This window comes from Onychomys torridus, chromosome 5 (genome assembly GCF_903995425.1).
Source record: "Onychomys torridus chromosome 5, mOncTor1.1, whole genome shotgun sequence".
NCBI lineage: Eukaryota > Metazoa > Chordata > Mammalia > Rodentia > Cricetidae > Onychomys > Onychomys torridus.
This window is the reverse complement of record NC_050447.1, coordinates 91710702-91999059: the sequence shown is the minus strand read 5'-3', so window position 1 is coordinate 91999059 and position 288358 is coordinate 91710702. Positions and strand designations below refer to the sequence as shown.

At 47.0% G+C, this 288358-nt stretch overlaps 1 protein-coding gene across 1 annotated transcript; it reads left to right on the top strand.

Moving 5' to 3' along the window:
* Positions 1 to 127682: 127682 nt before the first annotated feature.
* Positions 127683 to 257919, top strand: Galnt2 (polypeptide N-acetylgalactosaminyltransferase 2). Its single transcript, XM_036187695.1, has 16 exons — positions 127683 to 127887; positions 196726 to 196819; positions 205541 to 205694; positions 231236 to 231334; positions 231559 to 231626; positions 231842 to 231907; positions 238662 to 238783; positions 240432 to 240519; positions 242254 to 242341; positions 242781 to 242884; positions 245854 to 245980; positions 248296 to 248388; positions 248603 to 248686; positions 249827 to 249953; positions 252952 to 253071; positions 255485 to 257919. Exons 1-16 carry the CDS (start codon positions 127765 to 127767, stop codon positions 255638 to 255640), a joined length of 1713 nt encoding a protein of 570 aa, XP_036043588.1. The 5' UTR covers positions 127683 to 127764; the 3' UTR covers positions 255641 to 257919.
* Positions 257920 to 288358: the final 30439 nt, after the last annotated feature.

Here is a 288358-nt window from a genome sequence, read left to right as displayed (position 1 = left end):
CCAAAACAAATCCCAAAGTTGCTCAGGGTCACCCCCATCACAGCCTGGAATAGGATTAGTGTGGGCAGATCTTCTGACAATGGACACCCCGGACTATTGAGGAGCACAGTGCAGGCTGCCATCACCCTAAAGATGTTTGCCAGGCAGAAAGAAACAGTCAACTCATATGATTATTGCATGGGGTGGTGCAGGATTAAATGTGCTGCAGTTAAGAGAAGATTTAGATGAACACTAAGTTTACTCAAATGGGAATGTTAAGTATGCTCCCTAGGGCTAGGCTGGGGCAACAGGTCCCATCTGGTCTAAAGGAACCTCCCACCCTCAGCCCCACTCTGTGTGGGGCTTCCATACCCAAGGTTACTTTGTGACCCAGATTGGCTGCTGGGCTTCCAGCCATCCTATCCACATTCCCAAAAGAGGCCACGGGGAAGATAGACTAGCTCTCTTTATCAGTCTGCCCCTCTTTTAAGACCCCCACCGAGTCCCTTTGCAGCCCACTTTTACCACTGTTTTGTTTCCTGGAGCACCTGGTGACAAGGGGTCCTAGGAACATCTTCAGCCAGGTGCCCGGCAACTGTGATGGCATCTGGGGCATAGGCATTCAATAGTAACCCTCATTCTGTGGCAGGTGTGGAAGGGATTCAGGTAGTGCTGTAGCCTGAATGTCTGCAGCTGCTCTAAAATCCACCTATTGGGTTCTCACCCCAAGGTGGTGGGGCTCAGACAGGTACTGAGGTAATGAGGGCTTGGCGAGGTGATTCATGACCTTGTAAAAGACTTCATAGAGCTACTTCAGTCCTTTCCTCCGTGAGGTCTCAGCAAGAAGCCGGGAAGTGGGTTGCCTGACACCACACCTTCTTGGTTTCCATGGTAGACTTCCACAGAGTCTACGAGTCTATGTCAGCTGAGAAGCCCTATGGCTGGGGTGTCCCTCTTAGTAGACTAAGTCAGTGCATGGACTAAGTCAGTGGGAGGCTTTGTCTGCCCCGTTTCAGCCTGAGGGTGTTTCAGGGGATGCTCAGACACATTGTCAGTGTCTGAGATGAGTGTCATAGATGGTCAGGTGTCTGAGGTGAGTCCTTGCAAAAACCCAGTGCCACTGAGACAAGCTTGTGAAGCAGTCTCCCATAAGAAATGCTCTGTGTGCAGCAACATGGTCTGCACAGGGGAAGCAGGCCCACCACCACTGTCCAAGGCTGTATGTTCGTGTTTACTCCTAGAGTTTATATCCTGGCAGCCACGTGCAAGGGGCAGAACCACCTACCTGAGAATTGTCAGCCTGAGAGCCTCATAGTCCCTGCTCTCAGGTCCTAAACTGTCATAAACTTATGGAGGAGGCAATGACCACCAGACGCTGGCTACTAGCTCACCATGGATACTGTTCATCTAGGCAAGGGGACAGCAACATTTTCTTAGATCATAGACTCTGCCCAATGTTTCCACTGAGCCAAATCACAGGATGTGCAGCCTGGGAGAAATTCTCTCTCTCTCTCTCTCTCTCTCTCTCTCTCTCTCTCTCTCTGTCTGTGTGTGTGTGTGTGTGTGTGTGTGTGTGTAAACCAGAAGTTGACACCGAGTGTCTTCCTCTATCACTCTGAACCCTATTTTTTGAGACAGTTTCTCACTGAACCCAAAGCTCACCAATTTAGCTAGGCTGGTTGTTGGTTCCTGTGTCTGCCTCCCCAGTGATGGGATTCTAGGTGCACACCATGGTACCTGGCTTTTTATATGAAATCTAGAGAGCAAACTCAGGTCCTCATGCTTGTACAGAAGGTACAAGCTGACTGAGCCCTCTTCCCAGCTCATGGCTGCCTTTTGTCTTTAGGAAACAACCACACGTTCTGGAGTGAAGGTGACAGAAAGGAGCTGCTAGCCCCACTGTCCTCTCACTTCTGATAGTCACAACACTGTCTGTCACTCTGGTGTGGTGTGCCAGTACTCCTGGGCAGCAGTCCTTGGGGAAAGTAAGCGGTGGCATCTGAATGCTGAGGAGGTGATCTTGCCGACCTTTATGCCAATGGTGACAGCCACACACTCATTAAGGTATCACCATGCTGCCTTGAGAGGTATTTTCAGGCTGAGGCCAGATCTGCCAGTTCCTATGGCTGCAGCCTATTACTAGGTGGGGATTTGTGGGTGTGGTGTGTGGCGGTGGTCCCTTCTTGCAGCTGGCACATTGGCATAAGGTTTGCACAGCTGGATGAGCTGCCAAGTGGCTCTCGGGATCCAGGTGGTCACAGCCATCCATCATCCAGGACACCTAAGCACTGATCAGGACCTGGCCTCAGTTGCTGGCTGGACAGTTACAGACTAGTTATACTAGCTTTTCTTTGTCTTGCCGTGTGGGTTTTTAACTTCTGCATAAAAAAACAGAATCCTGGTTCTCCTTTTTTTGTTTTCATTTTGGTTTTTTTCAAGACAGGATTTCTCTGTCTACCTCTGGCTGTCCTAGAACTCACTCTGTAGACCAGGCCGGCCTTGAACTCAGAGACCTGCCTGCCTCTGCCTCCCGAGTGCTGGGATTAAAGGTGTGTGCCCCTGCTGCTTGCAGTTCTCTCATATTTAATGATCCAGTTTAGAAGAAGAAGGAAAAACAACAACAACAACAACAACAACAGAAACTTGTGGACCTTTTCATTTTAAAAAAATGTATTTCTAGTATTTTTTAAAAGATTTATTTATTTATTATGTTTATTATGTATACAGTGTTCTGCCTGTATGTATGCCTGCACAACAGAAGAGGCCACCAGATCTCATTACAAGTGGTTGTGAGCCACCACGTGGTTGCTGGGAATTGAACTCAGGACCTCTGGAAGAGCAGCCAGTGCTCTTAAACTCTGAGCCATCTCTCCAGCCCAAATTACTATTCTCTCTCTCTCTCTCTCTCTCTCTCTCTCTCTCTCTCCCTCCCTCCCTCCCTCCCTCCCTCCCTCTTTCTTTCTTTCTTTCTTTCTTCATGCATTGATTTTTTTTTTTTTTTTTTTTTTTGCCAAGGGTATTGGGTCCCCTGAAACTGGAGTTACAGACAGGTGTGAGCTGCAGTGGGTCCTCTGGAAGAGCAGTCAGTGCCCTTAGCCACCGAGCCATCTCTCCAGCCCCCTATCTTCATTTTTATGACCACAGCTCTATGTGAGTGGGCCTGCCTCACTTTGCTCTTCCTCCACACAGTTAGAACAGACTCCGGCTGTGCTAACTCACTGGGTTCCAGAGATTTGTCTGGAGTGATTCCTACTGTGAAGGCTCTCTGGCTCTCTTCACACAGTTATTGGCTTTGTGACCCTAGGCCAAGAATTGGTGCCTGGGGACAGTCATGACGGGACTGCACAGAAGGCTGAAGAATTAGGAGCCATCCCACTGAGAGACAGCCAGTGACCCTCGAACCACCCGAGAAGCCCGAGTGGTGGTGGAGGGCACCCAGTGAAGAGGGAAGGGAGGATGTACTGATGAGGGTCCTCTAAGGGAAACTAAGCCAACAGGAAGTAGGGGCAAGGGAGGCTGAGAGAGAAACACAGAGACAAAGAGACTAATAGAGGGTCAGAGAAACAGGGAGACAGAGACAGAAATACACAGAAAGACGACTCATGGGTTTTTAGGGTTTGGCTTATGAGACAGGGAAGCTGCTAGCTTAGAATTTTCAGGGCTTGTGGCAGAGTTCTCTCCTTTTGGATAAAGTCAGTCATTTTTCAAAGACCTTCAGGTGATCAGGCAAGGCCCACCACACTGGGTGACCATGTGGCAGGTATGACTCTAGGGTAACAACCCTAGGCCCTCACTGGAGAAGGGACAATCTGCCGCAGGTGACTGGGGATGATCCCGAGAACAGCTCCATGTAGGAGAGGGATTCCCTAGATCTGGAAGCCCATTGACTCTTGCTCTCTGCTACTGAGCCTTCCTGGATTTGACCCAGTGAGGCAGATCCAGTGGGCTCCCCAGAAGCCTCTTTTCCAGTGAGCAGTATCTACCAATAATCCGTTGCCTCAGCCCAAGTGCAGGCCTCAGCCTGGACACAGACCGCCCAGGCTCTGGGTAGCCCTATCTTGTCCTTAACACCCTTAGATCCAGGATCTGGCTCTCCTTGAAGAGTCTTTCTGAGGTTGTGTCCTCTGGGACTAGGTGTGGCTCTGCTGTCCTTCACCTGTGCCTGCGGATTTTCCCTGACTTCTGACTCAGATACTTACACGCTAACCTGACATCTCAGGGTCATTCTGAGAGAGACAATGTGGACAAGGCCTGCACTCTCTTCAGGGCTGATGTGGCTGACTACTGCGTGCACCTTGGCTTCATGCATGGCAGCAGGGGCTATCTGTATCTCCTTCTATAGTGAGGTTCCACAGTGTCCTGTGGCAGCCTAGGCTGAGGCAAGTTTGAGGTCCCAAAGAATCCAGGCTGAAGCTGGCGGTGGCGGTGGTGGTGATGCAAGCCTTTAATCCCAGAACTCAGGAGGCAGAGCCAGGTGGGTCTACAGAGTGAGATCCAGGACAACTACACAGAGAAACCCTGTCTCAAAAACAACAACAACAAAAAGAATCCAGGCCGAGAACATGCTTTGAGGCTGGAAGCCATGGCAGATGGAGGGGGTGTTAATGTTAATTAGGGCCTCCCTGTAGGCATAAGCAGGACCTATGTCACCCACCCAAAGACTGACATGGGGATAAGGGTGAAGGGGGACAAAGGGGTAACCTTACAGCCAGCATCTCCATGGGGGCAGTCACATGGCACGTCTGTCACATGGCTAGATGTCCTCTGTGCCCAGTGCTTGGGACCAGCTGTGTTTCAGATTTCGTTTTTTTAAATTATTACTTCAGAATGTTTTTGTGTCTGTAATGAAATATCTTGGGAATGGACCTCAAGTCTCAACATGAGACTCATCTGTGTTTTATACACATTTCATCCCATAGCCTGTGGGGGAGTTTTACACAATATTTTATTTGACTCGCCATTGGCTGTGCCTCACCTAAGGTCAGCTGTGGAATTTTACACTTGTATTTTCGTGTCAGTATCAAAATGTTTTGGATTCTGGAGCAAATTGGATTTTAAACTTTTTGCATTAGAGGTGTTGAGTCTGCAGCCAAAGATAGTAGTAGTTCTGGAAGGGGAAGGAGAGCCAGGAGACAGCATGGGGCAGCAATGGGGGGGGGCTGCAGGGAGGAGCCACAATGGCGGGGCTGCAGGAAGAGGAGCCACAATGGCGGGGCTGCAGGAAGGGGAGCAATTGCGGGGCTGCAGGGAGTGGCGGGAGGTGGTAGTGGGACACATGCTGCAGAGAGGTGGGAAAGAGGAAGAGAGGCTGAGGGATCCTATTGGCTACAGGTTTGGGCCTGGGGTGAAGTGGCTCCTGGGAGCCAAGGGCGAGCCTGACTGGATAGAAGGAATACCTGGAGGTGGGCCAAAGTTGGGGCTTTATAAAAACCGTCCTTTAAGAAGAGCTGTGAAGGACAGAGAATTTGCTGCTGTTTTGAGACAAGGTCTTATGCAGCCCTTGCATTTGCTACATAATGTCTGATCCTCCTGGCATCTCCTCCTAAGTGCTGGGTGACAGGCACGCACCACCGCACCTTCCTGCAAACCCTCTTGTGATTGGCTGGCTCAGTGAGCACCCTGACCATGATATCTGACATTCTTATTTCTCTTAGGGGGGAAGGGAGCAAAGCAGCATCTCTTCTAGTCCACACGGGCATCTCTCTCGAGACTCACACATCCTCAAGGGCTCTGAGCAGAGGTCATACCCAGTGTCCTTGAGTGTGCCCCACAGGGTAGACGAGCTTGAACTACCAGCAGGTTGGTGGGTCACTGCTGCTATTTTAGGACTTGAGAATCCAGGGTCTCACAGAATATCATTTAAATATTTCCTATATCCCTATGTGGGGCAGAGTTCTGTGGACAATGTGATGGGAAATTGGGGAAATGCGTGTCATTTGGCCATTAAAATGGAGCAGACATCCTGGAGGTAGATATGAGCAGTTTTTAACAAGGACACAAGAATCTCCCAATTTAAATTCCTATCCTAAAGCATATGTCGCTCCATCCTCTTGAGAGTAAATTACTTTTATAACGATGGATTAGCCCAGAGGTCTCATCAGAGCATGAGGTCTCATCTATTTGTATTTAATACTGAGAGGTGCGAGGCACAGGAAATTGGGTTTTGAAGCCTATGAATGGTCTCTCTCATGCTCACGGACCAAACTGCAAGGCAAACTCAATTTGGGAGTGTTGGCAGGGCTGTCGCCTTTGGAGGTCACCTTTTCAGTGTGAATGTTTTCAACACTGGAAAACCATCATCTTTCTTCCTGCTGAGTCCTGGCACCATGAACTTCAAGTCCAAACTCCTGGCACAGAGGCCCCTTCTCACCTGGCCTCTGACCTGTGCTACTTCCTCGGATGGTCCATCTGCCTGCTGAAGCCCACTTTTGCTTCCAATCTGTTTCTCTTGGGTGTACTGGCTTTTTGTGTATAATTTTAAAACTTTGTCATAAAAATCTTGCAAATAAATAAAAATATCACATGCCCGAATGAACCAGACCTGAAGTCTTTATTTCCTATTCTATGCCGTTAGAACAGGCATTTGGAAAGGAAGCTGTGGAGTTTCACAGTATCAAATATATCTGGTTCTCCTGCAGGGCCAGAATGAATGTGTTCCATGTCCACTGCAATAAGCTTCTATCCCACTCATCCTGTTTGTGACATGCCCTCCTGTGGTTTTTAACTTATAACCTCACTATCTGCTTTATTTATTTTTTTCTGCTCCCAGTAGCTTATTTCTGTTCTGCCCCTGGCCGTTAGTTTTCACACACTGGCCTCATGAACTGACCTTGGCCTTTTTGCCTTTTCAGGTGCTTTACTTGGTGTGAACCTTCTGGTTGCTGTGTTCTGATCTTCTGAAAGAACTTCAAATTCTGCCTCAGTCTCATGGAGCTCCAATCTCTCTCTCTCTCTCTCTCAATGTGGTATGTATGGTATTAGTACATATGCAATTTGCACATGTGTCTTTTTAAAGATCTATTTATTTTTGTTTTATGTGTGGGGGTGTTCTGCCTTTATAAATGTCTGGGCCCCAGGTACAGTGAGTGCCCATGGAGGCATCATATCCCTTTGAACTGGAGTTACAGATTGTTGTTAGCCACCACACAGAAGTTGGGAATTGAATCTGAGAGAACAGCTGTCTCTTCAGTTTGGTCCATGAGCATGAGCAGGATCATACATTGCTCTGAACTGCTGAGCCATCTCTTCAGTCCATGTTTGCAGTATCTATGCATGTGTGTACACACATGGTTTATGTGTGTTGTGTCAGTGTGTGGCAATCTATCTTCACTGCCTATGGTCAAGAAGTGACCAGAGCCCGCAGGCCAGGCAGTCACCAGAGTACTGCATGGTCCTTTTCCACTGATGAACTCTCGATGTCACCTTGAAAGAGTCTTTAATGCTATTAATGTGGTTTTCCTTTATTTTCACCAAAGTACTATCTTGGGTATAGTAAGTCATATAGGGTCCTGGCACAGTGTTGAGTCTCCCGAAACACGGGGCTGTTTGTTTCACACACCTTTCTGTCACTGTGACAAAATACCGGAGGAAATAAGTTGGGGGACAATTTGCTTTGGCCACTTGGTTCCATTGTTCCTGGGACAAGCTGAGGCAGAGCATCACGGCAGAGCAAGCTGTTTGTCTCAGCATCAAGAAACAGGATATCCTTTTCCAAGAGAACTCCCCCAGGACTCTAACCAGCCCCATCTCCATTTCTACCATCTCCCAATAATGGAATCAAGTTATAATTAATTCTTGTAGGTGCATGATTACATAAATGTGCTGGTGTGCATACATGTGTTTACCCATAAGTGTAGATAGAGTCCAAAGGTCAACTTTGGGTGCCAATCCTTGGTTACCATCTATCATGTTTTTTGGGCCAGCATCACTCATTGGCCAATAGACCCCAGAAATCCACTTGTCTCCAATTCTCTGGTGCTGGGATTACCAGTGTGCACCACACCCAACTTTTTTTTGTGTTTGTTTGTTTTGTTTTGTTTTTTGTTTTTCGAGACAGTGTTTCTCTGTAACTTTGGAGCCTGTCCTGGACTAGCTCTGTAGCCCAGGCTGGCCTTGAACTCACAGAGATCCACCTGCCTCTGCCTTCCAAGTGCTGGGATTACAGGTGTGCGCCACCACTGCCCGGCCACACCCAACTTTTATATGGGTTTGAGGGAAGGAATTCAGGTCCTCTCCTCATGCTTGTGTGGTAAGCATTTTGCTACCTGAGCTATCTCCTCAGTTCCAAACCTACCAAAGAATTAATTAATCAATTTTGTCAGAGCCCTTATGAAACAGTATCATCTCAGAACCCTGTACCCATGAGCCTTATGGGGGACACTGCATATCCAGTCCACAGCTCCACTCAGAAAAGTCAGCCACTTCTCTCATTTGTCACCAGAAATAATATTCTGCAAGAAGTTACTTTGCAGGAAGCTTCGGTTAGTAGCTCTGGAGTGAAGATTTGTGTCTTGGGGAGCCTCACAGTAGTGGGATTCATAGACTCAAATGGCATGGGAAAGTTCTCCTCCTGTAGCCTTGAAAGAGGCAAAGCAATTGTTCTTCACCAGCTGGTCCCAACTCCACTCCTGCGTTTAATATTTCTTCTTTCAGTCAACCTGACGCCCACCATGATCACGTGGCTTTGCTGATTATTTCTGGGATGACTGATCATATCTATCTATCTATCTATCTATCTATCTATCTATCTATCTATCTATGCATATATTTGTGTATATGTATAAATATGTGTGTGTGTGTGTGCGTGTGTGTGTGTGTGTGTGTGTGTGCATGCAAACATGAATGCATTTTTTAAAATGGAAAGTCAGAAGAACTGGGCTGAAATCAGGATGCTTCCAAGACAAGACAGCATTTGCTGTTCTCTACCATTGTCTCTTCTTTGCTAGAGCTGTGCCCCACAGGGTCTCCTTACCTGACATGCAGGCTGCTGTGTACAGTGAGCGACATTGGCCCCCAGGACAGTATCCCCACATCCACTCCTTACAGGATATATGCTTGGAACCGAAGCTGAGGACAAGGATAAGTTGTAGTGTTGAATTCCAGGTCTCCTCTTTCAGTAGTTCTAGAACCTTCTACCATGAGCTTCTTAAGAGTTTCATGGGATAAAATTTAGCCTGTTTTCTTGCTCCTTAGGAAAATCAAATTCTAGTTCTTTTTGCCTAAGCAGCTGTGCCCTCTGCCCTCTTCAGGATACCTTGCTACTGAGATCAATGACAGCCCCAGTCCAGCCAGACCACACTTTTTCTCTGACCAGTCACTTCCTGCCCAAATCTTAGCAATATCTGGCAAAATTAACAACACCCATGCCAAACTCAGCTACCAAACAAACCAGCCTGCCTGTAATCATACTGCCAGAACATCTAAAACAGTTGTTCTCAACCTGTGGGTCGTAATCCTGTTCCAGGGCTCACCTAAGGCCATTGGACAACACAGATATTTACATGATGATTCATAATTACAAAGTAGCAAAATTACAGTTATGACGTAGCAACCAAATAATGTTATGGTTGGAGGTCACCACACATGAGGATCTGTATTAAAGGGTCACAGACACTGTCCTGGGACCAACATCACTGTACTCACAACTTGAACTAGACAACACTTCTGTACTCAGTGTGTTCTGTACACGTCAGATGTGGAGACGCTGTGGGGCAACGTCCTGTAACATGGGAGAGCATCTGGGGACCCCTGGTGCTCTCTAGGCAGCATGATGCCCGAGAGCCTGTCTCATCCCTGAGTTCTGGAGTCTCTCTGAGTTTCCTCCTCTGTGGCCTGTGAACACGTGGAAATTCTTTATTGAAGATGCTGTATCTTCCTCATAACTTGTTTTATTCATGTATTTGCTCTTGAAGGAGGAGTCTGTCTGCACTCTGAATGTTATTTATTCTGTGGTGCTTGCCTTCCTTGTCTGAAGCATGTCTTTGTGTGTACACATTTATATGGATGTGTGTGTGTGTGTGTGTGTGTGTGTGTGTGTGTGTGTGTGTGTATACATGTGTAAAAGTCAGAGGTCAGCCTGGGGTGTCATTCCTCAGGAGCTGTTTGAGCCTTCTTTCTTTCCATTTTTTTTTAAACTTCTTTATTGACTCTTTGGAAGTTTCACATCATGCACCCCAATTCTGTTCATCTCCCGGTCCCCCATACCCTCCCCTCATCCCTCGAGCCTTGTTTCTTGAGACAGGGTCTTCCATTGGGATCTGGGGCTTCCATTGGGACCTGGGGCTTACCAGGTGGGTTAGATTGGCTGGCCAGCAAGCCCCAGGGACCTCCAGCCTCTGCTCTCTTAGTGTTACTATTACAAATGCACACCACCATTGTGGGCTTCTCACACAGTGCTATAGCTTGAACTCAAGTTGCTCTGTTTGTGCAGCAGGCTTTCCTGACTAAGCCATTCTTCAGCCTGGTGTATTTTATCCATATAACACATGGCAGCATTTCTCCTGTAGTGTCTGGGAAACAAACAAACAAACCACAGAACAGACCACAGTAGGAGTCACAGACCTTGCTCAGCTCATGCCCATCAGAGAATACCTAGAGAACAAGGTCCCCAGGCGCAGGGTTGGAGCTGTACAGGGAGAGGAGGGCCAGGTGAGCAGCCTGGTAATATAGGTAGCCCGTTGAGGAATATTATTTAACTAGGCAAAGATATGCTACATGTGTTTATGCTGCAGAACATTACTTTAACTGTGTAAAGGTGTGTTACTTTTGTTTATGCTGCATTTGTTTAACTATGTAAAGATGTGTTGCTGTTTCACTTTGCATGTCTAAGGCACCTGATTGGCCTACTAAAGAGCTGAATGGTCAATAGCTGGGCAGGAGAAAGGATAGGTGGGGCTGGTGGGCAGAGAGAATAAATAGGAGGAGGACTCTAAAGAAGAGAACAGAGAAGAAGGAGAGAACGAGGGGTACATTTGGGGCAGGAAGCCAGGTAGCCACCAGCCAGCAGACAGGAGAAGCAGTGAAAGTAAGGTACACAGAAGTAAGAAAAGGAACAAGTCCAGAGGCAAAGGGTAGATAAAAAGAAACAGGTTAATTTAAGTTAAAAGAGCTAGCCAGAAATGTGCTAGGCTGAGCTTTCAACACTAATAATAAGTCTCTGTGTCATGATTTGGGAGCTGGTTGGTGGCCCCAAAAAAGAAAAAGCCTGGTCCAGCAGCCTGGAATCATGGACTGAAGGAACAGTCTGTCTGTGAGGGAGAGACTGATGGCTGGAGACACCCTGGTGTCTGTGCTTCCTGCTCAGACGTGGTGTAGTCTCAGCTGATGCTGCAATAGCCTTCCTTTGTTGGCCTTGCGGTTTGTGGATGTCAGGACGCACATGGGACCAGCAGGAGAAAGGGAGTAGGGGATAAGAGCTAAGACAGAAGGGCTAAGTTTTTGACAGAGCAAATGCTGAACAAATGTTTGTTGATGTGAATGAGAGTCTGGAAAGTCCTAGGGACCGGGCCTGACATGCCTGGCACTGTCCTCAGTGGAAAGTGTGAAATGAAACAGCCTGCCAGGGCTCAAAGGTATCCCTTTGTCAGTGGCGGCGGATGAAGACATGGCTTCACAATGCTGCTTACTGCTGCCAAGGGGTTCTCTTCAGAGACCTCCACTCAAGTAAAGCTGGATCCCCAGAAAGCTTGAGAAGAGATTTCGGGATGAGTCAGCATGAAGCAGAGTTGGTACTTCCTAAATGGCATCTTTAACAGATTGAACACAGGTGTAAATGGGAATAGAGGTACCAGGAAAGAATAAGACCCCCTTGGGAGAGTTCTGTCTTCTTGTCTTCATGACAGCAATGTGTGTGACCTCTGGAGGCAACATCATGGGACCCTCAAACACAGACACTGTGGCTTCTCACAGCCTCTGTCTGGAGGGGCTAAGGGACAAGGCCTGCGTGGGAAGGATGTGGGGGCTGGGCTGTAGGCTGTAGGAAGGACCTAAGAGAGGGTAGGATGATTTATGGGCCAGTTTCAGGGCCCTGACCATCTTGGCTGTGCCTTTTCATCCCAAAGACTTCTGGCTTGTGTCCACTGCACACTCACAGAGAGGCAGTACCTTTATGTATCTCAAACTGGTGTCTCATCCCAAGCACCTTCCCTGCCTGCAACTGACCATCGGTCTCTTTTCCAAACTCCATTGGGGTGTGTGTGTGTGTCCACCCACGAATGTGAAGGCCAGAGGTGTTCCTCTTTAGAAAATGTCCATCTTGTTTTCTGAGACTAGGATCTCTCACTGGGACCTGGGGCTCTCCAATTATTAGGCTGTTAGACTAGAGAGCCCTGGGGGATCCACCTGCCTCTGCCTTCCCAGCACTGGAATTACAAATTCCTACTACTATGCCCAGATGTTGTATGTACTAGGGCTTGAACTCAGGTCCTTAAGCTTGCATGGCAACTGCGTCACCAATGGATCTATGTCCCTAGACCCCAGCACTATCTTTGAATGGAGATGACTAGGTTGCGTCTAGAAAGCCCCAACCTGAAGATCTATCACTAACTCAGAGCCCTAGGCAGAGGGCTCTGGTTCCATAGAGAAACAGGAGCATAGACTGAGAGAGGGTACATGCTTCACTTTCAGGCAGAACATGTAGGTGAAGAAGTAATGTTTCTTCAGAGATTAAGGTAGGTACAAACCTTGGCATGCTGGGGATATGTGGTGAAATAATTATGAATATGGCTCAATATAAAATTGTAAACTTATTTAAGATATTACAAGGGTTGTTTTTCTTTGTAAATTACCTAATTCTCAAATGTGAACTTTGTAGATGATAATGTCATGTTGTAATGTCAAAAGGTTGGACTTGCTTAGTGTTGACTGTAATTACCTTTATTTGGGGCTTAGAAATCTTTCCCAACTTTAGCAAAGTCTCAATCTCTGACAACCTGAAGCTGTAGGAACTGGATAGGGAAATCTCTCTGCTGGCTCAAGAAGCCTGTATTCCAGAGAAAAGAGCCTTCCAGGCCTGGCTACTGGTGGGCATCACATAGCAGCCTGGATCTCTTGGTGATGGATCTTTTTAATCCTTTCCTCTCCACCTTTCTCATGTCATAACACTCATAATCACTTTTCAGTTGCCAAGTGGGTGCCCAGTTCCAGGATCCTTGGCTAGTGGGTCACTACCAAAGCTCTGATGGTTCCTTAGGAAGTCCCATGAGTAAGGGTTACGTGGCCATAACGGAAAGCAGAGCCTCTGATTTCTCAGATGCAAGACATCTGTTCAGCAGAGAACTTGCTTAGGCCCTAAAGCCATCAGATTTGGTTCATGTCAGAGTGTATGGAGACCACATTCCCCAGTGACCTATGGACCTCAGACTGTGTGTCTGAACAGCTCTCACATCTGAATCAGCTTCCCAGTATGCTTCTGGTTTAGTGTGAGGTTGTATTTCTGAACAGTAATAAGGAAGCAGCTAAAAATGATTGTCACACAACCATGATGAGACAGAAGTGACCCCTGGGTACATATTCTGTTCAACACCAACAGTATTAAGCCCCTTATATGGTGATGATGATGATGATGATGATGATGATGATGATGATGATGATGATTTTGGTGGTATTAAATCCATGTCCTCCTGGGAGCCAGGCTTTACATAATACTGAGATATATCTCTGGTCCTTTTTTTTTACTTTTTGAGGTAGGCTCCTGGTAAGTTGCCCCAGCCTGACCTTGAACTCACTCTGTAGCCCAGGCTGGCCCTGAACTTTCCATCCTCCTGCCTCTGTCTCCTAAAGAACTGGGATTGCAGGCCTGTGCCACCACACTTGGCTTGTACACAACTTTATAGTTTGTCAGCAACTTTGGAGAAGAAGCTTTGTTGAGATGTGAGTCACTCCCCACATGGCTCATCACTTTACAGTGACTACTGGAGGGGTCTTGAGTGGATTTCCAGAGTTCTATGCCTATCCTTACAATCCAATTTTAGAACATTATTTTTTCATCACCAGAAAGAAAGTCTGCCTATTAGCACCATTTTTATTATCCACTTCCACCCTATATCCCCTTTCCCAGAACCCCCAACCTGCTTTCTGTCACCCATTCTAGACATTGCATATTAATGAAACCACATGTGGCATATGGGCTGGCTTCTTTATTACTTAATGTATGTGACATTCACCCAAGTCATAGTATGAACCTTCTCCCTTTTTACAGATCAGTAATGTTCCATTAAACCAGTTTCCTTTGATTTATTTACCCATTCATTACAGAGCAGTTGGGCTCTTCCTTTGGTTGGGCAATAGTTTGAACCTGAAGTGCCCCTTAAATTCATGTTTTGAACTTCAGGTGCCCAGCTTGTGGTGCTGTTTTAAAGGCTAGAGCCTTTAGGAGGTGGGGCCTGGCTGGCAGGAGAAGGTCACTGGCGGTGGCCTTTGAAGATGATACCAGTCCCTGGTCTGACCTGCTTTCTTTTCCGTCTCCATGGGAGCAATTGCCGTCTCGTGCTCCCACTGCTTCAGATGGAGCTGCTCTGCCTGCTTTCCCCACCTAGATGGTCTGAAATCCCTCTAAACATGAGCCAAAATACCCTAGGCTTTTTTCTCTTACGTTATTTCTGCCAGGTACTTTGGTCACAGCAATGTAAAAATAATACACCAGGCCCTCCCAGGATGAGAGAGAGTTGTTCTCCAGAAGGCTGACTGGGGACAGTGAAGGAGACCAGCTCTCTCTCTCTCTCTCTCTCTCTCTCTCTCTCTCTCTCTCTCTCTCTCTCTCTCACACACACACACACACACACACACACACACACACACACACACACACCCCTACCTCCCAGGGTACTCTTGAGGAGAGAGAAGTGAGAAATATTTAGATAGAAATATAGAGGAGAGGGAGCGCCTGAATCAAAACCCACCAGCCCCTTCTGTCTCTACTAAAAGGCTTTTAAAGAAATGTCAAAGGGTGGAACAAAAGACCTTCCTTCAGCACAGCCAAGTGCAGACCATCCCAAATACCTGGTGACCATGTGTGGGGTCAAACTATCCCTTAATACAGCCCTGCTGTGTGAAGCAAACTCAGATCTCACTAGGAAGCTTTTGTGGGCTCCCATAGGACTGAAGACCCTGACAGTGTGCTGTGTGGGGCAGAGTAGATGTTGGAACCTCAGTCGGGTCCTTCTTTAAGCTGAGCAGGGCTTGCAGTCTCCAGCTTTTCATCTGTGTCTCCGGAGGAAAATGAAAGTATGGTTCACTCCCTACCCAGCAACATCAACCCCTCCCATGTGCTGCAAACATGTGCTACCCAGACACTTGGGTGCTCCCCTTGGACCCGCTCGACCCTCCTGCTCTCTGTGAATGTAGCTCATAGTCAACTCTTTGTTGTTTGAATATTCAATACGAACACATACTCAAAGGAAGTCTTCAATTTCAAAGACAGAGATAAATGAAAATAAATAGGAAAAAGGAGTCCAGAGGAAATAGATAATGCAGGAAGCAGAAAATGGAAAACAACACACCCTGTTAACAGCTCAGGGAATATGAGAGACTGCTTAGAAATTAAAGCTGGGACGTGAAAAGTAGAATGTGGATATAAGATCTTCATCAGCAGGAGGGAGTCACACAGAGGCAATGTTCCAAAGAAACATGGGACAAAAAGAAAAAGAGAAGATTAGAGATATTCTGATGAAGAGAAATGACAGGAAGGCAGGAGAGAGTCCCCGGAGAGGGAGGGGATGAGGGATTGGAAGAGGGTGTGGAGAAGTTGGAAGAGAGGAAATGATCACAGCTCAGTGTATTCAAGAAACTTATCAAATTAAAGAGTTTAAATGCTTGGGTCGAGAGCAGGCAGGCTAGGCCAGGTGGTGGCGGCGTGGCCTTTAATGCCAGTACTTGGGAGGCAGAGGCAGGTGGGCATCTGTGAGTTTGAGGCAGCCTGGTCTACAAAGAGAGTTCTGGGACAACCAAGGCTATTACACAAAGAAACTCTTGAAAAACAAAACAAAAAACCCCCAAAATAAAGCAGGCAGGCAGGCTAGCCACAATAAGGAATTAAAGAAACAAGTCACATCATTCCAGACCCCCAGGAGTCAAGAGATAACTTCTAAAATTGTGTGTGTGTGTGTGCACACGTGCATACATGCCATGTAATCCAATTTAAAACAGAACAGCATTGGAATTCTTAACAGCAGACCAAAAGATAGACGATAATGATACAATACTTTCAATATTCTGAGGAACGATGACTTTCAACCAGAGTTCTATCCTCAGGCAAACTATTAATCAAGACTAAGGACAGGAGAAAGACATTTTCAGAAAACCAAAGACTCAGATTTGTTTTTATACCTCCTTTGAATGCTCCACCAACAAACTTGCTTCAGCAAAGGACATATGGAGGAGAAGGAGGAGGAGGAGGAGGAGGAGGAGGAGGAGGAGAAGAGGAGGAAGAGAAGGAGGGATGTGTTACTGTACATTTGCAACAGGTGATTGGGTTCAAGGGGAGGCTGGTATTGGGATAAGCTTCAGGACCTGGAAGAAGAGTCTGTTGGTAAAAATAAGAAAAGATCAGACATGGTGGTGCATGCCCTTGATTCTAGTACTTGGGAGGCAGAGGTAGAGTAAGTTGGATCTTTATTAATTTAAAGTTAGCCTGGTCTATGTGGTGAGTTCCAGGCCAGCCTGGGCTACATAATAAGAGTCTCAGTTTCTCTCTCTCCCTCTCCCTCCTTCTCCCTCTCCCTCTCTCCCTCCCTCCCTCCCCCCCCCCCCCCCCTCTCTCTGAGGGATTTTATGAGCAAGGGATATCGAGACCATGACTGGAAAAAGTACAGAGACAACTAGCCAAACTAGTGGAAACACATGAACTGTGGACCAATAGCTGAGGAGCCCCCATGGAACTGGACTAGGTCCTCTGGATAAGTGAGACAGTTGTTTAGCTTGAACTGTATAGGGGGCCCCCAGGCAGTGGAATTGGGACCTGTCCCTAGTGCATGAGCTGGCTTTTTGGTGCCGAGTGCCTATGGTGAGACACTTTGTGCAGCCTTGGTGCAGGAAGGAGGGGACTGGACCTGCCTCAACTAAATCTACCAGGCTCTGCTGACTCCCCAGGGGACACCTTGCCTTGGAGGAGGTAGGAATGGGGGGTGGGTTGAGGGGAAAGGTTGGGGGGCAGGAGGAAGGAGGACAGGGGAATCTGGTTGGTATATAAAATGAGTAAAAAATCTCTTAATAAAAAAAATTTATTTTAAAAAAGACTCTCATACACACACACACACACACACACACACGGAAGAAGAAAACGGAGGAACAGGACAGAGTCGCTGTGTTTGAACACATAATAATGCTATTGATTTGAATTCTTTGGGGAGAATAGAGATAAACATTAGGATACAGAAAATCTTATAAACAAATAAACCAAGCAATTAGCAATTATTACCTTGAGGATGAGGGAGCAGTGTGGGGAAGAAAGGAGATGAGTCATAGCAGACTTCTGTTCAGGGCCAATCACGCTTCATGTTATATTAGTGAGAGTGTGGGAACCTGCGATACTTAGGCAGAGATGTGGGACGAGGGGTAACAAGCATGCTTGGTGCCCAGATAGCACGGAGTGGAGAGTGTCAACACGGCAAGAACAAGAGGGCAAGTGTGACAGATGCAAGGGACTTTCGGGGGATTTTAATCCACTGTTCTTTTAAAATACAACTCAGTGTTGAACCTCCTTGTCTTGTGAAATGTGGGATGGCACATATGCCCACAGCCCCCACTACCACACCCACAATAAAAAATAAAGTAAATCTTTGTAAGTAAGTAAATAAAAATAATAAGCCTGTTCCCATTCCTCCTAACCTCAGTTTCACGGTTCACCTACCTCCACCATCTCATTTTGCAAGCTTGTACTTATTCTGTTAGATGAGTCATAGTTCCTTTGTTATAGGGTGGCTTTGTTATCTGGCACCTCAACAGAAACACCCCTTTTAAAAGAGGTCCAAGGTGGATTTTATTTCCAGGAGCTTAAGAAATTAACTGTATAGAAGGAGATTAGCAAGAAAGGAGATAGGGAAACAGGAATGGGGTGAATATGATCCAAGTACTTAGCACCATATATGAAAACACCATAATTTGCTAGTAATACATACCAACTAAAACTTTAAAACTAATCATTGTGCCCTTTCGGGTGAGGTGTGTAGACTGTCTGACCACCCCTGGTATAAACCAGATGTAGAAAACTCTCAAAGTAAAACAACTTTTTGGAGGGTTTGGGAATTGCAGCTGGGGAACACAGGTCCGACAAGCTCTATCAGGATCCCAAAGAAGCAGGAGACAGAGAGGGTGCTGAATGGTCAGAAAGAAGGGGCCTCTGGAGATAGGAGTCAAAGAGAAGGATGTTTGGACAGAATGGAAATGTTCTTAGAACCAGTCTGACAAACTTTGACCCACCCTGAAGCCTTGAGCAAGATTAAACTGTCCAGTCTCTGGGCCTTCCAAATGCCTGTTGGTCAAGGGTGGAGATAACAAGTTCACAACTGACAGCAGCTGAAATGTGTCAGAGTCCTGCCCTTGGTGGTTCCAGCTCCATCTTGAAAGTTCATGACATGGTCGCCTCAGTGATCTCCATTTTTTCACAGTCCTTAGCATTAAACACCAGGAGGCAGGCAAAAGATGCAAATGACCCCACCTTCTGGGAACTTAGGAGGAGGCTTGCTCTTCCAGGGGAGGGATGTCCCTGTCCAGTGTACCCCACATCATGGTTGTCTCCACTCAGGCATCGGCACCCTTGCTTTCTTATGAAATCTAAGCCTGGTTCTCAGGTGATGTGTGGGAGTCCAGCTCCTATCTGTTAAAGGGGGCTCTTGGCGGGAGCAAGGGGGTGAGGAATGAGGAAGTATTAGAAATATATACCGAGACAGGAAGGACAGAGACACAGGATAGCTTTGGGAGGGCCCTGGGTCAATACCCAGCCACCTCGAGATTTATTCTAATGGACTTTTTAATACACTACCAAGGGGAGAGGCAAAAGATCTCCCCCTTTTCAAGATCAAAGCACAACGTACAGTCAGGTGTAGACCCTTCAAAACATCTGGTAACCACGCCCTTGGCCAAATCATTTCATTATGCAGCCCTGCTAGGTAAAGCAAGCTCAGACTTTCTGACCTCGAGTAAGACTTCACTAGGGAGCCTCTGTGGGTCCCCACAGTGATGGTGTCAGTGTGTGGAAGAGATATGGGTTCCTGGACTGGGCATTATTTGGAGTGACTAGGGTGTGACTTGGGACAGGGAACCTGCTGTCCCCTTCTTGCCTCGTTTTCTTGTGTATCTACAAAATGCTCAGTGCCAGTCTTAGAATGCTGGTGATGGTGGCAGAAGACCTGCTTGTGAGAAAAGCCCAACCCCTTCTGGCCATTGTGTGATTTACACTCTACCCTTGTGTTGGGTTTCTGTGGCTGTGATAATGTACTGGCCAAAAGCACCTTGGGGAGAAAAGGGTTTATTCCAGCTTATAGCTGTAGTTCATCATGAAGGGAAGTCAGGGCAGAAGCTCAAGGCAGGAACCTAAAGGCAGGAATTGCAGTAGAGACCACGGAGGAGTGCTGCTCAATGGCTTGCTCCCCATAGTTTGCTCAATCTGCTTTTCTTATACAACTCAGGATCCCCTGCCAGGGTTGGCACCACCCACAGTGAGCCAGGCCCTCTCACGTCAATCATTAACCAAGAAAATGCATTACAGACTTTCCTACAGGAACTCTGATGGAGGCATTCTCAATTGAGGTTTCTCTTCCCAGATAACTGTAGCTTGTGTCAAGTTGATAAAACAAAACAAACAAAAAACCAGCCAGGACAACCCTCAAGGCTCCTATGACTTCCGATGAAATTAGGCTTTGACATGGCCCAGTTGGACCTGATACCTGCTGGCCCACCAACTGTGTCATCATCATGGCTGGTCTCTGGAGGTTCTAGCTGATGGGCACCTAGCTAGGTTCTCAACTCATTCTCCCCCATGTCATTCATCATACCTCAGCCTCAAGTCATTCACCACACCTCTGTCTCCTCTTGCTCCATGTCCCTCCCTCAGTTCCCTGTGTTGTTTGTCACACCTCTCTCCCCTCCTGCTCAATGCCCTTTTCCTTCTTAGCATCTTATTGCAGTGAACACCGTGCCTCCTGGTTACTTCACTGTGCCTCGGAGTGGTATCTGGACTGGGTTCTTCCTAAACCCCAGCTCTGTGTGTACACATTAGGATTGTAGACACTCTAAGTATCTGGTACCACTCCTCAACCCATTCTCCTCAGGACATATCAGAGATAACCCAAGAAGGGGTGACATGCAGAGCTGCAGAGAGGACCCCATCTGTGTGCCCTGCTGTGGTTTTGGGGGCTGAGGTAGGCGCTTGGAAATGCAAAAGGAAAGGATATTAGTGGAGAAAGTGTATCTGCACTGTCAAAAAATGAAGAGACAATTGTGTCTAAAGAGACACTTGTGTCCCTGCTTTCGGATCGAACCAGTGGACCTCTAGGTATTAGAATTTCCCAGGAATCTTATGCTGGGGAGTAAGGTCAAGTTCAGGGTCCTGTGCTGGCCAGAAAAGGAATTTGTCTCCCAGGAAGAGGTTTCATACAGTTTTGACAACTTGTCGACCACCTGGTAGGAGAGACTGGAGTTGCAATGATGCTGGACAAGAGCGCATCTTGACTGCTTAGCTATGCATGCCCCTGGCCCTCCAATTAAAATAAACTTCATGTCCATCCTCAGATCCCATGCACTCTGGCTGTAAAACTCAGCTTGCCCAGCTGTGCTCAGTGAGGCCTCCATTGCTCTCCTTCCCAGTGAGACCCATTGCACTAAGCAGAATCCTCCTTATCCTGCCTAACACGTCGTCCCTGGATAATTCCTGCCTTACACTGGGCTTCGTATATACAGCAGCATGCATGGTGATGGCAGCAAGGAGAATGGACACCTGCAAACCAGTTGGCTATTGTCCAACCTGGCATTTCCCATTCTACCTCCGGTTGGCATAGACCTCAGTGTTATGGGCTCAGTTCCACAGACTATCCATTTTGGATGCCAATTGCAAACTTCCAGTCCCCCACACTGCTGACCTGCTGTCTATAAATCCTACAATAGGATTTCGGAGATGGCTCGGTGGATAAAATATCTGCTGTAGAAGCATGAAAATCTGACTATGGACCCCCAGAACCAGTTTAAACTCTGGGCAAGGCAGCATGTGTCTATAACCCCATCACCAAGGGTTGGGGGACAGAGACAAGAGGATCCCCAGGATGTCTAGCTAAAAATGGTGACCTGTGGGTTCAGTGCAAGACCTTGTCTCAAAAAAAGGAAAAAAATCTTGAAATAAGGTGAAGCAATTGAGTAAAGACATTCAATGTGTCAACTTCTGGCCTCCACATATACTTGTGCCCTTGGATGCATACATAACACACACACACACACACACACACACACACACACACACACACACACACACACACACACGGACCCAGACATGGACATACACACACAGAAACACACACATACAATTAAGACACTACTTTTTAAAACCCCTCAGCAGTCTCTCTACCTCCTATTAGAGCAGCTCATAGGACTCAGAGAGCATTTGCCTCCACCCCTGGTTTAATTGTCAGGTAGCTGAAGACACAGGGTGAGGGTCCTGAGTCTAGGAACTTCCCCCAGATCCAGGGTGACTATCCTACTGGCAAGTGACAGGATCCTCAACCCAGTTATTAATCAGCCTTCTCTCCATGTTCAAGTTTCTATAGAGCTCAACTACCCTTCTATCTCACTCCATTTCTGGGCATTCCATTCAACCCCATTCTGGCAGACTTATGGTCTCCACCTAAGTCACCACCCTGACAGGAACTCAAGGGGACTCAAGAGAACCTCATCATGGGGAAATTGCCCTACCTCTCAGCACCACACCCAGAGAGCTCTGCCTCTCTGGTTCCTTTTGCTTCTATTGTTCCAGATCCTCATAGCTGGCCACACCAGGCATCCAGATGATCCTGAGGCAGGAGGCAGGAGGCAGGTTCTTCACTCTGCAATGGTGCATCTTAGCCTTAAGTACTCCTCTAGACCTAGGCTCCAACAGGCTCATCCCAGCCCCATATTACTGCCAATGAGGCCCAGACAGAAACAGAGATTCAGGGCATAGTATCCCCTTGGTTTATGCTCACTGGACTTGGGGTAGGGGAACATAATAGGTCTTGGCCTATTAGAGCTCTGAGGGTCACTCTGGTAGAAGAGGCTGCAGCGGGGTGGGTGTTGGTTTTATGCGGTGCAATGTTATTCATTAAGCAGTGCTGTTCACCCTGTGAGGAAAAGTTGCGAGGCACAACAAAACCAGAGTTTATTAAGAGAAGGGAGGGACAAGAAAGGGTGTGCTCAGGCCTGTTTGAGAGACATGTGTGGAGAGAGAGGAAGAAGGAGAAGGGGGAAGAAACGGGGAAGGAGGGGTCTGTGACCCACTTTTTGTGGATTCCCCCTGCACATGCGCATATGGGTTTAATAAGCTACACCAGGCATGCACATAGATTGTGTGATGACGCTGTGCACAATTTACGCGATCTTGCAGTGCACGGATTATGTAGGACATAGGGCCCCTTGCTTGGCTACTGAACAGTGCATGTGCGATCATGTAGCAACATGGGGTGCTGTTGTTGTGTAGCCACCTACTCATGGCTAAAGGACAGCTTAGGAGCCAGGGAGCCAAAGATAAGCAGCTCCATAATCCAACACTGCCCCAGACCAGCATGGATTTAGCTATATGTGAGGCCCAATGGGAGGGGGTTGCTATTGTCAACCAACAAATCTCAGTGATTTGGAGGAACGGAAGGGCACTGCATGGAAACATGCATGCTATAGGGAAAGAGGTTGAGGCAAAGGGCAGATTTTTAATGGTGAAATGAAGAGGCTGGTGTAGATATCTGAACAGCAATCCTTGGCAGTAGGGATTCATAACAAGGGTGGCATTGGTCTCAGGCTGAGCAGGCAGGTACTGTTATCTGAATGAGGCCCTGTGTGGGCTGTAGTTCTAGCTGTCTTGGTGGTCACCATGGGGCTGTTACACATGAGACGTGTTTGGCTATGACTGAGCTGCTGCACAGATAACTGAGTGAGTGCTAGAGAGAACTATGGGACAGGGTAGCTCTGGGTTTGACCTGCTGGAACTGGTGCCACATTTCCTGTGTCCCTGGCCAAGCCTGTGCTTCTGCCCTCAGCAAGGAGCACAAACAATGGGGAACCCCAGAAAGGGGGTGGAAGTTATTGCCCAGGGGCTCTCTTCTTGGCAGCTCTCTGGGATGGTACTAACACTGTTCCTCTCAGACAACGTAGGGTACCAACAGCAGAAGCCTTTCCCTGACTTTAGCTTGTGGTTGGACTCATAGTCCAGTGGCTTTCTTGCCTGTGAGGGTTTGGCTCCCATTTTTCCCCCGCCCACAAGTGAGCCAGAGTCACCTTTTAAGCTGTAACCCTGAGATGGCTTCTTGGTTACAATTGCCAATTCCTAGGCTCAGCAGAGTCCTCTCTGTAACTGAGCAGAGAGGTCATTAGAGACCTTGACCTTGACCTGTGCCATCAGTGCTGACTTGGTGAGTGGGGTTGTCACTGTTAGTGGCTCCATATGAGTCATGGAAAGTATCATTCATGGTGTCGTGTCTCTGGTGAGTTTCCGTTGGCTATCAGGGAAACTGGAAAATAGGTTGAATAAGAAACGAGATGCAGATATGCTTCTTTAAGCTGTAAATCAGTAGAACTGTCAGTGTTAGTGTGATAAAGGGCTTCCTTGTTGAGGTCCTGGTAGAGAGGGGATTTTATCCTCTTCAGCTATGCTGCCATACACGTCAGTGATGGTCTGCTTTCAGGAACACAATGGCCTTATCAAGTATGTAACTGAGTCATCATGAAGTGTAATGTGAGTCTGTAGGCTGACTGACTTAATCCCCTACCCATCAACTTCCTCTTGCTATGACAGAACTTACTGGAAACAAATCTGAGGGTGGCCTGCCAAGTGGGCAGTGGAGCCCTGGCCCTGTGCAATACTTCCATTGGGCTGTTCTGGGCTTGTATCCTTCATACTAAAACTGCAGCTGTAAGCTGGGCATGGTGCTGAATGCCTATGATCCCAGCACTGGAGAGGAGGCAGTAGGATGATTGACGAGAATTCAATACCTACTTGGGCTGCATAACAAGATCTGTCTCAAAACCAAACAACAAGCTGAGTGATGGTGGCGCACGCCTTTAATCCCAGCCCTTGGGAGGCAGAGGCAGGCGGAGCTCTGAGTTTGAGGCCAACCTGGTCTATAGAGTGAGTTCCAGGACAGGCAGGGCTGTACAAGAAACCCTGTCTCAAAACAACAAACAAACAAATAAAAACTAAAACAACCAACCAAACAAGAAATCTCCAAAGACATTGCATGGCACTTCCATGAGCTCTATGCGTCTCTAGCCCACTGTGCTGCATGCAGCCTAAATCCAGACAGACCCCATCCAGGCTCTCCAAGGTCATTCTGAAAAGTGAAGTGGCTGAGTGTATATTGCTCAACAACTCTCTGGGCTCCATAGTCCCTGTCACAAGATGGTCCCTGATGGCAGGAAATAGCCCCACTCTTCCCCTTCCCTGCTATAGGCTCTCAGTTTCCAAGCAAGAGTCAAGCTGGGATCCCTCTTTGCCAAGCTCCTTCAAACTTTTTCTTACTGGTGTAACTACTTTAGAGTTATCTGAAATCTATATGAAGTCTTAGTTCCTCAGATTCCAAACTAAGTGCATTTACGCTTGGCAGTGTTGTTATTATTGATTGACAGGGTCATTATAATTGATTGACATGTTGTTATAATTGATTGACAGGTGGATGATCACTCATGCCCACCCCAGGACTCTACTGGTTTTAAACCTTGTAAAAGTCCTGTACCTTTGGCAATTTCTTCACTATAGGAAGACAGAGACTCTGGTCACCTTCCCATTAGAACAGAAGCCTCTTGAGGGTCAAAGCCAAGTTCCAGAGTCTGGGTCTCTAGAGACAGTTGTCCATTCTACTGACATCCATTCCTTTCCTGGATAAGACCACAGCCTGCCAAGTCCATCCTGTTCTCAAAACACACTTGATCTGTAAACATCCGAAGGTGGAGCTAAAGCTCCTAGGCTGACTGTCATTGCAGATATGGACAGAAAGAAGCTGTTGCTGAGATGGTGAAGCCCAGTAGTGATGTTGGCCCAGGCCTGGAGCTGACTCCTATCAGGGACCAGTGCTGGCCATCTGCAGGCAGCAGGTGCAGAATACAGCAAGCCCCACAGAATGGGAACTGTTGAAAGGCAGACCCCTGGGTGCTGGTGCTCTGTTCCAACTCGGCACATGAGGGAGAGAACTAAGGCCTTTGGATTTTTAACAATTCATGTCTTTCCTTGTCAGGGAAACCACGACATCTAACAAGTTGGGGGATTGGATGCTTCCAGACACTTGCTGTCTCTACATATCTAGAATGAAAATACATTTACCTTCAAAAAACACAATTTAAATGCAGACATAAAACTTACAAGTTGCTTAATTTCTGTGTCTTTGCAATTTACTTCATATGAACAAAGTCACAAGAATATATATATCATATATATGTTTTTATATATAGAAAACACACACAACACATACACACACATATATATGTATATATATATACACATATATGTATGTATGTATGTATATATATGTATATATATATAAATAAAACATGCTCATATATATATATACACACCCTATAACGTACTTCCTCCAGCAAAGCTATATTCCTAAAGCTCCCTAACCAGTTGCACCAAATGGGGACCAGTTTTCAAATGAGTGAGCCTATGGGGGCTGGGTGGGGGGAAGTATTCTTATTCAAACCGCCATACTGCTTCCTCCCTCCCTCCCTCCCTCTTTCTCTCTCTCTTTCTCTCTCTCTTTCTTTCTCTCTTTCTTTCTTTCTTTCTTTCTTTCTTTCTTTCTTTCTTTCTTTCTTTCTTTCTTTCTTTCTTTCTTATTTTAAGACAGGGTGTTACTACGTAGCCTGAGGCAATTCTCTTGCCTGTTTCCTTGAGTGCTGGAGTTACAGGCGTGATCCACACTCAGACTTTTTGTTTCTTTCTATGCATCCCCATTTATTGCTGGAGATGTAAGCCAGGGCTTCACGCATGCCAGGCAAGCACTCTGCTGCTGAGCTCTCCCAGCTGTCCCTCTTATTGGAGAGACAGATTGGTAATCCATAGGAGAAGCAGAGTGTCCTGCAGTGTCTCTGGAACAGTCCGTGCCTGTTACTACCTCAAATGCCAGGGCCTTGAAGGTCACTTTGTCGAGACCACTGTCCTGAGACCCCCCTCCTGCTGATGAGCGAAGGGCAGCAGCGACTAAACACATTGCTGAGAGGGGGCTTGGCCTGTGAACTCTCAGTAGCCCACTGTCTCTACTTGCTGTGTGTAGAGTCATTCCCGTGGCATCAGCAGCTCTGATCCCCCCAAACCCCCCAGGAAAGGATAAAGGCAGAACCATAACAAGCCCCGTCAGGCTGCTGTTGGGATTTCACGCATGAGTAGCATTCATTTTCCTCTTCAAAACTCCTTGAATTCCTTCCAGAAACTTCAGGCTTCCACCTTTGCTCCCTAAAGCCTGAATAGGGCACTTGCTGGGGGAGTCTGTTATCAGAGCAAAACACATACCTTCTGCCTCCAGTCTGCCTGCCTCTGCACACCAAGATGTGTGTGAGGCTCTCTGGGCTGCAGAAGAGAGGCTCTGGCTTCCAGGTTAGATGCTGTGCTTTCCCCAGCTAGCTATCTGCTGCATTTAGGCCTATGTTCTCCATTTCACAGACAACAAAAACACAAGACCCTTGCCCTGAAGGTGTGAGATCACCTCAGCTTCCAGTCCAGCGATGATCAAAGCGGGAGGCCTACTAGTATAGACACTGAATGAAGGGGGCATGTGTGAGGGCTCTGTCAATGGCACAGGAATTCTGCCCATGAGGACTCAGCTCTCCTTCCTACTTCCAGTTATGATTTGAACATGAAATGTAGCACACACACACACACACACACACACACACACACACACACACACACACATACCCTTTAACAAATACTACCTGGAATGTGATTTCTCACATCCTCGAACAGTCATGAAGACAAGAAAGATACTTAGAGAAGTGGGAATCAGGGTAAAGAAACTACATGATCCCAAAAGGGGCCGGGATGACAAGATGGAGGAGAAATAAAACAGAATGTAACTGAAGAGAATAGACCTAAATAGACTGTGAACGAGGAGTTCTAAATTACATTTTACTTCTTGTTCTCTAAGAATCAAAAAGGTCTTATCACATAGATCTTCATTAACAACTGTGAGTCACAAGGATTTCAGATCCAGTCTGCCGAAACAATAGTTCCCCAATAGTGCAGAATTTGGGGCACAGAAAGCTACTGTATCACCATCCTCATAGCCAGCTAGGGCACAGAGCACATGCACTGTGAGGGTGTGGCTGTTTCCCCTAGATTGGCCCGGATCATCTCCAGCTTGAATCAGAGCAGCTGTGATCAGTCGCCAAGACCTTCACAGCCACCTTTATGAGATCCTCATGAAGGCCTTTCCTTTCCTGAGGCTCTAGAAAAGGTGACCAGTTGGCTGGGGTGAGACTCTTCAGTGGTGTAGGGGCTTGTTAGTTGCCCAGGGAAGTCTTCAGTGGTGCACTTTTTCATGAGCTGGTCATGTGAGTGAACTCTCAGGGTAGCTGCCTGTCAGTTGCACAGACAGCTTCCCTGTGAGCAACCTGTCCTGTATATCACCCCAATCAACTTAGTGGTTTACCAAGCTGGATTGGGACAACACGGTTTTTTCTTTATTGGCTTTGTCTGTTGGTGCCATCTCTGTCTTGGGCTGAGCAGACAGGAGCAGGTACTTCTTGAAGTCTCCCCAGGTATTATTGGTCACTGTCACTCCTTTTAAAGTCAGTGTAGATACTGTGACTGTCATGCAAGTTTCAGTGTTCACACAACAGAGTGTGTAGCAGAATGGTCTCTGTGGCTCCCTACCATCAATGGACACACTGTGGCCCCAAATGGATAATGACATAGAATTGGTCAACAAAGACGGAAAAAAAAAAATAAAGTGAACATCACCTGTCAAAAGTTGAATTAGACTAGACTTGAAGACTTAGAAAATAAGCCAGGACGGGCAGCACTCTAGATACTACCCAGCCTGTAGCCATCTTATAGTATGCTAAATAAACTTTTTTTTTTCCTATTCTGATCTGAAAGGTGAGTTCATTTCCTTACTGTCATGGTAGACACTAATCCACTGCACTATGGAGTCAGTATTGTGAATGGTAGGGGAAAAAGTTAAGCTAGGCATTGGTAAGTTAGGCATTGGTGTCTACATTCATCCCCACAGCCACTGAAGAAGATTGCTTAGGCCTAAGAGTTCTGGCCTAGACTAGGCAAGAGAGACCCTGTCTCAAAGACAAAGCAAGGGGCTTGAGAAATTGCTCAGTTAAGAGCATGTACTGCCCTTGCAGATGACCCAAGTTCAGTTCCTAGAACCCACATCACACTGCTCATTACTGTTTGTAAGTTCAGCTTCAGAGAATCTGATGCCTCCTTCTGGCCTCTGTAAGCATCTACACTCATGTGCACAAACCCACATTCACACACACATATAATTAAAAGTAATTTAAAAATAATGGGCTGTAGAGATGGCTCAGTAGTGAAGAATACTTCTTGCTCTTCTAGAAGGCTGAGTTCAGTTCCAACACCTATGTCAGACAGCTGTGAGCTGCCTATGACTCCAGCTGCAAGGGATCTGACACCTTCTTCTGGCCTCCATGAATACACACACACACACACACACACACACACACACACACACACACATTAAATATTTTTTAAAACTATAAAATATTTTAATATAATGACAGCAAATCAAGGCTGGGGGATACTAAGGCCTGTATCAGACTACGAAATACACCATATAAAAAGGTCTGATGGGTCTAAAACCAGGCAAGTGACACCAACAGAAGCCTGATGTTAATGGAAGTAGAGATACCTCATGATGTGATGATGCTGAAGGATCACCAGCCTACTGGGAAGGAGGTTGGCATTTTCCTGTCACAGGAAAAGATGCTTCCAGATGCTGTGAGCTACGAGGCGGTAAACTCCTCTCTTCTAAGAAAACATTTTACAGGAAATAAGCCCTTTTAATTGCTAATGTGGCCCATGGTTTTTTTTTCTTTTATTGAAGAGAGATTTTTTTTTTCATCCAATATATCCTGATTATGGTTTCCCCTCCCTCTTTCTCCCAGCTCCTCCCCACTTCCTCTTCCAGCTTGACCCACCCCTTTTCTGTCTCTCATTAGAAAACAAACAGGCATCTAAGAGATAATAATAAAATCGAATATAATAAGACAAACACACCAGGATAGGATAAAGCAAACAGAAGGAAAATAGTTCAAGAAAAGGCATAAGAAACAGAGACCCACTTGTTCACATACTCAGGAATCCCATTAAAACACAAAACTGGAAGCCATAATGTATACACATAGGACCTGCAGGGTTTAAAAAAGAGAGAGAGAGGGAAAAAAAACTAAAAAAAAAAAATAAAATTAAAAAGAAAAAGGAAAAAGAAAAGACCCGACACAACATTATGAGACAAGGAACCGTCAAAGATGCCGTTGAAATCATTTTCTGTTGATGTGGGCCATGCTTTAAGTTGACACATGAATGTGACTGCCCCTGTTCCTCCTCTCCTATTTATTTATAACTGACAGTAGTCTTTTTCCTTTGCAGAATTTTTAGAATTCACGAAGTAATCATATTTTCTCCCATTAATCATGTTTCCAGGGCAGAGTGACTGTGTAGAGTGGAATTGTGTGCCTGTAGGTCACTAGATGTGTGCACAGGTTACAGGGAGACAGCATTATAATGGGAACTACTTCAAAACTGTAAGTACTATACTCCCCCCCCACTCTCTCTCTCTGTCTCTGTCTTTGTCTCTCTCTCTCTCTCTCTCGTGTGTGTGTGTGTGTGTGTGTGTGTGTGTGTGTGTGTAACCCAGGATCTTTCATATGCCAAGTAAGCACTCAACCATTGACCCACATCTTAGAGACACCAAGCTCTGAGAAGACTTCAGAGTAATAAGCACGTCACATGAGGAAAACAGATGGCCTGGTGACATCCTACCACACCCCTCAATTCTTTTGCTCCTCTGGAGACAGTCTACAGAAGTTTCCTCGACAGCTCTCAGGTGTGAGCCGTCACAGCTCTGGACTCTCCAACTTCCACCGACTTTGTACGTTCATCTAAATGACTTTCCTAACAAAGCTGGTTATCTTCCCAAGAGCAATTCTGGAGCTGTCTGGTGGGTTAATGAGGTTATGTATGCATAGTTCACATAAAGAGGATTCTTTACAGGCAGATATTAACCTTCTGTGTTTTCTCAGGTGGGGAAGCTCACATACCGATGATTGCTATTTTATTCCTTTTATTTTTCTACAATGGACATATTTTATAAAGTGTGCACAGTGCACATACATTAAATATTAATAAGAAGGAAATTGTTAGGCTATACTGAGAGCGAGGTAAGGCACAGTAGGAACAGGGCCTGGGGAGGAAACAATGGGACGAAGACATGGGGGATGAGTCGGATCCCCTCTTTCAGGTAACATCATTTGGCTCCATTGTGTTTCCGCATTAGGAGGTTGGCTGACAATGGTGGAGATAATTATAACAATTTGGAGTTCTTCTCTTGCATGCTGTAGTTTCATTATTCTCTGTGCATTGTGCATCTTCTGACATTGTGCTGCTGAAATCCTGGTAGATGCATCTTTAATTTTAGCTGTAACCTACACAGGGCCCCCAACACATCATTTTCAAATTGTCAACATATGTTAAAATGAGAGCTTTCTACCCCACCCCACTGCAAGCCGTGCAGTACTATAGTGGTTTTAAGAAGGACTCATCTGTCGGGACCAGAAGAAGCAAACAAGTATCCACAAGACACAGTTACTCTTGCTGTCTCTGCCCCATCCCTTCACACCCACCTTCCTCTGGGCTTCATCTCCCCTTGTGAAGAACGCAATTCTCTCAGGCTTTACACACCTTGGAGTTATTACGTCTAGCACTGATGTCTCCAGCAGCTGGGAGTTAGAAATGTCATATGTGAAGGGAAGAGATGGTGGTGGAAACCATGATGGCGGAAGACGGGCGGATGGGCCAGTTGCCAGTTGCCCTCCTCTAGCCTTGTCCAGAAGTTCTCAGCATGCGATACTCTGTGAGGAGGCGCACTGTTTCAGTGACAGATGGTTCCCCGCATTCTAAGCGCCACATTGTGGTGTTCCACTGGTCTCTGCCCTAGGAACTCTCTGGAGAGGCTGCAGCATGTCCTCTGTCACGGTGCTGACCAGCTTACAACTCCCTTCTCCCTCCTCTCTTCTGTCTATTGTTCTCCTTCTCTTCACATACTTGTTTTCCTCCCTTTCACACAATTTCTTCTGGGTTATGCTCTAGTGGGTTTTGTTTAACTAGATATGGATATGCTGTGAAAAACTCCAAGCTTCACACCATTGGGTAGCAGGCATGCAGAGCCCTGAGACTCTTCCCTTTAAAATCATATCCTGACTTCCTCAAGGAACACGCTCATCCCCAGAGCAGAAAGAGTTACAGTCGTTCAATGTCTACTTAACTTCATCCTTACAGAGCTCCCAGTGCCTCAGGAAATAAGGACAGTGGCTTTCCTCACAGGTTCCAGGACTTGGGACCAGTGAATGGTCAAGGCTGACTTGCTAGACATTGCCCTGGTTACCACAAGGATGAGGTCAGGATGAACAGGCTTGGGTAGGTGTAACCTTGTGTGGCTACCCAGGGCAGCCCTCTTTACAGAGTGCCTTTGGCCCAGCTCTGTTCAGCCTTGGCAGTGAGAAGCAGCTGCTTTGCTGTAGGAATCTTTGGGAGGAACAGGAAAGGCTCTCTTCACTCAGTCTTGTTTGTTTGTTTGTTTTGTGAGACAAGGTTTCTCTGTGTAGTTTTGGTGCCTGTCCTGGATCTTTCTCTGTAGACCAGACTGGCCTCGAACTCACAGAGATCCGCCTGGCTCTGCCCCCCCAAATGCTGGGATTAAAGGCGTGCGCCACCGTCGACCAGCTCCACTCAGTCTTTTAACACCCATTTAAGCAAATGAGTAGAAACTGGTTACCTGCTCCATCACTTTTCATTTCTTTAGATGCCATTGGCATGTTGGATGTAGGATGTTGGAATGCTTTATTCCTACACAGTCCCTGTTCAGACAGCTGTAACCACTACTGGAGCTGGGCCCAGCACAGTGACCTCCAACCATGTTTGCAGATGTGTGTTAACTTTAAAACTCACAAGCTCTTCATTCTTCTTAGTGGCAGATCTGGGTGTAACAGAGAGCTCCCTAAAGCTCGTCAAGTTGAACTGATGCACACAAGATGAGGCCAGTACAGACTGTGGCCCTGTAGCTCACAGTTAGCACCTTGGGTCCTGGGAGTGATTCCTCTCTGAGGCGCAGAGGTGGAAGAGAGACCTCAGGCCTGGGTCAGAGGCCTCGGTTCCAGCCCAGCTCCGCTACAGTCAGTGACCTAAAATAGTTGTCTTGTCTCAGGGAGTTACCAAAGGGGAACATGGGCAAGAAATGCCCTGGACCTGACCATCTAGAAACAGCTGCGGATGGTGCCCTATTATTTTGGGGGAAGTCTTCAATCTTTGTTTTTAGCCCAGAAATGACAATTTTTGTGACATCAGTGGAAAGCATCTTCAGTAAATTCTAAATGGCAAAAGGAGAAAATAATATTCTCCTCCTATTTTAAGAAAAAACAAAACAAAACAAAACAAAACTCAGTTAACCCCATTTGGCTTCCCAGGCTGGAATTACAGGTGTAGACCACCATCCCCAGACTTTCACATGGGTGATTAGTATTGAGCATAGGCCCTTGTGCTTGCATGTACTGCGCTAATTGAGACGTCTTCCCTTCCTAAGCCAGTGGGTCTCCTGACCCTGGTTGGAACTTGCCTGCCAGAGGAGTGGTTGTTAAAGCGTCAAAGGCTTCAAATGCAACAACTCATGCTTTAGGAAGCTCCTGCAACCCTGGAGGTGTGGGGCTAATACAAAACACCAGTCTCCATTTTCATGCACAAAATGAGGGTTCTACAATGCCAATTCCTAAGTCATGACATACCTGCTTCCTTCCGTGGTATCTGCTCACGCTCCATGCAAATTATTCTTCCCCCTTTAAAAGAGCCCAATTATCTAGAAGTGGTAAATATAGTTGAGTGGACATATTATTGTTTTGCTGGCAAATGTAGTAGAAAAGCAGGACCCCATGTTGTATGCATGCTGACAGACAATGCCAGCAACTCATGGTAGCTGTGGGACCCTGGTATGGGTCTAAGGGACACACAAAGCCACTTAATTCTTATGTGTCCAGTAAGAAGTCTGTGGCCTGAGCTTTGGCCTGAAATATGTAACTAAAAAACCTTTTTGCATCTTTGACAGAAGAAGTGAATAAATAGATGGGTTGAGCTTCTCCCTCAGCCACCCCAGTGTCCCTTAAGTGACTATTTCAGGTGTCACCCTGGCAGGACCAAGCCATTAATTATGGCACTGGAGTGTCAGGTGACTGGGTATGTAATTTTGAGCTGTTAAGTGAAATTCCATAGAAAGTTCCCTGTGAGCTGGAAATGATGTGTTACTGGAGAGTGTGGCTGCAGCCTCTGATGCATGAGGCATGACCGGAGCTGGATGTCACTTGCCAGCGTTGAGTGTCTGAATAAGAATTCATCTTGTGATCCTGGCTAGGTTTCTAGGCCATAAGCTAAACACACCCCTGTGGCTATTAGGGGAGCCTGGGGCCTTCCAGAAGACAGAGCAATGGGGTTTCCCCATCCATCCTTGAGCAAGCCTTGAAGATAAGTGATTAACTAATGTTGCAACTGACCCAGTGAGGGGACGGAATGGTGGCTCAGGGCTTGACATTTCCCATGAGGAGGGTATAGCTGAGAGGAGATGGAGAAGACAGGGTGGTTAGACCCATCATCCCAAAGCAAAGGGAAGAGGCAAGCCCAGCTCATGGGTTTGACAGAGGAGAGATTTAGGGGCCAGCAGCAGTGCTCTCAGGGTCACCCAGCTCCGCTACCATCAGTTAGATTCTGCCAAGTGGCAGGGTCCTATAAATAGCTGCCAGGGTGACATTGTCAGAGGCACACTCCTCAGAAACTCTGTGAAGGACACTGGAGAGCCTTGGAAAGCACATTTGCATTCTGGGCAGGCATAGAATGTTCGCTATGGAAAATAAAGGTTTTATGTATTCGTACAGATTATCCTATAAATAAAGTTTACATCCACCTTCCGGGGGTCCAGTCCCCCAGCTCTGTAGGCACCCCATCTGCCTGTTGCTTATTAACAGTGCTGGGAAACAGCTGCTGCTCCCCTGAAATATCGCTCTTGTCAGTCTCGGCCCTGGCGCAGGGTGCAGGCTCCTTACTGAGGAATGATGGCTGCCCATTAGTGCGCTACTAAGAGTCTTATGCTGGCTCTGCATGCCTCCCTGAAGTGTTTCTCAGAAATTAGATTTCAGGAGAACAAAATCGCAGAGGGCTTGGAGGCTGCAGGGGGCGGGGATCCCTCTTTGTTTCTCATTTGCCCAGTAATTAATTTCTTCCCGGGTGCAATTTGAAGGAAGAGATTGTGTTCATTAATTTATCGTCCACCTGTTCCTGGGATTGTTTTGATCGCTTTTCAACAGGAGACTTTGAGTCCAGAAGGGAAGCTTAATGTCATTCCGAGAGCTGGCAACAGAGTGTGAAGAACTGTGTACAACTGTGATTTCATCTCACAGACACAAAAGGCCCAGTATCAGGTCCTCAGGGTCCCTGGAGGCAACTTTTTCCAAGCACCTATCTCTACTGGTGTCTCTGGCTAGCATAGGTCCCTTGTCTACCCGCTTCCCTGTTGCTGGGGTGGTTCATGAGTTTCTATGCCTGGAATGTGTCTCTAGTGTCTAGGGCAATGCACTCACAGAAATATAGCAAATTGAATTATCTGAGACAAATGCAGAGGGCTTGAACCACCCCCGCAAGTGAAACCTCACCAGCACCTTGTTTTCAACCATTTGTTATTTTTTATTTAGACACAGGATTTACAGCTTGGTAGTGTTCAGAAAATTATATTTAACCCTCATTTAGATTCAATCTGAATCAATTTAATGAAATGTGAATAGCTCTTTGGGTTTACTGAAGGAAAGGAAAGAAATCTAACCCAGGAAGACATGCACCTGGTGGTTTTCTGGGCCAAGTGGATGCCATGCTAGGCTCCCATTCAGCAGTGAGAGAGCCGCTTCCTTCCACTGTGCAGATGAAGAACATTTCAAACCCCAGGAAAGCAGGCGTAGGGCTTTGGAGACCCTGGTATTCTGCTGTTTGGTTCTTTGTTTTATGGAAATCTGACAGCCAGGTACAGTGCCATTCTTGAAGACTCCATGGCGAGCAGATGGTAGCCTCCCTTCTTACAGTCTCTGGTCTAGTGGGACAGGCTGACCTTGACCCAGTTATTACAACAGAGATGAAGTTACAAGTATGAGACAGAGGACACTCTACTGTGGGAGGTGAGAAGGCTTTACTTAGCAAAACCTAGACAGATGGACAGCATGAACTGGAGGTAGGGTGTCAGGAATACCCTCCAGGTGAAAGCAGCATGTGTGAAGGCCCTGTGGCCAGCTAGAGAATCTGTGACATTAAGGCTGCCTTAGTTAGGGTTTCCATTGCTGTGAAGAGACACCATGACCACAGCAACTTTTATAAAGGAAAATATTTTATTGTGACTGGCTTACAGTTTCAGAAGTTTAGTACATTATCATCATGGTGGGCATGGTGGTGTGGAGGCAGGCAAGCTGCTGGAGAGGTAGCTGAGAGTTCTACATCTTGATCCGTAGGCAGCAGAAGGAGACTGTGTACCACACTGGATGTAGCTTGAACATATAAGACCTCAAAGCCTGCCTCCACAGTGACACACTTCTTCCAACAAGGCCATCTCACTTCCTTATAGTGCTACTCCCTTTGGGCCAAGCATTCAAACACATGAGTCTATGGGGGCCATTCATATTCAAACTGCCATAAAGGACAACATTTCTAAAATGAAGAATGGATGAGCATGCCATTAAAGCCTGAAGAGGGCTGGGCATGGTGGCTCATGCCTACAGTCCAGCACCTAGGAGGCAGAGGCAGGAGGATTGCTAAGAGTTCCAGGTCCATCTGGACCACATTTTGAGTTCAATACTAGCATGGAGTACCATGTAAAGAACCCGTTTAAAAACCAAAAGAAACAAAACAAAAACCAAATCCAAGGAGGTGAATGGCAAAGCAGGGCGATGTTTGGGCCATGCCAGGTGTTCAACACAGCCCTGGCCTTTCAGACTTCTCATTGTCCAGAGCCAGGTTGCCTGGCTCTAACCATGGGTATCAGGGTCTTAGTGTTCCACATGTAGGATGTGGATGGTACCTATGTCTCCAGAGGGCTTTGGAGAGGACATTGATCAGACATTGTGGACATGGTGTCAGGCAGAACACAGGATACAGCCAATCTCCATTGTCCTTCATGTTACTTGGTGTTTAATGAGACCAGCCCTCAGCAGGCTACCTAACAGGAGTAGCCCTCATACAAGTTATTTCTAAGCTCGCCAATGTTCCGAGTTTTCTGGGAATCTTTCCTGTGATCTCCATGGTAACTCTCACCCTGTACAGGCAATATCCATCATGGGGTGCAGGGCTCAGTATCACTGATGGGGAGGAAGGATGCAGAGGAGGACGGTGAGGGGAGGGTGTGGGAGCCCTCAGAAAGGGAGGGGAGGAAGACAGAGAGGAGCAAGAGCACTCCGATTCCCAAATCAGGAGATAGAGCTGAGGGAGTGGAGCTTGCTGGGAGGGCAGACATTGGCAATATCTCGCAGGGGAAGATGGAGGGCACCTATGGACCTGCTGGTGGTGCAGGGCCCTTACAAACTCAAAGGAGGATGCCACTCCTCAGAGCCCGAGCCTCACTCAACAGGAAGTGGTTCTGCTTCAGTGTGCCATGAGAACACATGGAAACTGAGGGAATATATTCAACTGTAGTGGCTCCCAAGGATCCTCTTGATGCTCCAGGTCACAGGACACTGAACACCTACTCAGATAGGTTCTGCCTTGCAGACAACCTCTGCAGAATAGCTCTGGAGCCAGGACGGAGGAAAAGGATGGAGAAATGTGCAATGAGCCAGCAGGTAATGGGCTAAGACAGAGTTGAGCTGAGGTTGGGGGCTGCTGGCAAGAGATCTATAGGCTGAAACATGGGCACCTATGTGAAGAGGGCTACAGGGTGCTCAGAGACCCACAGGAGGCAACCAGATTGGGGCTCCTACACCCAAAGAGTCAGAATTAGCTCTCTGGGGCTCTGCAGAATGGCCACTTGCTTACTTTCATGGTATCTCCCTTAAGACAAAAACCAAAGATGTGACTGAACCATGGGGGCGGGCTGAGGGCTGTGTATTTGGTGGGAGCAGGGAACTGCAGTTCCCAGAGGTCTGTCTACTAACAAACACTTGTGGAGTAGTTGGGGCTCTGGGTTCCCTTGAACTGTGGTGTTAGGCAAGTGATCTGCTGCCGAGCTATATTCCCAGCCCTTTTCAGTTTGAAAAAGAGCCTCAGTATGTAGCCTGGACTGGCTTTGAATTCTCAATCCTCCTGCCTCAGCCTCCTAAGCAGATGAAATTATAGGCATTCCCCACTATGTGCAGCCAGGGCCATGGGAGATCTTGAGATATGTGCAGTGTTGAAAGTAGCTGACATGTAGGGTGGGCAAAGATCTTTGGACCTGGCCTGAAATTACAAAATCCAAATCCACTTCTAGCGTGCTCTCTGGTGGGCAATCTAGACTCTCCTGGTTACTTTCTAGTTGCTATGGCAGAACACCCGAACAACAACAAAACAAACACACAAACAAAAAACAAAACAAACAAACAAAAACACAGCATAAGGAAGAAATGGTTACTTTGGCTCACAGTTTAAGGGCATCCAGTCCATGGTGGGGAAGGTGAGTCAGCAGTCAGGTAAGGCATGGCAGCAGCAGCAGGACACTGGTTTGTCATGTGGTATGTGCATTCAGGAAGCAGAGAGTGAATGGAAAGAAAATAGGGCCAGGCTATCAGACCCCCAAGGCCCATCATCACCAGTGACCCACTTCATCCAGCTAAGTCCTGCCTCCTAGAGGTTCTACAGCCTCCCCAAAGGGCACCACCAAACAGGGACCAAGTGTTCACATACATGAGCCTGGGAGGGACATGTAACATCCATACCACAATACCTTCCCACAGGATTACACAAGATACTTTCTGGCCTAGTCACAAAGAATCTGACCCTTACTGGGAAGATAGGAACATACTAAAGGTTCAGGGAGGGGCAGAGCCTTGGCTTTGAGACCTGGGAGGAATTCAGGAAGAGAAGGGATGTGAAGAAAAGGTCTGAGGTGGGAATGCAAGTGATTCTTCTCAGAATGCAGGCCAGGTCAGCTTGGCAAACAGTTTGTAAAAGAACCAGGAGCCAAGACTGAGAAACAAATTTTTCAAAATTACGGTTGACTTGGAGCCAGATTGTGGTGGGGCCTCCTGCTGGCCTTTGCCAGCCTTCCTGAGGAAAGGGCATCATTGTGGGCCGGAGTGGAGCACACAGAGGTGGACACTGGGTACAGCAAGCAGGACCTGCTGCCTCTCTTCCCTTTCACATGTGCTTCTGCAATGTGCAGTCAGGAAACACTCAGGGAAGCTTTCGCAGGCACTGTGCCTTCTTTCCAGGCCCAGGCCACACAGGCCATCAGTCTTGCTTTTATTGCATTTCCTGCCCTTATTTTTCTTTGTTAGTTGGTAACTCCTAAGTTATTTTTCTTGAGAATCAGTTCTCCTGTCCACTTGTCACAGAGCTACATAAACCAGTCTTCAATAGAAGTCATGTTCCCACTTTTCAGAAGGCCAAAGGGCAGATGGGAAAGGTCATGCATGCTCGTGACTGGTGATGCCAGAAGCTCTACCCCAAACAACAACAAACAGATGTGAGCCAGAGAACAAGGGAGAGCTTCTCCTAGGCCATCACTCATTACAGGCAGTTCTTCCCACACAGTCGTGACTAACTTTCTGCTTAGTTGAATATTTCAGCCAATATTATAGGAAGATTGTCTGGTTCCATGCTTAAGAGGCTTTATGTAGATCTGTTCCTGCCTTAAAGGTACTTTAATTTTGAAATTAAGGACACGACTCCAGGTTCAAGGTGACAGGGGAGGGGGTAAGTAATGGAATGCCACCTTTCAAGTCTCACTCATTTTAGACACATTCTAATTAACTCTGCCAGGAAAATAATTGGCCTCGATCGGGTGGATCTGATTGAAGATCTAAATAACCTCGCTGAGCAGTGTTTAGACTCCAGCTTCTGGTGCCGGGTGCAGTTATTATGTGGCCTGCATGTTAATTGCATGCTAAGTGGGGAAAAAAATAACACCCAGGCATGTCCACACAATGCCAACTCTCTCTTAATCTCCTTGTAAAGTGGTGCATGGGGAGCTTCTAGAAAGTTCACTTTGCTCGGGCAGTTTCTCAGAAGCTCATTTGAAGGTGATTATTGGAACCCACATTATTTCCCTGTGGTTAATGTCAACTCCCTCAAGCACAGCAGCATTAACAATAGCGTGTCTCACTAAGCACAGCTACAGCGAACAAGTCTCCAGAACAAGTTGGTCAAGGCTCTGTGTGATGGCTATTGCCTAGTTTAGGAGAAAGGAAGAGAAAGAGAAGAGACTCCTTCTGAGATAGAGGCTCTGTTATTGTCTGAGGACAGAATGTCCCCTACCTGCTCATGTGTTCTAACACTTGGTACCCAGCTAGAGGCCCTGGTTTGAGAGGTTGTGGATCCCTTAGAAAGTAAGGCCTAGCAGGAGGAAGTGGGTCACAGGAGGAGGGCCTTGAGATTTTATAGTCTAGGGACCACTTTTTGTCCACTCTGCTTCTTGGTCCATGGAGATTGGAGGAGCCCCAACCATATGCACTCCTCATCATGATGGACTATATCTTCTCAAACCACGGAGATCCAAGGAGCCCCAGCCACATGCAGCCCTCATCATGGTGGACTGTATCCTCTCAAACCATGGAGACCTGAGGAGTCCCAACCACATGTGTCCCTCTTCATGGTGGACCGTATCCTCTCCAACCAGGAGCCAAAATAAGCTCTTTCTCCTGTAGTCACTTCTGTCAAGCCTTTGTCACAGGAATGAGAAAAGAACTAATATGATTCCCTACAGCAGTAGCTAGACAAACATCTGCTGAAGATGATGGCTGGGAAAGATCTTCCCTGAGCTGTTTAGCAAGGGAAGCAGCAGGTGCTATTGACTCGAGAGTATGGACACCACACTCAGCCATTCTCATTGCTGGGGATTAATAAAGTCCATGCAGGCAAAGGGGGGAGGAAGAAGTGGAGGTCAGAAAACGGAGCTGAATCCAGGATGGAGAATGGTGGTTGTGTTCAGCTAAGACCTGGCTTAGGGACTCTGGAGAATTCCAAAGCTCAGCCTAGGAATTCAAGGAGAGTAGAATTTTTAGGGCAGTGGGCCCACAGGCAATGGTATTAGCTGAGGGTCCAACACGGCAGGATGGACTGAGAGGTGGTACAGAAGTCTGTGTATTAACGAGCCATCTTGGCTTCCTTTTAAGGTCTTCCTCTCCATTAGTTTTCAGCAATATCTTGCTCCAGTGACCCCTGTCATGACCTTTTTCCTTTCCCTTCATTTCCTGGTGCCCTGGCTCCTCTGAGTCCTGTCTGTCATTCCCAGTCATCACTGCAATCTCTCGCCATGGCTCTACTTGGTCCAGGAGACAAAAGTTGCATGCTCAGGGAGAATGATATGGGCTTTGGGTGCAATATGTTTTGAAGAAGATGTACAACATTGAAAAAGCATGTGTACATCATGGAAGATTTTGGGAGTTCTTAGCTATTTAAGAGTTAGGTGGCTCATGGCCCAAAGAAGGGGCACAGAGGATGGCTGGCATGTCTACCCACTTTGCCAAGGATATCAGCCCTTCCAGAAGAGGAAGCAGAAGAATTTGCAAGGACTAAGGCTGGATCACTAGAATTTTTTTCAGCAGGGGAGCAGGCTGTTCCCAGAGTCAAACCTGTCCTCCCCAGTCCCAAAGCTCCTCTTTGCATCTTCCAGCCTGTGCAGGAACAGTTGATCTGAGGCTGACCATGCCCTGACCTGCTAGAAGCAAATACGATGTCACAGAGAAAGGTCACACCATTGAGAGCTCAGTGTGTCTATGAAACTTTCATCCAGCACGCAGTGTGGAAATTTAAAAATGACATAATTCAAAGAGAGACCAGCATGTTTAACAAATAAAAACAAAGTAAACAAACAGAAGCTACTGATAGTAGATACAGAACCATAAGTGATCAGCTAGTGAAGTCATGTAGCATGACCTTCAAACTATGTTTGATATGTTCAAGAAAATTCAAGTTTGGGATTTTTATATTAATTAATTAATTGTTTATTTATTTATTTATTGGTTTTTTGAGACAGGGTTTCTCTGTGTAGCTTTGCGCCTTTTCCTGGAACTCACTTGGTAGTCCAGGCTGGCCTCAGAACTCACAGAGATCCACCTGCCTCTGCCTCCCGAGTACTGGGATTAAAGGTGTGTGCCACCACCGCCCAGCAAGTTTAGGATTTTTAACAAAGTTAGGTGCTGTTCTTAAAAGGAGGCAGGTCCACAGAAGTCCTAGAACTGAAAAACAGTAACTGAAATCAATTACTCTAAGGATTGGTTCTACAATGGACTAGAGTTTCAAAAAGGATTGGTGAATTAGAAATAGATCACTAGATTAAAAAATATTTATTTACTTGGGTTTTTTGTTTTGTTTTTTGGTGTGTGTGTGTGTGTGTGTGTGTGTGTGTGTGTGTGTGTGTGTGTGTGTGTGTAGGTCAGAGGATAACTTGTAGGGGTGGATTTTCTCTTTTCATCATGTAGGTTCCAGGGTTCAAATTCAGGTCACTGGTCTTGGTGGCAAGGGCCTTCACCCACTGAGCTTTCTTGCCTGCTCGGGTCCTCGAACTTTTACAAAGATGCCAAAGAAACTTATAGAGTAATTCACAAAGTGCTTACCTCACAATGTGCACAAAAATGGCCTTAAAAATATAGACCTAGGGCTGGAGAGATGGCTTGGCCGTTAAAGGCTAGGCTCACAACCAAAATATATATATACCTAAATGGAAAAGCTAAAACTAAAGAATTTCTACAAACACTAAAACAAAACAAAACCCCCAACAACTCAGGAAACTATTACAACTTTGGGTTTAAGTAGACAATAAAAGCCTGAATACAAAAGGAAAAAAGATAGATTGGACTTTATCAAAAATTAAAATTTTACTTAAAAAATAATGTCCAATAAAATGTTAGCTATTGCTTTGCTACATTATTTTTACTTTTTTATATTTTGAGCTGTGGTTGGTTGAATTTGCTGATGAGGAACCCATGGACACAGAGTACTGTGCCTTAAAAAATGGCTTAGAAAATGCTTTCTATAAAGAAAACTACAACTCTAGGTGACTCTGTTGACAAACGGCAGCAAATATTCAAAAGGAGAACGCTTGCCTCCAAACAGTATAACTCTTCTGGAGGAAAGGGTAGACCTTCACTCAAGTGATTTTTTCAGACCAGTGTAAACTTGGTCTCCAAACTACAAATTTAGGAAGCTTACAGGCCACTCTAGCTCACATATTGTACAATAATTTCAAATAAAACATAACTGACAAAACCAGCAGTATATAAAAGACTATACATTATGATCAAGTTGGGTTCATTCTAAGAATCCAAGATTAGTTTAAGATTTGGAAATCAGTCAGTACAATACATGCCAGTGACAGTCAAGAAAAATCACCAAGTTGTTCTCAATGGATACAGAAAAGCACACTGTAAAAGTCTATACCCATTTATCAATGTTTTCTTTCCCTCATAAGGTCACTTTTCAAAATGTTACAGCAAGTCAGGCATGATGGGAAAACACCTGTAATTGCAGCAATGAGGAGTTAAGGCAGAAAGAGTGCCATGATAGATATGTATACATATATGCACATATAATATATTATATATAATAGATGAACGAATAAATGTCTACAGTAAACATTTTTAGGTGAAATACTGAAGTTTCCCTCTGAGGTTGGCATGAGGAGTCTGCCTCCACCACTTACGTACCCTTTCACTTGTGGCCTAAACCAACACTATAAGGGTCAATATTTGGAAGGCAATAATGACACTTGCTTTTTTTTTCTTAACGAATAATGTGATTGTGTAGGTAGACAAATGATTTAAATCTATACATTATTGCCATTAATTGTCAGTTATCAGGTAAATACAGAAAATACGGCAATGCTTATATTCCCATGGCAGACATAGACATAAAAATAGACTTTTTAAGTAGATATTGAGAATAGTGGTGCATAAAATCAGAAAGGCTTAGGTCTAATGACATGTTTAGTTCAAGGCAATGAAATAATACTGAGAGAAAGAAATACTGAAATAAATGGGAACATACAGCAACTACAGGCTGAAAATAGCAAGAGAAAGAGACAAAGCTGAAGGGAAACTTGGCAATGGTACTGTCTTTTGATAATAAGGTTGAAATTGATTGGAAGATTTAATAAAGTTCTAGTCAGAGTCCCTGCAGATCCCTACAGGTGTATATTCATGTGAAATTGATAAACGGATTCTAAAATTCACAGGGAAATACAATTTCCAGGCGTTCAAGGAAACGCGGTGCCCAGACTGGCCGCATAAAATGCCAAGACCTTCCTGCTAAGCCAGGATGCTGTGTTAGGACAAGAATAGGCTGGGTAGAGGATTTAGTTAGAGAAGTTATTCACTACTTGCTGCAGTGAGGAGGGAGAGTGGCTGCCAATGATCAGCTAATTATATGCTTAAAGGATGGTAAACAAAACGACACCCTCCCTCCTAACAAGCACCAAAGTCGATCTCAAATAATGACAGATTAGAGCATGGATTTTAGAAGAGGGTTGCTCCATTTACATATACTACCCTTTCATTGTGATCCCTCTGAACCCACAAGTCAAAAGACAAATCTTCCCACCTTCTAAGTGATTCTAGCAAATATTTTGGTCATGGACACACAACAGTAGTGCATATAGGAGACATATACAAAGTAGGGAGAAAATGCGGGGTTGACTGTAAGAGAAAGAGGTAGGAAAGGATGTCTACAGCGCAACACCGGCCATCCCCAAGGACATGCTGCAGCCAGTCCCAGGCTCCCTGATCTTCAGGGAGCTTCTTCCAGAGACACCTCACCCAACCTGCTCCACAGGAGGGGCTGTGTATCTCACAAGGCAGTAAATACTTTATAAGCAAATGGGAAGTTTGAGATTAGAGGGCTGAATTCATCAGTTTCTACTGAAGAATCTGTGATAGGTGCTAACACCCCACTCCAACGATGCTCCACAAAGATCAAGTGCTCATCATTGAAGTCATGCAGCACAAATGGGATGTGGAAGCGAGTCAAGTTCAGATCAGTGGAGCTGTTATCTAAGAAGTGTTTCAAACAAGAGAGAGCTCATAGAGCGAGAGCAGTGAAGTCCTGGAATTTTCACGATGGGCTCACTGTAGAAGGCACAGATAGAATATTAATGCAGCTTGCCTAGTAAAATTCCCAAGAAACTTTATTCTTCTCCCTGCTCTTCTCTTCCTATTTTTTTCCTTTGACAAAATTTTCTTTCTTTAAATTCCAATTTTTACTTCCCTCCTATTTTGTGCTTATCGCCTGTATCAGTTGCTTTTGTGTACCCTAATGGACAATTTAAAAGGAGGTAAGCTTTGTTTTGATCAGTGTTTCAGAGGGCTCAGTCCATGGTTACTTGGCCCCTTGCATTTAGGTGGGACATCATGGTAGTGGAAGTGAGTGGAAGGAGAGGCTGTTCACACCATGGCAAACAGGAAGCGGAGTGGAGGGGCTCACGGCGTGGTGGACAGGAAGCAGAGTGGAGCAGTCACATCACTGCAGATGGGAAACAGAGGGGAGCAGTTCACAATATGGTAGGCAACAAACAGAACAGAACAGTTCACAACATTGCATACAAGAAATAGAGCAGCATACATAATGGTGGGCTGGAACCAGAATGAAGCCAAAATAAGAAGAGGCCATAGCAACTAAGTCTAACCCCGAAGGACATGCTACCAGTGACCTACTTCCTCCAGTGGTACGGCCATCTCCTAGGGGAATGGTGGAAGTCCTGAAGCCAGCATAGCTGCTTGACAAAGTACCCTCAAAGCTGAGCCATAAGTTGGGATCGTTGACCTGATGCCCTTTACTTTTGGTTTGAATCCCTGTGGGTTACACTCTTGGGGGGGGGGGGCGCTATGGGCATAATGATCTGCCCGTGTCTTTTTTGAGAAAATTGTTTTTGTATCCCCTGCAGAAGTCCTGAACGTACTGCCCCCTGCTTTCTGGGTAGTAACCCTAGTTGACCCTACTTGGGAGTTTCCTCTGTACCCTACTTTCACGAGTCTGCCGCCTCCTAATGATCTGTTGGAAGTTTGGATCCATCAGTGGGTTAAATCATTCATCAGGTCAGACCTCTGATGACTTGTCTCTGGAAAACCCTCACAGGATCACCCACCTTCATTACTCTCTCAGTTGTCTGTCAGTCGAATCAAATGAACTGTCAAGATTAACCCCCACATCTCCGGATTCCTCTGTGTTGGCGGTTTCCTCTTTGAAGTGGTCAGTTTCTAATTGCCAGCCTCCTTTTCATCTATACCTGACTCTCACTTGTCTGGACACTTTCCTTTGGTCTCTTATTTGTTCCTGATTTCTCACTGGAACTTTCTTTTGTGGCTTTCCCCTCTCTCTCACTTTCCATTTCCCACTTAGCGTCTTCCTAGGACCTGGAGTGACCAGGAGGTGACAGCAGACCCACCGTCCACCTTGTTCTCATTCTTTCTCACATCCATAGACAGGTTAGCTCATGAAATCATCTCCAATTCCTCCTAGATCCTCCTGACAGACACGTGTTAGTAAAAGGGGGGTTCAGGTACGCATGAGTGACATTATAAAATCATCTGGGGAGTAAGTACCACACATCTGTGAGACAGATGCTGTTCCTGTAAACAACCTGTGACATTTCATAGCTGTTAGATTTTTTGTACAGTAAGAGCCTGAGCTTACACAGGCTTATCCGCAACTGAACCATCATATCTGGGTGACATCAGAATATATGGAATGAAGCAGAACGAAAAAAAGAAAACAAGAAATCACAAGTATGGCAGGCAAAATGCCCTCTACATCTATTTTTTCTATCTCACAAAGTCCAGACTGTAACTTAAGTTACCTTTTTTCCACCAAAATATTCATATGCCTTTCTCTTGTTGACCAAAAAAAAAAAAAAAAAAAAAAAAAAAAAAAAAAAAAAAAAAAAAAACAGATCCAATTTCAGGATGGCTCATTAAAACAATTTTAAAAATCACTTAAGCAATTAGCTGAGGAGAGATCTTTTGAGTTAACGGCATGCCTGAACAATTTATGAGCTGGCTGAGTCTTGATTAAATTAATCAATCAAGAGTTAACTGTTGTAGCTGCCAGCTTCCCCCTGGATGGCTGCTCTTGGGTGAAATCACCGGCGTTTTGCTCTGGTAGTCAGAAGTGAAGCAGGTCTCAGAGACGTGGCCTGCTGCCAGGTGGAGTGAGCGGTCACTCCGAAGGAGGCGGCTCAGAGTCCCGAGAGAACAGGTGACACCAGGGAGGGACAGGGTCAGGACAGGCAGCCTGAGGACAAGTCATGGGTGGAGAGGAGGCAGTGATGGTAAAGGAAGGAGGAAGGGGAGCCACACTAATGGCTGCCACTTTCGTGAACACTGGGCACCAAGCACTGGGCACTTGCCACACGCTGTAGCAATCCTAGACCTCACTGTCCCGAAGAACAACTACTAATATGTCATTCTATTGGAGGCATCACATTTCCCAGGGTACTTTTTGCGTGCCCCCTCAAGATCGTATATCGAAATCCGAACCTTCTATGTCTTCTCTCTGGCAGTTACAGCTCTTGCACACCCTGTGGGTTTTACAAATGGGACAATGGACTAACTTGGGAGTTGTTGAAGAACTTGTGTGGAGTCCAAGAGCTGAAAATTGAGACCCTGACTGGATACCTGTGCAGGCCACCAGCATCTCTCCTCATTCTCCAGGATACAGGTGACTAGCAGGGGCACCCACTTATGGCCTGTTGAGCACTAGCCCAATGTATAGCCACAAAATGACCACTCAGAGCCAAGCTTCCAGTATTGACTTCTGGGACAACCGCAGTGAGGATTTTCAGTGTTCTACATCTGCTTCTGGAATGTTCTGTCTCTCTGGCTTAAGTGAGTCATTCTCCTTGCTTGAGCTTCAGTCTTCCCCATGGGGAGTCTGGGACTGGCAGGGGTCAGGTGATCAGAGGTAGGGCAGGCAGAGCCCAGCTGCAGTGGTCTCGCTGCCAAAGGTGCGTTTATTGATGTAACTAGGGTAAGGGTCCTAATTGTGCTCCTTCAAGGTCATGTCGGAATCCTAAGCCCAGTGCCTCAGAATGTAACTCTGTTTGGAAACAGGCCTTTGAAGACTGCTGTAGTTTCTTTTCTGTGGCTGTGATAAAACACTAACTTAGGGGAGGAACGGATTTATTTGGCTTACACTTCAGGTGATAGCCCATCATTAAGGGGATCAAGGCAGGACCCCAAGCAGGAGCTTGAAACAGAAATCGTGGAGGAATACTGCTTGTTAGCTCTCACCGGCTCATGATTAACTAACTTTCTTGTACAGCCTGGGACCATCTGCCTAGGGATGGTATCACCCACAGTGCGTTGGGCCCTCCTATATCAGTTAAGACAATTCTTTAGAGATATTACAGGCCAATGTGATGAATACAGTTACCCAACTGAGACTCTTTTTTAGGTGATTTTTAGGATGCACCAGTTTGGCAGTTAATGTTTAACTGGGACAAAGACATAATTAAAGTAAAATGATTTGTCACCATGGTCCTGAGAGTTTTCCTTTCCGCTCTACGCAAATTCATGTACCGACACCTAATCTTCAGTGTATTCGAGTGGGCCTTGGGGTCACAGAAGCTCCTCTGTCACCAATGGGATTCATAGTCTCAACAGTGATTATATCTGCCACTCTTGCCACCTGCAGGTGTGACTACCCCTGACACCAGACTATCAGTCTGCCAGAGTATTGGAACAGGTCTCTATAACAGGATGCAGGGAGAAGGCACCATCCATGAATCATAGAGTGAGTCTTCTCTCATCTGTGCCCTGACCTTCATCTTCCAGCGTCTTGAACATATCTCTGCTATTTCTATTTTTGTCATAGCACCAAGAGAGTAGAACAGTCTGATTTGGATCCTTATAAAAAGAGATCAGGACACAGACACCCCAAGGGAGACCATGAGGGCACAGGGTGAAGATGGATCCAACCTGACTAAGCCTTAACCTTAGACTTCTAATCTCCCAGACACGAAGTTGGTTTTTGTTATTCAAGCCTCCTAAACAGTGCTTTGTTATAAGAGAGCTCACCAACATAAAACCAGCAGAAGGCAACAAAAGTCCCTTCATTTCCTGGATGTCTTTTTTGTCCTCATTTCTGTAGTAAATTCCACCAGAAAGAGCTGGCCTTGGGGTATCATGATGCTAACAGTTGCAGAGCCTTGGCGTCACCCTCAGGCCGGTGTTTCCTAGTAAACTATAAACAGCTGAAAGTACAGCACAGGTACTTGGAGCTTCACAAGTCAGCCTTGGGTCAGGAGAATGCTTGACTCTGGTATCAGAAGTAAACCAAGCGCATCCCACCCTGGGTGGAGTCACATCTGTCCTAGCCAGTACAGACACCCTCCTTCTGACCAAGTTCTGGGATCCACGAGTCTCGCCGTGCCACCCCCAGTCTTGCATCTGTGAGTCCCCAATAAACTGCACCCCTTAAATTCTGGATGTGTCTTCCTCTGTCTTTGGTCTCAGCACCTTGGGACAAGTCCTCAACATGGACTAGATTGTTCTGGAATTGCTCTGTGCCTAAAGCAGCTTTCTGTGCCCTCTTCTTAACTGTCTCCTCCACAGAATGTAAGTTCTGTGAAGGAGAAGTCTGCTCACGTCTCTGAGCTATGCTAGTGCCTGGACATACCTTTAATCTCAGAACCCCTTAAACAGAGACAGGTGGATCTCTGTGAGGCAGTGGCCTTGGGTATCTCATGTTGCCCAAACAGCATCCTGGTTGCATTGGGAGGCCTCATTTGAAGACTGGCCCTAACTGTGCAGGGCAGTTATGTGGATAAAGCACTCCCTATGATGTTTGCATGTTGTCAAAGTTACCTAAAGTCAGTTCTCAGGATGCACACTGCTGTGGGGCATGTATGACTGTGACACAAGGGTGGAACCTGCCTGGACAGTAGAAATACCCCAAAAACCTTTAAAGGGGGACATCGAGAAGACAGGATGTTTCCATGGGCAAATGATCAGGAGGCCTAGAGAGCACCTTGATCCTCCATTCATGAGTGAGCTTGAAATCAGCTCCAAGTGGAGCCAGGAGCTCTTAGGACCCTTGTTCTACAGTTGATTTTACTCCAGTAGGTTCTCATGGGAATTCAGAGGTCAGCCTTTACTCACTGAACACTTTGGTTCTAATAAAAACCAAAGCATACGGAAAGGTAGCAGGAGGAGAACCTTGGCTGCAGTGATAGGTGAATATTTTATTTATGGGGCTGTGTTCCCCCAAGGTGCTACGGCTGCAGCATAATAAAATACATGCTATGAATACCAAAATAGCAATTTAATAAGGCCACCCTGTAAAGCTGTAAGAGAGATGGATGATACAGGAGGGGACAGGATTATTTATAAATGTGGGTAGACACTGGAGCAAACAGATTCTTCCCTGGGCATGTGTCATGCACAATGCATGCTGATGTGCATGTAAAGGTGTGGGTACATGCATGTGGATGTGTTTATGATAAGAAGGACTCCGGCCTGATAGACACAGAGCCAGCCCCATGTCTGAGGTGGAGACACGATCTTTAGGCCTCTCTCTCTCTCTGTCTCTGTCTCTGTCTGTCTCTCTGTCTCTCTGTCTCTGTCTCTCTGTCTCTCTCTTTCTCCTTCCAAGCAGAATCCTCTGTCTTCCTGGCCTCTTGCATCCAGCCTGCCTTCCCACACCAGGGAATGCAGAACAGCAATGGGAAACTGTTGTTTCAACCTTTCAGAAAAGCAATGGGGGGCATGTATCAGGAGCTTTAAACATGTTTGTGCTGGGTTGAAGCCATTTCCTCCCAAGGTAATCTAACCTAGGAAAACAATCCAAAGTATAAACCAGTATTTCTGTACAAGCTTTGCATCCTTCCAGATTGCTTATTAGATGTGAACATTATTAGCAACCTAAATTTCTAATAAGAGAATAATCATTATAGTCAACCATTGTATGAAATAGTGTGGTTCCCCAAAGACTCCTTACAAAGAGCTTTTAAAACCAGGAAATTCTTAGGAAATAGATTTCAAAGGGTAATTTTTAAGGGATTATTTCCAGGCACAGTCATGTAGCTCTGCTGTAGAAGGCTTACGTGGTAAACATGAACTCCTAAGTTTGATCCATAGTACCACATAGCCTGGATGTAATTGTGCACACTGTAATCCCAGTGCTTGTGAAATAGAGGCAGGAGGATCAGAAATTCAAGGTCATCCACATCCTAGCGAGTCTGAGATCAGCTTGAGCTGTATGATACCTGTGACAGTACAATACAATTGGGCTACTTGTTCTCAGGGAGCCCTTCTCCCTGTAGGTGTGATAAGAATGGGGGACAGCCAGGTCACATAGACTTTCTGTCTGTTATTGTCACCAGTGCCTTTAAAAAGAACCTGAATGGGGGGGGGGGCAGAGGGAGGCTGGAGAGATGACTCAGTGATGGAGAGCGCTTGCTGAGCAATGGTGAGAACTGGAGTGTGGGTCCCAGGACCCACATAACAAGCCAGGCATCCTGTCCACATCTGTAACCTCAGCTCTCAGAGGCTGGACACAGGAAAATCACTGGGGCTTGCTGGGTCCCAGCCCAGCTGAGAAAACTCAAGCTCTATGTTCTGAGAGAGACCCTGCCACAAAAGTGGAAAGTGATGGAAGACGAACCTGGTGCTCTCTCTGGTCTCAGAGCCACATACCTACTTACACATACGCACACACAAACACATAATTAAAAATAAAACAACTCGCCGGGTGGTGGTGGTGGTGGTGGTGGCGGCGGCGGCGGCGCACGCCTGTAATTCCAGCATTCGGGAGGCAGAAGCAGGTAGATCTCTGTGAGTTTGAGGCCAGCCTGGTCTACAGAGCTAGCCCAGGACAGCTCCAAAAGCTACAGAGAAACCCTGTCTCGAAAAACAAACCAACGAACAAACAAACAAAACAAAACGAAAACAAACAAACAAAAAACCCCAAAACAACTCTTTTAAAAGCACATTTAGGATGTACAAATTAAAATATATGTGCTAAAAGAAGACAGGAATTCAGTAATCTAAATTAGATGAGAAAACTTCTCAGTTGGTGGCTAGCTCTGAGGTATAAATAACTTGCTTTGTCTATTGCCTGACCTTTCCAAATGTGGTTCAGCAAACTCCTTTCTTCTAAGGATAGCATGGTAGCCCTTTAAAGTCTTGACAGTGCTCAGTATGGAGGAGGTGGGTGTTCCTCCAGCTTTGCTGCCATGGCCCCTTCTTCAGTGTCACTGTCCTGCTGGCTGTTCGACACAGTAGAACCTTCTCCCTTGCTATGCTGCTCACACAGCACCAGGACCCAGCTAGGAGAGTCATGGTGACACAGTGACCTGCCTATGACCTGACACAGGACAGAACAGGACAGGCTGAAATGGCAGCTGCTGTGGCTTTGGTGTGTGTGTGTGTGTGTGTGTGTGTGTGTGTGTGTGTGTGTGTGTGTGTAATAAGTTTACAAATGTTCCAATGTTGCTTGCTGGTGCTTTTTTTTTTTATGTTGAAATGAGTGAAACACCAAAAATTTTGCTACACAAAAAATGAGTCTCACATTTCTATCACCCAAGACAGCCCATGATAAATGTAATGCACACAAACTGGGTGCCAGTGTTTGTAAGGGCCAAATTGCTGACCACCTGGAGCCCAGGAGATCCAAGTCACATACAGGCCTCAGTGTCTGCCTCATGAGCTCATGTTGCTTTAAGAGAACCCTGTAAAACCGCCAGTGTGATATGGGCGGCAGGAGATGCATTTAAGTAGCAAGATTTTCATTTAGGCCTGATAACTGGTCTTCTAATTTAATTTTGCTGTTTGCAATTCTCAGCTTTCCCAGTTGCATTTGTAAAAACAAAACAATGGAGGTTTGTGTTGCTTGACAGAAGGGAAATTTGCAAACAGATAAATGATGCCAGTGCTTAATGGTGTCACCAGATCCTTCAAGCAGAAGATAATTGGATTTTTCATGGACTTCTCATATTTTTTCAAGTCGAGCATTTGGAAGTTCACTCTGCCAGGGGTGAAGCTGCTGACCTTATTGTAGATGCTATTGCAAATTCAGTTAAAAGTTCAGCATTAGAAATGGAGTGGTTTTTTTTTTTCTTCTGTTCCTGATTATCATTGGGACCGGGCATCGAACCATGCCCACACGCATGCTAGGCAAGTGCTCTACCACTGAGCCATACCCAAGGTTTTGATTTTGAAGTGATGATGTATATATGGATACCAATCTGACAAGGCACAGAATTGTCTTAGAAGAAATATTCCCACTACAAAAACAACAAAAACCACATTTGGCTTTGGCTTTGGTTCATGCATATTGCATAATTAGATTTTTAAAAAGCTGTGTTATTCTACCAATCAAATAACAGTGATTGGCTTCAAAGACTTTAAGTATCAGAGTAGACTATAAAATGTAGTGTTTGGGGCTGGAGAGATAGCTTAGCAGTTAAGAATATGTGCTGCTTTTGCAGAGAACCAGAGTCTCATTCCTATCACCCACGTTGGGCAGGTCACACCACCTGTCACTCCAGCTCCAGGGGATGCCCTCTGTGGCACACATGTGGCATACACACAGAGATGCTAACATACATACATACATACATATATATGAAATACATATATAAAATTGCACACCTGCCAACTCACCACCCAGCTCTGTCTGACGCACACTGCAGTCTGGTGTTGAAGCACCCCTAATACTTTCTGGAGGCCATGCCCTAGTGCTCTCCACTTCCCTGGGTCGTCTCTGAGCCTTCCAGGATTGCTTTTGTCTGGAACCAGTCCTTCGGGCAAAGCCAGTTCCCTTTGCTGTGAGAATGTCACTCCCCTGGAGGGAATGATTTATGTTTACTTTGGTTGAGATTTGTAGTTATCCAATAAAAAAAAAAATTATCTCTGGGTGACTTACATCTCCATCCACATTTTCCTGTGTTGCTGCCAGATTTTGTTTTGCTGTAGGATTGCCTTCCTGGAGCATCCCATCTTTTCTGAAACGGAAATGGCCAATCGGGCCTGCAAACACTGGGCTTTTGGATGGCCACACTTGACTGGGTGGACCTGATGGTGAGCACTGCTATCATGAAGGGGCAGTTGAACTCAGGTTCGGGTGACATCATCACAGCCCGGGGCATGCAAAAGGCTCTGGGCAGAGTGCATCATGAAGAGTACCGATGAGCTGCAAAATCTAGGCCTCTGCCAGTAGCCTCGAAGGCCACTCGAGACCTAATGATGGTGTCCCTGGTGTTGGGGCTTCCTGGGCATGTTGTCACCACTATGGGCATGAAGAGCGCATGCTGTGGGGAGACGACAGGAAGAAGGTCTGTATCGCTGTGACTGGAGACATCATTTTCACAGTGACGGGTCTTACTGCCTTGGTAGCACTCTCCTGCTTTGGCCATCAGATTGTTACAGACTTTTCTAACCCCTTGATGCCCATGAGTGTTAAGGACAAGTTTGGTCCTGCCGTCCGCATTGACTTGGCAGGGTTTACTATATACCGTGCACCCGGCTCCCACCCCAAGTTGTGAACTGAATATGTGTGAATGTGGGTACTAAGCCACGAGCAAGGGGATGAAAGCCCCTGGTCACTCCATCCCTGAACACCACAGACAGTTTTGTGGCAGCGGCGGTGGCAGCGGGTAAAGAAAACAAAAGGGGAGGGTGTGGTTTTGTACAGTAACAAAAATTAAGTTTTGGAAAAAATTAATCTTTTAAAAATGCATGTTTGGAAGTTGACATGGACACAAAATCTTTCAGCAGGGCAGTATGGACTGTCTCTACTCCCTGGCCAATACCAGTCATATACTGAAAATCTACAAACCTTTGTGGAGTTATTTTTGAGTTAACCAATGCATTCAGTAATGAAATGGAAGTCTTGTAAGTAAGTCCTCTTAATATGGGAGAGTTTTTTTTTTTTTTCCTAAATCATGTATAAATCTTCAATCCCAAGAATCAGTGCATGTGTCACACACACACACACACACACACACACACACACACACACAGATCTTCTTTTAGAATTTTTGACACTTCCAGGGAATTGAATTTATTCAAAGAAAGACTTGCAAATAAGGAACTAACAAATTTATCTCTACTGAAGTGAAGAAAGCGTGAAATAAAATGTAAAAGAACGGCACGTAAGCTTAGGACGGTACCTAACACAAGCTTCAGTCTTGAAGCTCTGGTAAATGGGCTTTGGAATATTCTGAATCTTTGTATAGCACTCCAAATTTAACCAATTTTATTTTACTGGAATAGTGTGAAATTGAGAAAGGTTATGCTTTTGTAACATCTAAATTTGGCAAAACACTTGAACACATAGTAGAGGTAACTTACTTGGCAACTTTTGTCTTGCAAAGATCCCATTGAAGAAAGACAGTGTGAATAGGCAGTCCCTGTGTGGATATTTAAGCTGAAACGTTTATACACTCTGCCGTGGAGACTGTCCTCCATGTGGCACAATGCAGTCTGAATCATTTGGTACCCTGTGTCTGTGCAGGGAGCATTTTCTTAAACATTTTAGCATCTAGGTGTGACTCAGCTAGAAAGTGTGGTTGACATGTGGGCCCCAGGGTCAAGTGCTTGCATAACAAATAAACAAATGTCTATAGAAGAAATGCCAAAGATGTCAATGATTTCAAATTAAACTCCAAATGAAAGTTTGAAGAGCACAGACAATTCTGAGAAAACATTTAATGTAGGAAGACCACACAGAAGAAAGCTCTCAAATCTGTCTTCAGAAAAGTAACAGTACATATACAGGTATGTCTGTATTGTAGATACATATAACAAGCTGGTCTAAATGCGTGAATGCATAACAATAATAACTATGATTTTTTTTATTATCATTAATGCTCTAATCAGCATAAAGGAGTGCTTCTGAAATTTGGCTTCAGTGTGCCTAGATATCTGCTCTTCTTAAAGAAAACTTCCTTGTTAAAGTTCTAAAGACAGGCTGTGCGGTGGAGGCACATGCCTTTGCAGGAGGCAGAGGCAGGTAGAACTCTGTGAGTTCGAGGCCAGCCTGGTCTACAGAGCAAGTTCCAGGACAGCCAGGGCTGTTGCACAAAGAAACCCTGTCTTGAATGCACCTCCCCACACTCCCACAAAAAAAGTTCTAAAGACAGAGTAAGTTGTAGATCATCAATAGAAGAAATCAATTTTCAGTCAATGATCACTAATTTTGAATTAGTTATTGTATTCATCACTTTCCCTGTTACTAAGTCAAAATCCTTGACAAAAGCAACTTAAGGAAGGGCGGTTTATTTCAGCTCACAGTTTGTGAGTGCATCCGTCACAGGGAAGGCAGGACCACAGGGGCACAAGGCAGCAGGTCACAGTCGGGAAGCAGAGAGCGAGGTGAACGCTGGTGCCCCACACTTGCTCCTTTCCATGCAGTCTGGGGCCCCAGACGGTGGAACGGTGTTGCCCACAGTTAGAATGGGCCCCAGACCGTGGAACGGTGCTGCCCACAGTTAGGATGAGCCCCAGACAGTGGAACGATGTTGCCCACAGTTAGGACGGGCCCCAGACAGTGGAACGGTGCTGCCCACAGTTAGGATGAGCCCCAGACAGTGGAACGATGTTGCCCACAGTTAGGACGGGCCCCAGACAGTGGAACGGTGCTGCCCACAGTTAGGACGGGTCTTCGCACCTCAGTTCACCTGATCTGGAAACTCCTGTACACACATGCCCAGCATTGTATCTCCTGGGTGATTTTAAATCATGTCTATGACTTCAAGATTAACCATCACAGAGGCTGGGAAATGTGGCTCACTGGGTAAGAGCATTTGCTCTACAAGCACGACAACCTGAGTTCAAGTCTCAAGCATCAACATAAAAAGCTTGGCATGGCTCTGCGTGTCTGTAAACCCATCTAACGCTGGGGAAGCAGAGACAGGCAGATCCTGACAGCTTGCTGGCCAGCCTAGCCCAAATGGCAGGCTTTCAAAATAGGGAAAGACCCTGACTCAAGGCCATAGAGGGGAAATCAGTAGAGGAAGACACATGATGTCCTGCTCTGGGTTCCCTATGCTCACATGCATGTGACACACGCACACGTGCGCACACACACCAACCACATACCCCAAGTTTTTAAAACCAATTTGAAATCATTGTGATTTATTCTCACAATCGTATGGACTTAGCAGGTAAATTATATGACCATGTGTCCACCCCCCGTCTGCCATTGTCTGCACTCCATTCTTGGACCTGGACATGCGCTGACATCCTGAGCTTTGTGTCAGCTCTGCCTTCTCCAGTGAGCAGCTTGCTGCAGCAGTCCAGGGTGAGCCCAGTCAGTCTTGTGGTATAGAATGGTGAGCTTTATGCATGCCCCCCCCCTTTTTAAAAACTTTCTGAGCATGGGAATTCAACATATTCTTCATTCATTCATTCATTCATTCATTCATTCATTCATCCATCCATCACTTTCCCACATGCAGATGTTAAGGGTCCTGGGGAAAATGAGACAGAGAGAGCCCCATGCTTGAGAAACCCAGGGAGTTTAGCACCTACAGGCAGGGTGGGGTAGGTAGCTCACACTGGCACTTTCCTCTCTGTCCTCCTCATCCTGTCGGCTGCTGCTTCTGGTTCACCTCAGGGCTGCAGCTCTGCCCTTTGCTGCCTCTTTCTAAGGCAATCCACTGTCAACTCTGGATGCTGAGAAGTTGGCAAGGCCACCAGGTATCCTGTCCACCTGGGCCTTTGGTGCTATTTTTTACAACCTGGAGTGTTGATTCCCACAGCCCAGAGTGGGGCAGAAGCATGGGAGACACCCTTCTCCCTGCAGGGTGCATTTGCTGGCTGCTCTGGGCACATTGTGAACAAAGCCATATTCCTTCTTCATCTAAGCATGTCCCCCAACCTTGCCACCCACAAGGCTACACCAACCTAGCTCCTTTCTTCTACCCAAACGGAGGCTTCTCTGCTTTCACTGAAGACCCCAAAGGCTGTTTCCTAAGTCCACTTTGGTTCCTGTGACCTTTTCCCAGAAGGCTGGTGTTCTATTTCATGCTAGTCAATATCATCTTAAGAAACATGCAAAACCCTGCAGAGCTAACCACTAAAAATGTAAATTAAATGCATAAAAAAATCTGTGCTAGGAATTGTAAGAGAAGGGGAGAGGGAAACGGGAATGTAAAGACTACAGGCTAACCAGACCCAGTACTGACTCTGTGTATCCCACCGGAAGAGGTGGTAAGGACAGGGCTGGCAAGGAGCTGGACTGTGCCGTCACTTCTTACTCAGAGAAACTGGGCTCTGTGGCCCCACATGCACTTTACCCCAGTGGATGAGAAGGTGTTTGCATCTTGCTTTGCCATTACCAGGTGTAGCTCTATGTGCACACTAACCTGCAATTTTCTTAGTATGATTCCCAGGGCAACGGAGCAGCCTCAGCTCAGGGCAGGGGCTTCTGTTCTGATGCGCTGAGTCTCTATGGAGAACACGGCCACAGCAGTGAGTGGCTGAGGAGACAACACCAACCCAGATCCAACCCTAAGTACAAACCAGTCCAAGCCCAACTGCAATCCTGAACTCAAGCCCAAGCTCAAATACGTGGGCAAATTACAGTCTGAGGCAGCGTCAACCTCTGCAGTACCCCAGATCTGCGGCTCGTTTCATCCCTTTCCTCATGTTTGCTGACTTAAAGGCATTTTAAAGACCCTTCCTTTGATTTTATTGATCATTTTCATAAGTGTTACTAATGCTCTGCCTGTCCATTTCCTAAGCACATATTGCCCGTTAACCCATCTTTTTTGACAGTAATGTTGAATAGTCAATATTTTGTACTCACATGAAAGGAAAGCAGGGCAGAGTTGAAGTGATGCCCACAGTTAATAGACAAGACTTCCCAGCCCTGGCTCCTAAACTCTCTGCCACAATGCCTACGTGTGTGAGAAGACAGATGTCACTGAATAGAAGGTTAATGGACTTCAGGATCCCCAGAAGAGTGTAATAAATGAGCAAATTAAGCCACAGCAGAGACAGTGTGTGTACTGATTTGTATCACAGGGTGCTCTGAAAAGGTGAGGAGGAAACATGTGCTTGACAGCAGTGTGAGCAGAAGACACAGTGGTCCAGGAATCTCAGGAACCAAGATAGGAAAGTTTTGGCAAAGATGAAGAGGAGGAGACAGAAGGATCTGGATGAAAAAGAAGATTCCACTTTGTGTACACAAGAGATATAACCAAGGTGTGATGGTTAATCTTCATTGTCAACTTGACAGGTTTTAGAATCACCATGGCAACACATCTCTAGGCATGTCTGTGAGGGGTGCTCCAGAGAGGATTAACCAACACGGGAAGACTCAACCTGAAGGTGGGTAGTACCACGCTATGGTCTAGGAACCCGAACTGAATGAAAAGGAGAAGGCTCTACAGGGAAAACGTGGATCATGCAAGCTTACTAACCTCAGTTCAATCCCTGAAACCTGTGCAAAGGTGAAGGAGAGATCTAACTCTGCGAAGCTGTCCTCTGACCTCCACACACATGCCATGGCACATATGCCCACATCCATACACATTACACACACTGCAGCAACAACGAAGAGAAGTATGAGCTGGGTACCAGCATTTATCATCCTGTGCTTCTTCAGCGTGTATTCACTATAACGAGCTGCCCTACACTCTTACCACGGTGCCTTCCTCGACATGCTGGACTGTCTCCCAAAGCTGTGAGTCAAAACGAATCCTTTCTTCCTTACGTTGCTTTTCTCTGGTGTTTGTCAGAGTAACAACAACAACAACAAAAAAAAGGCAGCAAATACACAACTTAGAAGCCATTTGCTCTGGTCTGAAAATGATGTCTGAGTATGCTTAGGCTTGGGCTCCGTGTCAATCATCGAGTTCAGAGCTCCAAAGGCCTTCTAGCATTCTGAAAAATGCCAATGTCTCTCTCCATCAGTCGAAGTCCTGAAGATGGAGCTGGACTGTACCCTTCATCACCCTTCTCAGGGAGCATCCTGTCTGCCTGTTTTCACCACCTGATGGACCCTGGGAGACAATTTGGGGCCATTCAACATTCACAAGGACAAATTTATTTTTCTACCACTTCATCAAGCATCTTCATGGCCCCAATCCTGAGTCTTTTTTTTTTTGTTGTTGTTGTTTTGTTTTGTTTTTTTCCAAGACAGGGTTTCTCTGTGTAGTTTTGGTGCCTGTCCTGGATCTCACTCTGTAGACCAAGCTGGCCTAGAACTCACAGAGATCTGCCTGCCTCTGCCTCCCCGAGTGCTGGGTTTAAAGGCGTGCGCCACCACTGCCTGGCCCTGAGTCACTTTTTAAATGAAGTTTTAAATTATTTAAGTAATAATGTGTGTGTGTGTGTGTGTGTGTGTGTGTGTGTGTGTGTGTGTGTGTGTATTGTGGCTTTTGAGTTTCATGGCATTAGAGGACAACCTTCAGGAGTTGATTCTCAGCTTCCACCTTATTGAGGCAGGGTCTCTCTCACGTCTGCTGTTGAGCTTTGTACTCCAGGCTTCTGGGTGACTCTCCTGTCATCTCACAGTAGGAGTTGGGATTACAGATGAGGACATGCTCTTGACATCTTACATGGAACTCAGTGGTCAGACTTCTTCCCTGCCCTCTGAGAAGGAAATAAAGCAATCATTTCTTCCTTTTCACTCACTGAATGAGGCACGAAGTCATGTTATTAGAGAGAGCTGTGTCAGGGCTTCTGGAAAACCTCCATCAAAAGCTCTGAGTTCGTCCATTTTTTTCCTGGAGTCTTTCTTCTTTTGTACCTGTAAAGATCCACTTTCTCCTTTTTATTCTTTGTCATGTTATAGCTGAGTTTGGGCACTTGGTTCATTCATTTGTATTTTTAAATCAATATGTAGTTTTCTGCTCTAAACAATATCAAGAAATAGATTTTCCTTTTGGCAAGAGAGCAAAATGTGATTTGTTCTGGAGCCTGGCGAGCTCTGAGTATTTGACTATAAAGAATAACATCGATGGTGTCCCCAACTAATAACCTGTCTCATGTGGAATTCGGGGCTTTTGATAAATTAATGATCTTGCATGACAGACTAATTAAATTGCCATCTTGAGCTTACACAAAGGCAGGCTTTTCCAAATGCTTCCGATATGCTCTGTAGTTCTTAGAAACCATCAATTACTTTTTTATCCCCCCCCCCTTTTTAAGAAAAAGCAAACTCAGAGCCCTCATACTTAGGAAGATGAATGCAAACTGTGTGTGACAGCCTCTGTGGACAGCAAGGAGGGTCTATGATCCTTTCTGGGTTAAGAGGTCATCACTGCTCCTGGCAGCCTCCCAGGACAGGAAGCCAAACAAAGAGACAGACAGGAGGACAGAGATGAGACCATCCCTGCCCTTGTTAGACAGGCGCCCTATCCCAGCCTTGGAGCACATCCCTCGAAGGATTCCCAAAACTTTTGTCACGCTGGACACAGAAACAAAGGTCCCCAAGCAGCAATCCAGTAGCCTCAGCACTCTGTCTTCTACCGTCACAGAACAGCCATCCACCTCCAGGCTGTCTCCCTGAAGAATGCAGAATCTATCAGAAGAAGCACAACTTCCCCAGAGGACACACTTGACTGGGGTGTCAGTAAGTATTCAAGAAAACAGGAGCATAACAACTTCCATTTAGTCAATAAGAAAGCACCCCATAGTCCCCAATATGTTCCAGGCATGCTGGAAATCTGGGGACACTGAGCAGTGCAGTGTTTACCTTGTCACTGTGGGGTCCCCGTTCACAAACGATGGGAAGGCCATTGCTTCTACACCAGGCACATCAGTCTTCCCTGAGGTGTCAGAGGGGTGGTTTGCATACTTTTGGGGTTTATATTTGATAAATGTGCATAGATAGAATAGTCAGGAGTCACCGTTCCCACCACATGAAGAGAGAGGGCCTCTCATGTATGTTCACTGAGGAAATGGCTCAATCTTATGATGAAGACTTCCCAAGCACAATGGGTTGCAGGGTATTACAGGGTTGCTGATCTTCAGGCACTAGGGATTATTCAAATGCTGAGGATGGAGTCTGAAGGGACCAGGGTACCTTCCATATGTTGGGGCCCATGAAGAACAGGAGCAGAATCCTGGGCTCTTGGGAAGAAAAAGAGGACAATTAAACCTCAGCAGGGCAGAGTGAAGATTTATGGAAACCAGAGCCCAGTGCTTAGAAACAGACAGCCTGGAACTAGAATCCCTAGGACCTCAGCTAAGATGCTCTGTTGTACCCAGGCTTCCTAGACTTTACCACAATACCAGGTTGCTGGCCTGAACCCTGCAGGGGGCCCCAGTTCATGCATTTATCCCTATAAACTCACATGCCAGTCCTGACTCAAATGCAGATCTTGGGATTCACATGGCCATGCCTGACTGTCGCCAGCTCAGCCAAAACAACAGCTGGCCGTGGAACTGAATTGGCCTTTTGGCCACGTGACAAAGCTAATTATGGCTGTAGACAGGACAATTATGTGTTATCGACAAAACCTGTAATGAACTCTCCAATTGTCTCTCTTTGGTGGAATTCCAAGTCAAGTTACCTAACTTTTCTCAGCTCCATTTCTTTCCATAGCTCTGGAGAGAGAAATGAAAAGTATCTGGTATGATAGGAAGAGTGCACCAGGATGCCTCCTCAGCGTCTAATTTGATAACAGAGCACTGACAACCCAAGTACGCATCTCAAGAATTAAATAAGATGCAGCCACAAGATGCAATGTGTGCGGGTATGTGTTTGTGTGTGCACACAGTGTATGTATGTGTTCATGTGGTTATGTGCATCTGTGTATCTCATATGTTTGTATGTGGAGGCTAGAAGTTGACACTAGATGCCCTCCTCAGTTGCTCTGTGCCTTTTTTTCAGGGTCTTTCCCTGATTCTGGAGCTCTTTAGCTCAGCTAGGCTTGCTAGCCAATGAGCTCCAGGGATCTACGTGTCTCCTTCAGCGCTGGGGTTATGGATGAGTACCACCACACCTAGCTTTTACGTGGTGTTCTGGCTAGCTTTTCTTGCCAACTGTCCTGCATGCTTTCCCCAGGCTCTGGTGGTGTCCTGCATGCTTTCCCCAGGCTCTGGTGGTGTCCTGCATGCTTTCCCCAGGCTCTGGTTGTGTCCTGCATGCTTTTCTCCAGGCTCTGGTGGTGTCCTGCATGCTTTCCCCAGGCTCTGGTGGTGTCCTGCATGCTTTCCCCAGGCTCTGGTGGTGTCCTGCATGCTTTCCCCAGGCTCTGGTGGTGTCCTGCATGCTTTCCCCAGGCTCTGGTGGTGTCCTGCATGCTTTCCCCAGGCTCTGGTGGTGTCCTGCATGCTTTCCCCAGGCTCTGGTTGTGTCCTGCATGCTTTCTCCAGGCTCTGGTGGTGTCCTGCATGCTTTCCCCAGGCTCTGGTGGTGTCCTGCATGCTTTCCCCAGGCTCTGGTGGTGTCCTGCATGCTTTCCCCAGGCTCTGGTGGTGTCCTGCATGCTTTCCCCAGGCTCTGGGGGTGTCCTGCATGCTTTCCCCAGGCTCTGGTGGTGTCCTGCATGCTTTCCCCAGGCTCTGGTGGTGTCCTGCATGCTTTCCCCAGGCTCTGGTGGTGTCCTGTAAGTCTTGTTTGCAGCTCTGTCACTCTCTTCTCCACGTCTGTCCCAACATGGACTTGTCTCTTCTGTGTCCCTCGTCTTAAATGGACAGAAGATGTAGATTCCAGCATTACCCACTTCTGATGACGTCTATAAATGTGACGTGATGTTGCTTCTGCTGGAAGTGCCAACTTTTCACATGGGCATATTGATGCCCGGCGATAACTAAGAATGAAAGCTTTCTGCCTTAAACTCTGGGTCAGGTGCTGTTCAATTCTGCACTTAAACAAATTGATCACACAAGGAGTCTTTTTCTAAAGCTGGGACCCCCTGAACCCTAATCAAGGCTAAAGCCACCAAGATAGGGGTAGCTATTTTTAAGATTCTAGGTATAGTAAACCTCTCAGGCAGATCACTTCATAATGGGACTGTCCCCTAACTGGAATCAACTGGCCCACAATGGAAACTGAGGCTGTCCCCTAAGCAGGAACAGCTGGATCTATAGCTCTTCCACTAAGCTATATCACCAGCATTTTTTTTTTTTTTCAAGTCAGGGTTTCTCTGTGTAGCGTTGGCTGTCCTGGAACCCTCTCTATCGACTAGGCTGGCCTTGAACTCACAGAGATATGCCTGTCTTTGCCTCCCAAGTGCTAGGATTAAAGGTGTATACTACTACCACTGGCTTTATTTATTTTCTTTAAGGTCCCCTTAAGTTGTTTGAACTTACAGGCTTTGAACTTGCAATTCTCCTGCCTCCTGAGTGGCTAGGGTTACAAGCATGTGCCACTAGGTCCTGGAGCTTGTTTTCAGGCTACTACAGAGCCAGTGTCCCAGGGAAGGCATGTGGGAAACAGTTCTTCTCGATATGGTGGAAACCCTTCTCCCTGTCCCTCTCAGACTGTCCATCTAAGGATGCTAGAGACAGGCTACCTTACCCCAGGCAGCCCACAACGGGGCCAGCAAAGGGCTCAGGACAGATTGTTCCCAAATGCTTGCTCAAGGGTGTCTGAGGTATTGCATTCAGAAATCTATCTGCTTCAAAAACCACAGCTTTCACTCCAGGGCCTTTTCACAAAGTCGTTCTTTTTTTTTTTTTTTCAGTCAAGTAATAGATGGAGTCTCAGCTCTGTGGCTTTGAGCATGGTGACCACAAAGAGAGAGTAAAGAAGAGTTGAGAGGGAATGATGCAGAGGGCAGGCTCACCGAGAAGCTGCCATGATGCAGAGGGCAGCCCTCTGCGTCCCCTGAACAAAGGGCTAGGGCAGAAGGTGATGTGAGGGAGTACAGAGATCCAAGGCAGTGGGAACATCAGATCTGCAGAGGAACTTAAACAGGGCCGTTAAAAAAGAATTCTGGTCAGCGCTATGTAATGTTGGGCTTACAGAGCCAAAGCCTCACCGTGAGACCTCTGCAGGACCTCTTCAAGGCTCTGGGCATAACTCCAGCTTCTTCATATGGGATTCTTTTTTAAAAAGATCCATAGCATTTGGATCTTCTATATCCGGGTATTTGTGATTAGGAAACTGTTTTCTTGAAAGTGTCTTTCTTATGCACCATCCCTCCTGTCTCTTTTCCTTCCTGGCCTCCGTGTTTCCTACCATTTAGGCTACGTGCTGTGTGCACACGGTTTGTATATGCACTCTGTGCATGTGTTCTGGGAACTGCTAGCACATCTGTGTGTGCAGATGGCCGTGTGACAGCAGTTCTAGAGACTGTTTCTGTTGGCACTGAGCACTCTTTAGGGCTGCAGTGTGTTTCCTTCCAACTCAAGAAAACCCAGCCAGGTTGCACAACGCTCTCAGCCACTTTCCCAGAGCAGCACAAGCTGATTCCAGCCATGCTGGAAATGGCTCTGCACACAACTAAGGTGCTTCTTTTTTCAGGTGCCTAAATGTCTTTCTCTCTAGATAATGCCTTGGAAATGGACCAGAAACCAAGAGAGTAATAAAGGGAATGGGATCCTTAGTGTGAGTCACATTCTGAAATGCCTTCACACATCAAGAGAAAACCGAGTCTCACTTCTTGAAGGCTCTCTCATCCCCCAGGCCTTGTGCTGCCTTGTAGCGTTTGGAAGGAGGTAGGACAAGCACATGACACCAATGCCCGCCATTCGGCCATGCCAGTTCTAGTCAGGGAGTTGATTTGAGGGAACTTTAAATAACTTTTCTTCCATCAGCAAAAGTCATTTGGCTCTCCCCAGTTCACTGAATACTCTTTATCACAGGATATCACTCAGAACATGAAAGCTGATGAGGGTATGCCAGAGAGGGAAGTTCAAGTGAACATCTGCATTCACAGGCTCCTTCCTCTCTGACTGTTACTGATGGGCTAATGGGAGCATTCAGCCTGGACACCCAGCATTAACCAGCTCTCTCACCACAACTCACCCCACATATCTCTGAGTCTAACTGCCATGCTGGGGGCTGACTGGGAAAGAAGCTTTTCTTGTGGGTTTAGTTTCTGACTCTGATTAGAAAATATGGCAGGCATGAAAAAAGAAGACTGTCAGGCTGGGGGAATGGCTCAGCCTTTAAGATCACTTGTATAAGCATGAGGTCCTGAGTTCAAATCTTTAGCACCCAGCTAAAAAGCCAGGTGTGGCTATGTGTGCGCCTGTAAGCTCAGTGTGCTAAGAACCCTTGGGGACAGGAGGATTGCTGAAGCCTGCTGGCTGCCAGCCTGTACCTGAGAGATCCTACCTCAAGGAATAAAGCAGAGAATGATATCGCAGGACATCAAACATTCTCTCTAGTGTCTGCACACACACACACACACACACACACACACACACACACACACACACACACACGAGTGTCCTGCAGGAGCTGAAGAGATTGCTCAGTGGTTAAGAATGCATATACTGCTCTCATGGAGGACTCAAGTTTGGTTCCAAGTAGCCTATTTGAACAGCTCACAACTTCCTAGAACTCCAGATCCAAGGGATCTGATGCCTTCTTAGGCACCTGCGCTCATGTACACACATGTGTGCATACTCTAGTGTGTGCACACACACACTTTAAAATAAAACAAAATTTTAAAAATAAGTGCAGTCCAACATGTGTACAGGACAGGGCCTTGTTGCTCAGCCTCCGTCTGAACATTTTGAGTTGGACCCACGTGTTTTCTGATCTTGGTAATATGAGCTGTGTCTACTGTGTCTTCATGGTTAGCTAAGAAAGGGTCAATAGGCCACTATAATGAACTTTGAAGTCAGAGCACATGCATGTGTGTAATGTTCCTGCTATCTGATGTAGCCACATCTCTTACCTTACTATGCAAGTTCCAAATACTATTTTATCTGCTACTCAAATTAAATAACCCAGGAAATTAGGACAATCAATTCAATTAACTGATGTTATTGTGCACTCAGGTGTCCCAGCCACCCTAGTGAAGCATTTTGCATTTCATAGCAGGATGAAGAAAAGGCAATAGATCTGTGCAGGTAGCTCCTACAGCCTAACAGTGTCACTTCAGGGCATCCACCTAGTAGACCTTCTTCTGCATAAAGACAGCAAAAGATGGATGATGTGTGAGGGTGATGATAGAGAGCCCTATGAACCACCCTGCGAAGGTTACAAGGACAGACTCTCATCAGGTATGGGGGCATGGCTGCTAGCCAGACTCAAGATCCTGGGACAGAGCCCAGAGAAGCTAGGAGTTCTGGCCTCTGCCTTCCAGCTCCCTGTAACCAGGCACAAACCCCTGCAAAGACATCTGGCTGCCAAACGCTCTCATAGTCCTAGGCCATGTACATACTGAACATTCACTGTTCTGTCTGTTCATAAAGCTCATCTGAGTAGGAGAGTTCCAGGCAAACCTCTGTAAAAGTCCCCTTGCCCCTCAGCACATCGAGTTCTAACAGTGCTTCTGTATTGTGTGAAAATGTTGTACTTTAATCTCTGCTCTTAGAAACAGTAGGTCCCTCAAGGGAAGGACAATTTGCATGCATCTGCATATTTGATACACAACTTGTGGATACTGGCAACTGTACTGAACTGTACCTGCATGGAGTTCTTGTTGGAAGATTCAAGCCAGCTTGGTGACAGACACAATCATCCTCGTCTGTGTTGGAGCCTCTTGGACAAGCAGTGAGAGAAGAGCACACAGCTCTTCCACAAGGGCAGGATATCCCAGGACAGACAGAACCTGCCCAGAACCAAACTGCTGGTTTGAGGTTATTTCTCCTCTGCTGGGATGTAAATCCAGGATATTGCCTGGCTTGTCACCTATGTCAGTACCCAGAGCAGTGTGTAAAGGGCCAGATGAACACATAAATAGGGATTTCTTTTCATAGACAAACATTTGTCCCTAATAGCTAGACTTGACTGCCAGGGTCTATGTCAGGTGTTTAAGATTCAAAGGAAAGGAAGATGTGACCCTTGTCTTTGAGGATATCACTGTCTAGGGTTAGGGAAGAATCAACATGAACAGATACATGGAGACACAAATATGGACAGAGAAGTCCTTCCTACAGTAGAGGTTCAGAGAGTGGAAACAAGCTCCTCTGGCCTGGGCAGGCTGGCCTGGCCAGGAAAGCATCCAGGTGGGTAGTAACCCATGGGAGCCAATGGTCTGGTCCTGTCCCAGATCATCTTTCCCACTGCCTAGGGCTGGGTAGGCATGAGCCCACCCTGGACGGATATTTGCCTTGTACTGTTATCAAAGGGGACCATGAAGATCTAAAAATCTGAGTTGTGTCATTCCTGTGCAGCAGGGACACAGGGTTCCGTCTTCTATGTTCTTCTCTGAGGTCAAGGCAGGGATGACCCTGTCGGGGCACAGTCTCCTTTACTAGGCACTAAGAGCAGAGTCGGATCTACAGACACCAATGACATGATTGCTGGTCTCTGAGAAGCCACTGAAGGCAGATCCCTCTCCCTTGGTCCAAGCATCCCCCAGGAACACCCTCAGACACATCATAGCAATGCATTGTCAGTTCTGCCTGGATGCTTTACCCAGTCACACTGAACTCTGACCTTGACCACCAAAGATACCAACATACTGGTATATGACATTGAGCTCTGCTGGGCCATAGCAAACCTACTCCTGGAGAAAGGAGATGTTCCAGGAATCTGTAACTTGGACAGTTCTTAGGCATACAGGAATTCAGAAAGAACATAGATTAGTTCCCATGAGTCGGGACACCTGAATGAAAAAAAAAAAAATGAAACCCTTCGTTAGTGGGACAAAGATAGCCCTGGAGCCCTCCACACCCACTCAGAAGCCAACATGAGAAACAAGGTTCAAAGGTCCAAGTGCTTTGCCTACAAGGCGGAGCTAAGCCTACAGCCTTTAAAGAAATATCCCCACTACAGTAAAAATACGGACTGTTGTCACTGATTCTCCAGCAGCATTCAGGGAACTGCCTGTATCATCTCTTCTGGGACTCTAGCCTGACTGGGTTCCCTCTGACAGCAGCCTTCTTCTTGTGCGAAAACAGCACACATTCCATTGTGCAATATCTTTGCTGTGTCCCTGGTGGGTGTTGGCTCCATCCTGTCTCTGATCCTGAGAAAGAGTTCCACCAGTAGCACTCAGGGCCATGCAGCAACCTGTATTTCTGGTCCTATGCCAGTGCGGCTCCTAATGTGCATTCCTCCTGAGTTATGAGGCTGTTTCCTTGACCCTAATAGGGCTTCGGAGCTGCAAATTCCTCTCCAAGACCCCTCCAAAATAACTGATAAGTAGCCACTTCAGGAAGGAAGGGCTTACGTTGTATCACAGTTTGAGCACACAGTCTCGTGAGAAGTCATGGTCTCAGCAGGATGAGGTGTCTGGTCACACGGCATCCACCGTCAGGAAGCAGAGAGGGATGAATGCTGGGGCTCAGCTCGCTTTCTCCATTTTCAGTCATGGATCCCAGATCACAGAAGAGTGCCTAACACATTTGGAGTGATCTTCCCACGTCAACACAATCTAGAAACTATCTCAAAGATACACCCACAGGTTTGTCTTTTAGGTGATTCTAGGTCCTGTCAAGATGACAATATTAACTATTACAACCCCCATCTCATCTCAGCACAAGCGCCCAGGCATGTTGGCAATCAGTGCTGATGTTCACCAGACCATGTGATACTACTGCCCAGGAGACTGCCAGGCGCCGGGGGAGATGTGACTCACTCAGGAAAGTTGCCCCTCTAAACCCCGTGGTCCAGCTCTCTAGGGTTTTCTCTGTCCTTCCCAGATATTCTCCAGATACAATCACTGAAAGCATACATCATTAATATTCCAGGGCTCTGTTTCAGCACATGGAGCAGCAGTTCCAAACAGCTCAGCACCTGAGACCCACAATTCATCATTCTAATTCACTCTGTTCAATTATTCATATCCTGCAACAGTGTGTCCCCAGAGTGGCAAGTGAGCTCAGAAGACACCTCACAGGATCCGGGAGACAGGAAAATAATCCAAGCATAGGAATGAAGGGTTCTGGGACGATCTGACAGGATTTCTCACAAGGCTTTTCTCCTCTCCACAGTACTGGTCTCGCCGTCTGGTTCCTTGTGATGGAGGAGAGGCAGCAGCTTTATTTCTACCAAAGGAGTTACCAAGCAAGGGTTCTTCTAGACATTTGGGACTGAATTCTGAGGACGTTTCTGCAAATATTTATTTATCATGTACAGCGTGCCAGACGTTGTATTTGGCACAAAAGATAAGAAATGCACAACGCTCCACCTAGATTCTGGCTGGGAAGTCAGAATGGATGAGTACTGCCCAGCATGGCAGGTGTAACTGGGAAGAGTCATATGGGGTGGGAGCTTAGGTCCACCTGCTGAGGGGGTCTGACAACTTCTTCCAGAGTGAGCACTTTCAGGGTTGAGAAGAGAGAACTCCTCATCTGGATCTGACTGTAACTGCTCACTGGACAAGGTGAGGGACAGTGCCATCAAAGTTCGAAGGTATGGAGATGCAGCTTCTGGGAGTCTCCACTTTGGATTTTAGCATATCCATGAGACTGCATTGAGCTAATTTTCCCATCAGACTTTTATAGGCAAACCCTGAGAACTAAAGTGAACTGCTTGAGTATTGGCCATGCTCACTAAAGACTTATTTTTATATTAGGAAAGCATCAGAGGCAACCTAAATGTTAAGCAACAGGGAGGAAATTAAGTAAACGAAGCAATCCATGCATCTGGTGAGAAAGAAAATAGCATAAAAAATAACATTAAACTGTTTGTTCTGTTTATTTGGCAACTCTGTTGAGCACAAGGAATGCAGCCTTGAACAAAAACGAGCAAGGCCTGGGACTTGTGTTCTGCCGGAGAGGTGAGCCAGTGACTGGGTCCTATGTGATGCATCTTCAGACAGGAAGGAAGTCAGGAGTCAGGGATGGCTCTGCAGGGGCATAATTTATGCAGTGACCTGAACAAAGATTGATTAGTGTCGAGAGGACAGCAGGGAACAAGGGCTCAAGGTTGGCGTGTGCCCCAAAGGGACCATAGCAAGTGTGCTTAGTTACCTGTTAGCAACTTCAGGAAGGCAGGGTTTGCTCTGGCTTACCGTATGACAATGTAGTTCATTGTGGTGGGAAAACATGGTGGCAGGATCTTGAGGTAGCTGGTCACATCATGTCCAAAGTCAGGAAGGAAGGCGAAGAGCCAGCCATTGGACAGATGGCAGTCTCTTTATCATAGAGACAATTGGGCCTTCCTCCATCTTGACTGACTGCTCTCGACCTGGTCCTGACCACAGGGACTTCCCACTGCAGGAGGAGAGATGCTATCCCAGAAAAACCAGCCTTCAGATGTGACAGAAGATCCAGTACCAGAAACATTGTAGGAATTTCAGGGAAGGTGACCAAGCCAGCTAGAAGGCTGCCTTCTCCTGTGGGAAGGTCAACCTCACCTAGTACATGTGAGCACAAATGGGAGGTACCCTGGGGAGAAGCACTACCATCCAGCTTGAGTTTCATTCCTGGACCAGACCTGTGAGTGTGAAATGTTACATGGTTCTCAACATTTTTGGTTTAAGTTCTCAATCCCTGGTCCCACCAGGAAACTTGTAAGGGGCTAGATTCCTCAGAGAGCAGGTGCTAAGGGGGCCTCAAATGTGAGGTGTGCCCCAGAAGAGCCTAGGGCTCAAGAAGCTGTGTGGGAAGGAGGCAGGATCAAAGTGTGATCAATGAAGCCATATGTAGTGGATAGGCATCCCAGCATTGGCCTGGAAGTTCCAACCCCCACTGAGGCTTCGGTAATGGTCACACCCACAAGGCGGGGCAGAGGAGGAAGCGGAAGACGAAGGATCGGGAAGGACTCGCTCTCTTGGTTCCGGGACGCGGGACGCGAGAGGTGGACCGAGCAGAGTTCTCCAGTGTACGCCGCCGGACTACCCCTTCATTTGTAAGTTACCCCACAAAATAAACTTCCCTTTTAACTACGTGGAGTGGCCTTAATAATTTCACCAATAGCCATAACTTAGTTGAAGACCTCCAGGGAGGCTCATCAGACCTGGCCATGTTGTGCCCATGTGGCAGGTCTTGGAGCTCACACTGAGTCAATCAGTAACCATCTGAGGGTTGACCAGAAGGAGTGTGACCTTGAGCAAGGTAGCTATAGGAGCTGAAGGCTGTAGACACCTGAGGCTGGCAATAAACTTTCCTGCAACAAGGACCTGAGCTATGTCACAGGGTTTACCACACAGGCATGTAGTGATAAAATGTGGGAGAGTGATAGATGCTTTGAAAATCTCATTTTAACCAGAAATCCCATATTGGGAGCAAGTCAGGAAATCCCGTACCTTGCCTGCCACAGTCCCCACATAATTCCTTCTCCTAAACACAAAGAAGCCTCTAGCATCATACAATGTTCCGTGTTCCCAGATAGGTATACACAGCCTGGGAAATCCATAAAAAAGAGAGAACAACCTCTGAAACTGTAACAAGAAACATGTTGGTCCTTGGTTGCCTGTACCTCTGTTCTGTCCCCAGTTGGCAAGGGAAGACTCTGGGGAACCCGGGGAACATTCTGGAAGGTTGTAAATGTATGAATGAAGTTGACTTCTTCAGGCCTGTGGGATTCATAGACTCAGAATTAGGAATGGGGCAGGCCAAGCAAGGTTTGATCAGTGTTGAAGAATAGCCCAGGAGCTGTAGTTGCCATGCTCAGGACAATTGTCAGACACCAGATGGAAGGTGAGTTTGCATTGAGCCCTGCAGTGTCGGTCTCTGGAAATGGCTGGCTGCTGGAGAGCACTGGGTGGTGGACTTTGCCAAGGGCAGTGGGACTCTGTGTGGTTATGTGAGGACAAAGGGTTGATGGAGGAAAAGCAAGCACATTTACTAGGCAGAAGAATAATTAGTAGCAGCAGTAATCAATACCAAGCCACAAGGCCAGCTCTGAAGTCTGGAATAGTCTCCTTCCAGCGGTTTATTTATAATGCCTCTCCCAAGGGTGTCTGCTTCCTCATGAGCCCCCACTCTGGGATTTGATCCAAGGGATGTGGCAGGGATGGATCTACCATAGCAGGCTAGCTCTGCCACCTCAGAGATCTCTCCCCAAAAGGACAAGCTTGTCCCATAGCCAGCTCCACAGGGCATCATTTTTAAATGGTTCTGCTGGGTCACAGCAGTGCCTTCAGGTATGCCACTGAACACATGGTATGAGCACACAGTGGCACAACGCATCCTGAGAGTTCAGCATGTGTGTGTTTGCAGTTTTGTTAGAGGTGTTGTTCCCCTTTGGGCACCTGGTTCCAGTTTCTAGCCCACAAATGACTAACGACTTTGACTCCCTCGAACAGTCTACTTCACTTGCCTTTACAAACAGTCCCAATCTTCCTCTCCTCCTCAGCTACCCGCAGGAGATGAAAAACTCAGAGTCTGGTGTGCATGGCCCTATTGGGTTACTCTGAGTGACCAATGGGCTTCTAGAGGAGTTCAGGCAGGCCATCAGGCATTGGGTTGACAAAGATCTGACCCCTGTACACAGCCCACTGCAGATCCAGGTATGGATCAGGGTTTGGGACTAAAGCTGATACTGTTTTTAAAATCCACATCAAGAAAAGGAACACAGAAATACCTTCTATTTACAAAATACACGTGAACACTTGCCAGAGCCTCTCCCTCAGTGTAGGAAAGGCCTGAAGGCCGGGTATCATTAGCTTTGCAGCAACTTTGGCTTGTATTGATGGGCCCCACCTGGGCTTGGCAATCAAGAAGATCTGAGTGGGGGAGAGTTAGAGATGCCATTTATTTACTTAGTGTGTTCTACAGCCAGGCGTACCCCTCCCTCCTACTCTTGATCCCTATACACAAGTGCCTGCAAGGAACAAGACTTCTACATCTCCCTTTTGGCAACAGTGAGTCCGTGTGCGAAGCCTGAGCTGGATGTTAGCCCCAACGCACCCACCACCATGTCCGGGCTCAATCACACTCACGTTCTTTTACTTCACACTGGCGTCTTCCCCTGCAACACCTCCCAAGACTGGGGCTCTAGCCAGTTTCCTTCCAGAGGCTTTCTCTGACCTGCCTACGCCACTATCATCATGATTTCTGTGTGTCCTCATAGAGGCTGTCATCCCACTCTCATGTGACACTGGCATTATTTAAGTCACCGTCTGCCTCCCACGCATGGACTCATTCAGACCTCCCTTGTTGAGTGTGTATTCTGAGCCAGACATTTCAAGGGCTTTATGTCATGATGTACACAGATTGGAAGAAAGCCCAAGAGAAGGCTATTTACACATGCCCTGTCCATCAGCAAGAGCTCTCAATGCCTGAGTGAAACTGAACTGTGGTAGGGGCATCAGAGAACAAGGAAGACGTGGATGATGACAGACATGAGATGTCCTCTCTTGCCACTTCACGGGGCCTATGTATGCAATGTGTCGTGTCGTTTGGCAGCAGGCGCTCCTGCAGACCGTGGCTAGGTCTTACAGTCCTGCCCATGTATTCTTCTGTGAACAGCACAGGCCTTTCACACAGCATTGGGTAAATATTTGTGACTCACTTGGTTTCTGTGATTCAAGTGAGTAATACCCTTTTGCCTTATACAGTTGACAGTAACCTTGTCCATTTTCCCAGCTTCAAGCAGCTACTCAAAGATAAGTCACTTTGGCTGGCTGAAAGCTTAGACACCACAGCACTCAGAACTGCATCTCATCACAAACTCTTCACTGCAAGTCTTCCTAAATGAGCAACAGTAACTGCCAGATCACTGGAACCTTCCTGGCCAAGCTCACCTTCTGGCCTCTGCTCTAACTCATCAATGACACAGGTAAAATTTGAGTCTCATAGACACAGACATTTTACAGCTTGTGTAATCTACAAGTTAGGAATGTAAAATGGAAAGGACTTGGAATGAGTTTTAGAGGAAATGGACAAGCACATTCATTCAACTGCATGGTATCAGAGAGATCATGCATCCATAAAGACACATAGAGGTTCAAAATGTGTTCTTGGAATGTCCCATGACAAGGCTGCTGCTAAGCTGATGCGCTTCATGCATCACTCAGAAATGGTCCATTCAGTTCACTTGGTAAGACTCTTAGAGCACCAGGTGCTACTTTGTAAATTTTCTGTCACAGTGTCAGCCAGCTCACCCTTCTACTACATCACTAGGACACCAGCCATGTGTCTTTTGTGTCTCTATCTTCTCCCTTAGATCTTTTCTCAGGCAGGGAGCAGGCCAGGTCTTCTTCATCTTTTTTGGAACCCTTTACTGCAGCTGGACAATGCTGAGGAAGCAAGAAAACACATTGCCTGTGTCCTGACACATGGAGCCCACACCAGAAGAAGCAAAATGCACCACATGACAGAAAGGTCCAAGCTCTCCCTTCTATCACCCAGGCTATTTACCTGGTGGTGCTGGTAGCCCCTCAAGGAGAAAAGATGGAAGCCCAGCCCTCTCTTTGAGTTCCATGGGACACCTTGGGTGTCATCTGAGAGGTCTTCCTCCTTGAGCCCGTCCTGCTGGAGGGCTTCAGGGCACCTGATGCTGGTAGGCCCTCAGACTGCCCTTTGTGAGCACTGTCCACTGACCTCTCTGGAGGGATTTTGTTCTGACCCCTACCTTGGCAAGCTGCTGGTTCTAGGTCTTCAGACTTTGCCTCCCAAATATCCACCAGTTGTGCAGGAGAGTCTTGCTTTGTGAATAGTAATAATAGTTATTATTTCTATAAAAATTAATAATAATAAACATTATTATTATTATTATTATTATTATTATGAAACAAGGTCTCATGTAGCCCAGGTCAAATTAGAACTGACTTGTTGTCAAGGATGATCTTGAATTTCTCGATCTGTCTGCCTCTACCTCCCAAGTGCTGGAATTACAGGAGTACCACCATGCCTAGCTTTATTATGTGGCTATGGGCCTGGAACCAAGAGCTTTGTGCATGATGGGCAAGCCCTCTCTATTAAATGAGCTACATCCCCACATCTCCCTCTGCCTCACCCCACATTCCCCCAGAGACAATCTTCCCATGTAGCCCAGACTGGCCTGGCACTCACAACAGTCTTATCTCAGCTTCAAAAGTGCTGGATTACAGGAGTATGCTACTACGCTTAGATTTTTGGGAAATCTGAGTAGTGTTTTGCATCTCTTGGGCCTCTGGAGGTAGAGAGGCTGAGCTGTTAACTAAATCTGCCACAGAAAGGGTTTCTAGGATGGTTCTCGGCTGTTCCCCTAAGGGCTGTGACACAGTTGCTTAGCATCCTGGCTCTCTCAGCACCGTCTTCCATTTCCCATCAGCACTAGCAGCTGTCATTGAGGACTCCAGGCTCCCTCTGCAGCAATTCCACGTTTTCAAACAGCCTCCTTTTTAGCCAGCTGGAACCTCTGAGCCCCCAGAGAGCCATGACTTTTTTCATTTGTGAGTTACTACCTCACTCTTGCCCTCACTACCTTGCCTGGCCTCCTCTGGGGTCCCAAGTGGATGGTCTTTTCTCATGGATATCACAATGTAGCTTTGTCTCCGTTCAACATTTCTACAGAACCAACTGGAGACAGAACCAACTTCCTCTATAGAACCAGAGTGGTGCTACTTAACAAGGCCTCCTTCTCACCTTGTGCCTCTGGGGCCACTAGAGTGCCTCCCACCGACCCATCCGTAATGGAACCTGGCTAGAAGACCTGACTTATAATGAGTGTGTGGCTAAACTAAAAACACATATGAAGTTCTTCTACTGAGAGTCCAAATGATTCCTCAGAGGACCACTGCTGTCACCTCCACTGCTGCAGACCATTGTGGTCTGGTTCTATCCCAGGACCACCACTTATATAGCCTTCCATTCAGTAAGGCAAAGCCCACTAGCACATGCCAGCAGCACTATCAGAGAGAGGGTTGTTCGACTGTACTTGAGATGGTGTGAGACAGCACGGAGCTCTGAGCTCCTCCAACCTTACACATAAAGTGATTTCCTGGCAATTTTTCCTACATGTTCTCTTACTCATTTTACCTACTAAATTCTAGAAGAATTCGATGCATAAAATGTATTTTGGAGCTCACATATCACAAGAAAAACCCATCTTTAGAGCCCTTTGCTTTCCTGATATTAATACAAATGTCAATAAATAATGAAGTAGCATTTGGCACTGGGGAAGCTGTTCTTTCTGCCTCACAGGGTTTATAAGCTCTAGCTGTACCTCCAAGACAGCAAGCCATTGTCTCCGAGCTGCCAAGAAATCTCAAAACACACACCAGGAGCCTCACTGTCCTTTGTTGTTATTTGTTTGTTTTTTAAACCAAGAAAGGAGAATTCTTCTTGGCTGTTGTATATTTTAACTATTTTTTTAAAACCTTTAGTCTCCATATGAAGGAAATTTTAGAAGAGGTCTTGCTTCTTTGGAGTTGGGGAATCTCTTGTTCTGCTTTCATGACAAAGAGACCAAAAGCCATCTACCAGAGTAGAAGTGGTACCCTCAGAACTGACAGGTACCTGCAGAACACCAGCTCCCACCTGTTGTGCAATATTAGCTTAAGATATGTCACATTAGTTTATACTGTGGAATATCTGTTTAATGATGCAAAGATGAGTTGCATTTTTTTAACTCTGTAAATCTGTGTTACTTTGACTGCCTAAAACACCCAGTTGGTCAATAAAGATGTGAATGGTCAATAGCTAGGCAGGAGAAAGGATAGGCAGGGCTGGCAGGTATAGAGAATAAATAGGAGGAGAGATCTAGGCCCAAGAGAAGAGGAGGATGGCAGGGGCCAGCCACCTACAACCCACCACCCACCACCCAGCCAGCCATAGAGTAAGAAGGAAAGAAAGATATATAGAATAAAGAAAGGTAAAAAGCCCAGAGGCAAAACATAGCTAAAGAGAAACTGGTTGATTTAAGTTAGAAAAGCTGGCTAGAACAAGCCAAGCTAAGGCCAGGCATTCATAATTAAGAATAAGTCTCTGTGTATTTACTTGGGAGCTGGGTGGTAGGCCCCCAAAGAGACAAAACAAACAACAACAACAACAAAAAAAAAAAAAACAAAAAAAAACTACAGCCACCCACATGGTGACTGAGCCTCTAAACATGGCCTATGTGATCACAAGGCTATGGTTCTGACTTAGTTCCATATTAACTTCTTTTACTTTAGGGTTGAGTAGCTATATGAGGCTGGCAGCTGCCATGCTCCCAGCAAAAAGTAATCTTGGGTAATAATAGGAGTCACAGGCACAAGCAAAGTGGTTCTGTGTCCCTGTTGTAAACTCTAAACCCAGAAGTGATAAAAAAAAAATAAAAGGCTGAAATAGAGCTCAGAGTGTTTTTTCCCCCATTTTTCATTTCCATGTATACTGTGTGTAGTGGATGTGCATGTTTGCATGTATATGTGGGAATACAAGCACATGGGTACACACGCATGAGGTTGATGCTGGAAAACATCTTCCTTTGCTCTTCTGCCTTATTTAATGAGGCAGAGTTTTTCAACCCAAAGCTCAAGTTAGTTTAGAAACTGGCCAGGGGGTGTGGTGATACTTTATTTGTGCTGAAATGTGATATTTTATTTGTATGTTAATAAATAAAGTTTGCCTGAGATCAGAAGTCAGTGAGCCATAAAGAGAAGTCAGGTGGTGATAGCCCATGCCCTTAATCCAATCACATGGCAAGCAGACTCTCTGTGTGGTCAAGGACACAGCCAAGTGTGGGGACACGAGCCTTTAATCCCAGTACCAACCATAGAGACCTCCAGGTCTCTATAGATAGGCAGTGACGAGGAAGTCATGTGGCTGGGCTTAGAGCCAATGGAAAGGCAGAACTGGAAGGCAATAAAAGCACAGGTCAGACAGGAAGAAACACTCTGTGGAAGCTACTGCTGGTGGTAAGCTAAGGCTAGTTGTGGCTATTTGCTCTGATCTTTTCAGCTATGACCTCTGTATTGGCTCTGTGTTTCTTATTTAATAAGACTGTTTAGAAATTCATCTACAGGAGGGAGAATAGGACATGTTACACCTCAAGGAATCCTTTGGGGAAATGCCCAGGACTCACATTCAGTGGTTAGGAATATGCAGCCCATGGCAGCAAAGTTCCTTAAGTCTAGAGGAATGCCAGATCAAGAAGCAAACTGGAGCAATCTAGCCGTGTTAAGCTGCAAAGTCTGCTCCCTATGAAAGATCAGGTTCCAATAAGACATCCACATAACACTCCACACCTACCAGAAAAATCTCTAAACTCAGGAAAGGTTACTTGCTTGTTTTGATTTTTGTGTTCTCAAAACCTGGCCTTTAAAAAGAGCTTCTTAGATCTTTAAAACAGAATCATCTCATGACACTAGAAAAATCTTCAGAACCATCAGGCTTGGGTTTGCAGTGTTGGTGCACTGAGGATGTTTGCAGGATGATGGGATTTGCAGTGTTGGTGCACTGAGGTTATTTCCAGGATGATGGGGTTTACAGTGTTGGTGCACTGAGTTGTTTCCAGGATGATGGGGTTTGCAGTGTTGGTGCACTGAGGTTATTTCCAGGATGATGGGGTTTACAGTGTTGGTGCACTGAGGTTATTATTTCCAGGATGATGGGGTTTACAGTGTTGGTGCACTGAGGTTATTTCCTGGATGATGGGGTTTGCAGTGTTGGTGCACTGAGGATGTTTGCAGGATGATGGGATTTGCAGTGTTGGTGCACTGAGGTTATTTCCAGGATGATGGGGTTTACAGTGTTGGTGCACTGAGTTGTTTCCAGGATAACGGACTGTGCATTGAGCAGGTCCCCACAGCTCCAAGAACCCCAGTATAGACTCACTCCTTTACCAGGCTCCTCCACCTCTGGGATATTTTTCCTTGTGGAATATGCTACCAAATACTGATTCTTAAGTTATAGGTCACAACCCCTTCATATGGCAAGTGCTAGGTCATTGTGTGTGTGTGTGTGGGGGGGGGTGTCATTTAAAAGTAGGCAACTTTAAGATTTCTGAGTGTACAAGGAAAAAAACCATCTATTTAAAAATCAAATGTATAATGAATCTAAGTGGTACTGGGCTTCATTGTACCCTTGAGTCAGTCTCAGACAGCTTGGCCATCCTAACACCTGAGTAGCCTCCATTCTGAACCTTCAGTTTACACTGAGTGCTTCATGCCCTTTGACGAATGAAAGCTGCATAAAAGACCTCAGCTCAAACTCAAGATCACTGTGTGTGATGAATTGCAGTGGGTTTGCTTATTGATTTTGTTTTCCCTTTTGAGACAAGGACTCATTATAGCCAGACTGACCTCAAACTCACTGTAATTGAGGATGACTTTGAACTCCTGATCTTCCTGATCTCGTCTCTTTTTGTTTTGTTTGGATCTGATTTTTGAGACAGGGGTTCTCTGTGTAGCCCTGGCTATCCTGGAACTCGTTCTGTAGACCAGGGTGGTCTTGAACTCACAGGATCTTCCTGCCTCTGCCTCCTGAGTGCTGGGATTAAAGGTGTGTGCCACCATGCCCGGCTGAACTGTAGTGTTTTACAAAGTTTTTTGCTCTTGTAGAAACATAGTGATTTAATTACAGAAAGCAAAGACCCTCATTCCTTAGTATATAAGTATTAAATTAGTAAATCTCCATGTTAAAAATGTTTGATTTTTAAAATTGCTATTTAAGTTGTTGGCTAGAGTTTCATAAAAATCATTAAATGAGTTCTGGCTTGGAATTAAGACAGAATTTCCAATTTCTGAAATGGCCCTAAATATAATTTTGTCATTTTGCATTATATATTTATGCAAAGCAGCATTTTCAACAATGAAAATTACAAAATTAAAATATCAATAAACTGAAAACCATTAAAGATTCTGGGTCCTACAGTATCAAATATTCAGCCAAAGTGTCTGTGTGTGTTTGTATGTGTGTGCGGTGCATGTACTTGTTTGTGGTGATATATTGTGTCCCCCAATAGATTGTTCATCCTAATAAACTTATCTGGGGTCAGAGGACAGAACAGCCACTGGATAGACATAGAAGCCAGAAAATGGTGGCACACACACCTTTAATCCTATCACCTGGGAGGCAGAGATCCATCCGGATCTCTGTGAGTTCAAAGCCACATTGGGAACAGCCAGGCATGGTGACACACACTTTTAATCCCAGCAAGTGATGGCAAAAAGGTATATAAGGCGTGAAAACCAGGAACTAGAGCTGGTTAAGCTTTTAGGCTTTTGAGCAGCAGTTCAGCTGAGATTCATTCTGGATGAGGACACAGAGGCTTCCAGTCTAAGGAAACAAGATCAGCTGAGGAAATGTCGAGGTGAGGTAGCTGTGGCTTGTTCTGCTTGATCTTCCAGCATTCACCGCAATACCTGGCCTCTGGTCTGTTTTCATTAATAAGACCTTTAGAAATTCAGCTGCACTTGTGCACAATGACACACATGTGGTCACAGGATAGCTTGTAGAAGTCAGCTCTCCCCTTTCACCATGTGAGCCCCAGAGATTGAACTCAGGTCCTTGGCTTGGTAACAAGCACCTTTACCTACTGAACTACTTCACCTGCCCTCAGACTGAATGTTTCTAAATCAATCATAGTCAACTCAATAGTCTGCAAGTTGGCTTTCTTTAAGATATGGCAAAATTCCCAGGCAGTGGTGCCACACACATTTAATCCCAGCATTCAGGAGGCAGAGGCAGTCATCTCTGAGTTTGAGACCAGCCTGGTCTACAGAACAAGTTCCAGGACAGCCAGGGCTACACAGAAAAATCCTGTCAAAAAAGAAGAAAAAAAAAAGACATGGTAAAATTATATATATATGGACCAAAGCGTAAAATTTTCATGAGTTTTTATCAGTAAGTGATTGGCATGTGTATTTTATACACTTCTATGCCCAGGGTCATTTCTTGGGAGACAAGAGGTAGTGCTGGAAAAGCCCTGCTGTGACTCTTCTAACAAGAAGCCACCGATTTGGGGTTCACTGTTCACTTGTTGGTCAGCTGGACACATAAGCATGAAACACATGACACCTCACAGAAAGTGACCAAAGAGGACAGTCCAGGGAAGGAGAAGAGGGTTGAGGTAGTTAGAAGCAGAAACAGTCTCTGTCCTGATTGGAAGGAAACAGCCAAATTGGTGTATGCCCCTACCCAACACAAACCCAGAAATGCCCCAGAAACACGGGTCTCACAGAACAGAGCAGAAAGCAGAGAAGGAGACCAGGTGGACAGGGGGCCCGTTTGGCCCAACTTAATCCTACTGCCCTTCTACTCACAAAGCTATAACCCAAGGAGGAATGGGGATATGCCTGAAGAAGCAGAAACTAGAATGCTGGCTGACTGTGGGAGGGAGCGTAATGGAGACAGGTGAGAAATAATTAAAGCTGTTTCGTCACAGGTAACTGATTAGCAAGCTCTGGTACTATGAGATGGCTGCACTTGGCCTTGTAAATCTTAAGGAGGTAAATTTTATGGTTTGTGAATTATAACTCAATTGCATTGTTGTAAAAACCAACTACTCTCAATGTAAAGGTAACAATAAGAACAGACAAGGCAACTGCTACAAAACAAAAAACAATGGATACTGCTGAGATGGCTCGATGATATAGGGCCTGCCATGCACTCATGAAAACCTGAGTCTGCATCCCCAGCATCCGCATGAAGAACTGAGTGCAGTAGCACCTCCCTGAACCCCAGTGCTGTGGAGACAGAAGGATCCCTGGGGCTCACTGGCCAACCAGTCTAGCCAACGTGGTGAACTCCAGGTTCAGTGAGAGATCCTAGGTAATAATGGATGGTTGTGATCAAAATACATTGTATAAATTTGTGAAATTTTCAAAGAATAAATAAAAATATTAAAAAGTGAGGTAGAGAACAATTGAGGAAGACACCCAACATTGACATCTGCTGCCACACACATGCATATACATGCAAACACAGATGAATACATACAAAACACACACACACACACACACACACACACACACACACACACACACACACACACACGGAGAGAGAGAGCACTCTCTACAGAGTCATAAGTGACCAAACAAAATAGAAACTAGTGTAGTCAGCATTTAGTATTTGGTGTAAAAATGGAATCAGAGGTAATATGCATTCATGTCTGTTTATATCTCCACAGGTGGAGCCTAGATGGATACCTAAGAATCAAACATGAGTGTGGGTAGATGATGTCATAGCATCAGCTGCTAACTTGACACAAACCTAGAGTTACTTAGGAAAAGGAGCCTTCACTGAAAATTATCTCCATCAGATTGAACTGTGGCATATCTGTGGGCATTTTCTTTTTTTTAATTAATTTTTTTCATTTATTTTACAGTGTGGGTATTTTCTTGATTTCTAATTGATATAGGAGAATCCAGGCCAATGGGGGGAAGTATCATTTCTAGGAAGGTGGGCCTGGGCTGTACAAGAAAAGTAGCTTAACATGAGCCAGGGAGGAAGCCAGTAAGCAGAGTTTCTTCATGATTTCTGCTCCAGTTCCTGTCTCCAGGTTTCTGCATAAAACTCCTGCCCTGGCTTCCTTCAGTGATGGACTGGGATGCTGAAGTATAAACCAAATAAACACGTTCATCACCCAAGTTCTTGTGGTTAGAGTTTAATCACAGCAACAGAAAGTGGCTGGGGCAGATGTGGAAGAAGGATGGGCCATCAGATGTCTTCTTGGTCTCTTTGTTATACCAATCTGACTTTGAACCATGGGTATAGTCAGAAGTTTTCCTGTGTCCTGCCTAGTCCCACAGTTGCTCAGACTCAAATAAACACACAGAGGCTTATATTAATTACAAACTGTGTGGCCATGGGCTTTGGCTCAAGCTTCTTGCTAGCTAGCTCTTATAACTAAAGTCAGCCCATTTCTATTAATCTATATGTTGCCAGGTGTTCCATGGCTTTAGCTGTGTGCCATTACATGTTGCTTGGATTCCCACCTGCCTCTAAGCTGCCCTGCCATAGGCCAATGTAGCTTTATTTATCAACCAATCTGAGCAACACATATTCACAGCATACAGAAAGACATCCCTCAGCACATGTGTATTTACTATCTAGTAAGAGATACAGTAAAAGCACAGCAGATGATTACATTTTTGCATGTTCTGATTCTGACTTGGTTACCTAGGTCTCCATTTAAAATCCCATTTTCACTTCTCTGAATTTCAGTTTTCTCTTCTATGCAGTAAAACAAAAGTCCCTTGCCCTTTGATTTCTAGGTCATCACAAGTCATCTGTGTGACCATGTATGTGGACACAAACATATGTGTGTGCAGATACACACATGCAGATATTCAAGGCATTCATATACACTTCTTGGAGTTTTTTTTCCCCCTGAGACAGGGTTTCTATGAGTAGTTTTGGTGCCTGTCCTGGATCTCTCTCTGTAGCCCAGGATGGCATGGAACTCACAGAGATTCTCCTGGCTCTGCCTCCCGAGTGCTGTAATTAAAGGTGTGTGGGATTAAAGGCATGTGCCACCACTGCCTGGCTCACATACATTTTTAAATAAAGAAAAGCACAATTAATTGGTCTACATACCAGCCTGCATTTTCTTCTTTTATCTGCTTCACTTTCCCAGCAGACAGACTCTGCCTGTTCCTGAACTGTATTGTGTCTAGTATCTAACAGGGCCAGAAGTCCCTGAAGAATGTGACCCATAATCCACTTCAGAATATGTTCCCACCATATGCCCGTGGAGGAAGAGAGGGACATGGACGATAGAGACACGTCTAGTCCTAGAGCTAAAGGAAGTGAAAATGGACAATGGAAGAACAATGCAGGGTGACCAAGGCTGGTAGTATTGCATGGTGAGACAGTGATGAGCTAACCACTTGTGCTATCACCTAAGCTGGACCAGAGCCACAGCAGAAACCCGGACTGTGCTGTGTGAAGGAAGGCATTCTTAGTGTGCATGCAGCAGTGTGCTTGCCTTCAGATGCTGAAAAGGCCATCACAGAGGTAGAAATACTGAGTCCTTCTCAGAAAGGCATGCTGGCCCACCGTGGCTGGACAGGTGACCTGCTGAAGGTCACTAAGGTGATAGGATGGCCCAGCATGCTGGTTCCTGGTATGGGTACTTCTGCCTCTCAGCTCAAGCAGCTTACATCATTGCCTTCTGTCCAGGATGCTGGACAACAGTGTCCACACCCAAAGGAGTTCATGACAACAGCTTTCTAGGCCATGCTTCAGACACTCAGAATTAGTGGGTCACAGTAGCCAGAATCCAAGCTCCCAAAAGGCCAGATGACTGTCACAGCAGCCTGCAGATGACAATTGGGAGCACTTAGATAAATTACCTTAAATGATTCTTTTAAAGGCTTTGTTCTGCTTAGCATTTGCTGCCCCGAGGAGAGGTAAATTATAGTAATCCGTTGCAGCTCTTTCCGAGACAGGAAAGGTCTTGTATCTATAACCTTTGCTAATCTTGGTAACTTTCTCCTAGAGTCCCATCTCCATCACCCGAGTACTCAATCCACAGAGAAGGAAGGCTGCTGGAGCTGTTGGGGACATTCTCATCGCCCAAAGGACAGCTCTGATACAGTGCCAGTGCTCAGGTGGACTTTTGCCCTGACTCTGAGGGGTATGGTGTTCCCTGTGTGGGTAAAAAAATGCACCATGTTGGGACAGAAGGGACCATGGTCCTGTTGGCCTGAGTTTCATGTTCCATTAGTGGTTGTCCAGTGTGAATTCTCAGATACTTTTTAGTCAGTCCTGAAATTACAGCAATGATCATTTAGGAACAACCTCCTCTGAGTGAAGGATACAATGGCTCTATGTGTATGCTGCAAATGTGTATCCATACATGCACATGTGTGCACATATGAGCACATGTTACTAATAAGTCTGAGGCACATAAGTATAGGCATGTGTACATGTGTATATACAGAGACCTATAAATGTGTGCATGTGTTTTCCTCATTCTTAGAGACCCCCTTACTTTTATTTCTGCTTTTCTGATACCCAAAGTGAGACTGTGCGGATGACAGTGTCCAGACAAACAGCAGACATGATGTGTGTTTTCTAGATCCCCTGCCGGGTGCCTTCTCCCTCAGACCTTCACTCTGTTCAGATCCTCATGGCAGATTGTGGCTTGAGCTCAGTGTGGAGTCAAGGTTAGTGTATACCTCATGTCCCACTCTTTGGCTGCACTGTAGGGCTCCTTGCATCGAGACTGCTGCCGGAATGACCTGAGGCCTGCTTAAAGCTGCTCTGCCCTTTGCAGCACCTCACCCTGGGCCTCTCCTTCCTGCCTTATGTGGTCTTCATCTTCCTCCCGTTAGGTCCATCATGCACGTTCACCTCCTCATCTTTCATCTGCTTCCTGGTCCCAACCTAGCTGGATAGAGGATAATCTATCCAACTCCTTCCTAGATCATCCTCCATGTGTGCTGAGCTTCTGTTCTTAGCGAGCTGTGTCCCAGCCTCTTGCTAGACCTGCAAGATCATAGCCCTACCACATAGAATAATCCAGAAGACCCTGGGCTCCTGGAAGGCCTGTCCTTTATCATCCCCCCTTTCTCTTTCTCTCCTTTTTCCTCCTCTGTTCGTTTGAGGTCTTTCTCTGTAGCTCAGGCTGGCTTGAAACTCACTATTTAACTCCAGAGGTTCTTAAATTCAAAGCGATCCTCCTGCCTCAGCCATCAGAATTACAGGTATGCAGCCCCACACCCAGCACCAATCTCTTTCATGGGGTTCTACCTTCATAATCTAATACCTCTCAATACTATCACCTGGGGATCAGACTCAACATATGAAGTCAAGCAGCATAAACACCTAGGTCGTAGCACGGGTTCCAGCAATTACATCTAGGTAATCTGGAATAATCTTTGTGTAAGGTCCATAGCTTCAATTCCAATTCCAGAATCCTTTCTGCCACATATCATAATATGGAGAAAGTTCTAGGGACTAGAATGTGACTATCACTGAAGTGGCCTCCTTGCCTGTCACAACCCACACTGTGCAAAGCCGTATCTGAGAGGAGTTGTTTCAATGTTGGAATACAATTTTATAACATGAAGGGTTGGGGATAGCCCACACTCATGTCAGAAGAACAGTTTACAAGCCATGGTCACATGATAGGATACATTAGGCAGCTTTAAAAGAATGAGGCAGGGCCAATGAGGTGGCTCAGCAGGTAAAGATGCTTGCCACTAAGCCTTGTGACCGTAATTCAATCCCCATGACCCATATGGTGGAAGGAAGAAAAAAAAAAACTGACTCCCACAAGCTGCCCTCTGACCTCCATACATATGTCATGGGGCGTGTGTGACCATACACAAATACACACAAGAAAATTAAAAATAAATTAAAAAGGAATACAGGTGTATATGAGTATTAGTGGAATGAATGTATTTCTATACACGATGCAAAAAAGTGCAAATGCTATTTCTCTAAAGAAAGATTTACATTATAGATAGCACACTCTGTGTACATATGGGCATAGTTATAAGTGCTATATTTGTTTTCTGTTGCCAATAATATTGTATCAGTATGGGAGATGTATAATGAAACAGGTTTATTTTTGTGCATGGGTCTGGAGGTCACGGTTGTGGGGCTGAATATGTTGGTGGTTTTTCTTGCTAGCAGAATACAGAGACAGTACAGGATGTCACAGGGTAGCAGACACAAAACACTTGACTGTGTCCCTGGGTCTTGCTCTCTCCTCTGAAGCTATTAGGATTCTGGTGTGTTCCTCAACCAGAAAGCCTTTCCTTCTGATCAGCTCCCAGGTGCTCTGCTCTGACCAGATGAAATCTCCACCTCTTAGTACCTCACAGTGGGGTTCAATGTCAACACATGACACCCCAGATAGCCAAACTGTAGCAAATGCACAAAGGGGTCCAGAAAGAGACACAGCTACCATTGTCTACAGTAGCTGTCCAAAGCGCAGCTCAATCTGAAGGCCAGAGTACCAGAGTGGTGTGGCTCACAGAAACCCTGGTGTGGGGCTGGCTCCCCTCTTCCCCTCTCATCCTCAGGAGCGGGATCCCCTGTGCCTGAGTCTCTCCCTCTTTCTGCTCCAAATGTCCTCTTCTGCAGATGGAATGGTAATGCTGGCCTTATGACACCCCTCTCTCGGGCTGCTGAAAGATTAGATGAAGTAATACACACACAGTTTTAGAGTGGGGCCTGGCATGGAGCCCAGCATGGTGCTTTTATGACAAGCTGCTGAAGAAAAAAATGGATGAACCAGGAGCGGTGGCTCATGCTCACTAACCAAGCACTGAGGGGTAGAGGCAGGAAGATTAGCAGTTCAAGGTCATCCTTAGCTCCACAGTGAGTCTGAGGCCAGCCTGGACCATGTAAGACTATTTAAAAAAAAAAAAACAGTCACAGCTAGAACCCCAAATAATAAATGGATGGAATATAGATGATACTGGTACAGATGAAAGAAAAGGCCGTATCTCAATGCCCCACAACTCCTGTCTAGATCTTTTGGGTTCCTTGGTGGTCCATCTTCTTAGAGCAGGGTTAAGAAAGAGGTAGTGCATGGTCTAAGTCTCCCTAGGACTTCATAAGTGAGGCTGTGGGGAACTAGGTCCCCACATGGTCTTCACAAGGTCCCCCAACCTTGGGTCTAGTGGTTCTTCTGTGGTCTCATCAATGGAAGCAACCATCTCGTGGAGGCAACAAGCCTAAGCCCTGATGCTCTTCCGCAAGGATCCCCTCAGAGCTTCGGCTGCTGAATGACAATCACTGGGACCCAGGGCTTGTTCTTGTGGCCTCCCCTTATACACCCAACCTTGGGTGTGAGAGCTGGAGCTGCCTGTACCAGGCTTTGACCCTGTCTCTCATCTGCAGCTGTGAAATGGCAGAGCTAACCCTCACCCGTTGTCCCAGGAGCCCTGAGTCACTTTGGGCAGGAGCCACTTTCCAGAGCTCAGCCTCACAGAAACACAAGAGGGCTTTTCAGAGGAGTTATGACCAGCTGCCAAGACAAGCTCTGGGCCAGGATTCTGGAAAAGGAAAATTCAGACCTCCCCATGACTAACTGAACCGGAAGCCGAGGAAGGAAATAGTGAATTTGTACTAAATCTCTACACTTGGAGCCGACACAGCGCTCCTGCGTTCTTCTCCGTACTGCAGGCAGGAGGGGGTGGAGCCTGAAGAATGTCTCCTCTTCCTAGTTCCTGCTTTCTTACTTTTCTCCTAAAGGTCAAGCATATTGGTCATTTTCTCCTCCAGAAATATCTGCCTTCCACTTGGTGTCTGAAATGCCATTGCCAAAAATGAGGAAAGCTGTGGACAGTGGGATCCTGGTGGCAGTCCACCCACACAGCTCCTTTCTGGGTCTTACAGAAGCAAATGCTGTGTAATCCTATCTCTCTGTGGGATGTCTACTTTCTGGCATCCCCATCTTTTGACTACAGATATTCATCAAACCCATACTGAATTATTTATTGAAGGTAAAGTGGGAACAACATGCATGTAAGGGGATATTAACAGCATAATCTTTTCCCCTTGTAGGACAGGGTCTCAATATGTGGCCCAGGCTGATCTCAAACTCACAAACCTCCTGCCTCAGCTTCAGGAGTACTGGGATTACATACTTGAGCCACCGCGCTCAGCAACTTGAAGCTTTATAAATGTGCCAATTCAACCACTACCTGACAGGGTGTAGTAGGTCAGCAGAAGCACAGATCCTGGGGAATGCTGTATCCCAGGCAAGCAACCATATCTGGATGTTAAGTCTTCCTCTGTGAAGCTGCCTGGCAGAGCTGAGAAAGAGCTGGGGTTTTGCTATTTCCCAGCTAATAGACAGTGATGGTTAATATTTATTGGCAACTTTATTGGATTTAGAATCACCATGATAACCACCTCTGGGCATATCTACAAGAGTGTTTCCAGAAAGGGTTGACTGAGGAGGGGAGACCCACCCTGTCAGCTGGCACCATTCCATGGGCTGGGGGCCTAGACTGAAAGGAAGAGAAAGAGGGGGTGGAGCCTCAGCTTTCATTTCTCTGCTTCCTGATTCTAGATGCAACCTGACCAACCGCCTCAAGCTCCCGCCGCCATGCCTTCTTCGCCATGATTGATGGTGTCTCAAACTGTGAGCCAGAATAAAACGTGCCTTTCTCAAGGCCCTCTTCAAGTGTTTGGTCACAACAACAAAAAAAGTGACCAGTACAAATGGACTGCAGTGTCTAATTAAGGGCTAGTCCCCCTTTCATGAGCTGACCAAGGGCTAGCCCTAACTTCACAGGATCTAATACAGGACCCATAACCAAGCCTGTTTCAAACTGAAGTTCCCTGTCCCCAGCTCAGGTAGTGCAAGACTCCCATTTACCTCTGTTGTCAGGTGGCCCTGAAGCTCTCTGACAGATGGTTTGGAAGAGTTAGCACAGCTTCCAACGCTCAGATGCCTGAGGAGCCGTGGGAGAAGCTGTTTCCAGTTGCCGGATGAGCAATGGCCAGTGCTATTTTTGGTCCCCTTTCCAACGTTTGCCTAACATTAGTAAATCATTGCTGTTTATCCTGAGGTCCTGCTGTTGTTTTCTCTGGAAGCTCTGGGTTGTGGATTAGATGGAGGGTGACAGAGGCCTGGGTCCAAGGGGTGCCATATGCAACACAGACTGCCAACGCAAGTGGGTAGTCCTCCAAGGTCAGAGTCCCGGTCTGTTGAAGCTTGTCCACTAAAAAAGATTCAAGCCCTCACTGGGGATCATGTCCAGAGAGCAATTCACCTTTTGCTTCTGCATTTTACAGTGTCGACTTTGGTTTGCCTAGGGAGGTATCATTTATGGTAAAGATACAGGCTTATCTAGAATTGATCTGGCCTTACTCATTTTAGCCCCAGGTTGCTTTCTGTCAAACCCTGCATTACTGCTGCTGTAGCCTTTCGTACTCAGTGCCCCTGAGTTCCTCACTATCACTGAGTATACTCACTATCCAGACTAGGCAACTAGTGCTTGGAATCGACTTCCTTAGAATTCCAGACTTAGAAAATGTATAACGGTGATTTGATCCAAGAGAGTAGAATTCTAGAGTGAACATAGCCAGACTGTAGAATACTTGTGACTATAAATATCCTCTATGTCTTCTGTTGGGGCTTTTATAACAAAGTCCTGCAGGCCAGTGGAGCTTGGCCAACAGACATTTCCTTACTGTTCTGAGAGCTGAAAATCCAAGACCTTAAGGGTGAGAATGGCTGGTTTCCAGTGAGGCTGGTAGCTGCCTTTTATCTGTGCCCTCAGACACTGTCCCTGTGAAAGTTTATGTCCTGATCTCTTCAAATGAGAACACTAGTCACACTGGATTAGGGGTACCTTAAGGACCTCACACTAACAGATAATTTCTCCAAAGACTCTGTCTCCAAATACAGTACCATTCTGAGGTCCTCAAGGTTGAAGCTTCAGCATGTGAACTTCCGGGGGATATAATTCAGCCCATAACACCGTATTTCTCAAAAGAGGAAAATGAATTAAGGAGCAAACAAATCACACAGCATTTCGATCCAGGCATACCAGTCCAAAGTGTCCACTGGCCACCTCTACCCTGTTATGCCAGGCTTTCACATTGGGCCAGGGCACCCATTCATCATGGGGCTACAATGCCAGACACTAGGAAATGAATGAGCGGAGACTCAAGGATGCAGGAACAGAGCCAGCTGAACATCTCTATCCAGGGCAAGAAAATGAACCAAGAGCCCCAGGAGACCATCTGTCTGATCTGAAGCAGGAATAAGAAAAGGTTCCAGAGGACAAGGTTCTCTGGGTCAGATCTCTCCCAGAGAGACTCTACATCCTACCCCCTCGGTTGAATTGGAATGAAAACCCAAAAGTGCCATGGGTAGGTCAGTGTACAGTATCAGCTACCATTTTGTGAGGAAGACCCTGAGGCTGTCAGAGGGTTCTGTGAGAACCACTTTTTAAGTCCTGTGATTAATCCTGGGCTGACGTCCCTTCCCAGGACCCTCAGGAGTAGGAGAAGGGGAAGAAACGAGGCCAGTGACACCCAGCTGCAGCCTCAGGTCTTGACTTGAACCACAGCTGCCCAAGGACCAGGGCCAACAGAGGGCCTTGAAGCACCATCCAGCTCTGCTGTGGTCCAGCCCCCATCAGGGGCAGGGCCAAATACCCAGAGGCTTAAAATTCCAGACTGATTTCATCTCTCCAGCGGTTTGTGAAAGCTGAGTTTGAGAAGAAATAAAGACGTCATTTCAGATGAGTGGGGGTGGGGAGTGGTCCTTAAGGAGGCCCGAGAGGCCAGCTTTACTGTCTCCACAGCTTCGCTGCTGTCCTGGGGGGGCTCAGACAACTTGGCAATGAACCAGATCATCTGTGTTTCTGGTCTCAGGGCCTCAGAATGGAGCAGCTGCTGCTCCATATGAAAGATGAGACAGTCCAAGAAGCCTACCCCCAAAGAGTGTGTGGGACCTTGCTGTGGCCCAGACTGGACAAAATGGGTCCTAGCTTGGGGTGCAGGATTTTAGCCCCATAGATGGTGGTGCTGTAACAGGGGAGCCTTACTCCTGGTCCAGGAAACAAAGATAACACATATTCAGCACTGCCCGTGCTTCTAGGACTGGGAAAACTAAGATCAGGTTTGTATGAAGAGTATAAAATAACCCCCGGGCTAGTCCCCTGCTTAGTTCAAGCTGCTCAAGTTACTGTGACTTGGTATCCTCCAGCCAGGCCCATGGCCTCCCTGGTCCCAAGTTCTAAGCAGCTTGCCAGCCTCAAGTGTTGGGAAAATGCAGCTGCAGCAAGAGCAGGCAAGCATTTCCTGTACTTGTTCTATGATGCTCTCTAAAAGATGCGAACCACCACTGCCCACTGCACACTCTGGGCAGGACAGAGCTGACAGGCAACAGTCTTTTCTCCCTCTCGCCAAAGCCCTCACAAGATTGGGGCCCTGTATCTACTACACAAGCTGAGATGCGTCTCAGTGCAGACTGCTGTGTCCCAAACACAAACAATTGGATGAGCCAGTGAGGGATCTGAGGGGGCAGCTGTACTTTCTGGAGTTCTTGTTTGGTTGGTTTGGGGTTTTGTCTTTTGGCAGAGGACCGGCACTGGGTTATTTTACCCTGATCTTACTTCGTGCCCTGCTTAGTTGTTTGTTTGTTTATTTGTTTTTAATATAAACTAGTGTAATCTGGGAAGAGGGAACCCCAATTGAGGAAATGTCTCTACCAGATTGGCCTATAGTAACTCTGTGGATCATTTTCTTAATTAAGCGTTGATATAGGAGGGTCAAGTCCACTATGGACAGTAATGTTCTGGTGGAAGATCCACCTCAGCCCCTGGCATGCTGGCATCCGTATACCCAAAGAGTCTGGAATGTTCTGGTGGAAGCCCCACTTCTCTGCCCAGATCCTGCCCCTCAGAAAGTCCTGCCAAACATGGCTCCTCCCCCAGAGATGCTTAAGACCACTCCCACAGGGCATTTAAACTGCACCCCAGAAAACAGACACATGGGTTTTCGGTCTCTCTTCCCCATCTCCTCTCTTGCGGGGCCAGAAAATCATCTGGGAATGCTTTACCCATTAAACCGGGGTTTTTCTAATTCAGTCTGAGTTGGTCTGATTTGGATTGCTGCATTGGCGGAGAGGCTTATGGGGTACAGAAACTTTTCATGTACCACCCCTGGGCAGGTGGTCCTGGGTTGTATAAAAAAAGTAAGCTGAGCAAGCCCTGGGGAGCAAGCCAGTAAGCAGTGTTCCTCCATGGCTTCTGCTTCCGTTCCTGCCTCAGCTTCGCCCGATGATTGGACAGTTGTAAGCTGGAAGACAACACAAACCCTTGGCTTCCCACACTGCTTTCTGTCATGGTGTCTTATCACTGGTAGAAAGCAAACTAAAACACTTAATTTTTGTGTTTGTCTGCACCCAGAGCTTGATGTATTTAGGCAAGCACTGTACACAGAGATGCAGTCCCAGCTACATTTGCTGAAGATGATCCCCTGGTGAAGGCAGAGAGACCCAAGGGTGGCCCCTGAAGACCCGAATTCCATAGGAGCCAAGTGGAATGGAAAGACATGAGAGAAGTTCAGGGTCACTGCAACTGGGACCTCCAATGAGGCAAAAGGTTAGGGAGCCAGACATGGAAGGATGAGGGTGTTGAGGGAGGGTTTGCTTGGGGAGTAGTTAAGTATAGTCATTTGGGAAAAACATGGACGCCCTCCTTTCCAGAGCCAATTCAGTTGTTAGAGTGCCTGTCGAGTATGCACAAAGCCCTGGATTCAGTCCCCAGGACTACATGGACTAGATGTGGTAGCATATGCCTTTAACTCCAATATTTGGGGAACAGAAGCAGGAAGATCAGAAGTTCAAGGTCATCCTAAGCTTCCCAGTAAGTTCAAGGCCTGCTGGGGCTGCTTGACAAAACACTATTGGTGGGCAGCTTAAAGAATACAAGTTTAGCCGGGCGGTGGTGGAGCACGCCTTTAATCCCAGCACTCAGGAGGCAGATGCAGGCAGATCTCTGTGAGTTTGAGGCCAGCTTGGTCTACAGAGCTAGTTCCAGGACTGACTGGGGTACTCAATGAAACCCCGTCTCAAAAAACCTAAAACAAAACAAAACAACAACAACAAGCAAGTTTGGAGGTTGATCTGGTGACACAGCACTGCAATCCCAGCTACTCAAGAGGCAGGAGTAGAAGGATCATGAGTTCAAGGCCTGCGTGGGATACATAGTGAGCTTAAGGTCTATTATTCTGGGCAACTTAGTAAGACTCTGTCACGAACCAAAAAAATAAAAAGAGTGTTGGGGTGTAGCTGAGTTGGGAGAGCACTCAGCTAGCATGAGTTAGGCCCTGAGTTCAGTCTCTGGTATGAAAAAGAAAAGAGCTTTTTGAATCCTCACAACAGACCGACTGGTGCCCCACATGGAAGCTAGGCTGGCTCAGCATCTGGTATAGCTGTTTCCTGTTCTAAGGCAGTGCCTGCTTGTCAGTCCTCACAGGGCAGGAAGAGGGTAGAGCTCTCTGAGGTCTTCCTTAAGGACACAGACAAGCTCAGGAGGCTCCATCCTCACGATCACAGACCACCGCAAAGTCCCTACCTGCTCATACTGTTACCTTGGAGGGGGCTTTCTGATATGAATCATTGCTGCAGGAGGGCAGTATTCAGCGAATGGTGTCTCCTCCCACAGCAGCTCATGAAGGTGACCCCTGGCTTCCAGTTCAGGAACTCCCTCAGAGTCCCTTCCCTTCCTAGTAAAGAAGGACTTCTGACTTCTGCTCATTACCCCTTGCTCCCCCACCACCCGCACTTGCCTCTTGCTCTTGCTGTTTTGGCTTCGTTCCAGAAGTCCAGATGTGTCCCTCGACATCTGCACCCATCATCTACCACAAACCTGTAAAGTGTAGGGTCTGTGAGCTCCAGACTCTGAAACATGGGCCCTAGGAACTAGTCAGGGTGGCCCATTGGAAGCAAGATCTGCCAGCCTGAAGATCACTGGCCAGCCAGTTTTCTCAAATGTAAAATAGGAATCAAAACCAAAATAGCATCAGCTTAGCAGGTTGTTGGGATGAAGAAATGGGTGGTACATGAAAAGCCCAGCATGGTGCCCAGTTGCCAGGAAACTGCATCAGTGTTGCTGCCACTGCAGCTTGCAGAAAGCACAGCTCTCAACATGGCTTGCCCGCACTTTATGGGAAAGTAGCACCCAGAATCTGTATTTCTGATCTGGAGAAGGGCACAGGATGTCCACATGCTCTTCTGGAGGATGGAGCTGGGCAGTGATAGCACCTCCGGTCCCTACTCATGTCTGCTCCTTGAGAACTCTGCAATGCATGTACTTCTCCAGTACATAGACTCAGGACCAACATGAGCCTGGGTAGGTACTAAATGCAGGAGATAAGGTCATATGGATCATCCATGAGGCTGGGGTTGGGGGAGGTAGCAACTCAGAGTAAGTGTAACTAGTAGGTGCTACATGCCAGGGTTCTCCTATAATGACCAAGACCAGGAACTAAGGTCACCATGTACACACCAGTTGCAAATTACATTTCAACTTACTTATTTTTCTTTTTACAGTACTACAGATCTGGAGACTGAACCTAGGGTTTCATTATTATTAGACAAACAATCTGCCCCTGAACTGTATCTCCAGCCCTCCCTTTGGTTTTCAAGGCAAGGTCTGGCTAAGTTACTCAGGCTGGCCTTGAACTCACAACCCTCCTGCTTCAGCCTCCCAAGTAGCTGAGACTACAAGTTTGCACCACCAGTCCTGTCTTCAGCTTCTTTATTTTAGCTTTATTTGCTCAATTTTAATTTGCAAAAGTAATACAAGCTCATGATAGAAATTTAAATAGTTTATGATTGACAGATAAAAAGTAAATAAAAGACATTATCTCCCCAAACCTCTACCCCAGCATCAGAGGAACTTCCTTTTATGACTCTGGTTTCCTTCTAAATATCCCATGCACATAAAAGCACAGATACTCATTTTTGTTTTACTTGAAATAAATTCTCACCATACATAAGTGCTTTTTCCCCCTCCACAAAACATGTCTCAGAGACAAACAGATAGAGATCTAGATGGTTCCTCTGACAGCCAAGCAAGAATCACTGTGTGGTTTGCACCACAGTATGCACAAATGTCTTGCTGACACTGTAGGGCTGTTTCTGGGTCTGCTATTATAAACAGCCTTGTGAGAGCCATTGTGATGCATATATGCCTTTTGCTTCTGCAAACACAATCTAACGGAGCAAAAGCTTTGGAATCACTTCATGAGAGCCACATTCCTGTAAGATTTTGACAGCGATTGCTAAATTGCTCTACAAACACATTGCATCAATTCATGCTCCTACCAACAGGGTGTAAGGGTGTGGGCTTCTTCCTAAGAGCAGTGCTCAGAAGTAGAGGAGGCTTTCAACTTTTCCAGTTGTGGGAAAGCGTTCCTGTCTGGCAGCTCCAATGCTCCGTGTCTGAACACTCTTTCAAAGGAAGATGGCCTTGTCTCACTTTCTGTATTGGAAGAGTTAAATGTTGAAAAGGGTTCTTGTGACTTAAAAGCAGTGGGCTCAAAACAATCCTCGTTTTTCAATTCCTTGTGTCACGTTTTCTCTGACCTGGCTCATCAGAAGACTCTTTTGCAGGTTCCTGACCATGGAGTGGGGCACCAAGATCTGAAGGCATTTAGGGTTTGAGTTTTGTTTCTGTTGATTGTTTTTGAGACAGGGACTCCAGTAACCCAGGATCGCCTCCAACTCAATATACACAGGTTACACAGGTGAAGATGACCTTGAACTCCTGATCCTCCTGCCGGGATTATAGTGTGTCTTGCCATCCTCAGCTCTTCAGGCTTCTTTGTAGAAGTCCCTAGGGGACACTTATGGTTAGATTCTTTGGTGTCCAGCTTATCAACAATCAACACAGCCAGTCTTCATCTGTAGAGGTTACAGGGAATGGTCTGTGCTTTCAAGCTTCCAGTTGTCTACTGTGGCCTTCCAGGATGCTATTTCAGAAAGAGGACATGTGAGCCAGGTAGATTCACTCACTTGACTTAAGCCCAGAGATGGCAGGTGCTCAGCTCAGGGTTCCCTGTTCTCCTGGCTGCCTCTCCCTGCAGAAGGCGAGCCTCCAGGCTCTAGCTCTGGACAGTGAGAGGTGGCTCTTCTCCTCTTTCCTTAGGGCATCTGCATCTGGCCTTGGCCTTTCTGTACCACCCAGAACCAAGTCCAGTTCTTCAAGAGAAAGCCAAGTGTTCTGGTGGCAAGGAGAAGGCTAATTTCTCTAGACCTAACAGGGACCCTTTCTTCCTGATCGTCCTTGTCATCTGGTTTGCATCCATCCCATGTAGGCGTGAGTTGCAGACATGGATTAAATCTGTTGTTTATAACTGAGTTCACTTCCCGGTGCATACCCTGTGCAGATGCCAGTGTCGCCTACAAAAGTCCCCTTCTCTGCCGAGGTCAGTGAAAGGGTGAGCAAGGCCCTGTGAGCTGGGTAGTGGTATAACCCCCTCTCCCGGCTCAGGAAGGAGGATCTTTCCCAGAAGTGGCCTGATGACAGGGTAGAGAGGCTTTCATAACTGAAAACCCTTTTTAAACATTGTTTATAAGTCAGGCCACTTAGAGTTTAATAAGCTGGGATCTCTGGTGTTGCATAATCATTCCAAGGAACATCAGCAAGCTCAGCCTGTGTATGAAGAGGAACAGAAGGAAGGATAGATCAAATTTAAACTCATAAGTAAAACTGAATTATAGATTGTAAAACTTATTTTTGAAGTCTCTATCATTAAATGTATAACTGGACACAATCCAAAATTCTGTCTCACTTTAAATATTTTATTTAATTTTAATTGAGTGTGTGTGTGTGTGTGTGTGTGTGTGTGTGTGTGTGATCATGTACACATGAGTGCAGGTGCCTGCAGAGACCTGAGGTATCAGAACTCTACAGAGCTGGAGTTACAGGTGGTTATGAGCCACCCACTGTGGGTGCTGGGAACTCCATTTGGGTCCTCTGCAATAGCCTGTATTCTTAACCGCTGTGGTTGTGGACTGAAATCCACTTCTTCCTAAATTGGGATAACATTCTAGTTTACCACAATCTCTCATCCCAGCATCTCAACAGAGACTGCTAAATTGCTCTGCAAACACATTATATCAATTCTAATGGGTCTTTCCTTTAGAGTTATATCTTTTTCTCCAAAGGTAAGGTTCAAGTTGGCAGCAAACTACCCTCCATCCCGCTGGTAGGTGGTTTCCCTGATTTCCCCTGCGATCACCTTCACTACCCTTCCCAACTGTCCCTTTCAAGGGTAGTCAGGGAAGTGGCTATGGTGCCATGGCCTTCCAGCTTCCCATGTTATATTATAGCCTTATTTGGTGGGTGAGAGTTAAAGACAGGCTCGTATGGACCCAAGGCTGGCCTTAGACCGGCTATGTAGCCAGGCGTAACTCTCAGTACCTCATCCTCCTGCTTCTGTCTGCCACATGCTGGGATTTTAGAAGTGTACCACCATGGCTGATTTGTGTAGTTCTGATTGAACTCAGGGCTTCATGCACAGTAAGCAAGCAGCCTACCAACTGAGCTACAGGCTCAGCCTCATTACACTTCTCTGGGTTGGAAAACAGGAAGAAGCAATGGAGTGTTAGAGATAGCAAATGAGTGCAAACCAATCTCCCTAGTCATCCCTGGGCTCTTCCACTGCGGCCTGGGAGCCCAAGCTCTCCTCTGATGGACCAGGCTGACTGTAAGAATGGAGACTTGTCTTTTCATCATGCTCCCAGCTGCCCCAGCCCCCTACCCCGTGTCCTTCTTCTCCATCATAGACATCATCCCATCATGGAGGAAGCAGCCATTCTGGGCCTGTATCACTCCACACTGTCATGTCAGGCTCTTGCCAGCGCACCTTGAATGCTAACAAATATTTGTTCAATGACTGCATGGTGAGAACGTTGCTCAAGCTCTGTCTATGTTTGCTTTACACTGGGAAGATTTCTATCTCTTCATGCCTCTGCTCATGAATGGCCCTTCCCCCTCCTTTCCTGCAGAATTCCTCTGCTGGTTGTGGTTGTGGTTATTGTTGCAGTAGGTGGTCGGTTTTGTTTGTTTTCATCAACTTGATATAGTCTGGTGTCATCTAAGAAGGGGGACCCTCAAGTGAGAAAATGCTTCAGTTAGGTTGTCTGTAGGCAAGTCTGTGGGACATTTTCTTGGCTGATTAATGTGGGAAGACCCAGCCCACTGTGGGCTGTGCTACCCTTGGGCTGGTTGTTCTGGGTTATGTAAGAAAGCAGGCTGAGCAAGCCTTGAAAACCAAGGCAGTAAGCAGCACTCCTCAATGGCCTCTGCTTCAGTTCCTGCCTCTAGGCTCTTCCCGCCTTGACTTCCTGCCTGGACTTCCCTCCACAATGGACTATAAACTATAAGCCGAAATAGACCTGTTCCTCCTCAAATGGCTTTTGGTATTTTTTTTTTTTTTTTTTTTTTTTTGGTTTTTCGAGACAGGGTTTCTCTGTAGCTTTGGAGCCTGAACTGGACTAGCTCTGTAGACTAGGCTGGCCTCGAACTCACAGAGATCCACCTGCCTCTGCCTCCCGAGTGCTGGGATTACAGGCGTGCGCCACCACTGCCCGGCAGCTTTTGGTCTTTATCACAGCATCAGAAAGCAAATGAAGATTCCCTTCTACATCTGAGTTCAGTTTCTGACTCTTGGAATTCATCTTTTCAGTGAGGTTTCTCAGCAGAAAATTGCTTTCACCTTTATGTTTCCGAAAATAACTTCATTTTCCTCTGATTTGTTTGTTGAGACAGGGTCTTGCTTTGCATCCCAGAAATGCTGACCCCAACCCCAGTTGTCTTCCTGCCTGAGTCTCAAATGCTGACATTACTCGAATGAGCGACATCACCAGCCCAGCTTCCTCTGATTCTTGCACAGTGTTTGTAGGCAGAGGTCACTAGGCTATCAGTTGTTGTGAATGGGTTCCGACTCTCCTCTTTTGATATTGAAAACCCCAGTCCTCAGTCTCACAGGGTGCAATTCTAACTTCTTTGATTACTTTAGTTTTGATGCGCTTTGTTTTCTTTGGAGAAGCTTTATGTAGCCCAGGCTAGCCTCTAACTCTCCATCCTCCCACCCCACAGTGCTGGAATTGGAGTGTGCCCTACCATTACACTCAGCTCACAGTATGAGCTTCTGGGATCATCTGTCTTCTTGCTTAATGGCTTGAGTTTGAGGTGTGTTCTGCGGGATCACTGTGCTGCGTCTGTTGGCTTGCTGCTACTAATCCTACCTGGGTCCTATTGCACTTTGTGAATTTGAGATTTGTGCCCTGTGCGAGTCTAGAAAATCCCCAGCTCTCAAACACTCATCTCCCCCACTCTCTCTACTCTCTGCCGGGACTTCTCACTAGTGGCAGTAATTGTCTTCCCAAGTCAGCCCACATTGAGTCAGCCTACTAACTCCTACTCCTGGGGAAGCCTGGCGTTAGGGTCTTGCAGACTCTACTCACAGCTTTCCCATCTGACTGGTCAGCCCTTGACATGGACCTATGCATGTTTGTGCTTGTGAATTCATTAATGACTGTCAACTTAGGAAGGCTGAAATCACAGCCGGCAGGGCTGCAATCCCACCTCAGTCAAGTTGAGCCAACACGGCTTCTCCTGGGCGGGCACCTCACAGCCTCCGGTACTCGAGGACACGAAGCAGCACTCTGGCACCTACTGGGGACACCTTAAACATGGAAGCTGCCAAAACAAAGCCCAGATGTGTGAATGCATGTGCCAAGCAGCTTGCAGAAAGGATATGTTTGTTGGCACAGGAAGACAGAGCACCACTCTGCTGGATGTCAGCGGGAACTGACTCCAATTTTCACAATTCAGCACGGGGCGAGAGTGACCGCAAACATGCGGCAAGCCTCGTCTCAGCCGCTATGAGGTGACGTTAGCAAATAGGGAATGAGAACCCTGCAGGTAGTAATGATTAGCTATAGCCCTTCATGTAGCTGCTTGATATTTTGTTTTGTTTTGAGACAGGGTCTCACGCATCCCAAGTAGCCTGCAACCCACTATGTAGCTAGCTGAGGCTAGCCTTGACCCTCCCGCTTCCATCTCCCAAGTACTAGGATTGAAGGCAGGTGTCACAGCCCAGCTTAGCTGTTAGTTTTACCTCTTGGGTCATAACCTTTTTTTCTTTGTTCATATTTTTATTTATTAGAAGGTATTTGCTTTTATTTATTTTACCATAAAGGTCCTGCTATGTAGTATAGGATAGCGTTGAGCTTGAGAGCCTCCCAAATGCTAGGGTGACAGGTGTACATCATACCTGACCTCTGGGAGTCTCTTCTCTTTAGAAAGCTTAGCTGCACGTTTCACACTTGTTCTGCTCACTAATTCACATGCATCTAAAAGCAGGCTAGTCTTTGTGTTATCCAATCCAGCCTATTGCCAAGAAGAAAAGTCCTTATAGTGATGGTGAGATGAAGGATAAACACTTGGGTTGTTTCAGATAGGCTGTCCTGGGCTCACTGGGAGTGTTTCTTAATGGGCAGTGTGGGACAGTGTCCTGCAGGTCCAGTGGGCCCAGCAGTAAAATAATTGCAGAACCTGTTTTTCCCATGTTCCATCTCCTCCCTCAGGCATACATGGATATGTGTATGTGTTGAGTATGTGTAGATGTAACCGTCTTGTTAAATAAGAAACACAGAGCCAGTTGCAGAGTTAAAAACCAAGAGATCAGAGCAATAGCTGAGAGCCTTACCCTTCACTGCTTCTGCTGTCTTTCCTCTCTGCAAGAGACCTACTTCTGTGTGTCCTGTCTTTTTTATAGACTTTCTGTTCTGCTTTCTCATTGGTTGTAAACCCAGCCACATGACCTCCTCATCACTGCCTGTCTGTACAGACCTCCAGGTCTTCTATGGTTGGTATTGAGATTAAAGGTGTCTGTCTGCCAGGTTGGCTGTGTCCTTGAACACGCAGAGATCTACCTAGCTCTGCCTCCCAAGTTCTGGGATTAAAGGCGTGCACCACCACCACCCAGCTTCTGCTCTGGCTTGCTCTGACCTCAAGGCAACTTTATTAACATACAAATAAAATCACATTTCAATACAAATAAAATATCAATATATTTCCCCTTTTCTATTTTAATAAAAAGAAAAAAGGGAAAAAAGTTATAACTAATATAAGAAAAACTATATACAAAAGTACAATAACTATATATACCATATATACAAACAATAAATACCTAAACAATGTCTAGTCCATTTGCATTTGACAAATTCAGAGAAAATAATTCCATTATCTATCCTATTTTGGTAAGTCCAAAATGTACCCGATTCACTTTCTATCCTAACTTTTATTACTAACGGAACTGTCTTATAACGTCTTTCAAATTTATAGACTTACAGCTCTTAGTGAGTTTTTCTGAAATCCTTAACAAAGATAATTATAACTAACTGATCTTCAACTCCCTCAGAGATCCAAGAAGGAAATAATACTACCTAATAAAAAATAAAAACAGGAAGTGCATGCAAGCAGCTTCCCAAAAAAAAAAAAAAAAAAAAATGTGAGTTGACAGAAACAGCCAGCTGCCTGGACAGTCATCTGAGGTTTCTCCTCAGTGTTGAGGCAACATCTTCAGCCTATAGGCTTAGCGTATCTGACAGACTCATTTGTGAACTAGGATGTATACAAGGTCAACAGTTTGACCTCACATTTGGTGAGAGCAGTTCATGTACCAGAAACACCTGAATTCCATTAGTGTCATATCATGATTCAGGATTTTAAATTCTGGAAATTATTGATGTTTTTATCAATTCAGCTGTCCATTTTTCTTGGCTGTGTATATGTAGCTTCATCTTGGCATACCGTTCTTCTCCACATCCCTCTATTAAATGCCAGTCTATTATTGAGAGAGGTAAGCTTAGTTATTCTTCAAGAATAACTGTTTCATCTGCTGTTCCATTGCACATCAGAAGCCATCGGCCCACTGCCTGTTCAGCTGTCTTCGAAGAAAAGGGCATGGTACCTTTTCCAGATTGCAAAGGCCACTCACTTCAGGGATGGTGCCATATTGTCCTAGCTTCAGAGGATGCCTTTTGTTAAAGCCACAACCACACTTGTTTTGGCAAGAATCAGTAGTCCTTTGTTTCATGTCCTGTCTGTCCTGTTTGTCAGCAGTTGATTCAAGGATACTTTGTTGTCCAGTGGCTAACTTTTGCCACAATGAAAGTTAACTCCATATGCAGTTTCTTCAATGCTCACATTTTCTCTGAAGTAGATTGGTACTGCCAGGAGCCGAAATGTCTCATAGTCATAGCAAAAAAAAAAAAATTCCTAAGTTATTAAAACATTTTAAATGCCATATTCTGTAGATCTCTGAAGGGTTTGAAGATGACCTGTCTATCTAAAATATATCTGTTCGATCTTGAAAACACACCTAATATGACTACAAGTTCAATTGTAATGTCTAACTACTAACTTTCATTTCTATATATCTTAATAGTAGTAATAATAACATTCAAGGATTAGCAAATTGCATTACATTGTTAAATGAATGGTATAATTACAATATCCTGAGCAAGATTAGAAATATGTGTATGGCATATTCTAACAATCTCAATCTATCTATATCTATGTATATATATAATTTGTATACAATATAAAACAATCCAATCCAATGTAAAGTATTAAAAACTAGTAATTGTCTTTTTCTCTTTTTCTTTTTAAACAAGTACCTTAAATCTAATCTCCTTTGCCTAGCAATTAGTAACCAATCCTCCTAAACAATGAAAACTATCCCAGACCCAAAACCCATTAAAAGACCAAAAAAACGACCCACCCCACACCACCCCTTTGGGAATGTGGGCGTCGTATTCTTAAAATTGCTTCCTGCTGGGTATGCAGACACATGTGGAGGCTAGAGGATGGCATCAGGAATAGTACCCCTCCCCTGTAGAAAAGAGCTTAGGGTCCCAGAAGTAGACCAGGGCTACCGGCTGCCTTCCTCTGTAATTCCATTGGTAAAAGCCAGACAGGCTCTGGGACCTTCCCAGGCACCTGGGCTCAAGGGCAACTCTGATCCCAGCACCACGCTGTGTAGAGCTTTTTTAATCCACTCTTCAAATGCAGCTGCATTCCTGAGGCCAGCAGCCACTGTGAACAGATGGGAGGGCTTGCCCGCTCTCCTTGGTGTGTCTTCAAAGGCTGATCCAAAGAGAAAGTCCTGCTTTCACTCAGAGTATGCCTCAGTCTGCCCACAGCATGGGGCTCAGGACACTTCCTGTTCTTCACTTCCTCTCCCTCTTTTCTTTCCTTCCAGCTTCTATTCAGAGACTTTGAGCGTGCACTGCACACTCTTGCCTTGAAGTGTATATGGTGCTTTTCTCATGGCCCTGACAAATATTTGACAAAAGCAACTTAGGGATGAGGGTTTATTTCTGCTCAGTTTGAGGGTTCAGTCCACTATAGCAGAGAAGGCTGTAGTCGTACTTTCTTGTCGGGACCACCAGCTCACAAATAACGACATGAAGACTTACTTTTAATTATAAAAGCTGAGCCTTAGCTTAGGCTAGTTCCTAACTAGTTCTTATAATGCAAATTAACCCATTTTTTAAAATCTACATTCTGGCATGTGGTTCATTACTTCATCTCCACACTGTCCATCCTGCTTCCTCCGAGACTGGCTGATGACTCTGCCTTTCTTCTTCCCAGGGTTGTCTTTCTGCCCTGACATCTCACCTATACCTCCTGCCTAGTTATTGGCCGTCCAGCTTTTTATTACCCCAATCACAGCAATATATCTTCACACATATCCCACAACATTCTGGCAGAAGAAGCTTGAGGCAGCTGGTAACAGTGTATCCACAGTCACAAAGCAGAGAAGATGCTGGTGCCCAGCTTTCTCCTTTTTGTTCATGGACAATAACAGATCACAGGATGATGCCATTCATGCTTAGGGTGGGTCTTTCCACCTCAACTAACTCACTCTAAAAACTTCCTTATAGACACGTGCTGAGGTTTGTCTCCTAGGTGAGTTTAGATCCTGCCAAGGTGACAATCACTAACAAGCATCATAAAGCGTTTGCTTCTCTAGCTGATGTGGACCAAACACACAATAGCTCTTTGTGGAGCAGTTTTCAGAATGAATGAATGAAAGAAAGATGGAGACTTGCCTGAGGATCTCCTTCCTCATCTTACAGATAGAACACTCTTATGCCTCCTCCAGGCTTTACCATCTCTTCTCAGGGTGGCTAGGCAAACCATCCAGAACAGTCCATGTTCTTGGGGATTTACGAGCATGGGGGCACCCATGGTTCATCCCTTTATTCCACTGCTTTCCACGACTGCTCACCACAAAACCATTCTCCTTGAAGTACCATAGGAGTGTGTGCAATACCCAGGAGCTACAGTGAGCTTACCCTCACAGTGTCCTCAAGGGATCCCTCTAGCAACCAAGGGTGATTGGGGTTGACTTCCCATCAGCCATGGGTGAACTGGAGGCTGCTATAAGGAGCTGATGGTGAGATGAGAGCCTTCAGAGCAAAACTCCTCCTCACCCCAGGGGCCAGACAGGAGCAGACAGATAGCCACTGTGACGGTTCTTTTTGTGTCATCTACACTGTGGTGAGACATAACTCCTGGGTCTGTCTGTGGGGTCTCTCTGGGGAAGCCCCTGAGTTGGAGAGCTGAGGGAGGAAGCTTGCTCTCATTGCTACGGTAGTATCTAGTCCTCTGGGCCCAGATGGAACACAAGGGGAGAAACAGGGTGAGCATACTTTCTCTGCTGGAGCTGCGACACCTGTTCTTTCTTACTATCAAACTCTATGCTCCTGGTGTGGCCTCCTGGTACAGGTACCATTTGGCACCCTGGTCTCCAGCCCCCATATTCACGCTGGCTGTTCTCTGGGCTTCCACCCTGAGAAGAGTGTGGAGGGCCTTCTTAGCCTGCGTTCTTGTGAGCCAGCTCCTCTAAGTGCAGTCCTTCTGTGTACTGAGTGGTCTCTCTTGCTGACTGCTACTCTGGACATTTTTGAGGAGTGTGGTCACTTGGTCCAAGGCCCAACTCTCCCACCAGGATTTCCTACTCTCTTCTTCTGTTAGAGCAGCTTCTGGCCAGCAAGTGATGCTCATCTCTCCTTGACTACTGAGCCACAAACAGTGTGTTCTTTGTCTGCCCAAGTTAATTCCACCTCCCTTTCTCTCTAAGAGCTTGCTCCCAGCAAGAAGTAATTATTAGACTCTTTGAAACTAGTAATTATTCTAATAAATATACTTTATTCTTGTGTATGCCTTATGCACAGGGTGGAAATCCTGGCATTCCATATTTATCAATTATTTGCCTGGATTAAGTTTTAAATTAAATTAAATTTGTACAATTAGTCAGGTGGAAGGCAGAATAAAACTGGCTGCTGCAGGAGCATCTTAGGTATTGAATGTGAGACAACTGGATGGAGCAAGGATGAAGGGAACTTAGAATGGTGCTCCAGAATGCTGACCATTCTCCATCAATTTTGTCTGTCACCATTTGGAAACTGCAGCTCAAGACTGGGCACAAGAATCCAGTATCCTCTTGAAAGAGCTTTCTTCGCTTATGTTTTCTTTGGTTAGTTTATTTAGAGACAGGGCCTCATGTAGCCCAGGCTGGCCTCAAACTTACTGTGTAGCTGAGGTTGGCATTGAACCCCTGATCTTTCTGTCTCCACTCCCTGAGTACTGTGACCACGAGTGTGTGCCACCACGCCCAGCCTCGTATGATTTAAATCTGGATTATCTATATTGAATGTCTGGTCCTCAGCTGACAAGGTTATTTTGGGAAGTTTGGGGAACTTTAAAAGGTGTGGCCTCGCTGAAGGAGGTTGAGCACTAGGGGTAGGCTTTTGAGGATTGTATCTACTTCCTTTGTGTCAGTCTCTTCCTTACTGTTTCCTGTCCACAAACTGTTTCCTGTCCACTGTGAGAGGAAGGAGGGCCTCTGCTGCACAATTTCCCATCACAATGTTCTGCCCGAGCAGCCATAGACCGATCCCTCTGAAATCATGAGCCAGAATAAATCTTCCTCCTTTAGGTTGCTTTAGTGAGGTGTTCTGTCACGATGAGGAGAAGGTCACTAACACAGAGGCAATGCTTATGCCTTTTGACTCCTGTTACCACCTCAGACAGGAGGTAATTCCTAATAGCACCAAGAAACCAGAGAGTGTGCTGAACTTCATGTGCAGATTTGAGAGAGGACAATCCAAACTCAACCACCCTTTCCTAGAGCTCACTACATAAAATTATAGTTTTGGTTAATTCACCTTATCCTTTTCTCCAACATGCCCCCCTCCCCCACTCCCCAGCATCTTCCACTATGTAAAGTTGTAGTGACTAGCATTTACGGAGCAGACACTGTGCTCCAGAGTAAATCCGAGTGGACTTATGCCCTTGGTCTTTCCAACAACCACACAGAGCAGGGCCTTTCCTAGATGAAAAGTGGCTATACGCAGACAAACGACTTATCTGAGGTTGGAAAGGGACCTGCACAGGTCAGGCTGGGAGATTAACCATAGTTCCCTCACTCCACCTTGCTGCCCTTTGACTCTGCATGGTTCCTAGAACAACTATCATCTCTGTGGGAACATCTGGGTTAGGAGGAAGCCTGAAGGAACACACGGGACTCTAACACGACAGACTGAAGAAAAGCACAAAAGAACGCCATGGGTGTGAGAGGAGGGAGGGGCCATGGGTGTGAGAGGAGGGAGGGGCCATGTGATCGTTGAGGCCTAAATGTTGCCAGGAGTTTGAGGCCAGCCTGGGATTTGTAGAGAAACCATGTCTCAGAAAAAAAAAAAAAAAAAAAAAAAAAAAAAAAAAAAAAAAGCTCAAACCATCCAACAAACAAAAAGCCAAAAGAGAAATGAACCATAAAGTTGTGTACAGAATGAACTCAAATACCCACAAACCTGGGGAGCAAACACTTAAAGCCCAAACAGTTACGTTTAAAAAAATCACGCAAGCAATTCTTGGCTAGTGAAGGTGTAGCTAACTTTAGTTTCCTATTGAGTATACCTCATTTTCCAAAATTTCAGAGTACACGTATGTTACCTTAAAAAAGAGGTTGACTTATTTTTATTTTATGTGTATGGGTGTTTTGCCTGCATGTGTGTCTATGTACCATGTGCATGCAGGTCCTGCAGAGGCCAGAAGAATCCCCTTGAACTGAAGCTAAAGATGGTTGGGAGCCACCATGTGGGTGCTGGGAATTGAACCCAGGTCCTCTGGAAAAACAGCCAGTGCTCTTAATTGCTGAGCCATCTCTCCAGCCCCATATATTGCTTTTTATATAAGAAAATTGGGGAACTGGCAGATAAACGTGCTTGCCACGCAAGCCTCCTACCTGAGTTAAATCCCCAGAACTCATAAAAGGGCCGAAGGAGAAAATCAATTCCACAAAGTTGTTCTCTGACCTCCACACATGCACTGTAATATGAGCACCCAGCCCCAACCTCTCTCCCTCTCTCCCCCTCTCTTCCACACACAATAATAACAATAAATAAAGTAAAGTTTAAAATTATAAAAAGTCCCAGATAGGCAGCATTGATAAAGCCACCAAGAAGGTGGTCACTATGGCCATTATGGTCAATATGGTCATATGGTCAGTATGCCAGGATCTCAGGTGTTTTATTTTGTTTTGATATTGGCATATATTAACTATTTAGTTTGTAGGGTAAGGATTTTAGAATTTAAAATAATTTATAAGCTAGATAAAGCCAGGCCTGTTGATACACACTATAATCCCAGGTACTGAGACTAAAGCAGGAGGGTTGTAAATTCAAGGCTACAGAGTGATTTCAAGCCAGTCTGGGCAACTCAGTGAGAGCTTGTCTCACACAGGAAGTGAAAAGAGGGCTGGGGATACAGATAAGTGGTACAGTGTTTGCCCGGCATGTGAGCTCTGGGCTCAATTCCCAGCACCACAAAATGGATGGATGGATGGATGGATGGATGGATGGATGGACGGATAGATGGATGTGAGGGAATTTTGATAGCACTGTGACACTCTAAGACTGTTAAACAAAATTTGCCTTGAGTCAGCGGGTGCAGCTGGCGACTAGGGGCCAGAATTGGCCATGGAGAAGCCAGCAATTTGGATAGAGAAGACCCACAAGAAGGAAGGAGCCATGACTTGAGTTGGGCAGAGTGAAGAGACACATCTCTTGCTGAGTCTCCAGCCAAAAAGCAAGGTCAGCCAGTCACTAGCTCTGCCTCCTGATCCAAGGTGAACTTTAACAGTCTTGGAGTGTCACCATTCGATCAAAATTCCCAAAATGGATGGAATTAAATACACTACATCAAGTAGAGCTGACACCTCTTTTTCTTTGATAAACTTTTTGAGCACAAGGGCTTCCATCCCTGGAGGTGAGAATTGAAGAGCCTCTAGCACAGAGGCTGGAAAAGGCAGCTTCTTCAGCCAGGGCATTCTCTGCCCAGGTGGTGGGTACCACATGGTATCTGCAGCTGTGAAAAGGGCGAGGGAGAGGCTGTGTCTTATTGTAGCTTTCTCCCTGGTTCATAAAACCCTGCTGTCATGCAAAAACAGCATTAAATTATTAAAGTGTGAGCCTGCGAAGCGAAGGGAAGGGCTTATGGACACCTCTGTGACTATTAAATCCACTTTGCTCTGGGCTGTGACTTTATTTTCTTAAATTCATGGTGACATGCTGCTCTGAATCATGCAGGATAGCAGCCACAGGGCTCTATGATGTCGTTTTTTTGGGTTTGTAAATACCTGGAGTCTGCAGGAGAAGGAATGGAGGACAGAGGAGGCTGGGTGGCCCAGGAGCAGTCAAGAGGGCGGGTAATCCTCAGCCTGCATTGAAGAAGGCTAAAGAGGGAAACCAAGTGGGTAGCTTAAGTGGCAGAGTGCTTGCCTAGCATGGACAAAGCCCAGCACTACACAAACCAGGTAAGATGCTAGCACATGCCTGCAATCCCAACACTCAGGAAGTGAAGACAGGAGGATTCGAAGTTCAAGGTCACAGCAGGTTTGGGGCCAGGCTGGGCTATGTGAGAACCCTTCTAAAAAAAAAAGTCTGCATATGTGTGTATCTTTTAAACTTCTTTATTTAATACAATTGTGACTGTGTGCTTGGATGTATAAGCATATGATACCACAGCACAGTCTTGCAATCAGAGGACAACATTTGTAATCAGTTTTCTCTTTCCAGCACGGGTTCTGAGGCTTGAACTCCTGCTGAGGCATCTTGCTAGGCCCTTAATTTTCTAATTCCCTGTTAATATTTACTCTTTAACCCTACTTTTCCAATATATTTTAAATTCTCTAAATGTGGTTTCAAAATACCTCATTAAAGGTGATGCCCTGGCCCACAAAGGGAATTATTCAATATGTGTCCTCTCAACTTTGAACCAAAACTGTAGGTCACACACGGTAGAACTCTTTTCTTCTTTCCAGGTCCTGGAGACCAGCTTTGGGGCCTCACACAAGCTAGATGAATGTTCTATCATTAAACTACATCCCCAGATCTCTTTTTGCTTTTTTTTTTTGAGACAGGGTCTCACTAAATTTCACACTGGTTTTGAACAGATTCTATCCTAGAAGACCTTGAACTTGGGATCCTCCTGCCTCGTCCTCCTCTCTTGCTGGGGTTACAGGGCTGCAGTACCAGACCAAATTCTAATTTCTTTTCTTTAAGTCTGTGTCTTGCTCAGTCTTGAGTCAACAGCAGACAGCCTATGTTGTGCTATTGTTGGTTGGAGTGTTACATAAACGGAGAGTTGATAGGTGGCGCTGCTGAAATCATCTGTATCTCACCTACTCTATTGCTTCTAGCTACGTTCATCACCGAGACACTGGCGCTCTGACTGTGACTGTGAATTTATCTATTTCTCCTTCCAGGTTTGCCGCTTTCACGTTTTTCCTTAAGTTAAAGCTGAGTTATGGCTTCCTTTTGATCCCGTGGCCTCTTTATTATGACAAAGCAATCACTTTTGCTCATTTAGTATTTGAGTGGGTTTTTGTTGTTGTTCGTTTGCTTGTTTTTTCAAGACAGGGTTTCTCTTTGTAGCTCTTGCTGTCCTGGAACTTACTCTGTAGCCCAGGCTGTCCTTGAACTCAGAGATCTGCCCGCCTCTGCTTCCCAAGTGCTGGGGTTAAAGGCCTGCACCACCACTACTGGCTCTAGTGTATTTTTATTTTAGACATTGTGTTCTCATCTTTCCAAATTCCACTCAGGCCTCGACTCTTTAATGTCATGCCTATGTGTGTTTGCCTTTTCTTCCACTTCCCTATACAGTAGACTATATTTATATATTACATGGATATTGTTGTAACAGTATCTTATTTCCTCATCCCCACTGTTCCTGCTCTATTTCCTTGTTGTTTTTTATTCTCCAGATAATGGTTTATATGCTTTTGTTTTGTTTTGTGTTTTGTTGTGTTTTGTTTTGTTTTGCTTGCCTAATGATTTTTGGTTGCATGGCAGACATTGTAGAATTCCTATTTTTGAGGTATTGGGGTTTTTGATGACCTTTTCAAGTGTTAGGCTTCCTTCTGGCAGGAAATCTAGTTACTCTGAATCAGTTTGCTGCCTCCTAAATTTCCTGCTAATTGCCTATGCTTAGCCTTGGGCCTCAGACTGATTCACCCTGACCTCTCAGGTGGCATTTCTTGAGGACCATGTCTGATGTCCTGTGTGCTACAAGGTCTGTCCTCTTTGGGACATGGGTTGTTCCCTCTGACATGTGAACCTAGGAATGCTTGGACTACTGCATTGCAGAGCTCTTCCCAGACTCCACAGTCTTCTATGCACATGAAGATCAGTGCTCATCTAGCAACCTGACTGGTTCCTTCTATAAGCTTCCAGAACTTTCTCTGGATGCTCTTTGTTGCCGTTGATGCTATTGTTCTTTCAAGATCATGCCTCATAGATTCTAGCCACCTTGTCTTCCCAGGTCTGATGTCTCTTCTAGTCATCAGAACCTCAGGCTGGAACACCCCACACTGGAGCTGCAAACTGCCCCAAGTGCCATGCTGAGCAGTTGCAGAATTGGATCTAGTCCAGACAGTCTTTCTACTATTTGCTTTCCACAGGCTACCAAAACTTTGTATTATGAACTTGTCCAGTTCTTCTATTGTGTAGTGGGGAGGTCTACCCCTGTAGCTCATCATGGGCAGAGGTGAAATCTACAAATACACTGTGAATGTTTCTTGACAAAGAAAAAAGCATCTTGAAGGTCAGACAGAATTTGTCGCTCCTCTATTCATGGTAGAAAATATACTTCTCTTGCAGACATAAAGTTGGATATGGTGTTACATACTATAATCTCAGCATTGGAGAGCTGAGAATTGAGGGTGCAGGGAGGAGAATTGAGTTCAAGAGCAGCCTGAGCTATGTAAAAAGAATCTGTATTGAAAAAAACAAAAACTACTGAAGGACTGAGCATGTACCTTAGGTGACAGAGCATGCACTAAGCCCTGAGCTCATCCCCACTACTCCATACACCTGTGTGGTGACTCATGTGTGTAATCCCAGCATTTGGAGATAGAGGCAGGAACATTAGATGTTCAAGGTCATCCTTGGCTACAAGGGGGCTTGACACCAGCCTTACATACATAAGAGAGACTATCTCAAAACCAAACAAGCAAATAAACAAAAAAACATTCAGGCCTCAGCAACTGAGAGAGGCTGGGTGACAGACAGATGCCCTCAGAGCTCCAGTTTGGGGTTCTGACGGAAAGCTTTGAGAAGCACTTCCTGGTGACATTTATTCTCTCTGTGATGTGGGAGGCTGTGCTGCTTGAGAACACTGTGGAAGATGAAAGGTCCCTGGAGGAGGCAGGAGTTTGAAAAGACCTTACTGGAGAGGAAGGGGACCAGAAGCTCAAACTGCCAGCCACAGACTTGTGAAGACACCAACCAAAAACAAGACTCCAGTAAAAGCAATACGGTCTGAAATGATGCACTTGGCCATGACACCAATATTCAATACCTAAGCACTGCTGACATCCTATTTCTGAGCCGGTGTCAGAGTGAGACAGATGCCCAGGGAGGAAATGCCATCCGTGACCGGTGCTGTGTCTCCAACCATCCCAGGTCTGACTGTGAAGCCATCGTTGGATCGTTCATTCTGTTGCTACCTAAAGTAAAGAACAAAAAGCTGGGGCAGTGGCCCAGATGGTAAACTACTTGCTATGTATGTACAACCTGAGTATGAGTCCCAAAATATAGAAAACCTTATTTCAAGGGGAAAAAAAAGGCAAGATGGCTCAGCAGGTTGAGGAACCTGCCACCAAGACTGATGACCTGAGGTCAGTCCCCAGGACCCACAATGGTGGAAGAAGAGACTAGAATCTGGCCTCCCAATGCACACTGTGGTATGTGTGCACTCACATACATCCACTCACACAAAATAAATAAATAAACATATAATTTTTTTAAAGACTAAAGAAAAGGGTTGAGGTGTTTCTCACTGGTACAGCTCTTGCCTGACAGAGTGCAGTTCTCTCTTCCAGCAGCAGAGCAGCCAGGATGTCCATGCAAAGTCCCAGTTCAGAACCAGAGTGTGTATATGTTGGTCACAGCATATATCCAGGGTACACTACTCAGGTTACAGATCTGCCACATCTAACTGCCTAACACCAGAGACCATAATGTGGTCCAATAGTGGGATGCACCCAGGATGCGGTCCCCATGAAAGTATATGGTTTGATGATGCCAGATCTGGCTTCATGTGCACACAAAGCCCTGCTTCATGGTGTGCACACAGCATGAAATAGAAATTGCTTAGCTGTGCATTCCCTAAAGCACCTGTCTTTAAGTCATGCGTGACTTTAATTGAATACAAGGAAAGGGGAATAAAACTCACTTTATTATCCAAATGAAAGAACAGGCTTACTTTTACTAACTGAATGAGGGTGAGTAATTCCACAAGCAGAGGGTACCTGAGCAAGTAGTGAGTATCACATAAGGTGGGCTGCTGCCCTGTGGCATGGGCATCTGATGTCAGAGCCCCTCTCAGCTCCTGCTAGATGACATCTGTCTTAATTTGTGTTTTTATTGCTGTGAAGAGACACCATGACCACAGCAACTCTCATAAGGAAAACATTTCATTGGGGTGGCTTGCTTATGGTTTCATAGGTTCAGTCCATTATCATTTTGACAGGGAGCATGGCAACATACAGACAGACATGGTGCTGGCTACATCTTGTGCAGAAGGCAGCAGAAAGTTGACAGAGAGTCACACCGAGGGAAGCTTGAGCAAAAGAGACCTCAAAGCCCAACCCCACAGTGGCACACTTCCTCCAACAATAGTTGGGGGCACACACCTCCTAATAGTGCCTCTCCCTCTGGGGCCCACTTTCTTTCAAACCACCACATCATCTGACATGGTAGATCAGCTACTGACTTAAGTCTAGGGCAGTGCAGCATGTGTGAGGGGCAGGGAAACCTTCTTCAATGGGAAATCCCACAGAGAGGCAGGTGGCAACCTGACTTGTATCTCATCATCTCCTTGCGTTTATTTATATATGTAGTGGTGGTTGTTGGGGCGAGACACATGTCACAGAATGCATGTGGAGGTCAAAAGACAACTTGTGAGGGTTATTTCTCTCTTTCCACTATGTGGGTCCTGGAAATAAAACTGACTCCGGTTGCCTTTACCCACTGAGCCATCCCACCAAACCTTGTTTTTGTTTTTGAGACAGAGCCTCATTAGTCTAGACTGACCTCCAGCTAGCTTTGTAGCCAGGGATGACCTTGAGCTATTGATTCTCCTGCCTCCATCTCCAGGATGCTGGAATTACAGGCTTGTGCAGTGCTAAGGATGAAACCTAAAGCTTAGAGCATGCTAGACAAACGCTTGACCAACTAAGCCACATCCCCGGCCCTTGATGACACTTTACAATCTCTGTTGACCTCTTCACTGTCCTTGTCCAGCATTGACACTTATGCATCACCATAATCTGTTTCTGTACAGGTTTTATCTGTGGCACCAGGAGGTGAGCCCCTAGAGGAAAAGGGCTGGTTTATCAACTGGTACCTTAGAAAATTCTCAGGAATAAGACACATTTATTTCAAAGTCAACCATGCTAGAAAAAGAGGAGGGGGGAGAAAAAGAACATCGACATCAGTTGTTCTAAGCAATCTGCCCACTCATAAACTGCATGTCAGCATTTCAGTGCACAGTGTCTATCTGTCTCTGGTGGTTTTGTCAACACGACTGTTGCATGTGGATTCTGTAGTCTGGGAGTTTGCCCTGGGCACCTCGTTCTTCCAATTCTCCATCTTTGGCCTTGGCAGAACAATAGTGCAGCATCTCAAAGATGAGTATCTCTCGTTCTCAGGCACCTGACTCCTACATGGTGAATAAATCTGGGAGGTTATCCTTAGTCTTTATTGAAGAATTAGAGAAGACCCTCCTTCCACCCACAGTCCCACCCTGCCTGCGTGTGTACACAGCTGGAAGGTAGTCAATTTTCTTCATTCTTCACTGATACATTGTTGTCACATAGAGTGAAATTTGGGGCGGACATAGTAGTCCACACCTGTAATCCCAGTACGTGGGAGGTCCAGGCAGGAGGTTCACCCAAAATTGGAGCCCAGCCTGGTTTATTTAGCTAGCTGCAGGCCAGCCAAGATTTCAGAGGGAAAAAAAATCTATCTTAAAATAAAAAAAAATAAAAAATAAATCCCAAAGCAAACAAAACAGAATAGAACTTGACAGGTACTTAGTAACTGCTCCTGCAGTTATCTGGGTGTTATCTCAGTGGAAATGATACTTTGAATCTTTTACCCTTAGCTTCTCAAAGAAAAACACAGCAATTGTAGCCAATCCAGAGTCTGGGCAAGAGTCCAGACTCCAGCCGCTCAAACAGGCAAGACTCAGCCACCTGTCTGAAAACACCAATGAACGAGACAAGCTAACAGCAGAAGACCGAGAGCAGAGATTTAATCTGTGTGTGGGAAAGAGTGAACAAAGGTCTGCTGACCCCAAAGTTTGTCTTTGGAGGTATTGGCATGAATTTTAGGTTTCAATAGAGAAAGAATTGAGGTAGGGCCAGAGGTCTGTATTAATTAAGCCGTCCTGGTCAAGGTATGGTCCCACCCATCATTATCTCAGCTTTGTTTATGCAAAGCAGTCCAAAGGAGTCCTCATTGCTTAAGGGACAATGGTCCTTAGGAAATGATTACTTCTGCTCCTGGTGAAGCCTCACCCTTATAGATAAATGCCCTCATAGCAGGGGTATCTGTCCTGTGAGGCTCTACTGTTCCTAGAATGAGTGACTGCAGTTTGGGACAATGGCTTATGTCAAGCCTTAAAGGGAGGTAGGGTAGGTTAGACAGAGATTCCATGAGTGCCTATACAGAATCAAGCAGGTGACCCAAATTACGGCAGAGATAGCTGTACAGTGAAGACAGAGGGCCAGGCTTCATCCTGTTTTTATTTGCTCTACAGACCCAAGTGAGAAGTCAGGCCTGAGTGCCTGGTATGGGACTGTCTCCTCCATACCTCTTTAAACAAACATACCCAGTAATTACCCCATTAAACTGACCGTGTCATTGCTTAGACATGGCTCTGGATGAATCTGCTCACCAAGGCTTCTGAGGGGCTCTGGGCTCACTGCCTGTTCCTTGCTTGGAACCAGCTGTGGCACTTCCAGTTTGCATGGAGTCCCTCTCTCCAGGGCTCTCCACAATCACCACCCTGCAGAGGCCAAATGCTTTCTTCACTTGCCTATAACCATGACCACCTCTGTTCTCCCCTCTGCCTTAGACTTCTGGCTATAATGTTCATGCTGGCCCTGCTTGGACTCCAACTGAAGGCCCCTTCCTCATAAAACCCATCTTGTCTGGCATCCTGAAACAACCTGGATCATTTCTTTTTCTGGATAAGCATCTAGTGAGGAAAGTGTCCTCCCTGGGAACAAAGCCTGTTTGCTAACAGAGGTGCAATGCTGGTTGGTTTTGGAACACCCCCCACCCCCACCCACACTCCCAGCACATGTCAGGCAGAGCGAAGTCTTCAGGAGCTGAATTTGATCATCAGCATTTCAGAAACGAGAACCCCATAGTGTGTAGTTTCGTTTCTGTTTCATTATTTGTAGACATTCTAGGCCCAGCACAGACCAGTAATAAACACCTGTTAAAATAATTGATTGACTGACAGCCAGCTGGGCCTGCCGCATGTTTCTGTCTGGCCACACTGTCTGAGAATTTTTTCATTTTCAGTAAAAATTGTAATTATTTTCATTGCAGCTATTCACCAGATTCCCCGCGTTTGTCCCTGACTTTTTTCTAACTTTCCATTTTGAAATGCTTAAGGCAGAGATAAAAGGCTGGAAGAATAGAATAGAGATGACTCCCTTCTGCTCTCTACCTGACTCAACAATAAATGTTTCCCACATGCATTTTTTCCCCTTTCTTTCTCTGTCTCTACATAGTATATTTACAATGTTCTCTAGAAATGTCCTTTTTTGGCTGGGTCATTTGAAAGTAAGATGCAGGCATTAAGACATTTCACTCATAAATATGCCAACACACAGTTTCTGAGAATGAGGACATTTTCTGTGTAACCACAATAATATTGGCCCAGCCAAGGAGTTAATAATCATCTCAAAACATAATCCAATAGCCTTCCACTCATTCTCCAGTTGGAGAAGTTTGCTTTTAGGTCAGACAGTGACAACCTTTGGTTGAGTTCCAGTTCTAGTTTCTACAAATCCATTAGTGTGTAGGCACCTGTCTCAGATTCACTGTTCACACAGGCCAGTCACATTCTCTGATTCTGGGCTGACAGAGTTGCTCATACTCAGGTAAGAAGTTTCCAGAATGGCAGCCCAAAGCTTCCATGAAGCCTCATCTCCTCACCCTCCAGGAAGGCTCTGCACCTTAAAGAAGCATCGCACAGAGCACAGAGCGGGCGGGAGTCCAGTCACCTCCAGGAGTCGTCTGGATCCCAGAGTCACTTGGGAGATGTAGGTTGAAGCACAGGAGGCAGGCCACTGCATAGACTAGGGCCTCCTAGCAAGAGGTGGCTCTACAGCAGGGGGAGGGGAGAGTAAAAGTTTCCTGATGTTTCAGGAATGTCAGCCCATGGCCAAGAGGGATCTGCCTCTGCTTCAGAGTCCAGAAAAGAAAGACATTGTACAAGCAAAGCATCTTTGAATATAGACGCAAGCAAGCAGGGGGTTGCACCTTTGACAACTCTGACTCCTGTCCCAGTTCAGAGTATTCCAGACCTCTGGGCACCACGGAGGCAAAACTGCTCTGAGTCCTGAATGCAGCTAAGAGGAGTCTTGGGAAAAGAGTGGACAAGAAAACCCCTCAAAACAGCAAACTTGGCCCCGGTGAGGGGAGGTAAGAATAACTAGTGAGGACATGGAGGGGGCTGTAGGTCACCTCCCAGAACCCAGAAAGTTCTGAAGAAGTAAATCTTCTCTGTCTTGCTCTTGATGACCTGCCCTTTCTGGCTAGAATGTTGGGCTGTTGTGGATGGGTTCTCATCTCGTGTCCATATGGCCTGTAGCCTGGAGGATTCAGTGAGAAAGAGCAATTCAGAATTACAAGGACCATGCTGCTGACCACTCAGCTTCCAGCCACATCCTCCCCACAGTCTTGGACCTAGGGAGGCTCCAGGAAGGACACTGGGAGGTCCTGGAAACAAAGCAGTTTTCCAGTGTGTGAACAGCTCTTTCTTGGGGCTTACCTGACACCCTTAATGGCCTGACAGCCCTCCCATGGGGAGCAGTGTTGCTTCCACATCCCAGGAAGCTGCAGATCCCTCTGATAAGAGTGTACCTGACAGATAGTTCCAGTTGCAGGGCTCCAAGAATGGGGGCCAGCGACTGGCTAAATGCCCATGTGATTTCAGACTCCAGCACACAGCATAACTTTTCTCAAAGCTCTTCACAGAGCATTGGGGTGAAATGAGCTGGATTTGGCATCCTTTATTTTTGCTGAAGAGCAGTTTGTCCATGGAAAGTGCATATCGATTCATTGTACAGCCCATTGGCCGTTCTGGGCTCATCTATGCACCAGCTCCAGATCTCTCTGGTCAGAATACCTAGCAGTGCAGTGTGGTCAAGTGCTTACTTACAGCACACACTCTTTGATTCTATCACACTTAGAGCTGATTTCAGGAAGTGGCTTAGCCCCACGCTGTACTAACAACAGCAATGGCCACATTTTACTGCAAACAGTGCCCAGCATACAGTGAGCCTATCACCCATGTCCACAGGTTCAGACTGATGGAATTCTTTAGCCTCAATCTTGGTGATAAAGTATTTCTCATTCACAGCACGACAGGGAACTTCTGAGCAGGCACAGAGGGTGGCCAACACCATGCCTGGTGTCACTAGTATCTCCTAATAGTAAGACATTAAAATGTTTCCTTCATGAACGGCAGCCACAGCAGCTCTTGAGAGCGCAGTAGAACCTGGGAAGGACTTTTAAATATCTTGACAAAAGCCTCTGTCCACACGTGGTTCACACTCTGAGGGGGAAAATTCTGATCACCCAGTATCAGTGCTTAATATTCTAGTCCTAGGGAGGTGGCTCAGGCAGTAAGTATGGGGACTTGAGCCCCAGGACACAGGTAAACAGCCAAGAGTGGTGGTGTATGTTTGAAATCTCAGCATGGGGCCGATGAAGGCCAGTGGAACCTTTGTGCTCACAGCCAGCCTACCCCCACTTGGTGAATTCCAGGTCCCAGGAAGAAACCTTGTCTCAATAAGTAAGTAAATAAACAAATAAATAAATAATAAGGTGGATGGAACCTGAGAACAAACTTGAGGTTGATCTCTGACCTCCACAGGGATGTATGCACCCACACACTCCTACACCCACAAAATATTTGGTTTCTACATAATCATAATTTTATCTACTTCCTCCATGGAAATATTTTAGGAAAAGGAAAAATAAGACAACCATTATGGAAAGGCCCTGCCACATGGGGCTTGTTTATTCAGGGTTTCTAAAGGCTCATATCGGGGCTACTTCAACTTTTTCCATTTGTGACTGGCCACTTTTCATCTGAGAGGTTTCTATGCAAGCTGAGATAGAGGTATATAGAATAGGTATACAACTCAAACTTGTGCTAATAATAAATCACAAAGAAATTTACTTGAAAACAATTCCATATCTATCTATCTATCTATCTATCTATCTATCCATCCATCCATCCATCCATAATTTTATCATTTACTAACGACAAGAGAAAACTTTCATACTAACAAGATTAATGTGTTGGTTTATTTTTACATAAAGACTACATTTTGGTGGAATATTTGATACTTCAGGACACTGAGCATCTTCAGGGTTTTTCAGAGTTGATGAATATTTTGATTTTATAGTAGTCAATGCTAAGAACTACTCTGCTTCACATAAACACATAGTCCAAAATGGGAGAATGTTTAGAGACATTTCAGAAATGGGTGAAAAATCAGTCCTAACCCCAAGCCAAAATTCATTTAACAATTTTTTGAATGAAACTCAAGTTAGTAGCTCAAACACAAATTTTTAAAATCAGCATTCCAATGCAACCCAAAGATCACACCAATTTGACACATGTGGAGGAAAGACAGTAGACAGTAGTATGTTAAAAGTCTTTGCTCCCTGTAATTAAACCATCATGTTTCCACTGAATCAGAAAACCATTTACAGAAAATGTCCTTCAGTTCATAACATACAAAAGTCTTGAATGAGCCTAGGTATTCCAGGGTTTGGTTGCTGTGTCATGGCCTGATATTATGTACAGTACAAGAGCATGTGCTGTGTGTTCAGAACCAAGGCTGTTGTGAAGTCTCATGATGCAACACAGGCAAACACTACCAGAAGCACCTCAGATTCGTAACACATTTGATTCTGAATTCTTGATCACTTTGAAAACTTTCATTGTAGCCAGATTTTTGGTGATCCCCACATTCATTCTTGATCCACAGTTTTAAGACCCTGAGGCTCAGGCAACAGTAAGTAGTCAGTGAGCTAGCAGCAACAATTCTGGAGCTATGTTCATATGTTACTAAATACAAATAACAGTTTCCACCCAACTACTCATAGTCAGGAAGCACAGCCCTTTGGACTTCTAGCAGAAAAACATTACAATGGTAAGTGACAGCTATAGAGCAGTGCCCTGCAGGGATTAAAGGACAAAGTAACAGTGCTCACTGCGTGCCCCATCAAAACTACAGAAAACCACGTGGGAGAATGACTGACTGCATGTTCCACCGAGAGGTCCAGGCTGTGCAACCTTCACAGGATAGTTTCCATCTTGTGCAGGTTTGCAATGAAGCAAACTGTCAGAATTCAGCACACTGTAAGTAAAAAAAGTGTCTTAAAACTTAAAGGAAGATTGTAACAGTAGTGTGGAAAACCCACACATTTTACCCAGATCCTCTGAGGCTGGAGTTACAGATGGTTGTGAACCTCAGTGTGGTTGCTGGGAATCTATCTGTCCTCTGCAACAAGTTTTGTTTGTTTGTTTGTTTGTTGTTGGGTTTTTTTTTGTTTTTTTGTGTTTTGTTTTTTGTTTTTGAGACAGGGTTTCTTTGTGCAGCCTTGGCAGTCCTGGATCTCACTATGTAGATCTGGCTAGCCTCAAACTCACGGAGCTCTGCCTACCTCTTCCTCCTAAGTCCTGGGAATAAAGGTGTGTGCCACCACCGCCTGGCACAAGTGATCCTAATCACCGAGCCAATTCTCCAACCCTTTCCACCTTAACTTTTGAGCCAGGGTTTCACACTGAACCTGGAGAATGGCTGGCTAGCAAGCCCCTGGGTTTGCCTGTCTCTGTTTTCTCAATGCTGGGATTATGATGTGTGCTGTCATGCCAGGCTTTTTGTGTGGATGCTGTGGATCCAAACTGAGGTCCTCATGGTAGTGCAGCCACCGTTTTATCTACTTCATCCTTTATCACACCCACAGCCCCTTCACTGTGTCTGCTGCAGTGGTGACACTCCACTCTCTCCCAAGAGTCAGTGTGCAGTCATTGAAAAAGAGTTTTCCTCTCCCCCATATATTTACCTATTTCTGACCAGTGTGGACTCAAAGATGTAGGTTTTCTTCAATACTTGTTCTGAGGAGCAGATCCTAGGTTTAGAGGGGGTGATTGGTGCTGCAAGCTGTCTCCCATGTTGTTCTGACATGCTAGCTCCTTTCCTTTCTTTCCTGCCGTTTTTTGACTTTCTATTATAGCAAGATGTTCTTGGCTCATCTAGTACCCTCCAGGAATAGAGTCACTCATTTCTCCAAAGAAACACAGTTCAGAGTGGAGAACAGTATGGTATTGGGGGACAGAGCTCCGGGCACATCTTCCTTTCTTTTCCTGTTGCTGTGATAAAATACTCTGACAAAAGCAACTTAAGGGAAGAAGGGTCTGTGTGCCTCACAGTTCAGGTGCCCATCAGGGCAGAGAAACCATGGCAATGGGTATTTGAGGGAGTTGAGAAGCAGAGAAGAATGAATGCATTCTGTACTTACATCACTGTACCTATTTTATACACAGTCCAAGACTCCCTGCCTAGAGAACTAGGCCTATAATCAAGATAGATCTTAGCACATGAATTAATGTAATCAAGATAACACATTAGAGTATACCCAGAGGCCGATCTCTGTGTCAAGATGACAATGCCAATGATCACAGAATGGGAGGTATGTTTATCGTTGTTAGCTGCAGCTGACCAAAGCCCATACATAACATTATATAACATGTATTTAAACTGCTTGAATATAGAGCATAGAGGTGGATGTGTGTGAATTGAGTTCCTACCCTTATCCTTAGCTTTGCATCTAGTCAGTAGGAACATTCTTTGCCTTTCTCTATTCCATGTTGTTCCTCTCTTCTTCAACAGTGAATTCCTAGTTCCCCAAACAACACCTTTATGATTTGCTGGATGTCATGATAAATAAGATAGCTTAATTTCTAAATCCATCACTAGAGAAAAAGATGATATAACAAAGGGTCAAAATTCTTTGCAGTTCTTTTATTCTTGAGGTTGAGATGTAAGGTCCAAGCACTTTGTTTAAACATTACAAAAAGTCTGTGCATGGTGGTGTGTGCCAACAGTCCTAGAATTTGAGAAGCCTGAAGCAGAAAGATCAGGAGTGCCTGGTCATCTTCAGCTACGTAGCAAAAAATAAATAACCATGACAAACATTCATTATTTGGTCTTTGTTTGTTTTTTTCTCTGTGTAGCTTTTGGAGCCTGTCCTGGAACTTGCTCTGTAGACCAGGTGGGGCCTCGAACTCACAGAGATCCACCTGCCTCTGCCTCCCAAGTGCTGAGAACAAAGACGTATGCCACCACTGCCTGGCTATTCTTCTGTCTTTTCATATTCTTCACTGGCAACATAGTTGGGTCCAAATACATGGTTTGGGATTTCGTTTTTATTCTCCTCCCCATCTCCATTGCTTTATTTTTGCATTTTTATAGTTTTTTTTTTTTTTTTTTTTTTTTTTTTTTTTTTTTTTTTGAGGTAAGATTTCATGTAGCCCGGGTTGACCTCCAACTTCATGTAGCTGAGGATGACCTTGCATGGATGCTTCTCTTGCCTCCACCTCCTGAGAGTTGGAATTACAGGCATACACCAGCAAATCCGGTTTATGTGGGGCTAGGATGGAGCTCAGGTCATGCATTCAAGGCAAGCATTCTACCAACTGAACTACAGTCCCAACCCTATTTGTGATTTTGAATATGTAGATCATTATCAAACTCAGAAAAGGGATTTAGAGAAGTTGTTCCTCCCAACCCAGTGTCTTTCTCCAGGGGTCCTGTGAGTCACTTTCTTTTTTATGAGACAGGGGTCTTACATGATAGCCCATGCTGGCCTGACACTCACTATGTAGTCCGGGCTGGCCTCAGTCCTCCTGCCTTAGCTAAGGGCTGAAATCCACAGGCATGAGGCACTATATCCAGCTTTTGGCTCACCAGTCTGAATGTTTTCTGATTTATCATTAGTGTGTGTGTTTTACCCAAACAAGCAGATATATTTGTGTTTTCTTATTTTCCTTCACTTTTATATAAAAAGCAGCATATGATAATGCTCTCTGACACTTGTCTTTTCCTATCATAGCATGTCCTGGAAATTACTGTGTATCTGTTCATAGAAGTCTGCCTTATTCTTTTTTATAGTCTTGCTGACAGTGTTTTGTCAAGCTTTTGAGTTTTTGCCAGTTTGTAGGGGGATAAATAGTATTTCTGTAGTTTTAATTTGAAAAGGAGTGAAATGTAACATCTTTGCACACACTGATGGGCTCTTCTTGGAGCATCACTGGGGACTGTTTACAGTTTCTCCCATTTCTTAGGAAACGTCCCCCCTTCGTGTTTAAGGTTTTTACATACCAGGGATATCTTTCCCTTACCTGTGTTTATAGACATAGTTTCCTTTAATTTGTCATTTGTGTGTGTGTGTGTGTGTGTGTGTGTGTGTGTGTGTGTGTGTGTGCAGGTGTCCACAGAGGGATTAGATTTTCTTGAGCTGGAGTTACAGGTGGTTGTGAGCTGCCTAATGCGAGTTGCTGTGAATCAGACTTGAATCCTCACGAAGAGTAATTCAGGCTCTTAACCATTAAACCACCTCCCCAGCTTGGGATGGGACCACACTTTACACACTACAAAGGTCAAAGACAGTTTCTCATAAAATTAAACTAGAATTATAATACTATCTAGCAATTCCACTGTTAGGTACATGCCTAAAAGAATAAAAAAGAAGTCTCCCATGTCCATGGCAGCATTATTTACAATAGCCAAAGGTAGGGGTGACACCAGTGTCCATCAACAGACAATGGATAGCATAGTGCCATAGCAGAGTGCTATTCCCCCTCAAAGGAAAGGGACTTTTGCTATATCCTACTGTGTGGATGGCCCTGAAGATGTTACGTTAAGGCAGACACAAAAGGAGAAAAGCTCTGACTTCATTGATAGGAGTTGACAGGACGGTCAAAATCATCAGAACAAAAGGTAGAATGGACACTGTTAGTTAGGGCTTCCAGGGAGAGGAGTTACTGTTTAATAGGAAAAGAATTTCGTTTGAGTACCATCATTCATTACCTTACCTGACTTCATGTGAGTTCTGGAGATCCAAACTCACCTTCTTAGTCTTGTGCAGCGAACAGTGTACCCGCCGAGGCACAAACACCTCAACTAGTTCAAGTAACAGGTATTTAATAGCAGTGCTAGGGTATGCCTTGGTTATTCCACACCATTTTCCCAAGGTGTATGAAGTCACCTTTCATGTATAGTGTTGCATTTCCATTATTCCTGCATAATTTTCCAGATGATAGTTGTTGAAAAATACCTATAAAAATGGAAAGTGCTGTAGGGTGGTGATGATGCTGGGCTTAACCCCAGAGCCTTGCTCATGGAGGGTAAGAACTTACCCCTGAGGTACAACCCAACAGAGATTAACTTTGGGGGGGGGTTTGAGACAGGGTTTCTCTGTGTAGTCCTGGCTGTCCTCAAACTTGCTCTGTAGATTAGGCTGGCTTTGAACTCAGGGCTCTGCTTGCCTCTGCCTCCCGGGTGCTGGCATTAAGGGTGTTAAAGCTCAGAGATTAACATTTTAATACTGACTTTGTTTTACTTTTGGAGTTTCCTCATTAGAGAGTCCAATTCAATGACTTTACTCTTCTTTTCTAGCTTCCAACAACTTCTATCTGAACCTCTGTACTTGCTTATTTCATTTCCAATCTCCTCCCCTTCTCCCCTCCCTCCCCCTTCCTTTCTTTTCTCCATTCTTCCCTTTTTTTGTGAATATGTGTATGGATTACACAAGTATATATGCATGTTTGCATGTGGGTGTGTGTGCATGTATATAGTATACATGTGTGAAGGCCAGAACGTACATGTTCCTGTTTGGTGGGTGCATGTGTATACATGTAAACATGTGTGTGTGAAGGCCAGAGTTGATCTATGGTGTGGTCCTTGATAGCTCTCCACCCTTGATAGCTCTTACACCCTGAACTTGCTGATTCTCAGCTCGTCTAGCTAGCCAGCTTGCCCCAGAGACTATCTGCCTCTACTTCCATGCACTGTTACAAGCAGGCCACTGAGCCTACCCAGCTTTTAGGTGGGTTCTTGGGCCCCAAGCTGCTAGTTCTCACACTTGCATGACAAAGTTTTAACTGCTGAGCCATCTCCCCAAACCACCTCTCTGTCTGTCTCTCTGTCTACGCACCCTCTCATGTTTCACTCTGTAGCTCAGGCTGGTCTTAATAGCAATCCCCCTGGCTCAGCCTCCTGAGCGCTGAGATTTCAGGTGAACACAACCACCACCAGTCAATGGGGTGGGAGATATCAGATGAAATATTAGGATTCCTTTTCCACAATCAGAAATATGATTACTTTTCTGTTTTCTTTTTTCAGTGGCATTCTTTCTGTCATGTAGCTTTTCAGTTAGGAAGCATTTGGGGACAGGCCTCCAGGTGGGGAGCTTTCGCTTCTGTCTTCTGCTGAGGTGCTGAGGTACGATTTTAAGAAGATACTGGTGCTGGAGGAGGGCTGCTCTTCTCTGTCTCTCCTGGGTTTGTCACATCTTCTCCACTCCCTTCATTCCCTTCACTACCAGGCCTCTGAAGGGTGACCCTTTTTCCCACTTATCTGACTTCCCCCAAGACTCTGGGCTTTTTCAATCCTGTCCTCTGTTGTTCGGTGTTTTGCAAATCTCTTCCCTGGTCATTACAGTGTTCATTCAGACTCTAGTTCCCTCGGAACTGGACATCTCCTTACCATGGCAACAAGCCTGTCTTCCTTAAGATCTCGGCAGCAGTGAAGGTCATCTGCTGAATGTGAAGATGTCTGCTGGAGTGGGGTGTCTGCTGGAGTGGAGCACCTGCTGGAATGGGGTGTCTGCTGGAGTGGGGTGTCTGCTAGAGTGGGAGGTCTGCTGGAGTGGGGTGACTGCTGGAGTGGGTGTCTGCTGGAATTGAGTGGCTCTTCCTCCTCATCTCTGAGAAGTCTGGAGTTCAGGAGAGGCTCAAAATCCTAGTAGCAAAGACTTGCTTGTGCCCCTGGTTTGCTCTGGATTGGGTAGACTACCTCTTAGGCAGTCCTCGCCTCCTGAAGTCTGTGCAGATCTCAGAAATATCTGCAGTCTCTCAAGTACTGGACAATCTTTTTTAGACACAGGGACTTACAGAGTCACAAGGGCATGGCCAAGGTTACAGTCACCAGAGAGTTGCTGTCAGAGAACTGGCTGCCTGCTCTATTAAGTGGATTCCTCTGCTCACTTCATTCCTTCAAGGAAGCAACCAACGAAAAAGAAAAGATTTTAAAACATAAATTACATAAATTGCCATCCTTCTCCCCTCATTTTCACGTTTATTTAAATCCATCACTATTTTGCTCTTTAGACCACTGGGGTCATCTTTACAAGCAAGTTCCTTGAAATCTACCTTCCCTGTCTCAGTCTTGTTCAGAACGCAGGGTGGTGCATGCCTGTCAGCCCAAGACTCAGGAGTCCGATGCAGGAGGAGTGTTGTGAGCTTGAGGCCAGCTTGGGCTAGATGGTGAGTTCGAGGCCAGTCTAGGTTATAGAATGAAACCTCGTAGTTTAAAAAAAAAAAAAAAAAAAAAAAAAAGGGAAAAAAAATCCAATAATCCGGTACTGCCCAAATAGTAAATGAGATGGACGCTGGGCCAGAGCGACCTCTGCAGACTGGACTCGGACCATTCCAGGTCTTTGGGAACCGCGTGCAAGCCTCAGAGACCGCCACCTGCCACTCCCGGGGACGCGCGGTGGGCGGGGCACCGCTGCCATGGAGACGCGGCCCCGCCCCCCGAGCGCCCCGCCCCTCAACGTCGATTGGTCGCCCTTTGCTCCCTGACCTCGCTGCCGGGCCGCTGCTTCCTGCCGGGCGCTGAGCGCCGCCAGCCGCCCGCTGCCGCGTCTTCCCGCGCCGCCGCCCCGCGCTCCGCCCGCCGCGCGCTCCGCCCGCCGCGCCGCCAGCTGCCCGGCGGCCGCCCAGTGCGAGGATGCGGCGGCGCTCGCGGATGCTGCTGTGCTTCGCGCTGCTCTGGGTGCTGGGCATCGCCTACTACATGTACTCGGGGGGCGGCTCCGCGCTGGCCGCGGGCGCGGGCGGCGCCGGCAGGAAGGTGAGTGCCGCGAGGCCTGTGCGCCGACCCGGGCCTGCGGCTGGGAGGCGCCGTGCATGGACAGTGGTTCCCGGCTCCGGGCAGCAACCGCGGAGACCGTGGCTCGGACGCACGAGTCAAGTTTCCTTCGGGCCCTCAGGCCAGGAGTGCGTGCTCCGGCCCTGTTCCGCTTACCCAGGGCTCTGGCTGGGTCCAGCGACTTGCCTCCCTCACACGGGGCGCGGGCACCCGAGGCCACATACCACCCTTCTCTAGGATCTTGGGGACTGTTGTCTCGCTGGAGCCTCTGCGCTCCACTCCCTGTGCCGGGATCGTAGGGACCAGACTCCCTAGCTCCTGCTCCGTACTCCGCCTAGTTCGCCCCAGGACCCTCACTCCCTAGTCCGGGGTCTTGGGAATCGTTGTCACCCGAGACCATCCTGTGCTCCCTGAGCCACACTGCGCCCAACTCGAACCCCGACCCTTGACGTCCTGCTCCGGGATCCTGGGGATCTCGGTCCCTCCAGAACCCCGGTTCTCCAGCGATCACAGGCATGATTTCACCCGAAGCCCCTCACCCTGCACCCAGGCAGCGAGGATGGACCACGGTCCTGCCAGACCTCCCTTCCTACTTGCTACACTGTCCACCTCGGCTCTTGGCCCCGCACAGCAGCGGGAACTGCCTAGCCTCTTGCACTTGCTTTTCCTAGCCCCAGACCCCTTGTCCTCCATGTGTGTTTCCATGGGTTTGGCGCTGAGGACCGAGTGGTGAGGCCGCGGGGACCACTGGTCGCTTAGAACTCAAAGGTCCCGATTCGTCAGTCAGCTTCGCTTGGGTGCCGATTGGACATAAGAGCGTGAGGTCCTTGTCGGTGTGTTGGTGCGTCTGCTCTGGGCTGTTGTATCCGCTCCGGAGGGGTTTGTGATGTTTTACTAGCTAATGAGCTTCAAAGCATAGTTATCTTTTCCAAAGCCTTGTAACCCTCTTGATGAGTGACACTACATGACCGGAAAAGACCGGATGGAAGTAGACCAAGGCTGCGGGAGATAGGGAATAGGGTCTTTAGTAGGAAGGACTGTCACTGATCTGACTTTACCCCTAGTCGGACCCTGAATGTCAAGGGCACTTGGCTGACTCCCTTTTCCTTCTGACATCTTAAGTTATTCCCAGCTGCAGGTACGGAGGGAGGGAGGTGGCAGTGTCTTATTCCGCTCTTGGAGGATTTCCTGATTCGTTTTTATTTGTAGTAGCGAAAGTGGAAACAGCGTTTCTCTGTGCTTGGCTTGTGTGGAGTTGACACTTAACTCCCAGCCCTGCTTTCTGAGTGGTTGGTATGTTGCGAGCCCCTGCTAGTTTTGAAGTCTAGTACGTGTGGCGGTGGCAGCAGCCCTGTTTTCTTTTTTTGAGAATGACAGTGGCTCCGAGCAGGTGTGGTTTGTACCACCTCTGCTTCCCCAGTAGACGTCCCCTACCTTGGGAATAGCCTGGCTGCTGACAATGCTTTTTCCTATGCACACAGAGAAAAGCAAACTGACAAAGCCTTGGATCAGCACAGGTATGTAGAAAGGCACCTGTGGCATCAGCCTCCCAGGGGTTATCGCCCTACCTGTAGGGGTTTCAGTGGGCAAACAGTTGGCTGGTCTCCCCATTAAAGCCCTCTGCCTCTGAGAAGCTTTAAGTTTGAAGAAAGCCCAAGACCTCTTTGTGATCTGAGGGAGACCATGCAGGAAAGTAGGGGGAGTAAACAGCTGTACATGGATTGAGGACCTGGGACTCTGTTTTGTCAGTGAGCCATAAAACGTAATCCTGCCTGGAAGTATCATGGCTTAGTGCTCTGCAGGGGGAGGAGGAGGTGTGGAAACACAGGAGGTTTGGAAATTTCAGTAGTGCTTTCATTAAGGAAGCAGGGTGGAGCCTTATAGAGGCAGAGGATGCCCTCAAACCGTGGAGTGCCATCTTGAATCCCTTCGTGGGTTTAAACACTGGAAGGCTCCCTGCATTTAGTTAGTTCATCCTCATGATGAGAGAAAATGTGTGGTTTGTTTAGCTTGTTCAACATGAATGTGAAATGTGAAAGGAAGAGCGGGGTTATTGAAAGCCTGTAGGCTTTTGTTCTGGGGATTTTTGGGGGGGATAAGAAGGCTGTGTTTCTTCTTGTGTTTGGTACTGTTCATAGCCCAGCTCTTGTTCTGTCTTCAGTTAGTTTCTTCATACCCTGGTGTTTTTTCCCCATGGGGCTCCAAGCTTCAGGGTTGTGCTTTGGGGACTGTCTGAGGGCTTCCTGTCAGGATTTCTGCTGCTTCAGCAGCCAGGCTAGGCTTTGCACTGTGTGCCCGGGCTGCTAAACAACTCCTCTCAGAACTGCTGTTCCCCATTTAGCAGAACCCAGAAAGTCCGCTCACCTCAGACTACAGATTGAATGAACTAAGGAATTGAAAACCAACTGTCAGCATTTGCTGGAAAACTGGGCACTCAATGTGGTGATTCCGCAATGCTGAGGCTCCATGTTAAAGCAATTTATGCATAATGTTTAAAATTGCATTTCATTTGTATAGGTATCTCCCCCTGCCATATTTACTCTTTCCTTCCTAAACTGATGATTTGCACTTCAAGAATGCCTTCCCTTTGAGCATCTTAAATGCTTTAAAATTTTAATCATGTTAAGTTTCCCTGGGGCCCTGGTATGCTGGCAGTGGATGGGAGGCGAGGAAAGGATTTCTGTTGAAAGGAAGCTGCCTCTGGCTGAAGTGTAGTGGCAGGAAGGGTTCCCAGTAGGAGAGCAGTGAGCTCAGCTGAGACTACAGGCCCCATTGGTGGACTGCCCATCACTCTTCCTGGGAGCTGGGACCTGTGCTGCATCCATGCCCTGGGTCTCAGGTGCAGGTGTTTGGCATTTGGGCTCTTGCAGGAAGCACTGGGGGAGGGGCTTCTCTTAGAACTAGGAAGGGACCTCTGGTGGGGACACTTAGTGGAAGTACAGAAGGATATAAAAGTAGAAGGGACTTGGGGCTATGCTGTCCTATAGAGGGCTTCCCATGACTAGCTGGCTCCTAGTTCATTTGGCTGATTTGGAGGAACCAGTACCATCTTGAGCAGGCAGTTAGACATGCATCTGGAGGGAGGTAGCACAATGACTCCACTGGTGCCAAGTGACATCTCGTTTTCTTCCTTTTGCTTAGGGACCCTCCCTCCCTCCCTGCTCGTCTTTGCCTCTCTACTCTCTCATCATGACACTGGGAGATTAGCATCCTTATACCATGGCTTCTTCTTTTTTTAATTTTTTAAAAATTTTTATTGGTGCTGAATAATTGATACAGAAAGAAGGAAAGAAAGCAGCAGAGTGCCGGGTGGTGGTGGCACACGCCTGTAATCCCAGCACTCGGGAGGCAGAGGCAGGCGGATCTCTGTGAGTTTGAGGCCAGCCTGGTCTACAGAGTGAGTTCCAGGAAAGGCGCAAAGCTACACAGAGAAACCCTGTCTTGAAAAACCAAAAAAAAAAAAAAAAAAAAAAAAAAAAAGAAAGAAAGAAAGCAGCAGAGAAAAACCCCCAACCCTGAAAACGGAGTGAGCTAGAATCATGTGAGGGTTTCTGACTGTGTGTACTGATGTCTTCTCTGCATACTTCCTGAGGAACAGGTCTGCAGGGTTCCTTCTGGGTTTGCACTGGAATCTTGGATGCTGTTAATTAGCATTTATGGGAAAATGCTGGGGACACTCACACCTGCTCTGTACCCAGCTGTGGTGTCATAATAGCGTTCCCGGTAGCCAACTGCCAGTACAGAAAGCAGGTGAGGTGTGTAGGGTAAAGTCCATGGTGGTGAGAGGGCTGGAGGTGCACCTGAGTTTTGGCAGGGTAGGCTCCAAGCTCGCTCTCTTCCCTGATCCCTTGTCAGGAAGTGTAGCTGTGATTATTGAAGGCTAACCAGAGGCTGCCGTGCACAGTGTTGTTACCTGTGCCAGCAGGTTGCCAATGATAAGTGTGCAGTTTCAGAAAGGCCATTTGCACTAAGTATGATGACATAGGCCAGTCATGCTAGCACTTGGGAGGTGGCAGCAGGAGGATCAGGAATTCAAGGTCACCTTTTCTTACATATCACATTCAAGTGCAGGCCAGCCTGGGCTATGTGAGATCCTGCTTCAAATCAACAATTGGGATTGTAGTGGAGGTGGGAAGACTGCCAGGGAAAGTCCAGCAATAGCCTCATCTACATAGTAAGATTAACCTCCTTAAAGAAAATAAAGTCCCCTGTGCCGCAATTCCGTTTGGCTGCCTGTGAGAGTGCAAACAATAGAAACAGGTTGTGACCTGTAAACACTACAAAGATGATGAGCTGTGCCCTGGGCCTCCAGCAAAGGTGAAAATGAACCTGTTTACCAGCGGCTTGGGAGTGCAGGACTAACTGCTGTGGGATGGGGGGTGACAGGACCCTAGGAGCAAGGGGAGTTTTTCTGAGGCTTTTAGCCTGCTGTGATCTCCCCAGCATGACTGGAAGAAAAGGAGTGGTGGGGTTGGAGGTGAGGGGTGGGGTGGCGCTTGTTTGCTGCCCTTTGTATCTTAGGAAGAACACTGAGGTTGGGAAGACCGGTGCCTGAAGCTTCCCTGCTGCTGTTGTAATCTCAGGTTTCGGGGTACTGTGTTTCTTTGAGAGGAAGGAACATGATGTCAGCCCAAGGGTGCTGTGATGCCCCTGCCCAGAGTCATGTTCAGAAGTGGCTGCTTCCACTGAGTGGAGGCTCAGGCAGAGGCCAGGAAGGCTTCTGAGGAGTCTCCTGCAGGCCCACATGAATGCACAAGGAGAAACCTGGGCCTTGGCCAAGCCCACTCCCCCAAGACCTTGTCATTTCCTCCTTGTACAGTCTGTTTGAGAGCTTGGCTTGAGGGTGACACTGAGATTTGCTGGCTAGGCAGAGGGGAGTCATGTATGTAGCCAGGTCATACAGTCTGGTACCACTGTCTTAAGCACCTAGAGCCCCACCCCCTAGGCTCTAGTTGCTTGTCTCTCCCTGCCCACTCTCCCTGTAGTTTTGAGAAAGTCAGTCTCCCTCTTGGCCCTTCTCCCCACATCCAGCAGCAAGGGTGGACCTGTCACCCAGTAGGGCCCCTGTCACTTGTCTGTCCTGTCAGAACAGACGCTGAGGGTTGGAGCTGCCGGCCCTGTCAGTGACTGGAGGCCTGGCCTCCCCTGGAGCAGTGCTCCCCCACCCACATGGTCTCAGCTCCTTCCTGACACAAAGGCTGCCCGAGGAGCTGCTGCCAGGACAGCTGAGCCAGGTAAGCAGCTGTCCTAGCCGGATGGCCACTGTTACTCTGATATGCCAGAGGAGCTCACCACAGCCTCTCCTGACCTGGGCAGAACTTGACCCTGTTTTCTCTGGGTTGGACTCCCCAACCTTTGACCCTGATCATTATATTCAGGACTAACCCCAGGCTCAGAGGTTCTTCTGGAGTGCATACCTTAGTCTAGAAGGCCTCCATACCTCCCTCCCCAGAGACTATAGGCCCATTTCCAAGGTGGGGGTGGCATTGGGGGTGAGGTAACAGGTTTCAACACCAATCAGCTCACCTGCTGGAACCCTTTGCTTCTTTAGGTTCTGGTGCCTGGAGCGGCTTTGGAGCTGTCCAGCTCTCTTCTGGCATGGTTTAGACTGTAAAGCTGACATGTCTATACTTAATTCTGTCCAGTAGTGTTGGCCTAGGAAGTGTGTGTCATGATGAACAGATTGAGTTTCTTAGCATGCTGACGTGTAGACAGCTGTGATTCATCTGGATGATATGTAGAAAAACAGGCCCTCTTATTAGATCTTCATTGTGGAGCTGTGTTTTGAGTTTTTCTTGGAGCCGTATGTCTTTCTGAAGCTGCTTCTGACAAAGCTGCAGTGGAGGGTGGCTGTCTGGGGCCAGCTGTACCTGTCACCATGGCCCAACCTATCCTTGCAGGCTGTCATCCTGTGACTGGCCCCTTCCTCCTAAAAGTGCCCAGTGGAGTAAACGGTCTCCTTCAGGCCACTTGGTCTTTCAAGGACCTGTCTCTTTCCAGGAAGAGGGTTGCATGGAAAGGAAAACACAGGGCCATTGGATTGTAGTGTTTGTCTTTGTGGGGGGCAGTGGTTGCATTGTTTGGGGTTTCTCATACTCAGCTGGGCTAGCTTTGGGGCTGGAGGATGTATCTTCACAGCATCTACCCTCTCCACCACGGGAGATTCACAGCATTGCCAACCTCTGCACACTGGGTACCAACACCCCTCATAGGTTATACCAGATGCTACCAGGGCATGGGAAAGAATTGACCCACGTGTTGAGGGCACTATTAACTTTGTGCTGTTTCTCCCTGAACCTTTGTGGCTGGGCCACTCTCTGAGGTCTGTGGTGGCCCCCTTTAGGGTGTGCTTGGGTGAGTACTAAGTTTTGAAATCTAACAGATGCGTGCTTGGTACCTGCTGCATGCCATGTATGTCCTTAAAGTTTCTATCCTATTACTGAAGAAACTGAAGGGTAGGGAAGGCAAGAGGCTCTTCCAGGGTCACGGAGCTTGTGGTGTGTGGGCTGTGGTGGCTCCTGTCTCTGAGGTCTTCCCATTGTCAGGATGTGGACGTGACCCCCTCCCCAAGGCTTCCTAGACTCCTTCCTTGATTGCCAATGTCCTTTCTCTTACTGCTGTAGTGACTCTGGGAAGGAACCACGTAGCCTGAATGCTCGCTGTAATGGCAATGGCAGGCTTCTTGCCTTATCTTGGGTTTCTTCCTGTCTACCATTAGATTTACCCTCTTCCTTGCAGGCTCTGGCCTGACCTGAAGCAGCTATCCTCGATGCCACACTGCCCAGGAGGATGAGACCAGGGTCTGTGCCTTTCATTCTCTTCCCAAGTGTCTCTTGAGATTCCCTGTGTGCCCAGCATAGCTGTGTATGGAACCCTTTTGAGAACCCAGCAGACTGTGATCCATTCCTCTACTGGGGTAAGGAGGTGTGGGGGCAGACAGCAGATAGTACAAGATGAAGGGTAGTGTGGGGAACAGCAGTGTAAGGGTATGGGGCAGAGGACATGTGGGTCATGGAGAGTGTGAATCCAGCCTCTGGCTTCCTTTGCTCCTGAGGCCCCCAGGTTCCTCAGTGCCCAGCCTGTCTGCCCATCCTCATCTTCTGCTCAGTGAATAGAATGAACCAGTTTCCAGGGGTCATTGCCTGTAGTCTGCCCACAGAGTGGCTCCTCTATCACAGGGAAGCCTGGTCTTTCTGTTCCTGTTCACTTGGTTATCTCATGTACCTGCATGAATGCCATGTTCCCTGCCACACCCTGGCCCCTTCCTCTCATATGGCTCTCAGCTCCACAAGACACCTATAGTTCAGTGTGTGGTAGACTAGCCTAGGGTGTGCTGTGGGATAGTCTCTGGATTCCTGAGCCAGTCTGTGAGGTGCAGCAGGGCAGGCAGGGTGGCAGTTCATGGTTTAGGGTCTATGAAAGGACAGCGTGAATTTACAGAGTTGTTCCCACATGTCAGAGCTCAGGGAGTTATCTTTTTGTGATCAAGGGTCTCCATTATTGCTCCAACCCCAGAAGCAGCTGGAGGTGCATGTGGGATTGCTCATCATTTACAAGTGGGCAGAAGCCAGAACCTGCTTTGGAAAGGTGGCACTTGGTAGTGTAGGCTCTGGAATCTGGTGTTTGTGGAAAACAAGATGAAGCTGTGACTTCACTGTCTGGACATCTACTGGTAAAAAACATAACTCCTGCAGGTTCCCCAGGTGAGAGCCATCTGCCAACTGTATTCCCAGGGCAGGCAGGTATCTTTGGTGGAGGGGGTTGTTACATGGGGGCTTCTGGGTACTTCTGGAGGAACAGCTAGAGTGACTATGTGTCAGCCCAGGACAGGCAGTATGGAGGCCTTCAGTGTCAGGAATGCTGTAGTAGCTTCTGACATCTTTCTGGAAGGCCAGCCAAGGTATGACCTTTGATTCCTTGCTTTGGAAAACCAACTGATGAAAGGTCTTTCTCAGTCAAATCATTTGGGATGGGAGCTTGAGGAGCTCGTGCAAATTAAAGACTTGGACTTGAAACTGCCTATAAATTAAGCTCTCTCTAGGTCTGGAGCGAGTATAGATGCTCATGCTGGGAATTGGTGTGGCTGCCTTGGCACAGAGCTGCTTGGCCTAGCATGGGACGCCTTAAGGCCTGGTTGTCCTGTTCTGACTGCCTTGTGCTTTCCTGTTGACCCATTTGCTGACCCTTTGCTTCCAGAGGCCACCTCCTCTCTGTCCCCTCCCACCCCGCCTTGGCAGTTGGCCTTCCTAGCTCACTTTTGGTCACCACTGGTTTAACTCTACCTGTAAGCCTTTTTCATCAACTCTAAGGCTCCCCTCTTTGTAAAATACTCTGTAGTTTATGTGCCACTAGGAAAGAAAAAACTGTCCATTGAGCAGAATAACATGATTTCTATCAGTTAAAGCTTTTATTTTCTACTCACTGAAAAAGCCCTTCAGACTTAATTAGACATTGATTTTTCTGTGTATCACTCTTGCACATAGACATAAAGGAAAATATAGGTAGAACATATTGGGTAAGCTGTTCCCAAAACTTTTTCTTAGCCCAACCACTCTAAGCCACTTTCTGTCTGCTTTTTTCAGTTGCCCACTGTATCACCAAAATTGGTGGTGACAGCATTTCCCAAGGGATGGGGGAAACCATAAAAGTGCTAAGGTCTATTGGCTCTGGACCCTTAAAGTAGCTTGGCAGTTATATAATTAGCCACCCCCAACCCTACACCCCTCCCCTGAGTCCTGCTGAATTCTCCATTTCACTGTCTGTTCCCATCTCATCCTGATGGGATTTCTAGGGATTATTGGTTTTGTATTTGCTTTTAAGCTTTTGGCATGTCCAGCAGATTGAGATGCTGAGCTTGCGATGATGTACTGGGACCTTAACCTGGCGTACAGAGACTTGGGTGTTTTTTGAGAGACATACCAATTTCTCAAGTCCAACTGTGGGCAAGGATCATCTCAGAATGGACCAGAAGGGCCCTGCTCTTCCTCACCTATGAGAGTCCAGTTGCTCTCTGGGTCTCTCTCTGGCAGAGGAGGCTGGTCTCTGTCTACTCCATTCCCAGAATCCTGACAGACAGGCACTTGTTATTTCAAAGAGCAGCTTTGAGTGTATTCCCATTCAGAAACATTCTGGAGTATTAACCATGTAAGAGGTCACCTTGGGTGCCAGGTTACAGAGGGGCCGTCCTGTCTTACATAGAGATTTCAGTTACCAAGCAGCTAGCATAATTTGATGAATCCCTTCTGTGGTTCAGAAACACTAGTAAGGTTTTATCAGGGCTGCTTTGAAATGCTGTAAGATCCTGACAGGAAAGCAGGCACCATTTGTCACCAATTTTTCCTGTAAGAATCACCTGACTGGCTGTGATACCCTTCTAGGAGCACTTGGTGGCAGAGTGTGAATGAAGGTAGGCACAAGCCACTGTCACCTAAGCTGCCAATAGCAACTCACAGCCCCTTATCCAACAAGGCTGACGTGGCTGTTCAATGGCGATTTCTTGATTGCCCTGTATATCTGCGTCAACACCCTGCCTTATCATCAGCAGGAAGCTGGAGTGGGAGACGATTAATAAATATATATTATTCCTTTTTGTTCCTCCACCAGGATGTTATTGCAAAAGTCCCACATATTATGCTGTGTCTGTAACTGGCGATTTTGGCAAGGATGTGATACTGCATATTTTCTGTAAGGTGTAATTCCTGGTGACTTCAATTTATATCAGTCTGTGGCTGCAATTCTTGAAGGGCCTGAGCCCCTACCGTTTGCCTTGCTCTTCTTTAGGCCTACGGCAATACTGGGCTGGGAAGGTCTTCCTTTGTACACACATTTAATTTCTAGAAAACTCAAAGGTTACCAGACTATCCCCCAAGTCATGCAGTAGCAAAGGCAGGGTGTTGTAAGGTCCCAACAGCTGCCTAAAGTAAGGTTTCTAGGAAAGGCAGCACTGGCTGGCTTGTTTTCCAACAGTGTTCCTGGTACACAGGCACAAATAGCAGGTCTCCCTCCCTGGGACTCAGAGCCACAGCATCAGGCCAGGAGGGTGCTGATTACAGGGCTATTGTCTGCTTATCTTCCATCAAAACTGCTGATGTGGATGAGCAGAAAGCCCGGAGTTCGAGTGTCTGGGTTTCTGGGTGGTCTGAGGACAGGCCCAAGCCTGGCGTTGTGAAAGGGGTGTGACCACAGCTGCCCAGGCTCACCATGGACCTCAGAGGCAGGGAAGGGCTGGGGTGTCTCAATCCTGATAGAGAGAAACCAAGAACACATATCAGTAGGCATCAGGAAATAGTGTGGGCCACCCATCATCTGCCTACCATGGCATGAGCTAGTTCGCATCCTTTGTTTTAGGAAGGAATGAACTATCTCCCATTCCTGGCTTGGTGGTGTCATCATTGCAGCAGTGTTTTATGTTAGAGCTTTTCTCCCTAACAGGACGTGGATGGCACAAAATGTTGTTGGCCTCTGTTGGCCTCCAAGTTGCTAGGATCCGTAAGCAGGTCCAGGGTGAGAACTGAGGGCAATCCAGTGCTTGTAACGGTGGTCTCCCTGCCACCTGGTCCCCAGGGCATGGGGATCTCAATACTAGAGGGCTGCACAGAAACCCTGAAGACCACCGTGGGGTTTGGAAACCGTCTGGATCCTGCACTGGAGCTGCTCTGGGTTTCTCTGTAGGACTGGTGTGATGTGGCAGAGAGGACATAGCAAAGTGCTGAGCCTGAGCCTAAGCCAGGCTGCCTGCCTGGGTATGAGTTCTGGCTTCCTGGGTGGCCCTGTGACCTCAGGCAAGTCACTTAGCCTTTCTGTGTGGTTTCCTCATGTGCCTGTCTCAGCAGTTTTCACTGAGGAGTGTGTTAGCATGTATACACTGTTGGATTTGGTCCTGATGTGCACACAGTAAATGCTCAGTGGTGTGACGGTTATGGTTAGTGTTAAGTGGTATGTTAAAGGTGGGAGCCAGATGACGCACTGTGAAGGGAGCCTCTATACAGTAGGGATGTTGTCCTACACAGTGGATTGTTTTAGAAGAGTTGAGATGACAGAACTCTGCACTCTTGCTCCTTCTTCACCCAAGGAAACTGAGTCCAGAGAGGATGGAAGGCTGAGCTGTGTTCCTTTGTGAGAGCCAATGCATAGACCTCAGCCTTCATCCCCAACGCTGGGTTTCTCAAAAGTTCTTTCCTAATTCCATCCTTCCCTCCCTTGTAACTTGTCCTTGGAAATTTGTATCAGGATATGTGTTTTAACTGTGTGGCTATATAATTAATTTTAAAAAGTAATTGTTAATTGGTTTTTTCAACATCTTGAGTTGTTATTATCTCAGTGTTGCATGCTACCTGAAACTTTCCCACAAGGTAGACATACTTTTCATTTCACTAGTTCAGCTTCTGCTTGTCTTTGAAACTGTAGGTGAGTGACACATGCAAGACAAATTAATAATTGTAGCAATATAATACAGCTGCCTTCGAGGGCTCAGAACTGGTTCTGTCAATTGGCACAGAGTTTCCACGTTTACTCCTGGATCTCAGATGAACAAATTTTCACTTCTAGCAAAAAATAACCTAAACTCTGAGTGTTGGTGAGTGCCCTAGTTAATGTTACAATTGCTGTGAAGAGACACCATGACCATGACAACTCTTTTTTTTTTTTTTTTTCTTTTTTGAAACAGGGTTTCTCTATAACTGTCCTAGAACTCATTTTGTAGATGAGGCTGACCTTCAACTTATGCCTGGCTTACAGCAACTCTTACAAAGGAAAACATTTAATTGGAGTGGGCTTACAGTTTAGAGGTTTAGTCCATTATCGTCATGGTGGGAAGCATGGCAGCGTATAGGCAGACATGGTGCTGGAGAGGAGCTCTACATCTTGATCCATAGGCAGCAGCAGGAGACTGTGACTCTAGGCCTGGCTTGAGCATGTAAGACCTCAAAGCTTGCCTCCACAGTGACACACTTCCTCCAACAAAGCCACACCTCCTAATAGTGCCATCCTCTATGGGCTAAGTATTCAAATACATGAGTCTGTGGGGGCCATTCCTATCCAAACTGCCACAGTAAGGATGCTGGGTATGAGAAGGCCACCACTCAGCCCCTGAGGGACTTTGGATCCCTATTTGTGCTGTTCTTGGTGAAGATGGATGTGGTGGGGTCAGTGAGAGATGGAGGTGGTGCCCAAGGGTGTAGTGAGGCTTCTCTGCTGCCCCTGCTTGCACATGTGCTCATTTTTCTTTCTGTGAGTGCTGAGGCCCTTCCTTCTGCTGGAGAGGGGCTTTCTGGGAGCAGATGTGGGTGTGTCAAATCAGGTGAGGAACAGTTTCTATATCTTCCTAGATTGCGTCTTTCCTTTGGGCCTCCTGGTCTTGGATCTAGGAAGGTCCCTGTTGCTATGGTTCTGTGAGGCTGTCATTTGTGAGCCCTATTTTAAGCTATTTCCTCAAGTCAAAGTGTAGTGATGGTCCCAGGGCAATGAAAACTGAAGGCCTCATAGATCAGTAGGTGGCTCTGGTAAACTAACCGGTGGCTACTGAACAGTTGTCTGCCTTACTTTCCCACAGGTGTCCAGGCTGGTTGTATGAGGTCCTCCAGTGGTCCATACCCACCCCTTTGATGGCCCACTCCTGAGATTCTCTGACGCACCATGCCTGTCCCCAGGTGGAACTCCTGGGTCCCCTGCCTCTAGGTGTGTCCCCCTACCCCAGGTCCTTAATCATTATACCACCCTGAGAGTCCAGTGTAGAACTATCCTTCAAGCATAACAACCATTACCATCTTAATCTGAGCATCCAAGATCACCTACAAGTGGCCTGTTGACCTTTCTTCATGGAAGAAATTTTAGATAATGACCGTCATCTCAGATTCCAGTCACTCCTTCCTACACCTCCCTCCCAGCTAGCTCTATGTAATTCTGCCCCAGCTGCATGTGTGTTGTAGTCTTGGGAAGTGGTATACTAGATTGAATTTGGAAGGTTAACTGAGCATTAACTCCATCTGTGTAGCCATAGGGAAGTCAGCATCCATGTTAAGGTGAGACTTTGATTTGGGGGTCACCTATGCTCTCTAAGTGAGCCTAATAAACTTGGTTCACCAGGTTTGACTTAGGTGGCCTGGTTCCCTTTAGCCTGTTGTTGGTGCCTTGTGCAGGCGAGGAGATGTTTGTTTATATCTCCCCAAGGAAGTTCACACAGCACCTGTGTGTCCTAACCCCAAGCGGCTTTTTGTCCCTTTCCAGTGTTGAGCTGCAGGTGTGTCTGGCTTAGACACCTCCCATATTTTCTGTTTTCCTCCAGGAAGGGAATGTGTCTGTCAAGAGGGGCACTCTGTACAGAGCAGATGAACTGACAGAGTGTGGAAAGTTGACCATCCTGGCTGACACTCAGAAGGCCATAGGTGGGAAGGCACACAGGAACCAGTGGAGCAGGAGTGGGCTAAGAGTAGGTGATCTGCAGCCTGGAGTGCTTGTGGTGTATTAAGACCTTTCAAGATTTAGATCCCTATTCCAAGGCATTGGGCTGTCCTTCAGAAAGCTGCCTTGCTGTTAAGTGATGCTGTGTTGAGGGGGAGGTATTTAGGGTTGAGCTTTCTCAGGGGAAAGCACTGTGGACTCAATATCTTGACTCAGTTTACTCAGCATCTGGATTGATTGGGACCAGCTTTAATTTTGTGGCCCAAGGTGGTAGATATCCTTGTGGCCTGTCAGCCTTCTCAAGTGATTGGTAGCTCTGTTGTCCATATTCTCCAACCTGCAGAAAAGGGGTACTACCTGTTCCCAGGTGCTGTGTACATGCTGTTGAGTAGACGATGTCCCCATCCCCTGGACCCAGCCTATGGGTTCTAAGTCATTTTACCCTTTATACTGGGATCTGTCGTATGAGGTGGCCCTCAATGCCACCAGAGTCCAACTTGGTGAGCCAATGAGTTTTACTGGGGTCACTTACAGGGTAGAAGTGACTCAAAGACAGCTGCATCACCAAAGCCCACCCCAGCACGGGTGGGAGTTTACAAAAGCTGGAAACCTAGAGAACATTCAGGGACACTCTCAGCTTTTATTGCTTATTCTGTCAGCAAGGACCTAGTGAATATGGTCAGTTTTAGGGACTTCCTGAAACTATTTTGAGTTGATTGCCTTCCTGTTTAAGAAACTTCCTGCAGGATCGAATGTTTCAGTCTTGGAGGAAGCTGTTTCAGAACACCAAGATAAAGAGAAAAGCCCTTGGTAAAGCGCATGGGTGGTCTCCTCCCAGCACTGGTGATACCTGGCACCTTGCTGATGTCTACCCTCCTCCTGTATGCAGACTCTAAACCTGTGTTGGTACAACCCCTTTCAATTAGTGCAGCTGTCCCTGGAGGGCAGAGGTCTGGCCTGCCAAAGCATCCTTGTCTCCATACTTTAAGAGTTGCCTTGTCTGCTGCATAGTACTAACTACTGAATTTCCTAAATGAAAGGTAATCAGGGTGAAGAGTCTGCCTTTTGGCTGTGCTTGAATCCCAAGCCCAGCAGGAACCTCTGATTCCCTCCCTCTGCCCTTTCTTGTTCTCCCTATCCCACCCCATCTTGTTCTCTCTATCCCACCCTTTCTTGTTCTCCCTATCCCACCCCATCTTGTTTTCCTGCACAGTGTGCCCTTCCCTTGGCTCTTTTACTGTTAGCCCCCATAGTGGTCTTGTGGTTCTCAGTGTGGGTGCACTTAGAAATACCTGGGCATGGCTTTAAAATACAGAAGCCCAGGACCTACCCGGAGCAGTTCAGCTAGAGGGTCTGTGCCCCCATGTGTACTCTGTACATACTCCTCGTGTTGGATCCCAGTACTATCAGATATGGAGCAGCTGGGATGCATTTCTGTGGCTTCATCTTGGAGGGGTTGCTCAGAGCTTTGTGTGATGCTCTTGTGCTGTTTGGTATTCTGGTTTGGAAGACTTGGTTACTGGCTTCTACAGTCAGAGTTGCCTCTATTGCTGGAGTCTTGATGTACTAGCTTCCTTTCCTGGAGCGCCTTCTTGAAGAACTGCTACCTCCTCCCCAGAGTCTCAGTGTGCTGTTTATCCTGTGCTCTTCTCCACCCTAACCCATCTGGTCCTGATGTGACATGAAGCTAGGACTACGTTAAGCTTTGTTGAAACACCTTGCCAGCCTCCACTGAAAGGGGATATGAGAGAGGGACCAGTGAGGTGGGAAGTGAAGGCTTGGTCCCTCTTTGGCTCCTGTTGCCCCTGCTGTATCCAGGCCTCAGATTTTAGTTTTCCTGGCACTAACAGACTATGGCCCCTCACCCTGGGAGATGCCAGCCTCAGGCAAGGAGCATCTTGCCCTATGCTTCTCTGTCCCAAGGGCCCCAACCTTGAATGTCCCAGCCCTGGGGGTATAGAGACTCAGTTTGACCTCCTCCTTGGATTTCCTTAGATCCAGGTGGAGGCAGCTCCTATGGGTGTAGCCTCCCTGACACATTTATGAGTCACCTGGCTGCCAGTGTTACCCAGGTGACCATTTTTATGGAAACCCTTCTGTTGGAGAAATGCCTGTAGTTTTGACTAGGTTCTGGCTGATTCATGTGGCCTGCTTTCCAACACTGTAGTGGACAGTAGGTGGATTGTACTTATTTAGACTGTGGTTCATGCTCACAGGAGTTGTTCTAGCTCCTGACAGGACTACTGAGGTGTGTTTCAGAGACATTCTCTTCTCTCTAGCCACGGTCTCAAGCCTCAGTAAGACTGGGTGGGTTTCTGGAAAAGATCACTACAGATGGATGCCACTATCCATTCTCTTTTGGCTTTACTTTTAAAGAGCAATGGTTTCAACTGTACCTCCAGAGTCAGTGTCCATTCAGTAACTCTAGTTATCATCAGCTTCAGATGCTTACACTACAGATTTGTTGTTGTTTGTTTTGTTTTGTTTTTCAAGACAGATTTCTCTGTGTAGCCCCTGGCTGTCCTGGAACTCACTATATAGATCAAGCTGGCCTCCAACTTAGAGATCACCTGCCTCTGCCTCCCAAGTGCCGGAATTAAAGATGAGCACCACCACCACCCAGCACACTACAGATATTTCTAAAGAGACTCCAGGCAGCTTGTTAGGGGGCAATGTTTGGGTGAAAACAGATCCACTAAGAGTTTAAACTGTAGGGCTAAGCCGTCTAGGTCACTCAGTGGGTGAAAGCACTGGCTGCAAGCCTGTCACTTTGATAGAACACTGGAGGCAGACTTTCTCTGTCCTGCCAGCCTGCTCTAAAATAACCACACAGAGACTTAAGATTAATTCCAAACGCTCGGCTAGTAGCTAGGCATGTTATTTCTTACCTACACTGCCATATGGCGGTACCTTTTTTCAGCATGGCATGTTCATCTTGCTTCTCTATGCACCTCCTGGTGACTCTGCCCTCTTCTCCCCATGCTTCCTTCTTGTCTGAAAGTCCTGTCTAACCTTTTCCTGCCTAGCTAGTGGTCAGTCAGCTCTCTATAAATCAATGAGAGTAACACATATTCACAGTGTACAAAAAGATTGTTCCACAGCAAAACACTGGACAAAAGCAATCTGGGGCAGAAAGGGTTTATTTAGTTTATGGGTTACAGTCCCTCATCAAGTGAAGCTGAGGCAGGAACTGAAGCTTAACCATGGAGGAATAGCTGTTTACTGGCTTGCTTTCCATAGCTACTTAGCTTGCTTTCTTATACAAACTGGGACTATCTGCCTAGAGACAGCATCACCCACAGATGGCTGAGCTCTCTCACATCAATCATTAGTCAAGAAAATGCCCACAGACTTGCCCATAGGCCAGTCTGATGTAGGTAGTTCCTCAATTGAAGGACCATCTTGTTTGTGTCATGTTGACAAAAACTAGCCAGCACAATGTACAAGCCTGTGTTCATGACCTGAGTTCAGTTCTCAGAACCCAGGATGGAGGGAGAAAACCAGCTCCTAAAAGTTGTTCTCTGAGGTCACACTCACATACATCCTACACATGTACGATAGTAATACAGTTAAAACTTTCTATACAAATTAAAATCAAAACAGGAACTGTAGGATCATATGATGTGAGGGACTGAAGAGAGTAAGATGGTGAATTGATGAAGGCCTGGTGCTCCTGCAGTCCCTGGGCTGATCCTGGTGCTGCTTCTCTGTGTCTAGTGAAGTGCTCAGCAGAGTCCAGCATGATATGCTGTTCCCCTGGTCAGTCAGCAACCTGAGGGGCTCCAGTACCCACCTGGTTTTGGCTTATCAGCCAACAGGGTCAAAGAAGCCACTTTGGTTAAGCATAGTATGTCTAGGTAGCCAAAACAAGAAAGCCAACATGTTGGGCGGCACAATTCACCGTTTCTCAGAAAATGAGGCATCTCCATGTGCAGACACTTTTGGTAGCCTTTCAACTTGATAAAAAACATTGTGGGTGCTGAGTTCAAGGTCATGAAACATAGTAATGGTTATTGTTAATGGGGGACGACACTGAGTGAAGATGTGCTTGTGCAACCTGCTCATCTAAGGAAATGCCTGCATCTGATGCTATGGCTCTGCCTCAGGCCAGGGAGAAGCTTGCTGCCACTTGGCTCTAGGAAGTCAGGAAGCATTGGTGACTAGCACAGATCACCACTGGACCAATCAGAAGCTTGTAAGCCTCATAGACTCTAATCCTTAGGCTCTTTAATTGTTAATTTGGGGCAGCTGTGTCTTGTTGGTTTGTACTAAAATTCATTGCTTCCCCAAGGTGCCTGGGCTGCCAGGGGCCAGTGGTCCCTCTTTTCACAGATGGGAAGTAGATTCTAAATCGTGATCCCACCTGTGGCATGTGTGCTTCTAGCTCCTCCCAAGGTGGTGAGGGCCTGGCGACACTATGCACGTAGAACTGGGCACAGACTGGAGATACCCAGAACTCATGGTAACCTGGCTGCCTCAGCTACTGCAGACCGACTCTTCCACTCAGGTGTGCTGTCAGTACATTGTCCCCAGTGTCTCCAGTTGTGTAGTTGTGGGGTGTTGGCAGGTAGTGAGGTAGCCACTGGAGCCGAGAGCTGCCCCTGAATTGGGCAGTGACCAGCGAATCACAGGGGTATGACTGGCCTTGGGATTAGTAAAGAATGTGCCCTAAATGCTGGCCAATACTATGTGCTCACGAAGGACCGTGAGCATGAGGGCTCAGATGGAGCCCAAACACCTTTAATCCAAGCCCTCAGAAGACAGAGGCAGGTGGATATCTTTGAGTACCATGGCAGCCTGACCCTGTTTTAAACCTGTTGCCTGAAAAAAAACCTCACAGGAAAAATCTCAAACCAAACCAAACCCTGATCGTCCTTCTTGCTGTTCCTGTGTCATTTAATGGCACAAACTGCTGGCAAGGAGGAAGGCCTAGAGCCCAGGTGGTATTAGGGTAGGACAGCCTGCCTGCCTGCTCCTCACCTCAGTGTGAATTTTCAGATAGCTGGGTCTGCATTCCAGACAAGGAATGTAAAGAGTTGTCCGTACTGTGGCTAGCCTCAGAGGGTGACCCTAGGGTCCATGTTGGTGAATGGTCTGTCACATTGGGTCCGGCACTTTCTGCTGCTTCTGTCCAGGTGCCCCTTCTTCCACCTAGGCCTCTTGGATTTGGGACAGCCTGTCTGAATGGATGTGACCTGGCTTCCCTGCCATGCTGAGGCATCCTATCATTGTAATGCGGAAAGAAGCCCTGTGGAGGGCCAGGTAAGTTGAGGCCCAGCAGTCTCCCTGGTAGAATTCCAGGCCCACCCATTTGCCAAGGATCTGAGATACAGACCTTTGTTCAAGGCAGTCGGTTTGCAGAGTGTGTGTGTGAGAAGGGCAGCTTGAACTCCTGTCTATTCATGTGAAATGGTGTAGCCCAGCTGCAGAATGGGACCTTGTTCAGCTGGACATGCAGGGGTTCATGGGGGTTCTCACTAGCCTGGGTACTGCCTAGCTGCTTTTGGTTTAAGAAGCTGCATGAGCCTTCTCTTTCTAGCACCTGCCACACTAGGTGGAGAGAGAATTGTCCTTTTTAAGAAGGTTTTAATTACTAAGCTGAAATATGAACATGTGCTTATCTGTGGTGATTAGGACTAAAGCAGTCTGGTCATGCAGCTTAATCATCTGCTTAAGTAACCAGGAGAGTGGGAATGCACAGCATATGGGGTACCAGGGCAGGGCAGCTCGAGGAGCGCTGGCAGCCTCCCTCTCCCCTCCTCCCTCCCCCCTCCCTCCCACTTCCTTCTTCCTCGCCTTTTCTTCTTCCATTCTCATCTCTCCCTCTTCCTTCCCTGTCTGCTCTACTTCCTCCTGTCCAGTCCACCCCCCACCCCCCCCACCCCCGTCTACTCCTTCCTTCTGGTCGCCCTCCCCTTCCTTTTTCTTACTTCTTCCTCCTCCTCACTTCCCTCCCCCATCCCACCCACCCCACCCCGCCTTTTTCCTCTTACTCCGGTCTTCTATTCTGGGCTTCTCTCTTCCGCTTCCCCCTTCCTTCCCGTCTGTCTTCCCTAGGTCCTCTTTCCCTTTCACTGCTCACTGCTCAGAGATAGCTGTGCAGTGACTCTCTCTGGGTTTCACCCTCATGGCTCCTCCTGCTCAGCCTCCTGTGAGAAAGGCTGCCTCAGCTGATGAGTGCGTCCCACAGTGAGTGGTTCCTTCTTGTGTCTGGTGGTTGTTGAGACACAAACAAATGGCTCCTCCTACTATAACATTTGCTGTGAGGATTTCAAAATCATGCAGAGTGCTGTCTAGAGTTCATGGAGAAGACAGATAGTGGCAGAAAGAGAAAGGGCTTGTTGGGCATTGCAGAATTCTGCCCTAGAGTCACAGATGGCTTCTGTTACAATATACACCAAATAGTTATTATTATTTGCTGTGCTGGAAATCGAACAGCCATTGTGTGTATGAAGCAAGTGCTATGCCACTGAGCCAAACAAAATGAACTAAAATAAATACACACAAAGTAAATAAACTAAAATGTAATTGTGAAAAAAGATTCATGAATGGTAGGCCTTTGACTAGGCTTCCCCCCCCCCCCCAAGGGGGAATACAGCACCTTGTAGATGGGCTATATTTCTTTTGTTTGGCCACGTGACCCAGCTGAGGACACTAACTAGGGCTGTTTCTTTGTGACTGTTAAAAGTTACACTTCTTATAGTTTCACATTAAAGTGAAATGTTCTATGTCCTTACTATCTTAGGAAAGTTGAAAGTATCTTTATTTTGGAGAAATAAGGTAGTATGTACCAAATGTACATTGCATCAGTAACATGAAACTAGTTGGTGATGTAGGGCAAAATATATTCTAAATCTTTAGCTCTGCTTCTGAAAAATAGTTAATATAACTAATTATGTATCTGGGTTTCAGGGATCCACATGACTTTGTATGTGTGAGAATACTGTGTAAAAAGAGTGTATACTGTTTATAGGTGACCTATATGACTGGGTGATCCTAGGTGACCAAAATGACAAATTATGAATATTAACACCAGATAATACATCCTGATTTTTTGTGTTCCATAAATATTTGCAGTAGAAATTGGGCATGATTTAATTTTTCTAGAAACTTCAAGTACTTTATACTCTGTCTATTTAGCCCGGGCTTAAACTCTCTGGGACTGTATGTAGAAGGAGGTTTGGAGCTGTGTCTGAATTCTGTGTGTTCTCTAGGAGGAGGGTAGAAGCACCACTGGTGCCTGCTTAGACCTGGCTTTCTTTGTCTGCTGACTTTCTCCTCCTATGTAACTCTGTCCTTACAAATGTGCCTGTATAAGGAAGGGGAGCAGTCTTTCTTAGACCGCCTACATACAGGCTGTACTGTATAGCTTATATGTATGTAGGTTTGCTGAATCCATTTCCAGGATGTGTTTATCGAACACTGACTACATGCACATGGCTGACCAATATGGGAATTCACTCCAAGACCAATCTGTGAAGCAGGTGAGAGGTTCCAGATGCTAAGGCGTGTACACAGTCATGCCTGGAGCAGTTGGTCTGCCTAGTCTAGATATATTTTCTGAGGTTGGAGCTCTCCAGCAGGCTCACTCAGCCATGGGCTTCCAGTTTTTATTATATTTTATTTTACTTTTACAGCCTTGGCCTTTGGCTGGCCTAAGCCTTCAGCATTGTGGCCAGGTATCTTTGGGAATCTGGCCTGTGCAGAGTTGGGTGGACACTGTGCTCCTCTAATCTCAGAAACTGTTGACATACCAATGTCCTTCTGGGTCTGATGCCTACAGGAAGGGCACTGTCCCTCCCTGCAGTGTTCTTGAAACATTACCTTCTGAGGAACTGCTTTCCCTGGGCATGGTCTCTTGGGCACTACGGAGGTGACCTGTTAGCTAGCGGTGTACTCCCTCCCTCAGAGGCCTAGGCTCTTCTGGGCAAGGACCCCAGCCCCTGCTCCCCGTGTGCATGCTCCTCCATGGATGAATTCCCAGATCTTGCAGTTAGAGTTATAAAACCAGGTTGTTCAGCAAATGATTAAAAAGTGAAGAGTCTGGTCCTGGCAGCAGTTTTAATCGCTATAATTCTAGGCAGCTTGCCCAAACACCGTGTTGTCTAGATTTTTTGAGTGTATTTAAGTGTTTCTTGAATGGGTCCAAAGGACGTGGGTGGAACTTAGGCAGGTCTGTGGCAGCTCTGAGCCTGGTAACTATACTCGTGCATGTAGACACCCTTAGGAAGTGCAGGGGGATAAACTTATGTGCACAGGTGTGTGTGTGTGTGTGTGTGTGTGTGTGTGTGTGTGTGTGTGTGTGTGTGTGACACCTAAGTGTTTGCTGTCCTAGGAATGCTCACTGTAATTCTTGCCTACCCCTGCTCTTTTCTTCCTTTAGGGGAACTGAAGTCCCTTGTGTCTAGCTCCCTCTGGATGCCATGGTTTTGACCTTCTCAGTTGCTTCTCACCTTGAGTACACATGTTTCAGGGCATGGTAGTATGGGTAAGACTCCTAAGCCTGGAATATCCTGATAGGAAAGGCTCCTGATGACATGCCAGTAGTATCAGACTCTAGCCAGCTGAGCACTGGGTCAGAAGGCAGTATTGAGGGGATCGTCCTGGAGCACGGGCTTCTGTAGTGTGTGACAGTTTCATGCTACTTTGGTGCATGTGGTTACTCATGGTTTTCCTGACAGTGTTTTCCTGTTCCTTTGGAGACTGCATAGGCCTCCATCCTCAGCAGTCCAGTGCAGTTGAGCCTGGGAGGGTGGATTGATGTGGTGGGAATTGTCCTTGGAGAGATTTAAGGGCTGCTTTCTTACCTTCTTTCCTGTCCTTTGCCTGAAGACCTGCAGAGGCCTGCAATGAAGGGACTGCCTCCTAAATCAGCCACTCTTACTTCCCCAGTACCACCCTGCTGGCACCTGCATGGTCCCTCCAGTGTTGTATGAAGGGCTGCAGACAGAGCAGCTTACAAAACTCCCAACTTGGTGGTTCTGTTTTTGTTTTTTTTTTCAGTTCTCCCATTCGAACGCAGGGCATTGTTTATGCCAGGCAATCACTACCTCTGAGTTACATCCCTGAACTTTGAGAAGATATTCTTTTATTTATTTATTTTTTATTTTTTTAAGATTTATTTTATTATGTAAACAGTGTTCTGTCTGCAGGCCAGAGGAGGGCACCAGATCTCATTATAGGTGGTTGTGAGCCACCATGTGGTTGCTGGGAATTGAACTCAGGACCTCTGGAAGAGCAGCCAAGGCTCTTAACCTCTGAGCCATCTCTCCAGCCCTTGGTTGTTCTTTTAGAAGAGGAACTCTTTCCCTCCTGAAAACAAACTCGCCTTGTCCTTTAAAAACACACAGGGAGACAGATGATGCACTCTCATGGCCAGTCAGACTGACTTGTTGAGGCATCTTCTGTACCCACTGTGGCCTCTGGCTGCTACCTGACATGTTGGCTGCCTGCAGGCCCTGGTAGATCTGATTGTCTGGAGTGTGGAAACAGGACAGGGACAAGGAGCTCCTGCTAGAGACAGCCCATGGCTTCAGAGAAACACAGTGACTTGGGCCTGAAGTTAGAGGAGAGACCCAAATGGACATTCACTTCAGTTTCTAGTTCAGGATGCAGTTTCTGGGAGGGTGTGGCTGATGAGGCTCTGTGAGGAGTTTACACTGCAGGGGTCCAGCCTGGGGTCTTAGAATATCACTGTTTGCAAAGTGTAGATAGTAATAATTCCTAGATCTGACACAGGGACAAGCAGACAGTGCCTAGTCAGGACCCCTCCCCCGCCAGTCAGAACAACAGACACCACAGTGGCAGCTCAGGACCACCGTGGCTTTTCTTAGAGCAGGAAAACCACACACTTTTCAGTTGGTTCACAGCCACTGGTAGAGATGAAGATTCTGTGGTAGATAGCCGTCTTGCGTAGTAGAGGCTGAAAGTAGGTGGCTGCCTTGATAGTGTAGGTATGAAAACTTTCCTTTGAGGGACAGTGAGAGAGTGGGCCAGAGGAACAAGTAGGGACCACTCAGAAGTCAGAAGTGACAATATGCTGGCATGTCATGTTGAGCTAAGTCTGAGCAATGATGGCTTTTCCAAGACTGTATTTAGAGCTGCACTTCACAGAAGGTGTCTTGTACTCCAGTTCGGTTTGCACTTGGAGACCTTGTAAGCACCTTGCCTCCCTGCCAGCCTTGTGCAAGAAAGGGGCTGCGGGCAAAGGTGGCAGGTGTGGGCCTTTGATTCCTCGGATGGCAGGGAGGCCAGGACCTGTAGACTTTAATGATGTTCCTGAGACCTTTGTGTGGCTCTCTCCCTGTGCTGTTCAGACCTTGCCTCTGTTGGTCCTTTGCAGCGGTTGTAGGGAGTGATTCGTTTCCTGGAAGAATTAGCTAGAGATGAGAACCGAAACGCCTTCCTGCTGAAGGGCTGCTTGCTCTCCCTAGAAAAGCTTGACCTCCTACAAGTTTCCAGCTTTAAAAACACTTTGGTTAGCAGATAGTAACTATACAAAATAGTGGGTGTCCAGCTTTCTATCAACACCTCAGCTGTTGAAGGAAAAATGCAGTCTTCTGGTTGGCTCTGGGCAGATGTGGGCTGCTGCAGCCATCTGCTGCTCTGAGGGGTTTCTGCCCCCAGGAAGCTGACTGTGGCAGCTGAGACCTATAATTTCTAGCTAGTTAGGAGGCTGAGGCAGGAGGATCACAAGTTCAAGACTTATCTGGGCTACGGAGTGAGTTCCAAGTATCTGGATGACTTAGTAAGAACCTGTTTGCAAACACGGTGAAAACAGAAGGACAGACTGGGGAATAGCTCAGTGGGGAGTGCGGGTCGCAAGGACGAGGTTCCAGGTGCAGTCCCTACACCATAAACCAAGTCCCTAGAACCAAAGTGAACAGAGGCAGAAATGAAGAGGAGGAGGGCTGGGGAGAAGGAAGGTGAAGCTCTGGCAGGTGCGTGGCTCCAGGAACACAAGTGGTGGGCGGTTTTAGCACCTCCCCCAGCACATAATCACTTGCCTCTGATTTGGACCTTGATTCTGGAATGACCCTGTAAGGTCTTGGAGTGCTGTTCTCTCCTCCAGCCAATTACCTTCAGCAGTTGCTGCCTCCTGGCAGGAGGTGATTTTGGTGGTAGCATTTCTAGGGGACTGTACCTTTCCCCTCACTCAGGATTAGGGTTTTCCCCTAGAAAGCCCACATATGCAAGGCCTGGTTACGCTACTGAAGGTGCACCATGCTTGGCAGGTCTGTGCTCCTCCAGCTGCTAATCCTGTACCTGTCCTTTGGAAACAGCTGAAAACCCCAGACCTGCTTGGGCCACAAGGCTGAGAAGTCACCTGTGGCTGTTACACAGCTGGGTCCCCCCTCCCCCCTAAACCTCAAAGGAACTACTGTCTAGGGCAGCGGTTCTCAACCTTCCCGATGCTGTGACCCTTTAACACAGGTCCTCATGTTGTGCTGACCCCCAGCCATACAACTCTTTTGTTGCTACTTCATAACTGTAACCTTGCTGCTGTTATGCATCGCAGATGTTTTTGGAGATAGACGTTTGCAGAGGGGTCTCAGCCACAGGCAGAGAACCGCTGCTGTAGAAAAATCAAAGTCTTGTGTTGGGTTGATGGAGGAGGAGGCTGGAGAACTGTCTTTCTGTCGTTACAGGACAGGTTGTTAGTTCTCCAGCCCAGAGGTCTTGTCTCTTACCCTTGGGGCTCCCCTTACCCTGCTCTGTGTGCCTCAGGACAGAGACACCTTGAGACACCTGTGTCTTCAGGTACAATGTGTGATGTGTGGAGTGCTAATCCATAGCAGTCCAGCAAGTCTCTGAGGTCAGGATCTGAACTCAGCCGCATCCCAGGGATAAATGAGGGGAGGTCTATCAGAGTGCTGCTCGTTGACACTCCCCAGGCAAGAACAGAGTTTGAGTTTTGGACTGCCCTGGGGCTCTTGCTGGGTCTTTCCCAGATTCCCAGGAGTATTTCCCACCCCACATTTTGGCACCTCTGAAATGGTGATGCCTCTTTCAGTGGCTGGTGTTAAGACGTTCGATGCTTTTGCACACCACTCCAGAAGGTAGTGTTAAGCACCTGCCCTACAGCAATTGCATTGGAGGCTCAGTGAACCCAGGCACTTCTTCCTTTCCCACTCTCTCCCACATGGTTGTCAGCAGCTGGACAGGGAGAGTGGCAGAGGGGGCAGCCCTGTAGTGATGGCCCTGCCAGTCCCCGGGGATCTTCACAGTTCAGACATTGGCCTCCAGGACCAGCATCTGGCTGACAGCTGAACTTGTTTATGTGCTCTGTGAATACTAGGTGCCAGTCCCAGAGAGGAGTCAACAGATACTACCTGTCTTCCCACCTCCTATTTTCCAGGCCTCTGTCCTTCCACTCTGTCTGCTCCCCTGAGTTTTTGGCCTTGTAGGCCTCCATAGTGATCATAGTAAATGCAGTAAGGGTTATTCACTTCTCCAACCTGCTCTTGGTGCCTGCCTTCTCAGAAACTTGTGCAGTGGTTGCATGGTTATCTGGACACACAGTTGGTTGCTCACTTAGTGAGGTATTATTTCTAGGTTTTGCTCATGGTTTCCCAGATTTTGGTTCACAGCTCTGCATCTAGTCCTTGCTCAGGCCTTGTGTTTTTGGATAGCATGGGTAGCATGTCAAGTCTCTTACAAGGTAGCCCAGGCCTATGGAGGCCACTGCAGGAGGCCTGAAGGGATGAGAAGAAGGGATGGAGGGAACACTGGGCAGAGTGCCTGCGTAGAGCCATGCATCTCTGCACACCTGAGGCTCTGAGTCCTGCAGTGTGCTGGAACTGACAGTGGCTTGGCACATTGCCTGGAAATCCAGCTGCCTGAGGTGGTGTGTTTAGAGCTTTTTGTTTTGTTTGGCTTCAGTCCCCTGTGAAGCAGCAGGTACAGTTCATTTCATATGGGCGAGGTACAGGACCGTGCACCAGCAATGAGTAATGCTGGGGCATCTGCTGTGTGGTGGACAGGGGCAGAAGTGCCACGCTGATGTTCTTCTCATTGCTTGGGGCCTGTGGGTGGAACCATAAAACTGCTCTTACCTGGCTCTTCGCTGAGCCTCAGGAGGCAGGCTGCAGGGCATTGTGGCTGCTGCCTCAGTGAGGAGTGAGCCTGCCGTGTTTCCCTCAGGGGGACTGGAACCCAGTCTAGCCTGGATGGTTCTAGTAAGCCCGTCCTGCGGCAACACCACCAACTGGGCAGTAGTTACTTCACAGTTATTCCATAGCACCGAAGGGTTCTGCTGAGGACTGGGACTAGAGGAGAAAGCAGCTCCGGAAGCAGGGCAAGGCCTGGCTTCTTCGGACCTTCTCTGCAGGAGGTTGTATCCCTTCAGAATGGTGGTGTTGAAAAATGAAGCCTTGGGTCTACAGGGAGGTGCCTTGCTTAGCTGGCAGCCAGAGGAGACTCTTATTCAGGAAAACCAGCTGTACAGACTTGGTGTCTGGAGGGCAAAGACAGGTCATGTACGGGCCGTGTGTGTGTGTGTGTGTGTGTGTGTGTGTGTGTGTGTGTGTGTGTGTACATACACGTGCGTGCCATTGATTAAAGAAAGGAGAATCATAGCACTAAACTCCCACACTGCCATGATTAAGAGTGCTTCCATCCTCACTGCACAGCGCTTTTGGAAGTTTTTTTTTTTCCCTGAATAATTAAGCCAGCAATCTTCATAGCTGGTGTTCATTAAACTTGGGGAAGTACAAGCTTGGAGAAGAGAAGCAGGCATGGCAGTCCCTTTGGAGTGCTGGGGTAAGGCTGTATTCTAGGGGTTGTTATGCCAGGAGCTGCTGCTCCTGGGCTCAGCTTGGGTTTCTGAGTTGTCTCTGTTGGTATGCTGGGATTTCTGGGTCTCTTATTTGCACAGCTATGAAGGAGAATGTTACCCTGTGAGGTGTGATAGGATAATGCATAGTTTAGACAGACCCCATGGTGGAGCTTCTGGCTTGGCTGAGAATGGGATGCTGGACCTAGATCCTTACTGAAGGCTGTGTCAGGCTGTGCCACAGGAACTCAGCTGACTGTGTGACACCATTTACCCCATGAAGTAGCAGGGAAGAACTACAGAAGACGACATCCTAGGACATGTTTCCTTCTTGTCTGTGTTCATCTGTGGCTGTGCACATGTGTTTAGAAGCCAGAGGATAGTCTTAGATGTTGTTTCTCTGGTGCCGTCCCCAAATCCTAGTATATGTCAGTGACTTACTATTTATTATGCGTGTGTAAGTATGTGTGTGTGTGTGTGTGTGTGTGTGTGTGTGTGTGTGTGTGTGCATGCACATGCATGTGTGTGGGTGCCCAAAGAGATCATAAAAGGGCACTGAATCCCCTGGAGCTGAAGTTACAGATGGTTGTGACTCACCCAGTATGGGTGCTGGGAACTGAACTCCAGTCCTCTGCCAGAGCAGCCAGTGTTCTCAACTGTGAATCATCTCTGCAGCCCTCAACCCAACTTTTTCACATGGGAATTAAACTTGAGTCCTCCTGCTTTTGCAATAACTCTTTAGTAAGCTCTCTTTCCTTTCTTCCTTATTTTTGAAAGTAACATCTATATGTGCATGACATGTATAGTTCCTTAAATAATGAGCTAGATAAGTATATATGTGGAAGTGTGTACTCAGGATGAGGGAGAATACAGGACGAGGTGCATGTTCTCTGTAGGAGAATGTGCACACTGAGACATTTGGAGCATGTACATACAGAAGAATGTGCTGCCTGGGATTCACTTCTGCCCCTCCCCCAAGAGCTTTCTCTCACACACTTGGTTACTGTCTCTAGCACAGGTGCCCACCTACTTACTTCCCTCCTGTCTTCCTCCTCAGTGAGTCTGGCTGGGTGTAGAGGTTTCATTTGGAGTAGCAAACTCTCCCTGGGGCTGGACCACTAGGTAGAAAGCCTGAATAATGTATGGGGTTCACGCCTTCTGTGGTTCTCTGTCTGCTCTCTTGCTTTCTCACTGAGTGGGAAGAATCCCCCCTGATCCCTCCTACAACCCCATACAGATTGCTTGCTTCAGATTCTTATAGCACAGGGTCACAACTGGGTATTTGGACGGGTGGTCCTGATATTAGAGAGGCTAATGTCTAATGGAATGTGGCCACTTACTTCCTTGTAGCTGGGGACCCAACCTTCATTTCTGTGGTAGATGTGCTGCTCAGGTAGTAGGCTTTGAAGTCTGACCTGCTTGCGCTCTGAGCCTTGTTCTTCTCATTGAAGAGGGTTTTCAATATCCATGTGCACCACATCTGAAGAGCCCAAGACTTACTGCTGAAGATACCTAGGATTCTTATTGTCCTTCTTGTCACTGTGACATTCATGGAAGCTGCTATACCTGGATCCCAGGGAGCAGAAGGAGGCCTCCCATGCTCAGGGTGCATGGAAGCAGCTGCCTCTGAGGCCAAGACTGGGGGTGTCTTGACCCTCACTGTTCATCCTATCCTAGCACAGGATCACTGGCATCCAGTGGCTCCCACTGGCAGCCTGCCATGTTTACCAGCTCGCAGAACATGCTGAGGGACTTCTGCCCTTAGACTCCTCTCACATGCAGAGGTAAGTCTGCAGACATCAGCCCTCATGGCTGGTGGTGGAAGGGTTTGTGGAGCCTGGGTGTTGGTTGCAGAAGAGTCAGTGAGGTTTCTGCTGATTCCAGGCTTCTTGCTGTGTGTACTGGTCTGGTGTTCCAAGATGTTGATTCTAACATCACTGTGCCTCTGCACTGCCCATAGAGACACTGTATTTAGTTGATTTTGTTTTGATTTTGTTGTTGTGAGTGTGCATATGTGTGTGGTGCATGCACTTGTGTGTGCATACTCGAGAGTGTATGTGTGGAGGTATACACTCATGTGTGACTAAGCAGAGGCCATAAGAAGATGTTGGATGTCTTCCCTATTGGTTTCCACCTTATTTTTTGAGATAGGATGTGTCACTGAATCTGAAGACTTGCTGTTTGGGTTAGGCTGGCTGGTCAGTGAGCGTTGAGGATTCATGTGTTCTACCTTTCAACGCTGAAGTTATAGGCATGTGCAGTCTTGCCTAGTATGGGTTCCTAGTGTGGATATTTGAACTCAGGTCTTTCTTTCTGCTTTCATAGCAAGCACTGTTAATTTTGGAAGCTATCTTTCCAGCCTGATTTTGACTTTTGAAGCAGGTATCATGTAGCCCAGGTTGGCCTTGGACTTGTTATGTAACTGAGGCTATCCTTGAACTTCTGAACCTCCTGTCTCTACCTCCACCTGTGCTGGAATTATGGGAGTGTACCACCACACCTTGAGGTGTGCCACCATCTTGAGGGCACTGTTTTAAGGAACTTGGAGAAGGTTACATTTTGCTCTATCATTGATAGAAATGGCCCTTGACACACAAAGAGCAAGCAGGAAGCCTCCCAGACACACTGGGCTATACATTTGTGAGTTCATGGGACAGAAATGGCCTCCCAGAGGAAGGCAGTGGAGGAAGAAGCAGGAGGTATTTGAAGAGTGCTGGGAGGAAAGGGGGATGTGGTTTGGGTGCTGACATTTGTGTGTGTGGGACAGAGGCCACAAGATGGGCCACAGAGAAAGGCCTGGGCATAGGCTACTGTCATGAAACTTGGCTGATGTTGTTATGGCTAGAGTGACTGGAGAGGAAGGAGATGCCAAAGCCCACAGAGATGTGTGCTAATGGGGCTGGAGTCTACTTTGGGAAGGTGCCATCAGGGGCAGATGATAATCCTTCAAGTTTATTGGCACTTGCTGCTAGTGGATACAGGGCCTGTGGTTTTGTTTCTGTGTGTCCTTCCTGTGTGTTACTGATGGGAAAGGGACCAACTCTGTGTTGTGTGCCCCAGGCCTGCTGAGAGTGACAAGTCATGTCAAGGAAGGGCAGGGTCCCTTCCTGAAGCATGTCCCCTTTTATCTCTCTTGAGCCTACGGATCACTGAGAATATTTTGGTGGTTTTAATTTTTGTGACGCCTTCCCCCCTTCCTGACTGTGTTTCTCCTGTGTGTTAGAGGTAAAAGCATCCCTGCCTCTACTGTGTGCTCTGAAGAGAGTATTATTCTCTTTGCTTTGTCTAAGTCACAATGGCTGTCACTAACACCTGGAGGAAGCCCAGTGTCATCCCTCAGGACAGGAAGTGGAGCCAGACCCCAGTCCTGTCTTGGTCATGCCTGACTCTAAACACTATTTCCACATGGAACTCTAAGTGGGACTGACTGGCCTTGAGCGAAGACCTCATGTGGTCCTGAGAATACAGTGCTGGGCACAGGCTGAGGCTGTGTGCTTGGTGGCTCACTGTTACTCTTACTTTTTATTTATTTATTTGCTTGCGTTTTACAGTATTGGTATGTTTAGGCCTGACATTCCCACTCAGCTCTACTTTTCTGGTATTTTTATCCCCAACATAATTTTCTAGGGACTTTTATGGCAAAGTAACACTAGAGATGTGGTTGTATTGATGACGAATAGAAAGTGATAACCTTGGACAGCTAGGAAGGACTGCAGAATTCCTGCCAGGCCCTCTGATTTCTGAGGACTCAGATTCTTTCCTGTAAATACAAGATAACACCCACACCAGGCAAAATATAATGAAGCAGGAGGAGTGGTCATGCTTGGCTCATGGGGATGCATAGATGTACACATGTATGTACTGTACACATTCACAAAAGTGTGTGTACACTAAACATGCATTTGCATTTAGTTCCACATGGAAATGTGAGGTGTATGTTTGTGCATATGCATGGACATGTATTTGTGGGTGATCACATTTGATATACAGTATGTTTACATACATATATGCATATGTGTTCAGTACTCCCATTTGTGTTTGCACACATGTTCATATGTTTTATGTGTGTCCACAGCATGTTGTGTACATGTATGTGTGCACATGGCACATGTACATGCCTATTTGTATATGCTCAGACCTATATGTGTTTGTGACATGTGTGCATGCACGAACATTTCAGGTGAACTCCTCAGGAGACAGCCTGGCCACACTGTTTATGCAGAAGCCTGAGTGAATGTGCTTTCTCTTCCTGCAGAAATCACCAGGGATCCTTCCCGTCGTAACTCCCATTTCCACTCCACTGCGTTCCAGAGCCTGCACTTGAATGGAAATGTTTGCTGTTATGCTTCTCGCTTTGATTAGCTCGTTTGATTAAATTAATTGTCAGCTTGCCTGGAACTAAAGCCTCTTAAAATGAAAACTGTTTCACTCGGGAATTTATGCAAGATGAAGAATGAAAGATTTTCCTGTGGTGGAAGGCCGGGTCCCCTGGTGTGGAATCTGGGGCTCTGGACCTGGGCTTGGTCCAAGACATACCGCCTGTCCTGCTCCCTAAGCAGGATGCACAGGCCAGCAGGCTCCTTTGTCCTTTGTTTCAGATGTGTCTCCCCTTTAGAGCCTCTGGGTTACAAGTAAAGACAACTGAGGTCAGGCTTAAGCCAAAGAGGGAGTGCTTAGTGTGGAAGGGTATCTCACGTCACTAGAGGCAGAACCTGGTATCAGCCTGGGCCACCACAGTCACAGTGGCCTGGCTCTGTGCCCCAGAATGGGTGGCTCTGCTTCTTTTTCTGTGGAGATATTTTCTACTCAGGGACCCTGTGTCTGTTCGTCCCCAGCTTCTCACCTGGACTGAGCCTCCTTTTCTACTCAGGGACCCTGTGTCTGTTTGTCCCCAGCCCAGCTTCTCAGCCTGGACTAAGCCTCCTTTTCTACTCAGGGACCCTGTGTCTGTCTGTCCCCAGCTTCTCAGCCTGGACTGAGCCTCCTTTTCTATTCAGGGCCCCTGTGTCTGTCTGTCCCCAGCTCAGCTTCAGCCTGGACCAAGCCTCCTTTTCTACTCAGGGACCCTGTGTCTGTCTGTCCCCAGCCCAGCTTCTCAGCCTGGACCGAGCCTCCTCTTTTTCAGCCCCATTCCCCCCACACCTCTTCTTTCACAGCTCAGCAGTGGGTCTGCACCGCACTTACAGCACTAGTCTAGGCTGTATCTATGGCTACAGGGCACAGCTTCCCATGTCTGGGTGTGTGGGGATAGGCTGTGGCCGGCCTTCCTTGGAACCATAGTGAAGCGGCAGAACACCACGGGCACAGTCTGTATGTGGATTTGGCATGGCATCTATGTGATGTGTTGAGTAAATGATGGGACAATCTTTACTAAAAGGGTTGGGAGCCAGAAAGATCTTTGGGCTATGATGGTGGCCATAGACCTTTCCCATGTCAGGTGTGTAGGATCGAGATCTTGTCTTCAGAGGCCCACAGAGTAATGCACTGGTGTGTTATGCCTGGTTGGATGGAAGAAGTCATTATCTCTGTGTGGGGTGCTTGGGGAAGGCCTAGTATATGATTTGCAACCTAGAGCATGAAACATACTTATTTTTCATCATATGCCCAGAGGCAAGTTGTCATGCCTTTCTTGGCAGAGTAATGTCAGCATATGCCAGGTGTCTAGACTCACAGAGAGAGACAGTGGACAGAGGACCAGGTCCTCTTGCATGTCTGATATGAGGGCCGTTAACCTTGTTCTAAGCCTGGGTCTCTGTCTCATTTTAAGATAGGCTGGGGTTGATACAGGTTTCTTTTTAGTGCAAAGCTAGCTTCAGCTACAGCTGTAGAGCCTGACCTGTTTCACTATGTCCCTGGCCACTAGGTTCTTGGGCCATGACACTTTGTTAGACCTCTGTCATGATCATGTTTCTATTCCATTTCCCACCATGTCCATGTCTGGCTGGGGCAGTTTAGCCTGCTTGTCTCCTGCTGTTGCCTGGCAACTTCAGAATTGCTCCCCGAGGAAGAATTTTCCCAAATGTAAATTTCTTGGTCAAGTTCAGGGCTGCCTGGGTTTTTACCGGCCTTGACCTGGCAGCTGTTGCCTCTGAGTGCTGTGATGCAGGAGAGACTCCTGTTGAACAGGCAGCACAGCATGAAGAGCATGGTGGACTGCTAAGTGGCCTGGAATGCTGGAGGGGTGGGTGTAGAGCCACCACAGAGTGTTGTGATTACATTGGTGCCTGATGCTTCTTCCTGTGTGGCTCACAGGCTGATGAGCTCTGATTCTTACAGAAGTATGCAGTGTGGTCCTCGTGAGAATGGTAAAGATATATGGCATGCGCCTGTGGAAAAGACAAGCTGATCTTTAATAGCCTTTTTTTTTTTTTTTTTTTTTTTTTTAAAGCAGTTTTAGGTCTAGGAAAATCAAGGAGACAGTCTAGCAAATTCTCTGCCCCCACCCTCTGCTCTCCCGCCTTTGCTGTGCAAGGACTGACTGGCATTTCCTTTCCACATGCTCTGTCTGAGGGCGCCATATCTCCCTGTGTCTCCATCATGCAAGACCTGGCTCTACAGACAAAGTCTTCATACTCTTGGGAAGACATGCTCACAGAGGACTTCAAATATACATAAGTAGGCGGAATGAATCGTGACACCTTTCTTCCTACTTCAATCTCCCAGCAGCTGGTGGTCAGTCTTACCCTGTCCCCTACTCTTCTGAAGTGGACTCCAAAACTGGAATTTTATCTGTGCTTTGTTGTGTGTCCATGAAAGGTGTTTTAAAAACACTCAGTTCCACAAATGCACCCGCCATATAATGAATGAGCACCTTTACATCATTAGGTATCAGTTCACATACATTGTAACTTTATTTTGAACTTTTCTTAATTCAGCATTCATATCAGGCTCCCTCTGTGGTTAATCACAGCCTTTAGTCTTCTCTCCCCTCAGTACCTGCTGCTTGTTTGCTGGTGAGCCTTTGTGTGTTTTGTTTAGGGACCTGGCTTTTGCCCTTTGTGGGTGGCATCCCCATGGTATAATTTCTTAGGGCCTTCAAACCCTTCCTTTATGCAAGTTGGAAGTTGGATTTGAGGCTTGTTGAGAATAGAAATTATTTTCTTTAAGTCTCTTTTCCTTTCTCAGTGGTGGGCAGGATTATTTCCCGTGTGAGGTGTGCCCCCTCTTGGGTGGGGGCCCCTTGGCACTGGTTGGCTTTCTGTACCGTGGGCAGCCCTGTGGACGGTGGCTGGGGCTCAAGGTTTTCAGGCTTTCGTTGTGGTGTTCTTTTGTCCGTAGATGTTTAGTTATGTGGGAAGCACCTGTGAAGCATGCTGCCATCCACTGTGGTGTGTTGTGTAGTCCCGTCTCTGGAGGGCGTGAGCTCACAGCTGGTGCTTTGCTTTCACTGGTCAGTGCACAGACAGTGGTGACCCAGGAGAGCTTTCATTTGATTTTGAGTCATTTGTGCCCATTCTGACCTTGCTCTTCTGAAGTGCTCTGCTCTGGTCTATGAGCACTACATGAGGTGGCCCTGGGTTTGTCTGGTGACTCTCTAGCCCTGGAGTCACATCTTTCTGTTCTGTGTGACCTTAATTATAGGATTCTATTGCCTTTCCTGCCCAGGCTTACAGTCTCCTGCTTCACCGAGCCCAGGGTCCTCAGGCCAGGCAGCCCTCTTTCCCCATTCTATTCCTGTGCACTTGGCCTAGCTATACAGTTAGAGTGCCTCCACCAGGGGTGACTGTCATTTGCTCTGCCCTTCCCTTTGGGAGGTGGGGGGCAGTTTCCAGAGTCAGGTCCAGGGACTTATATGGGTTCTTGGCCTCAGTAGTGGTCGTGCTGCATAGCATGTGACCTTTACCAAAGCAGGTGTTTGTGGAGTAGACGGCAATGCCAGTTGTCTATACCTTGCCAGCCTGTGTCACATGAGATTACAGTTGAGTGAACTGTTCTCTCCTGTGTCCTAGCGGTGCATGGGTGTCTGTCAGCAGGTCAGGTTTTGGCACCTGTGGCTTTCACCTGTGTACAGGTTAGCTGGCTATCACCAACTTCTTCCTGGAAAGAGCTGGCCTTTGATCCTTTGGGTGTTTCACATGGTACCTCCACCCTGTACCCAGGGTAGCTGGCTATCACCAACTTCTTCCTGGAAAGAGCCGGCCTCTGATCCTCTGGGTGTTTCACATGGTGCCTCCATCCTGCAGAACTCTGCTTTAAGTGGATCCATGTTCCTTCCTCACTGTGTCAACGTGTCTCTGTGCCGGCTGGACACCAAGCCCTCTGGCTCGTGGTCGCGAGACGGCCTTGTAGACCTTGATCTTTCATGCTCTCATAGGGACAAGAGCCCTGTTCCTCAGGGGATCCCTTCCTTGACTGTCTTCCTCTTGCCCTTCCACTTATACAAGCCCCTTTCAGAATTTCTTTCCAGGGTTAGGGTCCCCTGGTCATCACCCATACCAGGCATGCTATGCCCAGGCCATCTGATGGCTTCCCCCTTCAGTTATAGTAAAATTTCCAATAGCTTCCTCAGCTGTTTAAAAAGTTTATCTTACTGTATGTGTATGGTTATTTTGCCTGCATGTATGTCTGCACTGCATGTATCCTGCGCTGCATGTGTGTCTGGTGCGTGTGGTGGTAGGACTTCTAGAACTAGAGTTAGAGATGGTTGTGAGCCACCATGTAGATGCTGGGACTTGAACCTGGGTCCTCTGTAAGAGTGGCCAGTGCTCTAACAGAGGAGCCATCTCTCCAGCCCTTTCTTATTATTGTTGTATATGTGTGTATATTATGGTCAGGGCACAACATTTGTTTAGCGGTCAGAAGACAACAGTGTGGAGTCGGCTCTCTCCTTCTACCTTTATATGGGTTCTGAGGATTGAACTCAGATCATCAGACTTGCACAGCAAGTGCCTTTACTGGCTGAGCCATCTCTCTGGCCCGTCCTTGGCTTCTTGGTAGGCTAAGGAGCTTAAAAGTGAGCATCTGTGTGTGACAAAACCTTTCCTGGGGAGCTGCAATACATGTCTGCTCACCCCACGTAGGGAGCCCATAACAGACCAAAGTACACCAATGTCCAGCTTGGTGAGCCAATGAGTTTTACCGGGGTTACTTACGGGAACAGAAATGATTCAGAAACAGCTGCATCACAAACACCTACCCAGCATGGGTGACAGCTCACAAAACTGGGAACCTAGAGCACACAGTACAGCCTGCAGGCAGCTTAGCAGGTTGGAAATGTCCTTTCCAGGTGCCTCAGTTGGTCTAAACCTCATGCAGGCAGGTCAGCTGGTTTCTGCTCCTTCCAGGCAGCTGATTCCCAGAGTCTTCTTTGCAGCTCAGCTTCCTTCAGTCTGAGGGGTACTCTCACCTTTTATTGCTTACTCTGTCGGGAGGCCTAGTGAATCTGATCAGATTCAGGGACTTCCTGAAACTATTTTGAGTTTCCCTTTCTGTTTAAAGAGCTTCCCTGCAGGATAGAATGTTTCAATCTGGGAGAAAACTTACACAACAGCATCCTGCACATGCCAAGCTAGAGATGAACCAGTTAGTCTTAGGCTAGTTAAGACCTCTGCTTGCTCTGTGGGGAGCATCTCTCAGACTTGAACGGGTGTCACTGCCCTATGTTGTACCCCCTGTGGTCATCCCCAGAGCCACGAGAAAGAGCCAGTAGTCACATGAATACAGCCATTTACCTGTGCCCTCCTGGGCACCAGGCCAAATGTTACCTTTGCTTCTTTTCTTCCTTCCGGAGCTGTGGTCCTTTGTGTGCCTGCTGTGTGCTTCCAAGAGCCTATGAGTACCTGAGGGCTTCAACAGATCCTTGGATCTCACTCAGATCTGCACCAGCATAGCACCTGTGGGGTAGCTTCTGGCTTACAAGAGATGCCAACAGCGCCAAATGTATATAGATAGCCCCACACTGTCCCACCTGCCTGTCTGTTGGACTTCTCTCCTCTAAGTTTGTGCTGATTGTTGCTTCGGTTCTCGGGTCTTTTCCTGTCGGTTTCTATCTTGGTAAGGAAGGTACCTACCAGTGCCAGGTACTCAGCCAGGCAACAGGATCCCAGGCACAAGTATATTGACAGGGCTTTGTTTTGCTGCTGGACACTAGTGCCCACCCTAGTCCTGACAGGTGTTTCTTTCAGACTTTCCTGAAGGTGTGTATCTGTCTTTCCATGTGTCTGTCTGTCCTTCCTCTGCAGGAGAGTTGCAGGGAGAGGGTAAGAACCATCATTTGCAACAGTTGTTGCTTATATCCAAGGCCCTGTGTGTGGAGCTTTTTCAAAGCCTCTTGCTTGGGCCTCATGACAACTCTAGGAGGTCAGTACCGTCATGGGCTCCACTTGACAAGAACCCCCCCCCACACCCTGTAGTGGTGAGAATGAAAATGGCCCCATGGACTCCTAGAGAGTAGTACTATTAGGAGGTGTGGCCTTGTTGGAAGAAGGGTGTCATGGCGGGCAGACTTTGAGATTTCAGATGCTCAAGCCAGGCCCAGTTTCTCTCTCTTCCTGCTGCCTGCTGATCCAGATGTAGAACTCTCAGCCACCTTTCCAGCACCATTTATTTCTGTCTGCACGCTTCCATGCTTCACACCATTGATGACAATGGACAAAACCTCTGAACTGTAAGCCAACTCCAATTAAATGTTTTCCCTTGTAAGAGTTCCTGTGGTCATAGTGTCTGTTCATAGCAATAGAAACCCTAACTAAGACATTCATATTGAGAGGAACTTGCAAAAGCAGAAAAGGGATGCTGAATTCAGACCTGGGTTTATGGTCAAGCATGCACCTGAGATCCTGAACAGGATGGTGGCCTCCTCAAACAGGTTGGTTGTAGGAATTGCAGAGTGCTATGTTCCTCACAAACTTTTAACACCCACCCCACCCCACCACTGTGGATAGTGGGTGCTTCTCCCAGCATATTCCATGAATTAGGGGACCAGATCTTCTGCTTTTATTTGGAAAAGTGAGCTACATAGCTTTCCCTTACCAGTGTTTGTTCTCAACCGAATTGAGGGTTAGGGACTAGGTCACAAGCCTGAGGCTGATTGGTTGTGGCTGCATGGCCCCCACTGCTCTCCCTGCCTGTCTCCACTCCTTGTCACCATTGCCACTTTCTCCATCTTATATTTCTAGCTGTACTTTTAAAAAAATCTTTTCATTTTTTGAGATTATAGTTACATCATTTTCCCCTTCCCTGTATTCTTCCCTAAACCTCCCATATACCCCTCCTTTTTCTCTTTCAAATTCATGGTCTCTTTTTCCATTGTTGTTTTATATATGTATACACATACATACATATATATGTATATATATACATAAATACAGAAATTCAACCTACTCAGTCTGTATTCTGTTACCAGTGTGTATGTCTTCAGAGCTGACCATTTGGTACTGGATAACTAATTGGTGTGCTCTTCCCTGGGAAGACGGCTGACCATTGGGTACTGGATAACTAATTGGTGTGCCCTTCCCTGGGAAGACGGCTGACCATTGGGTACTGGATAACTAATTGGTGTGCTCTTCCCTGGGAAGACGGCTGACCATTGGGTACTGGATAACTAATTGGTGTGCCCTTCCCTGGGAAGACGGCTGACCATTGGGTACTGGATAACTAATTGGTGTGCCCTTCCCTGGGAAGACGGCTGACCATTGGGTACTGGATAACTAATTGGTGTGCCCTTCCCTGGGGAGAGTCTTTCCTGCTCTTAGTATTCTTCAGTTGCCTTTAGCTCTTTGTGTAGGCTGAGGCCCTGTGCCACACCCCATCCACTTGAGTGTGTCTCTGGTTGTCCTTGTGCAGCCCACTGTTAGGCAGTCCTGTTGGTGAGACCTTATGAGTGTAGCTTCTGACATTCCTAGGAGTCAGAGTTTCACAGCACAGCTCTTAACGGCCTTTCTGCCTGCCTTTCAAAAGTTGTATTGTAGATGTATCCATTGGGACTAGGCTCCACAATTCTGCATTTTGATTGCTTATTGTTTTCTATAATAGTCTCTATTTGTTGCAAAGAGAAGTTTCCTTGATGAAAGATAAGGACTATGCTAATCTGTGAGTACAAGGACAGATTAGATTGTAGTGAGGAATTATGCTGGTTTATATAGTAGTGATTTCTTCTCCAAGATCCATGACTTCACTAGTTCTGGGCAGCTGGCTAGGTTTCCAGTGCTAGACATGATTTCTGTCTTGTTGAGCAGGTCTCAATTCCATTTAAAGAGCTGTTGGTTACTATCAAGGTATGTGTGCCGCTACTGTAGGATTATTGTGCCTTTCTAGTTGTTGTAGTTCGTAAGTATTATAGCTGGTAGATCTGTTGACTGTTTTCCTCTAGAAGCTTTCATGGGGCCTTCTGGTACCATGAATGCTAGTTATCAGGGAAGAGGCTTTCATGTCAGTTCTGTGTTGATTGATTTTACTCTTTTGGGGGGCCTGCCAACCAGCTCCTAAATAAATCACACATGGAGGATTATTCTTATTTATAAATGCCTGGCCTTAGCTTGGCTTGTTCCTTAACTTAAATTATCCCCATCTATCTTTTGCCTCTAGGCTTTTCCCATTCTCATACTTCTGTAAATCTTACTCTTAGTCCATGGCTGGCTTTGTAGCTGTGTAGCTGGCCCCTTGCATCCTCTTCTTCTCTTGCTCCTTCCAGATGTCTCCTTCTATACATTCTCTCTGCCTGCCAGCCTCACCTATCCTTTCTCCTGCCTTGCCATTCAGTTCTTTATTAGGCCATCAGGTGTTTCAGACAGGCACAGTAACACAGCTTTACAAAGTTAAACAAATGCAACATAAACAAAAGTAACACAACTTAAAATAGTATTCCACAACAAGTTCAGAAGCTTCTGGGTCCTGTGTCTGAAGTATATGATGTCTTCAGTAATGGGGACTTACCTTCCACTTCTGGTGTGCAATGGCAATTATAAGATATTGCTTATAATGTTTTGAGAGTCTTTTGTATAATCCTGACTCAAGAGACCTTCTCATGCCTGGTGCTGGGGTTTTTGTTAGGTGGTCTTTGGGTCTTGGAGGGACTATTGTCAGCCCAGAAGGGAAAATTCAATTTAAACTACTGTGTGTGTGTGTGTGTGTGTGTGTGTGTGTGTGTGTGTGTGTGGTGTGGTGTATGTATTATAGGTATTTTTAGGTAGAGGTTATGGTATGACTCCTTATGACCTTTTCACACACCTGTACTGTTACTTTACCCTCCTCCCCCCTTTTTCTGTATCTATCTCCCTCCTCCTCCCTAAATAGAGCTGCTCTGTTTTTCCCATTTTCCCCCTTTAGGTCACTTGTACCCCACTATTCCCCTCTCTATTGCTCCCTACCTCTACTCTGGCAATGGTTCCTTTTTACTTTCCTGGTTTCTGTAGTTACTCCAGAATATTTATGTACTCACATCATTTGGAGCTAGGAGCCTCTGATGAGAGAGAACATGTGATGTTTGTCTTTCTGAGTCTGAGTTACCTCACTCAATATGATCATTTCTGGTTCCATCCATTTACCTGCAAAGCTGATGATTTCCTTTTCTTTGCTCTAGCTGTTCTCCTCCCAAGAGTAGGAGGCCTGGAGTCATGCTTGCTTAGTCAGCCTACAGGAATGTGTGTGCATGGGCATGTGGATGTGTTTTCCCCTAGAGCACTTTTAAAGGTCTCTGAAATTACTAACATGAATTTGTTATCCACATTTAGTATAATGCTGATGAATAAGCTCTGAATCCATGGTGTGTGTGTGTGTGTGTGTGTGTGTGTGTGTGTGTGTGTGTTCTGTGTGTTCTGTGTGTTGTGTGTGTGTGTATGATTTGTACACGTGATGCATATTTATGTCTGCCCCAATCCTGAGTGATGGTTTGTTCACAGAATGCTGGCATCTTGTCTCTGTGTACACTGTTACTCATAGTCATCTTGGTTGGATGAGAAGCCCTATGTCTCTCATCAGTAACAGCTCATTTGGGGTTATATTAAGGAGTTCTGTCCAGGGACAGCTTGTCAGGAGGTGGCTGTGAAGTCAGAACACTGGGTCTTGTCCTCTTAGCAGCATGTTTCTTTGGAAAAATGTCGATCTCCAGAGACACTGTTTGGGATGTTGGCTCTGCCTCTTGCTTGCCTGACGCTGTCCTGTTCAGAGCAGGCTGGAGTACTGGTTATTTGGCTTATTTTCTTCTTTTGTGAATTCTGATCAAAATGAAGTTGCTAAGCTTGATTACTTCCTGTGTCCATGGCTCTTAGTTATGGGTAAATGCCAGAAATTTCCAAAAATGAACATGCCTTTGAGAGCAACAGCCATGATTTTGGTTTTGGGGCTGTACATCTCAGGAGCTTCCACCAGCTAATTAATGGCACCATTATGGTGCACTGCCTAGGATCCATCACAGTGGGCACAGCTGATGTTCAGGTCTTTGTGGGAGTTCCAGGGTTTGAAGATAACTGACCCATAGCACCCTGTCTGAGTGTTTGACTCACGTGGTGAGGTTCAAACATCTTAGCCTTGCAGATCTCACCTTTGATTTCTGGTCTTGTCTTTTCTTATTGTTCCCATCAGCATGATTATGCTGGAGTACCTGTAGAGATAAACCTTTACTTTACTCAATAACCCTCTTTTCCTGGTTTTCTACTGTTCGTGGAAGAAAAAAAAAATGTGTTTATTATAAAGCAACAGGGCTGTGTCCTCCTGTATTGCAAGTCATAGAAATGTTTTGCCCCCCCCCCCCGCCCATTTTGAAATGGTCTTATATCTGGAATTTGCTATATAGCTGAGGATGACTTTAAACTTCTGATCCTACTCCCTGCAATCCCAAGTGCTGGAATCAAAAGCATGTGCCACCATGCTTTTTGTTGTTGTTGTTTTTTTGAGACAGGGTTTCTCTGTGTACCTTGCGCCTTTCCTGGAACTCACTTGGTAGACCAGGCTGGCCTCAAACCCACAGAGATCCACCTCCCTCTGCCTCCCGAGTGCTGGGATTAAAGGCGTATGCCACCACCGCCCGGCTGCCTTTTTTATACAGTGCTGAGGATGGAACCCAGGGTTTCATCCGTGCTAGGCAGGTGTTCTGCTAAATGAGCCATATTCTGCCCCATATGTGAGTTTGTTCTATTTGAGCCATGTGGCCACAGTTTTGTGAGACTCTCAGCATCTGTAATTCTGAAAATGGCCTGTACACTTGAAAGGCATGCCTATAAAACCGAACCATCTGACATTCTGCAAACAAAGATTCAAGTGATAATCTATTGTGAACTCTACACCCCCCTCCCCAAGATGCACCTTCTCCACACAGTCCAGTCTCCAATGATGACATGTAATAGATCTGAGAGAATTTCTGTTCACTGTCCTCTGGACTCCTCACAAGCTGCCTCAACATTTGAGAGGCAAGGGCAGGTTGAACTCTTGAGTTTGAGGCTAGCCTGGTCTAGGTTGCAAGTTCCAGACCAGCTAGTTATATATTGAGACTCTGCCTAAAATAAACAAAACAAAACCCCCCAAAACAAAGAAACAAACACCATAATTATCATCAGATCCATATAATATCAAACCCTGATTCAGATTTAGTCAAATGAAATCCATTGCCTACCAGATGCTTCTTGGAGTTTATTCTGTTATTTCTGTTTCTAACTTGGGTGCACATAAGAAGACAGGAAAGTGAAAGTCATCAGCACCTGAGTGTGTGTTTTAGATTGTGGATAAATGTTGCTGAAGGAGCTACCCCTTTGACCCCAGCTTTGGTTAGTCTAGGCTTGTAATAAGCCAGCATGTCCCCTTGTCACTAGTGGTATGCCTGATACTATGAAGAAGCAGGAAAAAAAAAGTAAGCTGGACTTCTTCCAAAATCTGCCCATGACGTGAGTGATGCTCAGAAGCAGCCATGGTGGGGCATGACAGGAGCTGTCCCCAGCTATCCCAGTGTGCAGAGGAGGCAGGCATGATCTTCAGGGATTTGAAGAGAGGTTGTGTTTTCTCAGTGGTTCCTTCAGATCCTTTGAGAAATGGGGGAGCTCTCCTGTGGTGTCAGTGGTCACAGTGGTGTCAGAGTTGGGTGGTCTACACTCACCTGGGCTCACTCTGTGACAGGGTGGAGTATAGTCAGTTGGGTCTGGGCATCTGGTCTTATTCCTGAGTACCCAGGCTTTTCTTTTTTGGTGGTAGCGGGAGCAGTTAGTTAAGGTTTGGTGAGAGGTGGCTGGACACAGCCCACTGTCCACACTGGGAGGTCACTCTTCTGCTGGTTTTTGTGAACTGTTTTCAGTCAGTCTCCTAGATGTTGCCTTCCTGGCTGAGGACATTAGAGAGCCACCTGTAACTTGTGATCTATTATGTCCTGAGCCTACATTCTCTGTCCTTAGCAGGTGAGATTTGACCCAAGTGGTCACATCTGCTAGCTGCCCAGCACCGCAGTATGGGGAAGATCAGAAGCCACTTCTGGGTCAGAGCTCCAATGGAGCCTGCAAGCTGTTGAGTGAGGGTCTTGGGCCCATGTGTAATGGAGGAGGGCATGGCACACAGAGGCACAGAAGCAGCTGCAGAAAGTACTGCTCCAGTCCACGTCACAGCTTGCAAGTCGCCCTCCTGAGAGTGCCAGCCGGCTTGGCTTGAGTTTGAGAGCGTAACATGTTTTAAATCAAAGGCAGATGGGATAAGGAGAGAGGAGGGGTTTGCTGTTAGGATCAAGAGCTTTTCAGCCAAGATCGTGTGTTCAATTTTGTATTGTGTAGTGTTATACCAATAGGGAATACCAGAAGTACTGACAAAGCTCAGATCTGTACAGAAGTTGGTCCTTGGAGGTTGTGAGTTTTGATGGGCAGCAAGAGAGCTGCATGTTAAAGGATTTAGCAGCTGTCTCAAGCAGGAGAACATTGTCTGGTGTGAAGGGTAGCAGAACTCTAGGGTGGATGACATTCAGAGCGTGGAGCCAGGTGCCCAGCTTCCGTCTCAGTGGATAAACTGCTCTTGGCACTTATATCTGCTCTACCATGTTATGTCTCCAAAACTGGGCCCTATATGTTTTCTAGAAGGGTTTTCATCTTTATTTTCTGTTTGTCTCCCTGGACCTACTTCCATGTTTCAGGGATCAAACTGACAGGTACTGGGTGGGATGGTGGCCTCTTTGGTGCTTAACCATATGGAGGTCGCATGCATATACATGCAAACCCTATGAAACAGCTAGGCCAGGTACAGGGTTTGTGTATGAGGTGTTCATTGAGAGAAGAGCAGGGAAACAGCTTGGAACATGACCCCAGAGCCACCCCAGAGGGTAAAGGGCCACGTGATGGGAGTGTGTTTACTGCTTGGACAGCGGATGTCAGATGAGAGCAGATGGGCCATTGGACTGTGGAGAGGAGGGGGGGAAAGTATAGGCAGGGGAGAGGGAAGAGATGCATAATTTGGGGGCTGCCTGGAACATTGTGAGGAGGGCTGGAATGGAGCAACCTTGGAGCCTGCTGACCAGGGGCTAAGCTACCCTTCAGCCTGGGTCCTAAGGGTAGGAGCTGAGGAGTAACAGGTTTTGGTGAGAAATGATACTCTGGGAGGATTTGGGATGGTTGAGACAGGAGGAGGAACTCTACTGACCTGTTAGGAGTGGCCTCTGAGTAGGCATATTCCAGGCTAACACCTTGCAGGCCCAAGGGAGTAGTTGTTCTCTCTCTAGGCATCAGCACAGGTTGTAATCTGGTACACTCTGGGTCAGCTCTGTGCCCCTCAGAACTTGGAATGGGGAGAGAACTGTCTAGGACTGACCTTGTTCCCACATGTATGTAAGCTATCACTGCACAGTCAGAGCCTGGTGGTGGGAATAGAGGGATAGGCTCTCCCTCTTCAGGATAGATGCTAGTATTTTGTGCTGTTCTGGAGTCTGGGAAAATTTGTTAAGCAAATGTCCCCTGTTGGTGGCTGAGGCAAGGGTGCAAGCCCCTCCTGACTTACTGGGAAAAGGGTTACTGCTGGCCGGCGGGATGAGAGGCTCCCCCACACTCTACTGTGAGCTTTGCCCAGCTGGTGCTCTGGACTGTTGTCGCCTCTTCACACATGCCAGGCTCTCCTCATTTGCTTGCTTTGGGAGGTTGTCTTAATTGTTTGATTGAAAATTCATGGTGAAAGGTCCTTTTATTTTGAAGAATGGCATGTATTTGAGCACCTTGTGGCGGGTTGTAATGTTCCTAGGTGATGCATTCTGTTTAGAATCCATCATAACGATCTGTAGTCTGCCCTGTGTGCTCTGCTGAGTGTGGGAACCTTTTCGAGGTGTGAATTATTGGTGCTATAACTCATTCCTTGTTACTGCGGTATTGCTTATATGGCATGAAACACGAGTCGTGCTAATGAGTTCAGACAAAGCCCCACTTTGCAGTGCCCTGTGAGGCTCCTGCAGCCCAGCACATGGTGAGGTAGATGGGTCACATACATGCAGTTCTTGACTTCTCCGGAGCTGCTAATGCAAATTTGTTGGGTACAAGATTGGCTCTAAGTCCTTTCTAGTGCCTCTGGAGTTGCTTAGTGTCCTTTTGGCTGCTGGGGACATTAGTTCTCTTCCACAGGTGCTGCTGTTCTCCACAGGCCTCTCATCCCAGCTCGTTATTGAATGCATTTGGGTTTTGTGTGTGTGCACATGGAAACCAGAGTGTAGTTTTTTCTACACCAGAGGAGCTGGACAGCATCCATATTGTGTTTTGAGACAGGGTCTCTCACTGGGACCTGGAACTTGTCAGTTGGGCTAGGCTGATTGGCTGGCAAGTTCCTGGAATTACCTATCTCCACTTCCCCAGCACTGGGATTGTAAGTGTGTACCACCAGCCTGACTTATTTCCATGGATGCTGCGGCTCAGACTTGACCATCTGAGCCATCTCCTCAGGTCATGAATACAGGAGATCACATGGCTCTGGCAATGGCCTGGGCCTTGATTACTGCCATATTCAAGTGGCAGGCTCAAACAGTGATCTTTTGGGCTCCAGGGCCTTCCCAGGAACTCCACCAGACACTAGGAGTGGGCTTGTGCTATGAGTCTGTAGAGGGTGTGGAGCCCAGTGCTGCATTGTGTCTGTTAATTAAAAGCCCCACTCAATTCTCTGGTGAGTTGGGGTCATTGGTTTCTGGGTTTGTTTCCAAAAAAGCAGAAGGAACTCTTAGCAGAGAAAGGAATTAGACAAGGATTCTGGTGGGACTTCAGTCTTTCCTAGGTGTGTTTCCTCTAGGGTCAGAGAAGCCTGAGCTGTGGCTGGGTAGAACTCAGCAGCTGTCCCATGGGTCTTTCCCTTCCCCAGCCCTCCCTTCTCTAAAAGCCCCTCTTCTCTACTGGACCACCAGCCTTCCTGACCACCATCCCTACATATGGGCTGGTGACTGAGCAGTGCCAGGGATAGCTAGTGGCTCTGCATGGTCACAACTACCCACTCCGGCATGTTTCAGATGTTTTAATCAGGAGGGGTGCCCAACAGACCCCTTCTTAAAGTCTGCAGCCCATACGAAGCAGTTGTGTTTCCTCTGGTCCTATGCCCCTGCTTAGGTCCCCGGGAAATGGGGATATTCGGGGCTGTCACAGCTTCACAATGTGCCTGCTGTTCGTTTGTAGTCTGCTTTTAAGCTGGCTCATTTGGAATTAGCAAACTCGTCTCATGCTCAAAATAGATTATGTTGCCAGGAATCAAAGCCAAAAATCTGAGTGTGGCTCTGCTGGGCCTGTTGCTGTTCTTAATGCCCATTTCTCCTGTCCTGTTATCTGCTTACTACTGGGGAGAGAATACAGACATGGAGCTCTCAAAAAGAAGCCATGAGTCCAAGTATCCTGCAGTGGCCACATACCCAGCACCAGAAGGTTCTGTATTATGTGAACCAATGATGTCAGAGCCTTGGGTCTAAAGAGGTGCAGACAGTCCTGGCCCAAGGCTCAGCAGGTAGGCATTTCTTCTTCAGCCACTTGAGGGCAGATTCCAAGGATTCTGAGAAATAGCAGGGATTACACCCCAGAATGTGGTCAGAGCCTTGTGTTTCTACTTTTAAATGGGAAATTAGGGCAGATGATCCTTGGAGTCCCTTCTAGTGGCTTTAGCCCACCATAGTTCTCTTAGTTACTTTTCTATTCCTGTGAAGAGGAATAGAACCATGACCATATAACTTAGGAAAGAAAACATTTAATTTGGGGCTCACAGTTCCAGGAAGGAGTAGAGTTCATGACCATCATGGCAGGGAGCATGGCAGCAGGCATGGCATTGGAGCAGTAGCTAGGAACTTAACGTGTTGAAACAACAACTAAAAGGCAAGGTAGGGGGCTAAGCTAGCGGGGAATAGCGTGAGCTTTTGAAACCTCAAAACCCACCCCCAGTGACACACCTCCTCTAGAAAGGCCACACCTCCTAATCCTTCCCAAACAGTTCCACCAACTGGGAACCAACCATTCAAATACGTAAGCCTATGGGTCCATTTTCATTCAAACTACCATAATAGACTGGGGATTACTTGTACATAGAAACCTATTAACTCCCTGGAGACATTTGAGAGCCCCCCACCCCCCACCCTCTACCCCACAATAAACTCTAATTCCACTGGCTCAGTGGTTTACTTGCTGGGAATAGCACTTTAGTGTCTTGCACATGCCTTTTTTATGCTGTGCAGTAAGTACTGTCATTGGTGCTGCTAGTGCCATTCGGGTCTAGAGCTGTTCCTGCTTTCCCTGGGATCAGCATTTCTTGACCCTGGCAGTTAGAAACGCTCATTTAATACCTGCTTCTGAGTTGCTGCAATGCTGTAATTTAAGCTAGAGATGCACTGAGCCCATGCTTTGCTGTGAAGGATCTAGAAGCCTGCTGTTTGGCCCCACCGTTGGGTGAGATGCCTCAGGAGACAGGAGTTGACACAGAGCCATTTGGGTTTTACTGGAAAGGCAGCCAGCATGAATCATATGCCTATCTGTATAGAGAAGTCCTGTGCAGAGTGGGATGGGCAGGAGGGTGCTTCTGTACAGCTATGCCCACAGGGCACTCTGGAATTCATACCCAAGTAGATATGGATGTGTCAGCAATGGTTTCTGTGTGTTCAAAGTCGAGTTTGGTGGACCCTGGTCAAGCCACCTTATGAGTTCATGGGAGAGCAGCAAAATGGCAGACCAGATCAGGAGACTCAGGAACTTGGGAGGTAGGGACTCATGCTAGGAAGAGGATGGACCCTTGGGTGTTGGGACTGAACCTCTAGTCACTAGAGCAGGGAAGTGGAGAGCCAGGCCTGGAGAGAGTTGCAAGGACTTGATTGATCCAAGTAGTCACCACTGTCCCAGAGGAGATAGGACCCTGGAAAAGCTGTGGAACTGGGTCTGCACCCCTCCAGCTGGCCATGGCATGGCTCTGTCTACCTGTGTAGACCCTTGGGGTTTGGCAGGGCTGGGTCTTGATAATGGTGATAACTAGGGCCTAAAGAAGGGATTGGTGTGGTGACCCACATCACATCTGTCAGCTATCAAGAGAGGGGGCTGGGGGCCTTCCTTAGAATGTCTTCAAACCAAAGGCAGACAGATCCTTCCCTTGTTTTAAACCACTTTTCCCTTGGGAGTCCCCAGGCTTTGCTGGGGGAGTCAGGCAGAGCTTGTTGGAGACAAGTGGATACTGGGAGGCTCCTAATTGTCTTGTTGTGCTGGGTCTCTTGGGAGTCTGACATAGACAGGGCTGGTTCTGCTCCACGGAAAATCTGCAAAGGCTACTCCTCAGTTAGGATTGTCAGCAGATGTCCCACTGAGAAGGCTCATTACCCAGCGGTGCCCCTTGTCACTTGGGCCACAGGCTTGTTGGCCTTTGTCTCAGTACCTCCAAAAGGTACTTACAGGGGGTTGTTTCTGCTGGGTGGCCATGGAGAAGCTAGTCTTTGAGGGTATGTGGGAATTGCGCCTCATGGATTCTTCCTTTCCCCTGCTGTAGCCTCAGGACTGACCTGGACAGACGCTCAGCATCTCACACAGGCCCTCAGGATGGGCCAGTGCTATGTCATTGCCCAGTCATCAGCCACACTGAGAAGCAAAGAGGAGAGAAACAGCGTTTGGCTAAGGAGCAAGACTGTGGCTCAGCTTTTATTGTCTTTCATTAACGAAAGTGGAGATGTGTGCTTGCCTTTGTTAAGGAAGAAAATGGAAATTTCCTTCCGATGTTCTCATTCCTAGGTTCTTAGTTTTAGAGTTGTACCCCATTTTGATCCCTCATGAATCTGTTTTACCGTTTCCTCTTTGGTTTTTATTTGGTGATGATGTAATGGGAACATGTACCCGCTTGTCACTCACCACTTACCTTCTACTTCCTGCAACACTGTGTGTGGGAGCAGTGCCCAGTGTTTGTTGTGCTGCCATTGTTTACTGCCCTAGGAGATCCCCAGCAGTCATGTCCCTCGTGGTAGAAGAGTCTGTCCATCCCTGTCTCTGGGTGTGCGTTGAATGAGGAAATTTGAGTGAGCACTCCAAGGTCAGTTCTTACATCTGAGGTGATGCTGGTGGTAGTGTGGAGGCCAGCTTCTGTCTCTCAAGTAAGATGCACCCCATGTGGGTCCCTGTCCAGCCTCTGTGCCACACCAGCCAGGATGAAGCCAGGTCCTGGGCTGAGTCAGCGCAGCATGACACAGACTTCCAGGTCTTTGCCTGCATCTCGGCACCATATATGGAGCCCGTGGCCCGCTGCTCCCCAGGCCTGTGGGCACCCAGTCACCTCCACCTATGGTGCGGAGGCACGTTGGGAAAGAGTTTGCCTTTCCAAACACCATAGCAAACCTCGGGGGGAAAACGCACAGAATTCAAGTGGAGCTCCAGGAACCTGAAGATGACTGAGGTTTCTGGAGAACTGTGTTGTTTTGAGTCATTGTGGAAATATCTGCTCAGCATAACTCTCTTTAAACTCTGGAGACCTGTAACTGTTGTGGATTCACAGGCTTATAGCTCAGCAGAATACTGGAAGGGACCAGAAAGAAATTAGTCTAGCATCCCTTAGATCCCAACAGGCCATTCCTCCAGACCCCCTGTCCTTCTCGGGTGTTAGCCTCATCACAGTGTACCCCAATAGGAGGATTGTGGGCCGTGTGGTGGGGGCTGGGAAAAGGGCAGTCTAGGAGATTCTTTGCTCACATTGTAGGCGGTTCTGAGAGTCTTTACATGACATTCCATCAATAAACAGAGTGTGGCCAGGAGGTTCAGCCAAGGATCATGTGTTTATTTCTGCCTAGCCAATGCCTGGCTCTGCCATGCTGTTCACAGCCATCACCTCTGGACAGAGTGCCTGGGTAGCTGTTACTGGACTCAGCCCTTCCAGAGATAATGAGAACATGGTGACTGGCTTCCCATTAGAAACCACTTCCTATCTCTGTAGAAATTTGGAATCAGATCTAGAAGTGAGGGACAGTGCACCTGGGCATCCTGCAGTGGCCCATTCCCAGGTAAGGACTTTTCTGCAAATGTGTCACAATTCCTTCTTCTTTCTTACTCTGCCTTCTCTCTGTCAAGGGTTACATATCCTCTTTCTTGCTGCCCTCTCACCCTGTTCCTTAACTCTTAGGGAACAGCCCATGTTTACCCAGTGCTAAGTCATTCAGAATAACAAAGTGAGGTGTCTTAGAGCAATGTGTGCCCTCACAGCACCTGGTGTAGCCTGTATTTCTGGGATCTCCTTTACTTTACCAGAGGATAGTGCTGAAGGGAAAAAAGTAACATCCATGTGGGGTCCTCTGTTGTCTCTAAGCACATGTCACCAAAAAGTGTTAACTCCTCTTGAAATACACACACCTGGGCAGACCACAAGCTGGACAGGAATACCTCAGAGTATGGACAGAGAGGCTTCTGCTGTCACTTCCAGAAGACCTGTAATTTCAGAAGCTGTGAGTGAACAGGAATTAGGTCACCCCAAGAGACTGGAAGGAGCTATTCATCTTAGAAATGTTGGTACCTAATATTACAGCTGGAAAAAGAGACCTTAACATCATTTAAGGCATATGGATGTGAGCTAGGCTGGCTCTGGCACATCCAGCTCTGTTGTGCTTCTCTGTGTGTGTGCATGCATGTACAGATGTGCATGATTTTTTTAAGTTGTGCTAAAGCGCACACACCATCAGACCATCTCATCTGTCTTGAAGTACACGGTTTTCTGACATTAGTCACATTCATACTGCTCTGCTGCCATTACTGTGGTCTCTCCTTGGACTCTGTTCATCCTTTATAACTGTCTGACTGAGCAAGCCTTGTGTGCGTGGACACACTGTCCTTTACTGAAGTGTGTTTTGCTGACCAGCATCTTTAGGGTTTACCTGCCATAGTGTGTGTGTGTGTGTGCATAAGAGAGAGAGAGAGAGAGAGAGAGAGAGAGAGAGAGAGAGAGAGAGAGAGAGAGAGAGAGAAATGTGATTGGCCCCTTTTAGGCATGGATAATACTCAGCTGTGGAAGTGCACACTTCATTGCATGTGTTGATGGATACCGGGCTGCTGGTATAATTCCACTGTAAATACAGTATGGGATCCTCTTCCAGACCACACTGTCCATTCTTCCCATGTTTTCTTGGAGGAGTCATGGGGACTATACAGTCATACTTGATATCATCTCAGTCAGACAGGGAAGTCCTTGCCACTCTGTTCAGCAAGAGGTGAGCTGCACTTGGGAGCTTGGGAGTAGGGGTGCTGGTGGAGGAGAAATTTCTGTAGACACTCAGGTCAGACAGGAGTGTTTCTACTGTGAACCAAGACATCACAATAAAAAGGCATTTTCACTCAGATGTAGAGATGATTTGTACTCTAGAAGCACAGGTATGGTTGTACCCACTTGCGTCTGCTGAGGGAAGGTGGCTTAGGCTTTGTAACTGGGAAAAGTGGATATGCTGGGCAGTCAAGTTCTGAAGTTCTGTGGTCATAAATTCTGTACCTCCATGGGAATGTCTGGGTGAAGAGGTAAACTAGCTAGCCTGTTTCTTGCAAAGGTGGTGTTATATGTGGGAGACTGTTCTCAGTGGCAACTGGCAAAGTACTTGTCTGTGTGGCAGTATTCTCCATCAGCGTGATACCCCATCAGTGGGGTATGGGAGCTCAGCAAAGGCCTCTGATGACTGCACTGCAGCTAGACTGGGTTTATGTCACCATGTGCAGCACAGTGTGGTACTCACTCAACAATCTTTGAGGTGAGCCAGTGCTTTCTGGGCACAGGCTGAGTGGTTCAGTGGTTAGGGACTGCCAATCAGCTTTGCCGTTTGGCTGCTGAACCTGGGGCAGGTGGGTTACCTTGAATGACCACTCTCTTGTGGGTAAGGTGAGTATACAGAGTGAGTATAGCTCAGGCCACTGCTAAGTGTGGGTAGAGATGTAAGATTTGGCTTCCATGGATAGAGTGAAGCCTACTAGTAAGAGGATATTTTTGTCCCTTTGCCGATCATTTGTACACACTTTCTGGCTTGACACTTGTGCTTTTGTGGGCCTACCAGAGAGGCTGGAGTTTTCTGACTATTTATGAATTACCCTTTTGATGTTTGTTTCAAAATCAAACATTCTAAGTGGGCAGGTTCTGGCCTCCTTAGAGTCCCAGGGCAGCAGTCTCAGGGGGCCTGCTTCCTTGCTTGGTATCACTCCTCAGAGCCACGGGCAGATATGGGGTCAGTTCCTCTGTCCCCTGCAACTTGCAGGATGTTCTTCTAGAATGTCTTCCTGATAGTGGACCAGGGGGGCTGAGTCATCATAGACTTTTATTACTGCATTCTGGATGCCACCTGTTGAATACAGCCCTGCATGGTTAGGTCTGGCTCCAGATGATACCTACTAAAGGAATGTCAGCACAGATTGCCATGGAGACTGCTTGTTAAAGTACCTTTGTACCTTAATAGGCAGGAATACCATAAGGTGGCCCTGGGAGAATGTGTTACAGAGCTCCCTGGCTTGGCCCTGTGTCCACTACACAGACTCCAGGAGTAAGAGTGGAGTCCATAGTTTGTGGGTGGCTTCACCCGTGAACAGAGGCTGGAAGGGCTCGAAGCAGGGAATCTTTACTCCCTTGCTCCCGTCATTCAGGCATGACCTCCTGGCTTCACTGCTACTGATGTTGGGCAGGAACCTCACATGCTGTCCAGACACTTGGGCGAAGTTGTCCAGTTGAAAGTTGTGACCCAGTAAGTAGCTCATGAAACTGCTGTGGAAAACAATCAGTAAGCCCAGAGCACCTTCTTTCTGTGTGTAAGTAGACAGTGGTCTTTGAGCCTCGTATAGTGTGTTGACTATTTCTGCATCAAATCTGACTTACTGTGTGTCTGGTGAAGTCTGAAAGGCTCTGTGCCTTGTGCATACCAGGTAATTGGGTTTGGTCTCTTGTTAAGTCCTGATCTCTCATGTCCCGTCTTCTTGGGACAGAGGGCATTTCACCCTTGCCATCCTCTACTCCAGGTACACACCAGGAGGGTCTCTTCATTCTTCTTCCTGGACCTTCATCCCCATCAGGCTGGGCACAGCCCTTCTTCCTCTGTGCCTGCTGCCTCCACACTGGCCCTGGGGTGGGGAAAGTGGCCCTCTTTACATGCACGACACATCCCAGTGTAGACTGTCTTTTGAATCTCTTTAAATGGGCTAAAATTAAATGATGTAATCAAGGGAAGCATGCTGTGCTCTGCCTGGGACAGAGGCAGCAGAGAGTCTTGATGTTTTTCCTCACCACAGGCTGTTTCTGTGGCTGTCTTAGCCATGGGTGTATAAAGCATACAGGAGCAGTTCAGCTTGTAGCTCATCCTTGGACCCGCTAGGGCCTGACTTGGCTTGTCCTTTCCCTTTCTTTTGTATGCACGTTTCTACAGATCAGAGGAAAATAAAACAAAGCAAAAACAACACCCACAACACTTTCTATATGGAATTAGGCTTTACAGCGACCTTGCTGTTCTGTCCTTTTGAAAACAATATCCCATTTTGTCTGAGGACGCGTTCTGAACCCACCAATCACCAGTCTGAAGTCTGCTTCCAGCCCTCCCGTGCTTGCTTTCAGGATTCCACCCAGAGGTCTAGGTCTGAGGTTCCTTTTGTCAGACCCATGAGCTCAGGCTGTCTGGGTTGCTCCCCACCCCTGGGAGATAGATTACATCCATTGTTCTTGAGGCCTCCCTGCGTGGCTGACAGCAGGGTTAGGCAGGGTTAGGCAGAGGCCCAGGCTCCCCAGAGGCTTGGTTTGCATTCACTTGGCCTCTGGAATTGATACGTTAATAAAAGTCCCTGGTGCCCAGCCCCTCTTACGCACATATGCAGATTTAAATTGTCTGGGTCTGTCTGCCTGAGTGTCTAACTTATTAAAGACAACAAAATGGGTTCTTTCTCATCCATTATTGGGGGAGAATAATAAGTCTCTGTCAGATTAGCTTCTTGGGACTCAGAGCTGAATAGTAGCTGTCTGTGGAGCTCTTAGGCCAAGAACTCACCTCCTCCTGAAGCCGAAAATGTATTCTGAAGACTTAAAATACTTTACTGTTCATTCCTGGCAGGAATCAAGCGGCTAGAGACCCCCAGTCACATGGGACTGTGTTCTTCTCTGTGTGGGGCACATTGCACAGAGGAGCACGGTCCCTTGAGCTTGCTGGCCTCGGCACCTGCCCTCCTAGGGCTGGGCTACAGCCAGAATTGCCAGGCTTTTAAGACCAAGCCACTGAGGAGGGGCGGAAGCCAGACCAAAGGAGGTCCCTGGGACCTTCTTTTCATATCATCTGTCCCTTGGGAAAATCCTGGGGTAGTAAGGGTTGTTCTCCCTAATCCCGGGCCTCAAGATGGGGCTATATTTGGTGACAGGGTCTGTGCAGAAGAAATTTAGTTGCAATTAGGTGGCTCTAAGCCATGTGACTGGTGTCTTTATAAAAGGGGGAACTTAGACAGTGAGACATACTCATTAAGGGAGGTGATGAGAAGATACAATGATTAGGCAGCCACCTGCAGGCTTAGGGACAGGGGCCTGGAGAAGACATCTCAAGCGCCAAAGGAACCAGCCCTGTGACCCCTAGCCCTTGGCTGTCCAGAGCTATGAAAGATAAACTTCTGCTGTTTGAACCTCCCAGACTGGGGCCCTTTTAGAGCAACCCAAGATTCAAGTAATATATTCTGGATTATAAATTAACTTCAAGACATGAACCATGTAGTTATACTATTTGGCATGACCACAGCCTCTTCTAATTGAACCCAAACTAAAGAGCCTTTGCTGGTTAGACCTGTGTCTGGGGCTTTGTTCTAGCACATCCTCTGGGCAGGCTGGAGCTCTGAGCAGCTTTGAGTTCAGGTCCTGGGGAGCATGCCTCTCTACTGTAGAAATCACTCGGCTTTGGCTGCGGTTCTGCCAGAAAGTTGGGTGCTAGTTTTACCTGCCTCTGGTGCCCTGTCCAGATCCCTTTGCTGGGTCAGGTCCTTGGTTTCTTCTGTGACCTTTAGGATACAGGCCTCTGATGTCATGGCCACTCACTCCCTGGGATCACTCCAGGTGACCCATAAACTGAAAATTAAAATATAATCCAACTGGGAGGCTTTTCATGATGACTTAGTTCAGAGGTTAAGATAAACACGTTCTCAGTTGTCCCATGTTCTTTAAAAACAGACTGGGAATTGGGGGTGTTAGTGGCTAGGTCTCTGTTCCCACAGTGTTACAGGTTGTATAGTTCCCCAGAGCCTCCTCTGTGGGGCTGGTAGGACTCTGCCAGCTATGGGCAGAGCATGGCTTTGTGAAGCCTGAAGTTTGTCTATGAAACACCATTTCTGAGGGGCAGAGGGTTTATGACCCCAAGTCAGATTCCACAGAAGGGGTAGGTTGTAGGCCATGTAGAAGAGCATTCTTGTCTATCACAAGGCCTGAGGAGAGGACTTACTTGGTGAAGTGCTTGCTGGACAAGCATGAGAAGCTGAGTGTAGTCCCCAGAACCCATATGGAAAGGCTAAGCATGGTGGCACCTCCTTTTAATTGCTTTTTTAAAATTGGTAATCCTTTAATTGCTGGGGTCTACTGGCCAGCTGGCTAGCTCCAAGTCAACAAGAGACCCTGTCTCAAAGAATTAGGTAGAAGGATGGAAGTTGATCTCTGGCCTCTGTATGCACACATGCACACAAACATGTACACACATGTATACACACCGAGAAAGCTGTGTCAAAATGTAGACAAGGCCCATTAGAACAAGGATGCCCTGATGAATGGAAGGTCTGTGTTGGGTGAGAGGGTACCAACTGCTGGTTGGGGCAAGGCGTGCTAGCATAGTGCCTGGGGGTAACATGCGGGTGCATGGGTGTGACAGTGTGAGTAACCACAGAGATAGATGTGATTGTTTCCTGTGGAGGGTTGGCTATTGACTTGAATTGCAAGGAGGACTACCACATCTTGGGTGGTGTGTGTGACCCAGAGAGTGAGGACGGAGAGTGGAAGGAAGGACTAGCAGGGGCCTGGCTCTGGAGAATAGAGAGAAGGGCGCTGTGTGTAACAGCTCCCTTCATAGTATCTGTTTTCTTGCCCATATTGGGCAGCTCCCATTGGTTACAGGGTGAGGCCTGCCAAGGTGTCCAGGTCATTTTTCTTTCAGACAGGTTGTGAACCAGCGTCTGCAGGCCCCATCCCATCTCTTCCAAGATGCCTTTGGTTTGCCACTGCTTACAGATAAAGGTGGAATACCATCAGCCTGTTGGCAAAGCCCATAGGCAAGGTGGATTGTTACATGGGTGAGAACAGAAGGATAAGGAGGACTGGCCTTGGGCTTCAGCCTCTGGAGGCTGTGCTGTCTCCTGCAGGTGTCTGATGAGCCACAGGGCAGGCCTGTGAGATTGCCTAGGGGCCTTCTCTGCTGTGGCTGCTGAGTGGCTGAAGCAGAGCATCCAGAGCAGCACCTGCTAGTGTCCCTCTGACCTCATCTGGTCTGGGCAGGTCCTGCCTCCCACTGCCCTGAGCTGTCACCTGTGAGCTCTTGACTCAGGAGTTACCCATATTCTGTCAGCCTGTTGCTCTTCTCTGTGCATTTATTGTTGCCTGACTTTCTATCTTTCAGTGCTCCTTGGAGCTCACTAGAAGCATCAGAAAAAGGCGGCATTCAGGAATCAGTGAGTCCAGGGATGATGGGAATTTCCCTGATTACTTCATGTCTTTAGCTCCTGCAGTCTGAAGAAGTCAGTTGGGATGTAATCTGATTCAAATGCACTAGGCTTTCCTGATAAGGGAGAGGGAGACCATTCTATTTCTTGATTGGTCTCTGAGGGGCACATCTAGGATATAGGATACTGTGACCTCAGGATGCCACCCTGCCCAGTGTCTTTCTGGTTCCCACTAGGCCAGCAGTTCTCAATTTATGGGTTGTGATCCTTTGTGGGTTGAATGACCTTTTCACAGGGATCACCTAAGACCACTGGAAAACACAGATATTTATTTACATTATGATTCATAACAGTAGAAAAATTAGTTATGAAGTAGCAACAAAATAATTTTATGGTTGGAGGTTGCCACAACATGAAGAATTGTATTAAAGGGCTACAACATTTGGCAGGTTGAGAACCACTGGCCCTGGCAGACTGCTTTTTGATGTAATGAACTTCTGGTCATGGGCAGAGTGTGGCCAGATATATCAGTCTGAGAAGAGGCAATGAGTCCACCCACTTACCTGTAGGCAGCCTGGCTCCCTTCCCTTCTAGTTACTCCTGAACAGGCTGTGCATTGGGCTGGGACCAAGCTACCTTGGTTGGCTCTTGGTGGGATCCCTAATTGTTAGAGCTAACTCTTGGCTCTGGAAAGATGGCTGACGTTTCAAAGTGACTTTCAAGAGACACAGGGGAGACTGTCTGTGGATGTCTTTGGAATCCAGTGATCACCCATCAGGTGCTCTTTATGTGTCCCAGGACCACCACTACTCCTAATGGTTCACCCTCACTTCCTCCCATCAATGTTCATGCCACAGCAAGGAGTGCTCCTCTTGGTGTTGGGTTTCTGCCATGGGAGTCACAGCACCTGGCATTACTGCCATGTGGTACATGTTAGACGTGGTACCTGGAGCTTGTGGGAAGTCTTATGTGATGACTGTTGCCCTCATCTGGATTTGGTTGGAAGAACGCAAGCTCAAGGAAGGTGCCAAGGTGTCCAGGACCACACAGCACAGCTTAGACTGTCTGACAGCTCAAGGGTAGATGAAGAGTGTCTCTGGCCTGGTCCTCCTGACTGGTCATATGAGAGATGGCATCTATACATAAGGACTGTTGTCAGCCTCTATGCACACCGCTCTCCTGGGTCTGCCGTGTTTACAGGAGAGCACAGTGCCCAGAGTGGGGCTGCTGGCTTAAGCTGTGTAGATGTCACTGGACTTCACTCCAGACAGGCTGTTTGACAGTCTAGGACCTGCTCCTACTTGTGGAACAGCTGTGGTTGATGATTTCCTGCACAGTTTCTTGTCACACCCATGTGTAGTTATCTGTGCCACCCAGCAAACCACCCTAGGTGTGGGTAGTTGAGTTTCCTTCATAGCCTTGTGGTTGGTAGTACCATCTTCTCCTCATCCAAGATAGCCACAACACATCTAAGCACTCTCCAGCTCTTGTGTGGGTCTCACAGCTCTCACATGGCAACTTAGTCTGGTGTAGTTGCCAGGGTGCCCTCAAGGCCACATGCAGCTTCTCACAGCAGCTGTCGATGGAGGAAGGGCAAAGAAGCATGGCCATTTCTAACCCACTGCAACCCATTGCTCCAAACCAGTGTTCTTCATGACATTTCAGGATTTAGTGCAAGACACCCGATCCTGGGTAGGAGACTTCTGGCTTCATCTGAGCAGTAGAATGTGGGTCTGTGGCTTCAGCTCTGTGGGTTTTGTCATTGTCCCTACTACCATCATATGTGCCATCTTCATTCCTCCAGTGTCACCGTAGATGGAAAACATGACTCCTGTGGCTCTGGGCCTGGGGCAGGATTTGAGTTCACTTCAAAGCTGAGTGCAGTCACCCCTGGTGCCTCATAAGGAGCAGGCATGATAATGTGTGGCCACAGAGGTGGCTTTCAAGACAGATATGAGTTGGTCACAGAGTTCCAGAGATGCTGAGAATAATGAGAGGAGACAGGCAGGACCCTGTGCTGCCAGGACAGCTGTGGCCCAGGCTATGGCCAGCATGTGCCGGGGGCCGACCATACATCTGGGCAGCCTTGATTTCAATGTATGCTTATTTGCCCTCAATTTTGTTATTTGGGTCTCGGTTTTCTCCTCTTTTGAATGGGATGCTGGTGCTACTCCACAGGCATGATAAAGATCATTCACTGACTAAAGGGCACTGAGAGCTTGATAGTACCAGCGGGTGGGACGTCACAGGAAGCAGCTTCAGGGAGGAGCATTGTCATTCTTACCGAAACATGGTGGGAGCATCTGGCTCTCTGACATGACCAGCCTCCTGTGAAGACATCAGCATCCAGTATTCCCCTCGCACTTAGTCCAGCAATGACTGTGTGCTCACAGGGCATCAGCACCCAGCATTTCTAAGGCTTCGTTTGGCAATGGCCATGAGCTCATAGTAATGACTATGTTCTCACAAGGCTACTGTGGCCTCTCCTTAGCCAGTTTTCTGAAGAAAACAGAATTATGGATGTGCTGTTTGCCAAAAAGACCTAGAGACAAGCCCAGCATTGCTGAAGTCCAGGCTGCAGGGCTGTCTCTGGATACTTACCTGAATTCCTAGGGGCCTTTGGATTCTGGGCTACTGTGTAGACTCCACCTGAGGAGCAGAGGCTGGGCTCACAGCATTTCCGGAAACAGCTCTCCTGCCCAGTACTGTTGGTAACCTTAGGCCAGGTCTGGCCAGCTCTTCTATTGCTTTAGTAATGCTGAGCACCATGTAAATTCCTAGTTCCACCCATAACATATTTGTGCTGGATTTAAAAATTATTCATGAGAATAATTTAAGAACATGAAAGAAAGCTGGAGAAGTGGAAACGCCAGCCAGCATTCTCAGCCAGCATGAGCTTTTCCATTTCCCTGCGTCTCCTTCCAGGCTAGTCCATATGGATGTGTATTTTTAGATAGTTGTTTTATTGTGTACATAAAATTTGGTCTCCTTCTTAACATAAGCATTTTGCATATTTGATGTGGTCTTTATCATTATAATTTTTAATGAATCCATAATATCCTCTTAAGGGGCTGTAACATAAATTAACTGCTTAGTGGAGAATATTTTAAGTTTCTTCTCTACTTGTATAAGTAATACTGTAGTATTTGTGTGTAGAATGTGTTCCTTATTTGGGATTAGTTCATTGTGATAACTCTGCAGAAGCCCTTGGGTAAACCTCACAGGAGGAGTGAGGTCCTGTCTTGGAGCTGCATCTGCCCTTAGGGTTGGGGTTCACTGGTCCTAATCTTAGGAGGCATATGAACACTGCAGAGTAACCAAGGAGAGCTTGGCACTCTGAGAGGCCAGCCTTTGGATCAGACGTGGTAGATCCTGCTCCTACTGATTACATTGTATCAGCCACCTTTCACCATGTGTGCTTCCTCATCAGGGAAAGGAGGCGGGCAAACCACAGGCCCATTGTGAATGAAGACTTTGTGTTTAGTCTAAGGAAGACCAGACTGGGTGAGGGAAATAGCTGTGTTAGCTGAGATTGAGAAGAAGTTAAGTGTTCAGGTTTCATATACTGAAGCCCCTCCATGGCAAGCCCCTCCCACAGCCTCCCAGAGGTGTCCTGGTCTTTTTCTTAGTGCAGGCAGTCTTTGCTGTGTAGGGCCTGCTTCACACCTGCTTCTGCTCCTCTGCTGCATTCCATCTTTCTGGAAGACTCCCAAGGTTATCCTCTTTCTGCTGTGTTTTTCACATGTCTCCTCTCAGTCCTCCACCTGGCTGCAGAACATCATGGGCGTTGATGGCAGACAGGTCCAAGTATACATGCACCTTCTCCCCCTTTTAGCTGTGACCTGCTGGAGTATGCTGGCTCTGCTCTGTCTCTGTGAGCAGAATTGGGATGGCCCCTCTGCTATCCTGACTGCACACTTCTGTATTTCAGAATCTAGATAGAAGTGATGTTTCCATGGGGAAAGTACAAGGTCCTCTGAAGAGGGCGCTCTTCTGAAGGACCGGCTGGGTCCAGCTTGGAACTAGTGGGCATTTGCAAATACCCGTCCTTTCTACTCATGTTGGGATGGCCTCCCTGGACTTTACTGTGGGTGTCTGGTCCCATGATGATTTGTGAGGAACAAGGAGGCAATCTGTGTTCATGCTTCTAACCTCTGTCTCCCAGGGCTCCTAGCTCTTCCCCCAGTCTCACTTTTCCCCTCAGAGATAATCTGAAAGGTACATATACAGTCTGCTGCTGGGTTTGATTTGGGTCATAGAACTAGCCAGGGTGTAGAAGCCAGGCCCATTACAAGGTGTGGTATAGACTGTGGTGCCTACTGGAGCAAGGCGGCATTGCATTGTGGTCACATAGGACCTGATCAGCCAAGATGCAGCGGGACTGCCTTGTGGATGTCTGAGGCTGACATGGACAGACAGAATCCTGGTGGTGAATAAGGCAGGAAGCAGCATGGTGTGCAGTGTGCAGGGTGGTGATGTGTGAGGCCATGGACGCACCAACAGGAGAGACCCTGTCTCCTGCTCTGTTGCACTCTGCTGCCACCCTCACCCTTGGCTGTGCACACTGTGAGGGCCGTCTGACTGTTGAGCCTTCCCACCACTTCCCTGTCATCTGTCTGGAAGTTTTACTTTACTTTAAGACGTGATTGACTAATATGAGTCACAGGGGGAAGCATTTGCTAAAATTCCTCCTTTTTATGTGGAAGACATTTTTCTAGTCAAGCTTCTGACATGTGTCACGTCTGTAATGTAAGAGGATCTGCTTTGGCTGAAGCTGGAAGCCCAGAACAAGCAGAGTGGAGGCTGAGAAATGGCTGTCCATACTGCTATATATGCAGAATTTCCATTTACAAGAAGAGAATGGATGCCTAGCCCAAGTCATGCCCAGCTCACCCATGGACTCCATTACCTTATTCTGGGGCCACTTCCCTGCCTGCAGAGACAGGATGGCAAATTAACTTGGTTCCCAGACTCTTACTCAGAATCCAGAGTGAGGTCACACTTCACACTCTTGTGAACCACTTACCTCTACTGTCCTCCCACTGTCCCCTTGTGAATGTCATTGGCCGTGGTTGGGGGAAACCAGTTGCTCTTTTTAGAAAGAGGGTCACAGCATGAAATAGATCACTCCTAGACCTCACCTTTATTATCTCCTAAGACTGGCTGATCTGTCTTATAGTACATTGAATAACTCAGTGTTTTACCAAGAGATTTCTGTTTTAGTGTCTTTGAAGGGGAATGTGAATAAGATTGTGTACAACTGCTATTCAGAATGTCCAGGAACTCTTCCTCCACCACACACACACACACACACACACACACACACACACACACACACACACACAAAGTAAGCAGGTGACAGATACTGGTCTAAGAGCCACTTTCTCCTTACACAAATTCCCACATACTCCCTATTCAATTCTTGCATTCATAGGATGCCAATATGGGTATTTTATTCATTAAAGTTCTTGCTTTATTCTATTGTCTGTGCCCCAATCCACACCCAGGTGTGATGACTCATGAGGGATGTGTATTTGGACACAGGGTATGAGGTCATGGTTTCCTTTTGTTTCTAACCCCGACCTTCTGGGCTCCTAGCATGTCACCTAAAGTCTCCTTTCCTCAGAGATGCTCTTTAAGTCACACAGTCCACAGAACTGCCCAGACTAGGACCATGTGATAGGAGCCAGGCCATGACAAAGAATCGTGTAGTTGGTGGCTCCTACTGGGAGCAAGGGGGCATTGCAACATGGCCCTGTGGCACCTTATCCTCATGTGGCAAAGGCACAACATCGAATCCTGGCCCTCTTAGGCTCCTCCTGGTTATGGCACTGCTCTTACACTTCCTTCTGTGTTTTTGCATTTATTTATGAGTCCTGATCAAGATTTTGTAGACTGCCCCTCGTGCTGCCTGGTGTTTTTTCTCATGGGGTCATGTGCTTGGGAGAGAAGACTGTAGAGGTAAAGTGTACATTCTTTTAAAAACAAGTTCAAGAGGAAAGGAGGACGTGTAGTGCTATAATAGCCTACCTAGACACTGCACAAGGAGCAAAGGCTTCCTCAAGTGGAGGAAGCCAGGCAGGGTCTTCAGGGTGGTCTAGGTTACATCATGCTTTGCAGTCACTGAGCCACCCATCAGAATGTCATTTATGGAGAAAGGATGGAGTCATGCTTAATTTCTGTGTTACGTATTTTAGGAAACTGAAGCTCAAGGATGTAGCCAGAGTTGCCTGAGGTGACAGATAGACCAGTACAAGTCCAATATTCCCCAATGTGTGTCAGGTGCCCTTGGCTTATTGGACCTGGAAGACTGGGATGCTGGCAGCCATTGCTCTTGCATGTGGCTGAGAACATTTAGATAAAAGGGCTTTGATAGCATCTGTGTGGTGAGCATACAGGGTACCATGCCGGATTTTGAGTATGGGAAAAAGGTTACATGGTGGAGCACTGGTTACAATACTCCAGAGGATTAGTGCCTGCGTTACTCCTCAGCAGCTTTCCTATGAGCACACAATAAAATAAATGCACAGATTGGCATGATGTGCCTATTGTTTGTGGTTAACTGAGTGTATGTATATAAAGCACACTACTAGCTCAGACCTCACAGTAGAACCTTGTCCTCTGCCCATCTGAGCAGGACAGAGCTCTGCAGGCTGGTTGGTACAAAAAGCATAAGAGTAAAGCAGCATCTCCAGGCTGCCTGGGACCACTCCAACCCTGCCTGGTCCCACCCTCAAGGTGTGATTGACTAGGACCAGCCATTTTACTAAGTTTAAGAACTTGGTTTTTCATCTCCCTTCCACTCCTGATTCTTACACTTTTGTGTCTTTTGGCTGTTAGCTGAGTGAAGGTTCTAGGGATATCATTGTGGGCTGGGAAGTTTGTTGTGGGCTCTTACTGTTCCTCAGATGTGTCCCAATGTCATTCCTGCATTCTTCTGGTGGGACCAGAAGAGTCACTACTTTCCATTGTGTGTGGTGCAAAACACCTTCAGAGATGGAGGAGGGATCTGTAAGCATGATTATGATGCTAGGCTGCCTCTGAACAACAGTGATGGTTAGGAGGGCTGCCCCTTTTCTTCAGCCCAGCCCATGCTCCCAACAGACCTTTCACTTACAAGCAAAGCTCATTCTGCTTTCTAAGGCAGAGGGACCAGTGTGAGCTGAGATTGTGTTGAGAAACCTGTAAGTACAATGTGACCCTCCTGCCCAGAGGTCTCTCCCAGACTCTGTGGGCCCCCTTTCTCAGTGGATGAGAAGTACATTGTCCATTTGCTTGGTTGCTTTGGTGCACTATTTTGAGAGGTTGTAGAAGCTTTAGGAGATGGTGAAGTGCATCTCCATGGTACAGCCCTGGGGAATACAACCCAGCCTTTCTTTCTGTCCTGTGTCTGCTCTCTAGGGAGACGTGAGCAGGCAGCCTTCTGTTCTTGTTACCCCTAGTCACAAGCTGTCCCAGCCATGCCTTCCCTACCATGATGGACTATATCCACTTAAACTGTGAGCCAAATCTGCCCTCTCTCCCTAAGTTGCTGCTTTTTGGGTATTTGGTGACAAGAAAAATGGCCAGCAGTGACAGTGAGGCCATGACACAGTGGGCAGCGGTGCCTCATCCTGTCTGGGAGAACCTGGGGGGGGGAGGTTTCTGCTCCACAATGGCAGAACACCCACCCCAAGGAATCAGAAGCAGCCAGCAGTCCCTCTGGGTCCCTTGGTAGAAATGCTTGGCTGTGGGAGGTCTGGTCTGGAGCTGGAGCTGGTCTGCTCTGAGAGCCTGGCTTCTGGCTGGTACCTCGGTGGGTTTGGAGCGTCTGAGTTGGGAGAGATGAGCCCCAAGTCTGAGTAAGCACCTCTTTCAGATTCTGGAAACCTAGCTTTTTATAAACGCAAGTGTTGCTGTTCTGATCAGCCTTTGTGACAACTACTGAATAGTCTCTAAATGATGCTGACAGGTGACAGTGAGGAACCCAACATTCAGAGTATTTTGGGGACTTGTTCTGTGCCTGACCATATGGTCTAGTAGCTGAAATGATTTAACATTGACAAAATGTGTTTCAGGAGGGGAGATTTAAAACAGCCTGTTTATTTTCTCTTTTCTTCCAGAGGAATATTTTTATGCCTGTTACAAACATGGCACAAACCATGTGGTTACTGCTCCCACCTCATGGGCATATACCCACCACTAAGCAGCCTGTCTTCCTTCCTCATAGCAGGAGAAGCACAGTGCCCAGTCCCCAGCCTTGACACAAGCACCCCGAGCACAGGGCTTTACCACATAGTGGCATCAGGACACTCATATTTGAACAGTGGTGCTGGTCTAGATGTGGTGTTAACCCCGCAGATGTGGAGGGCCTTAAAGTGACCGCGGCAGACCCAGTGAGGGTAGAGCAGGTTAGAGCTACCTTCAGCACCAGGGATGCCCCCCACTGCCAAGGGCACACAAGAGGGATGTGAGCAGTTCTTGTGATCACAGAGGACCTGGAAGTCTTGCATGCCAGTGTGAAAGGCCACTAGTGACAGCAAACCTGGGCCCCAGGAGCTCGTGGTAGATCACCAGCCTCCCAGTTTTGAAGTTCAGTGCTGGTGAGGTCCCCTTATCACACTGGCTGGGCCCTGCCTAGAACTCCAGGCTTGGGCTCAGGCCTAAGCTAGAACTCTCAGCTCACCATGTGTTTTTGTCCTCTGCTTCTCTGTCAGGACTGACCCTTCTTGCTTTACTCTCACCCACCTGTGCTCTCTGCTTGAGGGTAGCGTGGATGATGTATGTGTCCCTGAACTCCACCTGTTTTCCAGATCCTCCTGCAGGGTTTCATAGGTGCCTTGCTTCCAGACTGGAGCCACCTGCTCACGCACCAGTCCAGGGTGTCCGGCTGGACTCCTGGTGCCGCCTCTGGTCTCTTTTCTCCCAGTGGGACTTAACTTTCATCTCTCTGTCCTAGACTTGCTTGTCCAGTGTGACCTTTCTTTATGCTGCATCTGTATCTTGGCTACTTGGGCTGGCCTCTTCAAAGAGGAGTTTTTAGAACAACCTCAAAGTACCTTTGTCAACCTTGTCTTCTGCTTCATGTTGGGGGCTGCCACCATGCCTGACCCCCTCTCTCTTCTTTCTCCTCTCTTCCCTCTGGTTTCCCTGAGACCTACCTCTGTACATGGGCACAGTCTTTCCCAGAGCCCTCCTAGAGTGCTTACTGGTTCTCTGCTCTTGCCCAAGTTCATACAGCCTGGGGATGTCACTTGTGCCTGCTGTACCCACAACTGTGATAGGCTCGAAGGAGAGAGGGACAGAAGTGTCTAGGAGACTGAACAAAAGCCCAGGAGTCTGAATCTGTTTCCTTTCTCAGCTAATGAGCCTGTCACTATGACCGTATGTGTTCTGAGATGTGGGTTCATGAGCCATATCCCTTCACTACAGTGCTTTAGTTGGTGGAGAGGGAAACCACTTCCTTTAGAAGGTGATACGGTAGATGCCCAGCCCTCCGGGCTCTGGGTTCAGAGTGTGCTTCAGCTTGGTCTTTGATAATAGGGTTGGTGTTGGTTGTGTTGGCAGTATTGTCTGTGCCTGCATAGACAGTCCCTCTCTGGGGCAGCAGCCCAGGCTGTGACTCTTCCTGCTCCTTCCCACCCTCCTCTTTCTCCTTCTCACTGTTGGGGATTTTGAGTGGAAGTCCACTACAAAGCAGTCCTGTTTGACCCTCAAAAAAGTATTTTTGAGTTTTAATGACATATTCAGAATGAGCCCCTGGTGACTTGCTTAACTGAAGGGTTAGGGTTTGGGGCAGCTTCTTAGCAGCTGGGTGACCCCTGTAGTTGGTTAAAATCTCCAAGTATATGAGTAAGGCAGGAATGACTGCCTGTTTGTTGTTGGCTGAGCAGTGGCTGGTACATGATGGATATTCCCTGACAATGCACAACCTTAGTAATTTTTCCTTCTGCTCAGGTCCACTGCCACCAGGTCCTTGAGCTATCTCATTCATCATACTCACCGTGGCCTTGCACCGCCACCACCTCCAGAATTAGGGTTATGGTAGACACAGTAGATGGGGAAGTTGGGGGCTAGGTGGGGAGAAAGAGTATTTTGAAAAAAAAAAAAGGGGGGGGCTGATAGTTGACCTGGGTGTGTTGATTATGTGACAGCCATAGGCCAGGACTTGATTGGAACCACCAGCTCTAGAGACGGCATTGGCATTTGATTTTATTCAAGGGGAAATAGCTTGATCCAGGAGCCAGAGTATTTGAGAGGTCGGGTGCCCTGGTGGGAGGGAAGTGTTATTAGTCACAAAATCTGACAAACCAGCTAGCTATGAAATAGAAACAGGCGCTTAGTTAGAAGACGGCACCGTGCAGTCCTGCAGTGCTGTAGCAGCTGGTCCAGTTCTAATGGTTCCCTTCACTGTAAAGCACAGTCAGCTGCATTTTTAGGGTCACTGCATAATCCTCACCAGTGGTGGGTTGAAAGTTTATTTATAATCCAATAACCAAAAAAGCTGATTACAAGCGTTGTTTTAGAACCTTCTGGCTGCAAGAAAGTTTATAAATAGTGTCCAGATAAATGTTAAAACATCTGTTGCTATGTGAAGCAAAAAGTGCCAGGAGTCAGTGAGATTGAGAAGCTTCATGCTAGGTGGCCAGTTTGGGACATGATTTAGACTGAGGAGGTCAGTGTGTCCATTGTCCCCCCTTCTTCCAACCCTGAATGCCCTTCCTGTGATAAACCCAACCATCTCACAGTACTGCAGAAGCCGTGGGAGGAAGGAAAGGCTACAGAGAGAGGAGGGGCTAAGGACAGGATGACTTCCCTTCAGTGCAGATTATGGGCAGGGCAGGTAACGTTTGGAGGGCCAAGGACATCTTTCTTAGAGTCGGCACAGCAGAGCAGGCACACAGCAGGCCAATCAGATGAATGTCAGTCACTACCTGGAGAGCAGGCTGGGCTGCTGGGGGGGGGGGGGTTCCCAGTGCCCAGCATCTTCATCTGCTCTAGAAGCGCCCTTCCACAAGGGAGGTTTCCTATTTGGGTTATGCACAGAAACACTTTTTATTCACAGAAAGCAGATTGAAGTGGGAGGAAATGCATTAAGCTATGTGGCTGTGGAGCTGTTATTTAGTTTGATTTAATGTTGATAAATGACAGCCAATTGTTTGCCCATACGGGTGGGATAAATTCCACCAGAGCTTATGTCTTGCTCTGTAGGCTGGTTCCCTGACAGTCCCCTGTGAGCTCCTGGTTTACTGTCAGTAGGCTTAATGTGCCGTCTGACATATTAGGAGCTTAGAGGGCCCAAACCTTGGAGATTTCCCAAAGCCTACTTTGGTTCCATGACTCAACCACCATGATATTGATGACAATGCTGTGCTCAGCACGTAGTTGCTGTGGTCCTCACCACAGAGCCTGGGATTCCAGAATTCTGAGTGATCTTTCCATTGGTGTGCAGTCAGGCCATAGCCGGAGGGAAGTGCAAGTGTGTTCCTGCAGAGATTGTCCCCCACTTTCTCCCTAGAGTATAGTCTAGACTTCTGGGTGGTCATGAAGATTGTCCTGTACTGGGGCCCTCCCAGCTCATTGTTGAGCTCCCCAGGGTGATGGCATCATGAGATACAGCCTTTGAAGTAGGTGAAGGTGAGCCAGCAGAGATGGACAGCTCACTCAGTGTCTTTGTTTCCCCAGGATGATTGGAACGACATCGACTCCATTAAAAAGAAAGACCTTCACCACAGCAATGGAGATGAGAAAGCACAGAGTGTGGAGACCCTCCCCCCAGGTACTGTATCTGGGCTGGGGCCAAGCTTTTGTGGCCCTCCTGGTTGTGAGTGGACTGAACGCAGTGCTAGGAGCAGTGGTTCGGAGCAGAGACTGAATTCCTTAAGCTACTGGACACTGCCCGAGAGCACTCTTTTGATTTTCTTGTGAGGACATTGGTGAGTGGGCAGCAGAATTTATTGAAAGACAAAGAGTCAAGTATAAACACAGGATCTGAAGTTTTAGTTCATGAAAAAAATTTTAAATAGACTTAATTTTTTCTTAAGGAGTTTTAGGTTCATAGCAAAGTTGTCAAAAGATCCAGAATGTTCCCATGCCATGCATTCACCTCCCCGCTTCCCCTATATATTCTCACCAGATTGGGACACTGGGAACAAGCCACGACCTACATAAACCCAGGGTCACCACCAAAGTCCACAGTGAGGGTCATTCTTGGTGGTAGGGCACATTCTGTGAGCTTTTTTTTTTTTCAAGATGTGGGTTTGTGTGTGTGTGTGTGTGTGTGTGTGTGTGTGTGTACCACATGCACACATGGGGAAGGAAGGATGTGCAATGGTCAGAAGAGGGTGTTGGCAGTTGCAGCAGATCAGGGAATCTCCTCTAGGGTTTTCCATGCAGTTTTTCAGATACAGGGATTAGTAAGCAGCTGTGATTTTGGCTATGGATCTGAAAATTTTTTTGTGTTACTTTCTAGAATTATATTTATATCTATGATCCCATTTGAGTTAGTTTTTAATGAGAGATGGAAGGTGCCTGTCTAGATTTCTGGATTGATTTGTTTGTGTGTCCAAGTTGTTGAAGGTTTACTTTTTCACTGAGAGGTGGTGGCGCATCCTTAATCCCAGCATTCAGGAAGCAGAGACAGGCAGATCTCTGAGTTTGAGGCCAGCCTGGTCTATAGAACAAGTTTCCAGACAGCCAGAGGTACACAGAGAAACCCTGTCTCAAACCAGCAAACAAACAGGGATGCAATGTCCACACTTAAGAGTTGCATGTGTTTATAACAAAGCAAAACAGTAACATGCATTTGGATAAACATAAGCCTATTTTCTGACCTTTTTAAATGCAAACTCTTCACCTAAATGGTAGAAAATTTAGATTCATAAAATTAAAAAAAAATCAAAACATAGCTTTGGTGAGATAAAAAACAGAAAGTTGTGTAGTTTTCTATCCCATACATACGTATGGGCTGACTGGCTCTGGAGTGTTAAATCTGCCCTGCAGGTTAAACCCTCATTGCAATGGCTGCCTTAAGGTGTTTTCATCGTGTGTTAATCAGTAGCTACACTTCTCAGTGGTAACAGTCATGAAAAGCACGCTGTGACCTGCCAGCGTCAGAACGTCAGAACGTCAGAACGTGTGTGTTTGGCTTGTATGTCTGCAGAGCTGATGTGGATGGCAGCTGCAGGAAGGTAAAATCTGCTACTCCTCAGTAGGCAGGATGCTGAGGTTAACAACAGATGTGTGTTGTTGCAGGCTGTCAGTGTTGCTTGTTTTTGTCAAATCACTATTTCTGTTGTGGGGGACAAGCTTTTCCATTTCAATGGTGTGTCCGTTTTATTAATGTTGAGCAGAAGAATTGATGTTATAAAAATGAAACAGATCTATAATTTTTTTGGAAAAATGATAAAATTACATGTGTAGGTAACCTATTTATATACTGCTATAAAGTATTTTTTGAAGAGAGATTTACAAAGAAGCTATTACCCACATTAGATTAAAGATTTTTTTTTTTTTATCCTGGATACCAGGAATATAAAAACAAGTGGGTATATTTAACCATAACATACTGTGATTCATCAAACAGCAAACTTTCATTTCGTGAAGTTTATCTGTTACATGGATTTAAACTCACTCGTCTTACCATGTGAAAGCATAAGTTATGGGATCAAATAAAAGGATCTTGAACTAGTGTTGACTCAAGTTGTGTTGTTCTGTATGTCTTCTCAGTGTTGCCAGTTGAGAAGGGAAGCATTCTGTTTACAAATCTGTTTTGAAATGTTTGCCAAAATTTTGGAGGTGTCTTAAATAAAGATGTTTGTCTCCAGCATCCAAAAGAAAAAAAAAGTGGAAAGAAGTTTACTTTTTCTGTTATTTTTCCTTTGTCAAAAGTCAACCGACTGTGTGTATGTAGTTCTGGATTTTTATTCAGATCAATTGATGTATTTGTGTATTTTATCAAAACCATAATTACTGCAACTTTATAAAAGTCTTCAATTTGGGGCATGTCAGCCCTCCATCACATTCTCTCTTTCAGGACAGCACTGGCCCTCTGGATCTTCTGAAATAGTCTATAATGGCCACAAAGCAGCTCACCGGGACTTGAGTGGCACTGCTTGACTCTGGATCAGGCTGAGAGAACTGGCATTTGACAGTACTGGGTCCCCATCAACAGGCATAGAGTATACGGCGGCCATTTATTCCATTGTTCTCTGGTATCTTTCATCATGGCTTTGTAGTTTTTTTCCTATAGTTATTTTACATAGTTGGCTAGATTTAAATGTAATATTTATTTTGGGCAGTGCCAGTATAGATGATACTGTGTTTCTGACTTCAGATTCCACTTTTTCGTTGCTGATAGACAGTGATGCAGCCTTTTCTCAATCAATCTCATGTCTCAGTCCTGCTGAAATTGCTTCCGGACACTTCATTTTTGTTTCTTTCATGCCTTATACATAGATAAGCATGGCATGTGCAAAGATGGTTTTATTTCTTTCCTATACATTTAGTTTTTATGCCCATTTCCTGTCTTTTTGCATTAACTAGGACTTTTGGTGCAGTATGAAAGGGGATAGTCCTCTTGCCGTGTTCTCATCAGTGAGACAGTTGAGTTTCTCATATTTGAGCTATAAATTTGTTTCACACATTCTTTGTCAACTTAATTTGCTGAGAGTTTCTGTCATGGAGTTGTTGGATTTTGTCAGGGATCCTTTCTGCATCATTTGACATGGTCATGCCTGTGCTTCATTGATTTTTATTTGTCCATCCAACCTTAAATAACCATTGTAAATCTCACCTGTAGAATGGAATTCTTTTTGTACATTCCTGGATTTGATTTGCTAATATTTCATTGAGGATTTTTGTATATGTTCATGGGAAAACTGTTCTGTAGTTTCATTTTCTTCTGTTGTCCTCTGGCTTTGGTGTTGGGTCAGTTCATTCCACTTACTGCCCATCACTGCTAGGCGTCCATCACAGAGCCACCAAACTCCAAGAGCCACTCACTTGCACATTGGAAGCTGCCACAGTCCACACTCCCTGCAGAGGAAGGATTGTCCACAGTAAGGCGTTCTCTGCACTCTGACCTACTCCCCCCGGGATTCTCCTGGGAGCAGGGCTCTCAGAGATCCTGGTAGATTAGCATTGCTCTGGGTGGTGACCACTGAAGTGGGTGGAGGCAGCATTGGGTGTGGATCCCACAGTGACTGTGTCTGCTTCTGCAGAGGGCTTAGGAGGGACAATAGACGACAGCAGGTTAGCCTGGGCTACATAGTGAGACTTTAGCCCCCAAACAAACATGCAAACAAAAAAACCATGCACAATTCAGAGAAGAGCTCTTTAAAGATTTGCCCATGAAGATTTGGAGCTGGGCATAACCCTTAGGAATGTAGAGCAGCTGCTCCTGCTCATTGCTGTTTGAAACTGCTCATTCGATAGCATCAATAATTCTAAACGAATTCTGTGTCTCTCCTGTTACATTGGCAACTCCTTGGATTTACTGATAAATTACTTTTCATTGCTTTGAATTTCTTGCTTTTTCATTCCTAATAATGTGTTGTTTTAGGATGCTTTATTTCAAGAGAAATTTCTCACAGTGCAGTGAAATTCCTGCCGTACCAGATGCCGAGGAATAATATCATTTGCACCCTTCATTGTGGAAGCAGGCCTGTTTGCTGCAGTCCTGGCTTTGTCCTGGCCTTCTCTTCTGTGCTGGGCACTTGCTAGAGCAGGGGTATCATGAGGTTTTTCTTTCAAGCACAGGAATATTAGGTTCAGTTTGAGTTCAGGGGCTTCATGGGCACAGGTATCTGTCTGTGGGTTTATTGCATGCCCCCTTTCCCATGCTGTCCCAGGAGAAGGTGGTTCTGCTCTAGACAAGCATTTATCCAGGGTGCTGGCATTTACTTGAGCTGCCTTTGCTGGGGAGTCCACATCTGTGTAAGCTCCTGTCTCCCCAGACACCTGTGGTGGCAGATGGTGCACCGTCTTCAGGAGCATGTGTCAGGTTCACTGTCCTTACACCCAGAAGCCTCTTAAGAGCATGTACACATGTCTCACAGTGCCTGCTTTCAAACATGCACTAGGCCTGTTGGTTTTGTGAAAACTCATTATAGATTGATGCAATTATTCTTTCAGGAATGAGGTTTAGTGAAAACAAAACTTTTAAGAAAGAAATCTACATTACTTTAAGTTGAATGTATTGATACAAGTCATGTAAAGGCTGACATATCCTGATTGAAAAGCTCTGTGGTCTTTTCAGGTTCATTTATAGATGAGTTATTAGAAACCTGACATCAGCTTTCCTCTGGCCCTGAGGAGTTCTCTGTCCTGGTCACCCAAGCCCTGAGCTGGGTAGATTAGCCTCCCTGGGCTTCTGCCCCTGTGTGTAGTAGGCCTATGGGTGCTCCTGCCCAAGGACAGGTGATATGGGAAGTTTCTTGAACTGAACTGAGAACCTAAGGATTGCAGTTAGGAGTGATTCATGAGCCTCACAGGAGGCTCTGGGATAGAGAGGCCTCTCTGGAGTCCGGCCATGTCTAACTAAAGTGTTGAGTTGCAGTACCAAACACAGGGCTGATGCCTATTGCAGTCTGAATGTCAGGAGGAGTCTGGGGAAGCCATCTGTGGGAAGAGTGGAAGGAGATATGAGTGGCCGGGAGGCAGAGGATGATATAGCCTGTAGGCAATGGTAGGCAGTGTCCAGGACAGGACAGTGTAGGAAAGACAAAGGTGGAGGATGTCATCTTCACAGCACCATCCCTGGGTCCCCTCTTCAGGGCCCACAGAAACTCATCCTTTCTCTGCCAAGGGCATGGTGATCCATGTTCACTGACTCATCCCACTCCTGACTCTGAGCTGTTGTTTCCATGGCTGCAGGCTGTAGGCTGGGAATGATGGGCAAGGAGCACTCATGCCTCCTCTTGCTGTTAGCCCAGCCCTTCCTCCAGCTTGCCTCTGCTGGTCATCTGAGACTGTCCAGCCATGAATGGACAGGAGAGGAAGGCCACCCCTCCCCATCTCCAGTCCCTGGGGATGGCATTAGAAAGGAATATGTAGGTGGTGTTCATTTTCATCCTGAAGAGCCTGAGCTTTGGTTGTAGGCTTCCTGTTTCCTGACTGCCAGTTGGAGGTCTTTCCTGGTCTGCTGCTGCAGGAGACTGAGTGCCAGTGTGAAGCTGTGCTCTTCCAAGTCAGGCCCTAGGATTTGGCTTCCTCCAGGATGAGACAACAGTAGTGAATCAGTGGTGGCAGGGGTTTGTGACTGGTTAGGTACCTAGGATGCAGAGAGTAAGAACCAACAGGTGACTGGAGCTGTGACCAAGGATTTCTGGACCCCATCTTATGGGGGAATGGAAGATTGGAATAATACAGGATCAGTGGGAACCCGCATGAGCCAGTGCTCCTCAGAGGACAGTCTTGAAGGTGGCCTTAGACTGGTTATGCACAATTTCTGGAGAGGCAGGACCTTCAGGAATGCCTGGGCTGCGGGTAAAGACATACCAGCCCAGTCAGTGTGGTCTCAGACAGCTCTTCCTGCCTCCAGGTCGCTGTCATACCTCATTTTTATGGCTGGTCTCAACATGCATTTCAACATACAGCTCCACTCAAAAGCCATGCTTGGGAGAAGTCCACTCCTAAGCAAACCTGCTGCTGAATGTTTTCACAGCCCTGCCCAGTGAGCACCCTGCTCCACAGCCAGCTTGGGGTGATGTGCTCTGTGGTTCTCACACTGTCTGGATGCTCACTTTATTTTCTTGTCAACTTTGATGATGGAGCTAGCTCCTGCTGCCTCCTGTGAAATGTTATCGGGCTTTTCCTTCAGCTCAAGGTGGGAGTGTGTGGGAGCAGGGCTGTGACTGGTGACTGGAGCCTTTTCCAACCTGTCACAAAATTGATGTTTTGTTTTCTTGGGTTTGTTTTTATTTTTCTGGAACTTGTAATCTCCAAAACTGAAATTTTAAGCTGTTAGGCGTGCAGGTGGCCTGTGACTCTCAGGACTCAGTTTATTTTTCTTTTGTGTGGCTTGTGCTGCCCAGCTCTCAGCTCTCTGCACCTGGCTGCCTGCCTGTCTGTGTGGGCTGGGCTGGACTCAGGCAGCAGCTCAGGTGTGAGCCTCGCTTAGAGAGCCTGGGCCAGGCTGGAGTGGAGGCCAGATGGGGACGGGCCAGGCTGGAGCACAGGCCCCTGAGCTTCCTTCCTCTGCTGTCTGCTGCCTCTGTCCCAGGAGTCTCCATCCTGACAATTCTGCAAGACACAGACCAATTTCCATGATGTTCTTGAGTCCAGTGGTTTTCAGATAACAGGCTTTGAACCGTTATTAGATGATAAAGCCAAATTTTTGTCACACCCACATGAAAACACAGGCTGCACCTGTGCCTACCCACTAGCGAGAGTGTGTGTTACACTGTTAGGCTCTAGCCATTTGTGTGAATGCCTGATGACTTCTGATTCGTGACATGATGCATGCCACAGTTGAACGCATCTGCAGCCCCCATGGCATTCTCACATCCTAACATACTTTCTGAAAGGAAAGGATACTTTAGTCTCTAGCCCTGTGGCTTTGCACCCTAGGGAGAGTCAACATCATAGCAAGGTGGGATCTGTGTGTCCAGCTGGAGATGGTCATGGTCAGAGGGAGGAGCTGCTGCAGAGTAATGGTATTTGTTGAGGTATCATGGGCTTTTGACCTCAGCTCAGGCCTTCTGGGGGGCTTTCTGGCCTGCGGGTTTAGATATGGCTCGCTGGTCTGTCCTCCTCACTCTCAGAACATGTACACTTCAGGGGGGCTGGATGAGCCTGCCTTGCTCATCTGTGCCTAGGGATCTAGCATGATACCAGCGTGTGACTAGTGCCTCAGAGACACTGAGGCAAGGCTGTTAGGTGCCCTACAATTTCATGGCCTGATATACCACATAAAACCATCTCCATGACCACATGGCACTCTCAGAGAGGGCATAGGAGTCTAGACTACAGAAAGATGCCAACAGGAAGGAATGGAAGCAAGACTAAGAAATGTCTGGGGGGTGGACAGGACCTTCTCCCCAGGGAAAGACCTGTCTATGAGGAATGACTGGGTCCTGTCTGTCATGGGGGTGTCTCTCACAGTGACACTCTTTATTTCTCCATAAGGCCAGGCATCCTGACAGCTGCAGAGAGGACCCCAAAGAGGCCTCACAGGAAGCTGTGGAAATACCCTTTCTTAGGGTGTGGTATTTTCTACACTATGGGAATGTGTCCCTCTCCTGTTCAGTGGTTCTGCTGACAGTAATGGTATTCAGAGGGGAAGCATGTTTAGGTGTATTGGATGCAGGGGGAGGTGCAGGTATTTAGCAGCGTAGCACCCTCTTTACAGGGAGGAAAGAGGGAAGCAAGTGATGATTTTAGTGAGCTCAGATAGCACATAGCAGAGCTGAGCGTGGGGTCAGGAGGGTCAGGAGGTAAGGTCATCTTTAGGTGCCTACTGAGTTTGAGGACAGCCTGGGCTACATGAGATACTGTCTTAAAACCAAGCAACCAAAAGAACAGACAGCACCCTGGATGGTGTGACTCTAGCACCCACCCGCCCTCCTGCCATCTTTGCCTTAGCCTGACCTTCTCCTGGAGGCTCAGTCTGGAGGTGCCTTGACTGTCACCTCTGCACTGCTGAGGACCTTCAGGACCATCTCCAGGTGGCTTTGTTCTGGGCGTAGGTTTTGGACCCCAATAGTCCAACACTTACTCTTGTGGTGCTTGGTTGCACAGTGGAGTGCTTTATTTACACATACACTGTCTCCTTTGCCTGCCTGGAATGCTTTGGGGACATGACCAAAGTCCCCAGGAAGCTGGACAGAGAACGTCCCTTCACAGAAAGAGAAATGGTGCCAGATTTGCCAGCACTGTCTTGGGAAGCTTTGGATGGAGCCTGACTGCTGTAGGAATCCATCAGAGTCCAGCTTTGACCGGTCGAAGGGTTCTTGAGGGGATGAAAGAGGAATAAGGAAGTATTAGAAATACAGGCAGAGACGACAGAGAAAGAGACACAGGATAGCCTCAAGGGGGCCCTGAGTCAACACCCAGTCACCTCAAGGTTTATTCCAAAGGGCTTTTTATACAAGGTCAAGGGGCAAGGCAAAAGACCTCCTCCTTTCAAGATCAAAGCACAATACACAGCCTAGAACCTTCAAAACACCTAGTAACCATGCCTGTGGCCAAATCATCCCATTCTGAAGCTCTGCTGGGTAAAGCAAGCTCCGATTCTCTGACCTTGACTAAGGTCTCACTAGGAAGCCTTTGTGGGCATCCACAGACTGCTAGGCCTTTCACTCTTGTCTTGCAAACTGCAGACTCTCAGCTTCCCATATGACAATGCTTGGGGCTGTTTTCAGCTACTTTTTTTGTTTAAAATTGTCATCCTATGAACAAGCCAAGGCCACTGTTTCTTGATTTAACACTCATTGCCATTTCTGGCAACACTCTGGTTTTGTATCCACTTGTCCCACACCCTCTGTTCTGCCTTTTCCAGGGAAAGTCCGGTGGCCAGACTTTAACCAGGAGGCGTATGTTGGTGGGACAATGGTTCGCTCTGGGCAGGACCCCTACGCTCGCAACAAGTTCAACCAAGTAGAGAGTGACAAGCTGCGTATGGACAGAGGCATCCCTGACACCCGGCATGACCAGTAAGTCCCTTCAAGCATTTTGGAAAAGAGCTGGAGAAGCGCTTCCTTGTGCCACTGGATTTCCTCACCCATGTAGTGTTGTCTAGACAGGAAAGATGCTGAAGTGAGGCTCATGCCTCTTGACAGTTTGCAGAGGCAGCAGGCTATTGGCCAGCAGAGGAATCAGAAGGAGAAAGTTGTACAAGCCTTATATCTGCTGATCATTAGTATTTTGAAGCTGCATTCATAAACACTGTTCACAATCTTGGAAGGAAGAAAATCTAAACTTCCACTTACTGGGCCAGCTCTAGTGGGGGAACATTTTGGAAATCAGAGAAGAGGTTAACTTCTCAGCAGAGTTGGGAGGAGCAAGGAGCAGGACAGGTGATAGCAGCTCACAGCTGGCACTAATGGAGAAGGGCCGTCACACTCTCTTTCGTTTTTCAAGACTTGGGTGGAGGTGGGCTGACTCTACCAAGCTCAGCTCAAGGCATCCTCAGACACTGAAGACTAGTCTGTCACCACTTATAAGGAAAGAGATATCCACAGCCTTGGTCCTCTCCTCCATGCCCTGAAGTTTGCCTGGAGAAACCTTGACAGAGCATTGTTCACTCTGGCACCGTGTGGTGGGCTGGTTTTGGTTGGGATCACTGAGAAATGAGGAGCCACATCTCACCTCTGAACCCTGAGGGCAGCTGTTGTCCTGAGTAGATGGATCTTTCTATGAACAAAGTTGCTTCCAGAGCTACTGATTTCTTGGGGAGTGGGGCATATGGTGGATCTCACATCTGCCAGTGGTCAGACTGGGTGGACATCCTGGGTCTGTTCATGTTCAGAGGCACTGCCAGGGCCTACACCATTCGCCTGGGAGCCATATCTCTGCTTCTGCATGCCAGGCACAGGCATCAGGACAGGGATCTAGGACACCCAGGAAGAGGGGCCTATCAGGTGATACCACACACGTTCAGGGCTGGTCTTTGTCCTGGTTGCTGTTCAGGTGCCCGTCATCTCTGGACATGTACAGACACCATGTACCACAGGTATACTTTGTTGAGTTTATCATATCTGCTGTCAGAGTCCAGAGACCGAAGATGGCAGAACAGGAGGCAGGAACACATGGATCTAGAGGACTGGCAGACAACTCTGTGCCCTGATGGAGGATTTCTCTCCTGCCTGTCTTAGGATCAGGTGGTGGGTACTGCTAGGGGTACAGTCCTTTCCTTCTCCGCCATCTTTGGGGAGTGATCAGCACTGGTACTCAAAACAGTGTTTAGATAGAAAACATAGCTTTGTTGTCCTTTGAGACTAGGGAAAAGTCTGTAGATTATTTACTATGTGACCCATGTAACTACACTGAAATGGATTCATGGTGTCAACTTTTATCCTCCAGCCATAGCAGATGGTTGCCTTACTTTTCCTTTCTTCTCTTAAAGGCAGTTCTGTTCAGCTCTTTTGTTGTACTTCTGGTTATAACCATCCTGTTTCACTCTCTGAAACAAGGGCAGTGGGCCTCGGTCCCAGAGCTCCTGGGAGTTCTGAGTGGAGTTTCAGACAGTGACAGCCTTGAGCTCGAAGGCCTGTACATGGTCACAGGTGTGTGCATGTCTAGGGACAGCCCTTTGCTCATTACGGATGGTCCAGAGTGTATCCCCACTCCCTTTCTCCAGCCAGTGGCGTGTGATGTCAAGATGCCCCTCAGGGACCCACTTCAGGATCCTCACAAGCCACGGTGGGACATACAAAATTTTCTTCAGAGGCACTGGACTAGGAGCTGCTGATGTAAGGCTGGAAGGGTCAGTGCTTATCAACTTGACAGGATTGTACTCACCTAGAAGACAAGGCTCTGGCCACATTTGCAAGGGAGTTTCTGGATTAGATTATTTGAAGTGAGTCTCACCTCAAATGTGGGCACCCATGAGCTGGGGTCCCAGACTGAACAAAGAGATAGAGCAAGGCAAGTACCAGCATTCATCTTCCTTTGCTTCCGGCAGATGTCATGTGACCAGCAGATGTCATGTGACCAGCTGCCTCATGGTAAGCCATGGTAAACTGAACTGTGAGCCAGAATGAACCCTTCTTTCCTTCTGTCGTTAGCTATTTGGTCACAGAAGTGACAAAGGTAACTAGAACAGGGTGTCAGCCTCTGGAAACAGAGCCCAGCAGAGTTACGGTAAAATGTCACCTGGCCACTTGAGCTGACTGACATTTAATCTCCCTGTGATCCTTGAGCTTTGTGTCACCAGCTGTTGCTGAGCTGATTTTCCCACCAAGATTTCACCATGGCACACTCTTCTTTGAGCAGGAAAAGGTGCAATTTGGGGCTTGTCAGCATGGAGCTTGGTTTCTCAGTGGCTGCCTCCTTTGTGAGTTTCTCAAATTCCCTCATATTCTACAGACATATTATTTTTCACATGTTTGGAATGATGTTTGTCTAAGCTGATCTTTGACTACCTCTCCCAGGATGGGTTGATTGCTGCCTGGCCTGTGTTGGCCTCTTTGGCCTGTGTTACAGCAGCCACTGGGAGCCTTCCCCATTGGTTAGACTGAGGCAGATTAAATCCTGCACAAAGCCTGACAGCGGCTGCAAGGGAACTTTGACCACTCTCCTTACGTTGGCCCCAGGAATCCACTCATAGCATCAGTGGAGAACACCAGGCTTTCTCTTTGCCCCACCCCCCACAAAGTTTCTGGGAGAGCAGTGTTAACACGACCCTTTGAGTATCTGACTTCTAACTGCAGTACCCTCCTGTGTGGGCTGAAGCCCTCATACTGCAGAAATTAGGCCCTATGAAAGCAGATTCGGGAGATGGTGCCCAGAACCTTCCGGGCCTAGATTGATGCCCTGGATTCTTTCAGTGCTTCCATCTGTGACTTCTGTCCCCTGCAAAGTGACTCTGGTTCTTTCGTGTGCTTTTGGCTCATATGACCCCACCAGAACTCTTCATTCCCTCTGGCCAGCAGCCAGGGGAAGCATGGGTGTTTATGGATGAATCGACATGTTGAAGTCCCAAGTCTCCAATGCGTCTGTATTTGGAGATAGGTTCTTTATCAGATATGGTTAAGGTAAAATAAAGTTTTGAGAATGGGGTCCTGATCCAGTGGGACAGGTATCCCACTAAGAGGACGGAGGGAAGGAAGTGGATAGGTAAGAGTGAAGGAGACTGAGAGGAATTCAGATCTTCCCCTTGGCCATAAGAGGATATGGTGGGAAGGTGGCCATCTGCCAGCCCAGAAAGAGACCATACTGAGTGCCAACCCTTGATCACAGGAAGATCCATATGAGATAAACTATCTGGCAGAACAGAAGCAGACAGCTGAGAAGGCCATCTGTATGGGCAGCCATGGGTAGAAGTGGCCCAGCAAGTCCTGCACAACTCAGAGAGCACCTTGTCTGTGGATACTTGAGTCTTCCTCGTATCCCTCAGCAATGGGGGATGAGCCAGGCAGGTCTCTTAGCTTGTATGGCCATTTAGAAATGCTTCTGTGAGGACAGTGTGTGGCTTCTAAACAGAACTCAAAGTTTTGGGGTGTCTCCCGCCAGGAGCTCAAGGTTGTTTACTTTAAAGTCTTTTCTGCTGGGAAACCAACAAGCCTTCATGGAAACACACTGTCAGGGATTTCTTTTCCCTGCTGGCCAAGAACCACCATTTGTTTCATTAAATCCCGTGAAAATGAAATTTGTTTAGTGAAGGCAGATTCCCCAGCTTTCCTGTGCTAAGTCAGTTTCACAGTTGCTCCTGTTTCTTCTTATCTTGAACTTCAAATGTTGGGACTTTGAAATGTGCTTGTCTCACACTAAAAGATGGTCCTGAGATTAGGGTGTCCTGCTGAGTGCCCCAGAGGAGTACCTGATGAGGGGCTGCCCAAGTTACAAACCTAACTGTTTGTCCAGCAGGCTTTCAACTAGAATGTCTCATCGTTGCTCAATTTGCACAGTGTGGTTGCTCAGCTCTGGTGTTTTGAGAGCTCTGACTTAAACAACCACTTTCAGAAAGTCTGGCTGTGAACAAAGAGGTCATACTTGCAGCCCTCAGGGATGACACTCTCTTGAGGATGTCACTGGCTTCCAGCGGGACACTGCAGCTTAGTTGGGTGTTTGGCTTGTTGGCTGTGCTTACTTTACTGTCTCTGGGTCACCAGTGTTGGCCATGTTATGAGAGGACAGCCAGGATTGGAACTGTGGTAGACATAGCCCTGACTCTCAGTGTCCCTCTGGAGAGTAAACACTGCTCATGCCAGGAGAAGGCTCTCAGGAGCCTGCCAGCACAGAGTGAGTGAGGCCTTGGCAAGATGGTCATTATGGGACCTATGATTTTTCCATTGTGAGGCCTAAGACCTGGGTGAAGACAGTTTGGTTCCTAGTGTAGCTGAGGGACCAGAGCACCCTAAGCTTTGTCTTGCAACATCTTATGTGTACTGCTGAGCTACCATCTTTTAGTTGGAGGGCTATCATCTTTCTGGTGGGGAACCACCTGTGTGCTCCCGCTTCATGTTGTTAGGCAGTCAGCCTTGCAGGCCCCGTGGCCTGTGAGGTGGAGTTTGGCTGAAGCATAGGGCAAGCCCTCACAGTTTGTATTCAGTCTCGTGTGCATTAGTTTTCTTACTCAATGTACACTGGTGTGAGGTAAATAGGTCTGTCTGCAGACTTCATATCTAAATTCCCCAAAGGTCTGGCTTAGAGCTCACCTGGGTAGCAAACTGGAATTAGGCCTTGGTGGGTAAGCCTAGATGGCTTTCCTGTCCCTCTCTCCCTCTCTGGAGTGCTTTGGCTTAGGCTTGTGTGTTAAAGGTTTGGTCGTCCCCAGTGAGCTGGGTAAAGACCTAGGAGAGTGACTGGATCATGAAGACCCTGACTTTGTCCGGGTAGTGATTGTGGATGGCTTCACAGTTTGCTGGGCTGTTGGGAGGGGATAGAAACTTACTAAGTGGACTTAGTTGAACAAAGTGAGGCCCTGTGGACTCTGTATTGCATAACTCCCCTTCCCCTCCCCTCCCCCATGCTTCCTGACAGCCGTAGGTGGGCAGCTTTGTCACTGCGCTTCTCCCTTACCACAGACCCTCAGCGATGGGCCACGTGACCATGGACTGAAGCTTCTAGAACTGGGGCCCAAAATAAGCCTTTCCCTCTTTGAGTTTACTCTGTGGGTCTTTTGTCATAGTAACAGATGGCTGACAAACACCACCAGTAGGTCTTGGCCAGGCTAGGCAACTGGAACCCTTAGGGTGCCACCTTGAATCTCAGTAGCCCTTGTCCCTAGGAAAACAGAAGGGTTATGAGGTTGTTTATATGTCTGCGGTATGCCACAAACACCAAGCCACGGTTAAAGCCCACAGGAGTCTGAGCGCCCAGCTTCAGGGCCCTCTCTGTGCTCCATTGCTGGGTGCAGCGGCCTTGCTGCCATGTGACCTGATGCACCTAGAATCAGGAAGCAATGAATATTGACAGCTGGCAGCTGAACTCAGTCCAGAGGGAAAGTGGGTTCTCTGGCACAGATGGAAGGATCCTGAGAAGCTGAAGGAAGGCTGGCTATCATTGTCCAGTTCAGCTTCTCCAGGCCAACAGGGAAGGGCCTGCCATCCATCAGTGTGTGCTTTCTTTTGATTCCCTTTATGTCCCAGCCACAGACTGCTCTTGGCCACTTTCCTCTCTAAGCACCCTCCCCTTTGAACCCTTTGAGGTGTGACAGGCACTAGAGAAAGGACCTGGCTGTGGCAATGTGTGGCTTGGGCAGCAGTTTCCCTTGGACTGTGCCAGCCTCTCTAAAGGCCAGCAGGGTGTTACCGCCTCCAAGATTTTCAGCAGGGTTACAAAATTTATCCCCACATGCCTAGCTACACATGTGGCTCAGTTTCTCCATCTGTTATGTGGGCAGAAATAGGTGATGCTAAAACAGTAATGCAGATTTGGTTTCTTATTCTTTGGCCCTTCCTTTCTTCCTGGGTCCTGGGCTTTGTGATAGCAGTGAGTACATCTCCCACCCCCCCCCCCACCCCCAGTTCTGCAGCTAGTTAAACAGCTCATGGCTGAGCAGCCATCACTTTCTAAGGTTGACCAGGGCTGGGGACACTTCCCTGAATCCCTGTGCTTTTGTTTGAGATTTGCTGGTAAGTTTCTGCTCATCCTGGTGGGCTGACACCCTTGTCATATGAAGTCTCTCCATTATTAGTTTTGTTTCCTGTACACATACTCGAACCTTCTCTGTGAAGTGTGTAGAGTGGCCTCTTATTTACTTCTGGACTTCCATCTGCTCTGACAAGCTTTGTCTTGAGGCAGGAGCATTTAGTCCTTGTGTGTTTGATGTGTGCTCTGGAGAACTGAGTTTAAGGCCAGTATCTCACTGTGTTCCAAGTCCTGCCCGCTGTTTCCTTTCCACGTGTACTTCTCCTTCTGAGTGAGTGCTTCTGTCTTATCATCCAGTTAAAGTTTCAACTGTGATAAACTAGCGGAGCCCAAGATGAATGAGCATTTGTTACTTCTTGAGCAGACACCTCCCCACCCCATTGTTTTCTGTACACACACACACACACACACACACACACACACACACCACCCGCCCCGTGAGAAGGGTGTGTGTATATGAGACAGACAGAACTGCTCAGGATGTCTTCAATGTCCTTCATTTCAGTAAATACCCTTCAGATTCATCCAGCATTTATGTTCCTATCCTCATTCCTCTTCCTGCCTGAGACCATTGTCCATCTGTATCCCATAAGCATGTCACGGTGGCTCCTCTTGGTACCAGTTCCCTGGCAGTAGATCTGTTGATCTCTTTGTCAGAAGACGTCTGTTTCACTTTCATTTTTGAGATGCTCCCGCTCCCCCAGTTCAGAGTGCAGAGCTCTTGGACGGCCTGCCGTTCCATCCGTCTTTGCCCTCCAGTTACTCTGTTACTCTCCCACTGTTCCTGGTGAACATTAACTGTGACGACTTCTTTGTGGTCAGTTTGTCTTTGATTACAGTTAGATTTTAAGATAGATCTCCTGTGTTTGCTTTTTAGTAATTTATAACAACTTGTGGACATTGCTTTTTGTTGTTTAAGCTGTTTGGGGGTTTGAAGGGTTTGAGGGATATGAGTGTCTGTAACCTCCCTTCTACCAGCCTTGTGTGCCCCTTCTAAGTCCCTCATCACATCCTGCCCTCTTATGTTCTTATTTTTATTCCTCTGTCTCCTTGTAGCCAGCTTCCTGCTCAGTGACTCCTGCACGTCAGTATTAAGTCTGCCTGAAATCTGTCTGCTGAATTCCCATGTAGAATTGCTGCATTCTGGTAGTGTAGAGATATTTGAAGGCTATACCTGCTGTTCCCATCTCCCAAGGAAGATATACTTAGCTAAGATAGGCAGATCACCTTTGTACCATGCAGAACTGAACCACAGGCTGGGTTCCATTGAGTGGAAGAGGTCTGGAAGATTCCAGGTCTTTCTCTTTCCAGGAGGCAGCCCCTAGGGTTACCACCCTAATTTCAGTCCCTTTGTTTTCAAGTCCTGACTTGAGTACTGGCCTCCCCAGCCTCCAGGGTACCTCCCAAACTTGAGTTGTTTTCCTGTCCATAAGGCCATTGTTCTGTGGGATATATTTTGCCCTGGTGGTTTCACAGGTGAGGGGAGGGCAACAAAAGTGCTGTCCCCACTCCCTGGTGCATCTGTCCAACTGGCCCCACTCTCCGGTGCTTCTGTTCCCCTGTCCCCACTCCCCGGTGCTTCTGTCCCCCTGGCCCCACTCTCCGGTGCATCTGTCCACCTGGCCCCACTCTCCGGTGCATCTGTCCCCTGTCCCCACTTCCCGGTGCATCTGTCCACCTGGCCCCACTCTCCGGTGCTTCTGTTCCCCTGTCCCCACTCCCCGGTGCTTCTGTCCCCCTGGCCCCACTCTCCGGTGCTTCTGTCCCCCTGGCCCCATTCCCCGGTGCTTCTGTCCACCTGGCCCCACTCCCCAGTGCATCTGTCCACCTGGCCCCACTCTCCGGTGCATCTGTCCCCTGTCCCCACTCCCCGGTGCATCTGTCCCCCTGTCCCCACTCCCCGGTGCTTCTGTCCACCTGGCCCCACTCCCCGGTGCTTCTGTCCACCTGTCCCCACTCCCCAGTGCATCTGTCCACCTGTCCCCACTCCCCAGTGCATTTGTCCACCTGGCCCCACTCCCCGGTGCTTCTGTCCCCCTGGCCCCATTCCCCGGTGCTTCTGTCCACCTGTCCCCACTCCCCAGTGCATCTGTTCCCCTGGCCCCACTCTCGGGTGCATCTGGCTGCCTGGCCCCACTCCCCGGTGCATCTGTCTACCTGGCCCGACTCTTGGGTGCATCTGGCTGCCTGCTGTCTCTTCAGAATTTTGAAGGCAATTTATGCATCTCATCCCTACCTCTTTGCTTTCCATGAGCACTTTTGTTCAAAGCAAAAGAATTTGTTGTCACTAAATGCAGAGGAATATCCGAGTATTTCATTTGGAATCCTAATCCAGCCTGAAATTAATGGTTCTTACATCTCACCCTGAGCAGCAGTGTCTGTCTTTGATGAGAGTGAATGGGTAAACAGAAGTGTCGTGGACACAGGGAGGGATGATGTGACTTTTGTCAGTATCTCTGTCATTTGTTACTCTGAGACCAAGATGGGGATGATCTCTGACCCTTAGTTTTTATTTGCAAAGCAGTCACAGTGTAGCTGTGACTGTCTCTTGGTGCTGTCAGTGAGCTTGGACATCCGTGGAAATAGGAAAAGGCTTGTGAACCCCTCACTGTGCAGGTGTTGATGTTTTGCTGTCCTGTGACCAGCCACTTGTGTTGTGTGAATCAGCTTGAGTAGACCAAGCTGTGCTCTGGGAAGCTTTGTTCTTGACTCATGTGGCATGCCAAGGTGACCTCACGGATAGACCCTGAGTATGCTGTGTTGCTTCATGAGTATGTGGTTCATTCTGCAGCAGAGCAGCAGGAAAGCAGTTTGAAGGAATGCCTTTGAAACCATGGCTCTGCCTACTACCGAGGGGATTGGAGCAGGAAAGCAGACTCAGCAGGATGGCTTGATAAAGAAGGTCAATACAAGCTATCCTCCAGCGGCCATCACCAGAGGAGCAATTGGATGTTTGTTTGTTTGTTTGTTTGTTTGCAGTACTGGAATTGAACCAAAGGCCTCACATATGCGAGGCAAGTGCTCCTCACTGGGGCACATCTCCAGCTGTCCTTTTCACTCTTTTGTTTTGAGACAGGGTCTCACTTGCCTAGGCTGATGTTGAACTTACTGTGTAGCTGAGACAGACCCTAAGCCTGAGTTCCTTCTGCCTCAGTCTAACTGGGCTTACAGATGCATAGCAACAGGCCCAGCTCATTTTTTTTTTTGAAATGGTAAAGTTTCATGTAGTATAGGAAGGTGACAAAATGCTATAAGGGTCTTGCCTTTCTGGGACAATTGGCCTACATTCCACACTTGAATGTCATTTTAGAATTACAACATCTTCTGCTGGTGAGCAGTCAATGACATTGGCTAATGAATGATACCTGTCTATTCTCTATTGTAGACATTTGCTCTTGAGATACTGGGTCTTGGTGATGGAGTCCATGAGTGCCCAGAACCCCCACTTCAGTCTAAAAAAAGGTTCAGACTAATACAATAACAGCTATTTACCTTAACTATATCCAGCTAACCATAGGAAGCTGAATGTATGTGCATATACATGTATACTGTGTGCATGAATGTGTGCATGCATATGCACATGCCATGGGTATAAGGAAGTGAGATTCAGAGGCACATTGTGAGACTGTTGGCTTGCCCTGCCCATCTAGGCCCATTTGTGCCACAGTCACAGAATGTTGGGTGCTTGCCTGAAGTAGAAGTGTGTATCTCTCCATTCCAGAGGATCACAGATCAGGGCATAGGTATTTGCTGTCTGGAGAGCTGGTTTCTGCTCCCAGGATGGCACCCTGGGTGCTGTGTGCTCTGGTAGAGGAAACAGGAGGTAGAGGGGTGCATTATTTCCTGTGAAATAATGTACAGTAAGAGCAGTGGTGCCTGGGCCTGCCCATGCACCTGATCATTCTCTTAGGGCCGACATGTGTGGCATGGATGGCAGATAGTGCAGTGCAGGACTTTTTCCAGCATTCCAGGCCCTTCTCCTGCATTCAGATTGGATCAAAATTTGCTGCCAAATACGATAAGAGTTACCCACCCATGGCTTTTTTTTCCTTTCTGCTATGATGTAGTTGTAGATGGAAAACTGGGTACTTATTAGGTAATGAGAAGAGAAGGAATGGTGAGTTTTTATAGGGTCACTCTGGTTTACACAGAACAGCCAACATCACCTCTAAGGGATGGTGGAAAGCCTGTGGTTCCAACGTCATATTGAGGTCTTCCTTGATGGCTACTTGCTGGTGGCCTTTTTATTTGTTCTGGCCACTAGCAAAGTGCCTCAGCCATCCAAGACTCTAGTTCCTCTGGCATGGCATGCCCCCTGGAGGTTTGCACACAGTAGTGTCCTCAGACAGAGGCTCCATGTCCTCACCTGAGGGTTTACACCTGTCTCATGCTTGGGCTTAGCAGTGCCAATCGGTGGAAATCAGGGTAAGATGGTGGCAGTGACAGTGTTGATGACAAGGATGTGGCAGCCCCCATTGCCATGGACCTTATCTCGGGCAGATAGGAGCTGGATTTGTTACAGCTTGTGTGGAACAGCCTTGCGTTGCAACCTCCTCTTGTCCTCCTTTCTCTAAATACTCCTGGTTTCTTAGACTGCTTTTTAAATTATTATTTTGAGAGCATTTTTTTAAGTAGGTGCATCTGTTGTATTTTTAAAAAGCAAAAAGGAAGCTACACCAGAAAGCTGAAAAGTACTCATAGTCTCTTCGGAATGTCCTTCAGAAGGACTTGTCCCTATGCTCCTGTTGCTATTGCCAGGCCAACCAGTGCTCCCCTGCTTCTGTGCCTCATGTGGGATGCGGTTTCTGGGGTCTTTTTGTTGCTGTGGCTTCCACTCTGTGTGGCTTTGTACCGCACAGCTATGCTCATGTAAGTGGCTCTCTGGGGTGGACTGTGACGTCCCTTTCTGTTTGCGGTGCTGACTATGTGGGGTGAACATTTTTTCATAATGTCTTTTGCTCACTGATTCAAAAGAAGATTCATTTGGAAGGGCAGGTGTTGTTTGGTTCTGACAAGGTCCCAGCATTTATTCTGTCTGCTGGTCAAGGCTGCTGCTCTGAGTTAATTCAGACTTCTGGGGCCAACGCCCTTGCCTTCTTCCTCTTCAGTTTCATTATTGCTAATAGACTGAGATGTGAAGGCAGGACAAAGGCATGCATCTCTTTAGGTGCTTACAAAAAGGTTCTTTGCAAAGGACTTGTTTCTTAAACTCTACCTGGGAACGTCATCTACACCTGTAGCTGTTTTACATGCTAATCCTTTGATGATTTCTAAAGGATTGCCCATAGATGTTGACATATGGTAAACTTTTCTGTTTTACCTGAATAGCTCTGGGGATTTTTGTCCTCCCAGAAGATTGTAAACCCTCCTGACAGTGCTAAACATGCCTGCCCTGGGTCTCTAGTAGCCATGAAATCTCTGTCTCTCACCATATGTACATGTGTCCTTCTCTTCCTCTCCCCTTTCCCTCATTGAGAACCAAGCTCCCATTTCTCTCAGATTTGCCCACAGTGGAAGGGGAAGTCCGCTAATGCCACTGGGTTCTGCACAGACTTACTTTGCATATGCATTCTAATGTTGTGTGTGTCCCCCTGCAGAACTGTCCTCTGGTCCTCATGTGGCCATTGTCATCTTGAAATCACATAGCAGCTGTGATTACTCCAAGACCCTCACAGGATCAGGCTTTGTTTGTTTGTTTGTTTTGTTTTTCAACACAGGGTTTCTCTGTGTAGTTTTGGTGCCTGTCCTGGATCTCGCTCTGTAGACCAGGCTGGCCTCGAACTCACAGAGATCTGCCTGGCTCTCCCTCCTGAGTGCTGAGATTAAAGGCGTGCGCCACCACTGCCCAGCCAAGATCAGGCTTTTAATATTCCCTGGGAGGAGCTTGCAAAGATACGAGAGCAGTTAAAAGTTGAAGGGGTGGAGACCTCTTCAGTTGTATAGCTTCCATGAAACTGCCCACATTCCTGTAACTTACCCCAAACTCACCAAGTCTCCATCTACATTTGGTCTGCCGTGGATGCCATATTTGGGGTGAATAGATGTTTGCTCACCTTCCCGTGGGGAAGTTCATAACCCCAGTGCGTTGGTCTGCCAGCCTTTTAGTGCTTTCTCCCACACACCCACCCTGTGAGTGCTGGGTGCTGAGTGCTGGGTACTGAGTGCTGGCTTTATGTTTAGTTGCCACAGTGCTGAGCCTCTCCTTGTATTATGAAATGGAGTGTTATCATTTCAGTTATTTTTAAGTCTATTTTAAAATAATCAAAATATTGTTATTTCCCACTTGTCTGGAGCTCTGCTTTGAGTTTCTTTTTTTAATACAGTGTGTGTTTAGGCAACAGTTTCACAATTGTATGAATTTTTTCCCCTTCCTGTCAGTTTAAACTTAAGTTGTTGGTATTTTCCCTCATTTTATCACTCAGGAGACAGATGTTACTGCTTCGTGATGTTATTTTCTTGCCAGGTACTGGTGGCCTTAGCATCATCATCTCTGGCTCTCTGTGGTTGGGGCTTTGTTCCAGATGTTCCACTAAATACTTGACACACATTTCTCATTCAGTTCTCACAGCAGCCTTAGAGGTAGGTACGTTCATTATCATTCCTGGGTCGTGTCAGTGAGAAAACAGAATCAGAGATTGCACACCTCTAGCTAAGCAGATGAGGGTAGCATGAACATTCCTGCTTGCAGGGGCCATGTCTTAATGTCCTCACTCTGTGTGTGTGTGTGTGTGTGTGTGTGTGTGTGTGTGTGTGTGTGTGTGTGTGTGTGTGTGTGTGTGTGTGTTTGCAAACACGTGCACATGCACCTGTGTTCAACTTGTAGTGGCCAGGAGTAGGGTATCTTCCTTAACTGCTCTTCACTTTATTTTTGAGACAGGGGCTCTCACTTAACTGGGAGCTCGTTGAGTTGGTTAGACTAGCTGGCTAGTGCACTCCATGGATCTGCCTGTCTCTACCCTCTTTCCTTCAGTGCTGGGGTTACCTGCTCCTGGCTTTCCCAGAGGTTCTAGGAATTGAACTCAAGTTTCCATGTTTGTGTGGAAGCGCTGTACTGACCGAGCCATACTCCCAGCCTCCATGTCTCCTTCCTCTACATGTTTTTTAGGTATGTTCAACACATTTTAAAGTACTCAGAATTGTTTCAAAGTGCAAAATAGTGCTGCTGCTGCTGCTGCTGCTGCTGCTGCTGCTGCTGGAGCTGCAGCCTGGCTGATCACGCTGAAAACCTGGATCTTCTGTCAGTCTATAATCCCCTCTATCATCACAGGGTTTTGCTTATTTCTAAGAACATCTGTTTAACCTACTGCAGTGTTGTAATCTGGCATATGGGAAGGATATATTCATGGGTTATATCGTTATCAACATAAAATTACCCCTTGTGTAACATTTTCCTTTTGCCACACGATTTAGCCTGCATGGCACTAATACACTGCTTTATTTTTCTTTATTTTGTTTTTGCACTGCACTGGGGGTTGAGCCAGGGCTTGCTCATGTTAGGCAAGCACTCTACCACTGAGCTACATCCCAGCCCTATTTTTGCTTTTAATTTTGAAACAGCGCCTACTAGATTTCCCATTCTTTAGCTCAGGCAAACCTTATAAGCTTCCCATTCTTATGCTTCAGCCTTTTTGGTGGTAGAAACAGCAGTGTGCCTCACAGGCCTGCCATTATTGCTGTGTATTTAGGTCTTCTGTTATTTTTCATTTCAGAGTACTATTTACCTTGAATTTGTACCTTGAGTCTTCTTTTGTTCCTGTAACTGAGTACTAGAGACTGGATAAGTTCTGAAGGTGAAAGTTTATTTGGCCTGTGGTTTTGGAGGCCCACTCAAGAGCATAGAGGGGCTGCGGCTTGGCCTCTGAGAGCCTTGTGCTGCTGGTTCAGCTTGTGACAGAAGGCAGCCATCGTGGAAGAGTGGGCAGGACATGCATGCTTCTGGCTCCTCCTCCTCCTCCTCCTAGATCCCGTGGGTCTGCCCCCCCATGTTTCCTTGCCAGGTCAGTCCCCCTCTTCAGTGCAGATGCTGCTGTACTTGCTGCTCTTCGCTTTATTTTCCCTCCAATTGGTTCACGAAGTTTTCTTCCTACTTATAACTCAGTTGCCACTTTAAGCAAAAGTAGTAATTAGACAAGTATTGATTTACTACTGAGAATAAAAGTGTGCCTGTTCTTAATGAGGAGCATATAAGCTTTTCTCTGTCCCATCTACTTTTTGTTTTGTTTGATATCTGGGATTACACAGATTATTGTAATTATCTTAAAATTGTTTGTGACCTTTTTTAATGTGTATGGGTGTTTTGCGTGCATGTAAGTCTTTTCACCACCCTGAGAGCAAGGCTGCTGGAGGCCCAGCATTCAGATACCCTGGAACTGGAGCTACAGGTGTTGTGGATTGTAAGTCATAATGTGGGTGCTTAGAATTGAACCCTAGTCATCTGGGAAAGCAGCCAGTGCTCATAGTCACTAAGACACCTCTCCAGCTCCCTGTAATCATCTTTTAAGAGATTTGTATTTGGGGAAATGGAGAGATTCCACATATGCCTCTTGCAGAGGACCTGAGTTCAGTTCCCAGAATCCACATCAGGTGCCTCACAAAGGCCTGTAACTCTAGCTCCAGGGGATCTGATGTTCTTTCCTGACCTGAGGACACTGTACATACACGTAATTTAAATGTATTTACACAGTTATTTGTACACACAGGTTAGACTGCACTGATGTGAGATAGTTTTATGTTTCTTTCTGTTGTATACTCCAGCTTTATTACATCTGTCAATTTTTTTTTTATTTGTGTGTGTGTGTGTGTGTGTGTGTGTGTGTGCATGTACACGTGCACCCGTGATAACACACATGTAGAAATCAGAGGACAGTTTGCAGGACTTGGTTCTCTTCTTCACTCTGTGGGTTCCAGGAATTGAACTCCAGTTGGTCAGGCTTGGTGGTAAGTGCCTTTACCTGAGCCGTCTCCCTGGCTTGTGCCCCAGGTTCTCTATCTGGATTAGGCTGGAGCTTCATGTGGTTTTGTTGGATGCTCATTATATCACTGATAATGCTTTAGGAGCCTTTGCTTTCCTGAGGATGGCTTTGCATGGCATCATGGAAACACTAAGTTCACAATACATAGGATAGATTTGTGGAAGCTGTGGTTTTCCTTGAATGTAGGGTGTGCCTTGCAACACTGTGTCATTGTTCCCTAGTGAACACTATTAGGGAAGCCTGAAGCCATCCCCATGGCAGGCATTTATGGTGTGGGGATACTTGATGCAAAAAAGATACTTTATTGCCCCGTTGAGTGAGGAATCTGGAAGTGGACAACAGAGACTGTGTCTTGGGCTGGGAATGCTTTAACTTCTCTCAGCCCTGTTTCAAGGTTTTGATTTTATATGTAGTCAGAAGTTTTTCAGTGTCCCACCTGGCCCGTAGTTGGGATAAATCTCTGACCCACAGTCCCATAGCCTTTTATAAAATAATCACACAGAGGCTTAATATCAATTATAACTGCTTGGCCATTTGCTCAGACTTATTACTGACTAGCTCTTATACTTAAATAAACCCATAATTCTTACCTGTCTTTAGCCATGTGGGTTGGTACCTTTTCTCAGTTCTGCCTTTACATCTTGCTTCCTCTTTGTCTGGCTGGTGACTCCTGACTCAGCCTTCCTCTTCCCAGAATTCTCCTTGTCTACTTATCCCACCTATACTTCCTGCCTGGCTACTGGCCAATCAGCATTTTATTTATCACCCAATCAGAGCAATAAATTCACAACATACAGAGCAGCATCACCTATCATTTCCCCTTTTCTTTATATTTAAAAGGAAGGTTTTAACTTCACTATAGTAAAATTATATATAACAAAACAGAATCAAGCACGAATTATAGTTATAATATCTAGTCTATTTGCATTTGGCAAAATTAAAGAAAATATTCTATCTATCCTATATTTGTGAGTCTAAAGTTTCATATCTAATCTATCTTTTATCATAACCAAGGAAAATTATAACTATCTAGTCTTCAACTACATCAAAGGCTCCAGAAAGATACAGTATTACCTAAGTAAATAAGAAGTGCATTGTAAGCAACTTCAAAAAATCTGGAATGACAGAGACAGCTGGCTGCCTGGACAGTCATCCAAAGTTCCTCTGCAATGTTGGGGCATCCATCTTCAGCTTTTAGGCCTAGAGTTTTTTAGTCACTTCTCCATGTGTCCTGTTGAATGTCTGGCAGTCTCCTCTGTGAGGCAGGAACCTGCAGGACCATCTCATCTTGCAAAGTGCATTGGTCACCTTCCAATGGGTCCTGAATGTCCAGTTTATATAACATACTGTCAATCAGTTGACACAAGAGCACTTTTTTGCCCAGCGGCTAACTTTTGCCACAAAGAAAGCAAACTCCATAATGAGTTTCTTCAATGCCCATCATCTTCCCTGAAGTATTTGGTGCTGCCAGGAGCAAATGTGTCTCATTGTTCAGAAAAGTCTTAAGTTTTAAAACATTTCCATATTCTATAGGTCTTTGAAGTATTTGAAGATTACCTACCTAACTGAAATATATCTATGTATACCTAGAAAACTTAATATGATAAATGTGATTACCATAAATGACTATTATTCTGTATTTCATAATTATCCATTATAGTTCAAATGACTTAATAACACCTTAAACAAGAGTAGAAATATACATACATTATAACAAAATTAACTTTAAATTTTTATCAGTAAATTAAAATCCATAGCAATGTAAAACATTTCAAATAAGTTATTGTTCTTTAAAAGTAGATTCAATAATCTACTCTTTTATCATATCTATATCCTACATCTATATCATATTCCCCTTTCTTCTTTTAGAAAGAGATTGACTGTGACCAATAACAATTTGCACCAACAATCTAAACTAAGACAAACATCCACAATTCATTTTTTGGGAATGTGGGTATGGTTTTCTAGGCTACTTCCTGCTGATAAAGGGCGCTGTATTCTTATGGGGATCCTGAGAAAATTAAGAATTATGGTCACGTACTGACAAGAATAGTCTGTGAGGCTGCATTGTCTGAGCCAGTTGCCTTGAAACCGTTCTGGATGTTGGATCATCTGGGCCATGGTGTCATTGGAGACCTTTCAAGGGGTCTTGGCTAGTTAAAACATATTAGCCTGAAAGCAATCCATAGGTTCTCATCTTCTGTGGAAACAAAAGCAGAATCTCCTTTCCAAAGCAACTTATTCTTAGACATAAATTCTGAAATTGAGATACCTTTAAAATATACATATTGATTTAACTCAGCAGCTTTTACAATCAAATGTCTCTCTGCAGTTAAAATCTCAAAGACAATATAATCCAGACTCTGTGTGATTTCCATCTTTACATGGCTTACTTTTTTATATTATTTTTACTATCTCTTTAAAGACTTTATTTTTTTAAAATTTCCTATTTTTTATATAACTATCTATATTCATTTTCTTCTCTCTTCCAAGCCCACATACATTTTTACACACACTGTAAACCATTTAAAGTCTTACTCCATCTGAATCTGCCTTATTGTGAATCTGTTGCTTTAAACTGCAGCATTACTAGGACTGAAATGGCAGCTTTGGCTGCTGACTCTGCCCACCTCAGTTTTCCAACATGGTGGTGGTATGTTTACTGCCAGCTGTGGGTCTGGGAGCCATGTGTACCACCAACTCTCAGAAGCAGTGGGTCTGTGCCTCCATTAAAGCAGCATGTAGTCCAGAAAACTTTTTTTTTTAACTAGCAAGAGCTAAATCCACCATGCAGCGTACTGTGACTTGGAGATGCCTCTGTGTACCATGGCAGGAATCCACCATGCTGCTTGGCTCAAGCCCATAAGCCTTGAACCTGCCATACTGTAGCTCTCAGTGTCTCTGTATCACCGCTTTCCTGAGAGACACTACTAGGAAGCTGCTCTTGGCTCTGTTTTAGAACCTTTTTTTTTTTTTTTTTTAAAGCTTTCTCAGGTTTTGAGTGGAAATTCTTGCCCTATGTCTGGGTACAATTTTCTGCCTCATCATCTTTGCCTGTGTGGTTGCAAGAAGGTTGCCACAGCTCCATACGTCATGATCGTTTGCAGACCAGCCACAAGTGGGCAGAAGTGGGCTTTTCTTCAGTGACTCCTTTTGATCTGGAAGCTGATCTGTCCCAGAAGCCTCCAGGACTTGCTGCTATAGTCCTTGGGCCAGACATCAGCTATGGCTGCTTGTGACCCAGAAGCAAGTGAACTTTTCTTAGATCACAGGCTCACCCTCACAAATCAAAGCCCATAAGAAGGGAGGTGACAGGACTGAGTCTGTCTTGCTGGACAGGCACACCTGCCTGCAGATCCACAGAGGCCCCAATGTCCTGGGTGAAAACCGAAGTACAGCAGCTGTTGACGCCTAGGAGCCCGGGTCCAGTTTATTTGTTACTGTACCTGCCATTTTGTCATCAAAGGGAGGTTGATCTTCCCCAAGATTCCAAAGAAATGCTGTTCACTCACTGCGAGTAGGTTGAGAGAGCTCAGCAGGTCACAGGCTGTGTTTGAAGAGATGGACAGTGGTGCTGTCCTGTCCACAGTATGATGCTGACAGCCTCCTGCTTCACGGCCACCTCCACACACCCAATGATTAAATGCCCGTCTGTCCTTCATCTTTGAGAACAGAGGGGCCAAAAGCGGCCTACAGTTGCCAGCTGATCTATTGCCAAACATGCCAAAATACAGAACATTGGGGGCATCCATGGTCAGGCGGGTCCCAGACCACCTGCTGGGCAGAACTCATGATCTTGCCCATCAGCTCCAGGTTGGAAGAATAACTGCCACGGCCATGAGGTGTTGGCACTTGACCTGGAGGAGCTAGGTGGAGGAGGGGAAGTAAGCCACTTACCCAAACAGCCCCTGGGAAGGTTGCTTTGGAATTAGCCACCTGGAACCAGAGGACTAGAGCAAATGGAGGCATGGCTGCTCCGTGGAAATGAAAACTGGGCCATCCCACACTGTGGAAGCTGGAGTTAGAGGGAGTCTACAGCTGAGGACCAAGGTAGGCATCTAGTCAAGCAAGGGGAAGGAATGGACTGTGGTTCCTATTGGCTACTCTGCAGTTGAGCTTCTGAGAGGGTCCCTGTCATCAGGAAGAACGAGTGCAAAGGACTCAGAAATGACTCCAGCCCTAATGGCAAGTGCACACTGCTGGTGAGGTATGCTTGGTGAGGCCAAGGGAGCACTCGACACAGCTCTGTCCAAGGCTGGTGTTTCCTCAGTGCCTATAGCTTTTGACTCTTGTGAACATTTTCAGTTAGAATTTAATGTCTGGAAAACATGAGACAGTGGAGCGAGTGTAGATAATAGTCCTGAAGAGTCTCCCTCCCTCACACAGCTCAGCTTGCTGAGAGCACCAGATGAGGCTCTGCAGGTGCACACTTTGTTCTGTGAGCTGGGTACCACCTCTCCAGCCATTCACCCTGAAGTGTGTGGAGAGCTGGTCTGGTCTGTTGGCCTGTGTGTGTGTGTGTGTGTGTGTGTGTGTTTGTGTGTGTGTGTGTGTGTGCACGCGTGCGCGCACACGTGCTTTCTTCTTGTACCCTTAGCTTCCCAAAGGGTAGGAAGCTTTCAGAGGCAGAGCAGCCAGTAAGATAAGCTGTGTCATGAGATGATGAATGTTGTGGTTTTGAACTTGGCTCTTATTATGTTTGCAGTGTGTGGTGCCAGGCTCCAGGACGTGAGAAAGCTGTTTTAGGTTAATAATGGTGACATGAAACAAACAAACCCAGGGTGAATAGGGCTTTGTCAGACCTGCTGGCAGCCCGACCTTTAGAAGAAGCTTAATTTCAGAGCAGCCTGCAAAGGTCATTAAATATTTTAGGGTTTGGCTCTCTGGTGTTAGAAGACTCAGAACAATCTGAGTAGATATCAGGGCTGGCTAGAAGCCATCTGGTGGCTGGATATCCTGTCTCTGCTGTTGGGAGGGTCACTAAGAGCATTTTGATTAAGCAAACATTATATAACAGCTGGTTTGGTTCTTTTAACTTTTTTTTTTCCCCTTCTGCTTCCATTTCTAATTCACAAGTTATCCAATTGCTCACCTAGGCTTCTAAAAGATTCCATAGCAACCACTTCAAAATATGGAGCTACCCTGTGTTGTTTTGGTAGACAGAATAAAAAGCTTGAGACATGCTTGTGGCCCAGGTTGGGATGGGGTGGGCCCATTTCCAGCATGCCCATGCTGCCCATGCTGCGCTGGTGGCTGGGTCTGCTCTGTGTGCTGTTGACTGTGGTCAGAGGCAGGGATGGCAGAACACTGCTGCCAGAGGGGCCTCTCTTACAGGTTTCCTGAAAGGAAGTCAGTATGGGGGTTTCACAAAAAAACAAAAACCAGGTTTTCTGGATGACCCAGCCATACCTCTCCTGGGGACTTACCTAGAGGACATGCAAGTCAAGATCACACAGACAGACACTTGCACATTGGCTTTTATTGCAGCTCTGGTTATAGCAGCCATGATACAGAGCAGCCCAGGTGCCACCAGCGTGGGAAAAGACAGGGAAACTGGGATTGTTTCGGCCATAAAGAAGGAACAAAGTCATGCCATTTGTAGGAAAATGGATGCAATGTGGGATAATCATATTCAGTGAATTAAGCCAACCTCAGAAAGATATTATATGTTTTCTCTCATTTGTAGATCCTAGACTTTAGATAAATACATAAAATCATATGTATAACATAAAAGTAGAAATGAAACTGGTTAGGTTGGAACAAAGGAGACCCTTGGGAAGGAAGAGGGTATGTGGGAGATAGGCTTAACACCAATACATATGTATATGAAAACTTAAAAAATAAGTATTTTTTGAAAAATGAACCTAAGGACAGCTGCTTCAGCATAGCCCAGGTTTTTGTTTTGTTTTGTTTTCTTGCCTGGTCTGCTTGTTCAGTTCATGGACACTACTGAGCCAGGCACCTGCATTTTACTAAGCTCTGCACACAAGTCTGGTGACTCCTGGCCAACTTGGCTTTGTGGTGGTCAGCGGTCTGCAGTCTTAGCAGCTGCCTGCCCTGTGCCAGCTTTTGAGTGGGCAACAAGTTTCCAGCCCCATATCAGTGGTCAGCTCTGGCTTAGCAAGAGCCCTGGCCACACAGCAGTAGACAGTGCTGTTCCAGACACTTTGGGGAGCATTGTAGCAATCGCCATGAGAGCCTCCAGTAGCCATTGGCTCTTCTCACAGCCGACATCCCAGGGTCAGGGTGGGAACAGCCCTTCCTGCAGAGGATCTATTTTCAGTTTCTTAGACTTTCAAGACTTTTGGCTGTTAGCATGTTGTGGAGACTCCCATGCGTACGAGTGCTAGGTGGGTGGGAAAGGAGAAGTCAGAGCAGCCACGGGCTCCCAGCCCTTTACCTTCCCACTTGACTGCAAGAGCAGACCTCAGCTCAGGCTAGAGGCAGACACCTCCCCACTGTCTTCACAGAGCCAGGGTGGTACTCAGTACCCCTAATTCCTCTTGGCCAGAGCAGAACTCCCATGTTTCCAGGTGGGGACTAAATAACCCAAGTCAACTTTGTTCCTTATATGGGGCAGCCTGGTCTGTTCCTACCCAAGGGGCAGGATAGCAGGATAAACCTGAAAGAGAAGGGGGCAGGGGGAGGTGAGCACACTAGGAAAGTGAAACAACAGAGAGAGCTGTGTGCAGTTTTGGCTTAAAAATACATTTCCAAGGCTAGCTGTTAGCCGAAACAGAACACATGGTTTAATAACGTGGGCTGGGAAACAACCAGAGCAGCTAAGAGCATAAGAAAATGGCAAGGACACCTCTAAGCAAAGAAGTTTTAAACTTAAAGGGAATGGGTAATTTTCTAGGAAAACGTTATTACCAAATTCACTCAAGAAATAGAAACCATGAGCTGGGCATGGTGGTGCATATTTGCCATCTCAGCACTTTGGGGTGAGAATTAAGAGGCTGTGTGACCTCGGGTTTGCAGGGGAGTGACTTGGTACACAGATTGCTCTCTCCTTCTTCCTGATGGAGAGTAGGAAGGGACAGTATGACCTGAACACAGCAGGGTTGTATGGCAAAGCTGATATGCCCAGGCGAGCAGTGATTCTCTGTGTATCCTCTACATCAACTCTGAGCCTGTGCAGGTTGATACCATGTGTTGTTCAGGGCTATGTATGTGATTTATTGAAAACATACCTAGGAATGACTGAGCACCCCAAATCTGGGGTAGTGGTTCCCTCCACTGACAATGGGGGCAGAGGTGGAAAGGGACATGGAAGGATGATAACTATTGCTTGTCACCTGCCATTTCATTTGAGAATTCTGAACCAAATAGCACTATTACAGACTGTTAAGACACAACTACAGAGTGAAGGCCTACTTGTTTGTTATTGTCTCTACATTAACTAATGAGCTACATAACGAACGTCTTGATGTCACATGAGTTGAGGTTGCCTGCCAAGAGACCCAGGGGCCTTCATCACCTTGATGACTTTATTGTAGCCAGGACTTGACCCTCACCTTAGGCATATGACATGTTCTGGTCAATTTCTTACTGTGTGTCCTCAGCCTTACCCTTGTGATGCCTATGGACAGTGCCAGGATCAGTAAGGCCACCATATCAAGGTCAGGTCACAGTGACTTGTATTACTCTTTACAAATGACCCAGCAGTATTTAGGATCATTCAGTCTGTGAATGTAGACTGTAAATTCAGTTGTCCCTGAGAGTCAGCTGTAGCTTTGATTTGCTGTTGGGAAAAGTAAAGCAGAGAAGGGAAAAGGCCCCGTATTTGCAAAGAGGACAGTCATGTCCTGGAGAAGCAGGATTCTTCTGGACCTATTTCCTGCTAAACTACAGATTTTTAAACATCTTTTAATTTTACTTTTTAAATTCATATATGTATACTATATTTATGTAGTTTTCCCCAGCCCCTCCACTGCCCCCTTGTCAAATTCATGGCCTCTTTCTCTTTAATTATTATTGTTACTATTTATGAATATATATAAATGCAACCTGCTGAATATATTTAGTGCTGCTCGTGTGTGTGTGTGTGTGTGTGTGTGTGTGTGTGTGTGTGTGTGTGTTTTCTCTTTATGTGTCTGGTTTGTCAAATTGCCATTTTAATGGACAGGAAGCTTCCAGAATGACTATATCATGTCAAGTCTTTGGAGCCTCAAATGAGCTAGGCCCAGAATAGGCTTCTAGTGGTGTGGCTCTGGGAAAAGACCCCAGCTGCAGCCTCCCCTTGCTGTCAACTGCTCAGTCCTGCATGGCTGGGGACAAAGCACCCCACAGGTGACTCTTAACAGCTGCCACTCCCGGCTCTCACTGCCTCTGGAGAGGCAAGGACTGGCTGACAGGGCCAAGAAGATTCTTTAAATGCAAAATTAATTGCTTTTCTCTTTTTAAAGAGAGTCCCCTGGGGCCCCATCTTGGTTGAGTGTGAGACTTATCTGGATTCATGCATACACTCCAACCCATGGGGTGTGAGAGCCTTCGTTTCTTCTTGTTACTACTCCTCTACCTTAAGATGGGATCCTGCTGAAGCCTCATGATTGCTAAGACTGAGAGCCTGATGCCTTATGAATTTGTAGAGGGGCTTTAATAAAATGGTGCGAAGCAGCAGCCAGCCCTGCTTCTTCCAGAAATGCTTCCAGAGCCCAGGAGACTTCCAAAAGCTCCTGGAAGATGAGCTCCTGCAGAGAGAAGGAAAAACGAGAGAATAGGGCATGATTGCATGGACCTAGAATCCAGCAATTTGAGAATGAAAAATGCTGCCCGTGTTTCTCACATTCCCACCCAGCCATGTAAACCCTATTGAGTCTCTCAGCCCCAATCTGCTGGCTCAGTCATTCCTTCTGGTCTAAGTGGAGACCTGGCTGCAGAGGGTGAGGTGCCTCAAGCACGGAGCCCTCCTCCTGTAGCATTACAGTTGGCTTCTTGACAGGGACATCATGTGGTAATTTGTTTAGAGTTGAAGCTTTGCAGAATCTTTAATATAACTTTCTGCTAATTTTTATCAGTTTGCTTGTCCATGAAGGATCGTTTATAGTGAGACCAGATACTAACTGTAGAATTCATTCCCCTAGCCCCCCAAACAACTGCTACACATTTTTTTTTTTTTGGTGATTAATTAAAAGGAACTTGCTCTAATGACTAAAATTAACCAAAGACACCCCTTCTGCAATCCTAGCCTAATTGCCTTCTAATTGCACTGCTTTTCTTGCTTATGCTCAAGTCTGTGGGTCTGAGCTCATTTTGTCAGTCCTAGGGGAGCACATATGCCCTGGCGCTTGCCCTTTCAACATCTCTGCTGCTGCTGTCGGCAGCTGCTACTCTAGCGTCCACCTCATTGCTCAGTGGTTGAATGTTGAGCCCTGACTGAGCTCTAGGGTTCTTCTAAAATCCATCTCCTTCTCCTACTTATTCTCATTCAAGATAGATACTAATTGGGACTGATGATAAAGCTGCAAGATAAACTGAGTCTTCAGTGCGTAGGGCCATGGAGGAGCCTGGGGCAGGGACTAGATCCCCTTGGGGTTCGCAGTTCCCTCCTCAGTTCAGTACACCCTCTCAACTCTGCTACACTGCTGGGCTCCCTCCCACTCTGGAGTCAGTGGCATCACAGTTGGCGACTCAGGACTCTGGCTGCACTCAGACACAGCTGACAGTTTCCTGGGGCTCTGACAAGTCCTCCACCCTCCCTAGAGGACCATGTAGAGACTGGGACACTGCTCTGTGCTGGCATCCCCAGACTGGCCTGCAAAGGAGTCCTCACATGGGTTCTGCTGAGCTGGATGGGTATTTTGACCATGTGATACTTGAACATTTCAGCCAAGGCCCAGAAGAGGTGTCTTTAAAACTGGTCTTCACATGTGAGGCATTCACAGAGTCAAACGAAGAGGTCCTGTGGCCTCTGGCATCTTTGCCAGCCTAGGTCCTTATGCCCTTGTGCTTCAGGTAGTCCTAATGTGCCTGACCACCTGCTAGCCCTGTTTCCATGAACACAGTCACCAGGTTACTTGGAGGCCTGGCAGATCTTGTGAAGGACAGCAGTCAGTGGGTTGTTACTGTGAGAGCCGATCACTCAGGCAGCACATGCCTGCCACAGACAAAGCACAAGGTGAGGAGAAAACAATGCACCAGTTCCCCAGAAATAACTGCTGAGAACCGAGGCAAGCGTGTGGCTGAGGTGTGTCTGCCTGAATGTGGGAGGACTTCACTGCTTTAGAACACACAATTTGCATGTTAGAAACCTGCTTCCACTTCATACAGCTTGCAGAACTCCCTTGTCTGCAAGCAGAATCTGGTTGTATCTTCTGTTTCCATATGTCCCATCTATACCAGAACCTCACACAGCTGATGGGCTGGCCACATTCTTTTGGTCTTGGCAGCCCACTCTACTTGTCAATCAGGGATCATCCCGGCTGGTTGTATCCTTTGTCCACAGGATAGTCTTTCTTTTTCCTCAGGTGTCAGCGGAAGCAGTGGCGGGTGGACCTGCCAGCCACCAGCGTGGTGATCACATTTCACAATGAAGCCAGATCAGCCTTGCTGCGGACAGTGGTCAGGTGAGGCCAACAGATAGCTCCTGTATCTCACAGGAACGGTGGAAGTTCCTAACAACAGCTGCTTCTCGGGCACAGACAGCAGGGGCTACAGACAAGGTCATCTAGCTGCCAAGCATGGGGTATGGGGTAGCTATTGGCTCCTCTAGCCAAGCTGGGAACCACAAGAGAGGCAGCTTCAAGCAGAGTTCTCCCTTACAAGGCTCTGTCCCTCTGTCTGTTCTCAGTGTCCTTAAGAGGAGTCCACCGCATCTCATCAAGGAGATAATCCTGGTGGATGACTACAGCAATGACCGTGAGTTCCACAGCCTTACCCCTGGCATCAGCCTTCCTGGTTTGGGGGTGTCTGGGAGGAGTGACCTAATGCAGTATGGCATGGAGCAGGCACCTGGTGCAGGGAAGAGATGTCCTCCAGAGACCCCAGGGAAAAGGTGACTGAGTATGTGGCCCCCAGCCTAGAGCCCTGTGTAGACTCAGGTTCACCATTCTCTGCCTCTTTTCTCTCCTTAGCTGAGGACGGGGCCCTGTTGGGGAAAATTGAGAAAGTGAGGGTCCTCAGAAACGACCGACGGGAAGGTAAGAGAGTCCCTTTCTTGCCGCACTTTTGAGATGGTGTGTGTTTTTCTCATTGGTGTGACAGATGCAATTTAAGGAAGGAAGGAAGGGTTTGTTTGGGCTCCTAGTCCGCAGGGATGCAGTCCATCATGACGGCAGGAAGGTGAGGCAGCTGGTCACAGTGGGCTGCGGCAAGCGGACAGAAATGAGTACTGGTGCTCAGCCCACTTTCTCCATATGTAGCCAGGACCCAGCCCATGGGAGCAGGCCACCCACTTGTGACCTGATCTCAGAAAATTCCCCTCAGACACACGTGGTGACTTTGAAGTCCTGTCAAGTCAAGATTGACCATCACACGCTAGACTCCTGTGTTGTGCTATACACCACTCTTGCTCTGGAGGAGTCAGATCGTTCTGAATGACATCTACTGTGGAAGAGGCGTCATGAGCTTGAAGTCACAAGGCAGGGTGCTCACAAAGTATATAGGTGGGGACATTAATTAGACAAATGACAGCAGAGCGAGGGAACAGAGTCTCTGATGATATTCTTGGCTTTGAGGTTGGCATGTAGTGACCTCCTGAAAATCTTCAGTCACCAGGATGCTTTGTCACCTTGGTACGAGCAGACAGGCCAGTGGGGCTGGAGAGATGGCTCCACAGTTAAGAGTACTGGCTGCTCTTCCAGAGGACCTGGGTTCAAGTCCCAGCACTCACATGGCAGCTCACAGCTGTCTGTGTATATGGTACACAGATATACATGCATGCAGACAAAAATGCCTATGCACATGAAATTAAAATTTAATAAAAACAAGAGGGGCCAAGATAAATTTGGCTTGTGATCTGCAACATTCAAGCTTCCTATGAAGTTTTAGTCAGTCGGGCAGTCTGCAGGGCCCTCCACACAGATACAGCTTCTTCAGGGATTCTTGTTCCCATCTCTTCTGGCCCAGTGTAACTACTTCAGGGGAACAGCAGTTGTCTGTTTCTCCCCCTCCACCAGAGCTCTGTCCCAGCAGATGCAAGAACAGTCACAGCTTCACTAATTGGAACTGTTGATATATAAGGCCAAATTTTCAAACCACATTTGTATTTACACATTGGGAAAATTGGCTACTGTTTTTCACTCACAGCCAACAAGTCCCATCAGTCCCTTGACTGCAAAAGTTTAGAAAAAGCATTAAGACTTAGTTCTAAGGAGTACAGTGTCTGCATGTTCCAGGCATGTGATATAATCACAAATTCAAGTTTGACAGCCCGCTGAAGGAGAACCATCCCGAACAGGGAGAGAGAGCTGTCATTTCATGTTGATGTGATTTCACAAATGCCAGCTCTTCACCAGCTGTCAGTCTCATCTGTGTGGGCAGTTATGGAAAAGACTACCTTCCCACTGCAGAGTCTGGAAGCTTCTCAGCGAGACTCAGGTGTGCGATGGTTTTGAGCTAGTCCTCTTCCATTTTCCAGCAGTCAGAGTGATGGTGTTGTGCCACTCCCCTGTAGGAGTCTGACAAGGACCCAGGGGTGGCATTTGAATCCCTAGTCAGTGCAGACTTTCTTTTCCAGGTCCCCATATGCAGCTCCAGTCAAGACAGGAAGGTGTTCTTGCAAGGGTTTGTTTGTTTGTTTTTTATCTTTATATTTATGGGTATTTTTCCCACATGTATATCCGTGTACCACATTTGAGCTTGGTGCCAGAAGAGGGTGTCAGATCCCCTGAGCTGGACTTACAGACAGTTGTGAACCACTATGTGGGTGCTGCAAACCAAACCCAGGTCTTCTGGAAAAACAGCCAATGCTATTAACTGCAGAGCCAACTCTCCAGCCTGTAGAGAGCCGCGTGTAGCCGCACCCTAAAGATGGCTCTGGCTTCTACCCTCTGCCTTCCCGAAGGCAAACACTCTTTATGGTAAACAGCTCCTTATTTGGCTGTGGCTGGATTCGTGTGTTGCTGGCATATGCGTGAACCTGTGGACAGTGCCCACGTGGCTGCTTGGGGTTGGCAGCCCAGCCCTACTTAGGTGCTGGGAGAGGCTTGCCCCAGTGAGAGAGACACAATGCAATTAATCAAAGGTCTGAATAAACTGTAATGAGAAGGATCCCGGGGTCGCATCTTCCTTGCTGGTCAAGGCGGGCGCGACACCAGCCCAGCAAGGATTTTTTTTTTTTTTTTTTTAAATTTATGTGTGTCTGTGTGTGGGTAATGTCACATGTGTGTGGGTGAAGAAGGTATCTGATTCCCCGGAGCTAGAGTTACAGAAGGTTATGAGCTGCCTGATGTGGTGCTGGGAACCAACTCAGGTCCTCTGGAAGAGCAGCAAGTGCTCTTAACTACTAAGTCATCTCTCCAACCCCCAGAATCTATTTAAAAAAAAAAAAAAATCGTCCATTTATTAAACATTCAATATGTGCTTTACACTGTGCTAGACACTAGAAGGCACAAGGATTAAGTATGAAGGCTTTTATTCCTGCCCTTGAGCTGTTTGCATTTTAATTTTGGAAATACATATGAATGTGAAATTAGAATGCAGCCTGCTTAAAATTGCAGGGCAGCACATTAGTAACTATATGTGGGGGGGGCAGGGGCTCAGTGCACAGTGACATCAGTCAGAAAATGCTCATTCAGCAGACACCAAGGAAATGAGGTTCGGTAGAGAAGGACAGCCTTCAGTTGGGGCCAAAGAATAGCCTAAGGAAAAAGAATCTCATGAGAAAGGCACAGAGGCCAGAAACAGAAGGCTCCCTGGACTCACCTCAGTGCAGTGGCTGAGGCCACTGCTACCAGCCCATCCCACACAGACCGTGAAGTCCTCCTCACCCTCAACAGCTCTGCTGCATGACTCAAGTCAGTCCCTCAAGTCTGGAGTAAACCAAAGAGCATCTGGTCCCCAAGTTCTTCCTCAAACAACCTACCAAATAACTGGTTTCCAACTCGGTTTTTGCCCCACTCTCCCACCTAAAAAGGGAGGTCAACAAGGGGTCAGAAAAGATGCAGGAAGAGCAGGGGTGGAAGGGGGAGAAAGAATAACTGATAAATCACTTCAGTCCAGTCAGCACTCAGAACAGTGTCTAATGTTAGCCTTGTGTCATTTTAGCTAAGGTGCTTCTTTGGGAAGAGCTGCACCTTTGTACTGTTTCCAGTGGTGAGACTGTGGGAAGCCAGATCATGGCCTGTGTGGGACAGCAGCAGAGCAGAAAAGTACATGAAGCTCAGATGCATGACAAAGCTGTGTATGCATACCGATCTCAAGCCCCGCATGTGAACCATGGCACAGATGACAGTTAATTAGCAGCAGAGAATGTGGTCCCAAGGAGCCAAGTCTGTAGCTCCTCTAAGGAAACAGATTCAGCTCACGACAGTAAGCTTGGAGTTGGTACCACTATCCGTAAGCCCTGAGCCTAGTCTCCCACCCTCCCTCCCCTGTTCCATGTACCAATGCTGCTACCTCTCCTCTAGTGAGTTGTAAATCCTAATGCAGCATTAGAGATCTCACCTCAAACCCTCAAGTACTATTTGAAGAAATTAAAGAGTAGAGAGGTAGCCTGGGAGACTCTGCCACAAGTCTGCTGCTTCCTTTACTTGTTCACACTTCTTCAGCCCAGACACATCCTTCCAGGACTTTCCCGTCAGCATCTCTGTTGGAAGACTCTTTCTCCTTGTTCTTAAAGTGTTTTCTCAACCAAGAGTTCTGACTTGACTGTGAGTTCCTCTTTCAGCTCTTTAAAATGTTGTTGCAGGGTCTACCTCTGTCTTCTATTTGTCTACTTTTTTCTTCGTGTGTATGTGTGTGTGTGTGTGTGTGTGTGTGTGTGTGTGTGTGTGTGTGTGTGTGTACACCTTCAGAGGCCAGAGGAGAACACCAGATTCCCTAAAGCTGGAGCTACCTGCATGTGATTGAAAGCTACCTGACATGGGTGCTGGGAACTGAACCTCAGGCTTCTGAAAGAACAGAGAATACTTTTAACCTCAGCCATTTTTCAGAATGTTGTCGTAATACATATTGTCATCCCTTGCATGTGACAGGTCGTTGGCACCTGCTGCCCTCCTGAATCTTTATTGGTGTCTCCACCTAGCCCTCATTTTCTTTATGTCTATCCTGCTTCAGGTCTGCCCAAATCCTCTAGAATATGTAACTTGCTGTTCTCCACAGATTTAGAGAAGGATTGGCCATCACGACCTCAGGTGCAATTCTGGTGTCACTCTTGACTCTGGCTGCATCTAACCACATCCCATACTCTCATGGTCACTTAAGCCTTTTGCTCCTCATGTTTCTGCTTCGGTTTCCTGGGTGATGTATTTCTGTTGACTGTCTTCAAGTTCCCTGGTCCTTCTGTCAGCTCTGCCCTGCCTTGAAGATCACCCAGTGAGTTCTCATTGGAGATAATTTCATTTTTGGAATACCCATTTAACTCTTCCTACAGTTTCTATTTCTCTTCTGAGATTTCCTACCTGTTCACTCATTAAAGCCATCATTTCCCATGAGCTCTTGAACATAGTAATAGCCATTTTTAAATCTTCATCTTTTAATTCCAGCATCTGAGTCATCTCAGGGTGACTTTCAGCTGAAGCTTGTTTTCCCCCTCTTGGGTGTGGTACACTTTCTCTTAATCCTTTTCTTGTCTACTGATGCCTCACTGTGTGACGGATGTTCTGAATGATGTACTGTAGGTGTTCTGAGACATCTCATTTTTCTCCATAGAATATTAGCCTTTGATATTCAGGGAAATGCAGTCACCAGCTGTCTTCTTCACTTCTGAGACAAAATCCCTAGAAAAAGAAACTAAAAGGGAGAAAAGGTGATTTTTGGCTCATGGCTTCACGCTTTCAACCCATGTCACTTGGTCCTGTCATTCAGGCCTGAGGTCAGGTCAGTACCACAGTGTAGAAGACTGTGGTGGAGCAGGGTTGCTCACCTCATGGCAACCAGAAAGCAGGGAGGGGTCTGGGAAGACGTAACCTTCTAGTGACCCATTTCCTCCAACTAGGCCCCACCTACTTCCCACCGTCTCCATCTCCCATAGTGCCACCACATCTTGGGTTTGACATGGATGGATTATTCACTGATAAGACTGGCAGCCTTATGGCCCACTCACCTCTCAGCACCCAAGCTGGGGACCAAGGCTTCAACGTGAGCTTTTGGAGGGTGCGGGTGAGCTTAATAGCCAAGTCATACACTGGCTGAAGACCTTGGATTTACACATGATGTAGGTGCTTCTCTGTACTTTTTATTCAAACAGGTGCATTTTGAGTAGATCCCTTATTCACAAAACAATTGTATTCTAAATGTGATCCTTTTATAATTTCTGTAGGAGGGCAGAGGTGTTTCCCCAAACATTGTTTACTTGGCAAGATCACATTCCAAAGCCTGTGTCCATTGGAGAGAGCAGCTGAGGCCTCGGCTCCTCTGTCCACTGCAATTCTCCAGCTGCTCTGCTCCTGTGGCTACCTGAGCCAAGAGTCAGCGACAGATGTCAGGGGCTTATCACTAGATTTGGGGCTTTCTTGTTTTCCTTTCCAGCCACTCAAGAATCCCTGCACTTGGTCCCCTGACTCCTGAAGCTGGAAGAACTATACTGCAGCAGGTGGGAGGGGACTCTGGGAAGTGAGGGCAAGTCCGTGCAGACCTGGTCTCACTCTGCAGTTCCTGCTTTCAAGCATTGAATCTCCTCAAGTTTCTAACCTGAGTGACTTCCTGGAAGCCCTTTCAAACAGTTACCATGTATGTTTAGCTCCACAGTTGTAACCATTTCCTGAGCGAGGGTTCGGGTTCATATGACTTGGAGTTGAGAATCTTGTCTTTTCCCTGTTGTAACATGCAGTTAATGTCTTAGTGTTTCAACTGCTGTGAAGAGACAACATTTCCACTGCAACTCTTATAGAGGAAAACATTTAATTGGAGATAGTTTATGGCTTCAGAGGTTTAGTGCATTATCATCATGGCTGGACATGGCAGTATGCAGGTAGATGGCACTAGAGAAGGAACCAAGAGTTCTACATCTTGAGCTGCAGGCAGCAGAAGGAGACTTGTGTCCCACACTGGGCATATCTTGAGCATGAGACCTCAAAGCCCACCCCCACAGTGACACACTTCCTCCAACAAGGCCATACCTCCTAATAGTGCCACTCCCTATGGGCCAAGCATTCCAACCCATGAGTCTATGGGGACCATCCTATTCAAACCACCACAATAAGATTAATCAAAACTCCATTTTGCTAGTGTAAAAAGGAACTTAAAGCAGCCGTCCTTGCTCACTGTGAGGATTCACGCCCCATCCAGATGTGGAGTGTCTCCCAGGGCCAGTACAAGGCTGACGATAAGACTTTATCATGATGAAGTTCTTGTCGACAACTGCTCACAAGCCTTAGCTGGGTTCTGACTAATGCCCCTTTTTGACGAGAACAAAGCTGTCTACACTGCAGCAGGTATTATGACCACCAGACCTGGCACCATTAGCTCTCAGGGTGTGGAATGGCACCTTCCTTATCTCCGAAGGGAACTATAGTCATGACAGCAAAATGTTTTCAGATTGTGCTTTGGGTGTTTGTTAAGGGTGACTTCCTTTCTTCGGGCCAGTAGCCTTAGGAAAGTTGTCTTTGCCATCATCTGATGAGCTATTTGAAGTCCTGCTGGGAATCTGCCCCAGTGACTGCAGAGTAGTGCTGTTACACCCACAACTGATGGACAGCTCTTCTGTGACAGGGCGACGGTGCTGCCGGCCATGCCAGGAAGGCTCTCGGGTGGAGCTCTCTCCCCTTATGTCCTTTGAACCTATCTTCACAGGTCTGATGCGCTCTCGGGTCCGGGGTGCCGACGCTGCCCAGGCCAAGGTCCTGACCTTCCTGGACAGTCACTGTGAATGTAACGAGCGATGGCTGGAACCGCTGCTGGAGCGGGTTGCTGAGGTGAGCCTCACTCACACAGAGGGTGTGCTGCACACATTGGCTGTGGATTTTCTTGACACTGGGAAGGAAGTTGATGCCCTAGACATTGTTTCATGGTGTCCCATTGATACAGAACAGTCACTTCGTCTGAGGAAGACAGGTTCCTTGAAGCTGGCTGGAGCCTGGGGAGAAGAAGTGGCCAGTCACGGGGGAGTACCTTCCCTGCTCACATGCAGGAAGATAATGTGACCAGCAGGGTAGCCCGTTGCTATGAGTGCCATCTGATGGGATGTCTGGGGAAGGATGGGGTGGCTGCAGTGATAGTCCTCTACCCTGGTAAGGACAGACTGACCAACTGTTCCAGACCTACAAGGAGAAGCAAACAAGTTACCACAGTGCCCTTGATGGGCTTGTCAAGTGGCCTTTAGCTTCACTCTGCTTTCTAGAAGCATCACCACTGGTACTGTGTTTAGCTTAGTGTTATTTCTCTTGTCTGACTGGCTTGTTGTCCTGGCTGCTATGAAAGTGCTTCCTTGGGGCAATGAAGCGAACGTACAAAAGGAAACAGAGTGAACACGGTCTGCCTGCCACATAGCACAAAAGCAACAGGCAACAAGTCACAAAATACTAAGCGACCAAAGGTTGCTGGACTTCCTGTCTCTGGCTGTCCTGGGCTCGGTGGCACACTTTGTGCTTCCTCTTATCTGATCAGTGAGGGGACTTGAGTAACATTGAGGATCATGGGTGTCAGCCCCACAGCTTCTCACTCTGCTAGGCTGTCACACTGGAAAGCAGAGCTAGGGCTAGCTTCTCTCCGTGTGGAGATTCATGGGGTTGTCACAGCACCCTCCCTCCCTTCCTTCCCCCATAGCTGAGGGGTTCTTGTAATCTCTTCTCAGCAGAAGGTGTGTAGAACAGATGATGCTCAGCCTTCCAGGGCCAGCCTGAGATCTCCATGGCCCAAGGCTTGTTTCCTGTCAACCTGCAAGGAGGCTGGTAGGACTTTGTGCCACCCCTGAGCAGTGTGGAGCTCTGCCACTCCTGTTGCTGAACTTCTTTTGAGTCTTTCTTTGGCTAACAATACTCTCTGTAACTCAGAGACCACACGCCTTCTCTTTTATCAACTGTCAGCATGAGGCAGAGCTGAGTTTGAAGGTCCGAGGAGGTCAAAGGCCTTGGGTTTGGTCTCAGCAGAGTGGTACTGTGGCATGAAAAAACGGGTCAGTGGAAGGTCAGCGTGTCTGGAGGGATCACAGGAGTTGAGTTAGGGTCGGAAAACTCCAGTCAGTGCTGTGGAGGCGATGACTTCCACCTCTCATGCCATCTGCACCCAGAAATCGTGCCTGGCTTTGTGGTGGAGGCGCTTCAGCCTTGAGCTCATTCCCGAGCTGCACAGGTGCAGCCCCTGGGAGGGTGGCAAGCATCAAGTGGCCAAGCTTAGCTTCTGTGACACTGAAATCTACCAAGGTTGATATTTCGGAGTTGACTCAGGGCCACTGCACAGCCTGGGCCGTTAGCCAGGAGAAGAAGTAGCAGAGTGTCCAGTTCTCAGCCACCACCCCTGCCCATCTTGTGACAGCAGTATCTAATGGGAAGGCCTGTTGGGATGGTGGCTTTTGCTTCGCTGGGGTCGTAACAAGTATTCTTTCCTTCCTTTGTCCCTGCTCAGGACAGGACCCGGGTTGTATCCCCCATTATTGATGTCATTAACATGGACAACTTCCAGTATGTGGGTGCCTCTGCTGACCTCAAGGGTGGTAGGTGTCAGCTGTGATTGGTCTACCTGCTGGCTTGTTCTGTCTGGCTAGGCTCCTGACCACTGCTGTCCTATGGTCAACAGTGACATTGACAGCAGAATCCACATTATAGTGTGGGCTCTGACTGGTACCCCACAGAAGGGATTGGCCCAGTTTCCCTGGCAGAAACAACGGCCCCACCCACCACCCTATCATCCCATCCCTCTCTCTCCTGGAGCTGTGATACTACAGCTAGGGGTGTGTGCCGTCCCTGCAGATTGGAGTAGAGGAGCTACTCCAAGCTACTCCACTCCTGGGCTGGGCTGAGGGGCTCCAGAGCTGCTACCAGCAAGAAACACTCCATAGAGCCGAGGATTTGCGGAGTGGGCCTGGAACCTGCTTTTGTGTCCTCTGCCTGTTCCAGCCCTTCCTTTTTTAGCCTGCCTGCCCATCGGAGCTCATCCTACCTTTGTGCTCAAGCTTAGACCATGGTCCTTCCTCCCCAACCATCCAACCACAGACTGCTTCACCTCTGGGTGGCCTTTGTCTTTGTGAATGGACCAGCATGTTGTGGGGCCACGTAGCCTATAAACATAACCTCTGGTTGCCCTCCAGGAGCTCACAAGAAATTTGTCCAGGATTTTCCTTTGCTTCTTAAGAATTGTTGAGGCTTCAGTGAGAAGGAGGCTGTATTAGCCATGACTGTGAAGTCATTGCTACACCCAGATGCAGCAGGTTTTCCCGTCGCCTGCTCTAGCAGCCCATGTCCCTAAGTCCACAAATAGCAAAGAGTAAGGTAGAGCACCGCTTTTTTTCTTTTTCCCCACTGTTTAGCTAAAGCTGGCCTAGAACCCAAGATCCTCTTGCCTTATCAGTCCTCATGAGTGCTGAGATTACGGGCCTGCACCATTACACTGTCACACTCAGCATGTAAGATCTTGTGTCACTGGGCCCTGAAAGGTCCTGGTCCAAGCCTGAAGAGCATGGGTCCCACAGAGGTACTATGTGCTACACTGTGGTTCTGGGAGTCAATTATGATTTATCTAGCTCTGACTCGTCCCTGGGTCCCCAGTCTTGTGTGCACAGCCCTTGTAGGTACAGTGGCATCATACACAGATACCTGTTCTCATATTTCACATTTGTTGTTGGACATTTTAATGTTAGAAAATCCAAGCCAGGCATGATGGCATATGTCTGCAATCCCAGCACTCAGGGGGCTGAGACAGGAGGACTGCTGCAAGTTCAAGACCAACTTGGGCTACATAGCAATACCCTGTGTCAAAATAAAAAAAAAATGGCTAGAGGGGCATGAAAGATGGTTCAGAGATTATGAATATGCACTACACTTCAGAGGATCTGAGTTCAATTCCTAGCACTCAAATCAGGTGACCTAAAACTCCAGCTCTAAGGGCTCCAACACTCTCTTCTGGACTCCATGGGCACTTACACCCGTGTGTATAACCACACACAGACCCCTAACCATACGTGTAGTCTTGTTTTGTTAAAGAAAACTCAGACCTGTGTTTGCTTTGGAGGGTTGAGAAGATTTCACTGTGCCCCATACCCACCCTGCCACCCATTTACCTGGCCCACCCCACCACCCCAGTTGTTCCCCTCCCTCCTCATCCTCTTCATTTGGTTGGTTAGTTGGCAATGAGTCCTGCCTACATGTGTTCATTGTCAAGCTGCTAGGGTAGGACAGCAGGTCTGAGAGACTGTCTTCTTCTCATTGCTGTTTCTTTTCTGGGTCGGCAGGTTTTGACTGGAACTTGGTGTTCAAGTGGGATTACATGACGCCAGAGCAGAGGAGATCCCGGCAAGGGAACCCAGTTGCCCCTATAAAGTAAGCACAGCATATTGCAGGAAGCCCTCCTGGGGGAGAGCCCAGACTCTGGCCCCTGCAGCAGTGTGCTTCCAGATACTGGGGCTCTGTGCCTCCTACCTTCTGGTCCCTGGCCTCCCCTCTAGGCCAGCATCTGCAGCAGGTCATGTGATGAAGGAGGTTTTAGGTCCACTTCCTTACAGGGCATCTCTGATGGTCCATGTTGTCTCCCGTTTATGGTGCAGTGTTTTTGTAGAAGAGTCCAACTGTGCGCTGTGGCCTTTAATGTTGCTGCTGTGGCCACCTCTTAAGTTGAGGCACGTCAAAGCCAAGGGCCCCAGTCTCTGTGGGACCCCAGGTGGTGACTAGAAATCAGTGGAGAAAGGAAGACCTTCATCAGAGCACAGGTGTCAGCCTGTGGTGTGAGTCTAACTTTGCCCCTGCTCTCCTTCCTCTTCAGAACCCCTATGATTGCTGGTGGCCTGTTTGTGATGGACAAGCTCTATTTTGAAGAGCTAGGGAAGTACGACATGATGATGGATGTGTGGGGAGGAGAGAACCTGGGTATGTACAACCTTCTGGCCTCAAGTCCACCGGGGTCACTGTGGTGAAGTATGGGAGGCAGGGTGGCATGCTAGCAGTTAGGGAGGCCCGCATGGCCGTTTCCAGGGCTCTGGATGGTTGTGTAGAATGGTAATGGAGCTGGGCAGCTGCTGGGTTGAGCAGCTATAATCACGCATGTTACATGGATGGGTTCTGATGTTCAGATCCTTCTCGTGGGGGACCTGCCTCCACCTTTTCCCCCAGGGGGCTCTTGAGGAGTGAAGGATAAGAGATATAGGTAGAAATATGGAGGGGAGAGAGAGACAGAAACACAGGACAGCCTCAGGAGAGCCTGGATCCTAATCCACCAGCCTCCTCTGTCTCTTCTAAAGGACTTTTAAAAGAAATGTTAAGGGGTGGAGCAAAAGACCTCCCCCTAGCACAGCCAAATGCAGACCCTTCCAATCACCTGGTGACCACACATGTGGTCAGTCCATCCCTTATGCAGCCCTGCTGGGTAAAGCAAGCTCAGATCTCACTAGGAAACCTCTGTGGACTCCCACACCTTCTCCACTACTTTTAGAAATCAATTTTTTAAATGACCCGTGGAGATCACGTTTGCCTAAGAGTGGGACATGGTCACTCTGCAGGTGTGGTCTGCATAAGCAGCTGTCGCAACTGTCTTGTGTGACAGATGGTACTAGTCAGCTTGTCAGGGTTTTGTTTCTTGTTTTACTTGAAGTCTTTGATCTCAACTGCTTGTCATTCAGACCTGACCCTCTCCCTATCAAGAGTTTAGTTTCTTTCGTTCTTACCCAGGTGTGCCCTGGGAGGGAAGGGACAAGGAGCGGGAGGGAAGCGACACCACTGTCACTTTGAGTAGATTTTCTTGTGACAGAGACTTTGATAGTTTCTGTTGGCTTAAAAGAACAGCTTCAGCTAGCCCGTCGTTCGAATGTGTCTTTTGAAGTTGAAGTTGGTGGAGACGTTTCATCTGGTAGGACGCCTCTGCCCAGCATGATGAAAAGCTGCTTCCAGCTCTGGCTCCATGGGAGGGAGACGGAGGAATCATGAGTCAGTCTCTTTCCCATGTTTCAGTGCGATGTTGGGCTTGGGTGGGCTTGGGTGAAGCTTTATGAGCAAGAAAGGCTTTGAAGTAGTGAACCTGAAAGGCCCCTGAACCTCTTGCACCTGTAGGTTCCAGGGGCTAGAGCTACCCTGTGGGGCAACATGTGTCATGAACTCAGGAGGCCACGTCTCTGGTATGGTTCTGAGAGCACAGATTGACAGACATACTCTGCCTGTGACTCTCCTGTGAGTCACCCTACAGAGGCTGATTTGTATCTAAGGTGACCTGGTCTGGAGCCCAGAGAGAGGAGAGTACAAGTTTGATGTCATGGGCTTTTGTTATATTCTGTTTAATAACCTGAGGAGTTGAGGTAGAACCTTTGAGTAGAAGCCTTTCCCTTCTAGGAGGTCTGATGTGCTCTGGTCCCTGGCAGGCATCCCCCGGGGACACTTGGAGGCTGAGCAGAGGGTCTGAGTAGGACTACCAGGCCTATGGTATGACTCTACCCTCTGCAGAGCTCTGCTCTCAGCTCCTTTTGCTGGCCACACAGACTGCTGGCAGTTAACAGTCCATGCAGGTTTGGTGGCTGTAACCATGTCTGAGCCATATGTGCTCTCATGACAAGACTGCCTGGTTTTCTGACCAACAGTACCTTATGTAGGAACAGTTGCAAAAGGGCAAAGGTGAGATTTGGGACAGAGCTTTCCTTTAGGCAGGCTCTGGTGATGTTAGGATGGGTGCTCTGTGCTTCCAGTGCTATAAAGGAGAGGCCTGTGGAAGGCATACTCCAGGCCCAGAGTCTGCAGGCCAAGAGCAGAGTGGGGATGCCCAGTGCTCATGTGAAATCACAGTTGACGGTAGCCTACCTGGTCTCCAAGCTGCCCCTTGCTAGCTCAGCAGATTCCCTGCCCAGAAAGCTCATTGTTGAGTCTTCCTGTAGGCACATTGATGAGTTTTCTTCCTGAGATACAGAGTGTGTCTTACTCCAAGTTTTGTTGGCTGCTGGAAAAGTTGAGACCCACCCCCTGCATCCATTCAGGTGGGGCTCGCCTCACAGTGCGAGGGGACTGGTTGATGGGTTCTGTTTTTCCCAAGGGAATTACTCCTGTGATTGCCCTCGTGGGAGGTCCTCAGACAGCACTGGCCAAGTGACATCCCACTCCCGGCTCTGCTGCCACAGCAGCATGCTGCTCTGGAGGATTTAGCCCTCCACTAACTTTATGGTTTGCAAAGATCTGCCTCCTTTTCTTTTCTCTGTTGCCATGGGTAGCTATGCTGGATCTGTAGATTTCTCATCTTACCAGCATGTGTTGAGGGATATGGCCAGTGCCCTAGAGAGAAGCTCTCTCCTACAGACTTCATGGTGTCTTTCAGTTTAAACTAGTTGTTGGTCTTCCTGTTGAAACTAGTTGTCTTGCTAAGGTGAAAGGACTGTCCCTGTCACCACCCTGGGAACTTGGTCGGCACCTGGACCTGCTGAAACACAAGGGCAGTAGACAAGGATTCTTTTTCCCTGGAAGGAAAGAAAGCCCAGCGTGTCCTGGTACTCAGTTTACAAGAAATAATGTGGAGGAACATGGCCTGGGCACCTGTCCCCAGTTGACAGCTTGATGTTACTGGGATGCATGTACTCTTAGTCTGGGAAGCATCTGCTTTCAGACCAAAAATCATCCTTTGGAGACCCCTGGTCCAGTGTTTTCCGTGCATGTTCACTTTGGGGTATGCTATGGAGTTAACCTATCGGGAATGTACCCAGTGTCTCCTCTGTAAGAAGTTCCAGATCACGTTCTGGAGAAGTGTCCTCTCATTCCTTTCCCTTGGCAGTTGAAAGTCAGCCATGGTAGGTGGCTAGGGCAGGGGTAGCTGCCATGGAGGCAGCAGCTGGGACAGACTGATGGTTGCCGAATTTCCTTCTTCTCAGAGATCTCATTCCGAGTGTGGCAGTGTGGTGGCAGCCTTGAGATCATTCCATGTAGCCGTGTGGGACATGTGTTCCGGAAGCAGCACCCCTACACGTTCCCAGGTGGCAGTGGCACTGTCTTTGCCCGGTAAGTAGTGGAAGGCCAGACCAGCTGTGTGCTGTCTGCTCAGAAGATGTCCGTGAGCTGTGTGGGGACGGTGGGTGTCCTTGGACAGTCGTGGCTCCCAAGCTGAGAAAAGGTGTAGTGGCTAGTATGCAAGATGATATTCCAGGGAGAAGAGAAACTGTCTCAGAGTGCTGCATGGAGGTCTCAGAAAGGCATCATGGGCAGTGGGGGGTGGAGGGGTGTGCACAGATGTGGCCACTGAAGGTAGGGTGCCAGGGGAGTTAGCATTGGGACACCAGGGAAAGACTCCTCTGTGCTGGTCACAAAAACCTATACAAATATCACAAAGGGGAACCCTGGTTTTGTGCTTTGTCACACTCACGGTGCACATAAGAACAGGATTGCATTCTTCCACCATGTGCTGCAGTAGTAAGTGCTGCTGGCTGAGTCATTATAAAAAGCAGCATTGTTCGCTAACTGTCCTGGTGGCTAACACATCTGGGGCCAAGGTGTCAGCCCCTGCCAAGGGTTCTCCTGATGCCCACATAGTGAAGGATAAGAGAGGAGGATAAGGGCACACAGGAACAGCCCCAGTCTTGTGACAGCAGAGCCCATGGCCTGGCCACTGCTTGAAGCTTCTGCCTCATGGTGTCATTTCAATACAACTAAATTTCAGCATGAGTTCTGAAGGAGCGGACACTGAAACCATCTCAGAAGGCAAGCCACACTGTACCAGCCAAAAGACATCGCCAAAGGACATCATAGCTCATAACTGATTAGTGATTGGCGATAGACGTTAGTAAACAAACAAATCTGAAAAGCTACTTGGTCCAGACCAGGTTTCTCCTGGGACTCTACCAGTTGCACACACCTTTAATCCCAGTGCTCTGAAGGCAGAAGCAGGAGGATGGCTGTAAGTCTGAGGCCAGCCAAGGCTCCATAGTGAGGCCCTGTCTGAAAACAATCAGACCTCATGGGGGCAGACAGCAAAACCTCTAAGCCAGACGAGATGTTTCCAATGCTCATCTGCTCAGCACCATGGGGAAGTGAAATCGGGCTAACAGGACAGGTTTGGCAGGTTACGGACACACAGCTCCCTGTGGAGCTGGTCCAAGAGTCCAGGCTCTAAGGTGGGTGTGTTTGGCCGGTCAGACCTAGGGACATCAGTGGCCAGAGTCTGCAGGGCATTCCAGAGGGTCCTGCCCATGGTCACCTGTTTCTGACCTGTCTAGAGATGAAGCTGGTGGCAGGGCCATGTCCAGAGACCTCTCACTGCATGGCAGACGGGAAGTAGAGGGCAAATACAGCCCTGTGGGCATGCCTCCACCCCTGCCTCCACCACCTCCCAACAACGCCACTAAATTATGACTCTGCCAAGGGATATGGTCATTGGTTAGGTCAGATCCTCTTTGATCTAATCATTACTGCTTCCCACAGAGGCACCCAGAGACCCAGAGCGTGTTTCAGTCATCTGGGCACTTCTCAGTGCACAAACCTCCATGTGTGAGTGTGCACCCCACAACCACTCATCAGAGTTTTCCACATATATTTCATTCTTGGCTGTCAACCTTGAGGTGCATGTTTGGGGTTAGCACCAGGGGTCTGAGAATGAGCGCATTTTACAACATCTTGTCTCAGTGGCAGTAGTCTGGCCCTCCCCCATTCGGGAACAACAGGAATATGTATCACTTTCTGGGGAAGACGGAGGCCCCACGTGGAGATGGATTTAGTAATTACAGCTCAGACAGTGTGACAGGTTCAGCATTTAAAAGGCCTTTACTGAAGAGAAAAGATTTACCTGCAGGGTGGCCACTGCCTGCCTGCTGTGTTCAGTTTGGAAGAGCATGATAGGCCATGTTTCATCGGAGCAGAGGGTCTGCTGGTGTCTGTGCTTACAGTGGCCCTTCCTAAGTGTCATGGATGCAAGCTAAGTTCTTTATGAACTAGAGCTAAGGACAGTGAGGATCCACCCCCAGACCTGGGGATGATGGCCCCACCTCTTCATGCTGTCATTTCTAATCTGCACATGACTTCCCTCAGCGGAGGTCCACATGAAAGTAAGTGAAGGAACCTCCTTCATTTCCCAGGATGCTGTGCGAGACTGGGGTCTCCACTAGAGGCTCCTTCTCCACGCACAGCAGAGATTTCTTCTCAGTACATGTCTGCGCTATCCTTGCAGCTGCTGTGAGTGATGGTGGTTCCGTGGATTTAAGCTGAGCACCTTCCCACAGACCCTGAAGTAGCTGCTGCTTCACCATGCCACACCCGTGTGCACAGACATGTGACTCTGGGGAAGGGATGAAATTAGAGCTCAGGATGGCTTGCTTTCTTTTCAGGAACACCCGCCGGGCAGCCGAGGTCTGGATGGATGAATACAAAAACTTCTACTACGCAGCAGTGCCTTCTGCCCGAAATGTGCCCTATGGAAAGTGAGTGCCACCTGCCTGTTCCTTCTAGTGGGGACAGTGGGAGCAGGTGAGGAGAGCTTGCAGTGCCAACAGGGGCCTCTACTCTTTGCCAGCAAGGCACTAGTGGGCAGTGAGCAGGTCGTGGGCACCAGAGGCTGGACAGTCCATACCATACCACCTAGGCCACATCAGTCTCCCTGGCATTCAGAACTGAATGTGTCTCCCTTTCCTCCAGTATTCAGAGCAGGCTGGAGCTCAGGAAAAAGCTGGGCTGCAAGCCCTTCAAGTGGTACCTGGACAATGTCTACCCAGAGCTAAGGTAAGTCCTAGGTAAGGTAAGTCCTGGGGGTCTGAGTGCATTTTGTGAAGGCTGAGGAAGCAAGATGATCAGAGAGGCTGCAGAGGCCTCATGCTTGCTGGAGACTGGGAGCTGACTACCAGGGAGAGCACATAGTCCCACCCCCACAGGTACCCACTGACCCCACTCTCTTGCAGAGTTACCCTTGCTCTGTGTGATCCTGGAAGAATCCCAAAGCACCCCTGATTTGGTTTGTCCCCTGTTAAGAGGTGGACTACTGAGGCGGAGGCTGTCTCTCCATGAGCATACTGTCTCCAGGAGTTCATTCTGCTCCTCTGACCTCTCCCCACAGCCTTCAGCCACTCCTGCCTTCTAGTGAGTATTGAGTAGGATTAGCTGTGATGTGTCCCACCTCCTGCTGGAGGGTCCATGACAGAGACACTCTGCTGAGCCTTCCCTCAGCACCCCTCTTCCCTGTGAGCTGCAGGATCTCTGTGTCCTAAGGGCCCCAGGAGAGGACCAGCAGGTCTCTGGCAGCAGGTGCCGCCAGGTTATTCTCCTCTCTAAGGGCCTGCCTGTTTAGTCACTGCCACACAGGAGAGCCAGCTAAGGTCTAGAGTATGACCCTTAATCAGGCGACCAAAGTCTTGAAGGTGAGGCCAAGCTTTCGTCTCTTACCTAAGTACACAGCACTCACCATACACTCTATCCGTTGGTGTACGTTGAACCACTTAACAAATCCTTGCAGGCTGTGCCCTGCTGGACAAGGTCTCAGTCTGTTGAGAAATACGAAGCAGGACCCGAGCCCTGTGAGTGGCTTTCTAAGGGACATACCAACCTGTTAGTAGCTCTCCTTAGAGGAACTTGAGTAAACTCCTCCATTCACAGTTGGTTTGGGCATTTTGAGGCCTAGGCTGGCCTCAAACTCTCACAGAAATCCTCTTTCAACCTTCTGAATGTTGGGATTACAAGCATGTGCCATCATGCCTGGCCCACTTACAGTCTTAGGGACCCAGAGGCTGTAGCCATATCATGTCAGGGGTCTGACAGGAAGCTATCCTCTTTCTGCTGCCTGATTTGAGACCGTGTGCAGAGGGCGTGGTCAATAGGAACTGCAGGGTTGCCGAGGAGGTCTCGACTCTTGCAATGAATACCTTTCAGGGTTCCAGACCACCAGGACATAGCTTTTGGGGCCTTGCAGCAGGGAACCAACTGCCTGGACACACTGGGACACTTTGCTGATGGAGTCGTTGGAATTTATGAGTGTCACAACGCTGGAGGAAACCAGGTAGGCGAGCAAAATGCTTGTACCTGCAGGCCCAGAGCTCTCAGCTGGAAGCCCTGGAGTGCTATGGAAAGCCCTGGCCCTGCCAGCACCCTCAGAAGCAGTGGTATTGAACGACACCTTGAGCTGCCCGTCTGCTTTGGGCCGTGCTGCAGTGGCGCGGGACACACTGGTAGAAGGTGACATCAGCACCTGTTGCTCAGGCTGACTTCCTTTGTCTCCCTGGCCTCTCCCTGTCAGCTGTCACCCCTGCTGTAGCCACCCCTACAGTCCCAGACCTGCGTCTGCAGCCATGTTTGTCACTGATGTATCATGAACTGGTCCCTGCTTAGGAGTGCTCAGCTTGAGGAGCAGTGATGGTGGAGACGAACGGGTTGGGTGCTGATCCTTGGCAGACTTGGTGATTGGCACAGTTTACCACTCAGCCTGGGATCCCTCACCCCACAGGCCCAATTGAGGTCCAGGACCCCCTTCCTCTAGTGCTATCCTGGACCCATGTGCTGTGCTAGAAGTGTTCTAGAACTGCAGCCAGCAGCCGCCTGTGCACATGCGCTCTTGAGATGTGCCTACTGTGAATTGAGTCTTCAATTTTATTTAACTCTACTGAATTTAAATTCAGTCTGCCACATGTGGCGGGTGGCTAGCACTCCAGTGCTTGGAGGGGACCTAGAGGCAAAGATGACACCAGCAGTCCCTACCATGACTAGGTGTCACATGCCACGTGGCTTTAAGCAGCACGGTGCTTGCAGCATGGTTAGACTCTGTTACCTGGTTTCCAGCTCAGCCTCAGCAGCACACAGGAGATGAGGGAATTAATGGCCACACTTTTTAAGGATGGCAGCTCATAAAAGCATCTCTTAAACATTTTACAAATTCAGGTTGCTGAAGGACCCAGCAGAGAGATGGCCGGCTCTGCCGCTTGCATAGGCAAATCAGATGTTTGGAGTTCAGTGTGTCGCCCTTCTTAAAATAATGAAGTATACAGTATCCACATGTGATCTTCCTGGCCAGCCATGGCCTTCCTAGCATCTTCCCACACTTGTCATAGGAAGAGTCTAGACCCTCAGTGCTCAGAGGCTCCCCTGACTCTCCTGACCACAAGCAGGTGTGTCTCCAGCTGTTGCCCACATGTGGGTGTGGTGGGCATGGAGTGGAGGGGGCAGGGGTCATGGACTTCCACATCCTAGAGCTGCATCTCCACACCGTGGACACGTCTAGAACCAAGCACACTGGATAAATAGCACACACACTATGTAGGAGTTATTTTCACAGTGGTGGCAGACACGCTGTGTGTGAGTTACTTTTCACAGTGGTGGCAGAGTACCTAACAAGACAGTGTAAGAGAGAGGGTTCTTGTGTCTACACCTTGTGTCTGGAAGCAGACAGTAGACAGGAAGTAAGGTCGGGCTACAGAGGGCTTACCCCCCCCCCCCCCCCCCCCCCCCGCAAGGACTCCCAAGTCCAGGTCTCTTCTGTGAGTTACTTCCTTCTAATGTACAGTGACACAGAGCACACCTTCCCATTTCAAGGCAGGAATAGAGACACAGCAAGGAAAGATAGACCAAAGCCGAGACCACCCTGCCTCCAGGGTCACTTGCTCTTCTTTCCCCAACCTCTCTGTCCTGGATCCCCCCATCTTCCCCCACTCTCTACACTTCTACCCTCCCATCCCCTCTGTCTCTCTCCCCCACTCCCCATCCCCCTCACCTTTTCGCTTCTCAAAGAGTCAGGAGACCGCATGTGCCAGTGGCAGCCCCGAAATGTGAGTTCTGTGTCCCTTGGGTTTCAGTGTCTTGCTGCTACCAGACTACTTGTACGTTGATAGCAAGGCTTCTCTGGTGACCGATTATCACCCTATCCTTGTGGCCTGTAAAAGAAAAGGCAATCTTTGGAGCACTTAACCATGCGTCTCCCATTGTCCCACTGAGGGGAATGCTGGGCTGACTGGGACCTCCACTTACAGATCCTGGAGACCTTGTATGGGTGGCTGTCCCCTTAAATGGATCTGGTTCCTAAGTGACTTTAGGAAGCCCTACCTTCTGGCCCTACTCTGTCACCCTCTCTGTCCCCAGTCTTCCATACTTCTGCATGATCTTGTTGAGCATTCAGAGAGGTGATTGACAGCCCTGCCCTCTGTGTACATATGCATGTACATGTGTTTGAATTGTTAAAAGCATAGGCAAGAGTATTTAAATGCATTCTGACCCAATTTTCTTATCTGCAAAGTAGACATACAAAACCCTCATGCAGTTCTTGTGAAGACTTGAGACAGCTTGGCATATAGTAAGCATCCAGTTAGAGGGAGCTATGCTGTGTGTTGACATGTAGATTGTTCCTGCAGAGTTCAGGGACTTGGAGAATACCAGAAGCAGGTTCCTGCAGACTTTGGCCCTGTGGATATTTGCTGAAAGCTGCAATATATCACTTACAGAGTTTTCACAAATTCAATCTACATTCATAAGTCTGTTTCCAAACCAGAGCTATGTGGGAGGAATTGTGGATGAGAGCAGGACAGTTGACCCTGACCTCTAACTTGCACTTTGAGCTAAAATACTTCATATGATTAGTCTTGACGACTCTGTTAGCTAACTTTTCTTTTTTTTTCTGTAGTCATGTTTCTTGATACAGTTCATTCTTGTCACTATATGAACTTCTTATCTTGCTGCTCTGACCAAATACTTGACTGACAGAAACAACTTGAGGGTGGGTTGATTTGGCTCCTGGATTAAGAGTCCAGTTAGTCCCTCATGACAGTGGTGGCTTGCCAGCATGAGTGGCTGCAAGTGTGAAGTTCCACAGCCGAACAGAGCCACCAGCTGGCCCCACGTGTTTGAACACATTTGCCACCGAAACAGAACAGTTCCCAAGGGCGAGCTTAGCAGCTAGGTGGGTGTAGGTCTGCCCCTTGGCTGGGGCAGATGGCTGGCTGAGTTAGCCCCAGGGTCCTGAGTCAAGTGTCGCAGACGACTGCGGCCCGCCTCTGACTTGTGCTCTCCCCCAGGAGTGGGCCCTGACGAAGGAGAAGTCAGTGAAACACATGGACCTGTGCCTCACTGTGGTGGACCGCTCGCCTGGCTCCCTCGTCAGGCTGCAGGGGTGCCGGGAGAATGACAGCCGACAGGTACGCACTCGGGACCCAGGCTTTCCTGGAGCTCACAGTGACAAGGGTCCCGGGCTTCTCCACCTCACACCTAAGGCCCAGGTGCTGTCATTCATACACTGGAGGTCTCCTGTCACAGAGTCCCGATTTCACTTCCTTCCTCACACCAGAGCATTTTATGTGAAATGATGTGATTTTTAAGCAAAAACATTAACTCCTTGTTTTTCATGCTTAACTTTACAAAATTTTAATCTAAATGCTTAAACAGATGAGCCTGTGCAAGCACACAGACTCACCCACATTCCACAGAAAGTGGACTTTGGGGCTTTAAATCTGATCCTCTCCATGGCTAGCTGTATGTAGTATGACATTTTCCTAAAGTCCAGGGCCACAAGCATCCTCTAAGGCTCCAGAGCAGCCCCTTGCCCGCCATGCCCTGGGCTATGTGGCTGAGTATTAGGAGGGGTATTTATTGTCTTACTCAAGATCACAGAATCTTAACCCTGGTGAGAGTTGAGGAGCCTCTCTGTATTTGCTTCTGCCATTGGGTCAGAACTTACTGGAAGCCTTGGAAGCTGGTCTTGTCTGCATATTCCCTGGGGATCTTGGGCACACCGCCCTTCTGAGCCCTAGGGTGACAATTAGCAACAGCAGTGCAGGCCGGCCCTTCTAGCCTACTACAGGTAGAATCAGCCAGTCTTCCCACAGTCCCTTCCTAGAAGACACATATATGGGGAAACTGAGGCATGAGGACTACCAGAGCCAGAGCTAAGCCACATTCTATGCACCTGATTTCACAAAGAGAAGCAGAGGCCCGATTTCCCCACCCAACACTGCTAGGGAGTGGTGGCACAGCCATCATCCAGTTCCTGTTTAGACCTGAGGTATCGGAGAAATGCTTGTGAAGAGTCCTCTCTTCCCAGTCCATCTCCAAAGCGCTTCTCCCATCCCTGGGTGCCCTGTCCTTGTCTGTAGAACCCCAGCCTACCCTGTGCTCACTCCAAACAGTCCTCTCTGTGCTGCAGTTGTACGGCTTGAACCACACCCTAGAGGGTGGGATAGTGAATGTTGAACAGGGACAGCCACTGGCCCCTGTACCCAGACACCTAGAACACATCCAGGCTGGCATGGAGGACAGTTCCTGGCCACAGTCCAAGTGCCCTTGAGGTGTCTTTGACATAGGCAGTGATAAAGTGAGACTTTAATCTGGTCTCCAAAACTAAAAAGGAAACAAGTCATTGCTGTAGGAGTCGGTAGGAACACCCGCTTCGGTGTTACTCTTGGGGTGCTTACCTGAGCTGCTGAGATAGGGAAGCTGCACTTGCTCCTTCTGGGTGGGAGATACAGCCTCAAGCCTCCACCTGTGGGGGTGTGGGAAAACTCCTTCAGTAAATCCCCCACACCACTGCATCCCATCAGATAGATACCAGCGCTGAAGACCTCGCCGCAGGAACAGCTGTGACTTCATTCTTTTCTTAGACATTCATCCCTGTCTAGTGGATGCTTCAACATGTGACAGACAGGGTCCCCCCAGGAGCCAGAGTCAGGTTCTATTCACTCCACACTCTTTGTCAGGCAGCTCGAAGGACTTGGCAGACTGCAAGCATGCTTTCCATGACAATGCAGGGGACACAAGAAAACTGACAGCGACAAGGACGAGGAGGGGGAGATGGTGCAGGTGGCACAGCCTCTCGGGCTGTGATTGCCCTTGACTTCCACTGTTGGCAAGGAAGCTGAGTGAGCAGGCGCAACAGTAATCAGGAGGGTCCAGAGAGCCGCTTGCATCGCCCATGCTTTGGAGGGTCAGCCTCATGCTGTGGCCTGAGCTTTGCAGTCCCCACGGCCTGCTGTTGAGAGGTAGCTCCTTGGCATGTCTCAGTGTGGTGCTTTACTGTTTGGCCAATGAGAACATCAGGTTTCCAGGCACAAGATGTGTGCATTTGCACAGTCAAGGGGAGAGGAGGCAAGAGTGAGAAAATTTAATTCCACAGTGTCAGTAGAATTTTCAGAAATACTTACCCCTAGGAACTTTAGTATATGCATAAAATATTAATTAGAGCCATAGTCCTTGTTAATGAAAAGGCCTGGGGGACATGGGGGGCGGGGAGAAAAATGTGTTATTTAAAAAACCAAAACAAATGCTTAAGTAGAATGTTTACACTACTTGCTAAACAATAGGATAAGGCACCTCAAACTTCTTGAGGCTGTTAGGGCTTTGTGCATGGCAGAGTGGGTTGGTGGGCTTCCTGGCTATGGTTGGTTTTAGTGTGCTAGCAGTCACAAGAGCGTTGTTATGGTAACCTGTGCCCCAAGAGTGGCCTGTTGAGACTCCTGACAGAGAAAGCCTGGAAACCGCAGGTGTGTGCCTGAGAGCGCCCTGCAGACTCCACCCTGCCTCACACTCCTAACCTTGCTGCGCTCTTGTCTGTTGCAGAAATGGGAGCAGATCGAGGGCAACTCCAAGCTGCGCCACGTGGGCAGCAACCTGTGCCTGGACAGCCGCACAGCCAAGAGTGGAGGCCTGAGTGTGGAGGTGTGTGGCCCGGCCCTGTCACAGCAGTGGAAATTCTCACTCAACCTGCAGCAATAAGAGGCCCCAAGGGTCCGCCGTCCACCAGCCCAGTTTGGTGATCACGTTATGATGTTTCTGAAACTTTCTGCAAAACTATATACCTCAGTGTTCCATCATGGTCTGAAAGTCTTAAGTCTCAAGTCTTCAGCGAGGCATAAGCTGGGCTGATGCTGTGCAGAAGAGGAAATGAGCCCCTGGGGCTCAGGACAGAGGGTCCCTCCCAAGGCTGGCATCCTCTGCCTCCCACTTTCTGCTCACTCCCCAGCAGAGGAACAGCCCAGTGTTGGTCAGAACAAGTGGACAAGCAGCAAGCATGTTTATATTGAGGACAGAGGGAACAAGGGCAGCTGCCCTCACAGCAAGAACTCAAAAATCTCCAGTTCGTTTTTTTTACCCATCCAAAATCATGTGTGTGAACCAGGCATGGTGGCCAGTGCCTGTAATCCCATCACTCAGGAGGCTGAGGCAGGCAAGACCCTGTCTAAGGAAAAAAGTGGTTTCCACAAAGCCGACCTTTCCTTGCAGACTTCCTTGTTTCTGTTCTTGCACCCCTGGGCGCAGCTGGCCTCCCAGCCACTTCCTTCCACTGACATACTTGCTGTATTTGAATATGAACTCTCCTTTGAGTGGGACACTAACTAGAGATACATATAAAGAGAATGATGGTCAGTTCCCTATGCTTTCCCACTTTGTCATCTTGTGAACCCCACAGCGCAGCGCAGCTCTGCAGAGGGGCCTGCGCCCCCAGAGCCAAAGGTGACATCACTGTCTCTGGAGCCTCACCAGCCAGTCCATGCTGCTCTGCCAGCTGCAGGGGTCCCCAAACCACTGGCCCCAGCCCCCAAACATTAATGTTTAACTTCAGCTAGGGAATTGCGGCTGGGTTAGAATGTCTACTTTGTGCCCATTGTCGTCTGTAAACCTAACTAGGTTACCTCTTTTGGCAAGTAATTACTTTGAGTTTTCTTTTAAAATTAGATTTCTTTTCTTTAGGAAAACTCAATCCCACAGCTTCTAACTAATGTGAGCCAGCAGGACCCCACTGCCTTGTGACAGACCAGAGACACTGGACAGCTGTCATATGCTATTTCTAGGCTCATAGTGGTTTGAGACCCTGTATGTTGGGTCTTTGACACTAACTGAGCTGCCAGCAGAGCACAGAGGACCAGCCCTTCGGCATGTGGGTGAACCCCACATGTCTGCAGCCCTGGTACAGGTGGTACCCCCAGATAGAGCCATAGGCTGGGTAGGGTTAGGACCATAGGGCCTGTGCACTCACACTGAGGACCCAGGCATGTGTCAGCCACAGAGATGGCCTGGGTGCCTGCCCGGTAGAGCTGCAAGCATCACACACGAACATCTCAGGTGTCCCCGAGCACAGGAACCATAGTTTGAGGTGGTCAGAGAGCCTGTGAGTGAGTGCTCTGCTTCCCACCTGCTCCAAAAGGGGACGTGGCTAGTTTTCTTCTACTTGAGGCGCTCCATATATGTACACACCATGACCATGGACCCTCTGTGAAGGCCTGGCCAGGTGCTGACCCTCTGTCTTTTTAACCCCTGCCAAGCAGCCAACAAAAGATGCATTATAACAGACAGGGTGCCCTTGTGTCTGGTTAAGTCCACATGTGGCCACCTTCCAAGGTAGGCTCTGAGGAATGTCACTCACAGGTACAGGTGCAAGGCTGTCAAGGGGAAGGCAGGAGTTTAGTCCAAGCATAGTCTGTGCTGTGAAGCCCTGACACCTCTGCACTACTTTTATCAGAGTGAAACCACAGATGGGAAGCAACACGGGCTGTTTTTAAGAGGTGTGTCGGTGGAGCTTCCCACCACACACTTGTACCCCACCCCACCCTGTGCTCTCATCACCTTTACCATCCGAGTGTCTGGCCACCGGGGTGCAACTCAGCCCACCTCTGAACAGAGGGGACTGGGCAAGGCCCTGTGGTGAGCCATGTTTACATGACAGTGTGCCAAAGTGACTCACCATGCTTGCATTGTTTCCTAGTCATCAGGGCTAGCCCACCCTCCCACTCCTGTTTTTAAAACTGAAAACTCCCAGGAGCCCTGGGCACACGCAGGCAAAGGTGGCTGTCTTCTGTGGTGGTCCTCGAGTCTCCGTGAAGCTGAAAATGATGGTATCTGTGAGTATGTTTTGCAAATTCAAAATATAGTTTGGTAATTTTTTTTCCAGTTAATTTTTAAAAGAACTGCTGTACAGAGCTTGTACTTTGTCCATTTTATAGATGGAAACCATCCTTGAAATTAACTTAAATAAAGAGAAGATACTTTATAGATAATGCTAAGCTGCCATCTCTCGTGGTCTCTGTAAGGTGCGGGACCCAGCAGAAGACTGGAATCCAGGTCTTGCTTCTGGGGCCCTCTGTTACTGTTTCTCCTCCCTCCTAAAACCCCCCTCTAATGCTGTGCCTGCTGTCATCTGCTGCATTATAACAATTGGCAGCAGTATGGAGCAGTTAGGCTGTGCCGGGCACCTGCCCAGCCCCTTCAATGTGGTCACACTTTACAAATACTAAGAAAAAGCAGGTGATGCAAGTGGGGTCCCTCTGCAACTCATTTTCTGTAGTCTGTCCTGGACATTTGACTCACACTCTAGGAACCAAATATTTTACACTTAAGTATTTAAAATGCTCACCAGCCATCTGCGGCTGTCCCATCCATCCCAGCCTGGCACATGCCCTCTAGTACACCTTTGTGTGACTAGCTGTGTATCCAGGAATATAAACACTGGCCAGTGGTCTTGCAGTTTAGTCCAAGATAAGGCAGTGAAGGGACTGACCATGAGATCCTTAAACCTTCTGAGACCACAGAATGCATTCACTTTGTTATTTGAGACACCAAAAATTTGGCTCTGTGGCCATTTGTGAAATGAAGGCATTCAAAGTATCTGAAGAGACTCTAAACCACATTTCTGAAAATTTCCTATCCCAAGCTCTAGCCTGGGTGCTCGCAGGAGGACTGCAGGATGGGTATACAGGAGGTCCCAGTTAGCCCAGAGCCAGACACAGATTGTGACATGGTAGCCATGGGGTGATTTCTTTCAGTATTTCAGTGAGGTCCAGAAAGGCATGGACCTTGGAGGATCATGGGAGCAGTCCTTGGGATCACCACTGGGAGGCATGTAGAATTTGGAGAAACTGACTGTGGCTTGCTGAAGGACATCCCAGAAGGTCCCTTGTTACCTTTGAGCTGGAGAGTTCTCTTGGAACCATGTCACCTACAAGTAGTTCAAATAAAGATGTTCATTATCTTGTATTACAAGAAACCCAAGAGACTGGATTTCAGCTCAGTTATGGGCTCAACACTGAACAAGCTGCCTGCTCCCCAACCCCCACCCCACTGCCATGGCATAGGACAGACATCTCCAACAGTGAGTCATGCTACTCCTAGATGGGCCCCCTTGCCTAGATGCAGGATGTAGGCTCAGGAGCTTGGGAAGCAGATGGGCAGCTACCTCGTGTGTGTCCTTGTCAGGGATAGAAAGCGGACACTGTCAGGCCTACCCTTGTTGGAAGGACTTGGGCCACCGGATGAATGGAACAATGCCACGGTGGATCTTAGGAGCGTGGCTGCTGGCCTGCTGAGCCCCTTCCTTTTCCTACTCTTGGTTTCTCTGGTACCTGCTTGCAGCTCAGGGCTCCCTCAGGGGGGTTTCAAATGAAAAAGCACATTGCAGCAGATCACAAAGCAGCCAGTCATACCAAGTTTTACAGCTTATAATCAGCTCACTGGGCTACAGTGTCCCATCTCAGCCACGCACATAAATGGTGTATGGAAATCTGCAATAATTAATGTAATGAAAATAGCTGATTTCAAAACAAAGCAAAAAAAAACCCAGATGGTACCCACTGTCTGCAAAGTTCAGTCATAACAGGACAAAATACTGTTTCTGGCAGGGATCATGATGGGGAAGGAAAAATATCAAGGTTCTCAGAAGCACCTTGGTGTGGGTGGGTGAGTTTTCCTTGTCTGAGGTCCAGGGTGCCCCTGTGTGGCTGACAGGACACTTTCATCTCTCAGCATCCAAGCCCCCCCTGGTGGTTAATGTGACTTCCTGTCTCTGCCTTTCAGAGGTGGGCTTAATTTCAGATACTCCCTTACTTTGACACAAGGATGCCTGATGGGTCCAGCAGAAACTGACCTGTCAGAGGAGATCAAGTGGGAATAATGGTCCTTGATAACGGGTGGCGCCACTAGCTCTGGTAGAAGGAAAAGCTAGGACTCTCTATCTTGTGCATTGGCACGGAAGCTCTAGGCCCTCTGGCCCTTGGGCTCCAGAACTTTCCCAGAAACCCCTGGTTCCTGACCCTGTGAACATGAACTAAGTCACGTCCCAGGGCTCTTACCTGCAAATAACCTAGTGTGGGTCTTCACTTGTGTCCTTTTTGACATATCTGCTGGCTGATGCTTGGGGGGGGGGGTGGAATGGGGGGGGATGGGGGGCAGCTGAACCAAGGAGAAATGTAAAGGAAGGCCCCTCAGTTAACCTCAGACCACACACAGATGGAGCCCAGAGCACAGGGCTGAGGGGCTGGCATTATAGCCAGCTGTCTTCTCTCCACCTTGGAACTGCATAGGAAGTGAGCTGGATAAGAAAGAACAAGACCCCAGAATAAAGAAAGGAAGGGACCATATGAGAGTGTCCCTTGGTCATGGTGCTGTATATAGGGGCTAGAGGGTTAGGGGTTAGGTTAGAGGGTGGGAAGAGGGGGTAGACTACCCTGAGCCTGACTCCTGCTCTGGATACAGCAGGTACCTGCTGTCTTCCTGAGTTCCACCCAGGCCTATCCAATAAGAGGATGAAGGAGGGAGAATAAGGTCAATGTTGTACTGAATTCTCGTCTGTCACCAAGGGATACCACACAGGAACAAGGAGAAAGCTTAGAGGAGGGAATGGGTCAACGGAAGAGCCCCGGAGTAAGTTTCTCCTCTAATTTTCACAACCCATGAAATTTTACCCATTTGGGGAAGCCAGGGCTCTGGCAAGTCAGTCATGTGACTAACATATTCACATAGGCCAAGTGAGGCACCATCTCTGAGACTGAGCCTGGCCTGAGGCAGGGGAGGGCTCAATGCAGTGCTGTGTGTGATAGAGGGGTGGGAAGGATGGCAGGCCTCCAGTAGAATCCAGAGCAAGCAGTCCCTTTTTAGCTCACAAATGGTAGCTCTCAAGGACTGGACAAGAGTATTAGAAAGGCTCAGGGCCTTGTGAGAAGGAAGTGGGGTCTCAAGGAAGCCTCAGAGGTCAGTTTGCACTTGCATACTAGACCCACCCCTTGCACAGCCCAGAATGGGAACCCTCTGCTCACTGCAGCAGTGGCATCATCAGAAGTGAAGTGAGGAGGGCACTGTGACCCTGCATTACACACCCACTACCAGGTGGCCCTCCAGTGGCTAATGACAGGACTGCCACCCCATGAGATTCCCACCTGAGACATTGAATCCCTACTGAATGTGCTGTGTCTTAAGTCAACAAGCAAAGGGGGGCAGCCTAGTAGTCAGCCCAGGAGGTAAAGATGGGCAAGGTTCCCTTAGAGCCCTAGATGTCAGAGACCCAAGAAGACCACCAGCTCATAAGAACACGGCCCTTGGCAGTTCCCATCAGCAGGCTAGCAGGTGAGAGACCTGCCTGCAGGCTGCACCCCCACTGCCGCCACCCACTGGATTCTGTCCTCCAAGACCCACTCTGCCACCCGACCTCACCCACCTCATCTTCCTACCCATTGCCAGCTCTTCCCCACAGTTCCAGTAGACTCCATAGGCACAGGTACAACCCACACCAGTTGGGAGAACAGATGAGTGACTGGCCTCCCAGCTGAACTGCCCCAACCTCCAGACCCTAAGGCACAGGGCACATGCCATACCCCTCACCCTCCCATCTTAGCATCAGCAAGGCAGCCAGGCCCTGCCCCCAACTCTGGTGGAACTCCACTGCTCTGGTGCAGTTCCCATCAGCAGCCTAGCAGGTGAGAGACCCACCTGCAGGCTGTACCACCGCCAGCACCACCCACTGGATTCTGTCCCTCAAGACCCACTCTGCTGCCCAACCCCACCCACCTCATCGACCTCCCCATGGTCAGCCCTTCCCTGAAACTCCAGCAGATTCCATAGGCATAGGTGTGGCCCATACCAGTAGGAACAGGAGCTAGGCACCCAAACCCCCACAAACCTCAGCTGAGACACCCTGCTGAACCTGAAGACCTTCCCATCACCAGAACCCTTGGCCATTCAGGCCGGAAGACAATAAAGGAAACCGATAATAAAGGAACAAAACACCCATCCAACAAAGGCAACACAAGAATCAACACCCAGACCTATAATCGTCCCAACCCCAGATGTGTAAACACCAGTGTAAGAATACATTCAACAAGAGAAAAGACAATATGGCACCACCACAACCCAGTGATTCTACAACAGCAAGACCTGAACATTCTAATGCAACTGAAGTGTGCGCACGCGCACACACACACACACACACACACACACACACACACACACACAAAATGACCTTAAAAATAACTTTATAAGATGGTAGAGGCCCTTAAAGAAGAAATGCAAAATTCCCTTAAAGAAATCGAGGAAAAGACCAAAAAAATTGGAAGAAATCAGTAAGTCCCTTAAAACCAAGAAAAAAAAAACAATCATACAAGTGAAGAAAATGATTCAAGACTTGAAAATTGAAATAGAAGCAATAGAGAAAACACAAACCAAGAAAATTCTGGAAGTGGAAAATCTGAGTAAGCAAACAGGAACTACAGATGCAAGTAAGCATCACCAACAGAATACAAGGGATGGAAGAGAGAATCTCAGGTGTTGAAGATCTGATAGAAGAAATAGAATCATCAGTCAAAGAAAACATTAAAGCCAACAAAGTCATAACACAAAAATCCAGGAAATCCAGGACACCATGAAAAGACCAAACCTAAGAATAATAGGAATAGAAGAAGGAGAAGAATCCCAGCTCACAGAAAATATATTCAACAAAACTATAGAAGTAAACTTTCCTAACCTAAAGAAGGACATGCCTATAAAGATACAAGAAGCTTACAGAACACCAAATAGACTGGGCAAAAAAAAAAAAAAAAAATGTCCCCTCCCTCACCACATAATAATCAAAACACTAAACATACAGAATAAAGAAAGATTAAGAGCTGCAAAGGAAAAAGTAACATATAAAGGCAGACCTATCAGAATTACACCTGACTTCTCAGTGGAGACACTTAAAAGCCAGAAGGTCCTGGACAGACATTTTGTAGACACTAAAAGACCACAGACACCAGCCCAGACTACTAGTATACTTAGTAAAACTTTCAATTAGCATAGACAGAAAAAACAAGATATTTCATGACAAAAACAGATTTACCTATCCACAAATCCAACCCAACAAAAAGTAGTAGAAGGAAAAATCCAATCCAAGGAAGTCATTTGCACCCACGAAAACACAAGCAATAGATAATCTCACACCAGAAAAACCCAAGGAAGAGAAACACACACACACACACACACACACACACACACACACACACACACACACACACCACACACACACACACACACACACACACACACACACACACACACACTACTACCACCACTACCACCACCACTACCAAAACCAAAAACTAATAGAAATTAATAATCACTGGTCATTAATATCTCTTAATATCAATGGACTCAATTTGCCAATAAAAACACACAGGCTAATAGAATGGATATGAAAACAGGATCCATACTTCTGCTGCATACAAGCAACATACCTCAACTTCGAAGATAGTACACCTCAGAGTAAAGGGTTGGGAAAAGATTTTCCAATCAAATGGCCCTAAGAAGCAAGCTAGTATAGCCATCCTACTATCTAACAAAATAGACTTCAAACTAAAATCAATCAAAAGAAATGGAGAAAGACATTTCATATTCACCAAAGGAAAAATCCATCAAGATGAAGTCTCAATTCTGAACACCTATGTCCCCAAATACAAGGGCACCCACATTTGTAAAAGAAACATTGCTAAATCTTAAATCACACATCAAACCCCATACATTAATAGTGGGAGACTTACACCCCACTCTCACCAATGGACAGATCATCCAGACAGAAACTAAACAGAGAAATAAATAAATAAATAAATAAATAAATAAATAAATAAATTAAAATTAAAAAAAACTAACAGATGTTATGACTCAAATGGACCTAACAGACATCTACAGAACATTTTACTCAAACACAAAAGAATATATCTTCTTCTCAACACCTCATAGAACTTTCTTTAAAATTGACCACATAATCACAAAGCAAATCTCAACGGATACAAAACAATTGGAACCACTGTATCTTATCAGATCACCATGGGTTAAAGTTAAGAGTTCAACAGCAACACAAACTACAGAAAGTCTTGCAAACTCATAGAAAATGAACAGCTCTCAACTGAATTACCACTGAGTCAAGGAAGAAATAAAGAAAAAAATTAAAGATTTCCTAGGTATGCACAACATACCCAGACTTATCGAACTCAATGAAAGCAGTTCTAAGAGGAAATTTCATAGCACTAAATGCCTACATAAAGAATTTGGAGAAATTTCATACTAGCTACTTAACAGCACACCTGAAAACGCCAGAACAAAAAGGAGCAAGCACACCCAAGAGGAGTAGACAGCAGGAAATAATCAAACTCAGGGCTGAAGTCAATAAAATAGAGACAAAAAGAACAACAAAGAATCAATGAAACAAAGAATTGGTTCTTCAAGAAAATCAACAAGATAGACAAAACCTTATTCAAACTAACTAAAAGGTAGAGAGAGGATATTCAAATTAACAAAATCAGAAACAAGAAGTGGAACATAACAATAGACACTGAAGAAATCCGGGAATTCATTAGGTCATACTTCAAAAACCTGTACTTCACAAAGTTGGAAAATCTAAAAGAAACAAGACAATTTTCTGGATAGGTACCACATATCAAAATTAAATCAAGACCAGATAAAAGATTTAAATATACCTATAACCCCTAAGGAAATAGAAACAGTCATTGTCTCCCAACCAAAAAAAAAAAAAAAAAAAGCCCATGGCCAGGTGGATTCAGCACAGAATTCTACTAGACATTCAAAGAAAAGCTAATACCAATACTTCTCAAATTGTTCCACACAATAGAAACAGAAGGAGCAAATTCTTTTTTATGAAGCTACAGTTACCCAAACCACACAAAGATTCAACAAAGAAAGAATTACAGACCAATTTCCCTCATGAATATTGATGCAAAAATACTCAATAAAATACTGGCAAACTGAATCCAAGAACATATCAAAAAATCATCCACCATGTTCAAGTAGGCTTCATCCCAGAGATTCGGGGATGGTTCAACATACAAAAATCTGTCAATGTAATCCACCATATAAACAACTTGTTGTGGAATATTCCTTTACACTGTGAAGATATGTCACTGTGATTGGTTTAATAAAAAGCTAAATGCCTAATAGCTAGGCAGGAGGGCAGAGAGAATGCTGGGAAAAAGAATAGTGGAAAGGCCAGACAGATGTGGAATGAGTTGGACACACAAAATGGGATAGAGGTAGAAGCCTAGTAGTAGAATGCAGAGTAATAGAAATAGGTTAATTTACGTTATAAGAGCTAACTAAGAACAAGCCTAAGCTATCAGCCAAGCTTTCATAATTAATAAGAAGTCTCTATGTCATGATTTGGGAGCTGGCTGGTGGGACTGAGAAAGACTCCCTACAAATGGTGTCCAACATTCGGCCACGTATTTCCGCATAAGAGCAAAGAAAGCTTAAAAAAAAAAAAAAAAAAAAAGAAGTTCCAAGCACACAAAAAACAGAGCCGAATGTGGCTTCCTAGTTCAGCATCTCTTATGAACCTCACCCCACCCCACCCCATAAAGAGACATGTCTTCTGGCCACTGCCTGTGGACTTGAGCCACCAGTGCACCATGAGCTAAGCTGCCTGGTGGTTTAAGATTTTGCTCATGCAGACAGAAAAGATTACAGATAAACAATAAAGCAGGCTCAGATGGGGGAAAAAAAAACTTCTAAACAGGTTACAATGTGTTTAACAATGTGTATAGGCTAAAACAAACAAACAAACTGCCGTGGACTGGATCTCAGCTAGACCACCAGACCGAGGGAGAACGGGGTGAAAAGTACTCAGGATAAGTGGGATTCGGTGAGTGACAGACAGCCACAGACATGAGAGTATGTTGTGAAGCTGCTGCAATTTTACTCAGACCAAGTAGTGAATTTTATACAGTTACTTGGGGAAACACGGCAATCGGCCAGTAGGGTGATAGACATAGAATCAACAATGTAGTCACACAGTTTTCTCAGAATGATTAACAGATCTCATGAGTATAGCCTTTACTTTTTCTTTTGTGGTTCCTCATCCGGACAGAGAACATTACAGCCCTAGCTGTAGTTTTCTGTCTACACCTTTGTTCTGTATCAAAATTAAACCCTTTCCATCATTGTTCTAACCATGGTTTCATTTGTGTGAAAATATTTTAACCTTTACCTGTGGGTGAGAAGGCACCAGGGGGGTCGGTACCTAGCTAATCTTTCCATGAACTGTAACTTATGCCATTCTGTTTTCATACCATTATGATTCACACATCGGTCCCCATGTACGTCATAAGCTCCCGTAAAAGGTAATGGCTCTAAATAATTATTATATCTAAGATTAAAGTTAGGGGGTTGCCACCATCGACCCTTGATGAGAAACTTTATTTGTCCCTGAATAATTCTTGTAGGAATGGCTAATTCCTGTAACTGCTTCCTCGCAGCTGCTGTCGGCTGCGCGTGTGAATTGCCTATGAGTGCCTGTACCTTTACTTTCATTTTCTCTTCGCTAGAGTCTTTGTCCTTCTGAATCATAAGTTCTTTCTGCTCTAAATCATTCATGAATTCCTCCAAACTTTAGGGACCCTCTTGAACTGTTGGCCTAAGAGCTTGAATCATAGGTGGGGGTATTGAAGCCACTTTTGAGGAATCATTACTCTCTTTATGGGGCACATCAGGAACATTAAGAGTTAACTTCTTGGAATTAATACACAAGGAAACAACAATAATTACAGCTGCAAAGAGAAGAAGGCAGAGTGCCAGCCAGCCTCTGCAAGCAGATCTGCGTGGTTCCGTGTAGCCTGGCACCTTGATTCGGGCAGATTAATGAGGGGTCGCCGGGGGCATAGACCCGAGGGCCGCGAGCCCCCCTTTCCCACGTAACTACCTCATCCAAGGCATTTGTCACACGGGCGACACCGTTGTGGGCGTGGCAACAAACAAACAAAAGGGATATAGACAGTCATAATAATAAATAGTTTAAAAATATTAACTTGGGGGTGGGGATTTAGCTCAATGGTAGAGTGCTTGCCTAGCAAGCCCAAGGCCCTGGGTTCAATCCTCAGCTAAAAAAAAAAAAAATTAAACTCTGGGGTTAGGGATTTAGCTCAGTGGTAGAGCACTTGCCTAGCAAGTGCAAGGCCTGAGTTCCATCCTCAGCTTAAAAAAAAAGAAAGAAATTAAACTCTTTAAAGAAAGACTAAAGTAAAAAAAAAAAAAAAAATAGAAGAAGCCATGTAGAGATGGGAAATACACAAGGAGTCTGGATTCTGTATGTTACTGTGTTGTCTCTTAATTTTTTGATTGCTAATGAACAAATGATAGTTGCTGAGAGACATTGGATTATAAAAACTGGTAAATTAAACCAACATATACAATTTTAAAATGTCTTAACTTCAAAGTGGAAGTAAAAAAATATGTTGCATTGAGGAAGAGGTTATGCTTTTGTTTCCACAGAAAATAAAAGGCTGTGGATTCATCCAAGGTTAAAGAAGATCAGGTTTCCTTAACCCCGTGTGCGGGGGTGGGGGGGTGGGGGGGAGTACTTGAAAATACTGGCTACAAACATAAAGAAATAAATCTAAAATAAAACCCTACAAAAACAGGTAACATATATTTTACCTGCTCAAACATAAAAAGAAACTCTTTACCTGACATGTGCACATGGCACATTCCATACTTGTGTTAATGCAGATATGTATGTTACCTTGAAAGTTCATATGTTTTCAGAGCAAGTGGACTAGACACCAATGAAAATAGGTGGCCCAGGTGATTCAGCCTCTCAGAGTGCCTCTATTGCAATTTCTTCAGAGTTCTGCATCCAGAACAGCTTCAAGGCTGCTGGCTGAGATGGTCCAGCCTCACAAACTAGTCTAGCCAGAACTTCACCATTATCCTAATTTTCTCAAGATTCTCTCAAAGATTCCAGAACCCACAGAGAACAGGAAGTAGTCTGGAAGATACAATGCCTGCATTTCCAAAAGGTGGGATGGGTGGTTTTTTTGTCATTCAGTGGGTTGTGGATATTTGTCACTGTTTAGGGAGGTTGCTTACAAATTGTTATTGGTCATGATCAGGAAGGATACTAAAAACAGGTGTTAGATTCAGAGATCTCTTTCTGAAGGACAAAAGAGGGATATAGTATAAAAATGATGAGACAAAAGGGTGGATGGTTGAGTCTACTTTTAAACAACCACTAGTCTTAAATATTTTACATTGGTATGGATTTTTGTATATTGATACAAATTTAAGGTTATTTTGGTTGTAATATATATTTATGTACATATATATACATATAGATATAGTTAAGATTCTTTACCTATGCAGCTCATTTAAAAATGTAAAGTTTTAGTCCTTGAAAGCTATTTAGAATAATAAAGAAATACAAGTTAATAGTTATCTATAACTATCAAACTTATACTCATGTTAGATATGTTTTTGAAGTCATATAGACATATATTTTAGATAGGTAATCTTCAAACACTTCAGAGACCTACAGAATATGGCATTTAAAATGTTTTAGTAACATAAGGCTTTTCATGACAGTGAGATACATCTGCTCCTGGCAGCATCAATCTACTTAAAAAAAAAAAAAAGTAAAAGAAAGAGAAAGAAAGAACCTCCATATGGGCTTTGTTTTGTTTATGGCAAAAGCTACCCATTTGGGCAAGAAACTGCCCTTGCTTAGACTGCTGACAATATACTGTCCAAATTGGATCAGCATGACATAAAGAAAAGTGACTGCTGAACTTTGCCAAGACAAGGTAGCACAGTCCTTCAAATATTCTTGCTTTATAGAAAAGTCTGTCAGATATTCCATGCCTGTAGGCTGAAGATGAATGCCCCAATGTTGCATAGGAACCTTGGATGACTCTCCACACTGGCAGTTGTTTGGTGATTTCTATAGTTTTAGAAGTTGTTTGCTCTGCACTTCCTGTTTACTCAAGTAATATTTTATCCTTCCTGGGTCTCTGATGGAGATTGAAGACTAGATAATTATATAGTTTTACAGTTTTCCTTGTTACTAAATTTTTTAAAAAACTTACATAAGAGATATGAACTTTATAGGGTTGAGAAATATAAAAACTTAAATTGATTATCAAAAAATGTTTTTAGGTCTAAAAAGATAGTTTTAGGATGGTAATAAAAGTTATGACAGAAAATAGTTTAGGTATAAAACTTTAAATTTATCAAGATAAGGTATATAATAAATTTTTCCAAATTTACCAAATACAAATACTGGACATTGCAAATGTAATTCTTGCATGGTAATTATTCTTATTATATATAGTTTTATTGTGTTAGAGTTTAAAGCCTTTTCTTTTTATTTAGACTAAAAGGGGGAAATGTTGGGGAATAATCTTTTTGTGCACTGTGAAGAAGTATCTTTGCCAAAGCATCTTCTAATTGGTTTAATAAGGAGCTGAATGGCCAATAGCTAGGCAAGAAAAGAGGTTAGGCAAGACTTCTGGGGACAGAGAGAACTCTGAGAAGAAGAAGGTGGAGCTACTAGCCAGATGGAGAGGAATCAGCATGGGGAGTACAGAGTAAAAGTAACTGAGCCACATAAAAGAATGTAGATGAAAAGATATAGGTTAATTTAAGTTATACAAACTAGTTAGGAACAAGCCTAAGCTATCAGCCAAGCTTTTATAATTAATAAGAAGTCTCCATGTGATTATTTGGGAGCTGGCAGGTGGGACAGAAAAATCTGCCTAGATAAACTGAAAGGAAAAAAAAATCCATGGGGGTTGGGGATTTAGCTCAGTTGTAGAGTGCTTGCCTAGCAAGAGCAAGATCCTGGGTTCTGTCCTCAGCTCTGAAAACAAAATGATCATCTCATTAGATGCTAAAAAAGCCTTTGATAAAATCCAACACTCCTTCATGATAAAGGTCTTAGAAAGATCATGGATACAAAGATCATATCTAGTCATAAAAGCAATCAATATAGAGCAAGCTGACAGCAAACATCAAAGAAGAGAAACTCAAAGCAATTCCACTAAAATCAGGAACAAGACAAGGCTGTCCACTCTCCATGTCTATTCAATATAGTAGTCAATAAAGGAACTTCTAGAGATATCACCATCCTTGATTTCAAGCTCTACTACAGAGTTATAATAATAAAAACAGCATGGTATTGGCATAAAAACAGACAGGTGGATCAATGGAATTGAATCAAAGACTACAATGTAAATCCACACATATGAACACCTGATTTTTTATAAAGAAGCCAAAATTATACAGTGGAAAAAATAGGAAGCATGTTCAACAAATGGTGCTGCCATAACTGGATGTCAGCATGTAGAAGAATGCAAGTAGATTCACAACTATTGCTCTGCACAAAACTCACATCCAAGTAGATCAAAGGCCTCAACATAAATCCAGTTACACTGAACCTGATAGAAGAGAAAGTGGGGAATATCTTCAACACATTGGAATAGGAGACTACTTCCTGAATAGAACACCAGTAACACAGACACTGAGATTGACAATAAATGGGACCTCATGAAACTGAAAAGCTTCTATAAGGCAAAGGACACTGTCAATAAGACAAAATAACAGCCTACAGAATGGGAAAAGATATTCACCAATCCCACATCTGACAGAGGGCTAATCTTCAAAATATATAAGGAACTCAAGAAACTAGACATCAAAATACCAAATAATCCAATTAAAAAATGGAGTACTGATGTAAACAGAGAATTCCCAACAGAAGAATCTCAAATGGCCAAGATAAACTTAAAGAATTGTTCAACACCCTTAGTCATCAGGGAAATGCAAGTTAAAAGGATTCCAAGATACCATCTTACACCTGTCAGAATGGCTAAGATTAAAAACACTAATGACAGGTTATGTTGGAGAGGTTGGAGAGTAAGGGGAACACTTCTCCAATGCTGGTGGCAAACTTGTACAGTCACCTTGGAAATCAATATGGCAGTTTCTCAGAAAGCTGGGAATCCATCTACCTCAAGACCCAGCTGCTGCAGATATTGCTCTGTATAAATAAAATGCTGATTGGCCAGTAGCCAGGCAGGAAGTATAGGCAGGACAAGCAGAGAAGAGAATTCTGGGAACAGGAAGGCTAAGTTAAGAGATGCTGCCAGCCGCCACCATGAGTACCAACATGTAAGATACTGGTAAGCCACGAGCCATGTGGCAAGGTATAGATTTATAGAAATGGGTTAATTTAATATGTAAGAACTAGATAGCTAGAAGCCTGAGTCATTAGGCCAAACAGTTTAAATAATGTAAGAGTCTGTGTGTTCATTTTATAAGTGTGCTGTGGGACTGCCAGGGCTTGGCGGGAAATGGAAAGAAACTCTCCAGGTACACCCAGCTATACCAATCTTAGGCATATACCCAAGGGATTCTCAATTATACCACAAGGACACTTGTTCAACTATATTCATAGCAGCATTATTCATAATAGCCAGAACCTGAAAACAAGTTAGATGCCCCTCAACTAAAGAATGGATAAAGAAAATGTGGTACATTTACACAATGGAGTATTATTCAGTTATTTAAAAAACAATGACATCTTGAAATTTGCAGGCAAATGGATGGAACTAGAAAAAAATCATCCTGTGAGGTAACCTAGACCCACAAAGACAAACATGGTATGAACTCACTCATAAATGGACATTAGCTATAAAATAAAGGATAACCAGGATATAATCTACAGCCCCAGAGAGGCTAGATAACAAGGAGGGCCAAAAGAGGGATGCATGGATTTCCTTGGGAAGGGAAAATAGAAGAGATCTCCTGGGTAGACTTGGGGTGGGGGAATGGTAACACAAGGGATCAGGTTGGGGGAAGGATGGTGGGAGAGAGTAGTGAAAGAGATATCTTGATGGGGAGGGCCAAGGATCATTTTGGGGTTAGGGAGAAACCTGGTGCCAGGGAAACTCCCAGGAATCCACAAGGATGACCCCAGCTAAGACTCCTAGAAATAGTGGAAAAAGGTGCCTAAACTGGTCTTCTCCTGTAATCAGATTGGTGACTATTGTCATCAGAGAACTTTGATCCAGTAGCTGATAGAAGCAGATGCAGAGATCCACAGCCAAGCACTGGGCCAAGCTATGGGAATCCTGTTGAAGAGAGGGAGGAAGGATTGTCCAAGCTGGGGGGGTCATGGTCATCACAAAGGAACCCACAGGAACAACTCACCTGGGCTCATAGGAGCTCACAGAGTCTTGGCTGACAGCTAGAGAGCCTGCATGGGACCGACCTAGGCCCTCTAAATATGTGTGACAGTTGTGTAGCTTGATGTGTCTGAGAGGCTCCTAGCAGTGGGATCAGGGCCTGTCCTTATGCTGTGGCTGGCTTTTGGAAACCTATTCCTCATATTGGGTGCCTCACCAGTCTTAATTTAAACGGAGGAGCTTAATCCTACCTCAACTTAATATGCCAGGCTTGTTGACACCCATGGGAGGCCTGCCCTTTTCTGAACAGAAATAGAGGAGGCATGGATGCTGGGAGGAGGGCACTGCCTCTTCATCTGAGAACACACTCTGCCTCTCATTAGGAAGGTGGCTTTGCACACAGGTGTCCTCTGTCCCCTACCAATCCTCTGTTATTCTCACCAGGGCATGGTCTTGTGCTCCTGTGCTGGAGAAAAGGGGGAGGTGCCTAAGGCTCGAGCCCTGATGGTGAGCCATTCTCTACTGAGGAAAAGTCTGTATACACCCCAGCCAGGAACAGCAGGGCTCCTACCCAGCTTGCCAGAGGTATAGACGTCTCTGTTGAGGATCTCTTCATAACCAAAGAGTTGCTTGGGCCTGCAGGGTAGGTCTCATATACCAGACCTGAATTTCGTTAACTGCTTCTTTCATTTTGAAAAATTAGTGGGTTTGGTGATGGATATTTGTAATTCTAGCACCTGAGATGGAGGTAGGGGCATCCAGCATCCAGGGTCATCTTTGGCTATATCACAAGTTCCAGAGACTTCGTCTCCAAAAACAAAGGAAAGGAAGGCAGTAGAGAATCAGGTAACTCACTCAACTGAATGTTCTCATGCCAAATGTGTTGATGGCAAACTTAACCCAAGCAGCAGAAACCACCAGGCCTGGGAGTGAAGGAGCATCCTGTGCCTCGGAGTGTTTCTCTGATGTGTCGTTGAGTCAAACTGTTAAGTCAAGAACCAGATGGGAAGGCTTGTGGACACAGACTGAACTGCTGGGGTGCGGGCCCAGAGGCGTCTGTCTGGGAATATTGTCTGGATGATGAAAGCCTCTTCCTGAATATCCCATCTGTCACCCACATGTCCTAGAAAAATGGTCATGGATTGTGCTGGGACAGAGGTACCAAACAGTACCCCTCATTCAAACAAGCGGTGACCCCACCAACAGTGATAGTGGGCTTCACAGTGGCTAAAGATCACGGGCCAAACCCCTGACTCATGGCCACAGCTCTTGTGTGCACACAGTGCAACTCCTTCCTTTTGGGTTGTGGCTGCCACTACAGTGACCAAGCCCTTAAGGGCATATGTAAAGGCAGCTAAGAGGGAAGACTATTCTAGAGGGTCAGGCAAGCCCATCTACCACACTATGGTCCCTGGACTGGTACCTTCCATAGGCTGCCTCCTGTAAGCTTCCTTGCATCCCGCAGTAGATAAATGCATTCACTAACAGCTGTAGTTTTGCTAAGGTCAGCTGTTTCAGAGGTGGTATGAACACACCCCGTTTTAGACCTTTGGTGGGATTTCACCCTGAGTTCTCAATATCTTGTGAGTTGGGAGCAGCCGAGATTCAGGCGCTGGGTCAGCTTGGACAGCAGAGTGTGTAGCTGTTGTCCTCTGCCTCTCAGTGACCCTCAGTGGGAGCAGGGGGGGGGGGGACGTCCAGGTGTCAGGCAGACCAGCACCTTACCTGCTTGGCTGAATTCCTGCAAGTCAGCCAATGGCTGCGGAGCCATGCCTTTGCAGCAGAACTTGGGCTAGATGAAGACTTCCAAGGGAGTTGCTGGCTTGAGAAGTAATGGAGTGGGAGGGGCTGCGGGCCCCAGGTGTGAGGAGCCCTCCGCTCCAGTCCCGACCTCTTTCTCCGAGGAGCTGAGCCTGCATCATTGCCACTGTCACTTGTAAACTGGAAGCATAGCCCAGCTCCAGGTGAGGTCCTTAGCCTCAGTCCGTGTCCCTGTGATCATGGCTCTGCTCATCTGATCCCAGGGCTACCAACCGACCGCTCCTCTCCTCAGTGAGCTTCCATCAGACCTGGGAGAGCAACATACTACCCCGCCCCTTCCCAAGTCCTGCTCGTCTTTCCTGCTCACTGTGCACATTCCCTCTACTGGAAAATAAATATAGTATAGGACCAGGGACCTCTGTCCTCTTCATGGTTCCCACAGTGAGTACCTCACAAACTCAGACATCACAAGCCATGTGAAGGATTGGAGGATTCTCAGCCCTTTCCCATTCCTTCCTTGTCACCCTGTATTAGTTCCAATGGCTTTATTGTTGCTGATCTTACTTTAGACCACATCTTTCATAGTGCCAGCTGCCCCACAGTCCAGCCCCCAGTTCACCACATTAATTACTGTTAACACTGGTTTGTCTGTTTTGTGATAATTTGAGACTCTGCTTCCCTCTGCTGGACAGAATGGGAACAACCTCATTCAAAGTTGGGGCCATTTCCCAGGAAAGAACTGCAAAAAACTAGGTTTGGGAGATCCTCGAATCCAGGTAAGATCAGGTTGTTAGATTTGCTGCTGCTTTGTGACTGTGACACTGTTTAAGCCAGACAGCAGCACATAAACCTGTCCCTCTCCTAGCCCTAATTCAGGCCACCCATACCAGGACGACAGTCTCAGACTCCATACTATTCTATCCTTAGAGACCACAGTCTTGCCTTGGCCTGGATGACTCCTTTTCCTGCTCTCCAGATATTCTGCTTGGCTGCGTGGGAACATGAAGACCCCTCCCTCAGGGGCCACACCCTCCCATTGGCATCCGGTCCAGACACCAAGGTTACTGTGGGCTTCTTTGGGGTCTAGAACTGCCTCACCTGTTAGAGAGCTAACAGGCACAGACTCTGTGCTCTCTTGCCCTGCAGAACTGTCTCAAATCCTGTGGGCTCAAGCGCCCCTCAGTGGTGATGCTCAGAGATGTTGGCCCCAAATTTTCCAGTGTCACAAAAGGTTTGTTACAGGAACAAAGTTACTCAGGTTGTGAAGTAGCACTCCCCTTCTGGTCTCTGACCTGTTACAATATCCTGTCCCACTGGCAGTGAGTGACAGCCCACGTGCCACCCCCCACCCCCAGCCTCAGCTATTATCCCTCTGACCAAGCAAGAGATCTGGCTTTCTGCTCTCTACTGATCAGAAGTTCTTGCTTATACCTCAATGCCCGGGATTGGGTGGTGCTTGGTGGCAGGTTTTTGTTTTGTTTTGTTTTGTTTAATAGTCCCACTTACTACTGCTATCCTTGCTCAGGTCAGCTATGGCCGAGTATTCCTATGAAATCCAGCTGTACCTTGAATGTGGTTTACATCCAAAGCCCAGGCTCTACATGCTGAAATTCTGTTTTGGAGAAAGGGTCTCACTCTGTAGTCAAGGCTGACCTGCATAGTCCAGACTATCCTCAAACTCACAGCAAAGTAAAGTTCCTTACACATTTGCACACACCTGTATGCGCACGCACACACACTCATACACACCTGCCTACATACACACACATACACACTTGTATGTACGCACACATATACATCTGCATACATACACACACACACACACACACACACACACACACACACACACACACACACACACATGGGTTACAGGTATGTTTCACCGTGCCTATGTGTTGAAATCCAGGCACCACTGTGAAGCATTAAGAGGATGGGACTTTAGTCTGACTGTCATGTTTGGAGACAAGTTTTGGAAGGGGGTTTGGGGTTAGGAAAATTCATCAACGTAGGGCCCCTGACTGAATCCTGGTGGCTTTTATGAAAAGGAGAGGAAGACTGGCTGGGGGCACACACAGACACACACACAGACACACACACAGACACACACACAGACACACAGACACATGCCCGTCTCCATGCAATGACTGGGACACCTTGGGATGCTGTCAGCAACAAACTGCCACCAGATGGAGCACCTGGACTCTGACATCCAGAATAGGGTGCTAAGTACTCACTGGGGCCAGAAGAGTCAGAGCCCCTGGAACTGGAATTAGATAGTTGTGAACCACCATGTACGTGCTGGGAATTAACCAGCTGCGCCCTCTGGAAAATGGAATAGCCATTTTTCCAGCCCTGGGCTGGATATTTCACAGGGTCATTGAGTCCTCTCTTTCCTCTACTGGTGTTGTTTAAGATACTCACCTCCACGCCTTCCAGCCATTTCTCCTCACAATGTTCTCCGAGAGCTAGGCACTGTCACCTCAGCGAAGCTGCTGTCACTTTCTGTCTACCTGTGTTTCTGCAACTCTCCTTCAGTGCCTGCTTTTCAGAGATCAACAACGGCTCTCAGGGAGGGGTAATGACTTCTAGTCTAAGGAGGAGCTGGTCCAGGAGAGTCGGGCTCCAGTCCAGGGGGCAGTGGTCCCACATCTGGAGGAGCAGATGAGGTTCTCTGTTGGGTCAGAGCTCAGGTCTCATCTTTCCTCTAAGCATATCCCCTTATGACTAGAGAGCATAGGGTATCCCCGAGTCTCTTCTCAGGTGCCCCACAGAGTAACAGGTCGTCTACATGTTGGAACAAAGTTTTCATGGACTTGACCAGTCCATGAGGTCCTGAGAGGAGGCCAGTCCCACCCAGTAAATCCTTGGAGTAGAGCAGTCCAAGATCTTACACACTGGTTAACTTTGTTTGCTTGTTTGTTTTTCGAGACAGGGTTTCTCTGTGTAGCTTTGCACCTTTCCTAGAACTCACTCTGTAGACCAGGCTGGCCTCGAACTCACAGAGATCTGCCTGCCTCTACCTCCCGAGTGCAGGGATTAAAGGCATGCACCACCACCACCTGGCCACTGGTTAACTTCTTTTAAAACAATAGTGGACCTGTCTCTCTTGGCTGCAGTGGTGAACTGAGACAAGATCATGATGTCCCCTATCTGGGCAGCACTTTGGTTATTAAGAAGAAAATCATTAGTGAGAAATAATTGTCTAAAACATCTCATGCAATTAAGGCTAGTATCTGGGCTTATGATTCCCCTCGGACTGCTGAAGCATACCAATTATTTTAGTCTTTGGTTATACATTCCTGCTGGGCATTTAAGATCATGTCAGTGGCCAAAATGAGTCGTTATTGTTTTATTGTCGAAGCCAGTTGAGGATCTATTCCTCCTCGCCTGGGCTTAAGGGAGGCATCTGGGTCCTCTAGGTCTCCGTTTACCAGTTTTTCCATCGAGGCAAGGTTAAGTCAAAGGCCTTGCTTGAACATAGCTTCACTTCAAAGCACCAAGGAAAATTTTCCTCAGGACTGACTGTTCCATTTGTAGACTGGACACTGCTCAGTACTAACTGGGTGGGGATTCCATGGTTGCCACAAGTAAGAGAACAAGTGGTTCCCCAATAGTTACAGAACATTTTGAGATGCTGCACAGTCTCCTGGTGTCTTCTTGACCTTGGAGGGCAAAGTGGAGAATATTATCCCCTTTAATCTCTCTGACCATGTTAGCATAGCTTCCAAGTGTGGTTATAGGAGAACCAGAAGGTCAATTACACCAGTCTCATACTTTTATGACCATGTAATATGTAGATAAAGCTTGGACAAAAAACAAACACTTAGAACTGATTAGAATCTAACACATTTTTCTGTTTAAGCCAGTCCTTGTAATTGTTACAGAGAATTGCCCAACAACTCCATAGATCTAAGCTCAGATTTGATAGCAATGTATTGAACTTTGACCTTTTACATTGTGTATGTAACTTGATTAAGTTTTTGTTTGTTTGTTTTTGTTTTTTCAAGACAAGGTTCCTCTGTGTAGTTTTGGTGCCTCTCCTGGATCTCTCTCTGTAGACCAGGCTGGCCTCAAACTCACAGAGATCTGCCTGGTTCTGCCTCCTGGATGATGGGATTAAAGGCATGTGCTACCACCGCCCAGCAACTTGCTTTAGTTTATGTAAACTTTGTGACTTGCTTAAGCTTTACAATGTTCTTTTCCATTCTGGAAAGACATCTAGCAACCTTATAAGACATAGTAACATTAATAACTCAACAGCCAGCAAGCCTAGCTTTGATGTTCTTCTGCCAGCTGGCACAACTGATATCATGGAGATGGCAGCTGTTTAGCTTGGAAGACAGCACAGTGTAATATCACCTTAATAAGAGAAAGCTGAATAGTAACTAACACATAATATTACCGGTGTGCATGTGGTTAAACTGTGGGACCCGGTATGTTCCTAGGTAAACCTTACAGAAAACCCAAGACAATCTTTATGCAGTCCATAGAGTGCATGATGTGTTGAATGCATGAAAGCAGCAGATAGAGATTTGCATCATGAGATAAATAATAGCCACAACGCTTTTACTCTCTGGCTGCAGGTAGGTGTCACAGTATTGAAGTGAGCCAAGGTTATGGTGTCCCACATTTTTCTTATCAAGAACAAAAAGAAATCATTAATGATAAATGTTGTCTAAATAGCATCTCGTAAATAGAGTGTCATCCCCTTGGACTGTCTCCTTCTGTCACTTCTTTTCTTCCAGCCACAGGAAGGGGGACAGCCTGATTCAGCAAAATAGGCTTTGGAGGACAATTTACAAGAAATGTGTGAGTCAAAAGTCAGAAGCCAAATCCAAAGCTTGCTTCTCAGGGAGCTCAAACAGCACACGATGATTTATAGGAAAGATATCTGTTCCTCTGTAAACCGAACCCAGTGGTTTACACTCAACAGACTTGCTGTGAGTCGAATGCCAACAGGCTGGACCCAAAGCATCTGTACTGATAACCAGTATAGGTGTGTCCAGATGACTGAAACGGGAACTGACAAGATCTCCTGAAAAGTTTAACACCCTCTGCGTTTCTTTAGGCTCTGGGAAACTTTCAAACTGTATAGGCTGTCTTAGTTAATGTTTCTGTTGCTGTGATGAAACACCATGAACAAAAAGAACTTGGGGAGGAAGCGGCTTATTTCAGCTTCCTTGTCCTGATTGCACTCTATCATGAAAGGACATGGGTCAAGAATTCAAGGCAGGAACCTGGAGATGGAAACTGAAGCAGAGACCACATATGGGTGATGCTCCCCATGGTTTGTTCAGCCTGTTTTCTTATATTACCCAAGACCCCTGCCCAGCAGTGGCACTACCCCCCTACAGTGAGTGGGGGCCTCCTACATCAATCACTAAATCAAGACAATACCCCACAGATTGCCTACAGGCCAATATTATGGAGGCATATCGGGGATTATGGGGGTCCAGCCCCTCCATAGTCCCCTCCCAGGGTTCAGGAAGAATCTACAACCAGCTGATAATTAATCTTTGAAGAAAGGAAATGAATCTATGACACGAAACTCCTTAGTCCATACACTTTATTATTCTGTGTCGGTTCTCTTTTTACAAGCTTATACTCTGCTCTCATTTTTAGCTCCTTTCTTGCCCAATTTCTCTTTACATTTATCTGCTGTCCCCTCTAGGTTCGATCTTAATTTCTTCATCTTAGTTCTGCCCCTTCTAGGTTCTCATGCATCTAGTTCTTTCCCCTATCAGCTCCTCTCCCATCTCCTCCTCTCTCATCTGGCTCTTCCTCATCTTGTTCTTTCCCATCTGGCTCTTCCTCATCTTCCATCTCGTTCCTCTAGTACTCTCTTCTAGCCCTTCAATCTAGTTCTTCCCCATCTCAGTTTGCTCCCCTCAAGTTCTTACCCATCTAGGTCTTCCATTCTCTTCTCTCTTCTCCGTCCTGTGCCCTGGAAATCCTGGTATAAGAGGGGAGGGGGTGAGCTAAATTGTGTAAAGATATTACTTAACGTCCACCTGACCTAGGCAGGGTCTCCTGGTGGAATTTACCTTAAGTCAGGTGACTAGTATGCGAACTGTTATCACTGTTAGTCCTTAAAAGTGGCTAAGGGAGATATCTGATTCTAAAGAAAGCGTAAGGACTATGTCCTTAATTACGTCACCAGCCTGTGAAGGCATCCCAGCCTAAAAAGCAGGCGTGCCCTCTGTGTGTTCTTTTTCTGCACTCTCTCCTCTATCCCCCACCACCACCATGTGGTCTCTTTCTCTTTCTCTCTCTCCCCCAATAAAGCTCTAGAAAGGTAACTATGGTGCCCTGATTCTTCCGCAACTGATACATCCAGCACTCTGCTCCCCATGGCTGCCACAGGTGGCGGCCAGCCACAAGCACTGCCACTTAACCAACAGAAAGTCTTTTCTGAGGCTGTTCTCCAAAGTCCTGGAATGTGTATGTTCAGAGAGTGATCAGTCCACACTGTTAGCTCTTCTTAGGGAAGGTCAATTTGGAAAACTATGAAGGCACACGTGATTTTCATAACAGAAGACAGCTGATATGTAACAAGACAAGTAACACTAAAAACTCCTTGGAATTTGGCTTCCTGTGGAAGAATTCCTGATCCTTTCAGGTAGTGACTTTGCCATAACCAGCTGAGTTCTTAGATATATTCCTGCGGCCTGCAGCAGAGGCATTTTCTTAATTAAGAGTCCCTCTTCCCAAATGACTGTCTTGTGTCAAGTAGCCAGCAACAAGGTCATAACAAGTTGACTCAAACCAAAGTCATCTGGGAGAAAGGGACCTCAGTTGGAAAAAAAAAAAAGCTTCCTTAAGACTGGCCTGTAGGGAATTTTTCATAATTAATGGGAGGGCCCATCTCTGGGCTGGTAGTCCTGGGTTCTATAAGAAAGCAGGCTGAGCAACCATGAGGAGCAAGCCAGTAAGCAGCCCTCCAGCATCTGCATCAGCTCCTGCCTCCAGGTTCCTGCCCTGCTTGAGTTCCTGCCCCAACTTCCTTCTTGATGATGAACAGGGTTGTTCCTTCCTTCCAGGTTGGCCTCTGTGCCTGTCACATTCCTAAATGGCCCCCCAGATGTGCAGGCTAAGGGCCTTTTGAGGAGAAAACTCCTGCTTAAGAAAGTTTCACACATGAGAATTGCCTCCAAACCTAGTGTTATCCAATTGAACCAGGTGACATCCAGCTCTTGGGTCCTTTCAGGCTGGCTGCAAGCTTTCACACATGTGCTGGGCCTGCATCCAGCCACTGCCATTGGCCAGGTACTCTTCCCCATTTTTCAACAGTAACTGGCTACTCTTATCCACCTGCCCTAGACTACCCATTTGTAAGAAAAAAGATACTTTGGAGCATCTTCCAGTCTGCGTCTCCCTTGCCAAAGTGTAGTCTGGAGGTTTAGTCACTTCTTTATGGATGTGGGCATGGGTACCTGTTTGGATTATTTACTCTTGCGGATGTGAATCTTCAATACCACAACCTTAATGAATTCCCAGCCTCATAAAATCCACCATTAAATAAAATCTGGAGTCAGTGTTCCCTTTTCTCACATTTATGATGCGGAAGCAAGCGTGCTATGCACCCGGTGTGAATAATTTGCCACATGTACCTGTAATTTAGAGAATACGGAATGCGACTGAGAAGTAAAAACAAAATGGGAAATGAGGTACCCAGGGCACGGTAGAGCAAAAGCAGGCAGCAAGGAGAAAAGAGAATATTCTATCTCAATCAGAGAAAAAGCAGGCACAGAGATGCCAGGCAGAAAGAGCAGACCCTGAGAGCCGGTGGAGCCCTCATTCCAGCCTGGCACTCAAGCAGGTTGGTCCTTTCTGGCCTCTCCTGTTCCTGGCAGCAGCTTGTCTATAGCACCTGGCCCTGGCTGCTGCAGATTCGCAGGAGCTTCCAAGGTCTAGCCATTTATGCCACAGCATGGGAAAACTTACGTCTCCTTTGGCTGCATGAACTGACTGTTGCAAGGCTGGGGATGGAACCCAGGGCAAGGCTGAGTTCCCCCTGCAGCCTTGCAGCCCTGCAGCCTTGTCATTTTCTTCCCCACCCACCCATCAGCTTGGAGACCTCCAGAGCCTGCTGTCTTTTCGCAAGGGCACAGAGAGCTCTGCATACACGACACAGAGGGACACAGGAGCCTGGGCTAGGGAAGGACGCATGTGTGAAGGCATCTGCCCTGCAGCCCACCCCAGCAGTATCTATGTGGACACACTGGACAAACAGCCCCGCAGAGGGGCAACCCCCAAAGAAGCTCTCCTACACAGATGGTACTTGCCCTCCTGCCCCGGAACTCCTGTCCTTGAACCTTAGGCACCTCATGCTGAACTCAAAACAGGCTTTCTGGCCAGGCGGAGGTGGCGCACGTCTTTAATCCCAGCACTCAGGAGACAGAGGCAGGTGAGTTCAAGGCCAGCCTGGTCTATAGTGTGAGATCCAGGACAGGCACCAAAACTACACAGAGAAACCCTGTCTCAGAAAACAAAACAAAACACACCACACACACACACACACACACACACACACACACACACACACACACACCACCAACACCAACACCAATAACAACAACACAAAAACCAGGCTTTCTTTCACTTTCTATTGTTTTCTTTCCTCTCCACCAGAAAACTTCAAGACTTCTTGGAGTTCTGCCTCAGTGATGGAACGTCAAGAGAAAACCCAGCAAGTCTCCCAGCCCCATTGGCCTCAGGTGCCTGCACTTTGCTAATCACAGCCCAGCGGCCCAAGAGCCCAGTGTGGGGTGAGGAAGCAGCTGAGCAGGGAGGGGACTGGCATTCCCCATGGCCCTTCCCCAGGTATACCAAGTGGGGGGCTCTGCCCTCTCCCCACCTTTCTCCCAGGGAAGACGATCCATTTCTTGGGGTCCGCTTTGCAGGATCTCTTGGCCTAGGAGTCCTGGCATAGTTCTCCACTGTAGGTCCTTCAGGAGAGGTCTGCCAGCCATCTCCGACCAGCCATAGGAAATCTAAGTGCCCGACTGAAGCCCTCTCCGTTACTCTCCTTACCTGCAGTGGGGGTGGGGGGCTTGCTGGGTCCCCACCATGCTAGTTGTGGGGTGTCCCCTTGTTCAGACAGAGCCCTTACCAGATTGTAACGGCCACTTCCAAGTCCTTCTCGATTTTTAGTCAGGTAAGACGGCTCAAATCCAAACAAGAGAAGCCAGGAAATGTGAAGGGGTGCTGAGGGTCATCTAGAGAGGGATCAGTGGTTAAGAGCACTTGCTGCTCTTGGAGAAGACCCGTGTTCAATACCCAGCACCTATACAGAGTGGCTCACAACTACTTGTAATTCCAGCACCAGGGGATACAATGTCTTCTTCTGGTTCCAGTGTATACTGTGAGCACACACACACATACACACACACACACACACACACACACACATACAAATAAAAATTATCATTAAAATAAATATTGGCCGGGTGGTGGTGGTGGCGCACGCCTGTAATCTCAGCACTCAGGAGGCAGAGGCAGGTGGATCTCTGTGAGTTCGAGGCCAGCCTGGTCTACAGAGCTAGTAGTCTAGGACAGGCTCCAAAGCTACAGAGAAACCCTGTCTCGAAAAACCAAATAAATAAATAGATAGATAGATAGATAGATAGATAGATAGATATTTTAATGACATATTTTATGTTGAAAGACATGTGCCTCTCAGAATCTTTTATATTTATGTGCAAGAGTTATTTCCCTGCATGGAGGTCTGTGCACCACATGTGTGCCTGGTGCCAGCAGAGGCTAATAGAGAATTGTAATGGATAATTAAAAATAGATTAATAATTAGTCATCTATGAGAGAGTGTTGGATCCCCTGGAATTGGGGTTAGAAATGTTGGTTGTGAGCTGCCATATGGGTTGTGGGAACCAAGCCCAGGTCCTCTACAAGAACAAGTGCTCTTAACCATGGAGCCATCTCTCCAGGCCCCCTTAAAATCTTTTTGTTCTCTTGTAATAAAGTATAAAAACAGAACCCTGGAAAATGAAATCTTCCTCTTCATATCCGTTGTTAACTGCGACACTTCCCACAGTGTGATCGTCTAGGATGTCCAGCGAGGCCAAAGCTACATCCCTTTCAATTTTTACTTGAACTCCAGTCAAGAAGGACTCCCTGGGCAGATTTAGGAAGTAGGATTTCTCCCAGAGAAGGCATTACACAATCCCTCAGATCACACTCGATGCCCAAGTCACTTGGGAACCTGGACACTGGGCACAGCCCTTTGCACGGGGCTCCCTCTTACATCTCCTTTGCTCACACACTACCTTTGGGTCTTTGCACTTCTGACTATGATACTCACCCCAGATTCCAGATTTCCATAGGGGCAGAGGATGCAAAGGCCAGCAGATCAGTGGTCAAGGGAGCTGTTAGCTACACAGAACAGTCTATGAGTAGAGGGAGATAGGGAGGTGGAGACAAGGAAGATACAGAGACCAGCAGCAGCATGGGGCAGCAAGGGACCCTGGCCTGCTCTCTCTTCATCTCCTACAGCCAGGATGTGACTTTATGGTGACCAGGAAGCAGAGGGTGATGGACTAAGGGACCAGGGCCTAGGTAAAGCTTTGAAAGGCATGTCTCCACTGATGACTTCTCCAACCGGGCCCACTGTCTGATGCCTCACTCAGCTGTGAACTCATCAACAGTTTAAGTCATTGCTCAGTTTAGCATCTCCACAGTTCACTCACCTCCCAACAGCACCACCTTCAGGGACCCAGCGTTCAATACATCCATTCCCAGTGACATTTTAGATCCAAACTGTAAGAGCAGCTGTATTGAGCAGTACACTTGGTGCTTTGTGTGAGCATGTTTCCCATGTCCTCTCACCCCAAAAGAAACCAGAAGAGTAGAAAACACAATATATGTGACTGTGTTTTAGAGTTCTGGGCTGTAAAACTCTGTTGAAGAAACAAACATCACTGGATACCTGAATTATCCTAACAGGGGTCATATGACCCCAGACTTAGCTCATGGGCTAAGAATCCCATCCCACCCCCCACCCCCCAGACCAGGTTTCTCTGTGTAACAGTCCTGGCTGTCCTGGAACTTGCTCTGTAGACCAGGCTAGACTCACTGAGATTCATCTGCCTCTGCCTTTTAAGTGCTGGGATTAAAGGCGTGCACCACTACTACTCGGCCAAGGTCTAGAAAATTTGTAAATAAATAAATCGTGCAAAATGTGCTTGAGTGCAAACGGGGATCATCTTAATGAGGGCGTGCTCTGCGTCACTCAGAGGGGTGTGGCTATGACATCCTGGAGAGCTACACATGTACGTTCTGATGAAGTTGATTGTCTGCCCTGGAAAACTGCTAAGTAAAAGCCACAAGGGAAAAGCAAGGTAAAACACTGATAAGTGGTAGAAATTTAGATCTACAATTTTCTCTGACCACAGGTTTCCTTATCACGCATGGCTGCTCCCCAGGAGTGGACAGGAACCTCCTCCACCTGAAGAGGGGGGCTTGGCCAGGCCTACAGGTGTACTTAGAGTCTCCTGCCACGGTGCACGGTGCACGGTGTGTGTGTGTGTGTGTGTGTGTGTGTGTGTGTGTGTGTGTGTGCCAGCGCTCATTGAGAGCAACTTTTAGGATTGACTGCCCCTGGCAGGTTGTTCCCAGCCTCTGGAAATGTCCTTTCTCCATCTAGCCAGCACTGAATGTTGGACACTTCCTCCCCCACCCCCCTCCCCCCACCATACTGGAGGCTGCCTCTCAGTGACATACAGACCCCATCCAACCTTGGGGTCACTCAAATCTAATATTGTTATAGAATATTACTTTAACTGTGCAAAGGTGTGTTACATTTGTCTATGCTGCATTTGTTTAGTTATGTAAAGATGTGTTGCATTTGTTGCACCTTGCCTGCCTAAGGCACCTGATTGGTCTAATAACGAGCTGAACAGCCAATAGCTAGGCAGGAAAAGGATAGGTGGGGCTGGCAGGGAGAGAGAATAAACAGGAGGAGAAATCTAGGCTCAGAAGGAAAGAACGAGAAAAGGAGAGAAAGAGGGACATGCCTGGGGCAAGAAGCCAGACAGCCTCTAGACAGACAGACATCTGGAAGTAGTGAAAGTAAGATACACAGAAGGAAGGAAAAGTAAAAAGCCCGGAGGTAAAGGTAGATAAAGAGAAACAGGTTAATTTAAGTTAAAAGAGCTAGCCAGACAAGATCCTAAGCTGGGCCGAGCATTCAAAACTAAGAAGTCTCTATGTCATGATTTGGGAGCTGGTTGGTGGTCCAAAAGAAAAAGCCTGGTACATAATACCTTTCCAAAAACGACCAAGAAACTCAGAGGCCAATGTCCGGACCCTCCTGGGCCAGGGATGACCACGTATCACCCCCAGTTCTTTCACCCCTCCCTCCTACTTAGCCTTGATGTGGAACCCCCATCCTGGCACTGGCTCTAGTTGTGGGTGAGTTCAGGACTGGATACCTGGTGTGATGTTAGGATTCCAGAGAGCCTTGCCTGCAAGTTTAAGTGGACACTGTCCTCCTATGGATTTGGATGTTACTCAGCATTGGGCATCAGAGCAAAATGATGGAGGGAAAGAAAGCCTCGGATGAAAATCCACCACAGTCCTTAACCCCAGACCCTGAACTTATACCTAAAAATGCAAGAACTGAATGCATCCATCTTCCTACCTTGCAAAACTCAAGGTGAACTTTTGAAATGCTTATTTTATTTGTAATTATGTGCATATGAGTGTGTGTGTGTGTGTGTGTGTGTGTGTGTGTGTGTGTGTGTGTGTATGGGAATGTGCATGTTTGAGTGCAGGTTTCTGCAGAGTTGAGAATGAGGATGTGGGATCTCTGGAGCTGGAGTTACAGGCAATTGTGAACCACCTGGTGTGGGTGCTGGGAACTGAATTTGGATCCTCTCTAAGGGCAGCAAGTGTTCTTAACCACCGAGTTCTCTCTCTAGCCCCTGGATGAATTCTTTTTTCTTTCTCTCTTCCTCTCTCTCTTTCTTCCTCCCTCCCTCCCTTCCTCTCCTTCCTTCCTTTGTCTTTCTTGCAGCAAAATTAGAGGGAATCTTAGAGTAAAAACACCCTTAAATTTTACTGTCTTGTTAATTTTTTGATCTATGTGTACACACTTGGCCTTTGTGTATGCATGGGGTAGGGACAGGGGGCCTCACTCCAGGCCTGACCTATGTGTATACACTTGGCCTTTGTGTATACAATGGGTAGGAACAGAGGGCCTCACTCAGGCCTGTTCATGCTCAACTGCCTGTTTGTACTAACTCACTGCAGGCCACACACTGACAGAACATAACCTGTACCTTTGACGAGCCCACAAAATGTGGGATCTGTCCCACCTGCCTCATAGGAAGTGCCCATGTTGCCAGCCACCGTTGTGGTGACTGCCCCCATATACTGTCCTACACTGTCAGGTGCTGAGGAAGTGGTAGCCCATGGACTGGCTGTAGATGAGAGATTTGGAACCTTGGGCCTTGGGTCGTGGTAGTGTTCATCTTGACTCCAGAACATGGGTTACTCAATCTTGGTGGAGAGTCTCCTTGATGAGTCAGCAGCCAGTGAGTCTTTGCCTAGAATGACCCACCCAAGTTTTCAAAGATGACTCAAAGACCATAGAAAACAATGTCCCAGTCTGAGGCTCTTGTCAGCCAAATATTGACCCTAGAAAGGAAAAGGGCAAATACACAGATATTTACGATCTGAATTGAGTTCACCAGAGGCCACTGCTGACTGCACACACTGCAGCCCCAGAACAACAGATGACCTGTTCAGGGTGCCTGAAGGGTCATTTGCCTTGGAGAAATTCTGGGGTTTTGTTTCACACAAGGGGTCTGGAGCCCATGGTTCTTTCATTTCTAGGCCTAATAACAAACCTCACTGGTCATGGGATGTGGAGGTGCCACCAGCCTGGTGGATTCTGCCAGGTGCTGGGGAAGTGGTGGCTTGTGGGATATGCAGGAAGGATTTGGGACCTGTGCTATACCTCTCATTTGGGACCTCTCTACACTTGGGCCACTGGGACATGGATGGTCACTGTCCTCCCAAAGGGGGTGTGTTAAAGACATCTTCATCAGTCTGTGGCACTCCTGGGAGGTGGCAGAACCTTTAGGAGGGGCGTCTAGTGGAAGGAGGTGAGGCCATCAGGGTGTGCTTTTGAAGAAGATACTGGGACCTTGGCTCCCTCGTCTCTCACTTTACTTCCTGGCTGCCACGAAGTCAACAGCCTTGTTCTACCATCTCCTCTTGTCAAGACGTTCTGTCTTGTTAACCCAAGGCGGAAGAGTGGGCCGCCTATGTGCTAAGACTGAGAACCAAGCAGACGTCCAGTCCTTGTAATCTAACAGACTGGTCTGTTGTCTGGTGACAGGAAGCTGACACAGGGACTTCTCCCTGATCACCAGGGATGTCTAACCCCTGAACAGCCAGCGTCTGCTGGAGGACCAAGAGACACAGGCCTCATTCAGCGAGTTTAACGACAGCG

Bases quoted from the DNA above. Each gene is read 5' to 3' on its own strand.
- Galnt2 (XM_036187695.1), top strand. From the start codon at position 127,765: ATGCGGCGGCGCTCGCGGATGCTGCTGTGCTTCGCGCTGCTCTGGGTG. The intron at 196,820-205,540 runs GTACTGTATCTG...TGCCTTTTCCAG, and splicing joins TGTGGAGACCCTCCCCCCAG to GGAAAGTCCGGTGGCCAGAC. The intron at 205,695-231,235 runs GTAAGTCCCTTC...CTTTTTCCTCAG, and splicing joins CCTGACACCCGGCATGACCA to GTGTCAGCGGAAGCAGTGGC.